The sequence below is a fragment of the Hypanus sabinus genome, chromosome 5 (assembly GCF_030144855.1).
Source record: "Hypanus sabinus isolate sHypSab1 chromosome 5, sHypSab1.hap1, whole genome shotgun sequence".
Lineage (NCBI taxonomy): Eukaryota > Metazoa > Chordata > Chondrichthyes > Myliobatiformes > Dasyatidae > Hypanus > Hypanus sabinus.
Genome location: NC_082710.1, coordinates 143,815,299 through 144,103,656, shown reverse-complemented (window position 1 = coordinate 144,103,656; position 288,358 = coordinate 143,815,299). Strand labels below are relative to the sequence as shown.

General features: G+C 42.9%; 4 protein-coding genes across 6 annotated transcripts; 3 read left to right on the top strand and 1 right to left on the bottom strand.

Moving 5' to 3' along the window:
* The first annotated feature begins 37,485 nt into the window (after positions 1–37,485).
* On the top strand, positions 37,486–38,541 carry LOC132393777 (G-protein coupled receptor 183-like). The gene has a single exon (XM_059969169.1). The coding sequence runs from the start codon at positions 37,486–37,488 to the stop codon at positions 38,539–38,541; it is 1,056 nt and encodes a 351-aa protein (XP_059825152.1).
* Positions 38,542–82,304: 43,763 nt separating this feature from the next.
* ubac2 (UBA domain containing 2) lies at positions 82,305–271,723 on the bottom strand. Its single transcript, XM_059970503.1, has 9 exons — positions 271,590–271,723; positions 261,485–261,612; positions 258,140–258,259; positions 255,265–255,371; positions 175,912–176,035; positions 166,298–166,345; positions 134,291–134,536; positions 89,460–89,579; positions 82,305–82,728 (listed from the first exon to the last, which is right to left on the bottom strand). Exons 1-9 carry the CDS (start codon positions 271,618–271,620, stop codon positions 82,621–82,623), a joined length of 1,032 nt encoding a protein of 343 aa, XP_059826486.1. The 5' UTR covers positions 271,621–271,723; the 3' UTR covers positions 82,305–82,620.
* On the top strand, positions 188,601–205,532 carry gpr183a (G protein-coupled receptor 183a). The gene is made up of 2 exons (XM_059970501.1): positions 188,601–188,799; positions 199,606–205,532. Exon 2 carries the CDS (start codon positions 199,628–199,630, stop codon positions 200,702–200,704), a length of 1,077 nt encoding a protein of 358 aa, XP_059826484.1. The 5' UTR covers positions 188,601–188,799; positions 199,606–199,627; the 3' UTR covers positions 200,705–205,532.
* On the top strand, positions 244,046–252,843 carry gpr18 (G protein-coupled receptor 18). Of its 3 annotated transcripts, none has more exons than XM_059969166.1 (3): positions 244,046–244,167; positions 246,180–246,279; positions 250,441–252,843. In XM_059969166.1, exon 3 carries the CDS (start codon positions 250,472–250,474, stop codon positions 251,450–251,452), a length of 981 nt encoding a protein of 326 aa, XP_059825149.1. In that variant the 5' UTR covers positions 244,046–244,167; positions 246,180–246,279; positions 250,441–250,471; the 3' UTR covers positions 251,453–252,843. The 3 variants fall into 3 exon arrangements, with proteins under 3 accessions (XP_059825149.1, XP_059825150.1, XP_059825151.1); XM_059969168.1 differs by lacking the exon at positions 244,046–244,167 and adding an exon at positions 244,689–244,790; XM_059969167.1 differs by lacking the exon at positions 246,180–246,279 and having other exon boundaries at positions 244,082–244,167.
* Positions 271,724–288,358: the final 16,635 nt, after the last annotated feature.

Genomic DNA, 288,358 nt, shown 5'->3' with positions numbered 1-288,358 from the left:
GTATATGATGACATATACAACATGTACCTAGATAATAAATTTAATTTGAAGTTTTGATAGTATCTACATGAGGCACGAGCTGAAGAAGGCAACATTTGTTATCAAAGACCCTCGCCACCCAAACTTCACCCTGCCTCAATGACTACTGTCCTGTTGCACTCACATCCATCATCATGAAGTGTTTTGAGAAGCTCGTCATGAGGCATATCAAGACCCTGCTGCCCCTTCACTGGACCCCCTGCAGTTTGCGTACCGTCCCAACTGCTCAACAGACGATGCCATCGGCACCACCCTCCACCTGGCCCTAACCCACCTGGACAAAAAGACACATACATTTGGATGCTGTTCATAGACTAATTTCAGCATTCAACACAATCATCCCTCAGAAACTGATTGGAAAGCTGAGCCTACTGGGCCTGAACACCTCCCTCTGCAACCGGATCCTAGACTTCCTGACTGGGAGTCCTCAGTCAGTCCGGAACAGGAGCAGCATCTCCAACACCATCACACTGAGCACGGGGGCTCCCCAGGGCTGCGTGCTCAGTCCACTGCTGTTCACTCTGCTGACCCATGACTGTGCTGCAACACACAGCTCGAACCACATCATCAAGTTCGCCGATGACACGATCGTGGTGGGTCTCATCAGCAAGAACGACGAGTCAGCATACAGAGAGGAGGTGCAGCAGCTAACGGACTGGTACAGAGCCAACAACCTGTCTCTGATTGTGAACAAAACAAAAGAGATAGTTGTTGACTTCAGGAGGGCATGGAGCGACCACTCCCCACTGAACATCAACAGCTCCTCGGTAGAGATTGTTAAGAGCACCAAATTTCTTGGTGTTCACTTGGCGGAGAATCTCACCTGGTCCCTCAACACCAGCTCCATAGCAAAGAAAGCCTAGCAGCGTCTCTACTTTCTCCGAAGGCTGAGGAAAGTCCATTTCCCATCCCCCATCCTCATCACATTCTACAGAGGTTGTATTGAGAGCATCCTGAGCAGCTGCATTACTGCCTGGTTTGGAAATTGCACCATCTCAGATCGCAAGACCCTGCAGTGGATAGTGAGGTCAGCTGAGAAGGTCATCGGGGTCTCTCTTCCTGCTATCACGGACATTTACACTACACGCTACATCCGCAAAGCAAACAGCATTATGAAGGACCTTATGCAGCCCTCATACAAACTCTTCTCCCTCCTGCTGTCTGGGAAAAGGCACCGGAGCATTCAGGCTCTCACGACCAGACTATGTAACAGTTTCTTCCCCCAAGCTATCAGACTCCTCAATACCCAGAGCTTGGACTGACACCTTACTGCCCTATTGCCCTGTTTATTATTTATTGTAATGTCTACACTGTTTTGTGAACTTTATGCAGTCCTGGGTAGGTCTTTAGTCTAGTGTAGTTCTTTTTTTTTCTCTCTGTGTTGTTTTTTGTGTAGTTCAGTCTAGTTTTTGTAATGTGTCGTGTAACACCATGCTCCTGAAAAACATTGTCTCATTTTTACTATGTACTGTACATAGCAGTTATGGTCAAAGTGACAATAAAAGTGACTTGACTTGAAACCATTTGGTTCTTGAATCAGCCTGCACAACCCTAATCACTATGACCATTTTGCATTTAAATAGACCACCTTTTTTCTTTTAATTGTGGTCTTTCTTGAAAAAAATGTATAATTTATGATTAATTTATGCTTTTCTTGTGAATGCTGCTTATATGATGTGATCTGCCTGTGATGCTGTTGCAGTAGTCGTGCACGTGAGAGTAAACTTGACTTTGACCTTGACTTTGACTTTGTAAAGGGAAACTTCTGATAAAAGCTTCAGATTCAAATCTGAAGGTGTTCCTTTACAAAGTCATTTTACAAATGCACGGCACTTTAGCGAGCTGTTCAGCCAACAAGATACTCGCTGAAGTATAGTCACTGCCAGAAGGCAGGAAGTGGGGCCATGCATGCACAGCATGGTCCCACAAAGAGAAACGCTTTAATGGCTGAATGATTTTACTCTTTGGGTGGAGGAGGGGAGGGGTCCGACCTTTACATCGCCTCAAGTTCATCACACTGGGATAAGCTGGCTCCACCAACAAAGTGATCCCTCTTGAGCGGGCACTCCTGCTGGAGGGACACTTACAGACCCTCGCTGCCTCTCAGACTGTGCAGAGCTTGGCTGGGAGCTGATCTTCTGCTTTCAATTAGCGCTACTCCTCTGAAAGCCAGGCGCTCCCTCAGTACTGCCCCCTTCGACTCCAAGGTGGCCCCTGAGTGGCTGCCTGTGCTGCTTATGATACATGTGAGCATACTAAAGCAAGGGACAGGCAAAGTCCAGGAGCTCCGTCAGGATGTTCTAATACACTGGAACCTTGCAGGATAGTTCATCGCTGTCCCACCCAGTACTAGTCTCTCCATCCTCTTCATCCAGGCATCTCCTCGCAAGAGGCACAGGAATAGACTCTGGAGATCTAACATCTGCATTTTTAACTTGCTTTTAGTACGGCAGAGATTGAAAATGGCTCTATAAAATGAGCCTCTGTTTAAAAATACAGAGACTCTAGTTGATCTCAGCCTTACTATCCCTTTCCTCTCAAAACTTCTTTAGTCTCCTCATTCACACCCATTCTTTACCCTCTTCCCTCTATCTCTCCCCATGTCACAAAACCTTTCTTTTTCTTTACTCACCCCTCACTGCCCCTGTTATCTCACCCATCCCCACCGTTCCCTTCACATACCACTCCTGCCTTGCAAAAGTTCAGCTCACGCAGCTTAAGGAAATGAGAGAAGCACCACTTTACTACAACATTCACAGAAGAGTGACTCTTGAGCTTGTTATCAAAAGATAATCAATTATCTGAGCCCAGGCATCAAACTTTCTAAGGGAGGGGAAATTTTGTGATTGACCAAGTCACATCTGACATTTTGTCTCACCGAGCATTTTATTTAAGAAAACTTTATCTTTGAGCATTCTTTCACCCATCGTTCATCCAAAAAAAATACCCAAAAGATTCTGCCATCCTGAAGTCTGATGCTAAGCGATTTGGATGAGGATATCTCTCTGAACCTTGCTTATTGTTTGGTTGGGTTGGTTTTATTCCATTAATGAATGGGTAAATAATCATGAGATAATACTGCAGGAGTGAGATATAGAGGCAATTCCAGGAGCAAGATCACAGGGCAAGTAGGTTAATTGGTCACATGGGTGTAATTGGGTGGTACAAGCTCATTGGGCTGGAAGGGCCTGTTACTATGCTGCATCTCGAAGTAAATGATTTTATTTGTTAGTAATTAGAAATAGGGGCCTGTCTGACTGATAATATAGGATCATGCAATTTGGTATTACAGACTAAGTTTACTTTTCAACTGGCTATTTTAAGGCAGGTTATTGTCAACAACCTGCCTCAAAGTAGCCAACTGTTGACAACCACGGTGCATGGGGTGTCCAGGGATGGGTCGCACCTCTGGTAAAGGGGCTTGTCGTGCCCATTCCAGGGCTGCTCACTCACCTTTGGTCCCCACCATGCACTTACTTGTGGCTCCCAAGCAGATGTTTGCACGTGACAGCGGCCACACTGCGATACGCCGCTTGGACAGGGGGGCTAAACTGGGTGAGGGCAGCCGGTGGTCTCATCCCCCAGTGAGGCAGGGACGTGCCTGTCCTAACGTGCAAAGTCAGCTTCGGCAGATTGGGTGGATGAGATCTACAGTGAGATCCAGTGGCCAGGAAGGCGTTACTAAAATGTTCCATGGAGAGCGAAGGGCATGACAGGACACGGAAGAAATCATGCTCATTCACTGTAACCAAGGAAGACCTTAGTTTTGACGCTTGTTTGTACCACTGCACTCAGACTTTTGAGTTTGAGAGAGTGGAACTGCCCCCGTGCAATGGCTCTTCCACTTTAAATACTCTCTTGTGCAGGTTTCCTGTTATCGTCAGACATGGTGGACAACCCACATTGTCAACAACCAATGGCTGGAAAGAGGAGAAGAGACCTGGAAGAAAATCTCCACGATTATCCCTAACCCTTTGGAAGACACGCTACAAATAGCAGGTGGGAACATACATCATAGAACCTTAGGACACCTAACATTGTACAAAGCTGTGGTTGAGACATACATGGTTCTGAGAGGGTAGATGCTGAGAAACTAGGGGGTTTCTCAGGCTGGAGAGTCCAGAAACAAAGTTTATACTCTCAGGATCAGAGGTTAGCCATTTAGATTGGAGGCGGGGAGGAAGTACTTTGCCTGTGAATCTTTGTATTTCTCTATCTCAGGGTGCTGAGTATGCTCAGATGCAATATTCAAAACTGTACACGGTATATTGCTTATAAAAACCGAGGGATCAGCAAGAAACGTGGAGTTTGCAAAAAGCTATCAGTTTCAGACTTACTGATCATGATAGTCTGAAGGGATTGAATGGCTGTTTCCTGCTACTTAGTTTGAATTGTAGCATACAAACATTTCTTTAACCCAGTTACATTCTCTTCCCCTGCATTACAAGGGAGTAAAACCCAGAGATGTTACTATTTCCACTAAGACTGACCTAACTTCTGCATTCATGTAAGCAGGATTTTATTATTGGTTGTCAGTCACAGATGGGCAGATGGGTTTGTTTTGTCAAATCTTAACAGATAGTTAAAAAATTTAATCATAAATATATTTCCTTCTCTAATTCATGAGACCAGAGTGGAAATATTTCACACATTAAGCCTAGAGGTAAAGGAAAAAAGAATCACCTCATCACGTGGGGAAACTTTGCAGTTAAACAAATTCCGAATATCTGTGTAGACAATATAGCAGCAGAGCAATGCAGAAGATCTATTTTCACTTTTCTTGCAGGAAGTTGACGTTGCCACATAATCTGATAAGAGCAATATTTCTGCTTCCATTTTATGCCTGCAGTTGAACAGTATATGGATGGTAAATAAATTGCTTCAGATTTTAACTCATTTAATAACACAAGATATTTGAGTACATTAACCTGCTCTGCTCGCTTTGGGTTTTATTTTCACACTACAGTTCTGAATTTCAATGCCCAGTTTTACGATGTCTCAGTGCACCCAAGAGAGATTCTGCCAAAGGATGGAACAAAACACAAGATCATTAGACCATAAGATCATTAGGCCATTCAGCCCATCGAGTCAGCTAAGCCATTTCATCATGGCTGATTCATTTTCCTTCTCAACCCCATTCTCCTGCCTTCTCCCCATTACCTTTCATGCCCTGACTAATTAACAACCTATCAACCTCCATCATAAAGGCACCCAGTGACCCGACTTACACAGCCACTTATGGCAATGAATTCCACAGATTCATCACCATCAGGCGAAAGAAATTCCCCCTGATCTCCATTCTGAATGGATGTCCCTCTATTCTGAGGCTGTGCCCTCTGGTCCTAGACTTCCCTACAATAGATCAAGTCTTCTAAACTTCAGCATGCACAGGCCCAGAACCATCAAACGCTCCTCATATGATAACGCTTTCATTCCCGGAATCACTCTTGTGAACATCCTCTGAACCCTCTCTAATGTCAGCACAATGTTTCTTAGGTAAGGGGCCCAAAACTGTTCACAATACTCAAGGTGAGGCCTCACCAGTGCCTTACAAAGCCTCAGCATCACATCCTTGCTTTTATATATTGTAGCCCTCTCAAAATGAATGCCAACATTGCGTTTGACTTCCTCACTACCAACTCACCTTGCAAAGTAATCTTTAGGGAATCCAGCATGAGGACATTCCAGGCAATTATCACTCTCTGTAAAAAAACTTACTCCACATATCTCCTTTAAATTTTACCCCTCTCATCTTATTCCCTCTAGTATTTGACTTTTATACCCTGGGATAAAGATTCTGCTTACCGACTCAATCTATACATAGAACATAGAATAGTACAGCACAGTACAGGCCCTTCGGCCCACAATGTTGTGCCGACACTTAAACCCTGCCTCCCATATAAACCCCCACCTTAAATTCCTCCATATATCTGACTAGTAGTCTCTTAAATTTCACTAGTGTATCTGCCTCCACCACTGACTCAGGCAGTGCATTCCATGCACCAACCACTCTCTGAGTAAAAAAACCTTCCTCTAATATCCCCCTTTAACTCCCACCCCTTACCTTAAAGCCACATCTTCTTGTATTGAGCAGTGGTGCCCTGGGAAAGAGGCTTTTGCTGTCCACTCTGTCTATTCCTCTTAATATCTTGTACACGTCTATCATGTCTCCTCTCATCCTCCTCCTCTCCAAAGAGTAAAGCCCTAGCTCCCTTAATCTCTGATCATAATGCACACTCTCTAAACCAGGCAGCATCTTGGTAAATCTCCTCTGTACCCTTTCCAATGCTTCCACATCCTTCCTATAGTGAGGCGACCAGAAATGGACACAGTACTCTGGCCTAACCAGAGTTTTATAGAGCTGCATCATTACATCGCGTCTCTTAAACTCTATACCTCGACTTATGAAAGCTAACACCCCATAAGCTTTCTTAACTACCCTATCTACCTGTGAGGCAATTTCCAGTGATCTGTGGAAATGTACCCCTCAGATCCCTCTGCTCCTCCACACTACCAAGTATCCTGCCATTTACTTTGTACTCTGTCTTGGAGTTTGTCCTTCCGAAGTGTACCACCTCACATTTCTCTGGATTGAACTCCATCTGCCACTTCTGCATCCTATCAATGTCTCTCTGCAATCTTAGACAATCCTCTACACTATCCACAACACCACCAACCTTTTGTGTTGTTTGCAAACTTGCCAACCCACCCTTCTACTCCCTCATCCAGGTTGTTAATAAAAATCACAAAAAGTAGAGGTCCCAGCACAGATCCTTATGGGATACCTCTAGTCACAGCCCTCCAATCCAAATGCACTTCCTCCACCCCGACCCTCTGCTTTCTGTGGGCAAGCCAATTCTGAATCCCCCTGGCCAAACTTCCCTGGATCCCATGCCTTCTGACTTTCTGAATAAGCCTACCGTACGGAACCGTGTCAAATGCCTTACTAAAATCCATATAGATCACATCCACTGCACTACCCTCATCTATATGCCTGGTCACTTCCTCAAAGAACCCTATCAGGCTTGTTAGACATGATCTGCCCTTCACAAAGCCATGCTGACTGTCCTTATAATACATGGCCTCTAATCTAGATGGCATCCTGGTAAACCATTTCTGCACCCTCTCCAGAGCCTCTACATACTTCCTATAATACAGTGAGAGAAATGCATGCACTACCTCAAATGCAGCCCAACAATTTTTCAATTCTAGCTTACAACACGCCCCAATTATCCACATCATACTTGCTTCACGAGCCACATGGGCTTCCGGTTCAGTAATGTTTTTATTTAAAGATCTTGTGCTTGTTTTCAAATACTCTTTTGAACACAGTAGACCACACCAAACTCATCTTTATTATTTCCATTATTAGTGTGATTGAATACTCTCCACACCTGGATGGCTGCAGTTCCAGAAAAAGTCAAGAAACTTAATTCCTTCCAACACAAAGCAGCCCTCTAGACTGGCAACCCAAATGCCACTGGCAACTAATCTTCCATTGGTAACCTATCCGCCATTAGCAACTCATCTGCCACTGGCAACCCATCCATCACCATCACCATGTTCTCCATTGGCAACCCATCCATCACCATCACCATGTTCTCTATTGGCAACCCATCCATCACCATCAACACATTCTCTATTGGCAACCCATCCATCACCATCACCATGTTCTCCATTGGCACGCATCCATCACCATCACCATGTTCTCTATTGGCAACCCATCCATCGCCATCAACACATTCTCTATTGGCAACCCATCCATCACCATCAACACATTCTCTATTGGCAACCCATCCATCACCATCAACACATTCTCTATTGGCAACCCATCCATCACCATCAACACATTCTTTATTGGCAACCCATCCATCACCATCACCATGTTCTCCATTGGCACGCATCCATCACCATCAACACATTCTCTATTGGCAACCCATCTACCATGGACAATTATATTACTGTAAGTTACAAGATAAATATACAGTGCAAAAGACGAACAGCAAAGTAGTGTTCTCATATTACAAGGTGCATGGACCATTTAGAAACCTGATGGCAGAGGGAAAGATATTAGAATATAGTTTTATAGATGGCAAGAACTAGAATAAAAAAGCAAGGATATAATGGTGAGGCCAATAAGGCACTGGTCAGAGCACACTTGGAGTGTTATGATTAGTTTGGGCCCCCTATTTAAGCAACAATAAGCTAGCATTGGAGAGGGTCCAGAAAAAGTTCATGAGAATGATTCCAGGAATGAAAGGGTATGAGGAGTGTTTGAGGCTCTGGGTATGCACTTGCTGAAGTTTAGAAGATTGAATGGGGACCTCATTGATAACTATCGAATATTGAAAGGTTTAAATAGAGTGGATGAGGAGAGGACGTTTCCTAGAGTAGGGGAGTCCAGGATCAGAGGGCACAGCCTCAGAATAAAGGAATGTCCATTTAGAACAGAGATTAGGAGGAATTTCTTTAGCCAGGGAGTGGGGAATCTGTGGAATTCATTACTACAGATGGTTGTGGAGGCCGAATCATTTGGTATGGTTAAAGCAGAGTTTGATAGATTCTTGCTTATTGAGGGCATCAAAGGTTGTGGTGAAAAGGCAGAAGGATGGGGTTGAGAGGGGTAATAAATCAGCCACAGTGGAACGGTGGTGCAGACTCCATGGGCCAAATGGTGTAATTCTACTCCGATAACTTATGGTCTAAGTTGTTCTTAAGTCATTGAGTGGGGGTTTTTAGGCTCCTGTACCTCTTCCCTGTAACAAGAAGAGGGCATGTCCCAAATGGAGAGGGTCTTTAATGATGGATGATGTCTTCTTGAGGCATGACCATTTGAAGTGTTGGATTTGCTTGTGGTGGAGCTGGTTGAGTCTACAACCTAATGCAATCCTGGGCATTGGAGCCTCCATATCGGGTGATGCAAAGAGTCAGGAAGCTATCGGAGTTTACAAGAGTCTTTGATGACATCCCAAACCTCCTCAAACTCCTAATGAAGTAGAGCCACTGGCAAGCCTTCTTCATGACTGCATCAATATGCCCAGAATATTGACACCCAGAAACTTGAATCTGCTCAACCTTACCACTGCTGATCCCTCAATGAGGACTTGTGTGTGTTCTCCTGACTGCCTTCCTGAAGCCCACAATCAATTCCTTGGTCTTGCTCCTATTGAGTACAAGGGTGATGCTGTGGCATCAGTAAAGCAGTAAACCCACCTCGTTGTCATCTGAGATTCTACCAATAATAGTGTCATTGGCAAATTTACAAATTGAATACTTTGCCTGTGAAAATAGTTCCAAGGAGAGAGATAGAACCTCACTTATCACTTCATCTGAAAAGTGACATTGCTGACAAAGCAGCTGCCTTTCAGTAATGGCAACATGAAGACGGTATGTTTACGTCTCTGGGTTATATCTAGAGATCAAGTCTTGTCTGACTCAGAGATGCAAGTGGTAAGCCAAGGCATCTGAGTAGTAAAGGCAGGGCAGCAGCTCAGTGGTTCCAATGAATAGCCTCAGGGTCTCCTCACGAATCCAGCATTCCCAACCCAGGCGATCTGTTTACCAAATGAAAAATATTAAAAATCACAACAGATGACCCACACAGTATTTCTCATTATAGCGGAAATGACTTTTACATAGCCAAAATTTTTTGAGCCCATTTGCAGTCTTAGAAATTCCTGGACAAGGTCTGATTGTGCAGTCCGATAGGAAGAAAGGTGGCAGCAGAAGAGGTGTCACCAGGGAGCAGCTGTTGATGCTGGAGTATCGCTTTCTAGGAGTACCTGCCATCTGACGGATTTCCTCTGTGCAGTCTGGCTGCCTGAAGCTCTTCAGTTGGCTCTGGAGCCCTTCCCATACCTAGCAAAAACAGCCTGTGATTTCCGACACATTCCTGCCAAAACACGTCAGCCATGGTGTGTGTGTGTGTGTGTGTGTGTGTGTGTGTGTGTGTGTGTGTGTGTGTGTGTGTGTGTGTATGAGTGTGTGTGTGTGTATGTGTGTGTGTATGTGTGTATGTGTGTGTGTGTATGAGTGTATGTATGAGTGTGTGTGTGAGTGTGTGTGAGAGAGAGTGTAAGTGTGTGTGTATGAGTGTGTGTATGTGTGTATGTGTGTGTGTGTATGAGTGTGTGTGTGAGAGAGAGAGTGTGTGTGAGTGTGTGTGTGAGAGTGTGTGAGTGTGTGAGTGTGTGTGTGTGTGAGCGTGTGTGTTATGAGTGTGTGTGTGTGTGTATGTGTGTGAGTGTGAGCGTGTATGAGTGAGTGTGTGTGTGTGAGTGTGTGAGTGTGTGTGTGTGTGAGCGTGTGTGTGTATGAGTGTGTGTGTGTGTGTGTATGTGTGTGAGTGTGTGTGTGTATGTGTGTGTATGTATGAGTGTGTGTGTGAGAGAGAGAGTGTGTGTGAGTGTGTGTGTGTGTGTGAGAGAGTGTGTGTGAGAGTGTGTGTGTGTGTGTGAGCGTGTGTGTGTATGAGTGTGTGTGTGTGTGTGTGTGAGTGTGTGTGTGTGTGTATGTGTGCATGCATGTGGCATGGGTGTGCACACTTGTAGTCATGTCTGTTTTAACTATAGCAACACACACAAAATGCTGGTGGAACACAGCAGGCCAGGCAGCATCTATAGGGAGAAGCACTGTCAATGTTTCAGGCTGAGACCCTTTGTCAGGACTAACTGAAAGAAAAGATAGTAAGAGATTTGAAAGTAGGAGGGGGAGGGGAAAATCCAAAATGATAGGAGAAGACCGGAGGGGGTGGGGTGAAGCCAAGAGCTGGAAAGGTGATTGGCAAAAAGGATACAGAGCCGGAAAAGGGAAAGGATCATGGGACAGGAGGCCTAAGGAGAAAGAAAGGGAGGGGAGCATTAGAGGGAGATGGAGAACAGGCAAAGAGTGATGGGCAAAGAGAGAAAAAAAGGAAGGGGGGAATAAATAAATCAGGGATGGGGTAAGAAGGGGAGGAGGGGCATTAATGGAAGTTAGAGAAATCAATGTTCATGCCGTCAGGTTGGAGGCTACCCAGACGGAATATAAGGTGTTGATATAAGCTGAGATCGGCCCCGTGGTTTGTTCATCCTGCAGCATGTGGGAAATCAGGGATACTTCCAGTGTCCCTGACGACTATGTGTGCAGGAAGTGTGTCCAACTGCAGCATCTGGCAGACCACATTGAGTGTCTGGAGCTGCAATTGCATTCATACTGGAGCATCCACGATGCTGAGAAAGTCATGAATAGCACGTTCAGTGAGTTGGCCACACCGCAGGTAAAGGCTACACAGGCAGAAAGGGAAGGGGTGGCCACGAGACAGAGTAGCGGTAGGCAGGTAGTGCAGGAGTCCCCTGAGGTCATCTCCCTCCTAAACAGATATACTGTTTTGGATACTGTTGGGGGAGATGTCTCATCAGGGGAAGGCAGCAGCAGCCGAGTTGATTGCACCATGGGTGGCTCTGCAGCACAGGAGGGAAGGAAAAGGAGTGGGAGAGCAATAGTGACAGGGGATTCGATTGTAAAGGGAATAGACAGGCGTTTCTGCGGCCGCAAACGAGACTCCAGGATGGTATGTTACCTCCCTGGTGCAAGGGTCAAGGATGTCTTTGAGCGGCTGCAGGACATTCTGGAATAGGAGGGTGAACAGCCAGTGGTCATGGTGCACATAGGTACCAACAATATAGGTAAAAAACGGAATGAGGTCCTATGAGATGAATTTAGGGAGTTAGGAGATAAACTAAAAAGTAGGACCACAAAGTTAATAATCTCTGGATTACTAGCAGTGCCATGTGCTAGTCAGAGTAGAAATAGGAGGATATTTCAGATGAATACGTGGTTTGAAAACTGGTGCAAGGGGGAGGGATTCAAATTTCTGGGGCATTGGAACTAGTTCTGGGGGAGGTGGGACCTGGGCTGGACTGGAACCAATGTCCTAGGGCAGGGGTCAGCAACCTTTACCACTGAAAGAGCCACTTGGACCCGTTTCCCACAGAAAAGAAAACACTGGGAGCCGCAAAACCCGTTTGACATTTAAAATGAAATAACACTGCATACAACGTTTTGTTTTGCCTTTATGCTATGTATAAATAAACTATAATGTGTTGCATTTATGAAATTGATGAACTCCTGCAGAGAAAACGAAATTACATTTCTGCATGCAACAAAAACATTTTGAACTCCGAAAAAAAGACGTTGGGTTGAAGGTTACTTTTAAGTAAAATACTCAACGTCTATTTGAGTCCTTCTTGTATTTATGAAAAACGCCAAACTTAAATTTGCCGCCAGCAGCAAACCAAAAATAACGTCAGCCAGCTGTCAACCTGAAAAATAAAAGGACTATTTCACTGAACAATGAAAACATATGAATATACGTAAAATAATACGCAATTAAAATATTTATCATACTTCTTCAGGTTGACTCACACCTGACAATGCAGTCGTATTCAGTAGGGATGGATCGATGCTTAGGGGAGTGACCGGGAAGGATAATGTGTTTTTTACCTCTCTGAACTCACAGAAGCGTTTCCCAAACGATGTTTGCATTGCGATGATTGCAGAATGTAAATACTCCGAATTTATCATGTCGTGACATTGTTTGAACTCTCTCAAATTGGGGAAGTGAGACAATGTGCCTTTCTGTAAATCTCTGGCAAGCAACGTCAACTTGCGCTCGAATGCAAAACATCCTCCAACATGTGCAGGGCTGTACGTCCTTACCCCGTTGAAGAGCTGTGTTCAGCGTGTTCAGGTGCGCTGTCATGTCTACCATGAAGTGTAGCTTTTCCAGCCACTCTGGCTGTTCAGGAAAGTTGAGCCCTTTGCTGCCCAGGAAAGTTTTCACTTCTTCCAGACGCGCGACAAAGCGTTTCAGCACCTCCCCTCTGGACAGCCAGCGATAAAAACACGTTGTAGCGGTTGCTACACGCAGTCAGTAAACTGCAGTCAAAGATAGCTTTATTCGAACTAAACAGCCTTGCTTTTAAGCCTCCCTCAACCCGCCCCCCATGGGCGCGGATGCTGCAAAAGACACGTACTCACAAACCCCCGTAGGCTATCTCCCTTAGCCTGAACGCTGGCTAATTGTGAGCCGGTTCGGATGTGTCAGGAAATGGGTCGCCACAACGTCTTATTTAGATTGTACAAGATCACCATAATCTTCAAATTTAGATTTACATTTCAAAAACTAACAAACTAACATAAAATACATATTAATTAAATACTGACCATGTAGCGGTGTGCTACACGCAGCGCTAAAATTACGACACGGAGTCGGTAACTGCAGTCGAAGGAAAAAAACTTTATTCGAAATCTTCAGCCTCACTTTTAAGCCTCCCTCAACCTGCCCCCCCCCCCCATGGCGCAGAGGCTCCAAAGCTCTGTGCTCGCAAACCCCCGTAGGCTATCTTATTGTGAGTCGGTTCGGATGTGCCAGGAAAAGGGTCGCCACAACCAATTATTTCCCAAAGCAACAGGGAGCCGCAGCACAGACGTAAAAGAGCCACATGTGGCTCCAGAGCCGCGGGTTGCCGACCCCCGTCCTAGGGGGAGCATTTGCTACTGCTGTTCAGGAGGCTTTAAACTAATGTGGCAGGGGGATGGGAACAAGTGCAGAGAGACAGACGGGTGTAAAATGAGGGTAGAAGCAAAAAGTAGTAAGGTGAAAAGTAAAAGTGGCAGGCAGGCAAATCCAGGGCAAAAAGCAAAAAGAGCCACTTTTCAACATAATTGTATAAGGGCTAAGAGTGTTGTAAAAACAAGCCTGAAGGCTTTGTGTGTCAATGCGAGGAGCATTCGTAACAAGGTGGATGAATTGAATGTGCAGATAGTTATTAATGAATATGATATAGCTGGGATCACTGAGACATGGCTCCAGGGTGACCAAGGATGGGAGCTCAACATCCAGGGATATTCAATATTCAGGAGGGATACACAGGAAAGAAAAGGAGGTGGGGTAACATTGCTGGTTAGAGAGGAGATTAACACAATAGAAAGGAAGGACATTAGCCTGGAGGAAATGGAATCGATATGGGGAGAGCTGCATAACACTAAAGGGCAGAAAACGCTGGTGGGAGTTGGGTACAGGCCACCTAACAGTAGTAGTGAGGTTGGGGATGGCATTAAACAGGAAATTAGAAATGCTTGCAATAAAGGAACAGTAGTTATAATGGGTGACTTCAATCTACATATAGATTGGGTGAACCAAATTGGTAAGCGGGCTGAGGAAGAGGATTTCTTGGAATGTATGCAGAATGGTTTTCTGAACCAACATGTTGAGGAACCAACTAAAGAGCAGGCCATTCTAGATTGGGTATTGAGCAATGAGGAAGGGTTAGTTAGCAATCTTGTCGTGCGAGGCCCCTTGGGTAAGAGCGACCATAATATGGTGGAATTCTTCATTAAGATGGAGAGTGACATAGTTAATTCAGAAACAAGGTTCTGAACTTAAAGAAGGGTAACTTTGAAGGTATGAGACGCGAATTAGCTAAGATAGACTGGCAAATGATACTTAAAGGGTTGACGGTGGATATGCAATGGCAAGCATTTAAAGATTGCATGGATGAACTACAACAATTGTTCATTCCAGTTTGGCAAAAGAATAAACCAGGGAAGGTAGTGCACCCATGGCTGACAAGGGAAATTAGGGATAGTATCAAATCCAAAGAAGAAACATATAAATTAGCAACAAAAAAAAAGAGGCACACCTGAGGACTGGGAGAAATTCAAAGACGAGCAAAGGAGGACAAAGGGCTTAATTAGGAAAGGGAAAAAAGATTATGAGAGAAAGCTGGCAGGGAACATAAAAACTGACTGTTAAAGCTTTTATAGATATGTGAAAAGAAAAAGATTGGTCAAGACAAATGTAGCTCCTTTACAGTCAGAAACAGGTGAATTGATCATAGGGAACAAAGACATGGCAGATCAATTGATTAACTACTTTGGTTCTGTCTTCACTAAGGAGGACATAAATAATCTTCCGGAAATAGTAAGGGACCGAGGGTCCAGTGAGATGGAGGAACTGAGGGAAATACATGTTAGTAGGGAAGTGGTGTTAGGTAAATTGAAGGGATTAAAGGCAGATAAATCCCCAGGGCCAGATGGTCTGCATCCCAGAGTGTTTAAGGAAGTAGCCCAAGAAATAGTGGATGCATTAGTGATAATTTTTCAAAACTCCTTAGATCTTGGATTATTTCCTGAGGATTGGAGGGTGGCTAATGTAACCCTACTTTTTAAAAAAGGAGGGAGAGAGAAACAGGAGAATTATAGACTGGTGAGTCTGACATCGGTGGAGGGGAAAATGCTAGAGTTGGTTATTAAAGATGTGATAACTGCACATTTGGAAAGAGGTGAAATCATCGGACAAAGTCAGCATGGATTTGTGAAAGGAAAATCATGTCTGACGAATCTTATAGAATTTTTTGAAGATGTAACTAGTAGAGTGGATAGGGGAGAGCCAGTGGATGTGGTATATTTAGATTTTCAAAAGGCTTTTGACAAGGTCCCACACAGGAGATTAGTGTGCAAACTTAAAGTACACGGTATTGGGGGTATGGTATTGATGTGGATAGAGAATTGGTTGGCAGACAGGAAGCAAAGAGTGGGAGTAAATGGGACCTTTTCAGAATGGTAGGCAGTGACTAGTGGGGTACCACAAGGCTCAGTGCTGGGACCCCAGTTGTTTACAATATATATTAATGATTTAGACGAGGGAATTAAATGCAGCATCTCCAAGTTTGCGGATGACACGAAGCTGGGCAGCGGTGTTAGCTGTGAGGAGGATGCTAAGAGGATGCAGGGTGAATTGGATAGGCTAGGTGAGTGGGCAAATTCATGGCAGATGCAATTTAATGTGGATAAATGTGAGGTTATCCACTTTGGTTGCAAGAACAGGAAAACAGATTATTATCTGAACGGTGGCCGATTAGGAAAAGGGGAGGTGCAACAAGACCTGGGTGTCATTGTACACCAGTCATTGAAGGTGGGCATGCAGGTACAGCAGGTGGTGAAAAAGGTGGTGAAAAAGGTGGTGAAAATGCCAAATGGTATGTTGGCATTCATAGCAAAAGGATTTGAGTACAGGAGCAGGGAGGTTCTGCTGCAGTTGTACAAGGCCTTGGTGAGATCACACCGAGAATATTGTGTGCAGTTTTGGTCCCCTAATCTGAGGAAAGACTTTCTTGCCATAGAGGGAGTACAGAGAAGGTTCACCAGATTTATTCCTGGGATGGCAGGACTTTCATATGAAGAAAGACTGGATCGACTAGGCTTATACTCACTGGAATTTAGAAGATTGAGGGGGGATCTTACTGAAATGTATAAAATTCTAAAGGGATTGGACAGGCTAGATGCAGGAAGATTGTTTCCTATGTTGGGGAAGCCCAGAATGAGGGGTCACAGTTTAATGATAAAGGGGAAGCCTTTTAGGACCAAGATGAGGAAAAACTTCTTCACACAGAGAGTGGTGAATCTGTGGAATTCTCTGCCACAGGAAACAGTTGAGGCTGGTTCATTGGCTATATTTAAGAGGAAGTTAGATATGGCTCTTGTGGCTAAAGGGATCGGGGGTATGGAGAGAAAGCAGGTACAGGGTTCTGAGTTGGATGATCAGCCATGATCATACGGAATGGTGGTGCAGGCTTGAAGGGCCGAATGGCCTACTCCTGCACCTATTTCCTATGTTTCTATGTTTTCCCTCCAACCTGAGTGTGGCTTCATCTTGACTGTAGAGGAGGCCATGGCTAGACATATCAGAATGGGAATAGGACATAGAATTAAAATGTGTGGCCACTGGGAGATCCTGCTTTCTGTGGCGGACAGAGTGTAGGTGTTCAGTGAAACGGTCTCCCAGTCTGCGTCGGGTCTCGCCAATATATAAAAGGCCACACCAGGAGCACCGGACGCAGTATACCACACCAGCCGACTCACTGGTGAAGTGTCGCCTCACCTGGAAGGACTGTCTGGGGCCCTGAATGGTGGTGAGGGAGGAAGTGTGAGGGCAAGTGTAGCACTTGTTCCGCTTACAAGGATAAGTGCCAGAAGGGAGATTGGTGGGAAGGGATGGGGGGGGAACGAGTGGACAAGGGAGTCACGTAGGGAGCGATCCCTGCGGAAAGCAGAAAGTGGGGGGAGGGAAAGATGTGCTTGGTAGTGGGATCCCGTTGGAGGTGGCAGAAGTTACAGAGAATTATACATTGGACCTGGAGGTTGGTGGGGTGGTAGGTGAGGTCAAGGGGAACCCTATCCCGAGTGGGGTGGCGGGCGGATGGGGTGAGAGCAGATGTGTGGGAAATGGGAGAGATACTACATCCAGTGCTCCCGGTGCAGCCTTTTATATACGCAGACTGGGAGACCATTTTGCTGAACACCTACGCTCTGTCCACCAGAGAAAGCAGGATCTCCCAGTGGCCACACATTTTAATTCCACGTCCCATTCCCATTCTGATACGTCTATTCATGGCCTCCTCTATTGTCCAAATGAATCCAAACTCAGGTTGGAGGAACAACACCTTATATTCCATCTGGGTAGCCTCCAACCTGATAGCAAGAACATTGATTTCTCTAACTTCCATTAATGCCCCTCCTCCCCTTCTTACCCCATCCCTGATTTATTTATTCCCCCCTTCCTTTTTTTCCTCTCTCTGCCCACCACTCTTTGCCTGTTCTCCATCTCCCTCTGGTGGTCCCCTCCCCCTTTCTTTCCCCCTTGGCCTCCTGTCCCATGATCCTTTCCCTTCTCTAGCTCTGTATCCCTTTTGCCAATCACCTTTCCAGCTCTTAGCTTCAACCCATCCCCTCCGGACTTCTCCTATCATTTTGCATTTCCCCCTCCCCCTCTCACTTTCAAATCTCTTACTATCTTTTCTTTCAGTTAGTCCTGATGAAGGGTCTTGGCCTGAAACGTCGACAGTGCTTCTTCCTATAGATGCTGCCTGGCCTGCTGTGTTCCACCAGCATTTTGTGTGTGTTGCTCGAATTTCCAGCATCTGCAGATTTCCTTGTGTTTCTGTTTTAACTGTCCTTGTTTGTGTGTGTTTATTTATCTCTGGATGTGTGTCTGTGCTTAAATTCTTGTGAGCTTGTGTGTGGTCGAACATCTGTCGCCTGATAGCTTGTCTGAACCAGTATCACTGAAGTAGAATTCTGGTCATTACTATCTTATTGTTCCTGAGAGCTTGCTGCACACAAATTGACAAAAACATTTCAGAGAATATAGTAACAACAGCGCTTTTGGTTGCTGAGCTTTTGGGAGATGCTGTAGAGTATATGAAAGGGTCTGTGTAAAGACAATTCAGAAAAATATAGCAAAATTTGGAGCTTTAGATAACCCAAATGTAGTTTATCAAATTGTATTTGCATACATAAATGTCAGATGACGCAAATATATTTGCAAGGATACCAAGAAACCTGACCCAATATTAAATGCTTCAAAGATTTTCATCAAGATATTTATGCGATTTCCTTCACACAAATTTTCCTAATGGCTTACTGTTTCTGTTGTAGTTGGGAGTTTTACATTAATAACTGTTGTAAGGGTTGTTTAATTACTTCTCTAATTGGGAGCAAAGGTTTTCCTCAGGAAAGCACTCTTATTGTTTCCATTAGAAGTCTGCTTGCAATAAAAATCATTAGAGTCAAATAATCTACTGTGGCTAGCTTTCTGGGTAAGCAGAGCTGGTAAGCAGATCTACTAGTTGACGATATGTCCTCTATCTGTCCTTTTCTCACCTACTTTTCTCCATCTTCCCACTGCTACTTCTTTTCCCCTCTCTCCCCTTTCCTCTCTTCCCTTTCCCTTTCTCTGATGTTATCTCTCCTCTACCTTTTCTCGAGGCCTCTTTTTTCCCCAATCTTTCTCCTCTCCCTGCCCCCACCCCATCTCCCCTTTCCCTCTCTCAGACTCCAAGTGCTTACCACTTGGAGGTGCAGTCATGTGTGATATTCACTTACAGCTGGTAATAAGAAGGGATTAGGCTGTCAATCAAACAACGCTAAGAGAGAAGCAAGCTGTCACTCTGTAGGGCTCCTTTACATAATGAACATTGACTCTGATAATTTATTTTTTCACCATTGATTGATTCCTCAGTAGGCACCTTGGGGCCAATGTAAAAGGAAGGGTGATTGGGAGGTTTATATGATAGAGAGCTTTAAAATTGTGGAAGATGGACGAAAGTTGTAGAGGGTCCAAAGTGAAGGGATGTGAGACAGTCATTAATAAATCCAGCAAGGAATTCTAGAAACCTTCTTTCTCTGGGGAGGGGAGAATGTGCCCACAGAGAGGCTGAGATGGTGAGCAGAGATGATGCTTAAGGGGAGAGGAATAGAAGGAGGTTGTGATGGGTAAAGACACAAGGGAGGGAGTGGGGGAGACAGGAAGCCTGGTTCCGCTTGGTGCCGCATTGCAAACTCTATGTATTGAGATGTCATTTGTGAGGCTTCACCTTTCAAGAAGGGAAGGAATGTTCAGGCTGCCGACAGTTTTAAAATGAAAGCTGTTGGTCTATCTTAACTCAATGGTATTCAACCCCTTCTTCAGCGAAAAGACCACTTCCAGGTTGTTTTATCTGCTCCAGAGAAAAAAAAGGCCCAGGCAATTCATTTTCCCAGATAGAAATAACCAGTTAAATCTGGCCACTATATAATCAATGGTAGACAGAGTGTAAATCTATAAGTACACTATCACCTCATCTGCCTCCTGGGCCGCTCTCCCATTATCTTTCTTTTTGAGCTCCTTGGTACTGGAAGCATTTTCTCCCCGTTTACTCAGTCAGTGCCCAGTACATCACCTCAGCCCAGGGATGAACAATCCTGGTGATCGGACATGCTTCAAAATGTTGGAGGTTTCATTTGACCAGGCTTGTTGTTAGTGAAGTGTTCACCTTGAGGGACACTTCCCTGCTGGAAGTGGCTGCTCAGCCTCTTGTTACTGTTCTGTCCAATAAGATCATGGCTGATCTTTTACTTCATGACCACGTTTCTAAACTAACCCCATATGCCTCAATTCCCTCAATATCCAAAATAATTTTCTTGAATATTTTGAGTGATTAATGCTCCATAATCTATTTGAATAGAAAATTCCAAAGACTCACTGGATCATGCCATATTTTTACAGCTACCATCGGGCAGGAGGTATAGAAGCCAGAAGACCACACCTTCAGATTCAAGAACAGCTACTTCCCTTCAGCCATTTGGTTCTTGAACCAATCAGTAAAACCCTAAACGCTATAGTTTAGCAACCTTATGACCACCTCAATCAATTTGCACTACAAACCGATTTGTTGTTTTTTTGTTCAAATGGTTTTCTTGAAAAAAAATTATGTATACAGTATTTATGTTGAATTCATGCCTTTTTATGAATGCAGCCGATCTAATGCAATGTGTCTGTGATGTTGCTACAATTCAGTTTCATTGCACCTGTGCATGCATGTATTTGTACCTATGACAATAAATTCAACTTTGACCTTGACTTTGAAGAAATTTCTTTTCATTGCGGTCCTGAATGCCAGTTCTTTTTTTTGGTATTTGACCGCTGGTTCTGAACTCTGTGCCCACAGGAAACGTCAACTCAAGTCCTGTATTATTTTGATGAGGCCACCTTTTATTCTCCTCAACACAATAACATACAGACTCAATCTGCAAAACCTCTCCTCATACAATACTCACTACGAAAGGAATCAAACCGACAAACTCTTGCTATAAAATCCATTCTTTCTCCAAGTGGACGTGGTCGCAATGGGCTATGTTTCTCACTACTCTGCTGAACTCTCACAGGGCCCAAGGAATTAGTCAAAGGGGGAAATAGATGATGTATCTAAATTGAAATTTAGGTGTTTCACATTTCACATCAGCTGTAACTCGAGGAGCAGCCCCAGGAAGGTCAGTTGACACTGAAAAAGTGCTGTGGTCTTGTCACGCATGAGCCATGCCAGTGGATAGCAAGGGCAGATGTCAGTGAGGAGTTCACTTGGGAGAATGATTTGCCTGGAGCTGAATAACGCCATAAGTCTCACACGCAATGGTACGATAATTAATAGTGACAGGTGCTTGGCTGCATGGCATTACTTTGCACATCTCTATGAGTGAAGCATTTGCATGTCACAGGAAGATTAAACACTGAACCAGCAGACACATAGCTGATGGGATCCAGAATACCATTCACCCAAGGACAGGGGTTTAAAGTAACCTAAGGTTCTGAACGTGGAAACAAAGCCTGTTTATACAGCAGTGATGTTAGAAAGCACAAAACATGTTGGAAATCTTTAAAATTTCTCCTTAGAGGAGTTCATGAGGCCGGAGTTCCATCTGAAATGTTCAAACTTGAGTTTGACATGTATTTGGTTGGAGCTATGGTAATGATCTAACTGAATTTCAGAACAAGTTGCAAGAGTCTAGAAGGCAACTTTCTATTCCTGTAGAATTAATTTAATCTCTAAGATGCAGCCCACAAATACCAAGGGTGTGATAAAGCTGGTTCAATTTAGATAAGGTCCAGTGAATCACTTTTCTGATGATAAAACCAACAAAGCTGATGGAAGTGCTCGATATTTGCATTGGTGACGTAACTAGTGATGAGAAGAAACCTCAGGAGGATTAGCACATCAGCAGTACTGTCAAAGATCTGTGGCCATGTGATTATCATCACTGCATAAATTATAACATTTACCAAACTCCAAAATGCTAATTGCAGAGTCATCATAGTTAGACAGTTCTGATGGACTCTAATCCGCAACTTTGGGCAAAAGACGCAGTACTTCGGCCTAAAACATTAACTCTGTTTGACGAATAAGTTCTTGGGCTTCCAGCCGGGTGCAAGTATGATTTTAACTAATGTTTTGATGACAAACTCTGCCATCTTCATCAGAGATGATGCCTGGGCATGTCCAGTCTGGTGGTATTTATACCCCTGTCATCCATCCCTCCTGATTGGTTAGTCTTCATCTAATCAGGTTTTTTGCTGTCCATATTTGTTTACAAACAAATTCCAGTTCTTACTTAGAGCGAGGCTATTCTTTCCCATCTCCATCATAGTTGAATGTTTGGATGTATGCTGTTTGGATGGTTGTGGACCTGTTGGAGTCCATCAGGCCACACTACAAAGGTGCAATTGACATATCTGAAGAAGCATTTGGGGCATAAGGGAGATGAACAGAGTCCTCTCCTCAAAGTCCTCCATGTGGCAATTATTCAATTTATGATAGAGGTGGAGAAGAATGGTTGCCTCCCATTTCTGGATGCTTTAATATGATGGAAACCAGACAGTAGCCTTGCACTATAAATTTCTAAATTTATAAATATATAAATTGGAAACTCACACTTCCTAACATAGATAAGATCTTTCTACTTTGATTAACTGTGTGAAAACTATTTTGGACATGGACAGTCTCCATGATGAATTAAGATGATTACGCAAGACATTCCTACAGAATGTCTTTAAAGGGCCGACGGAAAAATCAGGAAACTAAATAATGAGGAGGAACCCATGACTATCGCCTGTCTTCCCTATATTTCCATGGTTTCTGGAAGGATCACTGGGATCCTGAAGAAATACCATCCATAGATCCGTAAGGAAGATCAAATCACAGCAGATGACCTGGGACTCAGGACGGCTGGTGTTTACAGAAGTCCCTGTGAATGAGGAGCAACATTTATTGGCCAGATGGGACACATGGTGGAAACCCGCATCAATGAGAACAGGAGATGTATCTGTTTGGGTTACCCAGTGAAATTGGCGGTAGCAGAACTTTGTAATCGCAATGACCATAGGATTGATTTTGACAGCACAAAACTACAGTGCCGTGCCAAAGGCTTTTGGTACTGCCTGGTGAAGAAAGCCATTGAAATTGAATTGAATTTACTTTATTACTTACATCCTTCGTATACATGAAGAGTAAAAATCTTTACATTACACCTGTCGAAATGTGCAATGTGCAATTTATAGTAAGTTATAATAAACAATATGTACAACAAGGTAGTCAATATAACATAGAAATACCATTGTGTCAGCATGAGTTAAGCAGTCTGATGGCCTGGTTGAAGAAGCTGTCCCAGAGTCTGTTGGTCCTGGCTTTTATGCTGCAGTATCGTTTCCTGGATGGTAGTAGCTGGAATAGTTTGTGGTTAGGGTGACTCAGGTTCTCAATGATCCTTCATGCCCTTTTTACACACCTGTCTTTGTAAATGTCCTAAGCAGTGGGAAGGTCACATCTACAGATGCGCTGGGCTGTCCGCACCACTCTCTGCAGAGTCCTGCGATTGAGGGAGGTACAGTTCCCATACCAGGCAGTGATGCAGCCAGTCAGGATGTTCTCAATTGTGCCCCTATAGAAAGTTCTTAGGTTTGGGGGCCTACACCAAACTTCTTCAACCGTCTGGGGTGAAAGAGATACTGTTGTGCCTTTTTCGCCACACAGCTGGTATGTACAGACCACGTGAGGTCCTCGATGATGTGTATGCCGAGGAACAAAACTATTCACCCTCTCGACCCCAAATCCATTGATGCCAATAGGGCTTAGCCTGTCTCCATTCTTCCTACAGTCCACAATAAACTAGAGGAAAAGAATTTTAGTAAAGATGAAGGTCTCACTCTAAGTAAGCACTAGAATTCAATTGCAAACAAGGTGGGACAGTGGAAACCTGATTGGATGAGGACTAACCAGTCAGGAGGGTGGACAACAGGTGTATAAATACCACCAGACTAGACATGCCCAGACATTATCCCTGATGAAGACAGTAGAGCTTGTCATCGAAACGTTGGTTAAAATTGATACTTGTACTGGCTAGAAGCTTGAGAAGAGTTTATTCATCATAGATGCCGGGAAAGAAAGCACTCAATCCTTTTTCATTAACTCTGTTTCTTTCTCTGTGGACGCTGGCTGACCTATTGAGTGTTTCCAGCATTTGATTTTACTTCAAAGCATTTATTTAGCTTTCTGTTCTTGCCAATGTTGGCCCTCTACCTAACAGGAGGAGTTAATTTATCCCAATGACACTCCGTCGGACCTGACAGAGAGTTATTCAGTTAATCCCATTATCCTGCTCTTTCCTCATATCTTTGGAATCCCTTCTCCTTTAAATATTTATTCAATTTCTTCTTGAGAGCTTCCAGTCATTCTGTCAGGCAGTGTATCTCAACTCTCACCCTGCACTTCTCATCTCCCCTCTGGTTCTTTTGCTAATACCTTAACTTTCTGACCTCTGATGGTTGAGTGTTCTGCCACTGGAAATAGTTCTTCCTCATTAAGTCTTTACAGTTCCTTCATGGACTTTGAAACCCATCCATCACATCCCATGTTAAACTTTCTATTCCAGAGGAGCGTAGAACAAAGAACAGAACAGTACAGTACAGACCCCTTGGCCCATGATGTTGTAAACGTGATGTTGATGACCTATATAAAGCTACATCATGAGCAATCTAATCCTGCCCTCCTACACAAGCCACAACCTTCCATTTTGGTTACACCCGTGCACCCACCTAATGATCCTAATGACTTTGATTATCAGTCTTCACATCTGCAAATGTATCCTGGATTTAATTTGGAGTGCAGCTCTGAACAATTGTTTTCTAAAAGCTGGGCATCCCAGTCCAGAGGATGTTGATTAAAAATCATTTGGACGTCTGTGGTGTGGATGTGAATCAGGAGGTGTGAAAGTTGAATGTAGTTTCAAAGAAAGCATTGTCCATACATTGCAAATATGGTGTTGTCCTTTGATGTTTGGCACATACAATATCGAGCCCCATGTTGGGTCAGCAAGACCTTTCCACTGAAAGTGTCTCCATACCTTGTTTTGTTGACTAAAGCAGCTGCTTTGTATCTACCTGTAATTTTCTCTGATGATTTCATTCACATTCCAGTCCTCTGTGTAAAGAAAAATCTAACTGTGACATCTCCCCTATACTTCAATCACTCCATTAAATGGATATCCCCTGGTATTGGTCATTGGCACCCTGGGAAAAAAATGTTGGTAGCCTCCTCTATATGTGCCTCTCATAATCTTGTGCATCTCATCAAGTCACCTATCACCCTCCTTCATTCCATAGAGAAAAGCTCAGCCTTTCCTCACCCCCACTTGGAATGTGATCCCAGATGAAGCCGAGGAGCTGAGTACACTACGATGTTAAAGAGGCATTTGGGTAGGTTCATGGGTAGAAAATTCCCAGAGATTCCTGGGCTAAATGCAGGCAAGTGGAATTGGCTTGGATAGATATCCTGGACAGAATGGATGAGTTGAGATGAAGGACCTGCTTTCATGCTCTAACTGTATGACTAGCAACCCCCCCACCCCGCCAAAATTCCAGAAACCATACTAACAATTTGTCTCTGCATTCTCGCCACGACTTCAACATCCATTCTGAGGTGGTCGCTAGAACTGGATACAACACATCACTTGGAGGTGACCGTCTGATTCATCATGCTCAGCAGAATCTCCTGGCATTTGAGGTTTTTTTTGCAATAAACCCCAGTATCCAATTGCTTGTAAACAATCCAGGTTTCAATTCTCATATCGTTCTACATACAAGTGATGCCCAATTGTAAATTTGTAGATTGGGATTATGGAAACCTGCCCTTAGGTAATTGGCAAACTACGATCCAAAAATCCAAGATGTGGAATAAAATTCACACACGTATGGGGAAATTAATAAGGAATTAAACAAATAAATACTAAAACCAAAAGAAATAACAAATGTTGCCTATTTTTGTTTCTTTTCAACTCATATTTATTGACATGTGTGCAGATAATATGGTTGTTAATTTAACGCAATAGGTTTATTTTGCTCCACTGCAGTTATTTTTTCAACTTTACCACATTATTTACTCTAAGGATGTCTGAAACAGGGCCGATGAGTCTAAACACAAGTTATGAATCTAAGTGGCAGTGTAAGGGGAAAAACTAGATATTTTACAAAGCAACAGACACAAACTGCTGGAGGAATTTGGCAGGCCAGGCAACGTCTACCGAGATAAGCAAACAGTCAACATTTCAGGCCAAAACTTGTCTTCAGGACGAGAAAGTCAAGGGGAAGGTGCTAGAATAAAAAGGTTGGGGGAGGCGAAGGAGAACAGCTAGAAGGTGATAAGTGAAGCCAGGTGGCAGAAAAGATAAAGGGCTTGAGAGGAAGGAATCTGATAGGGGAGGAGAGTGGACTGTAGGAGAAAGGAAAGGAGGAGGAGACCCAGGGGGAGGTAACAGACTGGTGAGAAGATATTTTACAAATGTTGATGTTAGAGGAAAACTTCATGCCATTTTGCAGTATCTGTGTCTTGAAACACAGCTGCTGGCCCTTTAAGAGACTTGCTTTGAAAATTGACAAGGCAAGTTATTAAGTGGCTCCCCACAATGAGCCAGAAGCTCTGGCACTATCATTACTGTTAAGAAAAAAAATCGTGTTGAAACACATCTCTTCTTATAACACGGGATTCAATGGGAAATAGAGTATTGTGCTGAAGAAAATTGAAATATAGATGGTTTTCTGGAAACACAAATGCTCTATAATGCAAAAGCTGAGGGGAGCCCTGATTCAAGTTTATAAAATGATAAGAGGCATAGACAGGCAGTCCAAGTCTTTTCCCAGGATAGTAATGTCAAATACTAAAGAATATGCACTTAAAATGAAAATGGGAAAAGATGTGTGGGCAAGTTTTTTTTATGTAGAGAGTGGTGGGTGCCTGGAACAGGGGTGGTGGTGGAAGCTGATATGACAGTGGTGTTTAATAGGCTATTAAATAGACACATGAATATGCAGGGGATGGCAGATTATGGGTCACGAGGAGGCAAAAGAGATTTAGTTTAATTTAGCATGGTGTTTGGTGCAAATATTGTGGATTGAAGGGCCCGTTCCTGCACTACACTGTACTTTGTTGTATGTTTCTCAGGTGTGACACAGCCTCAGTTATGAAAGAGATAGCTTATCTGTCTAATTAACTGAAGTCTTTCACAAACCTTTAATCTTTCTCTGGTGGATAACAAGTTGCAGGATGTGGTGAGCTGGAGGTTCTACTACGAGACATTTCCCAGATTCTACCAATGCAGAAGGTGCATATAGTCGGAATTCTATGAGTAATGGGAGGGAAGCTTCCCATTCCCTATCGCTCTTTTCCTGATTATTTCTGAGCAATTTTTGCTCCAAAGTAAAATCACTGCCTCTTAAAAACAATCTGATCACTTATCTCACTGCCATCTGCAAGAGCTCGCTGTACACAAGCTTGGCAGCTGCTCTTCTTGCATTAATGACTGTCGGAAAACTTCAATAAGAACTTGTTTCATTACAAAACAATTTCAGACATCCTGGGCATGTGAACATGCTTTACTGAAAACTATTCTGAGATGGCAATGCAGAGAGATGTCATGCAAACATTTATAATACACTTACTTATCTTCCCATTTTCACACTCTTCCCAATCCACAATCTCAATGGAATTCTTCCTTTTCACCTCTGCTTGGGAATGGGATGAATTGAAACATTGGATAAAAAATAAAGCTGTTGGAAATTTTACAGTGAAGCAGAAACTATGGGGAAACACTCAGCAGGGCAGACAGTATCTGTAGAGGGAGAAGCAGAGCTAATACCTCAGAACTGAGAAAAAGAGAAACAAAAGTTAGTTTTAAGTTGTAGTGAATGTGGAGAGAGGGAGAGGTAGATAGGACAAAGGATTATTGGTGCAACTGGAAAATGTGTGTAAGGAGATTCTATTTGTTACCAGATATAATTCTAGAATAATCAATTACATATCCACCAGATCACTAATAGGATGATTTCACAGATCTAAGTGAAGTTCGGCTATTAAGAGCCCCTGATTCATATTGTCTTCAAGGTGTTGCTTCACACCATCATTTAAGCCAGTGAGCCTGAAAGCATTGTGGGACTTACAGAATCTATTTTATAGCAAAATGGTCTATTTACTCAGCAGTGCTCCAGAGCAATGATCCAAAAACTCTAGAACATGATATAAACAGTACAGAGTCCATTTCAACAGTATACAACATCAAACAGTCCACAGAATCTACGTAAATACAAAACCACAGCAAACAGTCTACAGAATCTACTTAAATACGACACCCCAGCAGTCTACGGAATCTACTTAAACATGACACCACAGCAAACAGTCTACAGAATCTGCTTGAATACGACACCACAGCAAACAGTCTACAGAATCTAGTTACACATGACACCACAGCAAACAGTCTACCGAATCTACTTAAACAGGACACAACAGCAAACAGTCTACAGAATCTACTTAAATACGACACCCCAGCAGTCTACGGAATCTACTTAAACATGACACCACAGCAAACAGTCTACAGAATCTGCTTGAATACGACACCACAGCAAACAGTCTACAGAATCTAGTTACACATGACACCACAGCAAACAGTCTACAGAATCAACTTAAACATGACACCCCAGCAGCCTACGGAATCTACTTAAACATGACACCCCAGCAGCCTACGGAATCTACTTAAACAGGACACAACAGCAAACAGTCTACCGAATCTACTTAAACAGGACACAACAGCAAACAGTCTACAGAATCTACTTGAATACGACACCACAGCAAACAGTCTACCGAATCTACTTAAACAGGACACCACAGCAAACAGTCTACAGAATCTACTTAAACAGGACACAACAGCAAACAGTCTACAGAATCTACTTAAATACGACACCACAGCAAACAGTCTACCGAATCTACTTAAACAGGACACAACAGCAAACAGTCTACAGAATCTACTTGAATACGACACCACAGCAAACAGTCTACAGAATCTAGTTACACATGACACCACAGCAAACAGTCTACAGAATCTAGTTACACATGACACCACAGCAAACAGTCTACCGAATCTAGTTACACATGACACCACAGCAAACAGTCTACAGAATCTACTTGAATACGACACCACAGCAAACAGTCTACAGAATCTAGTTACACATGACACCACAGCAAACAGTCTACAGAATCGACTTAAACATGACACCACAGCAAACAGTCTACAGAATCGACTTAAACATGACACCACAGCAAACAGTCTACAGAATCTATTTAAACATGACACCACAGCAAACAGTCTACAGAATGTAGTTAAACATGACACCACAGCAAACAGTTTACAGGATCTATTTAAACAGTATATCACAGCAAACAGTCTGCAGAATCTATTTCATCACTATGCGTTACCTACATAACACATTACAAACAGTACACAGGATCTATTTAAATAGTAAGTCACCACAAATCGTCTACAGGCTCTATTTTAACATACACCAGTTCAAACAGTTGGCAGGGTCAGAGAAAAATAGTCTAGTAATATCTAACAACTTCTCTCAGATGGAACAGAATGGTTTCTCTATTAAATTTCTGTGAAAGGAGAACAATTATGCAATGCAAATCACTTGCATAAAATTAACTGGAGAAAATTACAGCACCTCTGGAAGGCAATTATGAAGAAATCACCTCAATCTCCTGTTGCAGCAGTCCCTTCAAATGCACTGAAAAAGTTTAGATCCAAATTCGACCTTAATAAGTTCAAGGAAATGCCCATTTTAATCCTTAATGACTGATAACATTATAGATTTCATTTTGACTTTGTGAAAATAACATTCACTTTAAATATAGGTCACACTTTTTCATTATGATAAAACATCTGTGTGAATGCAAATTAGTGGGTTTGCTACATCCAATATAGCCAAATTAATGCAATGACTTACATATTTTACGAGGTTTAACAAGCTGGATGCAGGGAGGATAATTCCTGTGGCCGAGGAGTCTAGGACCAGGGACCTCAGGATAAGGGTTAGGCTATGCCTTCACACAGTGGGTGGAAAATCTTCAGAATTCTCTGCTCTGAAGGTTGAGGAAGCTCAGACATTGTTTGCTCTAAACAGAGATGGGTGGATTTCTGTATAATAAAAAAAGACTTATGGAGATATTATGGGAAAAGGTGTTGAGGTAGATGAGCCATGACATCTAATGGAGGACAGAAGTTCTGGAGGAGCCACTTGGCCTAGTCCTTCTGCTTCACTCCATTTTCTTGTGTTCTGTACAAGGAAATGGCATACATTAGCAGTTGCTGAAAAATTCCAGTACAGATTATTGAAATCATTAGAACGTGGTGAAAAATTAAGGTCAGATTAAGATTTTGAGTCAAATATGATCTTTATCTGTGCACGTTAGAAGTGGGTCTGCGGATTCTGATTGGTACATTGAACTTGTGCTAGTTTAGCAGAGAAACCAAATCATACAAAGAGATTGAACTGATTGCAATGTTAGAAGAGACCTTGTTCACTCTCATTGTCATCTGTGGCATCCAAACCCTTCACTGCTCATCACTGGCATCATTTTGCTGCCAGCTATTCCAAGTCTCAAAGCAGCGCAGTAAAGAGCTCAGTACAGAGGTGAGAATTTATGTGGTTAATTATGGGCTAAAGGTGTTACTTCTGTTATACGCTTCTTGTTGGTTTCCTCAGACACCACAGATCTGAGGTACTGAATGCAAAGTGTCGACAAAGCTTCGTAATAGCCTTAGAAGGCTCAGAGAAGGTGTGAAAAATAAGGAGGAGGGTAATGTCAAGAGTGAAAATTACTGGAGATTATTTTGGAGGGAGCAGATTGAGCTGAGATGTGACCTACAGGAGGTTTGATTGGGTAGGCACGACATGCCTGAATTCAACTGCAGATGTCTTAGACTTTAGATTACAATTGTTAATAATTTTACCAGAAAATTCACTGCTTTCCATTGAGAGTAAGGGAATTGTGGAGCTCATTTTCAGGTGAGGTGAAGAGCAGAGAAGGGCTTAAGGGGGATGCTGGATAAACACACAAGAGAGAGGAGGTCAGATGGAGATGGGAGGGGAAAGATGCAGAATGAGGTGGAGGGGGGAATAGGGGAAGGATTGAGCAAGGAGCTGAGGCCTTTAAAAAAAAATTTTATGTTGTTTATTGTGAATGGACTTTTGCCTGACTTTTGCCTGGATTATGCATGGCAAGTGGGCAGAGACATTTACAAGTACGATGGGTGTTCAGCTGTCAGAAGGCGCACGTGGTTTAGATCATGCTGGTGAGCAGTGTGACTGCTTGGGAAAAAGAGACCAACGTGAGCTGAGAGAAAGGCTAGAAGGCAAGCAAATGGATGGATGGGAAGATGTGGTGGTGCGTTATCAGCAATTTAAAAGTGTAATATTTCTGTATGATGGGCAGTAATGTTCTGACTGATGAATCGTAAGGATGCACTCTGAACTGATATGCTTTCGCAAAATCCTCACGGTCTTTCCTCTCCCACTCTCCATGATTCTCCCTAGACCCAAAGCTGCTTTCTCCTCCTATTTGACCCTCACTGCTTTTCACTTGCCAAAGCACCAGAAATCCTGCACCCCACCACCTCTCTGATTACGTCTAAACCCACCTCTTTGGTCACTCCTAGTTTGGAGTTCATTTATGATTTCCGGGTACAGGAGTTGAGGCATCATGTTACAGATGGTCAGAGCACACTTGAGGTACTATGGCCATGCCATAGAAAAGATGTGATTAAGCTCGGGAGGGTATTGAGAAGATTCATGTTGCCTGGAGTGGAGGGCTAATGTTATAAGGGAGACTGGATAGACTGGAACTGTTTTACCTGGAGCAAAGGAGGCTGGGGAGGATACATTATAGAGATTTATTAAACCATGAAGAGCATTGATAGTTAAAGGGTAGTGATTCTAAAACTAAACATGGGTTTAAGGTGCAGGGAAAGATTTAAAAGGGTCCTGAGGGGCAAGTTTTTAAACACATATGGCAGAGGTGGGTACTATTACAATATTTAAAATATATTTGGGATAGGTGCATAAATAGGAGAGGATTAAAGAGATATGGGCTAAACACATAAAAATGGGAACTTTCTGGTGTTGTATTACCCAGAGTTCAAACATTATTCATCTACAGGAGTTGTACACAATTCAGTTAATCATCTGCTCTGCACTGGTGAGACAGAACCCCTTTGCTTGATAGTCTGTATTCGCTCGATGTATACCGACAGAGACACGCTTCCCTATTCTGTACCATTATATACAGGCTAATTAGAGTTAGTTGAGCAGGGAACAACATGTTGAAATTGTACAATATTTTTATGCATTGTGTAGAAATTATTAATAGTTATAAAAAGTTTCTTGTCGCAATTTTCATGATTACAGCTGATGAAGTATTTTAAAGCTCTTTACAGCTGATGAAATATTTTAGAAGTGCAATCACTATTGTGATGTTGGAACCACGGTATCCAATTTGTGCACAGGAAGCTCCCATGAACAGAAGAGATAATGACCAGATTCCATGATGTTGCTACTTGGATAAATATTAAGCCAGGCTTCGGAAAGGATTCCAGAACTTTACCACATGATTATTTACATTTACTTGAGCCTAAATTTTCTCAGTTTGACATCTCATTCAAAGACAACCCTCTTATGGAGCAGTATTGCCTCAGGGATATCAGTCTAGATTATGTGCTCACATTGTTGAATATGCAACTTTCTGTCTGAGTGGTGAAAAAGCAAGTGAGATAGCCATGACCCTGCATGATATCTGTATCATACAATGATATGAGTATTGTAGAGACTGGCTGTAGCAGCATACTCAGACTGAGAATCATTATTTGTGATAAAACCACTCTAGGCGTTAGTGAACAGTGACATAGAATGACTTGTTGTCTTTTTCAAGTTCAAGTACAGTTATAATCAAAGAATTTATGAATTATGCAATCCTCAGATTTGCTTGCTCACAGGTAGCCAGAAACCTGAAAGAACCCAATTAAAGGAAAAAAAATAAAAATAAAAGACCAACACCCAATGTGCACAAGAAAGAAAAAAAAATCAAATCATGCAAACAACTGAAGCAAGCAACAACGTTCTGAACCAGATTGAGTCCTCAGATCCAAAATGAGCTGCTTGATATAAAAAGAAAATAATGCATTTTCTCATGGATCGGACATCTGGCAGCTTCAGTAAGCCCGCATTTGATGCAGATGTCTGTCAACCAGTCAACTAACTAGATGAGAGATCCCAAGCATGAACTCGAGCATCTCCATCACACAAGAAAAATGAAGTCCAAGAGCATGGAGTCATTCAGCATGGAAAGAGGCTCTTCAGCCCAACTTGTCCATGCTGACCACTGAGCTGGTCCTATCTGCCCTTTTTTGGCTCACAACCCTCCAAACCCTCCTATCCATGTACTTAATAGATATCCATATGTCCTGGAGCCTCCCATCCTGCAATGGAATTCTTAGCAATACACCTCAGCTGACTTTCTCTGATCTTAGAAACTTCACACTCCTCTCTATATCTTCTTTTTTCCAGAGGGGTTGTTATTGACTGTTACCTGACTGGATTACTGCCATCTTTTCAATTCTGTTAACTCTACATGACGTCATATATTTGTAAGATGCTTTAAATATTCTACTTTAAAGCAAATGAAAACTTAAATAGCCTAAAATTTCTCTGCACTGTACTAAATTCTCACCTGAGCAGATTCTGAACATTGCATTCAGTTCAACGTGGACTCTAGGTTGTGTGATCACTCTATGCCCTCATACAAACCCCTCCTTTACCCGAGCACTAACTCTGCACCACCAGTAATTGCTTCCTGTTCAGCAATTTGTAGAAGGCTTTCTAATGATCCAAAAACTGTTGCCGACAGGTACTATTTTAACTAGATGTTAAAATTCCTTGTAAAATTCTAAATTGTACCTTATCTAGTTTTCAGAACGAGAGCATACTCACACCTCCTTCAGAACTGACTATATCCTTGATAGCATTACACTTCATTTAAGTGGTACCTGTGTGACCGTTTCTCCCTGTGGAAGCCTTATGAATTATCTTAAGTCAGTTCTTTTTGGTAATTGGTCTTACTGCCACGAGGAAGTATTTTCCATATTTAATCTATTCAATTTTATGAACCTCATTATTAAACGTCCCCTTAACAAGAACATAAGAAAATAGGGAGGAGCCATTCAGCCCCTCAAGCCTGTCCCCACCATTCAATATGATCGTGGATGATCAACACTGACCTCAGTTTCTCCTCTATTTCAAGTTCCCATAACCCTCAGCACCTCTCAAATATTTATCTCTCTCCACCGTAAGTATCTCTAATAATCTGATCTCCCCCACCTCCAGAAGCAGAGGGAAGACATTTCTGTACACCTCAGTTTTAAATTATTTTTGCAATTATTTCTCTTGCCGATGACCTTCCCATGAGTGGAAGCAGTTCGACAGCTTTCAAAGTTTAAAGTAAATTTATTATCAATGTACATATGTGTCACCATATACAAACCTGAGATTAATTTTCTTGTGGACATATGTAGTAAATCCAAGAAACACAATAGAATCAATGAGCTACACCCAACAGGACGGTCAAACAACCAATGTGCAAAAGACAACAAACTGCAAAGACAAGAGAGAAAAACAGCAATAAATGTCAATTTTAATAAATCTTATCCTGTCAAGTGTCATTATAATCTTATAATTTTCAGCACGGCCACCCCAACCCCCATTATCTTTAACTTCAAGGAATATGACTCAAATTATTTTGCCTCTCTGGACAGGAAAGCTCTCTCACCTCAGGAATTAGCTTGGTGAATCTCCTTTGGTTTCTCACATATTACTCTGTTTTTATCTGGGTAAGGTACTCAAAACTGAGCGCTTGTACAGCCTCACAAACTGTGCAACTACATAAAAAACCTTCTGATTTATTCAATGCCTTTGTTAATAAAGGCCAATGCGCATTTTCCTTCTTAACTACTTGTTGGCCATGTCTTCTAACGTTTTGTGATTTCTGCACAAGATCTCTTTGAACTTCACTCATTTGCAGTCTCTTTGCACCTAATCTGTCTTTTGGTTCCACTTACCCAAGTGTAGGACCTCATATTTTCCCATATCCAATTTTTCTTGGCAGATTTTCACCCATTCACCCTACCTCCCACTACAGAATCATCACTCCTCTTCACAATATCTCCTCCCACCTATTTTCAGGCCTTTGGCAAAATGGCAAATTTGGAAACCTTCCACAAAGCTTGAACTATATCATCAAGTTCACTGATGACACAACTGTGGTGGGTCTCATCAGCAAGAACGATGAGTCAGCTTACAGAGAGGAGGTGCAGTGGCTAACGGACTGGTGCAGTGCCAACAACCTGTCTCTTAATGTGAACAAAACAAAAGAGATGGTTGTTGACTTCAGGAGGGCACGGAACGACCACTCCCCGCTGAACATTGACGGCTCCTCGGTAGAGATCATAAAGAGCACCAAATTTCTTGGTGTTCACCTGACAGAGAATCTCACCTGGTTCCTCAACACCAGCTCCATAGCAAAGAAAGCACAGCAGTGTCTCTACTTTTTGCGAAGGCTGAGGAAAGTCCATCTCCCACCCCCCATCCTCATCACATTCTACAAGGGTTGTATTGAGAACATCCTGAGCAGCTGCATCACTGCCTGGTTTGCACCATCTCAGATCGCAATACACTGCAGCGGATAGTGAGGTCAGCTGAGAAGATCATCAGGGTCTCTCTTCCTGCCATCATGGACATTTACACTGCATGCTGCATCTGCAAAGGAAACAGCATTATGAAGGACCCCATGCACCCCTCATACAATCTCTTCTGTCGTCCAGGAAAAGGCTCTGAAGCATTCGGGCTCTCACGACCAGACTACGTAACAGCTTCTTCTCCCAAGCTATCGGACTCCTCAATGCCCGAAGCCTGGACTGACACCTTGCCCTACTGTACTGTTTATTATTTATTGTAAATGCCTGCACTGTTTTTGTGCACTTTATGCAGTCCTGTGTAGGTCTGTAATTTAGCTTTCTCTGTTGTTTTTTTAATTACATAATTCAGTCTAGTTTTTTTGTACTGTGTCATGTAACACCATGGTCCTGAAAAACGTTGTTTCATTTTTACTATGAACTATACCAGCAGTTATGGTCGAAATGACAATAAAAGTGACTTGACTTGACTTGGCTTTCTTCCCTCTTCCAGGTCATTAAAGTAAGTAATAAACAGTTGAAAGTCAAGAATCAGCCCTGAAGCAATCCATTTGTTATATCCCTCCTGAAAAAGACCCATTCATTTTGGAGAGGGCTTTTTTTCAGACTGGATGCCTGACCAGTAGTGTGCTGCATGGACTGGTGGTGGCCCCTTCCCCAGTTTGTCATTTACGTTAATGATTTGGATGAAAATGTAGATGGCATGGTTAGGAAGTTGGTGGTTGTCATGAAGATTAGGAATAGAATGAACAGTGAAGATGGTTGTCTAAGTTTACAACAGGTTTGAGATCAACTGAGGCAAATGGGCTGAGGAATGGCAGATGGAATTTAATACGAAAAAGTGTAAAATGTTACATTTTGGGAAGTTAAAACAAGGCAGGACTTACACAGTAAATGGAAGAGGAATAGAGTGTTGTGGAACAGAAGGGTACAAGAACATAGTTCATTGGAAGTGTCGACACAGCTAGAAAGGGTGGCAAAGAAGGTGTTTGGCACACTTGGTTTCGTTGATCAGGGTATTGAGTACAAGGGTTGGGATGTTATGTTACAAGACATTGTTGTGACCACACTTGGAGTACTGTGTGCAGTTTTGTTCACCCAGCCATAGAAAGGATGTCACTAGATTGGAAATGTTACAGGAAAGAATTCCTGGACTGGAATAGTTCCCAGTTATAAGGAGAGGCTGGAAAGACTGGGTTTTTCTTTCCCTGAAGCATAAGAGACTGGCAGTTGGTCTGAGAGGGGTTTATAAAATTATGAGGGGCAGAGAAAGGGTGAATTGTCACTGATCTTTTCCAAGATAGGGGAGTTTAGTACGTCAGCAAGGTTAAATTTGAAGGGGCAAGTATTTCAGAGGGTGGTGAGAATATGGAGTGAGCTGTCTGAGGAAGTAGAAAGGGCCGGTACAACTGCTATGTTTAAAGGGTATTTAGATAGGTACCTGGATAGGAAAAGCTTAGAGGGACGTAAGCCAAAAGCAGGCATATGGGTCTAGCTCAGGTGGGCATTTGGTTGGCATGGATGAGTTGGGCTGAGAGGCTGTTTCCACACTGAAAAACTCTATTCCAACTCCCTGTTTTCTATGTGACAACTAGTTTTTAATCCATGTTTTGGACATAGTTTGCACCCAGGTTCTTATGTGGCACCTTGTCAAATACCTTCTGGAAATTTAAAAGCACTGCAGGTTTCTCTCCATGTCACATCTTCATAGAGTGAACCTTCTCTAAAGTTAGAACAAGTGCTGTTTCTCTCCTGTGTGGAGAACAGCCTTTTCCTGCTGCAGCTCCTAAGAACACTGAACTAAATTTCCTTCCAACTCACGTCAATCTCTTGAGTTTGTCTTCCGTCTCTTGAACGCCCAGGTCATAAAAAAATAAGCTTCTCAAGTTATGGGTTCTTAGTGAGGAGAGAACATGATGACATTTATTTTGTTTCTTTCACAGGAGAACCACGGCAGTTTAGAGCCAAATGGATTCTACTTCTTTCAGCAATAACTTCACCAATGTGACCTGTGATGTGTACGTACACTTCAAGGCAGCGAAAATAATCTTCACTTTGTTCTACATCATTGTTTTCACGGTTGGCTTATCAGGAAACATATTAGCACTGTATATAACTTTCCAGAAACATCCAAAGATTAACTCGACCACGCTTTACTTAATCCACCTTGCAGCCTCCGATGCCCTGTTTACACTTGCTCTACCGTCTCGGATCGTCTACATAGTCCGAGGGTTTGACTGGCCTCTGGGCGAGGGGCCATGCCGGATTTTTGCAGTTCTCTTCTACATCAATACATACGTCAGCATCAATTTCATGACGTGGTTGAGCATTGACCGTTACATCGCCATGGTGCATCCCCTTCGGTTTGCCAGGTTCCGCAAGGTCCAAAATGTCAAGTATATCTGTGCTGCCGTCTGGGTGTTCGTCTTCCTCCAGACTTCTCCCCTGCTCTTCATCTCGATGACAAAAGAGAACAAAGGCTTGACAACCTGCATGGAGTACCCAAACTTTGAAAGCAATCCCAACCTGCCCAAGATGCTGCTCGGCGCCTGTCTCCTGGGCTACTGCCTGCCGGTGGTGATCATTATCTTCTGCTACTTTCGGGTCAACGTGAAACTCTGCAGGATTGCGAGGGAGAACCCCTTAACTGAGAAACTAGGTAGGAACAAGAAAGCCATCACCGTGATTCTGTTAGTTCTGTTGGCATTCCTGGTCTGCTTTACGCCATATCACATCACCATCATGCAGTACATGATCAGAAAGCTGGTGTCATCGCAGAACTGCTGGCAACAACAGACCTTCAAAACAAGCCTGCAGGTGTCTGTTTGCTTCATGAACCTCAACTGCTGCATCGATCCACTCATCTACTTCTTCGCGTTCAAGGGCTACAAGAAGAAGGTTCTGGAAATAATAAGACGCCACATTACGCTGCCCGCATTCCAATCCTCCAGGACCATCTCGGAGAACAACAGCACTCATGCCACCAGTCAGATCCAAGGCTCGGGATCAGGATCCGCACACTGACGTTCGCCCAGAGTTAACCCCCAGAATATAACCTCTGGGTCAAGGATGGCAAAGCTGACACTGTGGCTCACCCCTCACCGGGTGCTTGGACAGGCACCTCAGGATATCTTGCTTCACGCAATGAAGGACGAGACTGAATGTATTATTTTTCCCCACCTGCCATATCTTGGGTGCATGTTACCTCACAGAATCCTAACCCCCACCTCCCCCCATGCACTCTGTTGAGAGGTTCAGTGGCAAGGAGATGTCCTGAGTCAGGGGGTTGAATCTCTACTCCTGCAGTCCAAACACAAACTTAGTTTTAGGGGCAGTGCCGAGGGAAAGCCACGGGGGAGAATCACAGTGCTGGCATCAGGAGGCTGATCCTGAGGAGAACAATACAGAAAGAGTACTTTATTGTAGGAGGGGGAGTACCAAGGGTATGTCAGGCCAATGGAGGGAGAACACCAAGCGAAAAACACTCAATGGGAGAGGTGCTATTGAGAGAGAATCACAATGTAGGACGGGCAGTCCTGAGGATGTGTAACACTGTGTGAAATCTAGCTCTGAGGGAGAGCTGGGAGGGGTGGTACTGAGTGAGCCCAATTCTGTGGAAGGGGCAATACTGAGGGAACGCCACAGTGAGAGGGGTAGTACTGTGGGAATGGAGGTATTGAATGAGTGTTACACTATGGAGGGAGTGTTACACGGTGGGGTGTGAGGAGTGCTGAGGGAGTGTTACACGGTGGCGTGTGAGGAGTGCTGAGGGAGTGTTACACGGTGGGGTGTGAGGAGTGCTGAGGGAGTGTTGAACGGTGGCGTGTGAGGAGTGCTGAGGGAGTGTTGAACGGTGGGGTGTGAGGAGTGCTAAGGGAGTGTTACACGGTGGCGTGTGAGGAGTGCTGAGGGAGTGTTGAACGGTGGGGTGTGAGGAGTGCTGAGGGAGTGTTGAACGGTGGGGTGTGAGGAGTGCTGAGGGAGTGTTACACGGTGGGGTGTGAGGAGTGCTGAGGGAGTGTTGAACGGTGGGGTGTGAGGAGTGCTGAGGGAGTGTTGAACGGTGGGGTGTGAGGAGTGCTGAGGGAGTATTGAATGGTGGGGTGTGAGGAGTGCTGAGGGAGTGTTACACGGTGGGTGGGGCAACACAGAGGAAGTGACAATTGTGGTTTCTAGGATTTCCGTCAGCTCCTCACACTGGTTCTGTTCTGAGACCTCACTCAGCCAATACTCCTGGTTGCCATAAGTTTGTCAATGTTGGATTTAGGATCACCAAATGATCGGAGGTGTTTTCTGAGTCTCTAACTGTGCAGAAGCATTACTGAAGTTATCCCTGACTGCCCAGCTCCCAGATACATACAGTTAGTGAATCCTCTCTCCACTCCTTAGCATGTGCCCTTAGAGTAAACCCTTCACACCATGATATCAGCCTTCACCTCCCATTGGTAAAACATGATGAACTCACTTGTGTATTTAATTGTCAATGTTTGTTCTCCCTGTGCGCAGTATTTTGTTGCTATGGCTGTGTTACTGATTAATAGAACATTTGATGCTCATTTTTATCTGAAATATGTACATTGAAGGCTGCGTCTTGTGTAAAAAGCAGTGGGAATTCCTGGTAGACTGATATGGGACAAATGTAAGATTCAAATTATAAACATTTCAGTTCATAAGATGTGAACAGAAGTGGCTTGTGATTATAAACGCAGTGTCAGCATGTTATTGCGGCTTTATCTGTGACATAATCACTGCTGATGTTTGTTTCTAGGTTGCACTAACCGCCACACCATGAGTGCACTCCTGCAAATATACCCTTTTTCTCATTATACCAGAGTTTTGGATTACACTGTGTACCCGTCAGCAAATTGGAAGATGCCATTAAATGATGTAGGAGGGACACTGGAAGCTTCGCCAGCCTTCTTCCCAGCTCCCGCTCTCCTCTTTATGCTACTGGGGGACGTGAGCTTCACTGTCAAGGCCACAGCTGCACTTTAGAGACCAGGCTCGAGCTGAATTCTAGATCCACTGCAGTCCCTCCTGCATAGATGCTCCACAGTGCCCTGGGGAAGGAGTCTTCTGGGTTCAAAAGAAACCATAAGATATAGCAGCAAAAGTAGCTCATTTGATATAAGCTTTGACACAATTACTAATCAAGATCTTAGCAGCCTCCACTTTAAATATACCCATTGACCTGGCCTCCATAGCCATCTGTGGGAGAGTTCCACAGATTCACCACCCTCTTAGATCCGGTGACGATGAAGAGCTGGTAATCTAATTCCATGTCAGACTTGCAGGTGATGAATACCCGTGTGCTGGCTGCCCTTCTGCTCTGGGCAGTAGAGCTTATGTGTCTGGGACCTGCAGTTGAAGAAGCTTTGGTGCGTAACTGAAGTGAAAGGACAAACTGGTTAGGGTGCTGGAGTCTTCAACATCAAGTCCAGATTCCCTGGAGCCCCACGGCTTCATTCCTCCCCTCCCTGCTCGTACACAATGAGCAATACCCAGAAGAAGTAGCAGGGACACTCATGGACGCTGGGTGGGGACCTTAGTGACCATCGGCAAGAGTGTATTTGTAGATGGCCAAGTCCTTTCGGACACGAAGGGTTAAACTGGCTCTATGGCAGGTCATGAGTGAACCAGCACCAGAGGTAAACCTATATGCTGACGTACGTGTGACCTGTACCTGTCCACAATGGGACTTGCAAAAACAGCCACCGCACAGTTCTTGTGGACAGGAAGATTGTGTCTCATGGAGCAGCTGCAGAATAGGTCTGGTTATTCAAACCTGTGTGTCTTTGAGATGCTGTGGACCTTTGCCAGCAGCAGAAATGCACACCAGCTCAGTCTGAAACTTCATGCCCCGGTATGTCTTCTCCTTCTGTCAAGCCTGGTTCATTGAGTGAGGACGGACACCAGACATACCTAAAGATGAGTGATTAACATATGTGCTCAATAGCTAGGTAATACAGCAGCATTAAGACATTCCATTACCAATGGATGAGATCAAAGATCTGCCACCTGCTTATCAATGGTGGTGGACAGTTAAAGGTGTTGTTGGAAGAACCTCCATTCTCAGTGATGGTGGAGAGGCTGATCCTGAACTTCTCAGAGACTGATCCAGATTGACCTGCTCCTGAGACTTCCACTGTCAGGGAAGCCCATCCCGAGTCATTTTGATTCACTCCACAAAAAAGGGAATGACTCTGTGATCAGACATTTGGCTATTAAAACACTGCTGTCAACCTGCAGTGTGGAATATTGAGCACAAATGATGTGCTGGAGGAACTCAGTGGGTTGAGAAATATCTGTTGGGGGGAAAGGAATTGTCAGTGTTTCATTTTGAAGCTCTGCTCCCAATCCAGATGAAGGGTCTTGAACTGAAACATTGACAGCTAATTACCCCCTCCTCCCCACAGATGCTACTCAACCTCTAGTAGATTGCATGTTGCTCCAGTTTCCAAAATCCGCAGTGTCTTGTCTCCAGTGCAGAATGTTGCCCAGGTAGGCTCCTGATACCCATGGGCCTTTGCAGTGCCTCGGAGCACAGACCCGAGTATGAATGGACTTTCTTCTCTTCACTGGACACGTGCAGATCCAGCACCATCCAAGACCAAAGTGGAGCACTTGGTGGGTTTCCTATCAGTTTTAGAAACATAGAAAACATACAGCACAGTACAGGCCCTTCGGCCCACAAAACTGTGCCAAACATGTCCCTACCCAGGCTTTACCCATAGTCCTCTATTTTTCTAAGCTCCATGTAGTCATCCAGGAGTTTCTTAAAAGACCCTATTGTTTCCACCTCCAACACCACAACCTGCAGCCCATTCCACGCACTCAGCACTCTGTGTAAAAAATTTACCCCTGACATCTCCTCTATACCTACTTCCAAGTACTTTAAAACTATGCTCTCTCTTGCTAGCCATTTCAGCCCTAGGGAGAAGCCTCTGACTATCCACACGATCAATGCCTCTCATTATCTTATACACCTCTATCAAGTCACCTCTCATCCTCCGTTGCTCCAAGGAGAAAAGGCTGAGTTCACTAAACCTATTCTCATAAGGCATGCTCCCCAATCCAGGCAACATCTTTGTTAATCTCCTCTGCACCCTTTCTATGGTTTCCACGTCCTTCCTACAGTGAGGCGACCAGAATTGAGCACAGTACGCCAAGTGGGGTCTGACCAGGGTCCGATATAGCTGCAACGTTACCTCTCGGCTCTTAAACTCAATCCCACAATTGATGAAGGCCAATACATCGTATGCCTTCTTAACCGCAGAGTCAACCTGCGTAGCAGCTCTGAGTGTCCTATGGACTGGACCCCAAGCTCCCTCTGATCCTCCACACTGCCAAGTGTCTTACTATTAATACTATATTCTGTCATCATATTTGACCTAACAAAATGAACTATCTCATACTTAACTGGATTGAGTTCTATCTGCCACTTCTCAGCCCAGTTTTGCATCCTATCAATGTCCCGCTGTAACCTCTGACAGCCCTCCACACTATCCACAACACCCCCAACCTTTGTGTCATCAGCAAATTTACTAACACATCCCTCCACTTCCTCATCCCGGTCATTTATAAAAATCACGAAGAGTAAGGGTCCCAGAACAGATTCCTGAGGCACTCCACTGGTGACCGACCTCCATGCAGAATATGACCCATCTACAACTACTCCTAATGTTTGCCTAACGTTTATCCATTCTCTCTATCACTGGCCGCAGTGAGCACTCCCCACCGAATGCACTGCAGTTACTCACCAAGCCTGAAGCCTTTACCTCACCACCACCCACATCTTCCCCTTCAAGCTGCAAACCAGCCTTATTTGGGCAGGTTTCATTGGCCCTTCGTTGTTGCTAGGTCTAAATCCAGGAACTCACTCTGCAGTGAAGATAGGTCATCCTACCCTCTCCAGCATATTAGGGATGGCCATTGCACCCAGGCCGGGGAACCTCCAGCGGTTTCTGAAGAATAGCTGGTGTAGGAGGCAGATTCCTTCAGCAGACAGCACAAGGCAGTAAACTCTCAGGGATACAAGGGCATGAGTTCCCTCCACTGGAGACAAATGCCTGCAAAAACCACCTTGACCACAATTCAAAGGGTTACCATTCTGCTGGTTTTGGTTTACACACATTTCTGGTTGTTCTGACATTATATAAACAGATCTCAAATGCAAACAACTGCTCTGTCTGTTTTATACAGTTTGTGTAAACCTTGTGTCAGAAATGTTTTATGTCTATTTTGAAGTGCCAACAGTTGTCACCTCTGGTAGAGGCTTTACCCGCCAGGAAATGGTACTCAGCATTTCAACCCCATGTGGGAGACATCTTTCCATCACATTTCGTGCTGGTGATGACGTCACCAGCGTGCCCATTGCTCGTCTCTGACACACTTGTCAAAATTGGATCGCGACCTCACGATTATCACTTCCTGGTTGCAGTAGGACAGTGGCAAGTCACTCAACACGCTGGGGCTGGGTTTTGCATTTGAATGAAAAGCTTTCAGCTGGGGCTCCAGACTTCATGGACTGTTAACTCAGTCCAGTCCATCACGCAGACAAACCTCCACTCTACTGACTTCTGCTATGCTTCCTGCTTCTCTTGGAAAGTTGTCTCTGTAATCAGGGCAAACACGAGGAAATCTGCAGATGCTGGAAATTCAAGCAACACACACAAAATGCTGGTGGAACGCAGCAGGCCAAGCAGCATTAATAGGAAGAAGCACTGTTGAATTTTTGGGCTGAGACCCTTCGTCAGGACTAACTGAAAGGAAAAATAGTAAGAGATTTGTAAGTGGGAGGGAGAGTGGGAAATCCGAAATGATAGAAGACAGGGGTGGGATGAAGCTAAGAGCTGGAAAGTTGATTGGCAAAAGGGATACAGAGCTGGAGAAGGGAAAGGATCATGGGACGGGAGGTCTCGGGAGAAAGAAAGGGAGAGGGGAGCACCAGAGGGAGATGGAGAACAGGCAGAGTGATTGTGAGAGGGGAAGAGAGAGGAGTGATTGTGAGAGGGGTAGAGAGAGGAGTGATTGTGAGAGGGGCAGAGAGAGGAGTGATTGTGAGAGGGGTAGAGAGAGGAGTGATTGTGAAAGGGGTAGAGAGAGGAGTGATTGTGAGAGGGGCAGAGAGAGGAGTGATTGTGAGAGGGGTAGAGAGAGGAGTGATTGTGAGAGGGGCAGAGAGAGGAGTGATTGTGAGGGGGTAGAGAGAGGAGTGATTGTGAGAGGGGCAGAGAGAGGAGTGATTGTGAGAGGGGTAGAGAGAGGAGTGATTGTGAGAGGGGTAGAGAGAGGAGTGATTGTGAAAGGGGTAGAGAGAGGAGTGATTGTGAGAGGGGCAGAGAGAGGAGTGATTGTGAGAGGGGTAGAGAGAGGAGTGATTGTGAGAGGGGCAGAGAGAGGAGTGATTGTGAGGGGGTAGAGAGAGGAGTGATTGTGAGAGGGGCAGAGAGAGGAGTGATTGTGAGAGGGGTAGAGAGAGGAGTGATTGTGAGAGGGGTAGAGAGAGGAGTGATTGTGAGGGGTAGAGAGAGGAGTGATTGTGAGAGGGGCAGAGAGAGGAGTGATTGTGAGAGGGGTAGAGAGAGGAGTGATTGTGAGAGGGGTAGAGAGAGGAGTGATTGTGAGAGGGGCAGAGAGAGGAGTGATTGTGAGAGGGGTAGAGAGAGGAGTGATTGTGAGAGGGGTAGAGAGAGGAGTGATTGTGAGAGGGGCAGAGAGAGGAGTGATTGTGAGAGGGGTAGAGAGAGGAGTGATTGTGAGAGGGGTAGAGAGAGGAGTGATTGTGAGAGGGGCAGAGAGAGGAGTGATTGTGAGAGGGGTAGAGAGAGGAGTGATTGTGAAAGGGGTAGAGAGAGGAGTGATTGTGAGAGGGGCAGAGAGAGGAGTGATTGTGAGAGGGGTAGAGAGAGGAGTGATTGTGAGGGGGCCCCTCTCACAGTCACTTGTTGCCTGTTCTCCATCTCCCTCTGGTGCTCCCCTCCCCCTTTCTTTCCCCCTAGGCCTCCCGTCCCATGATCCTTCCCCTTCTCCAGCCCTGTATCCCTTTTGACAATCACCTTTCCAGCTCTCAGCTTCACCCCACGCCTTCCGGTCTTCTCCTATCATTTCGCATTTCCCCCTCCCCTTCCTACTTTCAAATCTCTTACTATCTTTTCTTTCAGTTAGTCCTGACGAAGGGTCTTGGCCCAAAACGTTGACAGTGCTTCTCCCTATAGATGCTGCCTGGCCTGCTGTGTTCCACCAGCATTTTGTGTGTGTTGTCTGTAATCAGGGATCCTTTCTTGTCCTGGTCACTCCCTCTTCTCCCTGTCAGGCAGAAGATACAAAAACTTGAGAACATGCACCACCAGGTGCACTCTCTCTGTAACTGTAACACTTCATTCTGCATTGTTTCCTGCTTACTACCTTGGTGTACTTACACATGGTACAATCTGCTGGATGGCACACAAACAGAAGCTTTTCACAGGCGATGGTATAATACCAACGCCAAACCTAAACATTCAGGAACTGAAGGTCAACACAAAGGAGGACCACAGTGCATCTGCATGACCCCAAATTGGGGTAACTACTACTTTACAAAAAGACCACTCGACAACTTGATGGCCAAAAGAGCATCTTTATCTGGGACGGCAAATGATATTTACAAAACAAAGGCTTCCAGGTACCTTGTGCGGCCTGGGTGGAGAAACTATATACAATGCGTACTGGGAGTCAAAAGAGCGGAAGTAAAGACCCCGCCAACCCCGGATCCCGCATCTTGCTACCAACAGCTTTCCGATTAGTATTAACTTACTTTTAATAATACTCACATTACAACACTTCTCCCCCTTTAAAATCCAACATTCCCCAAATATAGAAGAATTGGGAAATAAAAACAGTGGCATCATTAGCAACAGGTTACCAATATAAAAATACCTAAAAAAAAACATGGCAAATTCAACATTCAATCTAACAACAAAAGAAACTATCCAATCAAAGATTCAGTCTGTCAGGAGGTTTGCGAGGGCGCTGCGATCTACGCACTACCCCCGGTGAGCCAGCAGGCACCACTGGTGAGGATGTTTTGGGTGGATCTAGTGTTGGAGGGGTCTGTGTGTCCGCGTGAGAATGTCCATCCTCTTCAGGGGACTCTGCCCCCTCTGCCAGTGTGTCTCCCTCTGGCAAAGTCACTGGTGGACATGCTTCCCCAGTAGTCTGTCTCACCATTGGAAACTCTATGGAACTGTCTACCTCTGAGCCGGAATCATGACGCAGGCGCACATGGCCCTGATATCTTCAGAAAACATGTCATCAGTCAGCTTAACAACATAGGAGACTGGACCACTCTGCTTAAGAATAACACCAGGTAGCCATTGCTGATTGTTTCTCACATAGACATTGTCATCCGGTTCTAACTGTCTGTCTCGCGCATGTTGATCATGTCCCTCCTTCTGCTTTTCCTGCTTTCTCTCCACTTTTGCCTTCATGTCCAGGAGCAGCAGGGCCAATCTTGACTCAGGCCTACACCCCATCAGCACCTCTGCTGGAGTGCGTGCAGTCATAGTCTGTGGCGTGAGGTGGTATTTAAACAGGAAACGTGAAAGCCGGGTACTAAGAGAGTCCCCTGTCATCCACTTCAGGCCTTCCCTCATTGTCTGAACAGCCCGCTCAGCCAAACCATATGAGGCTGGGTGGAAAGGGGCCATCCGAATGTGACGATGCCATTCTGCCACATGAACTCACTGAACAGCTCACAGGTGAACTTTGGGCCATTATCAGTGACCAGAGTGTCAGGAAACCCGTGGACTGCAAACACTTGCCTGAGTTTGTCTGTGGTTGAGGGGGCTGTGATGTTGCTCATGATGTGAGCTTCGATCCATTTGGAATGCACATCTACCATTACAAGAAACATCCGTTCCATAAAGGGGCCAGCAAAGTCCAAATGTAGCCTAGACCAGGGGTGGACTGGCCACTCCCATGGGTGCAAAGGAGCTGGTGGTGGCATGTTCTGATTGGTCTGATATTGCGTGTATGATTTTACCTTGTTCTCCAGATCCTGATCCATTCTTGACAACCAGACATAGGATCTTGCAAAGCTTTTCATTCGAGACACCCCTGGATGAGTCTCATGAATTTTCTCCACAATCTGTGAACAGCCAGAGGAAGGCACAATGACCCTCGCCCCCCCCAGAAAATGCAACGATCCTGTGGACTCAGTTTGGTCTTGCGTTTGGCATAAGGCCTCAGTTCCTCTCCTTCCACGACTCTGGGCCAACATTGTAAAAGAAAAGTCTTGACTTGAGACAGGACTGGGTCCCTCTCTGTCCATTGCTTGATCTGGGATGCCTTTACAGGTGTCTCGGACAGCCTCTCCAATGAAAACACTGTCTCTGGAGTCACGTATGTAGTAACAGGTGTCTCAGGTAAAGGGCGTCAACTCAGTGCATCGGCGTTTGCATTATCCCCACCCGCTCTGTACACGATAGTATACTGGTAGACTGACAATGTGAGAACCCAACACTGTATCCTGGCTGAGGCTAGCGGTGGGATGCGTCTGGTCTCCCTAAAAAGGCTCAACAGTGGTTTATGGTCCATATAAATTGTGAATGCACGTCCATAGAGGTACTGATGAAAGCGTTTGACCGCAAAAACAATGGCCAGACCTTCTTTGTCTAGCTGTGAACATCCCTTCTCAGCAGTCGTCAGGGTACGTGAAGCAAAACCAATAGGCTTCTCTGAATGGTCCTCCATTACGTGTGAGAGAACTGCCCCAACTCCATAGGGCGAAGCGTCACATGAAAGGGTGATCTCCTTGTCTGGTTCATAGTGAACGAGCAGCTTCGCTGAGTGCAGGAATTCTTTCACTTTATTGAGGGCTTCCTCCTGTACTTCACCCCACCGCCACTTAGTGTCATGGTGAAGCAGCTTATACAGTGGGGCCAAAACCTTTGGGAGGTCCGGAAGAAACTTGCCATAATAATTCACCATGCACAAAAATGATCTGATTTCAGTGACGCTCTTGGGGCTTGGGGCCTCCTTAATAGCTCTCACTTTTTCCTCCACTGGGCAAAGCCCATCAGCTGTAATCTTGTGTCCCAGGTAGGTCACACTAGGAGCCAAGAACATACATTTTCCACGTTTCAACTGCAGCCCTGCATCTGAGAGTCTCTTCAGCACCTGCTCTAAATTAGCCAGATGTTCCCCCTCCATGGCTCCCGTGATCAGAATATCATCAAGATACACTGCTACATGCGCAATCCCCTGCAGCAAAGAGTCCATTGTCCTTTGGAAAATGGCGGGACTAGACGCCACTCCAAACACCAGGTGATTTGTATTTGAATAAACCCTTGTGCGTATTGATGGTGACGTACTCCTTTGAATCCTTGTCGAGCAGCAGCTGTTGGTAGGCATGGCTCATGTCCAGCTTTGTGAACAGCTCACCCCCTGACAGGGTTGCAAACAGGTCATCCACCCATGGCAATGGGTTCTCCTCCAGCTCAGAGACCTGATTCACCGTAAGCTTGTAGACCCCACATTATTAATGCCACATACTAATCTGTCACGGAGCATGTCATCCAACACGGCTCCAAATCGCAATGCTCCGACAGCTGCCGAAGCTCGGTCACAAAATCACCCAAAGACTGACCTGGCTTCCGGACATGGCTGTGAAACTTGAACAGTTGGACTATCTCCGAAGGCTTCGGATTGTGGTGTTTCCCCACAAGCTTGACCAGTTCGTCATATGGAATTTCTCCCGGTTTCCACGGCGTGGCTAAGTTCCGTATCAGCTTGTACGTCCTTGCCCCACACACACTCAGGAGAATAGAGCGCTTCTTAGCCTCCTCAGTAATTCCATTAGAACAGAAAAAATGGCCCAACCTTTCCTCGTACTCCGGCCACTCCTCGATTCGCTCGTCAAGCACACCGACCGTTCCGAACGCAGCCATCCGAACACGAGGCTCCTCGCCCGCTCACAGCTCCTGGTCGAAAACGGGGCCGACCCGTCCACAAAACCAGTTTACCTCGTCACCAAAAATATATGGTAACTTCTACTTTACAAAAAGACCACTAGACAACTTGATGGCCAAAAGAGCATCTTTATCTGGGACAGCAAATGATATTTCCAATACAGAGGCTTCCAGGTACCTCGTGCGGCATGGGTGGAGGAACTATATACATGCACACTGGGAGTAAAAAGAGCGGAAGTAAAGACCCCGCCAACCCCGGATCCCGCCTCTTGCTGCCACAGCTTCCCAATTAGTATTAACTTACTTTTAATAATACTCACATTAGAACTCAAATGGTTGCTGTGACAACAGTCCAACTGGATTTCTGTCCCCAAATTCCCTTCGTTCAGGTTCCTACCAACCTGGGTTCCATCACCCTTCTTGCAGCCCTTATTAACTCACATGGAGTACTGACATTAACAGTGCCAACCTTTCTCCAAGCTAGCAAGGTGGCAGTGAGGTGGGGAGGGGGTGTGTGCTCTGTAATCAGCCATCACCTGGGAATTCACACACCACAGGGGAGGATCCACCAATGTTTCTTTAATGTGAAGAAGCCCCAGTTCCACAGTTCTCTGATTCAGATTAATTTATAAAACACACACATTGAAATGCACCATTTCTGTTAACAACCAACACAGCCTAAGGATATTCTAGGGGCAGCCCCCAAGTATTGCCACATTCTCCAGTGCCAACATGGCATGTCCACAATGTTCAGAGGTAACAATAAACAAAACACAATTACTCAACAACAAAATAAAACAGCAACAGCAAACCATGTTCCTTGCCCACTCACCCCCTACCCCACTCACACGCACAGATAGGCCTCTAGCCCCAGACTCTCAATCACACAAGCATGAGCTCTCCAATCTCCCGTACTTAGCCTGGAACCCCAGACCTGCCGACCCAGGAGCTTTAGCCTTCAGGTCTTGACCTCCAGACACACCGATCTGGCGGCGATGCTGCCTGTCTGAATGGACCTCAGGCCCCAGGTCACGGGAACCTGGGGGATCACTAGCACTCGCGCGTGGGGCCTGGCAACCTTGATTACTGACCACGGGGATCGCTGGGGTTAGGACAGCAACACAGACCCCTTGTCTCTTATCAACACTGGCTGAGAAGTAAGTGTCTCAGCCCAAATCATCGGCCATCCCTCCGCCTCAGCTGATGCTGCTTGCCCCAGTGAGTTCCTCCAGCAGTTCGCTTTCACCCTCTGAACACACGTGCGAGTGTTGACAGCCAGAAGCTCTCTGCTCACCTCCAACCTTTCAAAATGATGTTGCCGCATCTTCACCCTCCCAAAGGGGTTCACCACCATTTCTTTCCTCCGGACATCTAAGACTTTGAGTCACTCCCCCCGTCATCCTGAAACCTCCAAGCCAGCCCGTCACAACCCACTCCTTTCCCTGGGGTGCATCGCTTGCACAGCTCAAATGAAAGCGTACTACACTTACAACCAATACGCAAAGCTACAGACCCCAAACTGACCTTGGGAAACACCACTGTAAACCACCAGACAGTGTAAAAACCACTTCCTTCATGGAACCATTTCACTAAATGATATATCTCATTTGTTCTTTTACAGAGTGTTGTCATTCAATAAAATGCAATTGTAAATGCAATCTATGCAGACAGAACCTCCACGGTAACTTAAAATAGAATCGTGATCGGAATCAGAATCAGGTTTAATACCACTGGTATATGTCACAAAATCTGTTGACTTTACAGCAGTGGTACAATGCAATACAATGAGTTACATTAAGTATGCACGTCTATTAAATAGTTAGGTTAAATTAAGTAGTGCAAAAAAAACACAAATTTTAAAAGGTAGTGAGGGAGTGTTCATGGGTTCAATGTCCATTTAAAAATTGGATGGCAGAGGGGAAGAAGCTGTCCCTGAATCACTGAGTGTGGGCCTTCCAGGCTTCTGTGCCTCCTTCCTGATGGTAGCAATGAAAAGAGGGCACATCCTGGGTGATAGAAATCCTTAATGATTGATGGCGCCTTTTTGAGACACCGCCTTTTCGAGGCACCGTCCTTGAAGGCGTCTTGGATACTATGGAGGTTAGTACCTTCGATTGAGCTGACTGACTTTACAACTCTCTGCAACTTACTTTGAAGTTGTGCAGTAGCACTCCCCCCCCCCCCCCACCAAACAGTGATGCCACCAGTTAGAATGTTCTTCACTTTACATTTGTAGAAGTTTGCAATGATTATCATATTATCAGAGTAGCAAAATCCTTTGGTAAATGCAGAGTTATTACATCAGTGAAATATTGGAAGTGGAAGACAATTTCAGTAAACTATATATGAAAATCCTCTCCTGATTACAGACAGTAAACAATTTATTGGCTGCTTATTACATCTAATGTTGGCCATGCCTGCTAAATACCCAATGATCTATCTTCTAGAATCTTTAATTATGGAAAAAGCAAAGGACTTGGTGGAGCTGATAAATAAATAATATCCTCCAGCGCCTCACTGGCATATTGTGCGGCAAACTTGCCGCTTCTTTCATGAACATGAGAGAATCGGTGGGAAATCCAAACAGCACACACACAAATGCTGGAGGAAGTCAGGAGGCCAGTCAGCATCTATGGAATGTCGGCCTGGCACGTCGACTGTTTCCTGTTTTCCATTGATGCTGTCTGGCTTGCTGAGCTCTTCAGCATTTTGTGCGTGTTGCCGTTTCCTTAGCGTTCATCTGTTTCACGAGGCCGAGTTGCCAGCTCAACATTCAAACCAGCACGGATGGAAAGCACGCCGGCCATCATCGAAGCCGGAACCACTCGCCTCGAAGTCCGGCGCACATGCTTGGTAGAACCAATACATCCCCAGAATTCTTCATGAGTGAAGCTCAGCTCTGTTGATGGGGTGCGGTGGGCAAGGCCGGTGCCACTGGCCAGCGCACCAATGCCCCAGAGAAGGTGAAGTGCAGTCTGTGTGCAGAGTCCTAAAGGGTGGTTTCAGGATGTCATAAACACAAAAAATGTTGCAGGAATTCAATGGGTCAGGCAGCATCTGCAAAGAGAGTTTCAGGCCAAAGCTGTCATCAGAATTGGGAAGGAAGTGGGTGGAAGCTGGGAGAAAATGGTGAGTGGAGGGATGGCGGGGTGGTGGTGGGGGGGGGGGGGGAGATGGTGAATGAGTTGGTGCATGTTAGGTGAATGCAGCTGAGAAGGCAAGATGGGTTGGTAGGGGGTGGGGAAGTGGTACTGATGTGAGAAGCTGGGAGGTGATACGTGGAGAGAAAAGGGCTGATTAAAATGGAATCCAATAGAAATGGACAGTGGAAGATGGAGGTGGAGAACTAGAGGAAGGAAAGTGTGGGTGATGGGCAGGTAAGAAAGAAAGAGTGATGGAGCCAGAGGGATAAGGGGGAAACGAAAGGGAGTGGGTGTGGAGGATCGGGAACAGAGGGCAGTGGTTATCAGAAGTGCTGTCATACTCTCTTGACTACCATGAGGCGCTGTTCCTGTAACACGTGTCTAGCCTCAACTCGGCAGTAGAGGAGGCATGTTGGTGTGGGGTTGGGAAGTGGAATTAAAACAGCTGGCCACCAGGAGTCCTGGCTGCTATGGTGTACGGAATAAAGATACTTTTAGGTGTCCTTCTCACATTTTCTATGTGAGGTTTCAGATTTCAGTCTTTCTTGCAGGATGCTGAACCAGTTACAGTGCCCAGAAAAGGTATTCACCCTCCCCCCCCCCCCCCCCGGAAGTTTTCATGTTTTGTTGTTTTACAACATTGAACCACAGTGGATTTAATTTGGCTTTTTTTTTGACACCGATCCAACTGAAAAAGACTCTTTCATGTCAAAGTGATGTCAATTAATTACAAATATAAAACACAAAATAGCTGATTGCATAGGTATTCACCCCTTTAATATGACACACCAAATCATCACTGGTGCAGCCAGTTGGTTTTAGAAGTCACAGAATTAGTTAAATGGCTATCTGTTTTTGGAGACCTGTGTGCAGTCAAGGTGTTTCAATTGATTGTAGTAAAAATACACCTGCATCTGGAAGGTCCAACTGCTGGTGAGTTAATATCTTGGCAAAAGTTAACTGGATGGATATCCTAGCAGAAAAGACAGTGGAACAGCAATGGCAGGTATTCTTGGGAATAATGCACAAGGTGCAAAATCAGTTCATCCCCCGGAGAAGGAAGGATTCAAAGGGGGGAAAGGGGCCACAGTGGTTGACAAAGGAAGTCAGAGATTGCATAGCATTAAAAAAAAGGAAGTATGACAGAGCTAAGGTGAGTGGGAGGACAGATGATTGGGAAATTTTTAACGAACAACAGAACTTAACTAAAAAGGCAATACGGGGAGAAAAAATGAGTTACGAATGCAAGCTAGCCAGGAATATAAAGGAGGATAGCAAAAGCTTTTTTAGGTATGTGAAGAGAAAGAAAATAGTTGAGAACAATGTTGGGCCCTTGAAGAATGAATTGGGTGAAATTATTATGGGAAACAAAGAAATGGCAGAAGAATTTATTAAGTACTTTAGATCTGTCTTCACTAAGGAAGACACAAGCAATCTCCCAGATGTATGGATGGGCCAAGGTCATAGGGTAACAGAGGAAATGAAACAGATTGACATTAGGATGGAAACGGTGATGAGTAGACTGATGGGACTGAAGGCTGACAAATCCCCAGGTCCAGATGGTCTGCATCCTAGGGTACTAAAGGAGGTGGCCCTGGAAATTGCGGATGCATTGGTAATCATTTTCCAATGTTCCTTAGATTCAGGATCAGTTCCTGAGGATTGCGGAATGGCTAATGTTATCCCACTTTTTAAGAAAGGAAGGAGGGAGAAAACAGGGAACTATCGACCTGTCAGCCTAACGTCAGTAGTGGGGAAGATGCTAGAGTCCATTATTAAAGATGAAATAGTGGCATATCTAGATAGGAGTGATAGGATTGGGCCGAGCCAGCATGGATTTACCAAGGGTAAATCATGCTTGACTGATCTATTGGAGTCTTTCGAGGATGTAACCAGGAAGTTAGACAAGGGAGATCCAGTGGATGTAGTGTACCTCGATTTTCAGAAGGCATTTGATAAAGTCCCACATAGGAGATTGGTGGGGAAAATCAAAGCTCATGGCATTGGGGGGAAGACATTGACATGGATAGAAAACTGGTTGGCAGATAGAAAGCAAAGGGTAGCGGTGAATGGGTGTTTCTCGGAATGGCAGGTGGTGACTAGTGGGGTGCCACAGGGCTCAGTATTGGGACCACAGCTGTTTACGATTTATGTCAACGATTTAGATGAAGGCATTGAGAATAACATCAGCAAGTTTGCTGATGATACTAAGCTGGGTGGCAGTTTGACATGTGAGGAGGATGTTAGGAGAATTCAGGGTGACTTGGATAGGCTGGGTGAGTGGGCAGATACTTGGCAGATGACGTTTAATGTGAATAAGTGTGAGGTTATCCACTTTGGGAGTAAGAACAGGAAGGCAGATAATTATCTGAACGGTGTAGAGTTAGGTAAGGGGGAAATACAAAGAGATCTAGGAGTCCTTGTTCATCAGTCACTGAAGGTGAATGAGCAAGTGCAGCAGGCAGTGAAGAAGGCTAATGAAATGTTGGCCTTTATTACAAAGGGAATTGAGTACAAGAGCAAGGAAATCCTCTTGCATTTGTACAGGGCCCTGGTGAGATCACACCTGGAGTATTGTGTACAGTTTTGGTCTCCAGGGTTAAGGAAGGACATCCTGGCTGTAGAGGAAGTGCAGTGTAGATTCACAAGGTTAATTCCTGGGATGTCAGGACTGTCTTACGCAGAGAGGTTAGAGAGACTGGGCTTGTACACACTGGAATTAAGGAGATTGAGAGGGGATCCGATTGCAACATATAAGATTATTAAGGAATTGGTCAAGATAGAGGCAGGAAATATGTTCCAAATGCTGGGAGAGTCCAGTATCAGAGGGCATGGTTTGAGAATAAGGGGTAGGTCATTTAGGACAGAGTTAAGGAAAAACTTCTTCTCCCTGAGAGTTGTGGGGGTCTGGAATGCACTGCCTTGGAAGGCAGTGAAGGCCAACTCTCTGGATGCTTTCAAGAAGGAGCTAGATAGGTATCTTATGGATAGGGGAATCAAGGGATATGAGGACAAGGCAAGAACCGGGTATTGATAGTCGATGATCAGCCATGATCTCAAAATGGCAGTGCAGGCTCGAAGGGCCAAATGGTCTACTTCTGCACCTATTGTCTATTGTCAAAAACTACACCTTGAAGACAAAAAAACATTCAAGTAACTTTGCTAAAAGGTTATTGAAAAGCACAAGCCAGGAGATGAATACAAGAACATTTCCAAGTCACTGAATATCCCTTGGAGTACAGTTATGTCAAACATCAAGAAATGGAAAAAATATGGCATAACTGTAAATATGCCTTGAGTAGGTAATTCTCAAAAACTGAGTGACTGTGCAAGAAGGGGACGCGTAAGGGAAGCCTCCAAGAGACCCATGACAACTCTGGAAGAGTTATAAGTTTTAGTGGCTGAGATGGACGAGACTGCACAGACAACAACTGCTGCCCAGGTGCTTCACCGGTCACAGCTTTATGGGAGAGTGGCAAAGAGAAAGCCACTGTTGAAAAAAACTCACTTGAAATCTCAGCTAGAGTTTGTCAGAAGGCATGTGTGAGATTGAAGTCAGCTGGACGGAAGTTCTATGGTCTGGTGAAACCAAAATTGAGCTTTTTGGCCATCAGGGTAAATACTATGTTTGGCATAATCCAAACACCACACATCATCAAAAACACACATCCCTAACGTGATACATGGTGGTGGTGGCCCGGGTGCTTCACTGCAGCAGGCCCTGGAAGGCTTGTAAAGGTAAGGGGTAAAATGAATGCAGCAAAATACAGGGAAATCCTGGAGGAAAACCTGATGCAGTCTGCAACAGAACTGTGGCTTGGAAGAAGATTTGTTCTCCAGCAAGACAATGACCCCAAGCATAAAGCCAAATCTACACAGGAATGGCTTAAAAACAACAAAGTTAATGTCCTGGAGTGGCCAAGTCAGAGTACAGACCTCAATCCCATTGAGAAATTGTGGCTGAACTTGAAAAGGGCTGTTCACTCACAATCCCTATGCAATCTGACAGGTTGAATAGTTTTGTAAAGAAGAGTGGGGAGAAATTGCAGTGTCCAGATGGGCAAAGCTGATCGAGACTGATCCACACAGACCCAAGGCTGTAATTGCTGCCAAAGGTGCATCTACTAAATATTGACTTGAAGGGGGTGAGTAATTATGCAATCATTTACTTTGAAATAATTGTAATAAATTTAGGCCAAATTGTTGACATTTGTTTTAATTTTGACAAGAAAGAGACTTTTCTGTTGATCAAGATGGACTCTGACTTAACTGTAAATCAGATGACGTGTGACATGGTGGCTTTAGTACATTTGATGTCGATGATCTTTTAAAAGTGAACTATTCACTACATCTAGTCACATTCTGTACACCCACCAACCTTCAGCAGTGTATGACTTAGGGCTTACTCTTTCAAGAAATGAATGAAGTGCTCACAGTTTCGGGCAATCTTTGCAGCATCGCAGCAGTGTGGGCAACTGCTGTGGAGCTGCATCAGCAAACTGGTGTGGTGGTCATGCTGTGGTTCTGAAACTGTATGCAGATGAAATCAGGTTGCCACCTCTGTTCCAGGATTTACGAGTTAGCATCTCTGACTGTTGTTGCTGTTCTCCTTCTCGCCCCTTTGTGGCACACTGGACAGCATTTTTGCCATTTCCTTCATATTTGTCTGCGCTTTATTTTTAACGAGGCCGAGTTGCTAGCTCGATGTTCAGCCCCGCACAGATGGCAAGGGCGCAAAGAGCCAGCTGGAATCACTCACACACACAGGAAGACACTTGCACAGACACACCCAAACACAGGCACACACTCTGTACTCTGAAAAACACAAACAGATACACACACACACAAAGGAAGGCAGACAGATACAGGTACACAGAGAGACAAACAGGTACACAAACAGGTGCACAGGCAGGTACACACACACACATGGTTCTGGGTGTATCCCCAGGTCAGTACTCGGGTTTTCAGGCCTACTTGTCACAGTGCTTGGCATGACTTTCTTGAACAGTCATGTCACTGGGACAGACCCCTTGTTGGTCTGAAACGGCAGTGAGGGGAGTACCAAGGCCTCAGCTTACAGATGATGCTCATCGCTCATTTCTGCTCCTGCTGTTCTTTTAAAAGTGGACAGGGGTGGAGTGGTAGAGAGGGATTCAGGGGGTCTAGGCAGAACGGATGGTCATCAGCAGAGTGACTTCCTCTCATTTCTTTAGAATCCAGGAGGCCATTCTGCCTCACCAGCCCTCAGAGTCACTCCTCACGTTTCTGTGAGACATTCCTCCCTCACATTCCCATCAACTTACCCTTCAAACCATAAACACATGAGACTCTGCAGATGCTGAAATCCTGAGCAACACACACAAAATACTGGAGGAGCTCAGCCAGCCAGGCGGCATCTATGGAGGGGAATAAACAGTTGCCGTTTTGGGGCCGAGACCTTCAATCAGGACTGATGAAGGGTCTCAGCCAGAGACATCGATTGCCCCCTCAATTTCCTACCACTTTCTGGGTAATTTACAGTGGGCAATTATCCCAATAAATCTCATGTCTTTGGAATATGGGAGGGAACCACAGCATCTGGAAGTAACAGGAAGAACGTGCAAACTCCACGCAGACAGCACCAGAGGTTGGGATTGAATCTGGGTGTCTGGCACTGTCAGGTAGCAGCACTCCCTGTCACACCACCCCGAGTTATGGTGAACATCAAGTTGCACTGAAGGCTGGTGTTGGAGCCGATACAAGGAAAAAGTGAAATGGGAGGTGCTGCCTGGTTGAAGGACGATGTAGGTCAGAGAGCAAAGGAGGCTGGAAGAACAAAACTTGTTGCATGTTAGTAAAAGTACAGCAACCCTCAACATAATGCAGAGATGGAGATAAGGATCTCTCAGAAGTTGATGCTGCCACTGCTTGCAAAACGTGGAACTATTTTATATTCAGCAACCTATACAACTGGAAGCCAAATTGATGCACCATCAATAACTCACACTGAGACGTAAGGCAAGATATCGGCTTTTATTGACTGGAAGAAGGAACCAGGAGTCTATCATACAATGTCTTGGAGACTGAGGCCGAGCGTCAGGCCGCAGATCTCCTTTATACAGGGGCCTGTGGGAGGAGCCACAGGAGCAGTCAGCAGGGGCGTGTCCCGACAGGCACATAGTTCACCACACAAATTGTCTCTGGATTGCAGAGTGCAGGTTTAGATCAATGGGCAGAACACTTCTCAGATCAATTTCTGGATGTCTCAGAGCTTCAAAGCCAACTAAATGCTTTTGAAGAGAAGTTTCTGTTGTAATGGAGGAAATGTGGCAGCCATTTTGTGAACAGCATGTTCTCGCAGACAGCAATGTGATCACGGCCAGCTGCATGCTGGTTGAAGAAGATGACAGGGAAGGCTTCTCTGAACTTTTGGAAATATTGTTTGGTTGGGGGACTTTCATGTTTAAGATTTTGGACATGAGACAATCCACAACCTGGATTGAAACCACTGCCGCCTGAGGAGTCACTGCCCGGGATCGGAAAAAGCTGCAAAAGGTTGCAAACCCGTCCAGCTCCATCATGGCCACCAGCCTCCCCAACCATCAAGGGCATCTTCAAAAGCAATGCCTCAGAGAGTCGGCAGTAATCATAAAGGGCCCCTATCACTCTGGACACGGTCTCTTCTTATTCCTACCATCAGTGACGAGGTACAGGAGCCTGTACCTGTTTTAGGAACAACTTCTTTCCCTCCACTAGAATGCACAATTAACCAACCCTTGAATATTACCTCACTACTTTTGCTCACTTTTGGCATTACATAAATTGCTTTAAATTTATCTATTTATTATTATTGTAATTTATAGCACTAGTATGTATGGCACTGAGCTGTTGTGGCAAAAAGACAAACTTCATGACATACGTCAGAGATACTAAACCTGATTCTGAACTCGGAGTATTGCTATGGACTATCAGTTTAGGACGGTCTTCAATGCAATAGATGGGCTTCTAAGCCTGTCTTATCTCTTGTACAGAGACGAGATAGTGGTCCAATGAGTTGCAGCCCAGGACTTGGTGCTTGGCATTCTGCCACCTTAGATTTAAACCTCTCTTCCTTACTTTAAGGGGCAACTCAAAGGGGAGCAGAGAGGTGGGGTAGGGAGAAAGAGAATTTCAATACTGACCTGAAGAAGGGTCTAGGCCCAAAATGTTGACTGTTTATTCTTTTCCATAGATGCTGTCATACCTGCTGAGTTCCTTCAGCATTTTGTCTGCGTTGCTTTAGATTTCCAGTATCTTCAGAATTTCTTGTGTTCAATACTTAGGTCCCAGGTCACTGAAGGTATGGACATCACCGGGGGACGGTTTAAAATTAGACATCCCAATGGGCCAGAGGTAGAAGACGGCAGAGACCTTGGACTTGTACGTGGAATGTAAGTCAATTAAAAGGGATCAACAATGCAGAAAGCATCATGAGAGGCATTTCACTTTTGCTTTGCAAGAGCTTTCTAGTCCAGTGCCCTTGCCTCCTTTTCCACTGACAGAAACTCTCCAAACAGTATTTTGAGCAAAAGGAATAAAAACACAAGCATGGTTCTGAATTTAAATGATGCAGGGTGCATTGTCACTGACTGCTGTTGAACGGTACGATAAAATGGACACATAACTTCACAATTATCCTCATCATGACCTTGTACCTTCATGTCTACCTGTACTGCACTTCCTCTGCAGATGTTTCACTTTATTCTCTATTCTGATATTGCTTCTCCTTGTTCTACCTCAATGCACTATGTCGCAATCTGATCTGTACGAACAGCACACAAGGCAAGTTTTTTACTGTACCATGGTTACACGTAATACACCGATTTACCAATTAATTTTACAAGTGAGGCTGGATTGGGGTTAAACATAGTTAATGACACTAGGTTTAGCCCCCCCCCCCCGTTTACCCTAGAGATAGGGCAATGCAACCTATTTCATCTACATGAGGAAGGAGGCAAAACCAGAATCTGCTGTCTTCTCTGGAAGACGTTGTCCTTTTCATTGTGGCAGTGCCTCCGTGCTGTGATGGGACTGTCAGCCTGGCCTCTACAGAACTCACAACCTCATCTGGACTCATGCCACTTCCATTCCACGAAATGCACCACCATGGTACATTTCTTTTTCAGATTTGACAATGGAAACAAAGATGTACTCGAGAGAAGGAGATTGTGCAGGAGATACTCATTAATTCAGGAGGATCCGTGGGTAAGAAGACCAGCGGATGTTGCAAACTCTCAGCAGGTCAGGCAGCATCTGTGGAGAGATAAACAGAGGCAAAATTTTAGGTTGACGGTCCTTAAATCTGTTTGCCTTTCCATAGACATTGCCTGGCATGCTCACCCTATAACCATTGGGAAAACAGAGAATGGGTGGCGGGGAGAAGGGAAAGATACTCTTAGTGGTCGGATCCCATTGTAGATGGCGGAAGTTATGGAGAATGATGTGTTGGCTACGGAGGCTCGTAGAGTGATAGGTGGCAGTGAGGTAATGGGCTGAGGGTGGATGTGTCGCAAATGGTGAAAATGAGGGTGAGGACAGCATTGATGGCAGTGGAGGGGAAACTCCATTCTTTGAAGGACAAAGACAGCAAAAGCATGAATACCACTCCTTGGAAGATGTCCTCCAAACGACATGCCATCCTGACTTGGAAATACTTCACCATTCCTGGGTCAAAATCCTGGAAGTCCCTCTCTAAAACCTCACGTACCCCCACACCTCAAGGGCTGCAGCTGTTCAAGAAGGCAACTCCCCACCATATTCTCAAAGGCAACTGGAAACGGGGGCAATTAAGTGTCGCTTCACTCTAGGAAAGCACACATCCCTAGAAAGAACTTTTATAAGTATGTGCTTGCTGAATCCTTAACCCCAAAATAAGTCTGGTGCATGGCAAAGGAGAAATTCGAAGGAGGAGTGAAGGTTCTCTGACTCAATCCCCAAACCATCAGCAAACATTTTTGCAACCCAGGGAAGAGTTAGTCTCTTGTTACTAAGGCAACAACAATAAATAACCACAATTGCCTATGGTACATCATTAACATTTACCCTGGTGTTAAAAGACTGCTGGCTCAGCCGATTGGCAGACTTTTCCCCTCTGATGAGTGCACAAAGTAATGATCACACAAATGCACTAACTTTCCAAAAAGACAGAAAGGGCGGTGAGGAGCAAACATCGCACTGATCCGTAACTCCACTGAACCATCAGGGTGAAGGGCGTTCACATGTTGTCACAAAATTGTAAAACCTGGTACTGCAGGGTACCACCAGTGAGGCCAGCCACATCGACGCGTCCTCTTCTCGTTGCTACCTTCGGGCTGAAGATTGGGAGCCTGAAGACCCACACTCAACAATTCAGCTTCTTCCCCTGTGCCATCAGATTTCTGAATGGTCCATGAATCCACCTGCACAACCCTGTTATTCCTTTTTATGTCCTTGCAATGTACTGCTGCTGGAAAACAACAAATTTCACATCATATACAGTACTGTGCAAAAGTCTTAGCCACTTATAGATAGCTAGGGTGCCTAAGAGCTTTGCACAGTACTGTATATTGGTTAAAGCAGGAAGGGAGTTGGGAAACAGAAATAGGAGTACTTAGCTTGGTTTTAAATGTTAACTGGTAACTGGAAAGACATAATATACAGAACTGTGCAATAATAATAAACCTGATTCTGATTGGGAAAGAAGATCCCATTTCCTGTTCAGATGCAAATGCAAGTCAGCAAGATAGCATAATGTTCTATTACAGTGCCAGTTGTAAGATTGGGGTTCGATTCTCACCTTTGTCTGTAAGGAGTTTCTACTGTATGTTCTCCCCCTTTAATCGTGTGGTTTCCTGTCCACATTCCAAAGACGTATAGGTTAGGGTTAGTGAGTTGTGGGCTTGCTTTGTTGGTGGCAACACTTGTGGGCTGCCCAGCACAATCCTCACAGATTTGATTTGACATGAATGACGCATTTCATTGCATGTTTTTGATGTAGATGAGGGAATAAAGCGAATCTTTAAAAAAAACAGTCAAGAACAACACCGGGCTTTGCACTCTTCGCTCTTGCTGACAAAGCTCATTCAGTGCTAGATTGCTCCTACCCAGGGGAATGACATCACCCTGAGAAGCATCACATTCAGGATAGGACTGTACAAACAGCTTGTATCTCTTCTTCTAAACATACATCGCTGAATATATATATCTTCTTCTAAACATATATCCCTGAATACTTAATAGCAGGTCATCTCAATGGTTATGCTATCATCCTATTTCAGTAACTGTAACCCAGTGGGACGGTCAAAAGAGTGCTTCCCTTCTGAAAGAGCCAGTTGTCAGATAAAACATTAAACCAAGGTTCTGGTGAATGTAAGTGATCAGCTGGAGTTTTCTTCTGGTGGCCTGGATAATGTTTAACTTACATCCAACACCAAATAAGAACCACCTGCAATTTTAATCACATTATTTATGATACTTGAGTGAGAGAACTGCTCTCAATGGGTCAGGCAGATTCTGTGGTAGCAGAGGGAAGGGCAGGCGACATTACTGATCAAAACACCTTCAATAGGAATGAATCTAAGTCCAGATAAAGGGTCTCAGCCAAGAAAGTCAACTATCCACTCTCCTCCAAAGATGCCACCTGTCCTGCTGATCTCCTCCAGCAGTTTGTTTTTTTTTATTGCTCCTGATCCCAGCATCTTGCGTCTCCATTATTGTTAATGGGATATTGCTGCGTGCAAGCTGTCTCCTATGCTTCCTGCACTAGAGCAGTTTTGAAATGTGTCATTGGCTGTAAAACACTCCATGTTCTAGACTTTTCTACAGACGTACCGTGCAGAATGTTCTGACAGGCTGCATCACGGCCTGGTATGGAGGCACCAATCCAACCCATGGGATCACAAGAGGCTACAGAGGGCTGTTGACTCAGTCAGCTCCATCACAGGCACAACCCTCCTCCCCACCTCCCACCACAGGCACAACACTGCCCCCCACCCCCCACCACAGGCACAGCCCTGCCCCCCCACTCCCCACTACATGCACAACCCTGCCCCCCCCACCCCCCATCACAGGCACAACTCTCTACTCCAGCCCCCACCACCAAGAACATCTTCAAGAGGCAATGCCTCAAGAAGGCAGCATCCATCATTATGGACCCTCACCATCTGGGAAATGTTCGATGAGGTACAGGAGCCTGAAGACCCACACTCACTGTTTTAGGAAACAGCTTCTTCCCCTCTGCCGTCAGATTTCTGAACATTCTGTGAACGCATAAGCACTACCTTGTTACTCATCTTTTGCTCTATTTATTTTCTATTGTAATTTATAGCAAAGATTAAAAGTCTTTCTCTGTATTGTGGCCAGAAAAACAACCAAATTTCATGACGTACCCTACCATATGCCAGCAGCAATAAACCCAATTCTGATGCAGTGCAACTTAGAGGTATGTGAAAAGCTCCTCACGGACCATTACCTTGTCATGGTGAGGGGGCTCATGTATCTCAGTGACGCTATGAGCTGTACCATGCAGAGCTACTCAAGCTGGACAGGTCACAGCAGCGAGGTCAGACTGAATATGGTCCACTGGAGAAGGAAATGGCAACCCACTCCAGTAATTTGCCAAGAAAACCATATGGATAGAAGTACCCAGAGATCTATGAGAATAACATGGGAAGATAAGCCCCACAGGTCTGAAGGTGCCCAGCATGCTAACGTGGAAGAACGGAAGACAAGTATGAGTAGTACCAGAGCTAAAGACTTGGTCGGACTAAAGCCAAAAGGACGTCAAACAGCTGATAAGCCTGGAAATGAAAAGAAGGTCCACTGTTGTAAAGATCAATACACCATTGGAACCTGGAATGTAACATCCATGTACCAATGAAATCTGGATGTGGTCAAAAACGAGATGGCAAGACTAAACATTGACATATTGGGAATTAATGCACTAGGAGGCTTGATTATGAGACAAAAGCTCAAATATTTTGCCCACATCATGAGAAGACAGGATTCCTTGGAGAGGACTCTCATGTTAGGTAGAACAGAAGGTAAAAGGAGGAGAGGAAATATTACTCAGACAATGTGTATGGGGGATCTTAGAGAGGCAGTTTCCAACAGGAAGGCTTGGTGTATAGGAGTCCACGAGGTCACTAAGAGTCAGACTTGACTTAACGACTGAACAACAAAAGGCTCTAAATTAATGTACTTTTTTCTGGTTGGGACTAAACATTCACCAATCTATCTTCCCCTAGGACAGTAAGCATCTTAGGATAATAAGATCTAAGCATTGCTTTTCAATGCCAGAATCTAAGGGAGTGAATGCCAATCTCAATGCCTTATCTGGAGTTCAACTCTAGTTGTCCCATTACAGGAAGTTAATGAGGCTTTGGAGAGGATGCAGACTAGGTTTACCAGGATGCTGCCTGGATTAGAAAGCATGTCTTCTAAGGAGAGATTGGACAAGCTTGAGTTGTTTTCTCTGGAGCAGTGGAGGCTGAGGGGAGACCAGTCAGAGGTTTATAAAATTATGGGAGGCACAGATTGAGAAGACAGTGGTGAAAGCAGGGGAGTGGGGATGACTGGAAAAATTGGATCAGCCCATGATTGAATGGTGGAGCAGACTCAATGAGCTGAATGGCCTACTTCTGCTCCTATATCTTATGGTCTTTTGGTCTAATATGTCTTATACTAGAGGACATATAATTAAGGTGAGAGAAGGTAACTTCAGGGAGAGGGAGATATGTGGGCAAGTTTTTTTTAAACAAACTGGTGGGTGCCTGGAATGCACTGTCAGGTCTGGTGATACAATAGAGGCATCTATATGGCTATGGATGCACAGAGAATGGAAGGAGATGTATATTTAGTAGGCAGAAGGGATTAGTTTAGTTAGGTGTTTAATTACTAGTTTAATTAGTTTGGCATAGGATCATGGGCCTGTTCCTGACCTGTACTGTTTCATGCTCTAAGGTCAAAATCGAGTTTCTTTTCACATGCAGAAGTGCAAGGAGGAACTTTCTTGCAGAGCATCACAGGCACACAGGGTGATAATATTTGGAGGGATGATATTAGAATACTCTAAGGGTGTGCATTATTGGACAGTAAGTGGGGTTATGCTGTAATCAGCCATCATCCTGATAGAACAGTAAGACGCCTCGCCCTCTTCCTACAAGCAACGAAGACAGTTAGCTCTTAACGGTAAATTGCGACGAGATGATGGTTTTATGACTCTCTATTCTTCACTATGACTCCATTTTTGTTACATGGAACAAGCAATGTGAAGTCAGTGGTGATGATCTCAAGTTTCACTTTCAGTATTGGTATGAAGTGACCTTTGGGCTGATATGACCATTAAGTGCATAGCTTGAACAGTTTTAGGTTGGACTCAAATTGGACTTCACCTCTGGTGACTGAATATGCTCTTGGGAGTTAAAATAGGATCAAGCTTTTCTCTCAAAATGGATGCAAAAATCACTTTGCAACTCTGTGAAACTTGGGTGCATGACATCATCCAAAGTACAACTTAAGCATCCAATACAGAATCTATGGTATTGATACATTAATATTCATGAGGCATTCAGTGTCCCTTAATAGTAGTTCTGCATGTTCCAATGAAAGATCAAGATTAGTATAAGAATGAGTGTTATGAACAAATGCTGTTGGAAACAAAGACCTTTGGTATTTTCCTATTTAATTTCACAACATTGCAATCAGTGTGAATTGATAACATCTCCTCGCTGATAATCAACAAAAGCATGCTTCAATGTTGCACACTTAGCCAACAGTTCTGCTCACTCTATCCTCATGACAGTGTGGTTGGGCACAGCTAACATGCAATGAATCAATTCACTAACACCACTACTATTGCTGGCACAACCTGAGATGGTGTTAAGGAGGTGTACAGGAGTGAGATCTTTAAACTTGAATTGAATTGACTTTATTTCTTACATCCTTCACATACATGAGGAGTAAAAATCTTTACGTTACATCTTCATTTAAATGTGCAACGTGCAATTTATAGTAATTTGGAGCAAGTAGTAGTAAATAGTATGTACAATAACACAGTCAAACTAGCATAGAAGTACAATTCTATCAGCGTGAATTAATCAGTCTGATGGCCTGGTAGAGAAAGCTGTCCCAGAGCCTGCTGGTCCTGACTCTTCCCAGAGGGTAGCAGCTGGAACAGTTTGTGGTTGGGGTGACTCAGGTCCCCAGTGATCCTTCTTTTTACACACCTGGCTCTGTAAAAGTTCACATCTTTTAGTGGGAAGTCCACATCTTTTAGTAGTGGGAAGTTCACATCTACAGATGCTCTGGGCTGTCTGCACCACTCTCTGCAGAGTCCTGTGATTGAAAGAAATACAGTTCCTACACCAGGCAGTGATGCTGCCAGTCAGGATGCTCTCAATTATGACCTTGTAGAAAGTCCTTAGGATTTGGGGGCTCATGTCAAATTTCTTCAACCATCTGAGGTGAAAGAGGTGCTGTTGTGCTTTTTTCACCACACAGCCGGTATGTACAGACCACATGAGATCCTCAGTGATGTATATGCTGAGGAACTTAAAGCTGTTCACTCTCTCAACCCCAGATCCATTGATGTCAATTGGAGTTAGCCTGTCTCCATTCCTCCTGTAGTCCACAACCAGTTTCTTTATTTTTGCGACATTGAAGGAGAAGTTGTTTTCTTGACACCACTGTGTCAGGGTGATGACTTCTTCTCTGTAGAATGCCTCATTATTATTATTATTAATAATAATATTTGAGATTAGGCCAATCAATGTAGTATCATCTGCAAATTTAATTAGCAGATTGGAGCTGTGGATGGCGATACAGTCATGGGTATACAGAGAGTAAAGGAGGGGCTTAGGACACAGCCCCGAGGGGCTGCTGTGTTGAGGGTCAAGGGGCAGAGGTGAGGGAGCCCACTCTTACCACCTGCTGGCAATCTGACAGGAAGTCCAGGATCCAGCTGCACAAGGCAGGGTGAAGGCCGAGGTCTCTGAGCTTCTTGTCAAGCCTGGAGGGAATTATGGAGTTGAATGCTGAACTGTAGTCCAAGAACAGCATTCTCACATAAACATCCTTTTTCTCCAGATGTGTAAGGACGATATCCTTACACATCTGGTTGAGTGGTATCACAACAACAACCTTGTGCTCTCAGTATCAGTAAGACCAAGGAATTGATTGCGGACTTCAGGAAGGGAAAGTCAGGAGAACACACACCCTTTCTCATTGAGAGCTCAGTGGTGGAAAGGGTGAGCAGTTTCATGCTCCTGGGTGTCAACGTCTCAGAGAATCCATCTTGGCTCCAACATATTGACACCATCATGGAAAAGGCATGCCAGTGGCTCTGCTCACTAGGTTTGAGGAGATTTGAAATGTCACCTATGACACCTACAGAGTTGTACAGACTGTACGCTGGTAAACATTCTCACTGGTTTCATTACAGCCTGGTGTAGAGGCTCAGGGACAGAGGCTGAAGAGAGATGTAGACTCAGTCGGCTCCGTCATGGGCGAAACTTGCCTCATCGTCGACGATATTCTCAAGAAGTGGAGCCTCAAGAAGGAGCCCTGGGGACCCTCAACATCTGGGACATACCCACTCTATCATTACTATAATCATGGAGGAGGTACAGGAATCTGAAGACACACTCTCATGTTTTGGGAAAAGCTTTTTCCCTCCTCTATCAGATTTCTGAACAGTACATGAACCTCATTATTCTCCTTTTGCTCTAGTTATTTGTTTACAGTAATTTTAATGCCTTGTACTGCACTGCTGCGCAAAACAACCAAGTTCATATCGCACGTCAGTGATAAAAATCTGATTCTGACCCTGTATTAATATGATCCTGTATTAACCTTTGAGGTAGTAACATTTCCAAGGCTTTTCACAGGAGCTTCATCACTCTGAACCACATTATTAAGAGATCAAAAGCTGCTCAGAGATGCAGATACTAAGAGGCACATTAATGAGAGACAGAGTTTTAGGAAGAGAGTTTGAGGACTCGGGCCCTATTGCGGAGATGGGATTATGGGAACCAGAGGAGGAGAAAAACAATCTTGCTCATCACGACACAGTAATCAGCTTCTCCAGCATGTCTATATTTCTTGCAGTCTCTTTGAAACGGCCAACATAATGAAAGACCCCACACACCCCAGGCGTTTTCTCTGCTCCCCACTCTAATTGGGCAGAAGATACAAAAGCCTGAAAGCACACCCTACCAGACTCAAGGACAGTCTCCACCCTGCTGTTATAAAACTACCAAGCATTCCCCGAGAACAATAAAATGTTCTCTTGACCTCATAATCTACCCTGTTCTGGTCCTGCACCTTACAGTCTGCCTGCACTACACTTATTTGTAACTCTAACGGTTCATTCTGCATTCTGGTATTGTTTTCTCTTGTACCACCTTAACATATTGATGTAATGAAATAACCTATGTGGGCGGTGTGCGAAACAAAATGTTTCACTCTATCTTGGTACATGAGACAACAATAAACCATTTCGTGGTTGAACTAGCTGCAGAAGTGGGAAGTGGTAAGGTCGTGGAGACAAGGATCAGCTAAAACAAGGGTAAAGATTTTACAATGTACAGTGGAGTACCAAGAGCAGGGGCAGATTCAGAGGGTAGGAACTGAAGACACGGGCAGGGAAGCTTTGGATTCATGCACGGTGTGTGGCTGACTAAGAGATTTCTGGAATGGTTGAGGCTTGTAGTAACAAAGGGATGAAGGACAACCATGCAGATCTTAGTATACACCAACACCACGCTACACTAGAAAATGTGCAGAGTGTAATTTTCTGTGTGGATCATTATCTAAGCTCTCTGATAACATCTCATTTCAACAGAGGAGCAATGCAAGTAGAACAAAGGAAAACAGCAAGCAATAGCACTTGAACAAATAGTTCATATGTCAGGTTTCCACCGATAATAAATTTCCCCAACCCAGTGCCACGAATCTACTGTTAAAATATGAGAACCATGCCAAGGGGCAAAGCTGGAAGCTGTAAACAAATAATACATTATTTGGAATGAGGTGGATACATGGCTGTACCATTCAGGGGCTTATTTGACATATTTCTTCTTATTTTTCATTAAAATTGGTAAAACTGTTAAGAAACATAGAAATCCAACAGCACAATACAGGCCCTTTGTCCCACAAAGCTGTGCTGAACATGTCCTTACCTGAAAAATTACCTAGGGTTACCCATAGCCCTCTATTTTTCTAAGCTCCATGTACCTATCCAGGAGTCTCTTAGAAGACTCTATCATATCTGCCTCCACCACCGTCGCCGGCAGCCCATTCCACGCACTCACCACTCTCTGCATAAAAAACTTACCCCTAACATCTCCTCTGTACCTACTTCCAAGCACCTTAAAACTGTGCCCTCTTGCGCTAGCCATTTCAGCCCTGGGAAAAAGCCTCTAACTATCCACACGGTCAATGCCTCTCATCATCTTGTGCACCTCTGTCAGGTCACCTTCTCATCCTCCGTCACTCTAAGGAAAAAAGGACAAGTTCACTCAATCTATTCTCATAAGGCATGCTCCCCAATCCAGGTAACATCCTTCTAAATCTCCTCTGCACCCTTTCTATGGTTTCTACATCCTTCCTTTAGTGAGGCAACCAGAATTGAGCAGAGTACTCCAAGTGGGGTCTGACCAGGGTCCGAAATAGCTGCCAACATTACCTCTTGGCTCCTAAACTCAATCCCATGATTGATGAAGGCCAATACACTGTACGCCTTCTTAACCACAGAATCAACCTGCGCATCAGCTTTAAGTCATATGGACCCCAAGATCCCTCTGATCCTCCACACTGCCAAGAGTCTTACTATTAATACTATATTCTGTCATTATATTTGACCTAACAAAATGAACTATCTCATACTTACCTGGATTGAGTTCCATCTGCCACTTCTCAGCCCATTTTTGCATCCTATCAATGTCCCACTGTAACCTCTGACAGCCCTCCACACTATCCACAACACCTCTAACCTTTGTGTCATCAGCAAATTTACTAACCTATCCCTCCACTTCTTCATGCAGGTCATTTATAAAAAATCACAAAGAGTAGGGGTCTCAGAACAGATCCCTGCGGCAAACCACTGGTGACTGACCTCCATACAGAATATGACCCGTCTACAACCACTTTGCTTTCTGTGGGCAGGCCAGTTCTGGATCCACAAAGCAATTTCCCCTTTGATCCCATGCCTCCTTACTTTCTCAATAAACCTTGCATGGGGTACCTTGTTAAATGCCTTGCTGAAATCCCTATAAACTGGATCTACTGCTCTACCTTCATCAATGTGTTCAGTCACATCCTCAAAAAATTCATTCAGGCTTGTAAGGCACAACCTGCCTTTCACAAAGCCATGCTGACTATTCCTAAACATATTATGCCTCTCCAAATGTTCATAAATCCTGCCTTTCAGGATCTTCTCCATCAACTTACCAACCACTGAAGTATAATTTCCTGGGCTATCTCTGCCCCCTTTATTGAATAATGGAACAACATCTGCAACCCTCCAATCCTCTGGAACCTGTCCCATCCCCACTGATGATGTAAAAATCATTGCCAGAGGCTCAGCAATCTCCTCCCTCAGCTCCCACAGTAGCCTGGAGTACAACTCATCCAGTCCCAGTGACTTATCCAACTTGATGCTTTCCAAAAGCTCCAGAACATCCTCTTTCTTAATATCTACAAGCTTAAGCTTTTCAGTCCATTGTAAGTCATCCCTACAGTCTCCAAGATCCTTTTCCATAGTGAATACTGAAGCAAAGTACTCATTAAGTACCTCTGTTATCTCCCCCAGTTCCATACACACTTTTCCACTGTCACACTTGATTGGTCCTATTCTCTCATGTCTTATCCTCTTGCTCTTACCGTACGTGTACAAAGCCTTGGTGTTTTCCTTAATCCTGTCTGCCAAGGCCTTCTCATGACCCCTTCTGGCTCTCCTAATTTCTTTCTTGAGCTCCTTCCTGCTAGCCTTATAATTTTCTAGCTCTCTATCATTACCCAGCTTTTTGAACCTTTTGGTAAGCTTTTCTTTTCTTCTTGACTAGATTTACAACAGCCTTTGTGCATCATGGTTCCTGTACCCTACAATCCATTCCCTGTCTCATTGGAACTTATGCAAATATCCCCTGAACATTTGCCACATTTCTTCCGTACATTTCCCTGAGAACAGCTGTTTCCAACTTAAGCTTCCAAGTTCCTGCCTGATAGCCTCATATTTCCCCTTACTCCAATTATACTGGAGTAGTTCTAGATCTTGTGTCTTCAGCAAACGAAGCTTAGAAATACAAGATAGAAATAGGTCCTTTAGCCAAATGAGTCAGTGCTGATCACCAACCACACACTTACAACCCCATTTCTTACTCTCCCCACGTTTTCATCAACTTCACCCTCCACCCCAATTCTATCACAGTAGGGTCAACCTGCAGAGGCCAATCAACCTACCAAGCCACGCATCTTGTGGAAGGAAGCCAGAGTCACAGATGGAATGTGCGAACTCCACCAAGGTAGCAACTGGATTGAAGCCAGATCTCTACCAGTTTGCCACTGTTAAGATTGACCACCAGAGCACAGCAAGGTAGGACTCTTAGTGCATTGTATGACCAGAAGAGGCTAGAGGGGTCAGAACCTCATGATGATACTCAGTGCCCTCTGAAGTGGCAAATTTCAAATTGGGAAGTGGGTGACCTAGTCTGGGCTACAATAGATTTTCTACTGAAGCAGTAGGCATTATCAGCCTGAAGACACATTATCACATTTGAAACCTCATTGGTTGGTACTTCAGGATAGACTGATCCATGGACATAACGGGGATATGTTGACAGATGCACAGTCCCACACATGGAACACTAGGTAAGTGAAGGTAAGAACAAGGAAAATCCAACCTAAATACAAGGAAATATCAATGCTTTATTCTGTAACAGGATTGCTGATTTATCAAAAAAGGACACACAGGCTATTTCAGGTTTTGAAGGCAAAGTTTATTATATTTGTAATTGTCGAGATTTAAAAGCAATTATTTCACCTCAGATACACCTTTTTTTTTACCATTTTGATTGCCGCTGCAGCTCTGCATTTGTACAGTAGCTGTGATCTGAACAATTATCTGAGATCTTCTGTGTGTGTGTGTGTGGGGGGGGGGGGGGAACGAGCAATGATCGACAGTGCTGCAACCAGTTTATATACAAAGTTCCTCTGTAAACTGCCACCCTTGCGTGCGGTCATTCTAGACTTGACCCCAGCAAACACTCTGCTGGCTAGTCTCTCACTTGTATGTAGTGTAAAACAGCAGCTTAGCAAAAACTTCTGCCACTTTTATTTTGACTTACACCAAGTCCCCTGCCTGATGACTTAATGCAGCTCCTGAACAATCAGCATTTAATATTAAAATTTTGATTGCTATGTTCTATGTTCCTCTTTGTTGAAGCCTTAAAGACCTATCTACAAGATAGAGCAATGGCAACAATGTGTTTACACAGATCACCTTTGGGTCATCTAGCACAGAAATAAGACTTTCAAACTACCAAGTCTCCACAGGTCATAAAGCATTTGCAATAATCTCATTTTTTAATTCTTCCTACATTCCCATCAATTCTGCGTGCATTTTCTCCATTTACCTGCACAAATGGAGTAATTTGATTTACTGTGGCTAATTAACTACCGTTACTCCAGATTCCAGCATCTGCAGTCTCTTAAGCCTTGATCCTACCAATCCCCACGTCTTTGGGATGTGGGAAGAAACCACAGCACCCAGAGGAAACCCACAGGGTTCCAGTGAGAATGTGCAAACTTCATTCTTAACACAGATTCAGAATCAGAATAAAGTTTATTATCACTAACATACTGTGAAACTTGTGAAAGTCGATTTGATACCAAACCACATCAGCCACCAGAGATGGATGACCAGAGTCAACCTTTAAAAAGAGAGTTAAAAGAAGAAAGGAGCAAGGAGGCAGACAGACTTAAGTAGGAATTTTAGAGTTTTGCTTCAAATAAGATGAAGTTATATTAGACAGTGGTGAAGTTGCTTGTTCTAGACCAGCTCCAGCCTGTGGTTAGGCCACACTTAGACCCCCTCCAGTTTGCCTATCAGCCCTGACTAGGAGTTGAGGATGACATCGTCTACCTGCTGAATCGTGTCTATGCCCACCTGGGTATCTTACCAGCAAAGATAGGAGTATCCGTTGGAGTCTGGTGATACTATTTTTTAACAGTATTTATTAGTAAAAATACTCAAAAATAATATCAATGCAAATATACCTAAAAATGCAGGTATAATAATAATCAATAAGAAATAAGCTCTATCGTGGTCTAGGGGATAATGAATTGTCCGATAGAAATATAAAGTTCAGTTCAGTTCATGCAGGCTGCGGTAGTTGCTGATCACTACGTTGCAATTGTTAGAGAGAGAGAGAGAGTAACAGCTATTGACTTGCCAACTTTCCTTTTACGATCTTGATCCGTCGATGCGTTGTTGTTGTGGCCATTCACGTATGACCCCTCCGTCCTTTAGCTAGACCATTCCATGGAGGACTTGTCACCCAGGCAAGGGTGGACACACACACAAGCCCCCACCGGTCTCGTAGCTTCTCTCCTGGTGCGTCTGAGGGGTGTTTCCCCAGACCCTACTGTTATCCCCACTCACGGGTTCTCAGGTGTCAAATCAGGTTGGGATGATGCAATCCATCAAACTTGCCCCCTCTGGTTGCCCCCTGAGGGGTTTCACTGAATAGAACAGTACTCAATACACAATCCAATAAGAGACTTGGACTTTTGTCCAAGAGACAAAAGCAGTAATCTCTCTCTTTGTCAATAGGAGACATTCCAACCTGTGGGCCTCTCTCTCTTTAATTTTTCATGAGCATTGTCAATAACAACTGCCTTTGCTGTTATCCTGTGTCTCTCTCATCTCCCTTGATAACAGCATCGGAATAGTAGTGATTTGTGATTCTCTGGGGGGTGGGGGGGGTGGCATTGGCGATTCTGTACCCTTCTGCCCATCAGAGTTGCTCATCATTCGTAACAGTAGAACCAATCTTGTAGAGTTTTAGTTTCCTTATTCCATGCCAAGGTCATCAAAGAGGTTACACCACCCAAAATTGAGCAAGTTTGTGAGTTTGCCAATTTTGATGTATTACAGGTTCCCTCGTTATTTGAAGGTAGAGTGTTCCTATGAAATGGTTCGTAAGCCAGAATGTCATAAAGTGAAGAATCAATTACCATTTATTTATATGGGAAAAATTTGTGAGCGTTCGCAGACCCAAAAAAATATCCTACCAAATCATGCCAAATAACACATAAAACCTAAAATAACAGTAACATATAGTAAAAGCAGGAATGATCTGATAAATACACAGCCTATATAAAGTAGGAATATTTTCTGCAATTATTGCAGCACTGTCCACTGTAGCGAAAATCTCACGCAAGTGAAGCGCTTTCGGCAGCACTCGCGGCAAAAACACACGGCGCAAGCACTCTTTCCAGTAATCTTTAAACTATGAAGCTGCCAAATCATACCAAATAACACATAAAAATACACAGCCTATACAAAGTAGAAATAATGTATGTACAATGTAGTTTCACTTACCGGAATCGGGAAGACAGCGAGCACAGTGATGATGGTGTGTTAGGCTGAGTTGTCGGAGGCTGGGGTGGTGGGACACTGGGGTGTCATCTCATCGTCGTCTGTTTCCATCAGGGCAGGCAGGTCACCATCTTCTATGTCTGCCTGCCTCGATGTAGAAGGTCAAGGTTCGTCATCTGCTGTGGCTGATGTGGAAGGCTTAAAAAACGACAGTATGCTTGACTGCTTAGCCTCGCGCATTTTTCTATCATACAATTCTTTGTAAGCACTCAAACCATCCTGCAAATATGCCCTAAACCTACGTATCCTTTCAAAATTAAAGTCATACTTTTCTGCAATCATTGCAGCATTGTCAATCACAGCGAAAATCTCAAGCAATTGCTTTATGTTCAGTTCCTGGACGACTTTGCTTTTGGGCTGTTCACTACTGCGTTCGGCTTCAATTGTTATCCTTTCCTCTTCATCAGCTCTTCATCTGTCAGTTCTTAGTCATGGATGCCAAAACCTCTTCAACATCATCTTCGTCAACTTCCACAAACCCTTAGCCAAACTCACTATGTCCTTACTTCGTTCACCACGATCAAAATGCTTTATTATGTATAGTTTTATGCTAAGTGTAACACCCTTACGTGCTTTTTAGGCTTTTCTGATACCATAAAGCTCACTTTGCTAACAGATGCACAAAATAAATCGACATAAAGCACAGACGCTCACAGGCACGTGTTTAAGCAATGCCAGCTAGAACGCAGTTCTGGGGAGGAGCTTGACTGCTCGGTGTGCATGCTGCCTTTTTTCGTGTGCTGCCTTTTTTTGTAACAGTGAAAACACCTTCTGTTAGTGAAAACAGGTAACTACCGTAATGTAGGTCTTTCGTAACAGCGAGGTGTCGTAAAGTGAACGTTCAAAAAACAGGGGACACCTGTAAAAGTTTTTGCTTCTTTCATTACCAATTACTGCACATTGAGCCTTGGACCAAGAACAATATACTTATTATAAAAGAAGTATGTTTTGTTTTGTTGCTGATTGAAAGCTATGATTTGATTAGTATATCTGGTATTAACACATTATACAGGAAGAAGCTATGCAGCATTCATGTCAAGCCCACTAGGCTCAAAGACAGTTATTTCTGCTAAGCTGATCCACCCCTCTAATAACCTACCCCACCACTCCTCATCATCACTACATCAACATCATTCACTCCTCTTCACAGCCCCTCGGCACCCTTCATTCCCCTACACTCCACACCTCATAGCTACACCGACACAGTCACTGTCCTACTCTGTTTTCATATGCCCTACTGCTACCTAGAAGAGTTCCAGTAAGATGTGACCTGCTTACTTGCCACAGCCTCTGTGGGTCCGACAAATGGTACAAATGTATTTTCTCAGTGTTTTTACTGTGATTGGAAAAACCTGGCGGATGTCGCTAAAATAAAATACTGCGTGTCCAGTTCATTTGTGCATTGGTGAGACTGACAGCAGGGCCTTGCTATTGTGTGGACCAGGCCATCATGCCAAGGTGTTGCCACCAAGGGAAGGAGGTGCTGGGGGTGGAATGGGAGAGGACTGTAGTACAGTGACCATGCTGGAAACATCATTCATGTTGTGTTGGGGGCTGGCCCCTCCTGCCAGTGTCAGCCTCCAGTCTGGCCCCTGTGAAAGACAAGCTGGATTGCTTGTGGCTGGCCCAGTGCGAGGCATGCTGACTTGCCTTCGTCTGGTGAACCAGTGCAAGATGAGAAACTGCTGGGTACTTGTTCCTCCAGAAACATGGCCCCAGGACAAAATCCATGCACCATTGATCTTCAGGTCAGGTCACTCAGACTTGTGTTAATATTACTTATCATGACTATATGTTCTATTGTAATTATATGTGCTGTGTACTGTGTTTTACACCATGGCCCTGGAGGAATACAGTTTTGTTTAGCTGCATACATGTTTAGATGAATGACATTTAAACTTGAATTTGAGTTCCTTTTGCCAGAGTCACTTTATCACTTCCTGTCAGAGTCGCTTTATGTACAGATTCTCCAGAACCTAGCACCACTTTATGCACATACAATCAATGTATATAAGATAACCATATGTACATATACACACATTCAATTACTTGTACATTGTGTTTTAAAGGATTGTTTTTATATTTATATTCACTATGTTTTTATGCATTTATTGGTTTTTAATGCTGAATCAGATCCAGAGTAAATGATCATTTTGCATTCTTTTACACTTGTGTGCTGGAGAATGACAATAAACAATCTTGAATTAAGCCCATCATTGAGACAAACATTTAACTTGAGTACATGTCAATGCAAAGGACTAAACATTAAGCCTTCGTGCAAAATCAACTAGAACCATGAAGTCAAAACGTGAAAATGCTGGACATACTCAGCAGGCCAGTCAGCATCCGTGGGAGGAGAAAGTGCTATGTTTCAGGTCAAGGGCCCTCGCCAGGGTTGGGAAGGAGACAAAAGAAGATTGCAAATCTGCAGGGAGGGTTAGGGAAGGGCGACATTTCAAACAGGGTAAAACCGGGGTGACCACGGAGATAAACTGTGAACATACTATCTGGTCAGTGAGTGACGGGGAGGGGTTAGACAGCGAGAACATAGACAAAAGAATGTGGGAACTGTGACTTAAAGACCTGAAGGACAAGCCCCGCAGGTTAGGCCAAGCATGTTCTCCAACCCCAGACAGAAAAAAAAGGAAAGGGGAGTGGCACAGGAGTGGACATGCTTTACAGCACCAGTTGTAAGACTGGGGGTTCGATTCATGCCACTGTCTGTAGGGAGTTTGTGCGTCTCCCCAAAACTGTGTGTGTTTCCACCGGGTGCTCCAGTGTGGGCATACTATGTTGGCACTGGAAATGTGGCAACAACCTCGGACTGCCCAGCACAATTCTCGCTGATTTGATTTGATGCAAGTGATGTATTTCATTGTATGTTTTGATGTACATATGACAAATAAAGCTAAACTTTCATAGTACAGATGGATGACTAATACAGACTGAGAAATCAAGTTACATTAAATTGTAAAGTTCAATATGAAGTCCTGAAGGTGACATCATGGCCAATCAGAAAATGGGGTGACGTTCCTCAGGCTTGTGTTGGGTATCACTGTGACCGTACAGGAGGTCACAGGCTGAGCAGGAATGGGATAGGGAATTAAAGTGGCCTTCTGTACTGCATTTTGCTGTTAACTCTATCTGGATTAGAATCTCAGTGTACTGATCCAACACTTTGTCCTAATGTAGAAAGACTGCTGCAATCCCTCATATGGAGAGCTGACAGGCGTGGCATAAGGCCCAGAATGACACACCCCAATGCAGAACTGAAGATGGACAGCTTTTTCTGTGACACATTAAAGCCAAGTGCTATCTATCTCTCTAGAGCGGGGGTCGGCAACCTGTGGCTCTTTCACCTCTGTGCTGCGGCTCCCTGTGGCTTTGGGAAATAATTGGTCAGTATTTAATTAAAATGTATTTTATGTTAGTTTGTTAGCTTTTGAAATGTAATTCTAAATTTGAAGATTATGGTGATCTTGTACAATCTAAGTGTGGCGACACATTTCCTCACAATTAGCCAGCATTCCGGCTAAGGGAGATAGCCTACGGGGGTTTGTGAGTACGCGTCTTTTGCAGCATCTGCGTCCATGGGGGCTGGGTTGAGGGAGGCTTAAAAGCAAGGCTGTTTAGTTCGAATAAAGTTATTCGACTGCAGTTTACTGACTGCGTGAGCACACCGCTACAACGTGTTTTTATCGCTATTAATATACGTCACCACTGCCAATACCTGACACCCGCCAGTGCGCGATTTCTTTAATTTTTCGATCCAAGGTAAGCCAACTATGGAGAATTCTAAAAAAAGAAAAGTGACTGAAGAAAACAGAACGTTTAATGATACGTGGACAGATTCATTTGCTTTCACTGTTGACGAGACTGGTTTACCGGTATGCTTAATATGCAATGAGAAACTAGCAAACAACAAAAAGTCAAATGTCGCAAGGCATTTCCAGAATAAACACGCAGCCTTTGCTCAAAAATATCCGGATGGAGATGAGAGAAAAAAAGCCGTTTCGGAACTGATGCGGAAGGTTGATCTGAGCAAAAATCATTTCCAGAAATGGATGAAGTCTGGAAAATCAACGACATACGCCAGTTATATTGCCGCTCAGGAAATAGTCAGGCACGGGAAGCAGTTTACAGATGGTGAATATATAAAAGAATCTTTCATTAAGATTTCAGAACATCTATTCACGGACTTTAAAAACAAGAGTGAAATTGTGCAGAAAATCAGGGATATGCCCCTCTCTGCAAAGACTGTCAAAGACAGAACCATAAAAATGGCAGAAGACATCACAAGACAGCAAATTAAAGACATCAATTCAGCTGTGGCCTACTCGATTGCCTGTGACGAGTCTAAAGACAAAGGTGATATTGAACAAATAGCGTTGTTCTGCCGGTATGTAAACTCTGCCGGGCCACAGGAAGAACTGATTGAGTTGATACCTCTAAAAGACCAAACACGGGGGGAGGACATCTGTGAGGCTGTCTTGAATTGTTTAAGAGCCAAAGGAATAAAGACCACCCATCTGGTGTCAGTAGCTACTGATGGGGGCACCGAATATGACGGGAACGCACAAGGGAATTGTGGCTTTACTGCAGAAGTCGCTGGACAGAAAGCTGCTGACTTTTCACTGCATCTTGCACCAAGAGGCACTGTGCGCTCAAACATTTCCTCCGGAATGCACAGAAGTAATGGATGTTGTCATTCAGATTGTCAATAAAATAATGGCAAAAAGTTTAAATCACCGTCAATTCCGTTTGTTACTGGACGAGCTGGAAATTGCATATTCTGATCTCCTGCTGCACAACAAAGTCTGATGGTTGTCCAGGGGGGAGGTGCTGAAACGCTTTGTCGCGTGTCTGGAAGAAGTGAAAACTTTCCTGGGCAGCAAAGGGCTCAACTTTCCTGAGCTGGAACAGCCAGAGTGGCTGGAAAAGCTACACTTCATGGTAGACATGACAGCGCACCTGAACACGCTGAACACAGCTCTTCAACGGGGTAAGGACGTACAGCCCTGCACATGTTGGAGGATGTTTTGGCATTCGAGCGCAAGTTGACGTTGCTTGCCAGAGATTTACAGAAAGGCACATTGTCTCACTTCCCCAATTTGAGAGAGTTCAAACAAGGTCACGACATGATAAATTCGGAGTATTTACATTCTGCAATCATCGCAATGCAAACATCGTTTGGGAAACGCTTCTGTGAGTTCAGAGAGGAAAAAAACACATTATCCTTCCCGGTCACTCCCCTAAGCATCGATCCATCCCTACTAAATACGACTGCATTGTCAGGTGTGAGTCAACCTGAACAAGTATGATAAATATTTTAATTGCCTATTATTTTACGTATATTCATATGTTTTCATTGTTCAGTGAAATAGTCCTTTTATTTTTCAGGTTGACAGCTGGCTGACATTATTTTTGGTTTGCTGCTGGCGGCAAATTTAAGTTTGGCGTTTTTCATAAATACAAGAAGGACTCAAATAGACGTTGAGTATTTTACTTAAAAGTAACCTTCAACCCAACGTCTTTTTTTCGGAGTTCATCAATTTCATAAATGCAACACATTATAGTTTGTTTATACATAGCATAAAGGCAAAACAAAACGTTGTATGCAGTGTTATTTCATTTTAAATGTCAAGCGGGTTTTGCGGCTCCCAGTGTTTTCTTTTCTGTGGGAAACGGGTCCAAGTGGCTCTTTCAGTGGTAAAGGTTGCTGACCCCTGCTCTAGAGTGTCATAAAAAGATTCATTTTGACAGGGCAAGAAAATAAAAGCAAAGATGTAATGCTGAGGCTTTGTAAGGCACAGGTCAGCCCATATCTTAAATATTGTGGGCAGTTTTGGGTCCCGTATCTAAGAAAGGATGTGCTGGCATTGAAGAGAGTCCAGAGAAAGTTCTCAAGGATGATCCTGGGAATGAAAGGGTTAACGTATGAGAAACGTTTAATGGCTCTGGGTCTATATTCTCTGGAGTTCAGAAGAATGAAGGGGGATCTTATTGAAACATATGAAATGCTGAAAGGCCTAGGTAGAGTGGATGTGGAGGTGGGGGAAGTTTACGACCAGAGGGCACAGCATCAGAATACAAGAACATCCCTTTGGAATTTAGGCGAGGAGGAATTTCTTTAGCCAGAGGTTAGAGAATCTATGGTGTTCATTGCAACAGACGGCTGTTGAGGCCAAGTCATTGGGTATATTTAAATTGGAGGTTGATAGGTTCTTGATTAGTAATGGTGCCAAAGGTTAGGAGGAGAATGGGGTTGAGAATGAAGATAAATCAGCTATGATTGAATGGTGGAGCAGACTCAACAAGTGGAATGACCCAGTTCACTTCCTATGTCTTATGGTTCTACGAAGTGCAGGGGAGATTCCCTGACCTCTCCCTGGGTTCTGGTTAACATTTAAAAGTCTGGCCTATTATCTCATTGCTATTTATGGGAGCATGCTGTACACAAACTGGCTGCTTCAGATCCCATATTACAGGACTCAATGCACTTTATTGACCATAAAACACACCAGGATTGCCAGGTTGAAGAAAAAAGTTTTGCAGTGAAAGATCACCCTTCCTATAGGTACTTACTATTTGTTGGAGTGAAAAATTAAAACAGCAGAACAAAATAACATAGGGCATGCTCTCTGATCACCCACCTCACCATCAGCTTTGGCAGCTTGTCTCACTGGTATATTGGACAAATTGTAAATTGCACAATGAAAGAGCTTCTGTTAATGATATATAACTCTGAATAACACATAAAGGAGCGTCATTGAAATAACAGTGAATAGGAGAGGGAGAGGGAGGAAGAGAGAGAGAGAGGGAGGGAGAGGGGGAGAGGGGGAAAGAGAGAGAGAGAGAGAGAGGAAGAGATCAAAAGTCAGAGAGGAGGAGGGAGAGAGAGGGGAAGAGAGAGGGGGAGTAAGGTAGAGGGGGAGAGGGGAGGAGAGAGGGGAGGTAGAGAGAAAGAGAGAGATAGGGGAGAGGAGATCTTTGTATTTCACCATTATAATCATTGAGCTAAGGTAGAAACAACAATCTGTATGAAGGTAACTACTTTATTGACCAACATGTATTAAATTTGATACAACAGCATACCAATTTGGTTTTAAAAATCAATTGTGCTGCACCTTGAGAACCTTTGCACCTTAGTTATTGACATTATGACACTCCCTATCACACGTATCATTTGTGATTCTTACAGTAATCATGCACTTGATGCCAAACATAATCGGCTCTTACAATTTCAAATCTGGTATCTCTTCTCCTTGCCAAAAATAATTCTCAGTGTTGTGTTCCACTCGACGTGACCGTGTTCAGAGGTGAAGGCAATTCAGTCCTTTAAGTCAGCCATCTGTTGTCAGTGGTGCAGAAGGAAGTTGGTGGCCATATTAAGATCATTGTTTGTAGCTCTTAGAGCTTGCAAGGCATCTACTCGAGAAAAACCCATCTCCATCAGTCTTGCCACCTGTGAAAGAAATCAAGATCCATTGAATTAAACATAACTATTACACAATACTTCTTTTCTGTCAATCATTCTTTGGGGTTTTTCTTTAGTTTCGAGGATGTCTGCGGAGAGTAAGAATTTCAGTTTTTATTCTCTGATATTAACTGGAAGCATTGAACCATTAAACACTGAGAATTTAGTAACATGTCTCAGTTCCTCAATATGCCAAATAGTATTAGTCAGCAGAGGAGGTGGTAGTTTGGTTTGTGTCATTTTCTGTAAAGACAAGTCTAATCAATGCTGCTGTACTCCTCAAGCATCCTTTACTCTTTCAAAAATTATTACTGCAGCTGCCTCCATCTCCTCTTTTGGAAGCACGTTCCAGGTCAGTGATGATACAATAGGGAAATGTGGATACAATAGGGTCTCCTAAGAGACTCTTAGATAGGTACAGGGAGCTTAGAAAAAAAGATGGCTATGCAGTAGGGAGATTCTAGGCAGTTTCTACAGTAGGTTACATGATTGGCACAACATTGTGGGCCAAAGGGCCAGTAATCACAAGTTCTTTCTAACTAATAGTATCAAGTTACATTTGATCACAGGCTCTGGATGAAAGACTTGAGTGCCCTTGTCTTTTTTCTTTGAATGTTACCATTCATTATGGCCAAGGACAACATGCATTTTAATTTATGCCTTATACATAGTAAGCCAACATTTATGATTAATCCAGAATTACCCTTGATAATGGGTTGGTGGGCTGCCTTCTTAAGATGCTGCAGTCCCTCCAGTGTTTTCTTGTATGGTGTTGCAGGATTTATTTACTTAGCAATACAGTGTAAAGTAAACCATTCTGGTCCTTCAATCCACACTGCCCCAGCAACCCCAGACAAACCTGATTAACCCTAAACTAATCATGGGACAATTTACAATGACCACCTAAGCTGCCCAGATATCTCGGGATTGTGGGAGGAAACCAGAGGACTGGAGAAAACCCACACATTCCACAGGAAGGACATAGCAGATAGATATAGAACATAGAAGAGTACAGCACAGGAACTGGCCATTCAGCCCATGATGCTGTGCCAAACCAGCTGAAAAACAAATCAACAAACACCCAGACACTAATCCCTTCTACCTACACCATATCCAAATCCCTCCATTTTCTTTACATTCATGGGCCTATTCAAACATCACTTAAAAGCCTCTAATGTATTTGCCTCTACCAACATACCAGGCAGCGCATTCTAGGCATCCACCACTCTCTGAGTAAAAAACTTACTCCCCACATACAGAAACTTGTTACAGAATGGCACTGGAATTAAACTTCAAACTCCAGAAAGCCCTGAGCCTTAACAGCATCACGCTAGTCACTACACTACTGTGAGGACTACACAATTTAGATCTGGCAATGATGAAAGACCACTTATGCATTTCCAAGTCAGGAAGGTGTATGACCTGTGTGGCCTTTATCCTCCTCGGCAGTAAAAGTAGTTGGTCTGGTAAGTACTCCTATTGTCATCTTGGTGAGCTTCTGTTGCTTAGTTTGTACAGATGGCTCACATTAATCCACGGTTCATTGCTGATGGATGAAGTCAACACTCCGGCTGGTGATTGGAGATGTTCCTATTGAATTTTAATGCTGAGGCTTTCACACAACTGAAAGACTTAACTGAAGGCACAAGAGATGCAGATGCTGGAAACCAGAACAACACACAAGATGCAGGATGAACTGTGGAGGGAAATGGACAGTTGCCATTTTTGGGCCAAATTCAGGACATAAGCATGAAGGGTCTTGACAAACACATTGACCTTCAGAGATGGTGCCTGACCCATTGAGTTCTTCCTGCACCTAAAGGACTATTGGCAAATTCATGGAGCATTTACAAACATTTGTGTAAATCTGGGGTCCATATAGACCAGAATGACCTCCCTGAACAGCCTCTTTATCACTCTTTCCACTCTTAATATGCTCCTTGAATGTTACCTCAATGATTAAGCTTTTTGTCATTTAAACAATGGAGCAAACTTTTATTTTGCACACCTCCTTTGAAGCACCTTGGGATATTTTATATAAATGGAAACTTATTATGCACATAAAGATTGTAAATCGTGGATTTGTGCTGTTAATTGATTGGGAGTTAAACCATACAATGGTACAGAGAAGTGGATGGACGATCAGGAAATTGAAGTGTAAATTCATACATATAGTAAAGTTTAACATTGTGTTTGTGATTCACTCAAAAAGAAGAACGTAATCCCTGTGAGTGAGACGTGAGAAGCGTGTACAGGAAGCACAATGAAATGTACCCTTCAGAATGTACTGGAAGTACAATGAGGGACTTCTCAATAAAGTGAAAGACCCAATAGAATGAAAGATATGCTTCAAAAGTGACTTTTAAAAGAAGAGAAATGAGTAATTGTAGTTGGCATTTTCTTTAAGAGTCATTTATGATGTCGTCTCAATATCCGCCTACATACCCCCATGCTATTCTCTATAACTGCCCATTAACAGTAGAGGGCAGCAGGACTGCAAACAGAACATTCACATTCTGCTTCACAATGCATGGTTATCTGTCACTCTGCAGAAGGTAATGTTTCTTCCGAGAAAGCACCGCTAACTTATCAAAATTGAAGCCGCTGACACTTTAAGAATAAAACCCCTTCGTTTCTCCCACCTGTGAATCACAAGAGGTCTCATTGAGGAGAAAGTTGTTGGTAAATCATCCCCTGCTACTGTACACCACAAAACACAGGCTGAATAATGAAACTTTGAAGAATACAGTTCGATGGCATTGTTAATTAAGGAGACAACATATTGATGTATGGCAAAGGACAGCTGCTAATCATAGAGCTTGTTAGATATAAAAGTAACAAGAAATAAAAAAAAATACCAGTCCAGTTCCAATGGACTTTATTTTCTGATTGCATTGTATCTTTAGCTGGGCAATCTCCAGGCATAAGACTAGCCAAAGCTGGCTAGACAACATCTACATACTCAAGAAATAAAAGGAATCAGCTCTTGCCCCTTGGATCTACTCCAGCTTAGTGAGCTATATCTTGCTGGTAAGTACTGGCAGTTTTGTGGCAAAATAAATCCAGCAAATTCTCTAAACATCTCTAAAACTCCCAACACATATTACACATATTTCTCAGTCCATGAACCTGTTGCATGACTTGCAAATGTATGCAATTTTAACACATCTCTATGTTGCATCAAGTTCCCACAACTGGATATAAGAAGTTAACTAGGGTGTGACAAATAATCATCAAACCTTATTTTCAGCTGCATCGTTGACACAAACAATTGTCATTCTATTCAGTTGTGGGACCATATTTGCAAAGCGCTACACAGACCAATTTTTAAACAAATAAAAGTTTGTTTGCTTTAGTAAACAACCAGTGTCCTATATCAGTAAATGTCACAAACAACCTGCAGCAGTGTTGCCAGCGTCATTGACCATCTAGAAATGTGAATTACATTTTGTTTGAAACAGTGAAAAATCCTCACACTACACAAAAAATAATACTCTAACTATTCTGAAGAAACAATAAAGCTAAATTAATATATCCCTTATTATAATCTAGTTTCTTAAATTTGTATTTTAAACTGACTCTGACAGCGGGATGCCCACTCTTCTTTTTCTCCTCTCTTCCTTCTTTCTTTTCTTTCCTCTGTCTCTTATGGTTTTTTTTTCTCCCTCCTTTTTTCTAAACGTGGGGAGAAGGTATTGGGATAGGTGTTCTTTTTTTTCTCTCAAACTTATTAATGTATTTGAATTAATTTTTTCAATATGTATTAATTGAGTCCTTGTATTCCTTCTTTTAAAAATTTAAAATATATAAAAAAAGAAACAATGAAGCTGAGGCATACTGTGTCACAGATTATTAAAAGCAAAAACAGATTAATAAGACAGACACAAGTCGTGAACTGGGATGCATTTCTAAAGTAGTTGGAAACTTGCATCAAATCTTTGTTATAAGAATGTAAGAAATAGGAGCAGGAGTAGGCTATCTGCTATTCATTAAGGTCATGGCTGATCTGGCTGTCCTCCAAGAGGACAACAAACTTGTTGTGAGGTTTAGAGGCTTCTGTGCCTCAATGATCCAGGGAGCTATGTTGGCTGAAGTCAGGGCCTTGTGCTTTGATTCTAGGTAGGGTCACCCACGCTAAACAGATCGAGAGGTAGAGACTAGACTAAGAGTGGTCCAGGTTCAGGGGTTCACCTCAGGGCTAACATCTTGACTGGTCAAAAAAAAACTGTGATGGACACAGCAATGAAAAATCCTTCTACATCTGTGAGCGACGGTATGAAGGGTGGAGGAAACTTGGGAGACCAAAGACAACTTGGCACCATACTGTAGAGGCAGAAATGAGAGACCTGAACCACATCTGGGGCACAATAGAGAAGATGGGCAGGGACAGACTGTCCTAAGCATCAGTGGTATAATGGGCAGAAAGTTAAGTAGCTGTGGACTTAGCTCCATCTACCTGCCTTTTCCCCATTACATTTAATTCCTCTACTCTGCAAGATCTATTTGAGTCTTAACTTCAACAAAGTAATCTCTGTTGCTTCCCTGGGCAGAGAATTCCATAGATTCATTACTCTCAAAGAAAAGCAGTTCCTTCCCATCTTGAATCTTCCCTCTGAATCTTGAAGCTATTCCCTTAACTTTAGTCTCACCTATCAAAGGAAACAACTTTCCTGCCTCTATCTTTTCTATTCCTATCATAACTTTATAATGCCAATGCTGGAAATCAGAAATGAAAACAGAAAACATCAGATTGCATAATTCTGGTATCCATTGCACTAAACGAATACAGGGAAGTCCAGAAGATGCAAACATATACTCAGATGACATCAGACCCAAGGGGATAAAGTCTTCAGGAAAGATTGAACAGACTGAGGTTCCTTTCACCAGGAATGGCCGAGGAGTGGCTTGATTGAGACTGTGAACATAAGGAAGGAATTTAATTGGGAAGGAAATCTAAAATCAGAAATATGAAGTAAACAAATGAGGAAATGAGGAGAAATCGATTTATCCAACATAATGAGAAGAATGAGAAACTCATGAGCAAAGCGAAAGGAAATCCCTTGAAGGGACGATGAGAGAAGGACACGAGGAAGATTGAAAGAAATGCTGATGGGGAAAATGAAGAGGGGACAGTTGTGGAGCAAAAATACCAGCACAAAGTAAGTGGTCCATATCATTGCTGTAAATTCTGTACAAACAAATGTAAAAATGTAGACAAACTGATCATACTGATAATGTGAACAACATGCTGGAGGCCTTTCTTTGCACGCCTCATTGCCTTTATGCAGTGGATGTCAACTTGACTGCATTCCCTACAGGTTTTTCTTGGAAGTTTGATGAATCTGAGTATTGTGGATGTATAACTTTAATAACCTTCTATGGAACAACTGCACTTCAGGGACTGTTGGGACTATATGCTCCAAAGGATCAAAAAAAGCTGGTGCTGGAGATCAGAAAACAGAAAATCTGGACACAACTCAGACCAACAGAGGGTCACGGACTTGAAACATTGACGAAAAGTTGAGCACACAGTTGGGCTTTTCCCCTTGGAGTGAAGGAAGATGACAGGAGACTTGATAGAGGCAAGAAGTTGGTATGAGCATAGATAGAGTGGGCAGCCAACATCTTTTTCCCCAGGGGTAGCACAGGCTAATACAAGAGGGCATAACTTTGAGGGACTGGAGGAAAGTATAGATGTGATGTCGGAGGTAGTTTTTTTTAACACACAGAATGGTGGATGTGTGCAAGGGACTGCCAGCAGTGCTGGTAGACAGATACGTTAGAGACATTTAAGAGACTCCTCGATAAGCACATAGATGAAAGAAAATTGGAGGGCTATATGGGAGAGATGTGATAGAATAATCCTGGAGTAGGGTAAAAGGTCGGCACAACATCTTCATGGAAGTGACTGCAGCTGAGGGAGGAATGAAGACTGGTACTTGCTGTATCTAAATCCAGTTCTGATAAAACGCTACTCTCCTGAAATTGTAATATTATTCTGGCCTCTCTATGAATGCTGCCTGACTGGCTGAAATGCCAGAATTTTCTGATTTTGTTTTGGATTTATACCTTTTTCCACACTTTTCTCAAAGAACCTTCACATACTGTATGTAGAAGAGGACTGATCAGTGGAAAAGTGATACAGCAGAAACAAATGGCTAATACTGCGAGTGAATGAGTCATAGTCATAGAGTACTACAATATAGATAAAGGCTCTTTGGCCCATCTAGTCCATGCCAGCCATGTTTCCTGCCTAGTCCCATCCATCTTTTTGCGGACCATAGCTTTTCATACTCCTCTCATCCATGTAACATTCCACATTTCTCTTAAGTGTTACAACCAAACCTGCATCAACTGCTTCGCCACTGCCAGCTCGCTCCACACTCGCATTATTCTCTGAGTGAAGAAATTTTGCCTCAGATTCCCCTTAGTTATTTCACTTTTCACCCTGAATCTAATGACCTCTACTTCTCATTTCATTCATTCTGAGGGGAAAAGGCCTGCAAGCATTTACCCTATCTATAACCCTCATAATTCCTCTATAAGATCTCCTTTGCTCCAGAGAATAAAGTCCAAACTGTCCAACCTTTCTTCGTAACTCAGGCCCTCAAGTCCCGGCAACATCTCTGTAAATTTTCTCTTTATTCTTTCAAGCTTATTGATATACATGCATGCAAGTTTTAAAAAAAGTTATGACTTTATGCCATGGAAATGCCTACCTGTTCTTCTGAAACTGGAGCACTCGGTGAAGGGCTATTCAAACCACTGTCTTGTCGATCATGAGCATTAAATCTGTTGCGCATTTGAGGGAACAGCCTCTCCCAGTTGATCAAACCACCCTGGAAATTGCAAAGAAATTTTACAGATTTCACTCAATAAACCCAGTAAATCAACTCTTACAATTCTTTTTTGCCTGCAAGGCCGATGCATTTTGAACCGGCATGTCACGAGGTAGTGTTTTCTTTTCATGAGGCAGATGTTATGGTATTACAAAGCTCAACAATGAGATATAATAAGTACTCGAAGGTTGCCGCTTGCTGCGTTCTTGCCACACAGTCAAGAAGAAAATTTAAGCTTAAGGAAGTGAAACAATTTCTAAGCTCCTTAAAATGAAGACCAAATAGCAAGAAACAACTGTTAACCCAGTTGAAAACAAAATTACAGAGTACTACCTCCTATTGAATGAATATTTTGTAACTTACGACTCATTATATTTTAATTATTGTGCAGTATTTAAAAGACATAAATTGCTATGACAGAGGGAAAAGAAAATATACGTGTTGTGCAAAAAGGGAGCAGCTGTAATGGCGAAATGGGTTTCACCATTTTAATTAAGTTCTCCCAGCTGGATCAGTCTCGTCTAAGTGAAAGTTTACGGCTTTATGCCTTATGCAATAAGTGTATTTGACTCAGAAAAGTGAGAAGGCCTGAGGAGAAATGGAACAAAGAAGTTACAAGAATTTGTGAATTTTGGATCCCTGCCAATACAGAGGAATGAAATATCAACATAATTTTAACTGTGAAGGTTATGAGTTGTTAAAGGTGCTCAAGATTATTAAATGTGATAACTCTGAACAAATGGCTAAAAAGCAGGCACACGTCTAACATTTGCATAGCACAAGAAGGGGAGGTTAGGATGTTTTTTAGAATAAAGCCTGGTTAAAAGGTGAAATTCTGAGTTCCAACCCCTTGTTGAGTGACGTTCATGAAATCGTTTTAGAGAGCGATGGGGGATTGTGTGGAAGAGTGAAATTAGACTTGGTGGTGTGGGTAAGGAGAAATACTGGCACTGACGTGATGAGGAGCAAGGTCCTTATTTGTGCTGGATCATTCAATGATGCCAAATTGTGATATACAGTTACTGAAGCACAAGTGAATGGTCTAATGGAGACGATTAAATATTTTTCCCCATTCTTCCCTTGATTTTGTAATTTATTTTTTAATGAAGTTCATCATCAAACAAACATTTCCATTAGATCTATTTCAGACATTGTACATATATATCATATGTATCACAAATCTCCACAAAGTATTATCGGAGGTATACACTTATAGAAAAGAGTGGAAAGAAAAAACAAGCAAAAGGAAAAAAAACTATGTACAAGTAGGGAGTGATTTTTTTTTTTACAACATATTGATTTGTGAGAATAAAATCAGGCCTATGAGGCATTATGTAGTTAAACCATTTTTCCCAGTATGAATCAAATTGTTCCAGCTTATGATTAACAGATGCTGTTATCTTCTCCATTTTGTAAATGTCCATTGTAATTTCCATCCATGTATTTAAAGTTGGGCTCTCCTGTGATATTCACCATTCTTTCCATATCCCCTAAACCAAAATAGTCATAAAGAGGTATAGCACAGAAACAGGCCCTTCAGCCCATTGAGGTAATGTCAGGCTGTGCCAACCATATCAACATTTACACTAACCTTGCGCTATTCCCTTTTTATTCTTCCTGCATCAACTCCCCTCAGATTCTACCACACATTTACCCACTAGGGGCAACTTGCAGCAGCCAAATCTCCAACAAAATCACAACTGAAGCACCCAGGGAAAACCCACACGATCATAGGGAAAGTGTGCGAACTCCACACATGCAGTACTGATGAAGCACCGGGCAGAGTACACCCTCGACCCATACTGTTCGAGCTAGATGCTCCCTCTACTCTTCACGAGGTCATCAAAGCCATCAAACAGCTAAAACCCAACAAAACACCAAGGTCTGATAGTATCGCAGCCGAGATCTACCAGTATGGTGGTATCACACTGACATCATGCCTGCGCCACCTGTTCACAAAGTTGTGGCAAGAACTACCACAAGACTTTAAAGACACATTAATTGTAACCATCTACGAGAACAAGGGAGGCAAAAGAGACTGCAATAATTACCGTGGCATCTCTCTTCTGTCAGTTGTGGGAAAATGCCTCACGAAGATCATCCTTAGACGCTTGGTGTCCAACATCAGTGACAACATCCTTCCAAAAAGCCAGTGTGGTTTTTGAACAGGCCGTAGTACCGTGGACGTGATCTTCTCACTGAGGCAGCTCCAAGAGAAATGTGTTGAACAGCAGAGAAGTCTCTATATCACATTTGCTGATCTAACCAAAGCGTGTGACACCTTTGGTAGAGATGGCCTGTGGAAGCTCCTACTAAAATTTGGTTGCCCCCCACACCTAACCAACATCATCCGTCAGTTACACGGAGGCATGGAAGGCCGCATCAACATGTGTGGCGAGTTGTCAGACCCATTTCCCATCAGCAACGGTGTAAAACAGGCCTGTGTTTTGGCTCCTACTCTGTTTGGACTATTCTTCACTGCTGTTCTTCAGGATGCCACATCAGACCTGAAGTCAGAGGTCTTCCTACAAATGAGGGTTGATGACGGGCTCCTCAAAGTAGCAAGACTGACAGCAAAAACAAAAGTCGGGGACATTGTGGTGCATGAGCTACAGTTTGCTGATGACTGTGCACTGGTTGCCCACTCTCTCGAAGATTTACAGGAGATCACCAGTCACTTGCCAGTGCAGCCAAAAGCTTCGGACTGACAATCAGTCTGAAAAAGACACAAGTTTTGTACCAACCGGCTCCTGGCTCAAGCTACAAACAACCAACTGTCCTCATTGATGACACTCGTCTCAATGCTGTCAACAAGTTTTGCAACCTGGGCAGCACAATAACATCCTCAGCTTCTCTGGATATAGAAGTTGAGTTAAGAACCAGAAAAGCCTGCTTTGCCTTTGGTCAGCTGAAAGATCGAGTTTGGTCACAGAACATCAGGTTGGCCACCAGGTGCAAGATATACATGGCCATTGTTATATCAGCCTTGCTATACGGATGTGAGATGTGGTACCCATATCAGAGTTACTTACGTCAGTTTGACCAACTGCAGCAGCATCACCTATGTTCTCTGATGAAGATGACCTGGCGAGACAAGGTCTCCAATACCGAGATCCTCTCTCGAGCCGGAATGTCAGCAGTTTCAACCTTGGTGATGTCAGCCCAACTGCGCTGGGCAGTACATGTTGTCAGAATGCCTGACTGAAGACTGCCCAAGGGCATCTTGTACGGCCAACTGTCCAGTGGCAGCCGGAAACGAGGAGGTCAGCAACTACGGTACAAGGATGTCCTGCACAGGAGCCTCAAGAAAGCTGACATTGTCCCATCAGCATGAGAGGATCTGGCTCAAGATTGCTCACAGTGGAGGGACGCCATCAGAAAAGGTGTGGATGCTGCTGAGAACAAGCTCATAGAGGCAACAGAGGAAAGGCACAGGAAGCACAACAACAGAGCTTCTGCCTCTGCTGCCCCTCCAGGCCTCCCCTGCCAAGTATATGGCAAGCAGTGCCTGTCAAGGATCGGCCTGTACAGCCACCCCAGGACACACATATCAAACCCCACTAACTGACTGAAAGGAACCATCATCATCCATATTTTCTGTGGGCAGGCATTCATCCTGGCACCTGCAAATTACTGTGAAGCAACTAACAGATCCATGTTACTTCACGGGGAGTGGTCAAGCAAAATTTGATATGGCAAGGAGATATTTGGAACATAGCCAAAAAGCTGAAAAAAAGTTAAAATTCATAAAGGATGTGCTGATCTTTTTGGCGGGTTCAGAGGAGGTTTATGAGAATGATTCCGGAAATGAATTTAGAATTTATTTAAATCTTACAATGTGAGGGAGTAAAAATCTTTGCATTATGACTCAGCTACAATGTACAGACACGTGAATTTAAACGTGTGATGGCCTGTAGAAAGAAGCTATCCCATAGAATGTAGGTCCTGGCTTTACTGCTACAGTAGTGTTTGCCAGATAGAGGCAGCTGGAACAGTTTATGGTTGGGGTTACTGGTGTCCCCAATGATCTTCCAGGACTTCTTCCTGCACCTGCTGCTATAAATGTCCTCAATGGAAGGAAGTTCACCTCCACCGATGTGCTGGGCTGTCCGTACCACTCTCTGCAGTGCCCGGCAATCAAGGTTGGTGCAGTTCCCGTACCAGGTGGTGATACAGACAGTCAGTATGCTCTCAATGCCTCTGTAGAAAGTCTTGAGGACTTGGGGGTTCATGCAGGTGGAAGAGACACTGTTGTGTTTTTTTTGCCATAAAGCCGGTGTGTACAGTTCAGGTGAGATCATCGGTGCTGTGTATACCGAGGAACTGAAACTAATCACCCTCTCAACTGCAGACCCATTAATGTTGATTGGGCTGAGCCTGTCTCCATTCCTCCTGTAATCCACAATCAGCTCTTTTGGACATTGAGGGTGAGGTTGTTATCCAGGTACCACTGTGTCAGAGTGTCAACCTCTTCTCTGTAGGCTGTCTCATTACCACTAGAAGTAAGGCCAATTAAAGTCGTGTCACCTGCAAATTTGATCAGCAGATTGGAGCTGTGTCTGGCAGTACAGCTGTGGGTCAGAGAAGAAGAGGTGAGGGAGCCCATCCTTACCTCCTGTCAGCAATCCAATAGGAACTCTAGGATCCAGCTGCACAACGTGGGGTGCAGGCCAAGTTCTCTGAACTTCCTGTCAAGTCTAGAGGGAATTATGGCGTAGAATGTTGAACTGTAGTCCAGGAGCAGCATTCTAACGTATGTATCCCTCTTCTCGAAGTGAGTGAGGACAATGTGTAGAGCTGTGGCTATGGCATCATCGGTACACAGGTTCCATCGATAGGTAATTTGTAGGGGTCCATTGTGGGTGGTAGCATTCTGCAGATGTAGGCTTTAACCAGCATCTCAAAGCAATTGCCTACAATTGAGATGAGTGTGACAGGGCTCATGAAAGGGTTAAAGTATGAGAAGTGTTTGATGGCTCTGGGCCTGTACTCAGTGGAATTCAGAAGCACGAGGGGAATCTGACTGAAGCCTACTGAATACTGAAGGCCTGGAGAGAGTGGACATGGAGAAGATGTTTCCACATGAGTCTAGGATCTGAGGGAACAACCTCAGAATAAAGTGAGATGAGGAGGATTTTCTTTAACCAAAGGGTGATGAATCTGGAGTTTGGTGCCACAGAGGGAGGTGAAGGCCAAGTCGCTGGGTGCATTTAAGGCAAGAGATTGGTAGGCTCTTGATTGATGGGGGAGGGGGGATTAAAAGCATTGGTTTATTATTGTCATGTGTGCTGGGGTATAATAAAAGTCTTGTCTTGCACACCATTCATACAGATCAATTCATTACCACAAAACACACAATAAAGAATTACAGTTAAAGAGAAGGTGCAGTGCAATGCTTGGTGGGCCAAATGACCCAATTCTGCTCCTATATCTTATGGCTTGCTGCATTCCTATAAAGCTTACGTAGACATTAAGTATTATCATTCAGTTTAAAAATTACTCATTCCTCCTTTCTCAACTTCATCACTGATGACATAGGAGAGGGATTTTATCTTGTTTTTTTTAATCACATTATTGTTTACAAGAATTCAGCAATATTCTGAAAGTAAAGTGAAAACCTCAGACCTACCACTGATTACAATACTGATATATAAGGAAGCGATGTAAAGTGCCAATGAAAGTAAAAATGGCAAATGTCTTTAAGGTCGTTTTATCTCACACATTGGTCAAATCTTGTTTCTTTGAAAAGTGTCAAATTGAAAATTAACAACAATCTTTGGAACTGCCATGAGTAACAGGAAAGCTGAACATTTAATCAGCATTATGGTAGAAAAAAAACAGGTCACTCCTGCTATTGATTCATCTCTTTATTGAAATAAAACAAGATTGCACATTGGATATCAGACAGAGGTCAGAAAATCACCTTCACGCCCAGACTGATAGCTGGCTGAATTTCAACTGCATACTTTTCAGAATCAGAATCAAAATCAATTTTTTAAAATCACTGACATCTCATGAAATTTGTTGTTTTGCAGCAGTAGTGCAATGCAATACATAAAAATTACTATCAATTACAATGAGAATATATAAAGTACAAAAAGAGAGCACAAAAGTGAGGTGGTGTTTATGGGATCATGGACCGTTCAGAAATCCAATGGTGGAGGGGAAGAAGCTGTTCCTAAAACATTGTGAGTGCATCTTCAGACCCCTGTACCTCTATGGTGGGGAGGCTAGAGTTCGTGCCAGAGCAGGCTGAGTTTACAACTCTCTGCAGCTTTTACCAATCTTGTGCACTGAAGCCTCCACACCCGATAGTGATGCAGCCAGTCAGAATGCTCTCCAGAGTCTATCAGTAGATATTAGTAAGAGTCTGATGACATATCAAATCTCCTCTGATAATCGAGTATTTTGCATCTGTCTTCACTGTGGAATTCACTAGTAGTATGCCAGAAGGAAGTTCAAAAGTGTTCAGGGACAGAAGTGAATGCAATTGCTATTATTAGGGAGATAGGGCTTGGGAAACTGAAAGGGCTGAAGGTAGGTAAGTCACCTGGTCTTGATGGACTACACCCCAGGGTTCAAAATGAGGTAATTGAAGAGATTGCGAAGGGATCAGTAATGATCTTTCAAGAATCGATAGATTCTGGCGTGGTTCCACTGAATTGGAAAATTGCAAATGTCACTCCACTCTTCAAGAAAGGGAGGAGGCAGAAGAAAGGACATTATAGGCCAGTTAGCCTGATCTCAGTGGTTGGGAAGATGTTGGAGTTTATCATTAAGGATTTGGTTTCAGAGTACTTGGGAGGTACATGACACAATAGACTAAAGTCCGCATAGTTTTCTTAAGGGAAAATCTTGCCTGACAGATCTTTTAGAATTCTTTGAAAAAGTAACATGCAGGATAGACAAAGGAAAATCAGCTGATGTTGTGTATTTGAATTTTCAAAAGGCCCTTGAAAAGGTGCCATACTTGAGGCTGCTATACGAGAGCCTGGGGTATTAGAGGAAAGATACTAGCATGGATAGAACATTGGCTGATTGGCAGGAGGCAAAGAGTAAGAATAAAGGGATCCCCTTTTGATTGGCTTCCAGTGACTAGTGGTGTTCTACAGGGGTCTGTATTGGAACTGCTTCTTATCACGTCGCATGCCAATGACTTGGATAATGAAATTGATGGCTTCGTGGCTAGGTTTGTGGATAATATGAAGATAGGTGGAAGGGCAGATAGTGTTGAGAAAGCAGAGAGGCTGTAGAAAGACTCAGACAGATGAGGAGTATGGGCAAATGGGTAGCAGTTGGAAAACAGTGCCAGGAAAGTGTATGGTCATGCACTTTGGGATAAGAAATAAAAGCAGTGACTATTTTCTAAATGGAGAAAAATGTGCAGGGTTCCTTAAAGGTTAATTTGCAGGTTGAATCAGTGATGAGGAAGGCAAATGCAATGCTACCATTCATTTCAGGAGGACTAGTATATAAAAGTAAGAATGTTATGCTAAGGCTGTATAAAGCACCAGTGAGGTCTTACTTGGGAGTATTGTGAACTGTTCTGGGCCCCTCATTTCAGAAAGGATATGCTGACATTGGGGATGGTTCAGAGGAGGTTCATGAGAATGATTCCAGGAATGAAAGGGTTATCTTGATGGTTCTGTGCCTGTACTCAATGGAATTTAGGAGAATGAGGGGGGGATCTCATTAAAACCCATTGAATGTTGAAAGTCCTAGTTAGAATGGATGTGAAGAGGGTAGTTCCTTTGGTGGGGGAACTCTTGGACCAAAGGACGCAGCCTCAAAACAGAGGGATGTCCAAAGAGGATGAGGAATTTCTTTAGCCGCAGGATGGTAAATCCATGGAATTTGTAGCCATAGGTGTCTGTGGAGGCCAAGTCACTGGGTGCATTTAAGGCGGTTAGTCAGGGCAGGAAAGGTTATGGAGAAAAGGCAGGAGAATGGGGTTAAGAGGGAAATGGATCAGCCATGATGAAATGGTGGAGCAGACTTGATGGGCCAAATAGCCTTATTCTGCTCCTATGTCTTTTAGTCCACAAACTCCTAATGGAGCCATGTTAGTACACCTCAACACGGAATGGTACAAGAAACTCTGTGCTAGTCTCCAGTTACTGCTCATCGCTAGTGGAGTTTGTGACTGTTAGATGCAGACCATTTTATTTACCATGGGATTTCACCACTGTCCTTATAGTACATTCCTCCCAGCGCTGATGCTAAGGAGGCGCTCTGTGAACTGTATGGGGTTATTAGTGCACAACGCACACCCTGATGGATTATTTATTTTCGCCGGAGATTTCAACCATGCGAATCTCAAGTCAGTGCTCCCCAGATTCCATCAGCATGTGGACTTTGCAACGAGAGGGGCAAACGCATTGGACCTCGTTTATACAAACATCCCCAATGCATACTAGATGGAGCCCCGCCCCCACCCCAGTTACTCAGACCACATCTCTGTTATGCTAATCCCAGCATACAGACCGCTCGTCAGATGCTCCTGACCAGTTCAGAAGCAGGTGAAAACCTGGACAGTAGGAGCCATCTCTGTTCTTCAATACTGTTTTGAGTACACTGATTGGCACATGTTCAGGGAGGCTGCAACTGATGGCGACCCTACCAGCTTAGAGGAGTACTCATCCTCATCAGTGACTGGCTACATCAACAAGTGCATTGATGACATCACTGTGTTCAAGACCATCAGGACAACCAGAAGCCATGGATGACCGCGGAGGTGTGTGTGCTGCTGAGGACCCATGATGCCGCCTTCAGAGCAGGTGACAAGACAGTCCTAACAACCTCGAGGGCCAAACTGTCCCGGGCCATCAGAGAGGCAAAGCGTGCACACGCCCAGCGAATCCACGGCCATTTCTAGGACAGCGGCAATATGTGGCGCATGTGGAAGGGCATACAGGATATCACTAACTAGAGGACAACATCACCTGCCTGTGCTGGTGATGCCTCCCTCCCAGATGGGCTGAATAACTTCTATGCTGATATGAAGAAAACTCTCTGCAGGGTCAACCTGTGGAAGGCTGCAAGACCAGACAATATTCCTGGCAGAGTGTTCAGAGGATGTGCAGACCAGCTGGGAGATGTTCTCACTGACATCTTCAACATCTCCCTGAGCAGCGCCACCATTCCAACGTGCTTCAAGGCCACCACCATCGTCCCTGTGCTGAAGAAGTCTTCAGTGTCCTGCTTCAACAACTACCGGTACCATCCCGTTGCACTCACATCCATCATCATGAATGTTTCGAGAGGCTCGTCATGAGGCACATCAAGACCCTGCAGTTTGCATACCGTCCCAACCACTCAACAGATGACACCATTGCCACCACCTTCCACCTGGCCCTAACCCACCTGGACAATAAAAACACATACATTTGAATGCTGTTCACACATTTCAGTTCAGCATTCAATACAATCATTCCTCAGCACCTGATTGGAAAGCTGAACCTATTGGGCCTGAACACCTCTCTCTGCAACTGGATCCTAGACTTCCTGACTGGGAGTCCTCAGTCAGTCCGGATCGGGAGCAGCATCTCCAACACCATCACACTGAGCACGGGGACCCCCCAGGGTTGTGTGCTCAGTCTACTGTTGTTCACTCTGCTGACCCAAGACTGTGTTGCAACACACAGCTCGAACCACATCATCAATAAGAATAAGGAACCTTGGTTCTCGAGGGATATTGGAACTCTGATAAAGAGAAAGAGATGGATAATGTGTAGGCAACAGGGAGGAAATAAGATGCTTGAGGAGTATAAAAAGAGTAAGAAAAATACTTAAGAAAGAAATCAGGAGGGCTAAAAGAAGACATGAGGTTGCTTTGACAGTCAGGGTGAAGGATAATCCTAAGAGCTTCTACAGGTATGTTAAGAGCAAAAGGATAGTAAGGGATAAAATTGGTCTTCTTGAAGATTAGAGTGGTCGGCTATGTATGGAACCAAAAGAAATGGGAGAGATATTAAATGGTTTTTTTGCATCTGTATTTACTAAGGAAACTGGAATGGAGTCTATGGAAACAAGGCAAACAAATAGGGGGGGTCATGGAACTTATACAGATTGGAGAGGAGGAGGTGCTTGCTGTCTTGAGGAAAATCAGAATAGATAAATCCCCAGGACCTGACAGGGTATTCCCTTGGACCTTGAAGGAGACTAGTGTTGAAATTGCAGGGACCCTGGCAGAAATATTTAAAATGTTGATATCCACGGGTCAGGTGCCAGAGGATTGGAGGATAGCTCAAGTAGTTCCGTTATTTAAAAAAAGGCTCAAAAAGTAAGCCGGGAAATTATAGGCCGGTAAGTTTGACATCGGTAGTAGGTAAATTATTGGAAGGAATACTAAGAGATAGGATCTACAAGTATTTGGATAGACAGGGACTTATTAGAAAAAGTCAGCATGGCTTTGTGCATGGTAGGTCATGTTTAACCAATCTAATTTTTTGAGGATGTTACCAGGAAAGTGGATGAAAGGAAGGCAGTGGATGTTGTATACATGGACTTCAGTAAGGCCTTTGACAAGGTCCCGCATGGGAGGTTAGTTAGGAAGATTCAGTCGCTAGGTATACATGGAGAGGTAGTAAATTGGATTAGACATTGGCTCAATGGAAGAAGCCAGAGAGTGGTAGTGGAGGATTGCTACTCTGAGTGGAGGCCTGTGACTAGTGGTGTGCCACAGGGATCAGTGCTGGGTCCATTGTTATTTGTCATCTATATCAATGAACTGGATGATAATGTGGCAAACTGGATCAGTAAATTTGCTGATGATACAAAGACTGGAGGTGTAGTGGACAGTGAGGAAGGTTTTCAAAGCTTGCAGAGGGATTTGGACCAGTTGGAGGAATGGGCTGAAAAATGGCAGATGGAGTTTAATGCGGACAAGTGTGAGGTATTGCACTTCGGAAGGTCAAACCAAGGTAGAATGTACAAGGTAAATGGTAGGACACTGAGGAGTGCAGTAGAACAGAGGGATCTGGGAGTACAGATACATAATTCCCTAAAAGTGGCATCACAAGTAGATAGGATTGTAAAGGGAGTTTTTGGCACATTGGCCTTTATAAATCAAAGTATTGAGTATAAGAGTTGGAATGTAATGGTGAGGCTGTATAAGACATTGGTGAGACTGAATTTGGAGTATTGTGTGCAGTTTTGGTCACCTAATTACAGGAAGGATATTAATAAGGTTCATTTATATTTATCATTATTATTGTTATGAGCAGAGAGACAACATCTGCTGAAAGTAAATTCCTTGTATGTGCACAGGTACTTGGCGATTAAAGTCTGATTCTGAAAGAGTGCAGAGAAGGTTTACAAGGATGTTGCCGGGACTTGATAAACTGAGTTACAGAGAAAGGTTGAATAGGTTAGGACTTTATTCCCTGGAGTGTAGAAGAATGAGGGGTGATTTGATAGAGGTGTATAAAATTATGACAGGTATAGATAGAGTGAATGCAAGCAGGCTTTTTCCACTGAGGTCAGGGGAGAAAAAAAAACAGAGGGCATGGATTAAGGATGAAGGGGGAAAAGTTTAAAGGGAACATTGGGGGGGGGGCTTCTTCACACAGAGAGTGGTGGGAGTGTGGAATGAGCTGCCAGATGAAGTGGTGAATGTGGGCTCACTTTTGACATTTAAGAAAAACTTGCACAAGTATATGGATGAGAGGGGTATGGAGGGATATGGCCCAGGTGCAGGTCAGTGGGACTAGGCAGAAAAATGGTTCGGCACAGCCAAGAAGGGCCAAAAGGCCTGTTTCTGTGCTGGAATGTTCTATGGTTCTATCAAGTTCGCCGATGACACGACCATGGTGGGTCTCATCAGCAAGAATGACGAGTCAGCTTAGAGAGGAGGTGCAGCAGCTAACGGACTGGTGCAGAGCCAACAACCTGTCTCTTAATGTGAACAATACAAAAGAGATGGTTGTTGACTTCAGGAGGGCACAGAGTGACCACTCCCCACTGAACATCGACAGGTCTTCGGTAGAGATCATTAAGAGCACGAAATTTCTTGGTGTTCACCTGGTGGAGAATCTCACCTGGTCGGTCCCTCAACACCAGCTCCATCGCAAAGAAAGCCCAACAGCGTCTCTACTTTCTGCAAAGGCTGAGGAAAATCCATCTCCCATCCCCCATCCTCATCACATTCTACAGAGGTTGTACTGAGAGCATCCTGAGCAGCTGCATCACTGCCTGGTTTGGAAATTGCACCATCTCAGATCGCAAGACCCTGCAGTGGATAGTGAGGTCAGCTGAGAAGGTCATCGGGGTCTCTCTTCCTGCTATCACGGACATTTACACTACACGCTACATCCGCAAAGCAAACAGCATTATGAAGGACCTTATGCAGCCCTCATACAAACTCTTCTCCTTCCTGCTGTCTGGGAAAAGGCACCAAAGCATTCGGGCTCTCACGACCAGACTATGTAATAGTTTCTTCCCTCAAACTATCAGATTCCTCAATACCCAAAGCCTGGACTGACACCTTACTGCCCTATTGTCCTGTTTATTATTTATTGTAATGCCTGCACTGTTTAGTGCACTTTATGCAGTCCTGGGTAGGTCTGTAGTCTCGTGTAGTTGTGTGTTTTTTTTTCCTCTGTTGTTTTTTTACGTAGTTCAGTCTAGTTTTTGTACTGTGTCATGTAACACCATGGTCCTGAAAAACGTTGCCTCATTTTTACTATGTACTGTACCAGCAGTTATGGTTGAAATGACAATAAAAGTGACTTGACTTGACTTTTCCCCCAGACAACAAACGCCGATAGCCCCAAGCGTTACAAAAATTTTCCAAATTCTGCACGAAATCTCCATCCTGCTGAGGGATTTTCTGGTTATATTCCATATGCTGTTGATACTAAGGAGACTGATGTGGTGCAAGTAAGACATGGTGTGAAGATGTTCTGAAATATTTCCACTTCTGGAGAACAGCAACATAAGAGGTCTTCATTATAATATAACCATCAAGAAATCTAATAAAGAATTCAGGAGAAACTTGTTTACCCAGAACATGGAATCCACTCCCACAGGACGTAGATGAAGAGACAGCATAGTTTCATTTTAGGGGAGACTGCAAGAGGCTTTGGGGGGTGTGATTATAATATGAATTTTGCACTGAGTTTGAAAGTGATGTATTCAATATAAAACTTAATATAACCAATATAAAAATTTTAAATCTAAATAGAGGAAGCAACGAAGGGATGACAATAAGCTGATTGTGTTTGGTTGAGAGAATACTGAAAAGGAATTAGCATTTATGAAGTTGAATAAGGGAATGGCAGATGAATTGAATAATTGTTTTGTGTCTGATTTCTGAGAAGCATATAAAAACTCTTGGACACGGAGTTCCTGTCAATGAGGGTGAGGAACTGAAAGACAAAAGAGATAGTGAAATTGATGAGCTTGAATTGTATTAAGTGCCAAGGAACTGATTTCAAGTTGCCTTTACAAATAATGAATGCTTAGGCTGCTATGTTAAGAGATTAGCTTTATTTGACATACATATGTCAAAACATGGGTGGCAGGGTGGAGATATATCTCTACAAAAGGAGGTGTAAAGCACTTCTTCCCTCTGCTAACCTGCAGGACAACCTTGGGCAAAGTGTAGCATCTGCTTAGCACTGCCCCCCCCCCCCCACCAATAAGTATCATGTGAAGCCACGGAAGCAGGTAGTGGATGATAGTATGAACAGCTGGTGCTTATCACAGGTCCTGGTTATGCGACCACTGACGCCAGGCAGTTTCTGAAGAGTACTGATAATGGCTGGGGTCACCCGTCTTGTAAAGACACTGTCCAGAAGGCAATGGCAGACCGCTTCTGTAGAAAAATTTGCCAAGAACAATCATATGATCATCCTAAGACACAACACGTAATGATGATGATGATGACATCAAAACATTCAGTGAAATTTGTCGTTTGCTTCAATGACCAATGCAGTCCGAAGATGTGCTGGGGCAGCCTGTACTTGTCGCCATGCTCCTGGCACCAACATAACAATTCCACAACTTACTAACCCTAACCCACATGTTGGAGGAAACTGGAGCACCAGGAGAAAATCCATTAGTTCATGGGGGGAATGTACAAAGTCCTCAGTCAGCGACAGGAATTGAACACTGACGGCTGATTTCTGGCACTGTAAAGCATTGTGCTAACTGCTACGCTACCATGCAGCTCACACTCCTTCCAAGTTTTTGTAAATTCTGATTGTAAGGTGGCACATGTGGCTAAGCTATTTGAGAGAGGAAGGAGAGAGGAAACAAGGAATATCTGACCTGGAAACCCAATGTCAGTAGTTGTGAAAATGCTAAAATTCAAAATAAAGGATACAATGATAGAACACTTTGTTACGAATGTGGAGCAATTCTGAGGGGCCTTAGGGTACAAAGTCGCCCCCTCCTTTTTGAGAATCGCAGGATCACTATTATTTCGGGTCTGAGACCAATACACAACAAGGTGGAATGTCTCCTGACTCAAGCAGAACGGGACCACTGATTACTGCTATTGTCTCTTGGAGAAGGAATTGTGTATTGAGTACTGTTCTATTCATTGAAACCCCTCAGGGGACAACCAGAGTGATCTCGTTGAGGGATTGAATCATCCTAACCTGATTGACATTTGAGACCCCGTGAGTGAGGCTAAAAGAGGGGTCTGGGGAACACCCCTCAGACACGCCAGGAGAAACGTACAAGACCGGTGGGGGGCTTGTGTGTGTGTCCATCCTTGCCTGGGTGGCGAGTCCTCCACGGAATGGTCTAGCTAAAGGACAGATACGGATCAAGATCGTACCAAGGAAAGTCGGCAAGTTATTCTTCTATTTCTCTCTCTCTCTCCAACAATTGTAACACAGCGACAAACAAACGATAGCAGCCTGTGTGAACTGAAACGAACTTTATATTTCCATCGGACAATTCATTATCCCCTAGACAACGATAGAGCTTATTTCTTATTGATTATTATTATACCCGCACTTTCAGGTTTAGTATTGACGACGTATATTACCTGTATATTTGCATTGATATTATTTTTGTGTATTTTTGCTAATAAATACTGTTAAAAATAGTATCACCAGACTCCAACGGATGCCTCTATCTTTGCTGGTAAGTAACCCAGTTACGGGGTTCATAACAACTTTTAAATGGATTAATAGGATTGAGCAGAGACAGCATAGGCGTATGAAAAGTAATTCACACTAAAATAACCTATCTAAGTTCTTTAAATGGGGGAACCAGTTAATGGAGCGTATTTGGATTTCAGAAGGCTTTCAAGCAGGTCTCACAAGGATGGGTTGGTTAACAAGTGGAATTAGAGATAATGCATAGACTGGAATTGAAAATTGGTTATTATGCAGAAAGTGAAGAATAAACACATCCTTCTCAGATGAGCAGACCTTGACAGTGGGATATGGCAGAGCTCAGAGCATGGGCCCCAGCTATTCACAATCCACATCAACAATTCATTTTAGGGCAAATTAAGATGCAATTGTGAGCAAAGAACAGGATTTAAAGAAGGTTCAGGAGGCTATAGACAGACAGTGAGTGGAAAAAAAACCTAGCAGAGGGAATATAATGTGGAAAAATGCAAGGCCATCCACTTTGGTGCAGTAGTATAGCTGGAAACTGAAAAAAAAGCAGAGTACATTTAAATGATCATGCCTTCAGGGACATTTGATCTTATACATTATGCAAATTCTGCTTTTTGAAAAGTGATAACCTACCAATTAAAAAAAATTGGTACTGCAATGAGCAACGAGAAAGCTGAATATTTAATCAACATCATGCTAAAAAAAATCCGGTCACTAAAGCTATTGATTCATTTTTTTAATTGAATTAGGACAAGGTTGCATTGGGTATTTCACAGAGAACGTCAGAAAAACAATTTTTGCTCAGGCTAACTTGTTGCAATCTAGCTGATGTTTCAAGAGTATGCCTTTTGTTGAGAGATTTGGGAGTATTGATGTTTAGAGGGTAGATATGCTTGTACATAAGTTATTGGATGTAAGTGATTAGAAGCTTTATCACAAGAGGATTTGATTACAGAAATAAAGATATTCTATTATAAGTGAATTGGGCTGCGATGAGATCATATCTGGAGTATCCTGTACAATCTGGTTTTCAGTGCTGAAGAAAGAATATACATACCGTAGAGGATGCTGTAAGAATTTATTAGATTGTTTCCAGAGATGGTGGCTTTGCTGTATAGGAGGAAATTGAGTGGACTTGAACTGCAGTCCTGTAATCTTTGGAACTGTGTTTGTTATGAGAGAAGATCTCATTAAAACTTAATTCTAGCTTGGTTTGACAGTAAAATGCAGGAACAAAACTGAGGAAACTGTGTACAGAGATACAGCTTGAGAATAAGAGGAAGGCTGGCAATATTTCTTCACTCAGTGGGGTGATGAACTTTATTATGCTCTACTTCAGATTCGTATTAAGGTCCATTCCAAACAGAGAATGATGGAAATTGAGGATATGGGAATAATGCTGGAAAAGTGCTGAGATGGAAACGGCAAAACAATTTTAATTTCTTATGCCATTGGAAGCGCAACCCTAATGTTTGCGAGAACACGAGGGGACAGGGAATATGGGGTTACATTGATTGATAGATAAGGAAGCAGGGGGTAATGGGGCTAGGGTGCGGCATAAATGGACTAATGGACTGGTTGGGAGGAATTGACTATTTTCATGACGTGTAACTTATGTAACAATGCTGATGTTGGAGGACTTTCATCAGCAGAGCACTGAGTATAGAGGTTGGGATGTTATGTTTCATGTGTGGAAGGTATTGCTGAGGCCACATTTGAAATATCGTGTTTAGTTTTGATCACCCCACTAAAGGGAAGATGCTACTGAGCTGGAAAGAGTGCAGAGAAGACTTAACCATGATGTTGCTAGGACTCAAGGAATATAAGTTATGGAATAAGGTTGGGTAAGTTGGGTCTTTATTCACTGAAGCGTAGGAGAATAGGAGTTGACTATATAGAGGTGTCTAAAATCATGAGGGACATAGATAATGTGAATGCACACAGTTTTACTCCCAGGGTTGTGATATCAAAGACTAAAGGACACAGGGTTAAGATTAAAGTGGAGCGATTTAAAAGGAGCAAGTGGCAACTTTTTCAACCAGAGAGGACTCAGGATATGGAATGTGCTTTCTCAAGAAGTGGTTGAAGCAGGTACATTAACATTTAAAAGGCACTGGGACAACAAGTACATGGATAGCAAAGCTTTAAAGCAGAGGATTCCCAACCTGGAGTCTACAGACCCTTTGGTTAATGGTAAGAGTCTGTGGGATTAAGTAGTTTGGGAACCCCTGTTTTAGAGAGATATGGGCCATATGTAGATAAATGATACCAGCTTAGATGGGAATCTTGGTCAGCATGAACCAGTTGGGCTGAAGGGCCTGTTTCTGTGTTGTATGGCTTTATGGACAACCCTTTAGCAAAAGGTAACTACTGTAACGGAAGGACTATTTAGTTCTTGTAGCTATGCACTGTGACAAACACAATGCTGTTACTGTCAAGAAACTCGTTTTCCAAAGGTTGTGCAAAATGAATTGTGCTGACAATTAATTACAGTTTAATGATGTTTTACTGACATTGAGTACTTCAAAAATCCCTCTTCTGAGAATGTACTGCACAGAAAATCTTAGTGTTAGTTTACACCTATAAAATCTAGGTCACAGAGTAATCTTCAGCCTTTACATAAAAAGGCAAATCAAAATAGAGAGAATCTGCAGACGCTGGAAATTCAAGCTACTCGCACAAAATGCTAGAGGAACTCAGCAGGCCAGCCAATCTTGGTCCAAAACATCAAATGTACTCTTTTCCACAGATGCTGCCTGGCCTGCTGAGTTCTTCCAACAGAGTGTGAGTGTGAGTGTGTGTGTGTTTCATAAATAGGCAAGTTCACATTTAAAATTCAATCTGTTATCTTGTCCTTTCAGGCAAAGAACTCATTCCTAGAGGTTGAGGCCCAAGAGATCACACAACTAGAATAATTTTATAAATTCTGTCAGAAACACAGCATCTTTGCACAGCCACATTGCATATAACTACCATTTCAATGCCTGGATAAAATGAGAGATGCACTGGAGAATTGTATTACCATGTACAGCATGCTTACTGATGTTTACAGACCTTTTAACTCTTCTGTATCCTCGCACTTCACACCACAGCTGTTTTACATGGTTAATGCAATATAGCACTGAGTGCTGTAAAGTCTGGCACCAACACCAGACACCACATTTTCATTACACAAACGTAAGGAGCTTTTAAGTTCCTGGCTGTCAACATTTTGGAGGATCCGACTTGGCCCCAATACATTGATGCAATTACAAAGAAGGCAGACCAGTAGGAGTTTGAGGAGATTTCGTTATGTCACCAAAGACTTTTCCAAATTTCTAACCACATGTGGTGGACAGTATTCTGGCCGATTACAAAAACAGTGTGGTTTAAATTGAAGGGGTGGTTAATTGTTATTCATGACTAACATGAATGCAGCCCAATAAATCAATGGTATACTCCACGGCCAAGGTGCGAAGCACAGTGCACACAGTACAAGGCACATACAGCACGTATAAGATAGCAGTAACATACAGTCAAACAAAAAAAGAGTCCAAGTCTCCGAGTCTGTGAACGTTGTAGCCGAACACAATACAGCTTCTCTTCTGCCAAGTGAACACCGGGAGAGCACGGACTCCAACTTGGACGTCCTGCCACACAGACCTCGACACCAACTCTGATTCTTCTCTCCATCTGCAAATGAGTAACACCACGGCTTGAAGCCGAGTCTTTGCTTTGACCGAGGCCACGCAGCTCCCTTGCTGTCAGTCTCAGTAATACACCAACGAACCGAACTTGCAGTGTTACACGTTGCCAACATCCAACATGGTCTTGCAATCTCAAGAAAAGTGACTAAGACAATTACTCGCTGTTAGACTGCACACTCCCTTCTTGTACCGAGAGCCTTCTCGTAGATAGTCACATAGTTCGCGAGGTCCTTCAGTTCCTGTGCCGACGAGCAACTTGCTGATGGGATTATAGACCTATGGTACTTTAAGTTCTTAATGTCCAACAGGTTCTTGCGATCATAAAAAAAATGCCCAAGAAAGACAATGATACCTTTGGCTGGCCCCATAGAAGCTACTGCATACAGGTACTCTGCCATCTTACCAGAAGCTCCAAAGCACAGGATTGCAAACGGTTCTAAGACTCAGCTAGCTCTATAATAGGGATAACCTTCCCCACCATTAAGAGGTTATGCTGCAAGATGGTGATAACTCAGAAGGTGAACTTCCATCATTGAAGGCTGTGTTTTTAAGTGGTGAGTGACTGTAGGATGCTGTGGCACAGAGGGATCTGGATGTTCTTGTATGTGAATTATTCTTAAGTAAGCGTGGAGAGAGAAACAAGAACTGGGAGGAGTGGGGATAAGGTGGGAAAGGGTTTGGGGTGTGCTGGATGAGAGAGAAGGGGAATAAGAGAGGGAGTGGGGTAAGAGAGGGGGGAGTGGGGCAACAGATGGTGTGAAGCAACGAGGCGGGAAAGAGGGGCATGGGGTGAAAGAGGCAGGAGGGGACGAGGGGTGTGAAAGGGGTAAGAGAGGGTGGAATGGGGTGAGAGAGCAGAGTAGGCAACAAGAGGGGGGAGAATGGCAAGGGGGAGTGGGGCAAGAGGTTGTAGTGGAGTAAGAGAGGGTAGTGTGGAGTAAGAGACGGGTTAGAGGGTGAAGAGAGAAGTGGTTAGGAGGGAAAGAGTAGGGGTTGGGGAATTAAGGCGAAGAGGGGAAAAGAGAGGGGGAGTCGGGGAAGAAAGAAGAGGAGTTACAGGGAGAGAATAGGAGTTTGGAGAAGGGTAGCTGGGTGAGTGGGAACTGTGGGGAGCAGGGGGAGTTAGGAAGATTTGAGGGAGGGTGAGGATTTGGAGTAGAAAGGGCATTGGGGGAAGGAGGGAGAGGAGGTGATTGAAGGAAGAGAGGTGGAAGAAGAGGTGGTAGGAGAGGGTGGGAGAAGAGGGGGAAGTGAAGGTCAGAAGAGGGAGGTGGAAGAAGAGGGGAATTGTGAAGCAAAAAGGCTGCAGAAGAGAGTATTGTGAGTGTGACTCTATCCCCTTCTTCCCTTGCAGTTTCCATTTCCCTTCTTTCTATACCTCACCCTCCATCCAGGTGCCCAAGCTACGTAGCAGCAGTTGAAAGGAGACCTGTTACCTGGTCACAATTTGGTGCAGCCCAAGGTCCCACACCTCAGTCCAGGAGTGCCAAATCTTTCTGAGAGCAAGTACACAAATTGTGATAATCATCTAAAAACTCTGTTGCCTGCCATTGCAATTTTGAGCACAGTCACTGATGAATGAATTACTAACAATAATTATGAATATTTTTGAGGAAAAAAGATTAGCCTTGCTGCTTATTTACAGTGTATTCATTGTTTTACTATTAAAGTACAAACAGAAACAGTTTGAAATAAATGAAGCATTTTAGAAAACCTGCTCAAAATATATTAATATTAAACTTTTAAAAATAATTTAACAATAGCATAATTTACTTCATTTACAATCAGTCTGCATGGTAGCATAGTTACGCTTTACTGTGCTAGTGATCGGGATTCAATTCACAATAATGTCTGTATGTTTGCACCGTGACTGTGCAAGTGTCCTCCGGCTGCTCTGGTTTCATCCCACTTTCTAAAGATGTACGTGTTAGAAAAGGTTAGTAAGTTGTGGGCATACTATGTGGGCACCAAAAGTATGGTGCCCACAGCACATCCTCTGAAATGTTAGGTATTGATGCATTTCACTATATATTTTGATGTATGTGTGACAAATGAAGGAAATCTTTTCTTTAATTCATAATGATTTGTTGGTTTATTTGGTAGTGAAGATTATCATTGTGTATTTTTTTTATTATGGGAATGGTGGCACTAAACAACCTGTGACAACAGAATTTTTTTGCATACTATCTTGGGTACATATGCCATAGCTTTGCCACCGCTGACTTTGTCCATCATGCAATGTGCAGGCTGCAGGAGCTGGAGAGATGGGGCTGCTATCAAGAAGTTGGCCCTTTGAGAAGAGGGCAAAGACCAACACAGACTGGAGTTCAGATCAGTACTGACACCCAGCCCTGCGTCACTTCCCCTCCACTGACTCCACAAAACAAAAATGACTGCAAGACTCCTGAATGACATGGTCAAAGCTTGCTTGATAGATACTGAAAGCAGAAGAGCTTTCGGATGGAACTCTTAACATATACTTTATTGTCACCATACAAGTGATACCAGAGCGTACAAACATCACAATGATATTTGATTCTGCGCTTCGTGCTCCCTGGAGTACAAATCAAAGTAAATATAATAAAAAATTTAAATTATAAATCATAATTAGAAAATAGAAAAGGGAAAGTAAGGTAGTGCAAGTCAGGTCCGGATATTTGGAAGGTACGGCCCAGATCCAAGTCAGGATCCATTCATCAGTCTTATCACAGTTAGAAAGAAGCTGTTCCCAAATCTGGCCGTACAAATCTTCATGCTCCTGAACTTTCCCCTGGAGGGAAGAGGGACAAAAAGTGTGTTGGCTGGGTGGGTCGTGTCCTTGATTATCCTGGCAGCACTGTTCTGACAGCGTGCGGTGTAAAGTGAGTCCAAGGATGGAAGATTGGTTTGTGTGATGTGCTGGGCTATGTTCATGATCTTCTGCAGCTTCTTCCAGTCTTGGACAGGACAACTTCAGGCTGTGATGCACCCTAGAAGAATGCTTTCTACAGTGCATCTATAAAAATTAGTGAAGGTTTTAGGAGACAGGCCAAATTTTTTCAGCTTTCTCAGGAAGTAAAGGTGCTAGTGGGCTTTCTTGGCAGTGGACTCTGCTTGGTTAGACCAAGTCAGGTCATTTGTGATATTCACACCTAGAAACTTAAAGCTTTTGACCTGTTCCACTTGCACACCACCGATGTAGATGGGGTAATGCGGTCCGCTACTCCTTCTGAAGTCAACAACCAATTCCTTCATCTTGCTGACGTTGAGGGATAGGTTATTGTCTTCGCACTGTGCCACCAGGTTCTTAATTTCTTCTCTGTACTCAGACTCATCATTACCCAAGATACAGCCTACAATTGTGGTTTCATCAGCAAACTATGAGTTTGATGGAATCTTGGCTACACAATCATGGGAGTACAGTGGTTGGCACCTTATTGATCACACTTCTGTGTGTTGTCTAGAGCTGACAGCCGAACTTAAGTCTAAAAGTGAGACTAGATGCTGCAGATTGCTTACACCTGCCACAGATGAAAGGAAAACACAGATCTAAACATCGTTTATAAGAATGCCTTTCTTGTATGAAGCAAATTACAGTCAATTCATATTTATGATTGATGAGGTCGCAAAAACAGTGAAGTGATAAAGACAAAATAATCTTAACAGCTTTTCTTCAAATAGGCACTATTTACTCTTTTAAATCCACTCAAGACAGAATCCAGGGCTTGGCTTAATTTTCATCCGAAGATGGCACCTCTGACAGTACAGAACTCCCTCAATACAGTACTGGAATGGCAGATGTGAGACTATGTGCTCACGTCTCTGGAGTTGAACTTGAACACAGATTCTTATCAACTCAATGGGCAGATGTAACTTGTTAAACCATAGCTCCATTAGGAAGCACCTCCTCAAGCAAAGGATTGTGGAAATATTGGGCTCCTTCCCCTGAATAGTTAGCAAGTTTGGGGACTAAAAAACTAAGACATATTGAGTTCTGTTTGGAAAAGTTATCAAAAAAATGTGAGACTAAGCTCAGCAGACTGATTAAACAAAAAAAGAATCCATGCTATAACTAAAAGTTGTTAAATGACCTCCTCATATTCTGGATGTATTTCATCCTCTGGGCCCTGCATGGGGCTTCCAGACTGAAGCAAGGTGCTCTCAAAAATAATCTGTTCTAGTACTTTATGAGGGAAGATCAGCTTTTGTAAATGTTAGCGATGGATAAGAGTAAGAGAACCAGCACATCAGTAAAAGTTACTCCTTCAGGGATAACATAATTTTGACAGGCCAAAGGGTTTCCTTCTAAGCTATTTGATTCTATGAGCTTTCCTCATTTCAATATTCATTTATCTAACTGAAATTGAAAAATACAAATCAGCAGTAACAAGATAAATAACAGATATCGGATGGATCACACCCATAGCAGTTTAATGCAGCATCACACCTCTTGATCTCCTGGGCCAGCTGTCAAGTGTTTCAGACACCCGCTACAAAGACTGCACTTGCAAGAGCATTGACATATTACTGAATATGAAATGAAGAAAACAAAGGTCAATTGAGAAAGTGCAGAAATGGTCTGAAAGTTTGCCAACCAGATTCCTATGGAAAACCTTCCTTTATGCTACAACTTTTTAGTCTGCCCCAAGGTAAAAGCAATGCAGAACAAATTTTGACACTGGTGCCCAAGAGATATTGTAAAGACATGAATCAGTCATAAGGGTTGGCTTAGATGCTGTCTGACCTGTTGAGTTCCTCCAGTATTTTGCATGCATTGTTCCAGATTTTCAGCATCTACAGAATCTCTTTCATCAGAGTCGGTCATTCAGTTTGCCAGCTTGCCCCACTGTTCTACAAAACTACAGCTGACCTCAATCTGCTTGCTACTTTACCTGCAGTAACTTTTCACTTCCTTACTTGTTTATCTATCTATCTCTGCCTTATGAATAGTCAAGTAATAACCTGAATATTGCCTTGATAATTTTGCCAAACAATAATGCTGTATTAGTTTTTTTTTGTTTTTGAAGAGTTCTTTTTAAGGGCCTCTTAGACGTCTAAGTCTAAAATTTAATTGTTGTTTTTGAAGCAAGAGCACTTCATGACGCTCTGAAAGGAAATACCATGTCTCGTTTGTGCTGTAAGTTGGTAATACTTTACCTATGGCACATCAGTTGTGAAAGCTTGCCAAAAAGGACATCTGTGTCACTGCTCTGTTTCTTATTAGCCAAGACTATTATAAAAGGGGGCCAGAGCCTTGAAAGAAGTTCCTTTCATCAAGCCGTTGGTCGGCTTTTGTAATGGTCTTGCCTAATAAGAAACAATGTATCTATCGATTTTGTTTATTGAAGACTACCTTACAATTACTAACACTAAAATAGATTTTAGTGTAAACTGATCTTTGGCATTAAATATATCCAAGACAATTGGCTGATGATTGTGCTAACCTCCAGTTTCACCAAAGTCAGTTGGAAGATTTGGTCAGGAATTAAGCCAACACTGTTGCACTCGTTTACTGTGGGCACTGCGTCTTCCTCTGTTAACCAGCCATTGGATGCCGAGCAGTTTACTGAGAAGGTTGTGAATTTAAGGCCTTTCAGGGGCTGCAACACACAAATCCACGATGTCCAGCTGATATCGAGTGGACTGCAATCCAGTTGAAGATGCCACAAACTGAATGAAAAGGCATGTCAACCTTTTCATTCATAAGACATAGAAACAGAAGCAGGTCAGTGAGTCTGCTCTGCCATTCATTATCCCTCTCAAAACAATTTTTATGCCTTCTGCCCATCACCTTTGACACGTTTTGTGACAGAGCGGGTCGGCTACAAGTAGTTTCTTCCCCTCCTCGCCCCACCATAAGCCCTGCAATTCTCATTATCCCTGCCTGGCAGTGCTGGCATTATGCTTACTGGGTGCACACGCCGAGCTAATGCGCAGCATGGGCACTTTTGTTTGTACTTGCATGCTCCAGGGCAGGGACATCCTTCGACACAGCCTGGTTGCTGTTGCCTCCAGATTCAGGGCGGTGACCTGACTGATGGGTGGGGTGCCTGCAGAAAGGTTCCTGTTTGTGGTGGCACATGCTCAGTCCTAGCACAGTGGAAGAGTTCATCTTGGGGGATGGGGGAAGAGAGCTGGCTCCTGGAAAATTGTTCACTGCTGAATGATTTTGTTGTACAATGACACTGTGATCTTATTGTGATAGATGTATTTGTGGCCATTTGTGATTGTGAAGAAGGATGTGAAATCCTGTGTTTTGGTTTTGTGTGATTGTTCAGGCTCAAGGTAACAGCTCCCCAGTATTCCAAAGAATGGACTACCCCTTTTCTCCTCGAGTGAGGGGATCATGATTAAAGGCTCATTTTGGTGGAAGTGGGGAGGGAGCACGTGGGTGGTAAAGTGAGGTGTATTATTTCAGGCTGTGTGGAGCTGTAGTCCTAAACATCTGATGATATACACCTGTACTATCTCCTTTGTCATTTTGCTATTTTTGCACTGTAAATAATTTTTCACTTTTTCTAAATGTGTTTTCTTTTTAACCTTTAGCACACAATAAACACCTTGGCACTGAACATGCTATTGCAGCCTGAAATCTAATCCTTAAAATCCACATCTTCATAAGGGCACAGGACCCTCACCCTTCCTACCAGAATCTATCAACCTCTGTATTAAATATAGCCAATGTCTTGGCCTCCACAGCCATCTGTGGCAAAGCATTCATCACTCTCTGGCTAAAGAAATTCCTCCTCATCTCTGTTCCAAAGGGACACCCTTCTATTCTGAGACTATGCCCTCTGGTCCTCGACTCTCCCACTCAAGGAAACATCCTCAAAGTAAATTTATAAGCAAAGTATGTAGATGTCACCATATACTCCCCTAAGATTCATTTGCTTGCAGACATTCACAATAAAACAAACAAATACAATGGAATCAATGAAAAATTACACACAAAGACTGAAAACAATCAATATACAGAAGATGGCAAATTATGCAAATATAAAAAAGTAAAAGTACAAATAATATTGAGAACATGAATTATAAGATCTTGAAAGGCAGGTTATCACATTCTTCTTGGACACTAGTTTGACTGAAGCCTGCTTGAAGCAGGTGAGTACCTCAGACTTCTGAAGAGAGCTTAAAGATGTCAGTAAACACTCCAGCCAGTTGTTTTCCATGGGTTTACCCTCATTAAAGATGTTGTCATATTGCCCTCAGAGTCTGAAATCACAGGGTCATTGGGGGCTGTGGGAGTTTGTTAAGATCCCTCCATGTTTCATCGGTCAAAGTGGGCATAAAAGGCATTGAACTCATCTGGGAGCGAAACCTTGTTTTCATATACTGTATGTTGCTTGGCTTTACTTTGTATGAGGTGATAGCGTTCAATCCCTGCCACAACTGCCAAGTATTCTTCTGTGAATTCAAGTTTGATCTGGAATTGCCACTTTGCATGTGAGATGGCTTTCCAGAGGTTATACTTGGACTTCTTGTATGTTCCTTGGTTGCCAGACCAGAATGCCATTGATCTGGTCTCTTCAGCAGATTGCTGATCTTTTGGTTCATCCAGGGCCTCTGGTTGATAAAGACTCTACATGATTTTTTTGGGGACACATTCATCAACGAGTGTCTCCATAAAGTCCGTGCCAACCGTGGAGTATTCATTTGGGTTCTCTGATGAATGCCTGGACATAGCCCAGTCCACTGACTTGAAAAATCCCATAGCTGCCTCCCTTGAGCACCAACTTGAAAAATCCCATAGCTGCCTCCCGTGAGCACCTCTTTGTTATCTTTACCTCTGGTGCTTTGATCTTTAACCTCTGCCAGTATACAAGTAGGAGAAGGACAGCCAGATGACTAGATTTTCCAAAATGTGGTCTAGGGGTAGAACAGTCAGTATTCTTGATGTACCGTAGCAGTGTTCGACTGTGTTGGGGTCCCTGGTGCTGCAGGTGATGTACTGATGGTAATTGGGCAGTAACTCTGTATGTCCACTCAATCCAGGCCTTTGAATCTCAATTTTCAGCCATGTATAGACTCTATGAGCATCCATTATCCTCAGGTGTCTGAGGTGAAAGAGGCGTTGTTGTGCCTTTTTCACCACACAGCTGGTGTGTACAGACCACGCGAGCTCCCCAGTGATGTGGATGCTAAGGAACATAAAGTTGTTTACCCTCTCAACCCCAGATCCATTGACGTCAATAGGGGTTAGGGGGTGGGGGGCACCAAGGTTATCATTGAGGGAGGGGAAGGGAGAAGGGTGGTAGCGAGAGACATATGGCATTGAAAAATAGAGGGAGAAATATCCATCGGCTCTACCATCAGTTCAGACTTATCTAATCAGCACAGTATTCCTGCACCAATGCCATAGCTCTACAACTCGATAACATCCAAGGGAAGTTTGGATAGGTACATGAATGGGAGGGGTATGGAGGGCTATGCTCCAAGTGTAGGAGACAGGACTGGGAAGAAGACTAGGTTGGAACAGATTAGATAAGCGGAAGGGTCTGTTTCTGTGCTGTAGTGCTCTATGATTCTTTCCCTTGATTCCCATAAAAGCTAAAAAAAATCAACTAGTTTCTGTACTGAATACATTCATCAACTGAGCATCTGCCATTCTGTGGTACAGAATTCCAAGGATTCTCCAAGCTTGGGGTGCCTTGAGTGTCAAGACAGCTCTTACTGCATTAGTGAAACAGCAGTGAGAAAGCATTTGCAGATGCAAGGACTGGAGGGATATGGAGAATGTACAGGCAGAACAGAGCGAGTTTAATTCAGTACTGTGTTCAGTGAAGTTATTCTGGGTGCAAGAGTCGATTCCTGTGGTGTGCTTTGCATCTTCTGTGTTGCTGGAGCACCAATAAGTAGAGCAGTGTGGAGGCCACGAAGCGCAAAAACATAGTGAGAGCTCTTGATGTTACTAAAACTGTAATGTGGTTGCACAGGGTCAAAATGATGTGATTTAAGTTAGTGGGCCTAGGAAGTGGTTTGGATCATAAATATAACCTTTCCTACAAAAATGTTGCAAATCACAGCCCCAGGATGATATTCTCTGGTGACCCTCCTTTTTTCGTTTTCTCCTCCTGCTCTGAAGATCCTTTTGTTTCTCCCAAGGCAAGGCCTTCATCCTGGGACATCTGAAATTGCAAATTTTACTTCCCTGTTTAAGAAGGGTGGGAGGTAGCAGAAAGGAAACTATAGACCTGTTAGCCTGACATCAGTGGTTGGGAAGTTGTTAGAATTGATTGTTAGACGTCATCGTTAGGTCACATCTGGAATTTCCAGTTGGCGGACGATTTCCCTCCATGCTGCTCTGTCCCAACACTTGTCCACAGCACCCCTAGTCTTGTCTAGCTTGGTCCAATCCTTAATGTTATCTTCGCCTCCCTCTTCCCTTCTTTCCATATAGCAAGTCTGACAAGATGTTATCTGTCTGCGTAACATGTCCACAATAAGCAACTTCATAAACTTCTCCAGCAATGTCCATGGTCTATCAACTTCGGACAAAACCCTCTCATTTGAAACTTTCTCTACCCAGCTAATCTTCAACATTTGTCGATAGCACCACATTTCAAAAGCATTAATTCGTTTCATGTCATCTTTCTTCAGGGTCCATGTTTCTGATCCATACATTACCATACATAACACTCGAGAAAGTGGATTCTACTTTGGATATCTTTCTTCCAATTGCATAATAGATCTTTTAACTTCATGAACTTGGTCTTAGCCATACCTATTCTCCTTCTGATCTCAACTTCACATTGCCCGTCGTCTGTCAGATAACTGCCAAGATATTCAAACTTTCGCATCTGTTCAATTTTCAAATCGATTGTTGGGGATGTGATTACGGAACACCTGGAGGCACATGACAAGATAGGCCAAAGCCAGCATGGTTTTCTGAAAGGAAAGTCCTGCCTGACAAATCTATTGCAATTTTTTGAAGAAATTACAAGTAGGGTAGACAGAAGAGATGCAGTAGATGTGGTACACTTGGATTTTCAGAAGGCCTTTAAGGTGCCGCACATGAGCCTGCTTAGCAAGATAAGAGCCCATGGAATTACAGGGAAGTTACTAGCATGGGTGGAGGATAGGCTAATTGGCAGAAACAGAGAGTGGGAATAAAGGGATCCTATTCTGGATGGCTGCTGGTTACCAGTCAAGTTCCACTGGGGTCAGTGCTGGAACCACTGCTTTCTATGACGTATGTCAATGGTTTGGATTATGGGATTAATGGATTTGTGACTAAATTTCCCAATGATACAAAGATAGGTGGAGGAGCGGGTAGGTTGAGGAAACAGAGAGCCTGCAGAGAGACTTGGATAGTTTAGGGGAATGGGCAAAAAAGTGGCAAATTAAATACAATGTTGGAAAGAGTATCGTCAAGCACTTTGGTGGAAGAAATAAACGGGCAGACTACTATTTAGATGGAGAGAAAATTCCAAATGCAGAAGTGCAAAGGGACTTGGGAGTCCTTGTGCAGGATACCTGGAAGGTTAACCTCCAGGTTGAGTTGGTGGTGAAGTAGGTGAATGCAATGTTGGCATTCATTTCTAGAGGTATAGAATATAAGAGCAGGGAAGTGATGTTAAGGCTCTATAAGGCACTCTTGAGACCGCACTTGTGTGCAGTTTTGGGCTCCTTATTTTAGTAAGGATATACTGACATTGGGGAGGGTTCAGACAAGATTCACAAGAATGACTGCAGGAATGAAAGGGTTACTGTATGAGGAACATCTGTCAGCTCTTGGGCTGTATTCCCTGGAGTTCAGGAGAATGAGGGAGGGAATCTCATAGTAACAATCTGAATGTTAAAAGGCCTGAACAGATTAGATATGGCAAAATAATTTCCCATAGGAGGGAAGTCCAGGACAAGAGGGTACAACATCAGAATTGAAGGTCGTCCATTTAGAACAGAGATGCATAGAAATTACTTTAGTCAGAGGGTGATACATCTGTGCAGTTTGTTGCCATGAGTGGCTGTGGAGACCAAGTCCATTTAAGGCAGAGATAGATGGATTCTTGATTAGTCAGGGCATCAAAGGGTATGGGGAGAAGGCAGGGGAGTGGGGATGACTGGAAGAACTGGATCAGCTCATGATTGAATGGCAGAGCAGACTCGATAGGCTGAATGGCTTACTTCTGCTCCTATATCTTATGGTCTTATGAAATCCTTTCATCTCTATTGTGGATCCCTCTCTCACATTTTCCATTTCTTGGACTTCTATTCTCATCCATCTCCCTCCAGATAGAACAGACATAGTTGGTATCTTTCACCATTCAAGCCTCTGCATTCGGCATATCACTTTTCATCATTTCTGCCAGCTGCAACACAATCCCAACACCAGCCACATATTCTTCTCTCCACCCTTTCTATCTTCCACGGGCACCAATCCCTCCATGACTCAACCGTCCCAGAATCCTCGCATTCTCCTTTGCAGCCACAGGAAGTGCAACATTTGACATGACATGCTCCCCCTATCCAGGGACCTAAAGAATCCTTCCAGATGAGGCAAAGATGGTTGCTGAATATCAAAATTCAAAGGATATTTATTATCGAAGTACATATATACCATAAACTACCCTGCGATTCATTTTCTTGCTGGCATTTACAGTAGAACAAAGAAATACACAGAATCAATAAAAAGACTGACAAACAACCAATGTGTAAAACAAGACAAACGATGCAGTACAAAAATAAACAAATAAAAATAAATAAATAAAACTGAGAACGCGAGTTGTGGAGACCTTGAAAGCGACCTAGTTTAAGCAATCAGGTCAGTGTTGAGGTGAGTGAAGTTTTCCACACTGGTTCAGAATCCTGACAGTTGAAGTGCAATAACTGCTCTTGACCCTGGTGGTTTTGGACGACTGTACATCTTCCCAATGACAGACGCAAGAAGAGTGCATAGCCAGAATGGTGGGGGTCTTTGATGATGGGTGCTGCTTTCTACGGACAGTGTTCCTTGTAGATGTGCACAAAAGTGAAGGGGCTTTCCCTGCGTTGGACTACTTTTTAAAAATCTTTGTCAACATATGATTTACAAAAGCATCGGAATTGCCAATTTGACTATTTTATGCTGCATCCTGTGAAACTGGTGAATTCTAAGGCAGCTGTTTTTGCTGGGGAACCAGTATTGAAATGTATGTCCACCTGCGCTTTGCCCATTTCATCAATGGTCTTCATTCACTGTCAGTAAGAATTGGGAATTTTTACTGACGATGGCATGCGTACAACTCTCTTGGCAACTCCTCAATTCTACTGGTAGCCAGATCAGATAACACACTGGCATGGGTTGATAAGCCTCACAATATTTTCACTGTTAATGAACATCTTAAATGAGAGTGTCTAACCACCAACCTTATTCATTCAAAAGCATATTGCTGAGTGTCCCACCTTCAACATTCTGAGAAGGGTTGGGGCCTGTCTATGTGGTCACAAGAGTAGATTAGGGCCGGGGTCTTGCACAACATGAGATTCATCTTCATACCTCAAATCCTTACATAGCTGCAATGCACAAATATGAGTGCATCGAATAACCTTTACTTGTCTGGATGAGTGCAGCTCCAGCACAAGAAGCCAGACTTCATCCAGGACAAAGCAACCTACTTGATTGGTACCCTATCTCCTATCCTAAATAAAATCAGAATCAGATTTATTATCACTGCCTTATGAGATGATTGCTGTTCATTAGGTGCTCTAAAGCAGAGATTTAATTGAACCTCTCCACCGGCACTGCAGAGTAGTAGTAATATGTCTATTTACAAAATGTGTGTCCTTTTGATTGCCTTGGCTACCATGATAGCACATTCTAAATCCACAACTTCTACCACCAAAAAAGGACAAGGTAACAGTGTATGGTAACATCCAACTGCAGTGTTTTGTTGCTTTTTATGTTCTGTGTCGTTCTGCTGAGCATTGTGGACATGCACTGTTGGTGCTGGTGTGTGTGGCGACACTTCTGGGCTGCTTCCAGTGCATCTTTGGGTGTGTTGGTTGTTAATGCAAACGAAGCATTTCACTGTACACTCAGCGGTTGCCTCATTAGGTACACCTGCTCATTAATGCAAATATCTAATCAGCCAAATATGTGGCAGCAACTCAATTCATAAAAACATGCAAATATAGTCAAGAGATCCCATTGCTGTTCAGACCAAACATCAGAATGGGGGGAAAATGTGATCTTGACCATGAGATAATTGTGCCAGACGGGGTAGTTTGAGTCTCTCAGAAACTGCTGATCTCCTGGGGCTTTCAAACACAACAGTCTATAGAGTTTACAGAGAATGATGAGGAAAACAAAAACATCCAGTAAGCATCAGTTCTGTGGGTAAAAACGCCTTGTTAATGAAACAGGTCAGAGGAGAATGGCCAGACTCGTTCGAGCTGACAGAAGAGTGACAGTAGCTCAAATCACCACACGTTACAAAAGTAGTGTGCATAAGAACATCTCTGAATGAACAGCAGGTTGAACCTTGAAGTGGATGGGCTACAGCAGTAAAAGAACCACAATGGGTTCCACTCCAGTAACTAATAAAGTGGCCACTGAGTAAATGTTTCAATGTACACATGATAAATAAACAATGTACACAAGCTCCCTCTCAGGGGCATTGTTAAAAAAGAAATCTGGTCTTGTCCGTGAACGCCAGATTCTGTAAAATGAATGAATAAATAACCAACTTGGTCATTACCGACATATGATTCACATAAACATCGCAGAACCAGTCAATTTCTACCCATTGTTTTGTGAAACAACTCATGAAACCAACCAGTGCAATGTTCAGAAGATGAGATTTCACTGCATGGAGGCCATCAGGTCAGTGGGCGACCCCAAATAACAACTCTCAAGTTGAAAGATTTCCCACAAGAAAGTGTTCAGACTTAGCAAGAAGTTACCTCGCACCACAATAATGGTGCAGTAGGCAGTGTTCTCTAGCCACAGTAATTACATTAAGAGTGCTTAGGGGTTGAAGGAAAAACTATGAGATAGAATTGTGTGATACAGCTGGTACAGAATGAGTCAAAGGTTCAGCTTAGGAGGACGATGGTGCCTAACTCCTTTGCTTGCATCTTTGCAAACAGCTCTATTTTTATCTTTAATATCTCTATTTTTCCCTTTCATAGTTCATTTGAGTGTGTTGTGGTAGACGGAAGATTGAAAGCATCAAGCTGACTGCTGGCTGTGTGTCCAGAGACCAGAGCTCGGAAAAAGCGATGTAACAGACTTTTAATATAAATCAGCGAGTTGCTTGTTATGTCTCCCCTCTCGCTGTGAAAATGGGGACAACTCTTTTTCCCTTATTAGGGAGAGAGAGAGAGAGAGAGAGAGAGAACCTGTGGTATGACAAATACCAGGTGAATGAGTAGTCTGGTGTACTGCAAGTCTGTGTCTTTATTGATGCTTTGCTGCACACCTGAGTGCTCGGTGGGGGGGGGGGGGGGGGGGTGCTGATGCTTTTTTTTGCTGCTGGGGAGGTGGGGTCGTTGCCTTGCTGCTGCTTATGCATGGGTGGGGGGAGTTGTTGGGAGCTTTGGGGTTCTAATATTTAACTGTCATTCATTCTTTGGGGCACTCCTCTGTTTTCGTGGATGGTTGCAAAGAAAAAGAATTTCAGAATGTATATTGTATACATTTCTCTGACATTAAATATACCTTTGAAACCTTTGAAAATATGATCTGCAGGTAATTCTGTTTATCTATTGTCTATTGAAATGTCTGACTTTAGGCTTCTTTCTTCACTACCAATACTGTTGCCATTTCAGTGTAAATTAATGCTCATATCCCTGACCTCCAAAACTCTTAAGTATTACCCACTGTGTCACCAGTGGCACATTCTTCTCAAAGTCAGATCTTATAGATTTAGGTCCTACTGGAAAAGACAGGCACAAATATCTCATCTGGCAGTATCAAGGGAATGCTGCTTAGTCAAGAGGGACTCTCTTTTAAAAGAAATGTAAAAGCAAAACCCAATCTGCCACCTTAGAAAGATGCAAAGCATTATATTGACACAATATGAGGAGAGCAGGGGACTCCTCAAGCAGCAACTGGAAATACAGAAGAATGAGGGGGGGGCATCACATTGAAACCAAACGAAAATTGGAAGGCCGAATTAGAGTTCACGTGGAGAGAATTTTTCCAATAGTTCAGAGTCCAGGACCAAAGAACACAGCCTCAGTGTTTAGAAGAGAGAGATGAGGAGACATTTTTTTAGCCAGAAGGTGGTGAATCTGTGTAATTCATTGCCACAGATGGCTGTGGAGGACAATTCATTGGGTATATTTAAAGAAGAAGCTGGCAGGTTCTTTATTAGTGTACAGGAGAATGGGGTTGAGGGGGATAATAAATCAGTCAAAATGGAATGCTGAAGCACACTGTGGCCTAATTCTGCTCATATGTTTTATGATCTTATGGGAATGCTTAAAAAGAAAGTAGATTATCTGATGTTCATCACATTGCTATTGTGTGAGTTTGCTCTGTGTAAATTGGCTGTCATAGTTCCTGCAGTGCAGTTCACAACAAATTCCAGTGGCTGGAATATGTTTTAGAGTGCCTTAAAGCTGTGGAAGGGTCCTTTCGCAACACATCTGTTTTTATGTATTTCAAAAACAACATGTCCTCCTTTATAAAAGGGTGAAACCATTTTCTGCAAATGTTATGTACTTTGATTAAAATTTTACTTTGAACTTTGAATTTAACAACACAAAAGCTTATCAGTGTGTGACCCACTGACAGCCAACACTGCAATCCCAATTAATGCATAAATACAGTACTGCTAATTCTGTAGTCTCGATTCATAAAGCCCAACACTGATAATCCCTCTGACAGGATTCAATATTGAAATCTAAGACCAAATAAAAGAGATCATGGGATCTGATGTCTGTTTTAAGGACCTGGACAATCCCACAAAGCATTATTTTCAGCAAAGGCAGATAATGCTTATTTTGAGACATCCCCTGCAAGTGAAGACAGGCATCCAGATCAAACAACCACCACAGCTATAAATCCATGCTCTAAATAAGCCCATCACAAGGTGACTTTCAAATATTGGTAACCCAATGTTATCAAACGACAATCATCTTTTCACTCACCTAACACGGGCATTACGGGTGAGAACTAGTCCATTTGGCCCCCCCATCAGTACATTTGTCCTCTTCCATGGTGTACAGCCATTCAGGAGATTAATGCACTAGTGTCTGACCTTAACTAGCCTTTGCATTTCAACATGAAGGTGTATAAGTCAGAGTAGGACTGAACAGGAAGAGAGCATTAAAAGAAAAGAAAAATTGCAGATGCTGAAAATCTAAAATAGAAATGAAAGACAGAAATAAAAACTGTTTGTTGGATATTTTCATCCTGAAATGTTAGTTGCAGTTTATTTCCAACAGGCTTAATAAGCCATTGGTCAGACCGCATTTGGAGACAGCAGTTTTGAGGTATGCATCTAAGAAAGGATGTGTTGGCACTGCAGTTTGTCCAGAGGAATATTATGAGAATGATCCTGGGAATGAGGAGCATCTGATGGCTCTGAGCCTGTGTCCACTGGAGTTGAGAAGAATGAGGGAGAGATGTAATTGAAAGCTACTGAATATTGAGTAGCCCAGACAGAGTGGATGTGAAGAGGTTGTTTCCATTAGTGGGAGAGTCTAGGACTCTAGGACTGTGCCTAGACTCTAGGAGAGTCTACACACAGGCTCAGAATAGAATGACATACTTTTAGTACAGAGATGAGGAGGAATTCCTTTAGTTGATGGGTGGTGAATCTGTGGAATTCATTGCTACAGACGACTGCAGAGACCAAATCATTGGGTCACGGTTAATAGGTTCTGGAATAGTAAGGGTCTCAAAGGTTATGGGGAGGAACAGGAGGAGAATGGGGCTGAAAGAGAAAATAAATCAGCCATGATCAAATAGTGGAGTAGACTCTGTGGGCTAAACGGCCCAATTCTTTTCCCATGTCTTATCATCTTTTATGCAGCCTGATCTGCAGAGCATTTCCCGCATTTTCTGTTTCACTTTAGAAAGTGGAGGGCAGCAGAAATACAGATGAAGTACAAAGTGATCCACCTTTTATTAAAACCCATCTGCCTTTCCCTCTGAAAAGATAATTAAAATGCTATATTATCTCCATGACAGCCACATCAACCTTTTTTGCTAATACCATTTCTGCCAAAACCAGAACAGAAACCTGATATTGATACTCAAAATGAAAGTCCAGGTAAGTGATAATTTGCTATGGTTTGTCAAATGCAGTTAGGAAACTAACTTCTGCACAGCAAACCTGCTGCAATCAAAACTGACAGTGTGATCAATTAAACATTGCCAACTACTTAAAGATGATTAAAAACATCGTCTGGATGACTAGAATGTGGAATTCTTGTCTGGTACCGATTTTAATCATATGATCTGAAAATCAGAAAACTGTTGAAATTATCCTAAAGACTGTGGTCAATTCAATCTGCACAAATTTAAAATTATGAATAGTTTTATAAGTAACTATGGAGATTAGAATTAAGAAAATTTGCAAAAAAAAGTCTACATGAGGAAAACGTGTGACAAGGATCTGGAATCAAAGATGGTGGTGGAAACAGATTCAACTGGTCTTCAAAAGGGAATCCGACAGATATTTGAAGAAAGCGAAGTTCTGGGATGATTGCTGTTTGAAAGAGCCATCCAGGTTTGATGGGCTGATTCATCTCTACGTGTGCCATCCTAAATGATCAGTAAAAGGTTTGAAATCTCAGACATAACAGCATGTTAGAAATGCAAGAAGTTGCAACGGGTAGTGGACTGTCATTTGGAGCAAGAAGGCTGCCAGCGAACGGCTGATTTCTGGAGTGAAGGCAGTTTTACTACTCAGGGTAAAAGAGGCAAGACTGCGCAGGCGCGTTATGTCAGCCAGTACAGCACAAAAGGTTTAAAAAGAGAGCCATATCCAGCAGGCAGCAGAGTGATAGGGCTTTGGCTCAACTGGCTTAGGTGGTACCAGGACGAGGTGAAGTCTACCTGTGTTATTTGTGGAAAGGAGGAAGCATGTGTGTGAGGCCAGTGTTCTGTGCTTGGTGTCAGATGTGGGAGGTTCTGGAGTCTCCCAGCCTCCTGGACAGCCATATCTACACCAGGTGTGTCAAGCTGCAGCTCCTAAGGGACCGAGTTGGGGAACTGGAGATGCAGCTCAATAACCTTCGCCTAGTCAGGGAGAGTGAGGAGGTGATAGAAAGGAGTTATAGGTAGGCGGTCACACCAGGGCCATGGGACACAGACACCAAGTGGGTAACAGTCAGGAGGGGGAAGGGGAAGAGTCAGGTACCAGAGACTACCCCTGTGGCTGTACCCCTTGACAATAAGAAGTCCTGTTTGAGTACCGTTCGGGAGGGGGACAGCCTATCTGGGGGAAGTGACAGTGGCCTTACCTCTGGCACAAAGTCTGGCCCTGTGGTGGGAAGGAGAACAGCCAGAGGTTGTGCTACATATTGGTATCAATGACATAGGTAGGAAAAGGGAAGAGGTCCTGAAAAAAGACTACAGGGAATTAGGAAGGAAGTTGAGAAGAGGGACCGCAAAGGTAGTAATCTCGGGATTACTGCCTGTGCCACGCGACACTGAGAATAGGAATAGAATAAGGTGGAGGATAAATGCATGGCTGAGGGATTGGATCAGGGGGCAGGGATTCAAATGTCTGGATCATTGGGACTTCTTTTGGGGCAGGAGTGACCTGTACAAAATGGACGAGTTGCATTTGAATCCCAAGGGGACCAATATCCTGGAGGGGAGGTTTGCTAAGGCTACTGGGGAGAGTTTAAACTAGAATTATTGTGGGGTGGGAACCAAACTGAAGAGACTGGGAAAGAGGAGGTCGGCTCATAAATACTGAAAGTTTGTAGACAGTGCGAAAGGGAGGATAGGCAGGTGATAGAGAAGGGACATGCTCAGACTAAAGGTTTGAAATATGTATATTTCAATGCAAGAAGTGTTGTGAACAAAGCTGATGAGCTTAGAGCATGGATCAGTACTTGGAGATATGATGTGATGGCCATTATAGAGATTTGGATGGCTCGGGGACAGGAATGGTTACTTCAAGTGCTAGGCTTTAGATGTTTCAGAAAGGACAGGGAGGGAGGCAAAAGAGGTGGGGGCATAGCACTGTTGATCAGAGATAGTGTCACGGCTGCAGAAAAGGTGGAAGACATGGAGGGATTGTCTACGGAGTCTCTGTGGGTGGAGGTTAGGAACAGGAAGGGGTCAATAACTTTACTGGATGTTTTTTATAGGCCGCCCAATAGTAACAGGGATATCAAGGAACTGATCGGCAAAATAGATCCTGGAAAAGTATAATAATAACAGAGTTGTCATGATGGGAGATTTTAATTTCCCAAATATTGATTGGCATCTCCTTGGAGCAAATGGTTTGGATGGGGTGGAATTTGTTAGGTGTGTGCAGGAAGGCTTCTTGACACAATATGTAGATAAGCCTACAAGAGGAGAGCTGTATTTGATTTGGTATTGGGAAATGAACCTGGTCTGGTGTCAGATCTCTTAGTGGGAGAGCATTTTGGAGACAGTGATCTTAATTCTATCTCCTTTACAATAGCATAGGAACAGACAAGTTAGAAAAGCGTTTAATTGGAGTAAAGGGAATTATGAGGCTATCAGGCAGGAAATTGGAAGCTTAAATTGGAAACAGATGTTCTCAGGGAAAAGTACGGAAGAAATGTGGCAAGTGTTCAGAGGATATTTGTGTGGAGTTCTGCATAGGTATGTTCCAATGAGACAGGGAAGTTATGGTAGGGTACAAGAACCATGGTGTACAAAGGCTGTATTAAATCTAGACAAGAAGAAAAGAAAAGCTTACAAAAGGTTCAGAGAGCTAGGTGATGTTAGAGATCTAGAAGATTATAAGGCTAAGAGGAAGGAGCTTAAGAAGGAAATAAGGTGAGCCAGAACAGGCCATGAGAAGGACTTGGCGGGCAGGATTAAGGAAAGCCCCAAGGCATTCTACAAGTATGCGAAGAGCAAGAGGATAAGACGTGAAAGAATAAAACCTTTCAAGTGTGAAAGTGGGACAGTATGTATGGAGCCAGAGGAAATAGCAGAGGTACTTAATGAATACTTCAGTATTCACTATGGAAAAGGTTCTTAGTGATTGTAGCGATGACTTGCAGCAGACTGATGAGCTTGAGCATGTAAATGTTAAGAAAGAGGATGTGCTGGAGCTTTTGGTAAGCCTGAAGTTGGCTAAGTTGCCGGAACCGGATGAGATGTACCCTAGGCTACTGTGGGAGGCGAGGGAGGAGATTGCTGAGCCTGTGGTGATGATCTCTGCATCATCAATGGGGATGGGAGAGGGTCCAGAGGATTGGAGGGATGTGGATGTTGCTCCTGTATTCAAGAAAGGGAGTAGAGATAGCCCAGGAAATTAAAGACCAGTGAGTCTTACCTCAATGGTTGGTGTTGATGGAGAAGATCCAGAGAGGCAGGATTTATGAACATTTGGCTAGGTAGAATATGATTAGGAATAGTCAGCATGGTTTTCTCAAGGGCAGATCGTGCCTTACGAGCCTGATTGAATAATTGAGAATGTGACAAAACACACTGATGAAGGAAGAGCGGTAGATGTAGTGTATATGGATTTCAGCAAGGCATTTGATAAAGCACCCATACAAGGCTTATTGAGAAAGTAAGGAGGCATGGGATCCAAGGGGACATTGCTATGTGGATCCAGAACAGGCTTGCCCACAAAAGGCAAAGAGTGGTCATAGACAGGTCATATTCTGCATGAAGGTTGGTCAACAGTGGAGTGCCTCAGGGATCTGTTCTGGGACCCTTACTCTTCGTGATTTTTATAAATGACCTGGATGAGGAACTGGAGGGATGGGTTAGTAAGTTTGCTGATGACACAAAGGTTGGCAGTGTTGTGGATAGTGTGGCGGGCTGTCAGAGGTTACAGCGGGTCATTGATAGGATGCAAAACTGGTCTGAGAAGTGGCAGATGGAGTTCAACCCAGATAAGTGTGAAGTGGTTCATTTTGGTAGGTCAAATATGATAGCAGAATACAGTATTATTGGTAAGACTCTTGGCAGTTTGGAGGATTACAGGGATCTTGGGGTCTGAGTCCATAGGATACTCAAAGCAGCAGTGCAGGTTGATTCTGTGGTTAAGAAGGTGTTTGGTGTACTGGCCTTCACCAATCGTGGAACTGAATTTAGGAGCCAAGAGATAATGTTGCAGCTATATAGGTCCCTGGTCAGACCCCACTTGGAGTACTGTGCTCAGTTCTGGTCGCCTCACTACAGGAAGAATGTGGAAGCCATAGAAAGGTTGCAGAGGAGATTTACAAGGATGTTGCCTAGATTGGGGAGTATGCCTTATGAGAACAGGTTGAGTGAACTCGGCCTTTTCTTCTTGGAGTGATGGAGGATGCGAGGTGACCTGATAGAGGTGTATAAGATGATGAGAGGCATTGACCGTGTGGATAATCAGAGGCTTTTTCCCAGGACTGAAATGGCTAGCACAAGAGGACACAGGTTTAAGGTACTGGGGAGTAGGTACAGAGGAGATGTTAGGGTTAAGTTTTTTTTTACTCAGAAAGTGGTGAGTGCGTGGAATGGGTTGCCGGCAACGGTGGTGGAGGTGGATATGAAAGGGTCTTTTAAGAGACTTTTGGATAGGTACATGGAGCTTAGAAAAATAGAGGGCTACAGGTAAGCCTAGTGATTTCTAAGGTAGGGACATGTTCGGCACAACTTTGTGGGCTGAAGGGCCTGTACTGTGCTGTAGGTTTTCCATGTTTTTTTTCTATGTCATTATCCCTCCCCACCATCAGTAGTATCTGCAGAATCTGCAACATCAAGGCCATGCCACATTTTCTCCACTACCAGGCAGGAACTGTAGTAGCCAGAAGTCTCATACTAGCAGGTTCAAAAACAGCTATTTCTTTTTAACCATTCATTTCTGAACCAACTCTAATGACTAGATAAGAGACATTATGACCACTTCGATCTCTTTGCACTAAAATGGACTTTGTATATTTTTGGTCCTAATTGTGTTCCATGAGGTGGCTACAATTAAGACTTTCAATGCACCTGTGCATATATGTATTTATACACACAACAATAAGCTTGACTTTCGAAAGAAAATAAGACGCAATGGCTCAAGTCTGCAAACACCTAACTTCTGAGTTGAAATTAGAAAGCTGTAAAGGTCCTAAATGGAACAATTCAGAAGCTAGGGAAGCAGTTCAGGCTTTCAACCAATAAAGTAATCAGAAGCATTATAGAAGCATGATTCTAAAATTGAGGCCAACAATTGTCTTGCAGTAGACAGTGTATTGCACCTGCAGGGATGATACAGTTCCGATACAAATGTTAAACAATCCAGTAGGATATGACACATCCTATGGAATTGCTCATAAAAGGAAAGAGGTGTTATTTAAAGTTTCCTGAACAATATTTCTCGCTCTTCATTACAAATGCGGCTACTTGTCAAAAAGTACTTCACTGGCTGCACATGCTCTATCTTATTCCCCATCGGATTCCATCATCTGCAGCCCTTTGTTGCTTCCACTTAGCAACTCACAGCATCTGTTGCTCCTTGTACTCTTTCCTCCATTTGCTTGTCACCTCTCCTCAACTGGATGCACCCACTGCCAGAGATAGGAGGCATTTGAACAGGAGGATAAAAACTTTAAGCTGACTTAAGCAGCAAACACAGAGATGAAGCAAATGGGGTCTGGTATTAGCTTCAAAAGCTGATGTTGGCAACGTTACAAGAAAGGGTGGATTCTAGAAGTAACTAAGCCGAGATGTGGCTGAAAGATGTGGCTGTGATGTCGGAGAGGTGAATGTCAGTATGCTTGATGAAAAGAGGATAAGAATTTCATTAAGACACAAAAAACTGCAGGCAGGTCAAATCTGGAGAAATACACAAAGGAGCCAGCTGACTTTTCACTTGCCACCATTGTCGCTGACTAACCTGTGGAGTTACTTCAGCACCTGTGAGTGATGTTAAAGAACTTAATAGAATTTCATCCTGATCATTGCCCACGATTATCAATTAAATTTGCTTCCTTTCATGATACCAGATGCTTAAAGTGAATGGCGTAGAGGCACTTGTGTAAAGTTGGATGAAGGAGGAAGGTTAGTAAAGCTGAACAGCAAGAGTTTGGTGGAGAAGGCATATGGGACACATGAACACCAACATAAACCTGTTCATCAAAGCAGCTTGTTCCTGCTGCAATTTAACAGTATCATCACCGGTTTTACTGGAACCCCAGATGCCTTAAAGGCAACAACTATATGACACTCACTGACTTCTGAAGTTGGATGATCCAAATTGTTAATATTACTTATCTGGCTCATGGACTAATGTTTACAGCATTTCCTATTTTTATTTTTAGATTTTCTTTTACGTCAGATGAAACTACTTTAAGTCATTATTCATTAAGCTTTAAATGAGCAGAAAGTATCAAACAATAAAACAGAATGCAAGTTCATTTGTACAGAACCAGTAGTGTCACACTTTAGAGTACCCGGCTCTATGCAGTATGCAGAAGGCTGGAAATTATGCAACTCAACAACATTACACAATCTGTGAGGTTCAAATTATCAGGAAAGAGTAAGTGAAGCTTTTCTCATGGAAACCAAAAGCTGTGGACTATCCCAGCGGCACACAGAAGTGCTGACATAAAGGATACATTTTCACCTTTTGTAGGGTGTGGAGGAGCCCACAATAAGGAACATAAATACAAGGCAGTCATTTATAAAGTTGTGCACACCACGGGGGGATTTTCAAAGGATGCTGAGGATGCAGAATTTATTGGTATGTGGAGTTATTATAGTGAGCAGTACCAATATACAGTAAATAAGGGAAGTTAGATAAATTGATAAGAGAAAAACAAAGTTTTGATAAAATGACATGCAGTTTGGTGGGAGGAGACACATTTGACACAAAGAGCAGTTGGTTAAATTGATGTTTGCCTTGTACTCTCTGTGTGAAAATAGCTTAACTAGTTTTACTATAACTTCAGATCAATTCACAAAACAAAAAAATTAAGACTCAAGTTTTATGCATACTGTTGCCAGATAAAACCGTTAACTTTCTGTGTGGGTGATGCAAATTACGATGCATTGTGGTAGTTTGACTTCATGGAATATATAGGAGGGGTGCATTGGGATAAGATAAGGGACTTGACACAGTAAGTGGAAACAGTGAGGCCAAAATTTTACCATAAAAGTGCTTCACATTACATAATTTTGAGCTGAGTTTAAGTGTGTGATTGCATTCAGGACTCATTGTGTAGTTTAAAAGTTAGCACCAGGGCTTTCAGAAATAAAGTCAGAAAACCTTATTACATTTTCAGGGTGACACACACTTTTGCTTTCTTCTACTGATGGCAACTGATTCTGGGTGAAATATTAATGGGAAATCAGAGAATAACAACATTTATAACCATAACCTTATCAGTCACAATCTCCTTCACTGGCAGAACAGGTTCATGGAGTTACAGAGAACAGAAATAAACCGCACCATGTCCTTTTTGCTTGTCTGTACTGATTCCATTTGCTTGCATAAGGACTGTATGTTTCTATGCCTTGCTTATTTGTGCCTGTCTGCATTTGTTTTTAAGCGTAGTGAATGTATCTGATTCCGTTACCTCCGAATACCTGTGTAAAAATCTGTTCTCTGAAACTTAGTTTAAAACTCCTTCCCTCACCTTAAAGCAGGCTAACTGTTCTTGATGATCCTAGTATCTGACTACCTACCCTATATCAATGCTTCTTTAAGCTTTATGTACTTCTACCAGGTCATCTGCCACCTTCCTCTGCTCAATGGAAACAAGCACAGCCTGTCCAATCTCTACCTGTAATGAAAGATCCCCAATCCACATAACATTCTGGTGTGTACTTTCTGTCCTCTCTCTCTCCCTTTCTCCAGCACAATCATATCCTTCCCATAGCATGATGACCAGGACTCCAAGTATGGTTTGAATGTTTTGTAAATTTGCAACAGAACACTACCACTTTTATATTCTATGAAGGCAAATGTGCCATATGCTGTTTTCACTACCGTATATACATGCAGCATCATTTTCAGGTAACTGTACACTTGAACCCCAATTATTTGACTTCTTGAAGTGTATTACATTTCATTTTTGGGCTCATGTTCCGTCTGCCAATGCTCCACTGAACTTTCCATCTGATTTATATTCTGCTGTAGCCTTAAGCAACCTCTTCCTCACTATGAACATCACTACAATTTTTGTATCATCCACAAACTTAATCATTCCTCCACCAACCATATCTAAGTCTAAAATACAAGTCACAATCAACAAAGGTCCCAGCACCGACCCCTGTCATATACCACTCATTACAGACTTCCGAGCAGACAAGCATCCTCCCACCATTACCCTCTGTCGCCTGTCACCAAGCTGAGGGCTTCCTCTGTTACCTTTCAATTGAGTAGGAGGGGGAGGGGTGGGGAAGAGAGGGGAAATACTGTTGGACAATTGTGGTTCTCTCCAGCAGTATGGTGCATAGCATGCCTTAGTCATTGATTGCTAAGTATTATTCTGCTTGTATAACTTCCTCATTAACCATTTTCTGTATTTTATTCTTTATATATTACTACTAATAAAGTAGTCTCTTATAACCTTTAATATGTGTACAGTACCTCCTTTGCCAATATCTTTTGCTACTATATTACAAAAGAACAAAGGGTAAAATCAGAAAAATATTTTTTGCTACAGTTGGGTCTGGAGAAAATTCAAAAAGTTCAAAATTCAATAAACAAAGAAATAGGAATAATGCTGGTAGAATTAGTGAAAGGATGATGAAGGCTTGCATTGAACATAAAACACTGCATAGGGTGAAGTGGATTGCCTCTCCATTGTAAAATACCCTGCAAGTGCCCTGCCAATGACTGAGGCAAATGGAAACACATGGGAACTGAATCTGGTCCATAATCACAGTGACTGCTACCTGCCCTCGATGCCTCCTGTTGTTCTGATTCAGTTGAGCCAGCATGATTTGTTGATCCAGGAGTTCGGCCCTCTGTTGCCTCTGAATCTCCAGTGTTGCACCCATTCCAATGGGAGTCTCATGGGTGGGATCAGCAGACGATAACAGAGGTTCGAGGGTAAACGAGGCACATCTGGCCATCCACTTGGGTATGTAGAGCAACTGTTGCACCCTCAGCACATTATAGTGGTACATAACCCCAGAGAGCTGTAGAAGATTGAAAGACAAATTATTATCATGATAAATCCAAGCAACTTGTTGTGATCACTAAGCAGAAGAACTTAACAACAGAACAAGCATAAATAATATTTCTTATTCTAAAGTCTAGTATTTTAGATTCACATAACTACCAAGAATGTTTTGTTCCAAGCATCACCCCTTGTAATAATGATCAGGGTAGCACAGACAGAATCTGTAATTACGGAAAAATATCTTTATTGTTGTAACGGACGAGTGTGTGAACTTATTCAACTGAATACCTGTGTGCACACCTACTAAGATTTCCTGACTTTCCATGAGCAGTCAAAGAAAAGGAAATATAATAACAGAAAGGAGCTTCGGCTGCTGGCCACATGTACCTTGTAGTCTCGTTTTGAACCTCCATGTCCGTGGGGCACCTCACATCCATGATAGTTAGCCTCTGGAGAGCTATCGCTAACTTGTATCTGAAAACCTCTGGATTTACATCCATTCCTTGACTGACCTTCAACACCTTCTTAATGGCTCTGATCCAGAAGTGACAAAACTAGTAATTTATGGCTCTTCCTTCTCTTCAGTAACAAGCTCGTATCACTCAGGGCAAGACCCCAACAGTCACAAACCTGCACGTTATATCCAACCAAAGAACACCTCATAAATAACTTCTTATTTGGAAATGATTCCTCAATGTCAGTAAGATGAAACAGCTAATTGCAGACTTCAGGAAGGGTAAGACAAAGGAACACATACCAATCCTCATAGAGGGATCAGAAGTGGAGAAAGTGAGCAACTTCAAGTTCCTGGGCATCAAGATCTCTGAGGATCTAACCTAGTCCCCACATATCAATGTAGTCATAAAGGAGGCAAGACAGTGGCTATACTTTATAAGGAGTTTGAAGAGCTTTGGCATGTCAACAAATACACTCAAGAACTTCTATAGTTGTACCATGGAGAGCATTCTGACAGGCTGCATCACTGTCTGGTATGGAGGGGCTACTGCACAGGACTGAAAGAAGCTGCAGAAGGTTGTAAATCTAGTCAGCTCCATCTTGGGCACTAGCTTACAAAGTACCCAGGACATTTTCAGGGAGCGGTATCTCAGAAAGGTAGTGTCCAATATCAAGGACCTCCAGCACCCAGGGCAGGCCCTTTTCTCACTGTTACCATTGAGCAGGAGATACAGACGCTTGAAGGCACAGACTCAGCGATTCAGGAACAGCTTCTTCCCCTCTGCCATCCGATTCCTAAATGGACATTGAAGCTTTGGACACTACCTCACTTTTTTTAAGATACAGTATTTCTGCTTTTGCACATTAAAAAAAATCTATTCAATGTACGTATTTGATTTATTTGTTTATTGATTTGTTTTATTTTATTCATTATTTTTTCTCTCTCTCTCTGCTAGATTATGTATTACATTAAACTGCTGCTGCTAAGTTAACAAAACTCACGTTACACGCCAGGGATAATAAACCTGATTCTGATTCCAACAGATTACCGGAGACATCATTGCATCCATTTTAAGACACAGAGTTAAGATGGGCCAACTGGTTGTCTCTGAGCTTGTCAGAGGAACAAGCTAAATTCCTCTCTCAAATGTTTTTTCCTCATTTCAAGATGTTTGGGGTGCTATTGAGGTCCTGATCTGCAAGTGGCTCTCAAACTACATTTTCTCCCTCACGGTGGATGAGTTCCCTTTCCTGGAGCTCGCCGGCCAACCGTTTTGCGACATTCTCCAGGCGTGGCTTGGAAGATGGTGCTTCTGGGTTGCGGCCCTATGGATTGACTGATTCCAGGCCAGTGCTGCTGACTGAGGCATCGCAGGACATGGAATATCAGGATTTAGCTGCGGTGGATGTATTATCAGAGGTCACTGTGGCTGAGCAGTGATGTTATCCATCTCTCTCAATGCTGGGGAGAGTTGGAGACTCAGAATAAAAAGCAATGTGGAAGGCTGTAATATAGTAATAGTGGTGTCAGTCTCTCTTTTCGCTGTGAAAATAGGTGATACCTCTCTGGGGGAGAGGGGATTCCCATCACCAACTCATCCACCGTCCCTTTCTGGTAATCATCACTGACCAGAAACCCAATAAAGCAACAGAGGAGGAACTCAGTGAGTCGGGCAGTACCTATGGTGGGAAATTCCATCAGTATGTGGACTTTGCAATGAGGGGGGAGAACATGCTGGATCTGCTTTACACAAACTTCCCCAATGTGTACTGGGCAGAGCCCCGCCCCCACCTCGGTTACTCAGACCACATCTCGGTTATGCTAATCCCAGCATACAGACCGCTCGTCAGGCACTCCAGACCAGTTCAGAAGCAGATGAAAACCTGGCCAGCAGGAGCCATCTCTGCTCTTCAAGTATGCTTTGAGCACACTGACTGGCACACGTTCAGAGAGGCTGCAACTGATAGCAACTCTACCAACTTACAGTACACAGCATCAGTGACTAGCTACATCAACAAGTACATTGATGATGTTACTCTGTCCAAGACCATCACTATACGCGCTAACCAGAAGCCATGGATGACCGCGGAGGTGTGTGCGCTGCTGAGGACCCATGACTCCACCTTCAGAGCAGGTGACCTAACAACAGCAAGGGTCAAACTGTCCTGGGCCATCAGAGAGGCAAAGCGTGCACACGCCCAGCTAATCCACAGCCACTTCCAGGTCAGCAGCGACACGCGACACATGTGGAAGGGCATCCAGGACATCATCAATTACAGGACAACATCACCTGACTGTGCAGATGATGCCTCTCTCCCAAATGCGCTGAATAACTTCTATGCCCGGTTTGAGGCGGAAAATGACGTGGCGGCGAGCAAGTCCACCCCTGCTACGAATGACCAGGCGCTGTGTCTCACCGTGGCCGATGTGAGAAGAACCCTATGCAGGGTCAACCCACGGAAGGCTGCTGGACCAGACAACATCCCTGGTAGAGTGCTCAGAGGATGTGCAGACCAGCTAGCAGATGGTCTCACTGACATCTTCATCATCTCCCTGAGCAGAGCCACCGTTCCAACTTGCTTCAAGGCCGCCACCATCGCCCCCGTGCCGAAGAAGTTTTCAGTGTCCTGCTGAAATGACTACCGTCCCGTTGCACTTACATCCATCATCATGAAGTGTTTCGAGAGGTTCGTCATAAGGCATTCAAGACCCTGCTGCCCCCTCACTGGACCCCTGCAGTTTTCGTACTGTCCCAACCGTTCAACAGATCATGCCGTCGCCACCATCCTCCACCTGGCCCTAACCCACCTGGACAAAAAAGACACATACGTTCGGATGTTATTCATAGAATTCAGTTCAGCATTCAATACAATAATCCCTCAGAAACTGATTGGAAAGCTGAGCCTACTGGGCCTGACCACCTCCCTCTGCAACTGGATCCTAGACTTCCTGACTGGGAGACCTCAGTCAGTCCGGATCGGGAGCAGCATCTCCAACACCGTCACACTGGGCACGGGGGCTCCCCAGGGCTGTGTGCTCAGTCCACTGCTGTTCACTCTGCTGACCCATGACTGTGCTGCAACACACAGCTCGAACCACATCATCAAGTTCACCGATGACATGACCGTGGTGGATCTCATCAGCAAGAACAACAAGCCATCTTACAGAGAGGAAGTGCAGCGGCTAACGGACTGCTGCAGAGTCAACAAACTGTCTCCTAATGTGAACAAAAGAGATGGTTGTTGACTTCAGGAGGGCATGGAGCGACCACTCCCCAATGAACACGGACAGCACCTCGGTAGAGGTCGTTAACAGCACCAAATTTCTTGGTGTTCACCTGGTGGAGAATCTCACCTGGTCCCTCAACACCAGTTCCATAGCAAAGAAAGCCCAGCAGCGTCTCCTCTTTCTGCAAAGGCTGAGGAAAGTCCATCTCCCACCCCCCATCCTCATCACATTCTACAGGGGTTGTATTGAGAGCATCCTGAGCAGCTGCATCACTGCCTGGTTCGGAAATTGCACCACCTCGGATCACAAGACCCTGCAGCGGATAATGAGGTCAGCTGAGATCATCGGGGTCTCTCTTCCTGCCATCACAGAAATTTACACAACACGCTGCATCCACAAAGCAAACAGCATTATGAAGGACCCCATGCACCTCCATACAATCTCCTCTCTCTCCTGCCATCTGGGAAAAGGCTCCAAAGCATTTGGGTTCTCACGACCAGACTATGTACCAGTTTCTTCCCACAAGCTATCGGACTCCTCAATACCCAGAGCCTGGACTGACACCTTGTCCTATTGTCCTGTTTATTACTTATTGAAATGCCTGCACTGTTTATGTGCACTTTACACAGTCCTGCGTAGGTGTAACTTTCTCCATGTTTTTTTTACGTAGTTCAGTCTCATTTTTGTACTGTGTCATGTAACACCACTGTCCGGAAAAACATTGTCTCATTTTTACTATGTACTGTACCAGCAGTTATGGTCGAAATGACAATAAAAGTGACTTGACTTGACTTGACTCGAAATGAAAAGAGTTTCTGGTCAGTGATTATGACCAGAATGTTGATGGTGGAGATGGGGAAGTTGGTGATGGGAATGCTATTTGATCTCAGATTCTCCTGTTGTAGATGTTTATTGCCTGGCGCTGTGAACCACCAGTCTTGTACCTCTGACTAAAATTTGCATTATATACTAGACACTACTGATCTCTTACAGCAGCAGTAGAAACCTATTGCTTCCGCAGTAATCCTCTGATTGTTAAACCGTTCAATCAGACTTACTGCTGGGTGGAGGAGTACTCGTGGAGCAAACGTCATGGCTGAAGTATTAAACCTGGATAAGAGAGTACTGTCAACATGGTAAAGGAGGAAACAATTGGAAGATTTGAAAGAATAACAGGAGTAGGAGGCACTTACACTAATATGCCTTCCAAATAGAATAATTAACTGATCTGTATGTGATGCATTCCGCAGTGCTGATAAACATTGCAAAAGTTCCTGTCATAACCTAATGCACTATGAATATGGGGTGCTGCCAGAGAACTACAAACACATACTCTGTTTAAAAAGAGAAGACGGGTATCTAACCTACAGCAAGATGACTATTCTATTAAAATTAATTAATAAGCAAAATTGTTCAAATTCTGGACTAGGCAAAATGCTTCTATTTTAGATTCAACACTAACTGTCACTTTCAGGGAAAGTCTCTGCATCTTTTGACAAGTAACATACACGTTATCATTTATTTTAACTTGTACATCATAATCTAAATTAAGCTGAAATACCGGATGTGTGAATTAAACAAACATGCTTTGTAACCATTACACAACTAGGTATATGATGATAAGAAGCAGGTGAATTGCACAGTTCTCTGCCTTTGAGATCCTGAATGATGAACTTGGGCTGATTCGCTCAAGTAAAACAATGCTCCATGTGCATAACTGCTCCATTCTCCAAGGAAGAAGGCATAAATTAGATGTAAATTTATCTTTGTGCTTCCATACTTTGGTTCACTCTCTCCACAGACTGAGTCTGAAGTATAATGCAATCTTATCTCGTTATTTCTCAACATCCTCTTTCACTGGGCACAATTAGTGCTCAAAACTTACTGTGCTTTTGTTACCATCATTTGATTCAATGCTGACAAACAGGACAACAAAATGAGACATTTTAAATGGGTACTCGTGCAGGCCAAATTAAAAAAAACACAGACCAGCTGCATATCACATTTACTTGACAGTGTAATTTAATACTGCACTTACAGAAAATAATGATTTCTTTTACAACCGCCATCAGATTCTTGAACCAACTTGAAAATCCTAACTCTACCTTCAACTATATTTCCCTTAACTTGTGCTAATGTTATGTTTATTTTAGTTGCTGTGTAAGCTATATATAATCTATATCAATTTAAGTTTAGGTAATTTATGTATATCTTTTTGGAAAGGTACTGCGCTGTTGTAAAAAGGAACTAGTTTTCATGGCATTTATACCCTGGGTATATATGCTCATGCCAGCTGGTGTGACATCCACACTGGACTTTGAGGTGGGTAGCTCCAATTCGAACCCAGCCAGTTCCCTGCACACTTTCCAGTCGTGCTGGGTTGAGCGCTGAGCTAGCAATTCGGTCTCATAAAAAACAGACAAAAATGGAATAACAACCGTGTATACTCATGACAATAAACTCAAACCCATGCTGGCCCCCTTAAGAACAAATAAGGTCATCAAACCATAAGAAGTGGGCAAAGGAATCCTTATTCAGTCTTTCAAACCTGCTCTAGCAGTCAATGGGATCAATGGGATTTCTGGCACTTCATGCTGCCCTTTTGGTGTTGGTTTATTATTATCACATGCACTAAGGTATAGTGAAAAGTTTGTCTTGTATACTATTCAAATAGATCAATTCATTACAACAAAATCAAAAGCAGAACCAGGTTTATTATCACTAGCATATGTTGTGAAATTTTTTAACTTAGCAGCAGTAGTTCAATGCAATACATGATCACATAGAAAGGAAAAATAAGTAAATTAAGTAAATCAATATGCACATACTGTACAGACACACATATTATATAAATAAAAGTGAGGTATAGGTTCAATGTCCATTTAGAAATCCTATGGCAGAGGGGAAGAAGCTGTTCCTGAATTGCTGAATGTGTGCCTTCAGGCTTCTGTACCTCCTTCCTGACGGCAACATTGAAAAGAGGGCATACCCTGGGAAACGGGATACTTGCTTTCCTGAGGTACAGCTCCTTGAAGATGTCTTGGGTACAATGGAAGCTGGTACCCATGATGGAGCCAACTAATCTTACAACTTTCTGTAGCTTCTTTCAGTCCTGTGCATTAGCTCCCTTCCCCTTGTACCAGACAGTAATGCAACCTATCAGAATGCTCTCCATGTTACATCTATAGATAAACAAGTGTTTTAGTTAACAAACCAAAGCTCTTCAAACTCGTAATGAAATATAGCCACTATCTTGCCTTCTTTATAGCTGCATTGGTATGTTGGGACTAGGTTAGATCCTCAGAGATCTTGCGAGCCAGTTCCTGGCTCTCAGGAGAACTTAGCTTAAACTCTCTACTTCTGATCCCTCTATGAGGATTGGTTTGTGTTCCCTTATGTTACCCTTTTCGAAGCCCACAATCACTCTTTCGTCTGACATTCAGTGCAAGGTTATTGCTGCCACACCACTCAACTAGCTGGTATATCTTGCTCCTATATGCCATCTCATCTCCATCTGAGATCTTTTGCCCAGAGGGAGAGGAGAGAAGAGCGACCGTCTGGGGTGTGTAGGATCTTTGATTATTTTGGCTGCTTCACTGAGACAGGATACATATAGGGAGTATCCTTGGAAGGTGTCTAGTTTCTGTGATGTGCTGAGCTGTATCATCAATTCACTACAGCTTCCTGCAGTCCCAGGCAGAATAGTTGTTATACCAAGCTGTGATGCATCCAGATTAAAATGTTTTCTATGTTGAATTGATAAAAATTGGTAAGGGTTAATGGAGAAGTGCTAAATTTTCTTTGCCTTCTCAGGAAGAAGTGCTATTGCCGAGCTTTCTTGGCTGTGGTGTAACCATGGTTTTATCATAACCTGTGATTCCCTAACTAATTAACTAAAGTGGAGACTTTTGTTGGAAAGGGGTAATAAATCAGTCATGATGGAATGGTGGAGCAGACTCAGTGGACATAAGGGCTTAATTCTGTTCCCTTGTCTTATGGTCTAATTAGAAATCTACCCATCTCAGCCTTGCTCTGTACCTCCACAGCTCTCTGTGGGAGGAAGTTCCAAAGGCAGAAAAAGCACTGAGAGATGAAATCATTCCTCATCTCACTCTTACTTTGCCATACTCTTACTGTGAGAGAATGCCCTTCGGTTCTGGACACTGCCAGGAGAAATAATCGTGTTACATTTCTGGGCTTGAGTTTTGTGTTGTGATGCCCAGCAGTTGAGCTTTAATACTTGTGGGGTGAGAGGGAGAGGGATACGGAGAGGGAGAGGGAGAGAGAGAGGGAGAGAGAGGGAGAGAGAGAGAGATACGGGAGACTGTACGCACATGCCGGAATCAGAAACAAAGATGAATTACTGGAAGAACCCAGCAGGTCAAGCAGCATCCATGGAGTCTTTGGGCTGAGACCTTTTCTCTAGCTCAGTAGAAATGCCGTGTTCCTTGTGAATTATCCAGAAGGCTGGCAAATAAGCAGCACCTCATAGCAATGTGTTCTCATAAAATTTGAAGTCAATAGGCATCAACAGGAATCATACCCCACAGTTTAACACTTTGTCCGGAGGGCTAATAAACAGTGATTTCAGGACTGATTTTCATTTATTGTAACCACAGAATCATTCAGCACAGAAACAGGTCCTTCAGTCTATCAGTCCACATTGGGGACTATTAACCTACCAAACCACAGATTTTTGGAAGGAACCCAGAACATTTAGGAAATCCCACAAAGTACATGGAGAATGCACAAATCCTATGCAGAAAGCACCAGAGCATTGAACCTGGCTCTCTAGAGTTGTGAGGCAGCAGCTATTGGCTACACCACTACTCAAAGCCACCATCTACTAATGATCCCTAACCAGCACGATAGCTTGGTCCCTTCAATAATGAAGAGTCGACCATGTTCGCTCAATCCTGAATTGACCCAAGTGACACTGATGAACCAGATGAGTTTTAAACAACAACTTCATAGTCACCATTCCCGATTCTATTTGAATCTCACCAACTTGTGTGATGGAATTTACAGTCATTTTGCTGGTTGGTTTGTCCAAATCGCCTGAATTATAAATCCAGTAAAATATTACTCAGCTACCCTACCCCATAATTACAGGTCCACTTAACTACAAATGCACAATTACTAACAAATGCCAGAATTTTATTCAAGTAACTATCAACACAAATGTCTGCAGAATGTGCTTGCTATTGTAATCATGTTTGACTATAGATACAAGTAGGAAAACAGTGGCAACTCTGATTTTCCCTCAAACATCTGCAATAAACAAAGCAGCAGAGCATGTAAGAACCTGAAGAGGTGGGCTGGGGGCAGCCATTATAGAGTAAAGGCTTACTTTAAGATTTAACACTTCCACATTCTCAGCAGCAATCTCTTGTCAATTTAATCATGCATTTTTTCCATAATTAATTTTGAGATGATTTTGATCACGTGGAAACAAAAAAAAAAGAACCCACAGGACCCACGGCCTATGGCTTTCACCACTAATTGCCAAAAATGAGCCAGATAAAACTGAAAAGGAATGCATTATTTGTGCACAGGGAAAGAGAGGTCAGATCAATGGGTTTAACTGGATAACTGTTTAGCTGTAATATTTGATGATTATACCAACAGTGAAAAACAATTGACAGGAAATTGTACCTTCATTCCTTTCTAAAGTGACACCGCATTACTAACATTTGTTCTTAATCACGTTCACCTATACTGTGGTTTTCAAATTGTAAAAAAAAAAGGCCTGATTTCTAAAAAGGGTGCTATATAAGCTGTGAGGTGACATTTCTTTGGAAACCTGAAGCACTGTGACTTCCTGAGTTGAATGAAAGTCAAGTTAGAAGATAGAAGCTGAAAATTCATATATTAAGCAAAATGTCTGTGCTTTTGTGCTCAGCTCACCAATTCTTAATATAAGCTGAACTTGAATGAATTAGCCACCTTACAGTATATTTGTGAAAACTTTACAGAGCCACTTTTATCTACTAAGGCTGTGTTCAAGCTCTCTTCTAGTGATTTGAATGAATACACCATGGTTGTAACAGACTTCATTGAAACAACTGTAGATGAGTGTGCCCCCACAAAATCATTCAGAGTCTTCCCTTATCGGAAGCCCTGGATGAACAAATCCAGAATCTGCTAAGGGCCAGAACAGAGGCATTCAAGTCTGGAAAACAAAAAAAGCTACAAGATGCACAGGTATGCTCTCTGGAAAGCTATTTCACCGTCGAAGTAGAAATTTCGGGCAAACCTGAATCAATGAGGGATGATTAACAGCTGTGACAGGGGTTGAATGCTATCACCTATTACAAAGTTAAATCAAGCAACATGAGAGAGAGCATGGCTTTTCTTCCAGATGAACTCAATGTCTTTTATGCTTGCTTTGACCGTCAGAACATCGAGAAACCATCGCGAACCCCCACATTCTCCAATGATCTCAGTCTCCAAAAGCAACATGCCTTTCAGGAGGTGAATCCACAGAAAACATCTGCACTGGACCATATGCTATAGACCTATGCTGACCAAGTGGTTGGTGCATTCACTGAGATCTTTAACCTTTCACTTCTGCAGTGTGGTTTCCATTTGCTTCAAGCAGGCTTCAATTATACTGGTGCCCAAGACGAGCATGGTAACCTGCCTCACAGACTATTGCCCAGTTGCACTTACATCCACAGTGATTAAGGGGTTTGAGAGGTAGGTGATGAAACAAGTCAACTCCTCCCTGAGACGTGACTTCGATTCACTCCACTTTGTCTACCGGAGCAACAGGTCCACAGCAGATGCCACCTCATTGGCTCTTCACTCAACCATGAAACATCTGGACAGCAAAGATGCATATATCAGCTCAGCCAGCATTCAATACCATCATCCCCTCAAAACTAATCAATAGGTTCCAAGACCTTGGCTTCAATACCTCCTTGTGCAATTGGATCCTGGATTTCCTCATTCCCCAGTCAGTTTAGATTGGCAAAAGCATCTGCTCCACAATTTCAAGCAGCACAGCTGCAGTCCTTGCTCTACTCACTTTACACCGAAAACTGTGTGGCTAAGTACAGCTCCAAAGCCACATTCAAGTTTGATAATGACACCACCATTTTTGGCTACATCAAAAGTGGTGATGAATGAGCATACAGGAGGGTGTTTGAAAATTTGGCTGAGTGGTGTCATAACAACAACTTCTCACTCAATGTCAGCAAAACTAAGCAACTGATTATAGACTTCACGAGATGGAAACCAAAGGTCATAAGCCAGTCCTCATCAGAGGGACAAGAGGTGAGAAGATTAACAACTTTAATTCCTGGACATTACTATTTCAGAAGACCTGACCTGGACCCAGCATGCAAGTGCAATTGCAAAGAAAGCACAGCAGCACCTTTACTTCCTTAGCAGTCTGAGGAGATTTGGCATGACATCTAAAGCTTTGACAAACTTCTATAAATGTGTAGTGAAGAGTTCATTGACTGGCTGCATCATGGTCTGTTATGGAAACAGCAATGCCCTTGAAAAGAAAACCTGACAAAAGATAGTGGATTTGGCCAGTAGGTCATGGGTAATGCCCTCCAACACTTGCCCTCCAGCACTTCTACATAAAACAATGTCATAAGAAGGCAGAATCCATCATCAGAGATCCCCGCCACCCAGGTCATGCTCTTTTCTTGCTGCTGCCATCAAGAAGAAGCTACAAGAGCCTCAGGACTCGCATCACCAGGTTCAAGAACAGTTACTACACAACAACCAACAGGCTCTTGAATGAAAGGGGTAACTACACTCACTTGTCTCATCATTGAAATGTTCCAACATCCAATGATCTTACTTTAAGGACTCTTTATCTCATTATCAAATGTTCTTGTTATTTATTTATATTTGCATTTGAACAATCTGTTGTCTTCTGAACTCTGACGTAGGTTTTTCATTGATCCTGTTATAGTTACTATTGTATAGATTTGCTGAGTATGCCCACAAGAAAACTAATTTCAGGGTTGTATATGGTGACATATCTATTTTGTTAATAAAATTTACTTTGAACTTGAACTCCCTCTGCTATCTTTTTGCCAAATAGTTCACATGATCAACTTTATCGACTCGGTTATTTATCCATTTATGTTTGTATAGTCAGCAAACTTGATTACAATATCCTTGGTTAATTCATTTGAAGTAATAATGTGACCTGTAAATTACTTATGTACCATCACTGATCCATGCAGCAACAAATTATAGTATGCCAATAAGAAAACCAGCCATTTCCTTTTATAAATCAGATAAGTAATCCTCTAACTACGTATACATTACCTTAAACTTCATGAGCCTATTTTAGATTATCATCTTTGATGTGGCACCTTACCAAATGTCTTTTGGAAAACCAAACAGGAAATATCTACTTATTGAGTACAATTTGTCAGTCACAAAATAATCTTCACTATTCCTAATCAAACAATGCCTTTCTAGTATCTTTATATTGTTTCTGGTGAGCATTTTATGTCTCTTAGCAAAAGCATTTCATTCATTTTTAACAGCTTTCTCGAAGTCATTTTATCCACTAGCTTAAGTTTCACTATACTAGTTTTCCACAGGAAACTTTCTGATAAATGTCAAGTACTTTTTGAATATCACATTATATATCAAGTATCAAATAGCCATCTGTGGATGACTCTTTCTGCATCCATTTCAGTCTGAGGAGGTTGGAGAAGTTCCAAATTTCAAAACAGGACTGTACTACTAAATCTGTGTGATACGACTGTTAACATCATCCTGAGATGACACCAAACTTTGCTTAAATTTCACCATGGATCATTTTACTAAGGCTCTCAATCAAAAGAGGCAGAGAGTAAGAGGCATGTTTTGCATTGAGAGGGAAGGAAAAGGAGGATGACACTTTTTTAGCCTTGAAAGGAGGTGAATGAGCTGGAAGGAACAAAAAGTAAGAGCAAAATGAAAAGAGAACTTAAGTTACAAACAGCATTTCAAATTTAGAAATAAAGTCCACTTCCAAAGCAACTTTCATAAAAGGTTTAGTACATTCAGAGAAGTCACTCTTATCACACTGAAAAAATTACAGACGCTTTTTGCTCAACCCTAAAAACTGCTCCGAAAATGAGATAATGATCACCCTATCTACCTTTTTACATAGTGTTCTGTGAATGTTGCAACTCATTTTTGAAACTGTATAAATAAGTTATTTACATTCAGGAGAGCTGGTGTGGCTTTGATTTACATTCTAAACCAAAAGATGACATCTGCGGCATCACTATTTCTCAGATCATCAACCCAGTGAGTCTTGAACACACACCTTCAGTCTCAAAAGAGAGAGCACTAAAGCACAGAATTCCCAACAAGGAGATTATTCTCCCAGAAATCACTGCAAGTCATGCTTGATACAAAAATAAATACATTTATATAGCACCTTAAAATAATCTATTAGAGTGCTTCAGGAAACCTGAAAGCATGTACCACTAATCTCAAGGATAGCTTCTATCACATTGTAATAAGACTATTGAACAGTCCCTCAGTACGATAAGATGGAGTCCTGACCTCTCAATCAGTGTCTTCCCCTCTGCCATACAATTCCTAAATGGACATTGAACCCATGAACACTACCTCACTTTAAAAAATTTATATTATTTCTGTTTTTGCACAATTTTTTAATCTATTCTACAGTTACTTACTGTAATTGATTTATTCATTTTCTTTCTATATTATCGTGCACTGCATTGAACTGCTGCTGCTAGGTTAACAAATTTCACGACACATGCCGGTGATAATAAACCTGATCCTGACAATCTACCTCATCATAGCTGCATCTTATTGTCCGCCTGCACATTCTCTGTAACTATCATTGCTGTCCCTTGACCTACCCTGAGGTACTGTACTAATGTGATAAAATGATCTGCATGGATGGCACACAAAACAATTATTTTCCACTGCACCTTGGAACATGTCACAATAATAAAGTCATTTACCAACTCTGCTGACTAAAACTGACACAGAATCACATTAGGATGCATGAGGCCAAAAGCTGAACCAGAGGAAGGATTAGCAAGCAATTAATGAACAACTTTAGGGAAAAGCTAAAATCCTATAATGTTTGCATCCATCAGTTAACATTTTAACCAGACTAGGTGTTGTTCTTTTGAGCAACTGTTATTTTGCAAAGTCTCCCTCTCAAGATGAAGATACTATCTAATCATGGGAAACTTTTAAATTTATTGCCTGAAAAAACACAAGCAAACGTGAAATTTTTCATGTTCTGCTTACATGAAAACATACACTCCAAATTTTAAGTGCAGATAAGATGCAGGTACAGATAAGTTGTAAGGTGCATTTGAAAAAAATAAGATAGCGAGGAGCAGAGGTTGATGAACAGTGCAAAACACAGAGAACTCTATAGGTGTCGCAAGGCCAAGTATATGTTTTAATCACTGCAAGACCAGCTGAAAGTTTATTGATCTTACTGAGAGGCATCAACTGGCCATTACATCATCAGTTTTATGAAACACGCACAACACATTGCAGGAACTCAGCAAGTCAGGCAGCATCTGTGGAAACAAACAGTCAATGTTTCGGGCCGAGACCCTTGGTCAGGATTGAAGAGGGAGGGGGTAGGAGCCCTACAAAGAAGGTGGCGGGAGGGTGGGAAGGAGAAGGCTGGTAGGTGCCAGGTGAAAAACCAGTAAGAGGAAAGATCAAGGGGTGGGGGAGGGGAAGCAGGGAGGGGAAGGCAGGAAAGGTGAAGAAGGAATGTAAGGGGAAAGCACTATGTGTAGTAGAAGGAGGCGGACCCATGAGGGAGGTGACAGGCAGCTGGAGGAGGAGGCAAAGTGAAACTGGGATGGGGAGGGAATTACCAGAAGTATTTATGAAGTTTTATGAAGTTGTATCAGGTACTAGCTTCATGATTTGTCAAATGATTTACACTGTATCTTACTATCGTGAGGAAGGCAATCTGAAGATTTTTGTCACATATTCAATAAAGAACTCAAAAGAGTAACAAATATTTTACAGAAGAGGGGCTTCGACTCTTCTTGCTAGTATCAGTCTGTAAGTCATGAACTCTGAGGAAGATGGAACAGAGTCCAAGTCAAATTTATTGTATGCAAATTTATTGTATGCAGAGCTGCGATGAAATTTTTACCTGCGCACAATTAGTGCAATGCTCACTGAGTGCTGTCGAGTTGGGAGCACTGCGGTACATATTTATGTTCTCTTCAGTCAGAACCTTTTGACACAATATAAAACACAGGGGGCCTTGGCATCATGCATAATACTTAACATTCAACAACCATTTAAAAAATATATCACATTAATGTTTTTTGGAGCTGCAGTATACAAATTTGAAAATATGTTTCCTTAATTACAACAGTGACAAACTGGTTCTGTTTTTACAGATGTCCATAAGTCAATTTTGTCAGCGAGAAAATGCATAAAAAGCACTCAATACAGTAACTGCACCTTTACAGTATTGTAACCAATGGCATTTAAGACTAACACATAAGACTGATAAGAATAAAATTACTAAAAATGGGGATAGAGACAGGAAATTAGATTTCAAATACAAAGGAAAATGAACTTGTTCATATGCAGGTTAAATCAGGCATTTTAACCTGGGGTCTATATGTTTCAGAAGTATCTCATTAGTTCTGAACAGTTTGACATGTGCTAAAATCTTACTAGAAACTTTATAAATGTATAACAGATTTCTCCTTTTGCCTTCCCTGATATTAATTACCTTACTTGTGATGTCTGATTGCAGTCACCTGTTTTTGACAAAGCCCAGAATCTGACTATAAGAAATTAAAATATTTCTCTCAATGGACAGACTAATTAAGCTTCCATAATGCTCTCTCGCATTTAGTAGAACAAAGTGAACTACTACATCCAGGGAGATGCCCTCTGCACATCCCCAGATTTATTATGTCATGGTACAACTTCATAGTCTGAATGGCTACTGGCAACCTGATAGCAATAGAGCAAATTTTTTATTGGATGAGCAGAAATTTTCTCCATTTAAACAGTAGAACATCAAATTTACCATCCTCAGTGCCAATCAGAAATGCATTTTTTGATGGCTCTGTCTATCTCTCTGTTCATAATGTTAGGGCCATATTTGATTCCATTATGTGTGTAAGACAAGATTGAGACTACCCGTGGCTAAAGATTTGAAGTTCAAAGTACATTTATTCGCGATGTATACAGAATACAACTTTGAGATTAATCCTCCTACAGGCTGCCATGTAACAAAGAAACACCATGGAACCCTTTCAAAGAAAACATCAAACAACCAACTCACAAAAAAAGAAAAAGTGAGCGAAAATACTCAGAACATGAAACATTAAACCAGGAGTCCAGGCGCATTCAGGTCAGCGCTGCTAGTTGATCGCAGGCCACAGAGCCAGTCTTCACCGGGCACCCCAGTCCACATGACTGCCCCAATTAAGGTGCTCAAAAGCAACCAGGATCCAGAAACACATGCAACATGAACCTCAATTGGAGTATTGTGTGCAGTTTTGGTCTCCAAATTTGAGGAAGGACATTCTTGCTATTGAGGGAGTGCAGCGTAGGTTCACGAGGTTAATCCCTGGGATGGCGGAACTGTCATATGTTGAAAGATTGGAGCGACTGGGCTTGTATACACTGGAATTTAGAAGGATGAGAGGGGATCTGATTGAAACATATAAGATTATTAAGGGATGGGACACGCTAGAGGCAGGAAACGTGTTCCCGATGTTGGGGGAGTCCAGAACCAGAGGCCACAGTTTAAGAATAAGGGGTAGGTCATTTAGAGTTGAGGAAAAACTTTTTCACCCAGAGAGTTGTGGATCTGCGGAATGCTCTGCCTCAGATAGAGGCCAATTCTCTGGATGCTTTCAAGAAAGAGTTAGATAGAGCTCTTAAAGATAGCGGAGTCAAGGGATATGGGGAGAAGGCAGGAACGGGGTACTGACTGTGGATGATCAGGCATGATTACAGTGAGTGGTGGTGCTGGCTCAAAGGGTTGAATGACCTTATATCTATTGTCAAAATCCTTCAGATTAGTCCACAGCCACAAGCCTCACCAATCAATCTTTGCAATGTGGAACATAAGGCTCCTGCATTTTCCTTCAACAGCAGCTTACCTTTGTCAACTTCAACCTTGCTCAATGCCTCAATTGGAGAGAAACAATGGAGTCAATCATGGTCTCGTGCCCCACTTCAAGGCCACCAGACTGCACATTCTGTTTCCAACCTCATGGAGCCAGCAAAGGGCCAGGTTATTCAATTGGCCCAAAAACTCACCATCAAAATGTAACTCACAGGTTCCAATTGCACACAGCTTAGTAGTAGAATCATACTTGAAAGTAGTAGTAAAAGTAGTTTTGTGAATTGTCTGCAGGATGTTGCCATTGGTCATGTTGTTCGCTGGCGCCATCTTGCTTTCCCAGGAGTCCTTGCTTTCTACTATGGTATTGTTCTTCATTACTGTCTCTGCCTCTGCTTAGCTGCTTCATTCATGCTTGTTAGCACACTTTGACTATTCCAGTGCACTTCTTGGCAGCTTTACTCAATAGACAATAGGTGCAGGAGTAGGCCATTTGGCCCTTCTAGCCAGCACCACCATTCACTGTGATCATGGCTGATCATACACAATCAGTACCCCATTCCTGCCCTCTCCCCATATCCCTTGACCCCGCTATCTATAAGAGCTCTATCTAACTCTCTCTTGAATGCATCCAGAGACTTGGCCTCCACTGCCTTCTAGGGCAGAGCATTCCACATATCCACCACTCTCTGCGTGAAAAAGGTTTTTCCGCATCTCAGTTCTAATTGGCCTACCCCTTATTCTTAAACTGTGGCCTCTAGTTCTGGACTCACCCATCAGCGGAAACATGCTTCCTGCCTCCAGCGTGTTCAATCCCTTAATAGTGTTATATGTCTCAATCAGATCTCCTCTCATCCTTCTAAATTCCAGTGTATACAAGCCCAGTCGCTCCAATCTTTCAACATATGACAGTCCTGCCATTCCGGGAATTAACCTTGTGAATCTACGCTGCACTCCCTCAATAGCAAGAATGTCCTTCCTCAAATTTGGAGACCAAAACTGCACACAATACTCCAGGTGGAGTCTCACCAGGGCCCTGTACAGCTGCAGAAGGACCTCTTTACTCCTATACTCAATTCCTCGTTATAAAGGCCAGCATGCCATTAGCTTTCTTCACTGCCTGCTGTACCTGCATGCTTGCTTTCATTGACTGATGTACAAGAACACCTAGATCTCGTTGTGCTTCCCCTTTTCCTAACTTGACTCCATTTAGATAGTAATCTGCCTTCCTGTTCTTGCCACCAAAGTGGATAACTTCACATTTATCCACATTAAACTGCATCTGCCATACATTTGCCCACTCACCCAACCTGTCCAAGTCACCCTGCATTCTCATAACATCTTCCTGACATTTCACACTGCCACCCAGCTTTGTGTCATCAGCAAATTTGCTAATGTTACTTTTAATCCCTTCATCTAAATCATTAATGTATATTGTAAACAGCTGTGGTCCCAGCACCGAACCTTGCGGTACCCCACTGGTCACAGCCTGCCATTCCGAAAGGGACCCGTTAATCGCTACTCTTTGTATCCTGTCAGCCAGCCAATTTTCAATCCATGTCAGTACTCTGCCCCCAATACCATGTGCCCTAATTTTGCCCACTAATCTCCTATGTGGGACTTTATCAAAAGCTTTCTGGAAGTCCAGGTACACTACATCCACTGGCTCTCCCTTGTCCATTTTCATAGTTACATCCTCCAGAAGATTAGTCAAGCATGATTTTCCCTTCATATATCCATGCTGACTCAGACTGATCCTTCTACTGCTATCCAAATGTATCGTAATTTCATCTTTTATAATTGACTCCAGCATCTTTCCCACCACTGACGTCAGGCTATAATTCCCTGTTTTCTCTCTCCTTCCTTTCTTGAAAAGTGGGACAATATTAGCCACCCTCCAGTCAGCAGAAACTGTTCCTGAATCTATAGAACATTGGAAAATGATTACCAATGCGTCCATAATTTCTAGAGCCACCTCTTTAAGTACCCTGGGATGCAGACCATCAGGTCCCGGGGACTTATCAGCCTTCGGACTCAACAGTCTATCCAACACTGTTTCTTGCCTAATATAAATTTCCTTCAGATCATCCTTTTCCCTAGTTCCTTTGACTACTATTACATCGGGGAGATTGTTTGTGTCTTCCCTAGTGAAGACAGATCCAAAGTACTTGTTCAACTCATCTGCCATTTCCTTGTTCCCCATAATAAATTCACCCGTTTCTGTCTTCAATGGTCCAATTTTGGTCTTAATTATTTTTTTGCTATTCACATACCTGAAGAAGCTTTTACTATCCTCCTTTATACTCTTGGCTAGTTTACCTTCATACCTCATTATTTCTTGGCGTATTGCCTTTTTTGCTATCTTCTGTTGCTCTTTAAAAGCTTCCCAGTCCTCCAGTTTCCTGCTCATCTTTGCTATGTTATACTTCTCTTTTATTTTTATACTGCCCTTTACTTCCTTCATCAGCCATGGCCGCCCTTTACTCCCTTTAGGATCTTTCTTCCTCTTTGGAATGAACCGATCCTGCACCTTCTGTATTATTCCCAGAAATACCTACCATTGTTGTTCCACTGTCTTCCCCACTAGGGTATTGTTCCATTGAACTTTGGCCAGCTCCTCCCTCATAGCTGCATAGTTCCCTTTGTTCAACTGTAATACTGACACATCTGATTTTCCCTCCTCCTTCTCAAATTGTAGGTTAAAACATATCATATTATGGTCACTACCTCCTAATGGTTCCTTTACCTCCAGGTCCCTGATCAAATCCGGTTCATTGCACAACACTAAATCTAGAATTGCCTTCTCCCTGGTAGGCTCCAGTACAAGCTGTTCTAAGAATCTTTCACTCAATCCATCTTTGGCAGTATGGAAAACACCAAAATCTAATATTAAATAGTATAAGGGCACATATAATACAATTGGGCAGAGTGAACAAGGAGTAATGAATGGAAACTCATCTTGGAAAATCTGTTCAAATTTCTTGAAGTTGAAACTACAAAATTGACAAGGGAACATCAGTGGGTGTGGCGTATGTGGACTTTCAGAATGCCTTTGGTGAAGTTATTAAACAAAGATATAATGTATGCAATTATGGATAATATACTGGATTGATGAATGGACAGAAAACCAGAGTACAACTACTTTAGGGTTGTGAATCAATGCAGACTGGTTTTGAGGCCTTAAATCTGTCTGAGTGATTTGGATGAGGAGACCAAATGCAATATTTACAAGTTTGTTGATGATACCTAGCCAGATGCCACTGTGGGTTGTGGTGGAAATTCAGGTGTCATTATGCCTTATATCTATACCATCTTGCTTCAGATACTCTACCAAAAGAAAAAGATTCTTTCTAGTTACCATAACTTCCTTTCATATAATTTTATATAAAAAAGATCAGCTCAGCCTCCTCCACTCCAAGGAAAATAAATCTAGTTTATCCAATCTCCCCTGATAACTGGAATGCTCCAACCCAGGCAACAACCTGGTGGGTTCACATAGAGGATGGTGCATATATGCAACAAGCTACCAGAGGAAGTCGCTGAGGTAGCTGCAATACAATTAAAAGATATTTTGACAGGTACATGGATTGGAAAGGTTAAGATGAATGTGGGATAAATATGAGCAAATCAGAATCAGATTTATTATCACTGACATATATGGTAAAAGTTGTTGCTGTTTTGCAGCAGCGGTACAGTGTAATACATAAAAATACCATGAAATATAAGAAATACACATGGAAGTTAAATTAATTCAGCAATGCAAAAAAAGAGCAACAATGGTGAGGTGGTGTTCATGGGATTAGCATTTTGGTCAGCATGGCCGACGTGAGGAGAACCCTGTGCAGGGTCAACCCACGGAAGGCTGCTGGACCAGACAATGTTCCTGGCAGAGTGCTTAGAGGATGTGCAGACCAGTTAGCAGATGTTCTTACTGACCGTGGCCGTGCCGAACATGGCCGTCAACATGGCCGTGCCGAAGTCTTCAGTGTCCTGCCTCAATGACTACCGTCCCGTTGCACTCACATCCATCATCATAAAGTGTTTCAAGAGACTCGTCATAAGGCACATCAAGACCTCATTGCACCCTGCAGTTCATGAACATCCCAACCATTCAACAGACGATGCCAATGCCATCACCCTCCACCTGGCCCTAACCCATCTGGACAAAAAAGACACATACATTCAAATGCTGTTCATAGACTTCAGTTCAGCATTCAACACAATCATCCCTCAGAAACTGACTGGAAAGCTGAGCCTGGATCCTAGACTTCCTGACTGGGAGACCTCAGTCAGTCCGGATCGGGAGCAGCATCTCCAATACTATCACACTGAGCACAGGGGCCCCCCAGAGCTGTGTGCTCAGTACACTGCTGATCACTCTGCTGACCCATGACTGTGCTGGAACATACAGCTCGAACCACATCATCAAGTTTGCCGATGACACGACCGTGGTGGATCTCATCAGCAAGAATAACAAGTCAGCTTACAGAGAGGAGGTGCAGCAGCTAATGGACGGGTGCAGAGCCAACAACCTGTCTCTGAATGTCAACAAAAGAGATGGTTGTTGACTTCAGGAGGGAACGGAGTGACCACTCTCCGCTGAGCATCAACAGCTCCACCAGCTCCCGAGGTCCGCTGGGTCCCAAGGACCACTGCACTGAATTCCCTGAGTTTGAAAGTCCACCACACTGAGACAGGTTAAATGGGACAAGTGGGGGCTGTGCTGGGTTTGGGTACTGTATTTGATCCTCCACAATATTCTATGTGGGAATTTAAACTGGAAGTGGCAGTTTTTTTACGAGGTCAAGTTGTGAGCTCGACATCAACCCAGCACAGATAGTATGCGAGTCACTGGATCGATATCAACCCGGCACGGGAGCGGTCTGTCACTGGATTGAACTCGGGTACCTTCATTCTTGAGCCCTGCGCTGATCTCATTGCACCACCAGTCGACCGGAAAAGGGGGGGGGGGGTGGGATCAGGGTGAATCAACAGTGTCAACGGCAATGACTTAAAATGGCAGACGGCGTCACGATCTGACTTAAAATGGCCGACAGCGTTCTCCTTCCTTTGTTCATAAGTACAAATTGCCCATAAGTTGGACGTTCGTAACTCGGGGACTACCTGTAGTTGCTTTTTTTTGTTGGATTGGCCAGCAGGAAGTTGTTGCTCAAACCAGTAAACAGCACCATCTTAAACCGGGCCTATAACTTCCCTTCCAGAGTTATTCTTTTGAACCGTCTGCATGACCTGCCATTTTTGAGGTGTGAATTGAGGCCTCAAAGGTGCAGGACAGTTGCTACATGGTCCTGGCCAAATCAAGGTGGTGGGGCCTGGGCTCGAGAGTGTGGACCAACCAAAGTTTGGTTGCTGGAGTGGACTTGGAGGCAATTCGCAGTGGCAGAACCAAGGTGAGGCAGAGTCGAGGTGGTTGGGCCCAGAGTAAGGAACAAGCCCACGTTTGACCGATTTAAGTGCAAGGCTGATTGGAAAGGTTGGGTATGGGCTGAATTGAGGTGGCGGGTTCCAGGCCCAACAGTGTATCAAAGTGGCTGGGCCCAGGTCCAAGAACGAGGAACAACCCACTTTTTGACTGATTTACACATTGAGCCAGATTGAAAAGGGTCAGGGTATTGGGTCCGGATGTGAGGGATGGTGTTCAGTATACTGCTCAGTGAGGTTTACTCATCAGCACTGAACTGAGACTGTAGCCTGCAAGTAGTGGCTGTGACTGTCTTTGCAGCTATGACTTTTATGAACTTCAGTCCTGAATGTTATTTGGCAAACACAAGGAAATCTGCAGATGTTTCAGTCCTGACAAAGGGTCTTGGCCCGAAACGTCGACATTACTTCTCCCTGTAGATGCTGCCTGGCCTGCTGCGTTCTACCAGCATTTTGTGTGTGTTGTCTGAGTTATCTTTTCTGAGTTGTATTTTCTTAGTTATCTTCTTTGATATATTCTTTGCACTTTTTGTTTTTTTCTGTACTTTTGAGTTTTTGACCGTCCTTTTTTAATGGATTCTATTGGGTTTCTTTGTTTTGTGGCTGCCCATAAGGAATCAAATCTCAAGGTTGTACACTGTATACATACTTTGATAATAAAAGTACTTTGAACAATCCTCTGTGGATGCTAACCTCTGAATCAAGAACTTTGAAGTGCTTTAATAGTTGCTTAGTCAATGTCAGATGTCTGAACATGAAACTTCTTTGACGAGAGGGAAGTATTCCCAAAAGACACCTATGAAATCAACTGAACCGTTCCCAGCCAGAGTAAATCACCAAGCCCCTGAGAAAAGACACAGCTCATTGTCTTTTTTGCCTCTGAATTGCTGCCAACCAGTCACTTACTTTTCTTTTGCATTTCAATGCTCTGATGTGGACAGTGATAAACTCACAAGACAACATCAAAGTCAAAGATTATTTATTATCAAAGTACAAATCCAGATACTAACGTCTGTAATCCCTTGTGTCTTTACTATTGGTCTAATCAACCTTGATTTGAGAGTTTTTTTTTGATAATACGCTCAGTTCAGTCCCCTCCCTGCAACACTGTTAAAGGTGTTAATAAACACAACTCTGCTGGTGCAGTACAAGCTGAAACCCTCTTCTATGACTGAACGCTGAAAAATCCACTTTATGACTTTACAATATTAATAAAATCTCATCCTTTTTATCTTCTAAAATTGGATAATGCTTCCATCACCATACCATTTGCAGTAACCCATGTAAGATCTATTAATGGAAAGTGTGCTACTCAAAGGAAGTTAATGTAAAAAATGATAAATCCAACAAAGTGTTACTCTTTTGGAAGAGGACAGCGAGGCTTTGAGAGGAAGTGCGGCGGCGGCCATTTTCAAATTGTCCAATTGCTTCTCAGATCGGAGTTCTGAGAGATGGGACCGCGCAGGCGCGTGAAGGAGGCCTGGGAAGGAGGGAAGATATAAAAAGAATGCAGCCTTAAGAAGCGGGCAGCAGAGTGTGTCGGGACCAGAGTGTAGGGCTTGGGCTCAGGGGGCTTAGGCGGAAGAGGGCACAGTAGGCTTATCTTTTAGTTCTTGTTATTTTCAGTTATTTGGGAAGTATGAGTGTGAGGGCAGCTTGTTGTTCTCGGTGTCGGATGTGGGAGGTCCTGGAGTCTCCGAGCCTCCCGGATGTCCACAACTGCGCCAGGTGCGCCGAACTGCAGCTCCTGAGGGACCAAGTTAGGGAACTGGAGCTGCAGCTTGATGACCTTCGCCTGGTCAGGGAGAGTGAGGAGGTGACAGAGAGGAGTTACAAGCAGGTGGTCACTCCGGGGCCACGGGAGGCAGATAGGTGGGTCACGGTCAGGAAGGGGAAGAGGCAGGTACTAGAGAGTACCCCAGTGGCTGTACCCCTTGACAATAAGTACTCATGTTTGAGTACTGTTGGGGGGGACAGCCTACCTGGTGGAAGAGACAGTGGCCGGGCCTCCGGCACAGAGGACAGCCCTGTAGCTCAGAAGGGTAGGGATAGAAGAAAGAGGACCATAGTAATAGGGGACTCGACAGTCAGGGGTTCAGACAGGCGGTTCTGTGGAGGTGATCGGGAGTCCCGGATGGTAATTTGCCTCCCTGGTGCCAGGGTTCTGGACGTTTCTGATCGCGTCCAAGATATCCTGAAGTGGGAGGGTGAGGAGCCAGAGGTCGTGGTACATGTAGGTACCAATGACATAGGTAGGAAAAGGGAAGAGGTCCTAAAACGAGAATATAGGGAGTTAGGAAGGCAGTTAAGAAGAAGGACCGCAAAGGTATTACTGCCGCAAAGGTATTGGGATTACTGCCTGTGCCAAGCGACAGTGAGAGTAGAAATGGAATTAGGTGGAGGATGAATGTGTGGCTGTGGGATTGGAGCAGGGGGCAGGGATTCAAGTTTCTGGATCATTGGGACCTCTTCTGGGGCAGGAGTGACCAGTTCAAGAAGGACGGGTTACACTTGAATCCTGGGGGGACCAATATCCTACCGGGGAGGTTTGCTAGGGCTACAGGGCAGACTTTAAACTAGTAAGATTGGGGGAGGCAGGAATCAATTTGAGGAAACTATGGGAGAGGAGGTTAGTTCACCAGTAGTGCAAGTAAGTAGACAGTGTGTGAGGGAGGAAAGGCAGGTGATGGAGAAGGGATGCGCTTAGCCCGAAGATGTAGGGGAGAAGAAAGAAAAGGATAATAAATTTGAATGCACTGTTAGGGATGAAAAGAGAGGAGGTGGTGGAGAGTATCTTAAATGTATCTATTTTAATGCTAGGAGCATTGTAAGAAAGGTGGATGAGCTTAAAGCGTGGATTGATACCTGGAATTATGATGTTGTAGCTATTAGTGAAACATGGTTGCAGGTTGTGATTGGCAACTAAATATTCCTGGATTTAGTTGCTTCAGGTGTGATAGAGTAGGAGGGGCCAGAGAAGGAGGTGTTGCATTGCTTGTCTGAGAAAATCTTATGGCGGTGCTTTGGAAGGATAGATTAGAGAACTCCTCTAGGGAGGCTATTTGGGTGGAATTGAGGAATGGGAAGGGTGTAGTAACACTGATAGGAGTGTATTATAGGCCACCTAATGGGGAGCGTGAGTTGGAAGAGCAAATGTGTAAGGAGGTAGCAGATATTTGTAGTAAACACAAGGTGGTGATTGTGGGAGATTTTAATTTTCCACACGTAGACTGGGAAGCTCATTCTGTAAAAGGGCTGGATGGTTTAGAGTTTGTGAAATGTGTGCAGGATAGTTTTTTGCAACAATACGTAGAAGTACCGACTAGAGATGGGGCAGTGTTGGATCTCCTGTTAGGGAATGCGATTGGTCAGCTGACAGATGTATGTGTTGGGGAGCACTTCAGGTCCAGTGATCACAATAGCATTAGCTTCAATATAATTATGGAGAAGGACAGGACTGGACCTAGAGTTGAGATTTTTGATTGGAGAAAGGCTAACTTTGAGGAGATGCGAAGGGATTTAGAGAGAGTGGATTGGGTCATGTTGTTTTATGGGAAGGATGTAATAGAGGGTGAAATTAAGGGTGAAATTATGAGGGTACAGAATCTTTATGTTCCTGTTAGGTTGAAAGGAAAGGCTAAAGGTTTGAAAGCACCATGGTTTTCATGGGATATTAGAAATTTGGTTCGGAAAAAGAGTGATGTCTACAATAGATATAGGCAGCATGAAGTAAAGGAATTGCTCGAGGAATATAAAGAATGTAAAAGGAATCTTAAGAAAGAGATTAGAAAAGCTAAAAGAAGATACGAGGTTGGCTTGGCAAATAAGGTGAAAGTAAATCCGAAAGGTTTCTACAGTTATATTAAAAGCAAGAGGATAGTGAGGGATAAAATTGGCCCCTTAGAGAATCAGAGTGGTCAGCTATGTGTGGAGCCGAGGAGATGGGAGAGATTTTGAACGATTTCTTCACTTCGGTATTCACTAAGGAGAAGGATATTGAATTGTGTAAGGTGTGGGAAACAAGTAAGGAAGTTATGGAACCTATGACAATTAAAGAGGTGGAAGTACTGGCGCTTTTAAGAAATTTAAAAGTGGATAAATCTCCGGGTCCTGACAGTATATTCCCCAGGACCTTGAGGGAAGTTTGTGTAGAAATAGCAGGAGCTCTGACGGAGATCTTTAAGATGTCATCAGAAACGGGGATTGTGCCGGAGGATTAGCGTATTGCTCATGTGGTTCCATTGTTTAAAAAGGATTCTAGAAGTAAGCCTAGCAATTATAGACCTGTCAGTTTGACATCAGTGGTGGGTAAATTAATGGAAAGTATTCTTAGAGATAGTATTAATAATTATCTAGATAGACAGGATCTGATTAGGAGGAGCCAGCATGGATTTGTGCGTGGAAGGTCATGTTTGACAAACCTTATTGAATTTTTTGAAGAAGTTACGAGGAATGTTGACGAGGGTAAGGCAGTGGATGTAGTCTATCTGGACTTCAGCAAGGCCTTTGACAAAGTTCCACATGGAAGGTTAGTTAAGAAGGTTCAGTCGTTAGGTATTAATGCTGGAGTAATAAAATGAATTCAACAGTGGCTAGATGGGAGAAGCCAGAGAGTAGTGGTGGATAATTGTTTATCGGGATGGAGGTCAGTGACTAGCAGGGTGCCTCAGGGATCTGTTTTGGACCCAATGTTGTTTGTAATATACATAAATGATCTGGATGATGGGGTGGTAAATTGGATTAGTAAGTATGCCGATGATACTAAGGTAGGAGGTGTTGTGGATAATGAGGTGGGTTTTCAAAGCTTGCAGGGAGATTTATGCCGGTTAGAAGAATGGGCTGAACGTTGGCAGATGGAGTTTAATGCTGAGAAGTGTGAGGTTCTACATTTTGGCAGGAATAATCCAAATAGAACTTACAGGATAAATGGCAGGGCATTGAGGAATGCAGTGGAACAGAGAGATCTAGGAATAACAGTGCATAGTTCCCTGAAGGTGGAGTCTCATGTAGATAGGGTGGTGAAGAAGGCTTTTGGAACGCTGGCCTTTATAAATCAAAGCATTGAGTACAGAAGTTGGGATGTAATGTTAAAATTGTACAAGGCATTGGTAAGGCCAAATTTGGAATATTGTGTACAGTTCTGGTCACCGAATTATAGGAAAGATATCAATAAGTTAGAGAGAGTGCAGAGACTATTTACTAGGATGTTACCTGGGTTTCAGCACTTAAGTTACAGAGAAAGGTTGAACAAGTTAGGTCTTTATTCATTGGAGCGTAGAAGGCTGAGGGGGGATTTGATCGAGGTATTTAAAATTTTGAGAGGGATAGAGTTGACGTGAATAGGCTGTTTCCATTGAGAGTAGGGGAGATTCAAACGAGAGGACATGATTTGAGAGTTAGGGGGCAGAAGTTTAAGGGAAACACGAGGGGGTATTTCTTTACTCAGAGAGTGATAGCTGTGTGGAATGAGCTTCCTGTAGAAGTAGTAGAGGCCAGTTCAGTTGTGTCATTTAAGGTAAAATTGGATAGGTGTTTGGACAGGAGAGGAGGGTTATGGGCTGAGTGAGGGTAGGTGGGACTAGGTGAGATTAAGAGTTCGGCACGGACTAGGAGGGCCGAGATGGCCTGTTTCCATGCTGTGATTGTTATCTGGTTATATGGTTATTTCAGATACCCCTCTGAGTGGCCACAAAACATACTGAAAGGGGTTCATTCTCAGATGTCAAGGCCCATTCTGGGTAGCAGCAACATAAGCATCAAGAGAAACGGCTCTCTTTCTTTCGACAACCTATTGAATATTGAAGGGCCTAGATCAGGGGTCGGCAACCCTTACCACTGAAAGAGCCATATGGACCCGCTTCTCACAGAAAAGAAAACACTGGGAGCCACAAAACCCGTTTGACATTTAAAATGAAATAACACTGCATACGACGTTTTTTTTGCCTTTATGCTATGTATAAACTATAATGTGTTGCATTTATGAAATCGATGAACTCCTGCAGAGCAAACGAAATTACATTTCTGCATGCAACAAAAACATTTTGAACTCCAAAAAAAAGATGTTGGGTTGAAGGTTACTACATCGTTAGCCTACCTTGGATCGAAAAATTAAAAGAAATTGCGCACTGGCGGGTGTCAGGCATTGGCAGTGGTGACGTATATTAATAGCGATAAAAACACGTTGTAGCGGTGTGCTACACGCAGCACTAAAATAACGACACGGAGTGGTTAAACTGCAGTCAAAGATAACTTTATTCGAACTACACAGCCTTGCTTTTAAGCCTCTCTCAACCTGCCCCTTGTGGGCGCGGATGCTCCAAAAGACACGTACTCACAAACCCCCGTAGGCTATCACCCTTAGCCAGAACGCTGGCAAATTGTGAGCCGGTTCGGGTGTGCCAGGAAATGGGTCGCCACAACGTTTTATTTAGATTGTACAAGATCACCATAATCTTCAAATTTAGAATTACATTTCAAAAACTAACAAACTAACATAAAATACATTTTCATTAAATACTCATTTATTTTCCAAAGCCACAGGGAGCCGTAGCACAGAGTTGAAAGAGCCGCGGGTTGCCGATCCCTGGCCTAGATAGAGTGGGTGCTCCCTATAGTGAGGGAGTCTAGGACAGACAGCAGAGCCTCAGAATACAAACAACAGAGAAGAGGAGGAATTTCCTTAGCCAGAAGGCAGTGAAGCTGTGGAATACACTGCCAGAGACAGCTGTGGAGATCAAGTATTTGGGTATATTTGAAATGGAGGTTGATAGGTTCTCGATTAGTAGGGGTGTCAAAGGATACAGGGAAAGGCAGGAAAATAGGGTTGAGAGGGATGATAAATCAACCATAATGGAATAGCAGAACAAATTTGATGCACCAAACAGCCTATTTCTGCTCCCATGCCTTATTATGGGAGTCCTCATGCAGGACTCCTAAAAGGTTAATTTGCATATTGAATCTGTGGTGAGGAAGGCAAATGTGACGTCAGCATTCATTTTAAGAGCGCTAGAATGTAAAAGCAAAGATATAATATTGAGACTTTATAAAGCACTGGAGAGACCTCACTTGGAGTATTTTGCACAGGTTTGGGCCCTTTGAAAGATGTGCTGAAACTGGAGTGGATTCAAAGGAGGTTCACAAAAATGATTGCAGGATTGACTGGCTTGTCATATGAGAACCGTCTGATGGCTCTGAGCCTGCATTCACTGAAATTCAGATGAATGAGGGGTGATCTCGGTGAAGTTCATCGAATGGTGAAAGGCCTTGATAAAGTGGATGTGGAGAGGATGTTTCCTATGATGGGAGTGTCTAAGACCAGAAGATACAGCCTCAGAATAGAGGATCTTCCTTTTAGAACGAAGTTGAGGAGGAATTTTTTTTTAGACAGAGAGTGGTGAATTTGTGGAATTCTTTGCCACTTGCAGCTGTGGAGGACAAGTCTTTATGTATATTTAAGGCATTGGTTGATAGATTATTGATTGGTCAGGGCATGAAGGGATATGGAGTGGGCAGGGGGAGGCAGGAGATTGGGGCTAAGAGGAAAAATGGATCAGCCATGATGAAATGGCAGAGCAGACTCGATGGACCAAATGGCCTAATTTGGCTCCTATTTCTTATAGTCTTATGAGCTAATGCAAGGAAAAATTTAAAAAATAGGATTGCTATAGTTGCAATCTCCTGATTACTCTTGTGCCATATGCCCATAAGGCAAAAAGTTGGATGTGTGGTTAAGAAGGGTTTCAGGTCCATGGTACATGAGGCTCTCTTCCAGTACAGATGTACAAGAAGAAGGGGTTGCATCTAAACTGAAGCAGCTGGAATATCCTTGCTCATGCTACTGGAGAGGGCTTAAAATTGTCGACAGTGGAGTGTGAGCCAGAACAGGTCAATAAGTGGACAGATTAAGGGGACAGATTAGAAGTTAGGTCAAGTACTTCTAAAAGGAAGGGCCAAGTTACTGAATATGATGAGACTAATGGGCTGGAGTGTATTTATTTTAACACGGGAACTGTTTTTAAGTAAAGCAGAACAGCACCGGGCCTGAACTAGTGCATGGAATGACAATGCTGTGGGAATTATAGACTCATAGTTCAGCAAAGGGCCCTCAACATTCAAAGGACTCAGCTGGATATCGATCAGTTAGAGATATGGGCAGAGAAGTGGCAGATGATGTTTAATCCAGACAAGTAGGAGATATTGCAATTTGGAAGGTCAAATTTAAAAAGGAAAGGGAAAATGGCAGAGTAAATAGCAGAAGCATTGAGGTAGAGAGGGATCTTGGGGTGCAAAGTCCATAGCTCCCTGGAAGTGGCAACATAATAAGGCTGGTAAATGCAACGAAAGGTATAGAAGAGAGTGGACTATAGGAAAAAGGAAAGGAGGAGGGAAACCATAGGGAGGTAATAGGCAGGTGAGAGGAGGTAACAGACCAGAGTGGGGAATAGAAGAGGAAAGGGGGAGGGAATATTTTTCCATCGGAAGAAGAAATTGATATTCATGCCATCAGGTTGGAGGCCACCCAGATGGAATATAAGGTGTTGCTCCTCCACCCTGATGGTGGCCTGTTCTTGGCACAAGAGAAGGCCATGGACCAACATGTCAAAACAGGAATGGGAATTTGAATTAAAATGTAGGGTCACCAGCAAGTTCTACTTTTGGTGGAGGAGCAGAGGTGCTCGATGAAGTGGTTCCCCAGTTTACGACAGGTCTCACCAATGTAGAGAAGGCTGCACTGGACACAATAGGCGACCGCAGCAGATTTGCAGGTGAAGTGTTGTCTCACCTGAAAAGTCTGTTTGGGGCCCTAAATGGAGGTGATGGAGGAGGTGAATGGGCAGGTGTAGCATTTTGGCTGCTTGCAGGGATAAGTGCGGGAAGGAGATTAGTGGGGAGGAACAAATGGACAAGGGAATCATGAAGCCCTGCAGAAAGTTCAGGGTTGAGGGGGTGGGGAGCTAAAGGTATGCTTGGTGGTAGGATCCTTTTAGAGTTGGTGGAGGTCGCAGAGAATGAAGTGTTGGATGTGGAGCCTCATGGGGTGGTAGGTGAAGGCAAGAGGAACTATCACCGTTAAGGTGATGGGAAAATCAGGGTAACATGGATATTTGGGAAATGGAGATGCTGTTCCATGTTCTAACTGTAGATATATATCACTAGCTGGAGTGAATGCAATGGATCATTTAAAGATCTTTACAGGGTTTAAAAAAGTACAAGTTGAGGTGTTGTCACTGGTATAAGATTAAAAATAGGGGGCATAAATACATCACTATTACTCATTCAGTAGGAAATACTGGGGGAAACTTCATTGCTCAAAGCAGATGAAAATGTGGAACTTACTACCACAAAATTGAGGCAAAGAACAGTTAAGGGGAAGTTGGGTAAATACGTGAGGGTTACCCAAAGAGTTAAGCTTGGTGTTTGTGTGGGAGAGTACTCATATGTCAAATGGCCTGGTTCTGTTCTTTAAAGCTAACGTAATTCATAAAAGATGCATTATTATCATGTACTGTTACTATAAATGTAAAATTTAAACCACTGAAAAAGAACTTTGTTAAAGCAAGGAGAACGCTTACCAGTCCACTGAACGCCAAGATCCATATATTGATACTGGAAGTCAAAAGCTGCAAAGAGAAATCATTTATGAGCAGCTGCAGAACCACTGGAATTGAAGTTCTTATTTCTTGATATGCAGTTTTCTTTAATTCTTAAAGAGAGAAAAAGATTAATTCTAGCAATAGCATCAACATGTTCTTGAGATCAGGCCAGCGTGGCCTAAATATTTCAGTTAAAGAACAGTACAGTGCAGAGATAGAAGAGAAAAAGAAACAGCTGCTTACTCTGTTAATATTTGTGCTCACTCATCAGTCATCCAACCTCTAACCTGATTATCACATTTGACATGTTATGGCCAATTACCTGGCTCATTATATGAAATTGGGATATGCAGATAATTAGGGCCTCAGGCTGAACCCAATTAGATAATAACCAAACTCTATATTATGTCCCTTATTTCCTTGACTCTTGTTTCACAGTCATTTATCAATATTAGCTCTAATATTTGCAGTAACTCCTCCAGCCTCCAGTGCTATTTTGGGAGAGTGTTCCAGAATCCCAGTAGGTTCTGCGTGACATCACTTGGAGTTAAGAGCCTTGGTCTTAATATGGTTTATTCTCTGTCTCTAACCTTCAGAGCAGAGAATTTCCACTTATCCACAATAGGTAGAGTGACATCTGAAGATCATGCCTGTAGGGGGAATTCATGCTGCAGGTGGGCTGCAACCTGAGCTGGGCTCAGCAGGCTGGAAGATGACACGAGTGAAGAGAAGGCTGTTATCAAGAAATGGGACAACTCTATTCTATTAAACGGGACAATGACTCCCATCCACTCCATAATGTACTGGTTAGGCACAGGAGTACATTCAGCCAGAGACTCATTCCACCGAGATGTAACCCTGAGCGTCATAGGAAGTCATTCCTGCCTGTGGCCACCAAACTTTACAACTCCTCCCTCAGAGTGTCAGACACCTGAGCCAATAGGCTGGTCCTGGACTTATTTCCACTTGGCATGATTAACTTATTATTATTTAATTATTTATGGTTTAATATTGCTATATTTCTTCACTATTCTTGGCGCGGCTGTAACGAAACCCAATTTCCCTCGGGATCAATAAAGTATGTCTGTCTGATGTGGGTACTTGGGCTGGAAAGGAGAAAAGGACTGAAAATTCAAAGAGAAATTAATGGAAATACTTCTCAGTTAAACTTCCAGAGAATGAATTACTTTATAAATTCATTCTTTGGATGCATGGCCAGCACTTATTGCCATCTTCAACTGCCTCTCATCAACCTTGTAAACAACGGCAGTCTTTGTGTTGGAAGAACTTCTGCTTTATTGCTGGGTAGACAGTTTGAGATTTTAATCTGGAATGGGTGATGCTTTCCTAGAGAGCAGAGTGAGAATGCAGAATATGTTCCTGCTAAAAACAGTTAAGATAATTGTCAGAGATGCACTTAAGGAGAAGATGGTTAACTATGTGAAGAAAGAAACAGAGATGGTTATACGTTATCAAGTCAGAATAATGCATTGAACACGAGAGTGAGTATGGCAATAACAACAATATAAAATTGCATTTGCATTACACTTCAAACATAGTACAAATGGGTCAAAATACTTGTTAAGCCATAATAGATACAGTGCCCATAAGTATTCGCTCCCCCCCTTTGGAGGTTTCCATGTGTTATTGTTTTACAACATTGAATCACAGTGGATTTTATTTGGCTTTTTTTTTACACTAATCCACAGAAAAGACTCTTCCGTGTCAAAGTGAAAACACATTTCAACAAATTGGTCTAAATTTATTACAATTATTAAACACAAAATAATTGATTGCATAATTACTCACCCCTTCACCAGTATTTAGTAGGTGCACCTTTGGCATTGAGTCTGTGTGGATAGGTCTCGATCAGCTTTGCACATTTGGACACTGCAATTGTCCCCATTCTTCTTTCACAAAATTGCTCGTGCATTGTGAGTGAACAGCCCCTTTCAAGTCCAGCCACAAAATCTCAATTGGATTGAGGACTGAACTCTGGCTTAGTCATTTCAGGACACTGACTTTGCTGTTTTTAAGTTATTCCTGTGTAGCTTTTCTTGCTGGAAAACAAATCTCCCAAGTCACAGTTTTCTTGTAGACTGCATCAGGTTTTTCTCCAGGATTTTGCTGTATTTGCTGCATTGATTTTACCCTCTACACATCTTCCAGGACCTGCTACAGTAAAGCATCCCCACAACATAATGCAGCCACCACTATGCTTCATGGTAGGGATGGTGTGCTTTTGATGATATACAATGTTTGGCTTCGCCAAACATAGCAATTAGTCTGATGGCCAAAAAGCTCAATTTTGGTTTCATCAGACCATTGAACCTTCTTCCAGCTGACTTCAGAGACTCCCAAGTGCCTTCTGGCAAACTCTGGCTGAGATTTCATTTGAGTTTTTTCAACAGTAGTTTTCTCTCTGCCACTCTCCCATAAAGCTGCAACTGGTGAAGCACCCGGGCAACAGTTGTTATCTGTGCAGTCTCTCCCACCTCAGCCACTGAAATTGGTAATTCCTTCAGAGTTGTCATAGGTCTCTTGGTAGCTTACCTTACTCGTCCCCTTCTTGAACAGGCACTCAGCTTTTGAGGACAGCCTGCTCTAGGGAGATTTACATCTCTGCCATATTCTTTCTATTTCTTGATGATTGACTTAACTGCACTCCAAGGGATATTCAGTGACTTGGAAATTTTCCTGAATACATCTCCTGACTTGTGCTTTTCATAACATTTTCGCAGAAACGCTTGGAGTGCTCTTTTGTCTTCATGGTGTAGTTTTTGCCAGGATACTGACTCACCAGCAGTGGGACCTTCCAGATACAGATGTATTTTTACTACAACCAATTGAAACTACTTGATTGTACACAGGGGATCTCCATCTAGCTAATTATGTGTCTTCTAAAACTCATTGGCTGTGCCAGTGATGACTTGTTGTGTCATATTAAAGGGGGTGAATATTTATGCAATCAATTATTTTATGTTTTATATTTGAAATTAATTTAGATCACTTTGTAGAGATCTGTTTTCACTTTGACATGAAAGAGTCTTTTTCAATGTCAAAAAAAGCCAAATTAAATCTATTGTGATTCATTGTTGTAAAACAATTAAACATGAAAACTTACAAACGGGAATACTTTTTACATTAGATGAGGTAACCAAAACCTTAGTCAAACAGGTAGGTTTTAAAGCACATTTTCAATTTCAAAGTTATTTTTATTATCGAAGTACATATATATCACCATATATAACCCTGAGATTCATTTTCTTGTGGGCATTCTCAACAAATCTATAGAATAGTAACTAATACATGAAAGACCACCGAACCAGGGCACTCAACCAGAGTGTAGAAGAGAACACATTGTGAAAATGTTAATACAGTATAAATGAATGACTAGAGCATGAGATGAAGAGTCTTTGAATGTGAGCTCATTGGTTGTGCGAACATTTCAATGATGGGGCAAGTGAAGTTATCCCCTTTTGTTCAAGAGCCTGATGGTTGAGGGGTGGTAACTGTTTCTGAATCCAGTGCTATGAATGCTGAGGCTCCTGTTCCTTCTTCCTGATGGTAGCAGTGAGAAGAGAGCATGACCTGGGTGGTGGGGAATTCCTGACACAGTCACACACTCAAAAACCTCTATAGATGTGCCGTAGAGAGCATTCTGACAGGCTGTTTCACTGTCTGGTATGGTGTGGGGGGGGGGGGGGGTCCTACCGCAAAGGAACGAAAGAAGCTGCAGAGCATCATAAATTTAGTTGGCTTCATCTTGGGTACTAGTCTACAAAGTACCCAGGACATATTCAAGGAGAGGTGTCTCAAAAAGGCAGCACCTATTATTAAGGACCCCCAGCAACCAGGGTATGCCCTTTTCTCATTGTTATCATCAAGTTGGAGGAACAGAAGCCCAAAGTCACACACTCAGCAATTCAAAAACAGCTTCTTCCCTTCTGTCACCCTTCCTAAATGGACACTGAACCTGTGAACACTGCCTCACTTTAAAAAAATATATATTATTTCTGTTCTTACACAATTTTTAATCGATATTAATCTATACAATATACAGTAATTGATTATTTATTTATTTTCTTCTGTATTATGTATTGTATTGAACTGCTGCTGCTAAGTTAACAAATTTCACGACACATCCCGGTGATAATACACCTGATTCTGATGATTGATGCTGCTTTCCTATGAGTGTTTCATGTAGATGTACTCAATGGTTGGGTCTGCGCTCAAGGAACAGGAAATAGAGAGGCAGAAAGGCCTGGTGGGGGAGGGGTAAATACCAGAGTTTGGAGCTCAGATGCTTAGGCACACCTGTCATTAGAACAGCAACAAAAATAGCAGTGTGCGAAGAACAATTCAAGAACCCGGAGTTCTCCAAGGTCTGTGCAGCTTAAGGAATTCAAGAGATAAGGAAATACGAGTGCATAGATTGGAGAGTAAGGAATAAAATATTAAAATCAAAATGTTTCCAGCCTGGAAGTGGTGCAGATTACTAAGCACAGCTATGAAAATGTTGATACGAGTCTGGATGAACTCAAACTACAAAAGATGGAAGGTAGATATAAGCCAAGAAAGCATTGCTCTGATGAAGAATCTTTAATTTGAAATAGTAACTGTTTCTCTCCACAGATGCTATATGGTCTGCTGAGTTTTTTCAGCATTTTCACTTTTCATTTCAGATTTTCAGCTTCATAGCTTTTCATTCTCAAACGGTGGAATAACGCACTTTAGAGGCAAGAAGGAAATGACAACTCTGAAATAAAACTAGTCTGTGCTGCAGAAGGAGAAGGAGACCATAAGACCTAGCAACGGAATTAGGCCAGCTGGCCAGTTGAGTCTGCTCTGCCATTCAATCATGGTTGATCCTTCTTTTTCCTCTTCCTCAACCCCACCTCCCGGCCTTCTCTTTGTAACTTTGATGCCATGTCCAATCAAGAACCTATCAATCTCTGCCTTAAATACACGTAACGACCTGACATCCACAGCTTCATGTAGCAACAAATTCCACAAATTCGTCACCCTTTGGCTAAAGAAATTTCTCTGCACCTGTTTTGAAAGGGTGCCTCTCTATCCTGATGCTGTGCCCTCTTGTTCTCGACTCTCCCGCCATGGGAAACATCCTTTCCACGTCTACTCTGTCTAGGCCTTTCAAAACTCAAAAGGTTTCAATGAGATCCTTCTTAATTCCAGCGAGTACAGACACAGAGTCATCAAATGTTCCTCGTATGATAACCCTTTCATTCCTGGAATCATCTTTGTGAACCTCCTCTGAAACGTCTCCAATGCCAGCACATCTTTTCTAAGATGAGGGACCCAAAACTGTTCACAATATTCAAGGTGAGGCCTCATTGGTGCCTTATAAAGCCTCAGCATCACATCCTTCTTGTATTCTGACCTCTTGAAATGAATGCTAACCTGGCATTTGCCCTCCTCACCACTGACTTGACCTGCAAGTTAATCTTTAGGGTATTCTGCACAAGGACTCCCAAGTCCCTTTGCATCTCAGATTTTTGGATTTTCTCCTCGTTTAGAAAATAGTCTGGACATTTATTTCCAGGTTGGTGGTGTTGTAGATAGTGTAGAGGATTGTCGAAGATTGCAGAGAGACATTGAAAGGATGCATAAGTGGGCTGAAAAGTGGCAGATGGAGTTTAACCTGGATAAGTGTGAGGTGGTACACTTTGGAAGGACAAACTCCAAGGCAGAGTACAAAGTAAATGGCAGGATACTTAGTAGTGTAGAGGAGCAGAGGGATCTGGGGGTACATGTCCACAAATCCCTGAAAGTTGCCTCACAGGTAGATAGGGTAGTTAAGAAAGCTTATGGGGTGATATCATAAGTCGAGGGATAGAGTTTAAGAGTCACGATTGTAATGATGCAGCTCTATAAAACTCTGGTTAGGCCACACTTGGAGTACTGTGTCCAGTTCTGGTCACCTCATTATAGGAAGGATGTGGAAGCATTGGACAGGGTACAAAGGAGATTTACCAGGATGCTGCCTGGTTTAGAGAGAATGGATTATGATCAGAGATTAAGGGAGCTAGGGCTTTACTCTTTGGAAAGGAGGAGGATGAGAGGAGACATGATAGAGGTGTACAAGATATTAAGAGGAACAGATAGAGTGGATAGCCAGTGCCTCTTCCCCAGGGCACCACTGTTCAGTACAAGAGGTCATGGTTTTAAGGTAAGCAGAGGGAAGTTCAAGGGGGATATTAGAGGAAGGTTTTTTACTCAGAGAGTGGTTGGTGCGTGGAATGCACTGCTTGAGTCAGTGGTGGAGGCAGATACACTAGTGAAGTTTAAGAGACTGCTAATCAGATATATGGAGGAGTTTAAGGTGGGGGGGGTTATATGGGAGGCAGGGTTTGAGGGTTGACACAACATTGTGGGCTGAAGGACCTGTAATGTGCTGTAATATTCTATGTTCTATTTCTACTACCAAAGGGCATGACCATGTATTTTCCAACAACATATTTAATTTGCCACTTTCTTGCCCTTTCTTCTAATCTAAGTCCTGCTGCATCCTACCTGTTTCCTCAACACTTCTTGTCCCTCCAACAATCTTCATATCATCTGTAAACTTGGCAACAAAGTCATCTATTTAATCATCTAAATCATTTATATACAGCATGAAAAGATGTGGTCCCAACACTGACCCCTGCGGAACACCGCTGGCCATTGGCAGTCAACCAGAAGAGCATCCTTTTATTCCTACTCGCTGCCTTCTACCAACCAGCCAATGCTCTAACCAAGTTAGTAACTTTCCTGTAATACCATGGACTCTTAACTTGGTAGCAGCCTCATGTGTCACACTTTGTCAAAGGCATCCTGAAAGTCCAAATATACAACATCCACTGCATTTCCTTTATCTATCCTACTTGTAATCTCCTCAAAGGGTTCCAACAGGTTCATCAGGCAGGGTTTTCCCTGAAGGAAAAATGCTTACTTTATACTATCTTGTCCTGTGTCACCAAGTACCCCATCTCCTTAACAATTGACTCTACCACCTTCCCAACCACTGAGGTCAGGTTACTGGTCTATAATTTCCTTTCTGCTGCCTTCTTCCTTTCTTAAAGAGTGGAGTGACATTTGCAATTTCCCAGTCCTCCGGCACCAAGCCAGAGTCCAAAGATTTTTGAAAGATCATTTCTAATGCCACCACAATCTCGAATGCTACCTCTTTCAGAACCTTAGGATGCAGTTCATCTGGTCTGGATGACTTAGACCTTTAGGTCTTTCAGCTTTTCAGCACTTTCTCTCTTGTAACAGTAACTGCACCCACGTTTCTTCCTTCACACACTACAATATCAGGCATACTGCTAGTGTCTTCCACAGTGAAGACTGATGCAAAATACCCATTTAGTTCATCAGCCATTTCCTTGTCTCTATTTTTATCTTTCCTGCCTCATTTTCCACAGCCCTATATCCATACTCATTTCTTTTTCATTTTTAACATACTTGAAAAAACATTTACTACCCACTTTGATATTATTTGCTAGCTTGCTTTCATATTTCATCTTTTCCCTTCTAATGGTTTTTTAGTTGCTTTCTGTAGGTTTTTAAAACTTCCTAATCCTCTATCTTCCCACTAATTTTTGCTTTGTAGTATGCCCTTTCTTTTGCTTTTATAATAGCTTTGACTTCCCTTGTCAGCCATGGTTGTATTATTTTACCATTTGAGTATTTCCCCCCAAAACGGACGGCATGGTTGCGCTGCTGACATCCCTGCCAGTAGCTCCTTCCAATTTACTTTGACCAACTCCTCTCTCATACCACTGTAATTTCTCTTGCTCCACTGACACACTGCTACATCAGACTTTACTTTCTCCCTATCAATTTTCAAGTTGAACTGAATCATATTGTAATCACTGTTTCCAAAGGGCTCTTTTATCTTAAGCTCCCTAATTGCCTCCGGTTCATTACCTAACACTCAATCCAGTATAGCTGATCCCCTAGTAGGCTCAGTGACAAACTGCTCTAAAAAAAAACCCACCCCTTCGGCATTCAACAAACTCATTCTCTTGAGATCCATTACCAACCTGATTTTCCCAATCAACCTGCATGTTAAAATCTCCCATGACTAACATAACCTTATCCTTTTGATTCACCTTTTCTATTTCCTGTTGTAAAACACCCACCTCCCAGCCACTGTTGGGAGGCCTGTATATAACTGCCATCAATGTCCTTTTACTCCTGCAGTTTCTTAACTCAACCCACAAGGATTCTACAGCTTCTGATCCTATGTCACATCTTTTTACTGATTTGATGCCATTCTTTCCCAGTAGAGCTGTACCACCCTCTCTGTCTACCTTCCTATCCCTTCGATATAATGTGTAACCTTGGACATTCAGCTCCCAACTACAACTATCCTTCAGCCACGATTCAGTGATGCCCACAACATCATACCTGGCAATCTAAACAGTGCAACAAGATTATTCACCTTATTTCATCTACTATGCGCATTTTGATACAACATCTTGAGTACCGTATTTGCTATCCTTTCTGATTCTGCATTACTACTGTTTTAATACTCAGCCTGTTGGCTGCAACTAAGTCCCATCATGCACAATATGCTGGAGGAACTCAGCAGGTCGGGCAGCATCCGTGGAAACGAACAGTCAACGTTTCGGACCGAGACCCTTTGCCAGTCCTGGCATGCTGGCATTGGACAGGGTCCAGAGGGGATTCACAAGAATGACTGCAGTATTGATAGGGTAATATAGCACTTGATGGCTCTGGGCTTGAACTCACTGGAGTTTAAAAGAATGAGGGAGGATTTCATTGAAACCTATCGAATATTGAAAGGCTTAGAAAGAGCTGATATGAAGATAATGCCTCCAATAGTGGGGGAGTCTAGGACCAGGATGCAGAGCCCCAGAATGTCTCTTTAGATCAAAGATAAGAAGGAATTCCTTTAGCCAGAGGGTAGTGAACCTGGGGAATATGTTGTCACAGATGGTTGTGGAGGCCAAGTCATTAGCTATATTTAAAGCGGAGGTTGACAGGTTCCTGATTAGTCAGGGCGTCAAAGGTTAGGGGGAAGAAGGTGGGAAATGGGGCTAAGAGGGATAATACGTCAGCCATGATTCAATATCAGAGCATACTTGATAGGCTAAAATGGCCAAATTCTGCTCTTGTGTCTTATGGCCTTAACTTGTGGAGGAACTCAGCAGGTCAAGCAGCATCAGTGGGAGGAATGCAAGTGTTGACATTTCAGGTCAAAATCCTGCATTAGGACACACAGAGCTTTGATCCAAATAGTCAATAATTCCTTTCTTTGACTGTTGTTACTTGATTATGAGTTACTCCAGAAGATTGTTTGTTGCTTAATACATAAACTAGCTTCTCATTCCAGTTTTATTTGAATTAATTGACCCGAAATTCCTCATCATTGGTTCTTGGGTGATTTATCCAGGCCACTGGATTATTGGCCCAGGAACATAATCACTATACAGACGAGAACATTAAGTCTAAAAGGTTTTCACAGAATATCATCAATTGGAATTTCAAACCTAAAAATATTGGATCATCAGCAAGATGCTAGCTATTTTGACTTCACCAGATATTAGGTCCAACCACAAACATACCTGTAGCCCCACAATATAGACGAGAGTTTTGTTTGTTATGGATAATCTGCCCAGGATTTGAGTCACCTGAATACTCGGAATGGAGTAGTAAAAAGGCACAAACAATCCAAAGATGGGACCTAGACTGGAAGGACAGAAGGAAAACAGGTTAGATGTAAAGGTCAGAGGTTGGCATCCTTTGGAAGTTGATGTTTTATTTCTATGCTTTCAAGGATTTTCCTTCTCAGATACCTTGCCTTTCCGACAGAGGTGGGCAAATATCAATATAGATTCAAGTAGTTTCCTAGTGTATCAGGAGAACTTTACCATTTTTGCCAATGGGGCACATCATATTCTCTCCAAAACAGTCTGGTATGGAAGGATCACCGCATAGGATCGGAAAACGCTGCAGAGAGCTACAGACACGCCAGCTCCATCATGGACACTAGCCTCCTCAGCATCAAGGACATTTTCAAAAATTGGTGCCTCAAACAATCAGCATCCGTCATTAAGGAGCCCCATCATCAGGACATGCCCTTTTCTCATTGCTACCATCAAGGAGGAGATACAGACACCTGAAGATACACGCTCAACATTTTAGGAACAGCTTTTTCCCCTCCACCATCAGATTTCTGAACAGACAATGAACCAACCCGTGGACACTATCTCACTATTTTTTCACATATTATTTAATTTTTAATATAGATTTTTGATTGTAATTTGTAGTTTTTTAATGCACTGCAATGCACAGCTGCCATAAACCGAAAAATTTTCATGACATATATCAGTGACAATAAACCTGATTTTGCTTCTGATCTGTCTCTGTAGCCTTCAATAAATCGAGAATTGGTCAGGCTGTATTCTCACCAAGGTCTTTTAGCTTTTAGAGTACAAGACATAGGAGCAGAATTAGGTCATTCAGCCCATCAATCATGGCTGATTCATTTTCCCTCTCAATCCCATTACCCTCCATTTTCCCTGTAACCTTTTATGCCCTTACTAATCAAGAACCTATCAACCTCTGCTTTAAATATATCTAATGACTTGGCCTCCATGAAGATGGTTATAGAGAATAGCAGCATAGTTGACCAACTGCCTCACAGTTCCGGAGACTGAGGTTTAATTGTGACCTCTTATGCTTCTATGTCGTTTGTATTTCAGCAATGACCACGTTTCATTTTGAACTGGTGCTCCAGTTTCCTCCCACATCACAAAGACATATATGTTGTTTGGTTAATTGCTCCTGGGAGGCAGAATCTGCAGGGGGGGGGGGGTGGAAATGTGGGTAAAATTAAAAGGGATTAGTATAGGAATGGGGTAAGGGGATGCCTGACTGTCCTTGTAGACCTAGTGGGCCAAAGAAGCTGTTTCTGTAAAGTATGATTTCATGAAAAGAACTGATATTCCTCCTTGGAGGAAAGAGAGAAATCTGGACTCTGCTCAGTACATCACAGGTGCATCACTTTCGACTATCAGTAGTAAATACCGAAGTTCTGACTCAAAGTCCATAAGGCCATAAGATATAGGAACAGAATAGGCCATTTGGCCCAATGAGTCTGCTCTGCCATTCAATATATCCTTTGCGAATATAAAGAGTCCCAAACTGCACACAATATTCCAAGTGTGGTCTCACAAGTCCCTTATAGAGACTCAAAATTACATCCCTGCTCTTATATTCTATACCTCTAGAATGATTGCCAACATTGCATTTGCCTTCTTCACCAGTGACTCAACCTGGAGGTTAACCTTTAGGGTATCCTGCACTAGGACTCCCAAGTTCCTTTGCATCTCTGCATTTTGAATTCTCTCTCCATCTAAATAATAGTCATTGTGTCATTGACAAATTTAGCCACAAATCCATTAGTTCCATAGTCCAAATCATTGACATACATCGTAGAAAGCAGCGGTCCCAACACTGACCCCATGGAACTCCACTGGTAACCAGCAGCCAGCCAGAATAGGATCCCTTTATTCCCACTCTGTGTTTTCTGCCCATCAGCCAATGCTCCATCCATGCTAGTAACTTTCATGTAATTCCATAGGCCCTTATCTTGCTAAGCAGCCTCAAGTATGGCACCTTGTCAACGGCCTTCTGAAAATCCAAGCACATCACATCTACTGCAATCCTTTGTCTACCCTGCTTGTAATTTCCTCAAAAAAATTGCAGTAGGTTTGTCAGGCAGGATTTTCCTTTCAGGAAACCATGCTGGCTTTGGCCTATCTTGTCATGTATCTCCAGGGACACAGTAATCTCATCCCTAACAATCAATTCCAACGAATTCCCAACCACTGATGTCAGGCTAGCAGGTCTATAGTTTCCTTTCTGCTGCCCCCCACCCTTTTTAAATAGCAGAGTAACATTTGCAATTTTTCAGTCATCCAATGCAGTGCCAGAATCTATCAATTCTTGAAAGATCATTGTTGATGTCTCTTCAATCTCTCCAGCTACTATTTCAGAACCAGAGGATGCATTCCACTCAGTTCAGGTGATTTATCCACTTTCAGACCATTAAGCTTCCTGAGCATTTTCTCAGTCATTATTTTTACTTTACTTCCCTGACACTCTTGAATGTCTGGTATATTGCAGATGTCTTTCACTGTGAAGAGTGATGCAAAATACGCATTCAGTTCCTCTGCCATCTCTGCATCTCTCATTACAATATCTCCAGTGTCATTTTCTATTGCTCCTATATCTACGTTCAAATCTCTTTTACCTTTTATGTACTTAAAAAAAGCTTTTAGTATCTTCTTTGATATTAGTCACCAGCTTCTATTCATAATTCATCTTTTCCTTCCTAATGACCTTCTTAGTTTCCTTCTACAAGTTTTAAAAGCTTCCCAATCCTCTATCTTCTCACTAGCTTTGGCTTCCTATATGCTCAATCTTTTGCTTTTACTTTGGCTCTGACTTTACTTGTCAACCACGGTAGTGTCCTTCTTCCATTCAAAAATTTCTTCTTAATTGAAATATATCTGTTTTGCACTTCCCTCATTTTCGCAGAATCTCCAGCCATTGCTGCTGTGTCCTTCCTGCCAGTGTCCCTTTCCAGTCAACTTTGCCCAGTTCCCCTCTCATACCATTGTAATTTCCTATGTTCCACTGAAATACCAACACATTGGATTTTAGTTTCTCCTTCTCAAATTTCAAAGTGAACTCGATCATATTGTGATCACTGGTCCCTAAGGGTTCCTTAACCTTAAATTTTCTTATCATCTCCAGATCATTGCACAACACCCAACCAGCACAACCAATCCACTAGTGGGCTCAACAACAAGCTGTTGTATAAAGCCATCCCTTAGACGTTCTATAAATTCTCTCTCTTGAGGTCCAGTACTGGCCTGGATTTCCTAATCCACTTTCATGTTAAAATCCCCAATGATTGTCATGACATTGCCCTTCTGACACACCTTTTCTATCTCTTGCAGTAAATTGTAATCCATCCACTGGTGACCGACCTCCATGCAGAATATGACCCCTCCACAACCACACTTTGCCTTCTGTGGGCAAGTCAATTCTGGATCTTGTCCCGTCCCCATTGATGATGCAAAGATCATCACCAGAGGCTCAGCAATCTCCTCCCTCACCTTTCACAGTAGCCTGGGGTACATCTCATACAGTCCCGGCGACTTATCCAACTTGATGCTTTCCAAAAGCTCCAGTACATCCTCTTTCTTAATATCTACATGCTCAAGCTTTTCAGTCTGCTGCAAGTCATCACTACAATCACCAAGATCCTTTTCCATAGTGAACACTGAAGTAATGTATTCATTAAGTACCTCTGCTATTTTCTCCAGTTCCATACACACTTTCCCACTGCCACACTTGATAGGTCCTATTCTTTCACGTCTTATCCTTCACATACTTGTAGAATGCCTTGGGGTTTTCCTTAATCCTGTCTGCCAAGGCCTTCTCATGGCCCCTTCTGGCTCTCCTAATTTCCTTCTTAAGCTCCTTCCTCTTAGCCTTATAATCTTCTAGATCTCTAACATTACCTAGCTCTCTGTACCTTTTGTAAGCTTCTCTTTTCTTCTTGACTAGATTTATTACAGCCTTTGTACACCATGGTTCTTGTACCCTATCATGACTTCCCTGTCTCACTGGAACGTACCTATGCAGAACTCCACAAAAATACCTCCTGAACATTTGCCACATTTCTTCCGTACTTTCCCTGAGAACATCTGTTTCCAATTTAAGCTTCAGATTTCTTGCCTGATAGCCTCATAATTCCCCTTACTCCAATTAAACACTTTTCCAACTTGTCTGTTGCTAACTCTTTCCAATGTTATTGTAAAGGAGATAGAATTATGATCATTATCTCCAAAATGCTCTCCTACTGAGAGATCTGACACCTGACCAAGTTCATTTCCCAATACCAAAACAAGTCCAGCTCTCCTCTTGTAGGCTTATCTACATATTGTGTCAAGAAACCTTCCTGCACACACCTAACAAACTCCACCCCATCTAAACCATTTGCTCTAGGGAGATGCCAATCGATATTTGGGAAATTAAAATCATGGTCGGGCTGTGGGGCCTGTTCCTTACTATGCTGTTCTATATACTATATACTAGTGTAACAGTACAGAAATACAACCCTAATCTAAATGCAATAAGACTCTAATTGTTATGTAATCAACAGGATATTGCCAATAAGATGTGTGAATAATATTTTAGAAGCTAAAGCAAGTTGATAGATTGTGAAAACAATTTTCTAGTACATGCTGCGAAGACTGATTAAATATACATAATGTGTGCAAATGTAAAATAACAAGCAATCTGTACAATTAATATTTAAGCTACAACCGTCACAATGGGATATAGATTGATCGTTTTAAAATTACCATCAACATATCTTTGAATTATTCTCTCCATAAGTCCTTACAATACAAATCAATACAACCAAGTCTTATAGGAAAAAACTCTGCAGTCTCAATACTCATACAGTACTCCAAAAATAACCCATGCATTTATTTGTGACTCATGGATGACTATATGAAAAGCAAATGGCTATGACCACAAAGCCAAGTTTATTTCAGTTACATGATCATCAGCACCATTATGCAATTAAGCACAATATATTCAATAAAAGTTAATTTGTTGTTTCTCCAAATTCCTACCTGAAATTATATGTGTTCATATTCGAGCAGTCTATCATAAACAAAAAAATTCTGAAGAAGCAACACTTTTGAAAGAATTTGTTGTCCAGTGATAACAATTCTCAATTCTTTATTATAATTACTGCTCAGTCTTCTTCCTTCAGCAGGCTTCCCAGCTGTGCATTATAGATCACAACTATCTGCAACGTCTCTTGACTCATTTACCTCGGATTTTCTCTAACAAGTCAAGAGGAAACATCAAATGGAACACCGGCTTCAGGTAAAAGCTTTATTACAATGTTGATCACATAATAAATCCCTACTTTTATTTGCATTCATTATGGTGTAAAATGGGAGCAATTGCCAGAAGAGGGAATGGCAATTATCAGCCCCTTATTTTGATTTAGCAGGTTGTGGTTTCAAGCTCCACATTAAGGATCCTAGTACACACACACACACACACACACACACAAATATATATATATATATATATATATCTGTTGGAGGGAAGCGACCAACAACTCTGATAGAGGCCGATGCCAAGTTTTTAAGCTCAAAAGTGGGAGGTGGTGCTTCAGCACTGCTGGCCCACCACCTTGAGGGAGTCTTGATCATAAGCGGGCTGAAACTCCTGAGGACAGGTGGCAGATCAACTAATGATAGGACAGGACAGTTAACATCTTAGTCCATGTGTATTTTCAATACACACACACACACACACACTCACACACACACAGAGACATGCTACAGTGTCAGAGATGCCACTCTTTGGATCAGTTCTGAAACCAAGGTACTGTTTGCCCAAGCAGATGAATGAAAATTGTCCATATTGATGCCACAGCCGAGAAAGCTCACCAGTGCCATTATTTCCTCAGGAAGCTAAAGAAATATGGCATTTCCTCTATGACTTTCCGCAATTTTTATTGACCCACCATAGTAACCATCTTATCTGGATGCATCACGGCTTGTTATGGCAATTCTCCCAAGACTGCGAGAAACGGCAGAGAGCTACAGGCACAGCTCAGCACATCATGGAAACCACTGTCTACACTTCTTCCTGTAATCATAATTGAAGACCTCTCTCTTCTCCCCTGCCTTCCTTTTAGGTAAAAGATACAAAAGCCTTAAAGCACATACCACTAAGCTCAAGGCCAGCTTCTACCATGCAGTTATAAGACTGTCGAAATGCTTCCTCGTACAATCAGATGGATTCTTGACAGTACAAAGTACTCATTATGACCTTGCACCTTATTGTCTACCTGTATTGCACTTTCTCCGCAACTGCTGCACTTTATTTTGTACTCTGGTATGTTTTACCTTGTACTATCTCAATGCACTATTGTAATGATCTGTATGAACAGTAGGGAAAACAAGTTTTTCACTGTTGGTACATGTGACAATAATAAATTAGTTTACAAAATTATATCATGGCTGCTATTTTGAAGAAGTGCAGGGGAATGTATTTTGATGTCCTGAAAAATCTGAGGCTCAGCCAACTAAAGTACAGCTTATATCAGCATTAGAAGTATTGCACATGTCTTAATTTCAAAAATACTAGAAGCACTCTGTAGGTTAGGCAGTATCTGAAAAGAGAAAACAGATTTGTTGTTCAGATTACTATCGTTTCCTCAGACCAGCTGTGATCAACAAGTGAGAAGTCACTAGCCTGAAATATTAACTCTGTTTCTCCCTCCACAGATGCTACCTGATGTGCCAAACATTTCTACTTTGTCTGATTCTTACTGTTTGATGAGAACCTACAAAGGGCATTTTTGTCATCCCATTTCCTACATTGTAATCATGTCATTACCTCAAAGGGTATCTCACTATGTACAAAACATTTTGGGGCCTTTAAAGACACCTAATGAAGGCAGGCTCCTCTTTTCTAAGGAAGTGGATGGCTGGTGTGCTGATTTCATGAATCATAGTGGTTGAGAAACAAGCATACTGAGGGTGCCAAGATTATTGCAGAAGTTACTCTAATCAGTTAGCTACAACCACCTGGCCTTGCTTCTCGCATATTAGCAACAACTAAAGTGACTTCTGAGTATATATTAAATATTAGGTAAGCCTTTAAACTGTTCTCTGAGACAATGAATGGTTTGAGAAAGTATCATCAGCAGCACAGTACATTAAAATTGACTTGATTGATTTGTCAACATGACTATAGGGATGAAGTGTGGCTAGACCATTCAAACATCTAATTGAAATAAGAGCCAAAAAATACTGAATACACAAAGCAGGTCTGGCAGCATCTATGGAAAGCAAAGTAGTGTTAATGTTTCAGGTTCAAAACGCCTATTCAGAAACAGCTCTGATGAAAATTCAAGTTTGCATTTTTTGTTTTTAAGTCGGGTTTCCAGCTTCTGCAGATCTTTTGATTTCCATTTATTGTTTAATTCACAGTCACTGCTCTTCCAGAAATGCCAACTTTGCAGCAGCTTTGTTCAATCTCCAGCAGGATTTCTGTCTGTCTCTTTTGCCTTTTCACCCTCAGTTGTTTCTGTTACATGACCTACCTCCTATAAGGTGCTGACCAAAACTCACTTTCACTTCTCGTTCCTTAGTGATGTCTCCCATTGCAATTCATTTCATATGGATTCCAAATTGAAATACCATCCTTCACAATTCCAACACAGCCAGGATCAGAGGTCTTCAAACTATCCAGCATTTCTCAAGGCATTGTTCACATCTATCCTGATAACCATACATAGAGCCAAGCATTGGCATACATTGCTCTTGACCTCTTATCCAATACAAACTCTGTTAGTCAAAGTACTGATAAAATGTCTTTGACCCAAAACTGCTTCTCTTTCCACAGATATTGTCTAACCAATTGGATGCTTCTACCATTTTCATTGCTTTATTTCACACAGATGTAATTGATTGGCCCCATGTTTGCTCTTGACAGTGCTGGTGGCTAGAAATAACAAAGAGGAAAAATGTTCTGAGTTGGTATTGTGAGTATTGAAGTCAGTCAGGAAGATAAATCTTTTTTTGGATTAGGTGGTAGAGAGGAAGCCCATTGCTGTATCATGTTATTCTGTACCATAAAGTAAACAAACAATTAGTCCTGCTCAAGAAGCCAATCTTAGTACACAATCAAATGTATGATAGGCCATTCTTGAGGCAATAACCCTTCTGGATTTCGATAAGTATACCCAAGTCTGTCCCTTTAGATCTAATATGTGATGACTATAGACCTCATCAAAGTAAATGAGAAATGGTTTGCTGCCTCATCTATAAAGTTCAAAACACAAAGAAAAATGCTGGAAATTCAAACTAGGATCCTTAATGTGGAGCTTGAAACCACAAAGTTTTTCTTCTGTTTTGCCATGTGATTGAAAACACACCACAAAAGCAGGAGGAATGGAGAACTGCTGAACACGTTACTTGTGTATTTCTTACATCATGATTCTACGTGCTTCCAGTGAATCAGAATCAGGAGTACTATTACTGTCTCATATGACAGAGTTTTGTGGCAACAGTAGACAGCAAGACATAAAAACCATTGTAAGTTAGAAAAATAGAGTGCAAAAAGAGGAATAATGAGGTAGTATTCATGGATTATTCAGAGATCTGATGAAAGAAGGGGAAAGTTGTACCTGAATCGCTGAGGGTGAGTCTTCAGGCCCCTGTATCCTCCATGGCAACAAGCCCTTCCGTCCAAATGGTCCATGCCAACCAGTGTTCCCATTCAAGCTCATCCCATTTGCCTAGGTTTGGCTCATATCCCTCTTAAACTTTTCTATCTATGTACAGTGCCTATTAAAGTATTAAACCCTTTGGAATTTTATTGTTTTACAACATTCATAAAATCGCACACAAAATGGTGGAACACAGCAGGCCAGGCAGCATCTATAGGAGAAGCACTGTCAAAGTTTTGGGCCGAGACCCTTCATCAGGACTAACTGAAAGGAGAGATACTAAGAGATTCGAAAGTAGTGGGGGGGAGGGGGAAATGCAAAATGATAGGAAAAGACCAGAGGGGGTGGGATGAAGCTAAGAGCTGGAAAGGTGATTGGCAAAAGTGATACAGAGCTGGAGAAGGGAAAGGATCATGGGACGGGAGGCCTCGGGAGAAAGAAAGGGGGGGGAGGGGGGGAGCACCAGAGGGAGATGGAGAACAGGCAGGGTGATGGGCAGAGAGAGAGAAAAAAAACAAACAACTAAATATGTCAGGGATGGGGTAAGAAGGGGAGGAGGGGCATTAATAGAAGTTAGAGAAGTTAATGTTCATGCCATCAGGTTGGAGGCTACCAAGCCGGTATATAAGGTGTTGTTCCTCCAACCTGAGTGTGGATTCATCTTGACAGTAGAGGAGGCCATGGGTAGACATATCAGAATGGGAATGGGACATGGAATTAAAATGTTGTGGCCACTGGGAGATCCTGCTTTCTCTGGTGGACCGAGCGTAGGTGTTCAGCGAAACGGTCTCCCAGTCTGCGTCGGGTCTCACCAATATATGAAAGGCCACACCAGGAGCACCGGACGCAGTATATCACACCAGCCGACTCACAGGTGAAGTGTCGCCTCACCTGGAAGGACTGTCTGGGGCCCTGAATGGTGGTGAGATAGGAAGTGTGAGGGCAGGTGTAGCACTTGTTCCGCTTACAAGGATAAGTGCCAGGAGGGAGATCGGTGGGAAGGGATGGGGGGGGGGGAACGAGTGGACAAGGAAGTCATGTAGGGAGCGATCCCTGCGGAAAGCAGAAAGGGGTGGGGAGGGAAAGATGTGCTTGGTAGTGGGATCCCATTTTTGTGTGTTGTTTGAATTTCCAGCACCTGCAGATTTCCTCATGTTTGATTCATAAAATCATTCTTTTTTGACACTGATCAACAGAAAAAGACTCTTTTATAGGCACTGTATCTGTTAGTACCTTTTAAACGTAGTTGCTGGGACTCTGAGGGTTTGAAATTTTTCTTAAACACTGTACATTTCCCTCTCTCCTCAAAACTTACATTGAGTAAAACAGCACAGAAATAAGCCCTTCAGTCATCTTATCTATAGTTATCCAATTTTACTAATCATATGGCCTTTCAAATTTTACTAATCCAAGTGTTTATCTAGATATTTATTTTGTTGAACCTGTGCCTCTGTCACCCCATCAGGCACTGCATTTGAAATTCCAACCAACCTCTGGGTGAAAAAAATTCCTGTCAGATCCCTCTAAATTTCCTAACCCTCATCTTAAATCAATGACCTATGGTTTTAAACATTTCTACTATAGGAACATTTTATTACTATCTGCAGACAGCAGACATAAATGAGTGTTTATCTCACTATAACAAGTGAAGTACTGCTGGAGCTGCAAACCTTTCAAAAGTTTATATCCTTGAAGGCTTTGCAGCCCTAGGCACTGAAGATATGGTTGCCAAATTTGCTGACAACACAAAGGTTAGTAAGAAAGTAACTTTTCATGAGAGCATAAGGGGGCTACAGACATCTGATCTGAGTGGGCAAAGATCTAGCAAACGAAGTATAATGAGGGAAATTGTTAAAATTGGCATGAAAAATTAAGTATCTTACCTCAATGTAGAGAGATTGCATAGGTAATTTTAGGTTCCTTTATCTCACTTTATTTGCATATCCTTCGTAAATTCTACGAAAAGGTTTACATGTGCATTTCCTATTTGAATTGTTTGTTCCAATGTTATATATGTACAGTATATGCCTCCCATTTCGGGTTTCTTTGTAAATAGATTTATGTCTTCTACTGCTACCCTTCCAACCCCTTTCACACGTGATTATTTCCATCTGGTCCTCAGCTTCTTCTCCTTCCTTCCTTTGTTCACCTTTCCTGAAAGTTAATTCCCTACAACTTTTCTCGTGCCTTTAATGGGGTCTTTCCACTCTTATAATACAGAGAACATACAGTGACCCCACACAGTAATCCATATGTCCAATCTTTTATTCTAACCTCCCTGCTTTTGAAATCTATTTCCACTGAAGACCAATGTCTTTTTCTGTAAGTACTACAAACCTGCATGGCTACTTTCTCTTTTCTAATCAATTACCTTTCCAGTCCTACTACAGTAAAACGAGTGGCACTTGGTGTTCCTATTGTGAAAATTATTTAGCATCCTATGGCAATAAAAAGATATCCACTTAACAATGAACTGCCAAATGAACTGCCAAAGGCTGAGAGATGATTTACACTTCTCATCATTAACAATGCAACAATGGAGTTTGCTGGTGAGTTCTGGAATTTGTTACTTTTTAAAATGAATTATCCATTAAGCACATACAGGTGTCCCCAGACATTCAGGGCCCCAGACAGTCCTTCCAGGTGAGGCGACACTTCACCTGTGAGTCGGCTGGTGTGATATACTGCGTCCAGTGCTCCTGGTGTGGCCTTTCATATATTGGTGAGACCCGACGCAGACTGGGAGACCGTTTTGCGGAACACCTATGCTCGGTCCACCAGAAAAAGCAGTATCTCCCAGTGGCCACACATCTTAATTCCACATCCCATTCCCATTCTGATATGTCTATCCATGGCCTCCTCTACTGTCAAAATGAATCCAAACTCAGGTTGGAAGAACAACACCTTATATACCGGCTGGGTAGCCTCCAACCTGATGGCATGAACATTAACTTCTCTAACTTCCGTTAATGCCCCTCCTCCCCTTCTTACCCCATCCCTGACATATTTAGTTGTTTGTTTTTTTTCTCTCTCTCTGCCCATCACCCTGCCTGTTCTCCATCTCCCTCTGGTGCTCCCCCCCTCCTCCTTTCTTTCTCCTGAGGCCTCCCGTCCCATGATCCTTTCCCTTCTCCAGCTCTGTATCATTTTCGCTAATCACCTTTCCAGCTCTTAGCTTCATCTCACCCCCTCCGGTCTTCTCCTATCATTTTGTATTTCCCCCTCCCCCCACTACTTTCAAATCTCTTACTATCTTTCCTTTCGGTTAGTCATGACAAAGGGTCTCGGCCCGAAACGTCGACAGCGCTTCTCCCTATAGATGCTGCCTAGCCTGCTGTGTTCTACCAGCATTTTGTGTGTGTTGTTGTTTGAATTTCCAGCATCTGCAGATTTCCTCGTGTTTGACCTATATTAGTAACCTGTTTTTGCATTGCAAAGAGGATTTTTGCTTTTAAGAAAATTTTTCCCATATAAATTAATGGTTCTTCGCTTTACGCCATTTCGGCTTAAGAAAGGTTTCATAGGAATGCTCTACCTTTGTAAGGGGGGGGGGAACACCTGTACACTCAACAGTGAAAATATAATGCTCAGATCTCAAAAGTGAGTTAAAAAGGAACAACCAATGTGAAATTGGCCAGAGCAATGTCACCCATGCCCTGACTAAGAATAATTTGATCTACTTTCTTTCAATTACCCTGAGAGAAATTTTAAAGTTTGGTTCCTTTTTCCCCCCACCTTTTTTCAATCCATTATCCTCCTTTCAAAATGTTGAAGTCTCTTTAGTCTTGGCTGAAGATCCCATTAAGAACTAAGATTTTGTTCTGCCCTCTCTGCACCTCGTTCTCAGTTTGTATTGTCAGAGGGGAGGGACGTTCACTGTGGGATAACCTGACCACTGTGGGTGTGTAGTTAACAGATCATTTATAAGGAGAAGCACATGAAGTAAGATTGCTTTAGTTTCACTTCTTAGAGAGATGGACAAGAGCAGATCACACTTGTAGAGCAGGCTAAACCACAGGAAACAGAGTAATTAAGGTTTAGCTTGCATTTTTAAAACTTATCTCATGTACCACAGATTTGTTTAATGTTGGCGATTTAAAATCAGGTACAACATTACAAGATCAGCAGTTTGGTCCAGTTCTGGAAAAAAATTACGGGCATTCATAATGTAAGTACCAACTCTCAAAGTTTGAGAAGTTTATTGTAATTATGCAAGCATTTTAAGAATAGATAACTTACTTTAATCTTGTAAAAGAACGTTCTGCTTTTTGTTGTGATATATTTCTATTTCCATTGCAACTTTATATTCTGCAGTATTACATAAATATAACCAATACTTTTGCACACAATGCCTTTGAGAGTTTGTACTTGACAAAGTATTATGGAAATTGTGAAACACTTTTCCTAAAGAGTTCTGCAAGATGTGATTTCTTAAAAGTACCTCTGCATGTACAAATCACAGAAAACATTCTAAAAATATTTCTCTAAAGTCTTTTAAAGATTGTCAGATTGGGGTAAATAAAGATGAGATAATTCAGACAATTAACAGTAGTTTTTTAAAAAATAAAATGCAGTTATTAAGCAAATTCCTCAAAAATTAAAATATGATTAACATAGTTCAATTAAAAAATACTCAATTATTGTTGAAGAAACAGCATCATAGCCAAAGCTTCAAATGTTTATTACACAACATTAAAATATAAGCACAAGAGATTCTGCAGATGCTGGAAATCCTTGTATCTAAAATATAAGGTTTATTTCTTTCAATTTCTACAAGTAGTTTGATTGTATATATCAACAGGGGCTCTTGAGAAGGTGTATGCAGAATGAGAGTTCAAGAGAAATAACCGAAAGACAACTTCCTACAGAATCTTTCAAAGAAGTGTAAAGCTGAGATCACAGATAATTGCAATGAAAATGGGGTAAAGTGGGTATTAGTCAAAGATAAGAGGTTTACAACAGTGTGGTTGAAAGGTTACAGTGGGAAATTTTGAAGATGGTAGGAAAACTACCAAGAAATAAATAGGAGTGCAGTATTATATCAAAGGTTTCAAAATTATTAATGCAAAAATATCCCAAGTATAATATTACAGTGCAGTAATTATTTCACTATTTGGTTGCACTATAAGGATGGAATCAGTGTGCTGTGAAACTCTATGTTGAGGAGAACGTTAAGTTCAGTGTTCTTTCTGATTAATGTAATCTGCAGTGCACTCAATCTGTACAGTCTCTACTATGGACACTGACAGAATGGAGCACTATTAGTTCGAACATTCAAATGGATTTATTTTTTAAAAGAACATGAAACCATTTGTTTAAATGCATAAACTATACACAGATTAAATTGATGTAATTATGTTAATATATTTAAATCTGAATCCCACAGAAGTGAAGTACGGAGTTAAGTAACACATCCAGCATAGAAACAGCCATTTAGTCCATGATGTTTACACATCAAATTGGATTTTCATATTCTTTTCATGATCCCCACCAGCAACCAATTCATTTCTTTCCCCTTTATATACCTAGCTAATTTCTCCTTAAATTAGCCAAAGTACACCAAATGTTCAAAAATTCAATTACCTCCACTGGTCTTTGGGATGTGGCAGGAAATTGAAGCACCCATTGGAAACCTACCCGCTGACAAGCAGACCATGCAAATACCACAAATCCAGTATGTTGGAGGTCAGGGCTGAACCCAAATCGCACGAGTTATCAGAAGCAACTCTACCAGCTGAGACACCTTGCTGATATTCTCTACACCACCACAACTAAATTATTACAGAATTTTATCTCATCATCCTTTCACCTCCTAAATCTACTGTTTAGTCTCTTAGTATTCCACTGCTCTTTACCCCATGAAGTGATCACCTTATCGCTTTTCTTCCTTTTGTGTTTGTCCATTAACCCACTTCTCCTGAAATGCATCTACGACTATAACTCAGTGACTGCAACTTCTACACTCTGAGTAAGGAAGGATCTTCATCTAAAACAATGCTCCTGAATACTAATTACATTTAGAAGTAACTCTCCTGTATTAAATGTCTATGAGTTTTGGATCCTTCTCCATCCTCAGTTGAAGCAGACTGATCATTTAGTGGTTTCTGAACTTTATGCCTCCATCAGCTTTCAAGAGAAAAGAGTCCAAAACTGGTCAGTCATTCCAGAGGTGTAACCTGTCGGCTCTGGAACCATCGTTTTAGAACCTTCAATGAACTAATGTGCAGAGTATTCTCTGATTTAAACAAAGTTCAACATGGGTTACAAGACAGATGGTGAGTGAGGGGATTGAATAATCAGAGATGATAGATATGCTTCCGATAGAGACGCAACGGAGCAACACAGAGCAACATACAACAGTCTGGAGGAATACAGGTCAGGCAGGATCTATGGAGGAAAATGGACAGATCCTGCCTAATCCAAAATGCTGTCTGTTCACTCCTCTTCATAGGTGCTGCCTGACCTGCTGAGTTCTTACGTGTTCCTTATGAAAGAACTTACTGGTCACTTATTCCAAGATGACAACTGTCTGAAGACTGCAGTGAAAGATTATGGAACAAGAATAATTTAGTCACAACTAAAGTGAGAAGGATTTTCATGACTAGAAGTGAAAATAAAACAGGGGAATTTGCTAAATGAGAAACAAATGAATCAGACACAAAAATTTGACGAGAATAATAAATGTAACTGACAGGAAGGCAAAAATGAAAATGAAGACCAGAGGCGAGAGTGTAAAGATTCACTTCCCTTTGACATAATGACATTTCTTCACTTCTCTGTCCTGAATAACTGACCTTAAAACTGTGACCACCAGTTCTAGACTTCACAGGCAGGGTAAAAGTAGCCCGACCTTGACAAGTTCTGTCAGAATTTTATGTTGAAATGAGATCACATCTTCTCCTAAACTTGAGAGAGCAGGCGTAATTTCTGTACATATGACAAAAGCACTATCGCACAAATCAACCTGGTGAACCTTCACTGGACTTCGTTAACTGCAAGTAAATATTTCCTTAGATAAAATGACAAAGAAGGGAGAGCCTGAATTCCAAATCAAATTCCTGATGCGATCTCATGGGGTTCTATATAATTGGTGGACCATGTCCAATTCAAATCCCTTTCCAAACCAGGACAACAATTGCTTGCTGAATTGACACATCAACTTTCAATGACTTGTGAGCCAAGACACTCATGTTCCAATGAAAATCAAAACACTCTAATCCCTCACCATTTAAAAAAAATGCTGCCTTGCTTTTTTCTACCAAAATGGATGATCACACATTATCCCGCATCATATTTTATATGCCATGTCCTTGCTTCTTTATCTAGATTATCAATATTCTCTGCAAAGCTTCAATACATCCTCATCAATTTCAACACTGCCCCCTAGTTTAGTGTCAACAACTAACTCGGACACTTGACTCTTAATCTCCTCATCCAAACCGACAACACGGATTGTAAACAGATGAGTGTCCCAGCATCTTTTCCAAAAGTAGCCTGCTAGTTACAGCCTCCCAGTCCAAAACTGACCCATTTGCAAACCACACCAGAATAGTCCTTCCGAAAAGCTGAACAAACCAGATACATAGGTGTTAAACATAACAGAGTCTGCAGATGCAAGAAATCATGTATTCTGTAAATTAGCATTTCAAATGATATATCAAACTTTCCCTTTCATAAATCAAAGCTGACTCTTCACAATCCTATTTTTATTTACCACTTCCTTACTAACAGATTCCAAGGCTTTCCCTATGACTGATTTCAGACCAACTTGTCTATAATTTCCTGCTCTCTTCCTGTTTTTGTTTTAAATGGTGGGCTTATATTTTTTCACATTCCAATTTGTTAGAATCGTTCCGAAACCTTTGGGATTTGGAACATGGCATTCAATGCATCCATTTTCCATGAAAGTACAACTATGTGTCATTGAGTGCTGGGGATTCATTACCTTTCAGGCCCATTAATTTCACTGTTACCAATTATTTTGCTAATGCAAAATTCTTTCAGTTCCTAATTTAGTCCAGACGGGCATTTCTTCACTATTTCTGCATCTTCTTCCATGGAGTACCTGGAGGCACATGACAAGACAGGCCAAAGCCAGCATGGTTTCCTGAAAGGAAAATCCTGCCTGACAAACCTAATACAATTTTTTGAGGAAATAACAAGCAGGGTAGTCAAAGGAGATGCAGTCGACATGGTGTACTTGGATTTTCAGAAAGCCTTTGACAAGATGCCACACATGAGGCTGTTTAGCAAGATAAGAGCCCAAGGAATTACAGGGAAGTTACTCACATGTTTGGAGCATTGGCTGATCGGCAGAAAATAGAGAGTGGGAGTAAAGGAATGCTATTCTGGCTGGCTGCTGGTTACCAGTGGAGTTCCACAGGGGTCGGTGTTCGGACTGCTGCTTTTTACGATGTATGTCAATGATCTGGACTATGGTATTAATGGAGTTTTGGCTAAATTTGCCAATGATACAAAGATAGGTGGAGGAGCAGGTAGTGTTGAGGAAACAGAGAGCCTGCAGAGAGACTTAGATAGTTTAGTGGAATGGACAAAGAAGTGGCAAATGAAATACAACATTGGAAAGTGTATAGCCATGCACTTTGGTGGAAGAAATAAACGGGCAGACTATTATTCAGATGGGGAGAGAATTCAAAATGCAGAGACGCAAAGGGACTTGGGAGTCTTTGTGGAAGATACCCTAAAGGTTAACCTCCAGGCTGAGTTGGTTGTGAAGAAGGCAAATGCAATGTTGACATTCATTTTTAGAGGTATAGAATATAAGAGCAGGGATGTGATGATGAGGCTCTATAAGGCTCTCATGAGACCACACTTGGGAGTATTGTGTGCAGTTCTGGGCTCCTTACTGGAAACATAGAAACACAGAAAACCTACAGCACAATACAGGCCCTTCAGCCCACAAAGTTGTGCCAAACATGTCCCTACGTTAGAAATTACTAGGCTTACCCGTAGCCCTTTATTTTTTTAAGCTGCATGTACCTATCCAAAAGTCTCTGAAGAGACCCTATCGTATCCGCGTACACCACCGTTGCCAGCAGCCTATTCCATGCATTCACCACTCTGAGTAAAATAACTTACCCCTGACATTTCCTCTGTACCTACTCCCCAGCACCTTAAATCTGTCTCCTTTTGTGGCAACCATTTCAGCCCTGGGAAAAAGCCTCTGATTATCCACATGATCAATGTCTCTCATCATCTTATACACCTCTATCAGGTCACCTCTCATTCTCCATTGCTCCAAGGAGAAAAGGCTGAGTTCACTCAACGTATTCTCATAAGGCATGCTCCCCAATCCAGGCAACATCCTTGTAACTCTCCTCTGCACCCTTTCTATGGCTTCTACATTTTTCCTCTAGTGAGTTGACCAGAACTGAGCACAGTATTCCAACTGGGGTCTGACCAGGGTCCTATATAGCCGCAACATTACTTCTTGGCTCCTAAATTCAATTCCGCGATTGATGAAGGCCAATACACCATATGCCTTCTTAACCACAGTTATTTTAGAAAGGATATACCGACCTTAGCAAGGGTTCAGAGAAGAATCACAAGAATGATTCCAGAAATGAAAGGGTTACCATACGAGGAACATCTGGCCACTCTTGTGCTATATCCCCTGGAGTTCAGGAGAATGAGGGGGAGGATCTCATGGAAACCTTCCGAATGTTAAAAGGCCTGAACATATTAGATATGGCAAAGTTATTCCCATGGTAGGGGATTCGAGGACAAGAGGGCATGACTTCAGGATTGAAGGACGTCCTTTTAGAACTGGGATGCGGAGAAAACTGAGAGGGTGGTAAATCTGTGGAATTTGTTGCCACGAGTAGCTGCGGAGGGCAAGTTACTGGGTGCATTTAAGGCAGAGATAGATAGGTTCTTGATTAGCCAGGGCATCAAAGGGTATGGAGTGAAGGCAGGGGAGTGGGGATGACTGGGAGAATTGGATCAGCCCATGATTGAATGGCAGAGCAGGCTCAATGGCCGAATGGCCTACTTCTACGCCCATATCTCATGGTCTTATTTTCTCTCCCATTTTCATAATTGTCAACATAGTTTCTCATTATTGTCCCTGAGGCTTCGACATCAATTTTTGAAATCTTTTCCTTTTTGCATATTGAATGAAACTTTTACAATTTGATGCTATGCTTCTTGCTGGACTACTCTCATATTCTACTTTCATCAACAATGCTCAGTCTTCCTTTGCTAAATTCTGAAATTCTCTGGTTTACTGCTTTAGTTTGCAATGTTATGAACCATTAATTTTTATTGTTGACCGTGGTTATAAAATTTTGTGGTATTGTCTAAGATGAAATTGAGATTCAGGAGAGTTGTGGACAAGTAAGAAAAGTAAAGAAGATGTACTGGCAGTGACAGAAAGAGGACACGTACAGATAAACATCAAATTAATTGAACTGAGCATTTGCTTTAAGCAAAAGAGATATTACAAGGATGAATGGAAGAGCAAAGGTCAACAGGAAGGTATTGAAGAACTTTAGGAGGTCAAACCAGGGTAGGACTTACACAGTAGAGCACTGAACAGCGTGGTAGAACAAAGGGATCTCAGAATACAGATCCATAATTCTTTGAAAGTGGCGTCACGGGTAGATCTGGCCATAAAGAGATCTTTTGGCACATTGGTCTTCACAAATCAGAGTACTGCACATAGGTGTTAGGATGGTATGTTGAGGCCAAATCTGGAGTATTGTGTGCATCCACCTACCTATAGGAAAGACAGCAATAAGATTGAAAGAGTGCAAAAAAAATTTACAAGGATGCTGCCAGAACTTGAAAATCTGAATTACAGGGAAAGGTTGAATAGGATAGGAATTTATTCCCTGGAGTATAGGAGAATGACAGTAAGATTTAATAGGTTTACAACCTCATTAGAAGTCCAGATAGGGTAAATGATCTTACACAAACAAATGCAACAATGAACTCAAGAGGTTCTGCAGATGCTGCAAATCCAGAGCAACACACACAAAAAAACAGTTCAGTTAATATCTATGGAAATGAATAAACAGTCGATGTTTTGGGCCAAGACACTTCACTGAGACTGGAAAGGAAGGGGGAAAACACCAGAATAAAAAGGAGGATAAACAAGAAGATGATAGGAGAATCTGGGTTTGGGGGGGGGGGGGTGGAGGCAAGAAATAAGAAGCTGGGAGGTGAAAGGTGGAAATGGCAAAGGCTAGTTGAAGTAACCTGATAGAAGAGGAGGGTGGACCATTGGAGAAAGGGAAATGGTGGGGCACCATGAGGAGGTGATAGGCAGGTGAGGAAAAGAGATAAGAAGCCAGAGTGGAAAATAGAAGGGAGAAGGAGGAGAGGAAAATTACTGGAAGAAGAAATCGAAGTTCATGCCATCAACATGGATAACTATGGCAGACAGACATACGTTACTGATCCCGAGGGAAATTGGGTGAGGTGTTGTCCCTCCACTGTGAGAGTGACCTTTTCACGGCAGAAGAGGTGTTCATGGATCAACATGTCAGAACAGAAAAGGGGAAAGGAATTAAAATGATAGGCAATGGAAAATTCAGCTTTTAGAGGATGGAGTGGGTGTGCTCGACAAAGCAGTCCCTCAATTTACATTGGGTCTCACCAAGGTAGAGGAAGCTGCATTGGGAGCATTGAATTCAGTTGATAACTGCAACAGATTTGCGAGTGAAGAGTTTCCTCACTTGGAAGGAATGCTTGAGGCACTGACTGGAAGTGAGGGAGAAGGTGAATAGGCAGGTGCAGAATTTCTGTCGCTTGTAAGAACATGTGCCATGAGGGAGATTAGTGGGGAGACACGAACGCACAAGGGAATCACAGAGGGAGATGTTCCTACGGAAAGTGGGGGAGGGGGAGGTAATGATGTTTTTAATGGTAGGATCCCATGAAGATGGCAGAAGTGGCAAAGGATGATGTGTTGGATGTGGATGCTCATAGGGTGGTAGGTGTGAGCAAAAGGAACTCTATCTCTGTGAAGGTGGCAGGAAAATTGGGTGAGCACAGATGTCCGTGAAACAGAGGAGGTGCAGGTAAGGTCAGCATCAATGGTGGAGGAAGGGAAAGCTCCATTCTTTGACGAAGGAGGATCTTTAATGATTACCTGGAAAGGAAAGCCTCATCCCGGGAACAGATGTGGTGGAGGTGAAGGAACTGGAAAAGAGAGTAGCATTTTTAAAGGAGACAGGGTGTGACGAGGTATAGTCAAGATAACTGTGGGAATCAATAGGTGTATGCAATAATCATTCTGCTATAAGCTTCAGGCTACGTCCACACTAGACCAGATAAATCTGTAACCAAAGCTTCTTCTCTTTGTTTTGTCCCTCTGTCCACACTGAAATGGCGTTTTCCTCCCCTGAAAACAGAGCTTTTCTAAAACGCCCTCCAGGGTGTGTAACCAGAGATTTTTAAAAATGCTGTCATGACGTGCCAGAACATATGGTGGCGGCAGTGTGGCATTTCATTGTTTTCTTGAACACAACTCCCAAACAACCTAACAATTTCAGAACATACGCCAACGAGACTGAAGACAGAAGAGTTAGAAATGTGTTCACCAAATACTTTGACCCATAACTTACTGAATAAATAAGTATACTCTCTTTGCCCTGTTTTCTATCCTTGCTGGTATGAAGGTAGATTTACCTATTTATGCAAGTACTTCTCTGACAATAGATGTGTAACAGCCTAATGTAACATAGTATGGAAATACAAAATAACACTGATACAGACATACTTTATACATTTAACAATGTGCTTTATTAATGCAACAGAGTTAGTCGGTTTCAATGTTCGTCGTCAGCTGGGTCATACTGTCCATGAACTCCCTGTCGGTTGCCTCCATACACTCCAGTATTTATTTCTTTTAGTTTTAAGTCCTCCTGTGCGAGAGCCAACAGCTGTCCATCGTTCGGCAATTTCCTTTAAAGTTTTTCTAATCTGTAACTGCTTAAACACGCACTTTCACAGCGAGATTTTACACCAAACATGTTGCTTGTTTTCTGTAGATGTGTCCTGCGCATGCACAGTAGGAGGAGATTCACCCAAATACTTATTTAAACGTGGACGGAGGTATTTTCAAAAACACTTGGTGTGGACGCCTATCGTTTTTACGTGAAACCGGCGTTTTCAAAATTATCCAGTCTAGTGTGGACGTAGCCTCAGATTTTATTATTAAGAACCCTAATGCTACATAGCACTTAACCACTTGTTCTAATAAGCCCTATGACCTTGGTCAGTTCCTACCTTCAGGGCTGACAGAGGGTCTCTGATCTGAAAAATTAACTATGTTTCCCTTTCCATGGGCACTGCCTGACCTGCTGAGTAAATTTAAGGTTTTTTTGTTCTTATTTCTGAGCTCTACTACCCTCAATATTGAATCAGAATGCTCTCCTTATGACCTTGAGTGCTCTGCTTTCCTCCCATATCCCAAGGCACGCTGGCTGGTAGGTTTGTTAGTTACTACAAGTTGTCTAGTGGACATGGATGACAGGATAATCAGGGTGAAACAATGGGCTTTTGAGAGAGAATACAATTGCAGAACAATGTGTGGAAGAAATGAATTAATGGGAATGCTCTGAAAGTCACTTTGGACTCAATGAGGTGAAAGAGAAATATGCTCCATCCCTTGTTTTGCTCAATCTCCTTCAGTTGTTCCAGCCTGCCACTCTATTCCTTGCACATCAAATCCAATTGCTTCTGCCCCCCTCCCCCCGACTCTTCCCATTCTGGCTCTGCAAGAACAAATGCATTCAGTGAGCACTGAAAGTAACTGTACAGCCGTATGACATTTTAGCCTCCAAGCAACACAGTGCATCCTCTTGTCATTTTATGATCATTTGTTGGAACTCTTGATATGCTTCAAGTAGCCTTAAAAAATTGTCTGAATGTAGAACAGCTTTTGTTGTACTTAAAGATATTCATATAAACTTACAGCTAAGGTTAACTGTTGGATGTGAAATCTGCAAACCACTCAGCTTTCTTTAGACTTCCTCAACCAGAGAGTTTATCTACAGCTTCTTCCTTTACGCGTTTATCTCCCTAAATGCATCTTCTGTGAGATTTCTGGTCTGAATGGTAACACAACTTACATTGTTTCTGATCATTTTGTTGCATGAATAATCGCCAGAAAACATTTAAAAATTAGACAAGAGGCAAAAACAGGTTTTAAAAAAAATAGAAGTAAAAATTGAACAAGCTGTTTCAAAAAAAGGTCTTAAAAATGGTTGAAAAAAACAACAGGTTAAAAAAAGAGGTCAAAATTAAGCAAGAAGTAAAAACAGGAAGACTCTACTGAATGCCTCAGATCGTTCAGATTATGACATGTTAAAAAAGATCCCTGCTCGTTTGTCAGTAGCTTTGTCCTATGCTCACTGAATCCCTTACCATTGGAAACAGATTCTCCCTACTCCTCCAAAACTAAACTTAACATCTCTTTTAAATCTCCCTTTAAGGTGAACAATTTCAGCTCTTTCAGCCTCTCTACTTAATTGAAAGACCACATCCCTAGAATATGCATAAATGTGCATAGAGCCTTTTGCCAACAATAGTGCGAGCTACACTCCTTGCAGCCATCAAGTCGGTATATTGTTTAAGTATTACATCTGATACAATACTAAAATAATCTTATGCCTGATAGAAGTCAACCAGAAAGACAGCTGAAGGGTTATAAGAAAGAATCAAAGAATCAGCACAGGAAGCGATTTGGTCCATCGTACTTGTGCCGTTATACAAGAGCTCTTCAATTAGGTCCATGCTTCTTGCGCTTTAGTTATACTCCTGCAAATTATAAATTTCCCTCAAGTATTCCATGTTTCCCTTTTGCAGCTTCTTAGTAGTGCTTCCATAAATACTTCAGGCTTGCTTTCCAGATTATAACAATATACCATGTACAACTATTGCCACAGATGAAATAGTAAATGCCTGATAAATCTTAAACTAAACTTCAGATTTGTTTCTTTGACAGAACTGTGGGAGTGATTCTGACCATGAATCATTCAATGGCGTATAACAACATTTCTGCAAATGAAACCAAAGAAGAATGTGATCTGTATGCTCACCGCAATATAGCCAGAATCCTTCTACCTTTGGTCTACTCCATGATATGCATTGTCGGCATCTTTGGAAATATCCTAGCCATAATGGCCATAAAAAGAAAACAGAAAAAAGTTAATTCAACTACACTTTATTCCATGAATCTGGTGATCTCAGACATCCTCTTTGCAGCTGTTTTACCTGCACGGATAGTGTACTATGCACGTGGATTTAACTGGCAGATGGGTGAAATACTTTGTAGAATAACCGCACTCATTTGTTACAGCAACGTATATGCTAGTGTAAGCTTCATGACCTGTCTAAGCTTGGATCGGTTCATTGCTGTTCTATATCCATTCCGCTATTCAAAGTTCAGAAATATCCACATTGTCAAAAAGATCTGCATAGGCATCTGGTTCATTATACTCTGCCAGACAGTGCCACTGCTAATAATACCAATGTCTAAAGAAGTTCAAGGCAATTTCGTAACATGCATGGAATATCCAAACTTTGAAGGTTTGCCAAATCTTCCAGAAATGCTTCTTGGTGCTTGTGTTGTGGGTTACATTCTACCTATGTTCTTTATGATGTTTAGTTATTCTAAAGTCAGTTCAAAACTTGTCAGAACAGCAAAACAGAACCCTTTAACTGAAAAATCCGGGCGAAATAAAAAGGCCAACAACGTTATCCTACTTGTCCTTTTTGTGTTTTTCATATGTTTCACCCCATACCACGTGGCCATTATGCAGCACATGATCAAAAAGTTGCTATACACACCAACCTGCCAGGAGCAACAGCATTTTCAAATGGCTCTCCATCTGACTGTTTCCATAATGAACCTCAACTGCTGCCTGGACCCTTTCATATACTTCTTTGCCTGCAAGGGCTACAGAAACATTGTCTTCAAGATGATCAAGCGGCCAGTTAGTGTGTCCATTTCAAGTGGAGTTAAGTCTGCAGTAGACAACTGCTCACCTAGCACGGGGAATCACTTTCACACAGGAGGGACAGCTTCTGATGCCAATTTGTAGACAATCTGCCTGAAACTGCTGGAAAAGTCTAAATAAAACAACCACTGTAATTACACTGATAACCAGATCAAGACCTCAGGATATGTATGACCTGATTACCACTTCCAGGAAAACACATTCACTCACACCACCACCCACGTACCCTAGCTGCAATGTGTATTATCCATACGGTGAACTGCAACAACTCATCAAGGTCCTTTCAACAGCATTTTCTCAATCTTGCAATCGCTGCCACTTCATCGAAAGATGAACAACAGGAGGAGGCACATAAGAAAAGCAGTAGTTTGAAGTATTATTTGGAAATGTGTCTGCTGAATCTGCAATATCATTGGAACTTGCTGCCCAGCAGCACCTCACTGGGTGGACTGCAGTGGTACAAGACCGTTCAACAACAAGCAGTACTGCACAACAGACATTGACTTTGATTTTAATAATAATGATAGATGAACAAAGATAAATGAGGTGGTTCTGTATATATACTGTTTATAAATGCATTTTAATCATTTTAATTTATACTTGTAGATTTCCTCCTTCCTTGAAATTTTGTTGCATAAAATAACCTAAAGAAGGAACGTCAATCATTTTCCATTTGTCTGCTCGATGAGGCGGAGCTCTCTGGTAATTCAGAGCTCATAATAGTGCAGGTTCTATTCATTTTCACTGGAATTACATGGGAACTTTTGCTCTAATGTACTTTTTCATTCAATATAGTATAGCAGCCCCAATAAACTTGCCCACCTAAATGAACCCCAGGAAGATACTGCTGGAACTTTCATCCTTTATTGTGAAACTTCACTATTCCCATGTACCTTTGGTGTTATCTTTAGACTGCAGTAAACCTGTATTTGAATTTGCGAAGAGCCCCACTTCCCCATCGTCTCTGGGATTTAAGGATTAACACCGGCCTTCTAGTATTGATCCTTAATCTTATCAGCTTTATTTTTGCATAGTTATTCCTCTGTTCTAGCCCTTCAATGATCTTGGCTTTTCTTACCTTAGTAAGAAACTCAAAGACGTTCCCTCAATACTATTCTTCAAGATCTCTGTGCCCTTTCAATTTTGGCCCCTTCTGCTCTGTAACAGAAAACCTTCTTTTCAGTGCCCAAAGCTTAAAGCTCTGAAGTTCTGTCCAAAACTCCACTTAATTTTCTATATTACTCTCCTTCTAAGACACTCCTTTAAAGCCACCTCTTTGACAAACTTTTAGTCATCTTCCTCATTGTCTCCATATGTGGCTTCAGCACAGATTTATGATGTGCCCTAGCGCATGACGTTATAATAAAGATATTATTTAAATACAAACTGCTGGATAATATGAGCTTCAAGTAACTCTTTTTAAATGCATTTGCTTCAGCCTTGTGCAGATTAGACTAAGTTCCTGAATGGCATTGCTAACCTGTAATTTTCTACTGCAACTTTGTGCAATGTTAATAACATTTGTTCAACACCAGGTCCACAACAGTCTTAAGATAATTACTGAAAAAATAGAAATAAAGATGTCAATTTCTGTGGTGCCATTCTACAATCTTTGCATGTCCAAAAGCATTCGACAGATACTTATAAAGTGTAGTCACTATTGCAACATAAGAAACTTTCAGGCAGCAGGCTCCCATAAATGGTAATTTCGTATTAACCAAGTAGTCTACCTATATCTTGGAGATGTAATAAAGAATTCTCTATCTCAGTTTTTTTATTGATAGTACCTAGCACTTCTCTTCCCTATCATTACTGCATTCCTACAAGATTTAAGGGATTTCTATTTGCTATACCAAGAGGAAGGAGAAACAGCTTAAACATAAAGCTCACGCAGTGGGAAGAGGAACGTGAAAGATCCCATTACATTACTTTGAGGAGTAGTGCTCTCTCAGATGTCAGTCAATATAACTTTCAACCAATTATCACTAACTTACAGAATTCTGAGGGGGTTGACAGACTATTAAGGTTGTTCCCCACACAATGAAGTTTCAGAATTATGGACTGCACTTTTCAGGTGAAAATGAGGAGAAATTTCTTCCTCAAGAGGAACTGTATCACAGGAATTATTTACCCTAGAGTGCTGTGGATGTCACTGAATTTATTCAGGAGCCAAAATCGTGATTTTGGCTTAAGTAGAAACTATACCAAGATTAAAAGAGCAAAACACTTACTTACAAAATACTTTAAAAAAGCAAAGCACTGCTCCTGTTATATCTCGGATTCCTAAAGAGGGTTTCAGTTCATGGTTGTTTGCTGAACTTGCTGTGAGCAAATTGGTTATTTCTTCTCTACACTGTACTAGTTCTGACATTATTACAGTTCAAAAACAATGCAAAATATTGCAGATATTGCAATTTGAAATAGTTCAAAGGAACTTCATTGGTTTTCCTGAAGTGTCACAAGCTCAACGTGAAAGCAAGTTCCTTGATCAAAGTCAAAGACTGATATGTGTTATCTTTCAGAAACTCATTGTGTAAACAATTCGCAAGTCTAATGTAATAGAAAGCTGAAATCAGCTAGTGCAATACATATTTTGTAAGAAAGTTTGACATTTCCTAAGACTGCATTTTATCCTTGTTGATTTCGCAATATTTTGTTGCATAACAGTGTGCTTCATAAAATGGTTAACTTTAAAAATATAAAAAAGTGCAAGATTTTTAAGAACCAAAACAAAATTTAAGATTTCTCTTTCTGAAGACAATAATTCTATTGTTAGATCAGCACTCCTGTCAGCAATGGAGAAATTCCCATGAACAGTAAAAGTGCTTAAATATTATAATACTGTAGAATTTGCAAATCAACTTATGATACTGCAATCGACAAGGGTTCAAAGGAACTTCATTGGTTTCCTGGTGTCGCAATGCTCTAAAGGAAAACAAATTCCTTGATCAAAGTCAAAGATTGATGTGTGCCATCTCTCAGAAACTAGGGACCATTTTTCAGAGCATTTCCATTCAGTCCACAGGGGTGACACTGAGGTTCCAGTTTCCTGTCATTTCGATATCTGTTCCTATTCCCATCCTGATCCACCAGTCTGCAGCCCAATGGAAAACTGGAGACCAACATTTCACCTTAGATCTCGGCATGTGTAGCATTTGGAACTCAATGATCAAATTCAACAATATGGGATAATTTGCTTTTCTGTTTGTATCAGAACTTATCAATCTGTAGCAGTTACATGGTTCTTATCTCTCCACAGATGCTCCCTGATCTGCTAGCCATCTGGAGTATTAGTTATTTGGAACCACATTAAACAGCATTAACATGCCCCTGTCTTTGGCTGGATTTTCTATGACTCTCATAATTATATATGCTTCTATTAGGTAACTCTTCCATCTCATTCACCTGAGGAAAAACAAGCCTATCTGATCTAATATCACCCTATAATTCAAGTCCCTAATCTAGGTACAATCTTGGTGAATCACCTTTGTATTCTCTCACCAGTGCAATTACAACCTTCCTGTAGCATGGGATCTAGAACTACACACAAGACCCCAGTGTAGCCAAATCAGCACTTCGTAAAGTTGCAAGTTGTAAGTCATGTCTCATCTCTTACACTCTATGCCTCCACATCTGATGGCAAGTATTTAATACGTCTTCTTCACCACTCTTTTAACCTCCCAGTGCTACTACTTCAGGGGGAACCATAGTCTTGAATCACTAGGTCTCTGGTCATTAACATTATCTTATACCAGGGTTAAATTCCATCTGCCAATTCTCCGCCCAACTTTCCAACTGATCAATGTCCTGCTGTAGAGAGTCAATCTTCCTTGCCATCCATAATATCAATTTTTGTATCATATGCAAACTCACTAATCACACCTCCTACATTCACATCTAACACATTAAGATATCACAAACAGAAAAGGTCCTAGAACTGATCCACGCTATACACCACTAGTCACAGACTTCCAATCAGGAAACCATTCTTTCACCACAACACTTTGCCTCCTATCATCAAGCTAATTTTGAGTCTAATTAGCCAGCTCGCATTGGACTTCAAAACCTTCTGGACCAGCCTACCATGCAGAACCGTACAAAAGTCCACTCAGGCAACGTATATCAGCATCAGCATTAGCTTCAATGTCCCCCTTTGGGTGCTTTCCTTAAAAAAAAACCTTAATCAAATTATTGAGAAAGGATTGCCCCTGCACAAAACTAAGCTGACTGTTCCTAATCAGTCATTGACTTTTCAAATGTACATAAATCCAGTTCATAAGAATTTTCTTTCATAATTTCCCTACCACTGACATAAGGCACATCTGCCTATAGTTACTCAGCTCATAGGTGGGGTAAACATAAACAGGCTTTTTTCCATTGTGGTTGGGTGAGACTTCAAGAGGTCATGGGTTAAGGGGGAAAGGTGAAAAGTTTAAGAGGAACATGAGAGGAAACTTCTTCACTCAGAGGGTCATGAGAGTGTGGAATGAGCTGCCAATGCAAGTGGTGCATGCTACCTCAATTTCAAAGTTTAAGAGAAGATTGTATAGGTACTTGGATGGTAGGGATATGGAGGGCTAAGGTCCCGGTGCAGGTCATTAGGAGCTGGCAGTTTAAATGGCTCAGCACTGACTAGATGGGCCAAAGGGGATGTTTCTGTGCTGTATTTTTCTATGACTCTATCCCTACTGTCCTGTTTAAATGAAAGCACATTAGCTATTCTCTAGTACCTTGCCTATGGCTAACAAAGATGAAAGAAATCTCCATTAGTGCCCCTACAACCATGTATCCCGTTTCCCATAGCATCCCAGAATAGATCTCATCTATCTCTAGGGATTTACCCACTTTTACATGTTCCTAAACACAACTGTCTGACTTTGCACCATTACATCAATATAGTCTTCTAACATAAGTGTGCCAATCCAGGTCTTGAAAGTTTTACCCTGCAACCATACATTGGCTAAAGGAGAGTTCAAGTTTTTGTCATGAGATGTGTGAAGTCCTTTTCAAAATCAGAATTTTAGCACTTTTTAGCTCAAACCCCAAAAAAGGTTTCCTCAATCCACTTCATGAATTTCTCAAACATCTCAGTTATATTTGCTTGTAATCTGCTCGCAATCAGAATCATAGGATTAGATTTTTAAATTCTACACTTCACTCTGACAGAAGCAGAAGCAAGAAAACACACTGCTCATGAACTGGGAAGAATTAATAATGAATTCTGCACTGTAAGCACTGCAAAATAACAACCCTCAAAATCACTCAACTTGGTGTCATTTTAAAAAATGGTTACTGCTGTACATTTTTTTCTATGCATACTGTGAGTATAAATGACAAATAATTTCCACAATCTGGTTGGAAGAAATAAAATAGTGCTAAGTATATGAAGAGGAAAGTTCTGTCAGGTGCAGGAACCTCCTACAAAAGGTTAGTGAAATTGAGTGAGGGAAAAATACAAGAGTTTTCCATTTGTGGAAATTCATTTTTTCAACTGACATTGATGAGGGATTAAATATTGACCAGTATGCCACTGAGGACTCTATTGTAGGCATCATCAACCTTTTATGCCCGTGGACCTGTTTAATATTGACAAAATTCTTGCAGACCAGCCGAATGGGGGGGGGGGGGGGGAGGTATTAATCACAACAGGAATATAGGTGATAAGTCAACTTATAAGTGGCTAATACACTCAATTTCGTTTCTAAAAGGGTTCACCTAAAGAATTTAATACTAAACACACAGCGCATATTTTCCTCGCATGCATATAGTGATAAGTCAATTATAAGTCACTTATGAGTCAATAACATCATAACATTTTAAGTAACGTTTGGATATTAAACACACAGCACATATTTTCCTCGTATGAACATATATAATCATTGTAACACACCAATATCGCTGAATCAGTGGGAGCCTGCAACAAGATGGTCCCATTGAGGAGTGATAGGAGATAGCGATACTCGAAGAGGGTTCCTTATGTCCAGTCTATTCCGCAATTTAGTTTCCGTGGCTCTCAGCACTTGCTTCTGTCCTGCTTGCTCACGTTTTTTCTGCACAAAAAACTCAACGGGTTTGTTTTTAAGTGCAGGGTGCTTGAAGGTGCCGAAGCAGTTTTGATGGTTTCATTGCCTCATTAGACAGCCTCCGGGCTCGAACTCCAGCTTCCCGCCTGCCCGCCACCTTGGCCAGGTGTGGCTGGTCATGGGTGGGGTGAGAGGATAAAGTAAAGACCAGAGGTTCCCGTGCCGGGGCCGTGGTAGTCGCAGTCTGGAGACAGTGACTGACCGAACAAGGAGTGCGACAGGGCGCGTGCCCGTACCCCTTGTAAGTAGGTAGAATCTATCGGCCGACAAAAGTTTGGCTCAAAGGATGACTTTCAGTAGGTCGTAGCGAGGTAGCTGCTCTGCTACTTACGAAACTCTGAGCCCAAATTAGGTCGTCTGCGAATATTTTAGCACTGGGTTCCCCATGAGCATTCAGTGTGCTAAACAGGTTTACAGGCGGTGCCCATCTGTCTGCGCTCCAGGCCAGTAGCAACGGTACTCCTCGCCGGCCAGTTACCTGAGACCAACCAGTGATCCCTGGCGCAAGGGTATCACTGCGTTTAGGCGCGTGATGACCTTGTGTGCTTTAAAGTTCAACAGTGGGCATGACAGGGAATGAGGACAGACAGACAGTCATACTTTATTGATCCTGAGGGAGATTGGGTTTTGTTACAGCTGCACTAACCAAGAATAGTGAAGAAATATAGCAATATAAAACCATAATTAATTAATTAATAATAAGTTAATCATGCCAAGTGGAAATAGGTCCAGGACCAGCCTATTGGCTCAGGGTGTCTGACACTCTGAGGGAGGAGTTGTAAAGTTTGATAGCCACAGGCAGGAATGACTTCCTATGACGCTCAGTGTTACATCTCGGTGGACTGAGTCTCTGGCTGAACGTAGTCCTGTGCCTAACCAGTACATTATGGAGTGGATGGGAGACATTGTCCAAGATGGCATGCAACTTGGACAGCATCCTCTTTTCAGAGACCACCGCCAGAGAGTCCAGTTCCACCCCCACAACATCACTGGCCTTACGAATGAGTTTGTTGATTCTGTTGGTGTCTGCTGACACCAAAGGAAAGGTGCAGCAGACTCATATTGTTTCATATCGCCAAATCATATAATTTCCTCGCAGCCCGATAGTACGCTTTGCTTTGATAGTACGCTTTGGTGGTTGGGGACCGCTGCTCTATTGGACTGCTTTGAATTGAGCAAAAGGACCACTGATACCCACTTTCAAGTGGCTCAAATTCACAGTCTCATCTAAATATAGCACCTCCAAAATTACAGGACCAACTCAGAGCTACCTCAAGCTTGGGGCCAACTGCAGTAGCATATGTAACTACATCTATGCCAGTGACAACAGGATATAGTATAGTATAATGTCGTGATGTTCTATTTTTTTTGCAATTGGCTACAGCAAGGTTTGTAAATTTTGCATGAAATTTGTAAGCAACTGCACAGCCTTTTCAGAGAGGGACTTCTTCTCAAAAATATTATTTACATTTGTACAGACAGCAGAAATCAGTCTTTTCAGAGAAATCAAATTCACAAGCAGAAGTATAAGTGGCCATATCACCCATGCCCTGGAGAAACCTAGGGAACCTGCTAGTTCCAGAATGAGCTCCTTGCTTTTCAAGTTCAGAATTTGTTTAATTTATAATTCAATTGACAAAGCTAAGGAACCAAGACCAAAAAGAAGCCCCTGAAAGTATGTGAGAAGCTGTGAGGGGTTGAGGTGGTTTTGGACAGTGAGGTCCTGAGTGATTGGTAAGTGCAAATTACCAATGACTTGCACATGTTCTCTGTGCCCCCCAGCATCTCAATGGATTTGAGTGAGGATGGGTAATTTTTGCAGGGAGCACTGTGTTGTAGTTGACCTTCAAGTTCCATTGACTATCTGCACACCTGACTTCATTTATATCATTGGTTTTGGTTTGGCTGTGCAATGTGTAAAGTGAGATGTAGCTGTAGCAGCTGAACATTTAAGTGTGAAAGGTGTAGTTAGCATACATCTGCAAATAGGCAGTAACATCAGCAAACTACCAACTTAATGGACTGTGCCAAACTAGTCAAAGAACTTAAGCTTCACGGCACAGAAAGAAGTTATTTCTTCCATCGTGTTCATGCCAGATGAAAATGAACTTTCAGTGAATGCCACTTCCTTATTCCAGTTTCATTGTCTTTGAAGTTATGTTTCACCCAGTCCTCACCAAAGTACTTGTTAAATATGGGAAAATTCTGCCTCCACGCCCACTTAGGAAGTGAATTACAATCTCAAAAAACAATTGAGTGAAAATAGATCTTAAATCTCCTCAAATCCTTCTATCAATTAATTCAAATCAGTACGCCTTGGTTACATAGAAAAAAATGTTCTAGCCCTGATCTTTCATACAGCACTGTCACAAGAAAGCAACATCAGTCAAAGATTCTCACCATATAGGCCATGCCCTCTTCTCGTAGTATCATCAGGCAGGAGATATAGAAGTTTTACATCCCTACACCACCTGATTCAGAAACAATTATCACCTTACAACCACCAGGCTCATGAACCAGAATGGATAACTTCATTCACTACTACTCTGAGCTGATTCTACAGATCCAATTTCAATGACTCTTTATAACTCATGTACTCAGTATTAGTTTTTATTTGCACAGTATGTCTTCTTTTGCACATTGGTTGCTTGTCAGATTTTGTTTATGTTTAGAATTTTGTAAAAATTCTATTTCTTGTTTCCTGTAAATTCCTATATTGTTAATGAGAAAGGTCAGAGGAGAATGGCCGGACTGGCTCAAGCTGACAGAAACTCAAATAACTTGCTGCAAATTGCCTATTACCACAATAGGTCTACAGCAGATACAATTTTGCTGGTTCTCCACTCAGCCTTGGATCATCTGGACAACAGTAATACTTACATTAGTCTGCTGTTTATTGACAACGGCTCAACATTCAATACAATCATACCATCATTTCTAATCAACTAGTTCCAAAACCTGGTTCTCTGTACCTCCCTCAGCAACTGGATGCTCAACAGGAGACTATAATCTGTGCTGATCGAAACTAATATTTTCTCTCTGATGATAATCAAAACTGAAGCACCCCAACAAAGCACGTTTAGCCCACTGCTCTACTCTCCTTGCAACCACAACTGTGTTACTAGGCTCAAAGGCTATCTATAAATTTGCTGTTGACACAATTACTGTTGGTAGAATTTCAGATAGTGACAAGGAGATGTATCAGAATGTGATAGATCAGCTGGTTGAGTGGTGGTTCAGCAACAACCTTGTACTGTTATGCCTGCAGCCCCCTCCTTTGTGAGAATTGCAAGATCACTGTTGGGTTGGGTCAGGGGGCCCAGGAGAATGAGAGAGAGACGTGCGGAATGTCTCATTCCTCGGCGACGTAAAGCTACGGGACATGGCCATTGTCTCCGGAAGGCGAATTTTGTGGATTGGAGACTGTACTACATGGACGCCCTCAGGCAAAGTGGGTTGGTTGAGGGAGAGATTGCATCACCCCCAACCTGACTGACATCTATGACCCTGCGAGTCAGGATAAAAGAGGGTCTGGGGGAACAGCCCCTCAGACGCACCAGAAGAAATGCTAGCACTCCCATGATAACAGGAAGCCATTTGGAGGAGGCCACGTGCATTCAGTTCCGTTGCCTGGGACTGGTGGCTTGTAACATGGAAAACGGCTTTCAGCTAACAACGGGGAAACCAACTCCCCGACTCAAAGGATTGGCATCATAAAAGACCTGGGCAAGTTAAACCATCTTTCTCTTAAACCCAAAACGCTGCAGCTTGAACGAACTAACAGTGACTTTTATATTTCCATTGGACAATACATTATCCCCTAGACAACGATAGAGCTATTTCTTATTGGTTATTATTATACCCGCGCTTTTAGATTTAGTATTGACGACGTATATTATCTGTATGTTTGCATTAATCTTATTTGTGTGCCCCTTTATCAATAAATACTTTTAAAAATAGTACCATCAGACTTCAACGGACCTCTCTATCTTTGCTGGTAAGTGACCCAGTTACAGGGCTTCATAACAGTACTAAATGTCAGTAAGATTGAGAAATTGATTGTGGACTTCGGGGGGGGGGGGGGGGTAAGTTGATGGAACACACACCAGTCCTCATTCAGGGATCAGAAGTGGATCAGAAGTGGAAAGGGTGAGCAGCTTCAAGTTTCTGAATGTCAACTTCTCTGAGGATCTATTCTGGGTCCAATTTATTGATGCAATTAACAAGAAGGCACAGCAGAGGCTATACTTCATTAGGAGTTTGAGGAGAATTAGTGTATGTCACCCAAAGACATTCACAGATGAACCTTCTTACAGAGGGGCCACTGCACAGGATTAGATAAAGCTGCAGAAAGTTGAAACTCAGCCAGCTCCATCATAGGCATTAGCCTCCCCAGCAAACAGGACACCTTCAAATGACAATGCCTCAAAAAGATGTCATTCACCATTAAGGACCCCATCACCCAGGCCATGTCTTCTTCACATTGCTGCCATCAAAGAGGAGGTACAGAAGCCTAAAGACACACACTCAATGTTTCAGCAACAGCTTCCTCCCCTCCACCATTAGATTTCTGAATGGACAATGAACCATTGAGCACTGCATCAATTAACCCCCCCCCCCCTTTTTGCACGACTTACTTAATCTATTCTTTTATACACACACACACACACACACACACACACACACACACACACACACACACACACACACACACACACACACATATATATATATATTCGCATGATGTGTTCTTTTTTCTCTGTACATTTGATGGTCTTCTTTTATTATATATGAGTTCTTTTAGGTTTCTTTGTTTCATGACTGCCTGTTAGGATACAAATCTCAGAGTTGTATAATGTCTACATACTTTGTACTTTTTTGAACTTTGGAATAACCAGGCGTTATAACAGTGGTGTGCAGAAGATTACCTCTGAATGGACAACTCATCGAAACTCAAAGTGGATGGGCTACAGCAGGAGAAGGCCACACTAAGTTCAACTTCTGTGACCACTTTATTAGGTACACTCCTGAATGTATTGTGTACTGTTAACTACATTAAAAAAAGAGCTACTGTTATGCTCTGTGGGACAGGGGCTTACTTGCTGGGAACTTCCCAACAGAAAGGTTACAATGATATAAATGCTACAAGTTACCTCTTACAGTTTTTAGAAATATTGCCCTTGAATTTGTTTTCACACTTTATTTTTAGATAACTGTCACTGTGAGGTTAAAAAAATTTAAAGAAATAGGAACAAAAACCATTTTGTTGTTAAAGAAACTGAATCATTGTATGAAGGGCAAGAAGCATCCATGCATGATAACCTTTCAAAACTTCCATCAATTTTCCATCTATGACACAAAATGTAAAGTGCAAAATTTTCAAGGGTTTTTACCAAGAATCTATTAGTTTGTGACATTAACAGTCAACTTAAGCACTTTCCCCACCCCCACATAAGCACGTATCAAAGCACGTAACCAAATGAGTAATAAGGAAGTTCCTTCAGAAGCAGGAAAAATGACAAGAGATTTAGTATTTTAAAAATATTATTGCCTTAAAAACCACAATTGTCTCAAGGTGACCTATCTATCAATATGCAAGATGAACTGAAACAGATCAGCAAACTTTTGGGCCTAAAGATAGACTAGTCCCCTGGTCCTGATGGAATGCATCCCAGGGTACTGAAAGAAATGGCAGAGGTTATAGTTGAGGCTTTGGTGATAATTTACCAAAATTCTCTGGACTTTGGGCAGGTCCTGTCAGATTGGAAGAAGGCAAATGTCATGCAACTCTTCAAAAAAGCATGTAGGCAAAAGGGAGGTAACTTTAGGCCAGTTAGTTTAACATATGTAGTTGGGAAAATGCTTGAAGCTATGATTAAAGAAGAAATAGTGAGGTATCTGGAAAGAAATTGATCTATCAGGCAGACACAACATGGATTCAGCACAGGAGGTTCCTGTTTGACAAACTTACTGGAGTTCTTTGAGGATATAACAAGCGTAGTGGATAGAGGGGAACAGGTGGATGTTATTTACTTGGATTTCCAGGTGGTGTTTGAGAAAGGAGCCACATTAAAGCCTTATCCATAAGGATGCATAGAGTTGGGCTGTTATGTTAGCATGGATAGAAAATTGGTTAACCAATAGAAAGCAGAGAATTGGGTGGGATGGTTGGCAATCAGTGATGAGAGTTGTGCCGCAGGGGTTGGTGCTGGGTGCACAGCTGTCCACAATATACATTAATGATCTGGAAGAGGGCACCGAGTGTAGTGTATCTAACTTCACTGATGACACTAAATTGAGTGGAAGAGCAAATTGAGCAGAAGATATGAAGAGTCCGCAGAAAGATGTAGATAGGTTAAGTGAGTGGGCATGGGTCTGGCAGATGGAGTACAGTGCTATGTTGGTAAATGTGAGGTCATGCACTTTGGAAGGAAAAATGGAAGGTTGGGTTATTATTTAAATGGTAAAAGATTGCAAAATGCTGCTGGCAAGAGGGACTTAGAAGTGTTTGTGCGAGAATCACAAAATGTTGATTTGCAGGTGTAGCAGGCTATCAAAAAGGCAAAAGGAATGTTGGCCTTCATTGCTAGAGGGATTGAACTTAAGAGCAGGGAGGTTATGCAGCATATGTATTGGGTATTTGTGAGGCCGCATCTGGAGTACTGTATGCAGTTCTGGTCTCCTTACTTGAGGAAGGATATACTGGCTTTGGAGGCAGTGCAGAGGAGGTTCACCAGGTTGATTCCAGAGATCAGGGGATTAGACTATGAGGAGAGATTGAATTGCCTGTGACTATACTCGCTGGAATTCAGAAGAATGAAAGAAGATCTTACAGAAACACATAAAATTATGTAAAGGATAGATAAGATAGAGGCAGGAAAGTTGTTTCCACTAGTAGATGAGACTAGAACTAAGGAACATAGTCTCAAGATTCAGGGTAGTAAATTTAGGATGGAGATGAGGAGAAACTGCTTTTCCCAGAGAGTGGTGAATTTGTGGAAATCTCTGCAGTGCAGGCTACCTGAGTAAATATATTTAAGATAAGATTGAATAGATTTTGCATAGTAGGGGAATTAAAGGTTTACGGGGAAAAGGCAGGTAGGTGGAAATGAGTCCATGGTCAGATCAGCCATGATCTGATTGAATGGTGGAGCAGGCTTGATGGGTCAGATGGCCTACTCCTGCTCCTATTTCTTATGTTGTGAACATAATTCTATTTTCAGAGAATTCAACAGCATAAACATGCATTTCTATGGTGCCTTTAACACAGGAGGTTCCTTAAGGTTGTCATTGCCAGAGGAGGTAGTGGAGCCAAGCTCCACTACCTATTAAATGTTCCCAATGGTGTGCGCCTTAAATAACTTCTGACAGCCAAGTCTAGTTCCTGGCCTTCCTGTGTGGCTTAGCTACTAAGCCCAGTGGAATGGTTTCTACTGACAGGAGGAGGAGCAAAGGCGGGTTACCGGCACCTTAAAACCAGTTGCTTCAGGCAGACAGAGCTCATCAACTGTGATTGGCAGCTCATCCAGGAGAAAAAAAACTCTGATCTCAAACCTCTGCTGCCTTGCGGCTATACCCACTCATAGGGAAAGGTTCAGGAATAAAACCCGAAGGAAAAATCTGGAACCAGAGCCCCAAAGGCAACCCTACATTGAGTTCAATGATGACTGGCAACTCCTGCAATGCCACTGGTGCCCAACTGTATGGGTCTCTGCCATTCCTTTGGATTCATCAGCTGGAGAGGGGGAACCTGGTGCACGGGCAACAGCTTGCTCTCCATATCGTACTGCCCTGGTTTGAGTACTGGCTTGCATGTCATGTAGACAGCTAGGACACAATATCCATGATCAACTCCGACCAACTGAGGGCCTCATCTAACACAGGAGCACGAGATACGTCAATGTTCAGTTAAAAAGTAGGTTCGTGAAGAAGGGAGGGAGGTCACAGCACCAAAGACCCAGGTTCAGTCATGAAATCAGGCGTTGTCTGTGTGATATGTGCTTGCTCTCCCTGTGTCCACATGGGTGTCCACCTCAATGCTCTGATTTCCTCCACAACCCAAAAATGTGTGGACTGGCCATAGCAATTGTTCCCTTATACGTCAGTGTGAGGAACCAGGATAAAGTTAACATGAATGTGAAACTTTTGAATAAAACAGAAAGTTTAATTCACATAGGATTAGTGTACATAGGTGGTTGGGACAAAGAGCCTGCTCCTTTGCTCTCCATGTCTCTATCCAGCTGCCTGAATATATGGCTGGCGACCAGAGAAACATAAAGCCAAAGATAAACAACAATACGAATAAATGCAATTTCCGTATTATTTTTATTTAAATATGTCTATTATGGAAAGCTTTTATTATGAGGCTATGAAGACTGTCCCAGCTGCTACGCTCCGTGTCCGCTAATATAAAGAATTGATACCAAGACTTTGGGCCTATTCCAGGCTTTGGATCTAAGGACTCATTTTGGTTTGGAATGTTTTTACCTCTTTCTATTGCTTGCATGGTTTGTGTATTTTTTTTTCCTTTTCCCTGCACATTGGATGTTCGTCTTTTTTTAAATTGGGATGAAGTTGCTTGAATGAATAGTAGAGAAAGCCTTTCACTTATGGAGAGACCAAAACTAGGGGCCATCTGGTGATGTTAATCAATAATGAACCCAAAACCAAACTCAGGCAAATCAGATGGGTCTCATAGAATGGTTTCAGTGAATGGGTAGACATGCCTTTACTGGTGAGGTGGCTAAAAATATGGCAGGGAAAAATGAGCACAGTATGATGAAGATGGAAGGCTCAAGAGAAAAATAAATATTAGCATGGACCAGGAGGCCAGAATGGCCCATTTGTGTAAGAAAAAGTCCTCTGTAACTCAAAAGTTCATTAGAAGCAAGTTGCTAATTACAGATTGCATACACTTCACAACACTGAGCTTATCAATAGGAATAGCAAATACCCAGTGGCCAAGGCTTCAAAGAAATTTCTGCCTTTTTAAATGATACAATTCCTGATGGGCAATTGACAACCCAAGATTTCAAGCCATTATTGAAATAAATTTTTTATATCAGGAAATTGTAAATCTTTTCAGAATTATGCTCTTCTGAAAGTCGTGCATCAATTTTAGTTATGCAGAACTATACAAACAGCTGGGGGAAAAGAACTCATTCTCAAGATGTTGGCGAACTTGCTAACTCATTGTGGTAACTACTAGGTTATAGCTGCACTATTTAAAAATGTTTCTGGAAATTAATAGCAGCTTTGCTCTTATTGCTGAATTGCAATTTTATTCACCTTTCCGGTGAACAAAAGATTTACTTGCACAGGCTGCAAGTAAAATACTTACAGCAATTGGCAAGATAAACCTAGACTACTAGCAAACCAAGGAGGCACAACTTCTTTGAGGTGCAGAGGTTATTTGACTTTCACGCAATACAGCTATGTTGTGGTGCTGCATAAAAGGAATACCTCCAACCGCCCAATGCACCATACCAGTTTCACAAGCAGTTTTAACCAAAGGACTCAAGGAGCACCCAGCCTTAAAAGTAAATGGGGCTTGTGAATGGCACAAATAAATACCTTCCCTCAGTTAGACTTCATCGGTCTATAGAAACTTAGTTAGTGAGAGTTGAAATATTTCTATTCTTTTCAGATATATTCATTAAGAAATTAACCTCATTACTTAGTTACTTTACTTAATGACCTTGTCACCTTTTTCTTGACTGATCATGTGCAATATTCAGTTTTTTTATTTTCCAAAGTAGTCAATGTCATGTTTATTGTCATATGTACAAGTACAAGTATGCACGGCTACAATGAAAAACCAACTTACAGCAGCATTACAGTCACATACACAACATTAAAAAGAAAACAAATTAAACAAGTTATATAAAATTGTACAAGAGACAACATGATTAGAACAAAAAAGCAAAGTCATCTAAGTGCAAAGTGGTCAAAGTGCTAACATACTGCGGTGATGATTACATTGTGCAGGTTGGTTCAAGAAACAAAAGAGGAAGGTAACTGGACGATCTTGATTTTTCCAATACAGAGACCACACTGTGTTCACCCAATGCAGTACACTAAAATGGAAAATGTGCAAGCGAGTCACGACTTGGCTTGGAAAAATTAGGTCCCTGGAGATGAGAAGGGTGGGACAAGTGTTGTATTACCTGCCATTACAAGGGAAAATGCCATAAGCAGGGAGGCTGGTGCGAACAGAAGAGATGACCGTTGTTGAATTACAAAGAGAATGGTCCCCTGACCCCACCACCCTCAGCATTCAACCGATCATTCTGTTTAAGTTCTACCATCTTCAAAACAGATTTCAGCACCAAACACACACAAACTTGATTTCCCTGGCTGTATTGGTCATCTGTCTGTAACATTAGCTAGTCAGAAATGTAATGCCGGAGGAACTCAGCAAGTCAGGCTGCAGCTATGGACAGTCAATGCTTCAGGCTGAGACTCACCATCATGACCTGGAAGGAAGGCAGCAGAAGCCAGAACAATGTGGTGGAGAGCAAGGAAGGAGTAAGGGAGGGGTGAGAAATTTGGAAATCGATGTTCATGCCATCAGTTTGGAGGTTACCTACATAAAATACAAGTTTAGCCTCATCAAGACAGTAAAAGAAGCCACGGACAGACATGTCAGTAATATCAGCTCAGCTTGTTTCTTTTTCTCTGGGAGCAGAGGACATACTGACCTGCTTGGCTTGTTCTGCTATGACCTCAGCAATCCCCACATCTTTTTGTCTTTGATCTCACCATCTAACTGCTCCCATTCACTCACTAACCAGATGACATCCACAGCTTATTCCCATTATCATCCCAGTTTTACCCTGTCAACCCCACCCTCACCCTTGCTGAAGAATTAAGCTTCCCTTGGTCTGAAAGAGGGCTTGGATCTGACACATTGACTGTTTCTCTTCCTGCAGTTGTTGCCTGACTGTTGACTATTCCCAAAGTTCTCTTATTTCAGACTTCCAATAGATGCAATATTTGGTACCCCAGAATTCCAGCACTGACATTTTCCTTTCCTTCTCTGTTCTCAATCACCTCCTACAACCACCCCTCCAAAAAGATCAGCTGCAATTAACAAGTTTTCACTACACATTTTCCAGCACATTTATCATTGTCATTGAAGTCCTTCTAGCCTCCATCCTCACGGACATCCCCTCCATCCCTCCACCCTCCTCTACCACTTGTGACATTGCAATTTTCCTCAGTTCTGACAAGTCATGAAGTTGAATGTTAACCCTATAATGCTCTCCACACTTCATGCTTGATTTAAAACAAAGAACAGTACTGCAGGAGCTGGCCCTTTAGCCCAGAATGTCTGTGCTAACCATGATGCCATTCTGAACTAATCCAATCTGCCTGCACAAGGGCCATATACCTCTACTCCCTATCTGTTCATGTGTCTGTTTAAATGTCTCTTAAACTTTGCTATTGTATCTGCTTCTACTATTTCCCCTAGCAAACACAAGGAAATCTGCAGATGCTGGAAATTCAAGCAACACACACAAAATGCTGGTGATTGGCAAAAGGGATACAGAGCTAACTTCCGTTAATGCCCCTCCTCCCCTTCTAACCCCATAGTTTATTTTCCCCCTCCCTTTTTTTCTCTCTCTTTTTCCATCACTCTGCCTGTTCTCCGTCTCCTTCTGGTGCTCCCCTCCCCTTTTCTTTCTCCCTAGGCCTCCCGTCCCACGATCTTTTCCCTTCTCTAGCTCTGTATCTCTTTTGCCAATCACCTTTCTGGCTCTCAGCTTCTCCCCACCCCCTCTGCTCTTCTCTATCATTTCGCATTTTCCCCTCCCTCTCCTACTTTCAAATCTCTTACCATCTTGCCTCTCAGTTACTCCTGACGAAGGGCCTCGGCCTGAAACATCGACAGTGCTTCTCCCTATGAACACTGCCTGGCCTGCTGTGTTCCACCAGCATTTTGTGTGTGTTGCTACTATTTCCCTTGACAGGTTCCAGGCATATACAGTTGGCCCTCCTTATCCACAAGAGATTGGTTCCGGAACCCCTTGCGGATACCAAAAAACACGGATGCTCAAGTCCCTTATTCAAACTGTCTCAATGCAGTGGACCTCAGGACCCAGCAGAACCCGAGACCTTATTTAACCTGTCTCAGTGCCATGGACATTAGGACCCGGTGGTGGAGCTCTGAATCCGCAGTGTTTCTGTTCACGAAAATAATCATGATCACAATTGAAAATAAAGTGGAAATAATAAAGCGATCGGAAAAAAGTGGAACGCCACTGGTCATTGGAAAAGTGTTAGGCTACAGTCAGTCAACGATCGGAACAATTTTAAAGGATAAAGTGAGGAAGGCCCTGCCCCGATGAAACCTACAATTATTACTAAGCAACGCAGTGGTTTAATTATTGGGTTTTGAGGTTTTGTGTTTTTGATCCTCCACATCAACCCAGCACGCATGGAGAGCGCACTTGGAAGTGGTCGGTCACTGGATTGAACTCGAGAACTTCCATTCCCGAGCCCGGCACTAAAATACATGTTCTTAAGTGTTTTATATGCATAGAAAGGTAAAATATGTACTATATACTAAGACAAACGTTTGACTAACTGACGCTAAATAATACCGGATGTAGCTGTTCCGATTTACTTAGTAAGAGAACTTCCAATTTTTTTTCAATCCCCGATCCACGTTAACCTACACCACATCTCTAGATTACCTATAATACCTAATACAACGTAAATGCTATGTAAAATAGCTGTAATACTGCATTGTTTAGGGAATAATGACAAGAAAAAAAGTCTGTACATGCTCGAACAACAAGTGTTGGAAGAGCACTTCTGGGTTTTCTCGATTCGCAGTTGGCTGAATTCGCGCATGCGGAACTCGCGGATAAGGAGGGCCGACTGTACCATGGTCCAGGCACCGAGCACCCTCTGGGTAAATAATAACTTGCCAGGCAATTCTCCTTTAAACAGTCCCCCTCTCACCCTGAACCTATGCCCTCTAATAGTTTACACTTCCAGCCTGGGAAATAGACACTGACCATCTACCCTATGTATGCCTCTCAATTTTACCTATTTTTATCAGGTCACTCTCAACTTCTGATGCTCCAGCTAAAAAAAAATCAAAGTGTTACAACCTTTCTTAATTACTAGTATTCTCTAATTCAAGCAGTATTTCAGCAAACTTCTTCTGCACCCCCTGAAAGCCTTTACACACTTCCTGTAATGAAAAAATTAAAACTAGTCACAATATTCCACATATGGTCTCACCAAAGTTTCATAAAACTGAAACAGCATGTACCAACTTTTATACTCAATGCCCTGACGGGTGAAGGGAAGCATGCCCTAGGCCATCTTTACCTGCCTATCCACTTGCGGTGCCATTTTCAGGAACCTGTCGACCAGCACTTTTATCCGCCTGTACACTCCCCTGAAGTGTCCTGCCATTTACTGTATACTTTCAGCTTGCATGTTGAAGTCCCAAATGCACCTCTTCTCATTTGTCTGGATTAAACTCCAACTTCCCAAATTTTCATTGATCTACATCCTGTCCTATCCTTTGACATCGTTCTTCACTATCCACAATTGACCTTAAGGCCCTCGCAGTAGAGTGGACTGAAATAAAGGGAACGTCTGTGAGGATGAAAGCCAAAAGGTTGAATGACAAATCACATTTGATAAGTATCTCCAGCATTTTCTCTTTTTCATCCTTCAATCCTCTTGTTCTCCTTTCCAGAGACCAATCAGGAATATATAATATCTTAATATATAATAAAATTCTTAATCAGCTTAATAATCAGCTTTATTTGTCACATATACAAAATCAAAACATGCAATGAAATGTGTTGTTCTGCATCCACAACAAACAGTGCAAGGATATACTGGAGACAGCCCACAAGTGTTACCAAGAATGTGGTGTCAACATAGCATGCCCACAACTTACTAACCCTAACCTGTATATCTTTGGAAAGTGAGAGGAAAACTGAGCACCTGGAGGAGACCCACACCGTCACGGGGAGAACATACAAACTCTTCACAGACAGTGGCAGGACTGAACCCCAGTCACTGACGCTGTAAAGTATCATGCTCACCCTTTGCAAATATAATATTAATACAACCAATATACTATGTAGACTATTTCTATAACTTTTACTGATAACTTATTTTATAGCCTAACACCTCTTCCAAGGGGATTTTCATCATCCCCGAATATAGTTGTTCCATTTTAGGCAGCAGCCCTGTTCTCTGTAATTTTTCCTATGCTCTCCAACACCTTGCCTTGCATCCAACATATCAACAAGCTACAAATGACCTTTTAGATGTAATGATTCTTTGAGGAAAGTTGCATGATTTTGTATGAGAGCACTTCAATGAAGTACCATGGCCTGCTTTTCCACATTAAAGGTGCTACTGCAAATAAACTGTAATAAAAGGAATGTAGTTATTAATACAGACAAGTTGGAATAAAGTTACTACGAGTTTGATCTCTCAGAAGAAATATTACTGCATCTTCCGGAAATAATTGTACTGAGCACAAGTTAACTAAAGGCTTCTTTATTTGCATACTACTGCAGTTATTAAAGTACAATCTTTGAAGAGGATTCATTTATTAGCATGTATTTTTGTTAACCATGAACCTTTACTGCCACCTACTGAAAGATCCAGTCTCAGTCATGCTGGACTGAAAAGCATCTTCTACTCCAACAAACATCATAATCTAACCCAGAGTTCCCTAACTAGGGTCCACAGATCCCTCAGTTAATGCTAGGGGTCCATGGCATAAAAAAAGGTTGGGAACTCCTGCTTTAATGCATTGTGTCCATGGATAATCCCTCAAAGTTGAACAATGGCCTCAGTTGGATTTGACTGGATATTTATTATTTTCTTTATAATTTAACTTTCTTATGTTTGTTTGTATTTTTATATCTGCAAATACTGTAATTGTTACTGTTTTTAGTGTTTACAGTTGCGGGTATCGCTTTACCTGAATAGGGGTTATCTTAATGGTTAATTTAAGCAATGAAATTTGACTAGAATTCACAATCATCTGCAAACTGCTTTAAGAACACCAAATCATGTTTTTCAGTTTCTTTGTTCGTTCCTTCTGCCTTCCACCTTGCCACAAGGCTCTTTGCACTTTGCGCGCTCTCTCCCTCTCTCTTCCCTTTTCTGCCATTTCATTCTTGTAATGCTTAATAAAAATGGCCATTAAGCAACAGGTTTTATGCCTCATTGTTGATTTCCGATGAATCAAAAACATCTCGACTGAATACCTCATTGATAATACCAGTCGATTTCACTCCAAATCCTCCACTTTAATAAAGATATAACGCTTTATCTAGTGTCAAAGTAGAATAAATTATTTGATTAAACAGCAAAAACCCCTTGCATTCATAGTTTCATGAATGTTATTAAATATCCCAAGGTCCTTCATATGATAGTTATTGGAAAAAATTTGACAGCCAAACAATGAAGATGACCAAAGTTTTTTTTGCTGAAACAACACAAAGGGGCAGAACAATCAAAATGACACTTTTCGATGGACATGGAGAGCTGAGACTGAGCTGGTTGAGTACATGTACAAATTTGAAAGGTGCGCATATTTCAAGCAAACCTTCACAAATCATCAGTTAGGCTTCAGATGGAAAATTGCATACTGCCCTAGTAATACAGATAAAGGTTTAACATAAAACATGAACAACAGAACACTACAAGAGAGTACAGGCCCTTCAGCCCATAATGCTGTGTCAACCGTTTAACCTACTCTATAATCAGTCTAACCCTTCCCTCCAAAATGGCCTCAATTTTTCTATCATTCATGTGCCTTTCCAAGTTTCTTAAATTCTCTAATCTATCTGCCTTGAACACCACCCTGGCTGGCATAGCATTCCAGAAAGAGATCAGGGGTTTAGTATTTGTGGTGTGCAAAGGCTACTTGTTAATTGTTGAAATTAAATGGGAAAAAAGTAGAGGTATTTAAAATGGTGAGAGGTTTCAGCAGACTAGTGAAGAGCCACTGTTTCCTTTGGATCACTGACTAAAGGTCCAAGATTTGAAATAATTGATGAAGAACAAGTGAAGGAAAGAGGCATCCATATAAAGGATTATTAAAATCTGCAACTAAATCCCTGAAAGGGCAGTGGTATAATATTTTGTATGAATATTTGAAACATAACTGGACACATACTTGAAGAAAATGACTTGGAGACAGAGAGCAGGACTAGACTGGAAGATTCTTTCAAATAGCCAACACAAACATGCAGGGTCAAATGATCTTCTTTGACTCTATGATGGAGGCCACGATATCTCTCTGAAAGAGCCATCTGAGTACTCTCAGTTGTCCAGCATTCTGCCGACTTTCTCTTTCCATGCAATTATCCAATTGCTTTCTGAAATTTATTACATCTGTCCCACTGCTCTATCATGGTTCAATGAATTGCTGAATTCATTAGTGTCTTTATACCTGAAGTCTCCACAATAACAAGTAATGGCTTTCTCAATCTCAGAACATCCCAAAGGTCTTTATAGCCAATTAATTACCTATACAAAATCTTTAATAAATCAAAGGGCTAACCAAATAACAACTGATTCCCCAGCATGCATGTTTAAGACATGCTTTATTTTATTAATATAGTTAAGCTGTTGGGTATTTCATTTTCTCAAAATACAATGTGTTCCCTAAATTAAATTATACAATCGAGTAATTCAGTTGATTGATAAGTTCGGCTTGTTGAGTTAGCCAACAAGATTTGTCTTGTTAACATTTGGCCAATAAGATGCCCAGAACATTCTAGAGGTTTCGCGGGGGTCCATTTTCTGGAGAAAGCTGGAGGAACAAGGAGAGAGGTGGAGGAATGGAAATGGACGACAGACATGATTGAAGAATGTGGTGAAACACTCACAGAACCTATTTGCAAGGACAGATACTGCTGTTGGAAAATCCTCATGCAGACAATAGTTTCACAGAGAATGTACAGATAACTTTTTATTAGACAGACAGACATAGTTTACTGATCCCGAGGGAAATTGGGTTTCATTACAGCCGTACCAAGAATAGTGAAGAAATATAGCAATATAAAACCATAAATAATTAAATAATAATAAGTTAATCATGCCAAGTGGAAGTAAGTCCGGGAGCAGCCTATTGGCTCAGGGTGTCTGACACTCCGAGGGAGGAGTTGTAAAGTTTGATGGCCACAGGTAGGAATGACTTCCTATGCCGCTCAGTGTTACATCTCGGTGAAATGAGTCTCTTGCTGAATGTACTCCTGTGCCTAACCAGTACATTATGGAGTGGATGGGAGTCATTGTCCAAGACAGCATGCAACTTGGACAGCATCCTCTTTTCAGACACCACTGGCAGAGAGTCCAGTTCCACCCCCACAACATCAATGGCCTTACGAATGAGTTTGTTGATTCTGTTGGTGTCTGCTACCCTCAGCCTGCTGCCCCAGCACACAACAGCAAACATGATAGCACTGACCACCACAGACTCGTAGAACGTAGCTTATTATAACACGACCTTGGACAACGTTAGATGCCTTTCCTTAACTTTTGCATTGATAGTTATTTATGTTTCACTTGGACTGTGTTTTCAGGAAGAATTGTTTGGTACTGTGAGTAAATGAAGTGAAGCAAACTGGACTGACTATGCAACAATGAGCTCTAACGATTATGTGCACACTTTAGGCTAATATATGTGTAATGAGCCCTTTTCTATATTTTGTTTGTTATAGTTTAAAATATTTTGTCAATGCAATTTAAGTTTATACTGGTGCTAGTTAAATTATTGCTTCCTAGTGAACTGTAAATTTGCTTGGGTATATGCCAGTGTTCATGCAAGTGATAGCCTCATTTTCCTTGAAAGGAACATTCAAACTTTTATGTGTTGTGTTTGCCTGAATCACACGCCTGGATGTGTTTGTTTATTGGAAAAAGGCTCTTCATTATTTCCCATGCATTGTAGTTTTTTCCAATTATGCACTTACTGATCAACCCGTGACCATCTGCAGTAGGAGTCAAGTGCAGTGTACAAAGCTGGTTTTCCTTATCCAAGCAAGACTGTATGCAAGGGAGTAGTGGCTGCGTACATACAGTCGGCCCCCCTTAACCACGTGGGATTGGTTCCGGGACCTCTCACGGATACCAAAAAACGTGCATGCTCAAGTCTCTTATTCAACCTGTCACAATGCGCTGGATCTTAGGACCCAGCGGAACCCTGGACCTTATTTAACCTGTCTCAGTGCGGACATTAGGACCCGGTGGCGGAGCTCTGAATCCACGTGTTTCTGTTCACGAAAATAATCACGATCACGATTGAAAATAAAGTGGAAATAATAAAGCGATTGGAAAGAGGTGAAATGCCTTCGGTCATTGGAAAAGCGTTAGGCTACAGTCGGTCAACAATCCGAACAATTTTAAAGGATAAAGTGAGAAAGGCCTTGCCCCGATGAAAGCTACAATTATTACCAAGCAACGCAGTGGTTTAATTATTGGGTTTTAGGGTTTTGGGTTTTTGATCCTCCACATCAACCCAGCACGGATGGACAGTGCGCTCGGGAGCGATCTGTCACTGGATCTTCCGGCACTGAAACATACATTTCTTAAGTGTATTATATGCATAGAAAGGTAAAATAGATACTATATACTAAGACAAATGTTCCACTTACTGATGCTAAATAATACCAGATGTACCTGTTCCGACTTACTTAGTAAGAGAACTTCCGTTTTTTTCTTGATCCTGATCCATGATAACCTATGCACATCCACCCATATACTTTAAATCATCTCGAGATTACTTCTGATACCTAATACAATGTAAATGCTATGTAAAATAATTGTTATACTGCATTGTTTAGGGAATAATGACAAGAAAAAAAGTCAATACGTGCTCGAACAACAAGTGCTGGAAATGCACCTGTGTTTTTCCGATTTCATGGTTGGTTGAATTCGCGCATTCAGAACTCGTGGATAAGGAGGGCTGACTGTATACCAGTTGCAAGACTATTGGTCACCAGTTATATTGACCTCTTGACATCCCATCTTAATGAATCCAACAGACCCTGTAACTTTAGACATGCTTAACACTATCCATCAAAGACAAATAACTCCAGGACCTTTAACGTACAATATCAGAATAAAAAGTCTTTCCAAATCAATGGAATATTTCCTGCACAAAAACAGAAATGCGGGAAGAACTCACCCAACCAAGCATCATCTGTGGAAGAGAAATCAGTCAATGTTTCAAAGTGAAATGTTAGTTGGCTTCTCTTTCCACAGATGGTGTTTGATTGGCTGAGCTCTTCTGCTATTTCTGTTTTTGCTTCCAGTTCCAGCAACTGCAGTTTTATTTATTTTTAAGAATGTAAGAATTAGTGGTGGGTGTAGGTTATTCAGCAACTCTAGCTTGAATTATCATTGGACAAGATCATGGATGATCTATTTTAACACTATTTTTCAGCCCCTTTCACACATCCATGGATTCCTCTGACAACCAGAAGCCTACCAGTCATTGTTTTGAATGCAAAGAGCCCTCACAATCTACCAGGGTATCAGGGTAGAGAATATCACATTGATATCACTTTTTATATGAAGAAATTTATCCTCCTCTCACCTTTAAATGGCTCATCACCCACAAACAAAACATATTAATTTAATTGTTTTGCTGTTTCAAAGGTCAGAGTAAATACATTATCAAAGTACATATTTGTCACCATATACAACCCTGAGATTTATTTTCTAGTGGGCATTCACAATAAATACAAGGAACACAATAGAATCAATGAAAGACCCCAGCCAACAGGATGGGCAAACAAATTGCAAATACAAAAAGAATAAATAAAGATAAATAGATAGACAGGTAAGTAAGCAAGCAAGCAAGTAATAAATATTGATAACATGAGATGAAGAGTCCTTGAAAGTGAACCCAAAGGTTGTGGGAAAAGTTCAGTGATGAGATCAAGTGAAGTTATCCCCACTGGTTCAAGAGCCTGACGGTTGAGGGGCATGAACTGTTCCTGTTGATGCGGGTTCTAAGGCTTTTGTACCTTCTTTCTGATGGCAGCAGCAAGAAGAGGGCGTGGCCTGGATGTTGGGAGTACTTGATAATGCGTGACTCTTTTCTATAACAAGCACACTGTGTAAATGTGCTCAATGATGGGCAGGACTTTACCCCATTGAGAATTGGGGTGTATCCACTACTCTTTGTAGGATTTCCCATTCGAGGACATTGGTGTTTCCATACCAGGCTGCAATGCAACCAGTCAATATACTCTCTACTTCACACTTAGAGAAGTTTGTCAAAGTTTTAGATGACATGCTGAATCTTCACAAACTTTTTATAGAAGTGTAGAGATGATGCCGTGCTTTCTTCGTAATAGCCCTTACATGCTGGACCCAAGACACAAACCTCTGAAATGATCATTCTCAGTGAAAATTCTCTCATCTCTGTAAGGGGCTCACATTGTTGGAGTCTCCTTAAACATCCCAACTATATGATGTGTCAAGTCAAACTTGAGTTTCTAGAAAGTATTGGGACCTAGAGGCAAAAGGAAATAAAATTTAAAAGTAATAGCAAGAATCCACTGATAGACCAGATGGAACCCACTGCCTAAGCACTGCTTCTGCCCAGAACATAGAGAGGGGACCCCGCAGCGTCACAGCAGCAGTCCGGGAGCAGCGTTGAAATCTGCAGTAAGATGCTGAACTTTAAATAATTTGAGAGACCGTTTCATGGAAAAGAGCATTGCTGACACTGCGTTTGGGTTAGCACTAGCTTCATCACCCGGATTGTCACGCCGCAGGCGCTTCTCGGAAATGGCGTGAGGTTTAAGAAGCGCTTGTGAACCTGTGGGAGGGTTCGCCTGGTTTGAAAACATAACGGTCAGAGACCATAACGATCCGTTAGAGAAACCAAGACCGTGCAGGTTGGAATTCGTCCACAAAGTCCGAGAGACAGCCAATTTTTTCACCTTATGACTTATGACTAGACTAATGACTGATGGAACTAATGGAACTATCAAACTGCCGCTCTTGCAAAAAATAAAAGGAAGAGAAAGGAAAAGTTGTTTGGTCATTGAGTGGAATCCGGTTAAGAAACCTTCGGGTAGGCACATTCAATCTCTTCCAAGTGGGGAAGCTGCACATGTTCAAAGAAGAACAAGAACTCCAACAACATGATGAGAGGGAAAAGATCTAATAAGAACTTAAGGGGCAAAGATTTTTACAGAGGAGAACTGCCACAATAATTGGTTGAGACAAGTATAATAACAATGTTTAAAAGACATTTGGATAGGTTCATTGATAGGAAAGATTTAGAAGGTTATGAGCCAAATGCAGATAAATGGGACTAGCTTAGTTGGGCTAAGCTGAAAAAATCTGCAGTTGCTGGACGATATTCAAAGATTCATCTTCGAGACTGAATGAATGGCCACAGTTGTCACTGACTTCATCAAAACCTGTGTGGATGAATGTGTGCCTTTGACAACATACCGTACATACACAAATCAAAAGCAGTGGATGAACCAGGAGATTCGTAGTCTGCTGAGGGTTGGATCTGTGTATTTCAAGACCAGTGATCCAGAACTGTACAACAAGACCAGGTATGACCTATAGAAGGCCATCTTAAAAGCGAAAAAACAACTCTGTTTGAGGTTAAAGATGAAATAAGATGCAAGGTTTGCAGGCCATTACTTCCTACAAAGCAAAACATAACATCATGAATGGCAGTGATATTTCACTCCAAGATAAGTTCAACACCATTTATGCACACTTTGAAAGGGAAAATAGAACTACATCTACGTGAAACTCTGCAACACCCCGGTACCCTGTGAAATCGACATCAGAACATCTTTCAAGAGGATGAAACCTCACAAGGTTTCAAGCCCTGATGGCGTACCTGGTAAGACTCTGAAAGCCTGTGCCAACCAACTGACAGGAGTTTTTAAGAATATCTTCAATTTCTCACTAAGGAGTCAGAGATGCACACTTGCTTCAAAAGGGCAACAATCATACCAGTGCCCAAGAGGAGCAGGCTGAGCTGCCTCAATGACTATGGCCCAGTGGCACTCACATCTACTGTAATGAAATGCTTTCATTGGTTAGTCATGGCTAGAATCAACTCCTACCTAAGCAAGGTCAGAACCTGCTGCAATTTGCCTATCATCACAATAGATGTATAGCAGATGCAATATCACTGGCTCTCTGCTCAGCCTTCGATCACCTGGACAATATTAGTACTTACCTCAGGCAGCTGTTTATTGACTACAGCGTGCACTCAACACAATCATACCCTCAGTTCTAAGTTAAAAGCTCCAAAAACCAGAGCCTCTGTACCTCCCTCTGTAACTGGATTCTTGATTTCCTCACCGGGAGACCACACGTGGTGTAGATCGGAAATAACATCTCCTTCTCACAGACAATCAACACTGGCACACTTCAAGGATATATGCTTAGCCCACTGCTCTACTCTCTCTACTGTCCCCTTCAAGGGATTAGAAGTGGAAAGAGTGAAAAGAAGTGAAAAGTTTCATGCTCCTGGGTGTCAACGTCTCTGAGAATCCATCTTGGGCACAACATATTGATGTAATTACACATAAGGCACGGCAGCGACTGTATTTCATTAGGAGTTTCAGAAGAACTGGTATATCACCAAAGGCACTCACAAAACTCTACAAATGTACCGTGGAGAACATTCTAATGGATTGTATTACCATCTAGTATGGAGGAGTCACTGCAAAGGTTCAGGAAAAGCTGCAGAAAGTTGTAAACTCAGCCAGCTCCATCTTGGGCACTAGCCTCCCCAGCAACAGGATACCTTCAAAAGACAATGCCTCTGAATGGTGGCATCCATCATTCAGTACACTCATCACCCAGGACATGCCATCTTTTCATTGCTACCATCGAGGAGATGGTACAGGAGCCTCCTCAACATTCCAGGGACAGCTTCTTCTCCTCCATTATCAGATTTCTGAATGGACAATGAACCCATGAACAGTGTCTGAGTATTTTTTCACTACTTAGTTCATTTATTTTTTATTACATATACAGTACTTTTATTGTAAATATATAGTTTTTATTACTGTCACAAAACAACAAATTTCATGACATATGCCTGTCATATTGAATTTAATTTTGATTCTGATGTTGAAAATACTCTTTTAAGATTACTGGGAGCAATTCAGCAAGTAGACTAAGAATTAGCACTCATGTGCAGAAATAATACAATTAACAGTCATGCATTAGGTAAAAGACAAACCTTTTGAAGTCCCTAGATGGGCAAAATAACTGATAAAATTGAAAATGCGTTAAGAATAAATGCTATTGTAGTTTTAAGAGCCTCCTCACCACTTTCCCTCACCCAACAGGCTTCTGTGTTGAGGTTTCTTTTATAATAGAATAATGATCAAATCTTCAGCTCCCTTCAATTTGGCTGCATAGTGTCGTTTGTAGTTCATCTGTTTCACTTAGCCTGAATAAACTATGCCATTCTCTGGAAGGATTTAGAAAATAAGACACTACAGGTGGATTTTGAAAGGCAACACAAGATCTATTCATTCTGTGCATATTATTTAGAAGGTGTTCTGTTGCAATAGGTTGAGGCTTCTCTTGCAGCACTTACCAAAATCATCATCTTTATTATGGACTTCAGTAAGACCTTTGACAAGGTTCCGCACGGAAGGTTAGTTAGGAAGATTTAATCGTTAGGTATTAATATTGAAGTAGTAAAATGGATTCAACAGTGGCTAGATGGGAGATGCCAGAGAGTAGTGGTGGATAACTGTTTGTCAGGTTGGAGGCCGGTGACTTATGTGCCTCAGCGATCTGTGCTGGGTCCAATGTTGTTTGTCATATTTATTAATGATCTGGATGATGGAGTGGTAAATTGGATTAGTAAGTATGCAGGTGATACTAAGGTAGGTGGCGTTATGGATAATGAAGTAGGTTTTCAAAGCTTGCAGAGAGATTTAGGCCAGTTAGAAGAGTGGGCTGAACACTGGCAGATGGAGTTTAATGCTGATAAATGTGAGGTGTTACATTTTGGTAGGAATAATCCAAATAGGACATACATGGTAAATGGTAGGGCGTTGAAGAATGCAGTAGAGCAGAGTGATCTAGGAATAATGGTGCATAGTTCCCTGAAGGTGGAATCTCATGTGGATAGGGTGGTGAAGAAAGCTTTTGGTATGCTGGCCTTTATAAATCAGAGCATTGAGTATAGGAGTTGGGATGTAATGTTAAAATTGTACAGGGCATTGGTAAGGCCAAATTTGGAATATTGTGTACAGTTCTGGTCACCGAATTATAGGAAAGATATCAACAAAATAGAGAGAGTACAGAGAAGACTTACCAGAATGTTACCTGGGTTTCAGTACCTAAGTTACAGGGAAAGGCTGAACAAGTTAGGTCTTTATTCTTTGGAGCGAAGGAGGTTGGGGGGGACTTGCTAGAGGTATTTAAAATAATGAGGGGGATAAATCGAGTTGATGTGGATAGGCTTTTTCCATTAGAGTAGGGGAGATTCAAACAAGAGGACATGATTTGAGAGTTAGGTGGCAAAAGTTTAAGGGTAGCACGAGGGGGAATTTCTTTACTCAGAGAGTGGTAGCTGTGTGGAATGAGCTTCCAGTAGAAGTGGTAGAGGCAGGTTCGGTATTGTCATTTAAAGTAAAATTGGATAGGTATATGGATAGGAAAGGAATGGAGGGTTATGGGCTGAGTGCAGGCCAATGGGACTAGGTGAGTGTAAGCGTCAGCATGGTCTAGAAGGGCCGAGATGGCCTGTTTCTGTGCTGTAATTGTTATATGGTTATATCTTGAACATTGAAGAGGCAAGGCCCAAAGGTGCAAGGGTTCTTCAGCACATTCTCACATGTCATACACCAGAAGCAATTCACCATACCTTCGTCCCTATTGGATCAAATCATAGGTCTGACTACCAAGTAGCACTGTATAAACACCTTCAGTACATTGGCTGAAGTGGCAGCTTAAAATCACCACCTCTGGACAATTAGAGAGTGGAAATAAATAATGGCTGCACAGCCATGGCCAACTCCCATAGATAAACGCTGAGCTGCAATCATTGAGAGCAGTCACTTGACTGGCTGAGACGGTGTGTGGTATAAAAAGAGCTCAGAGACTTGTGGAACTTTCTGGTGGCCAACAGTCATAACAAGCTCTTAGGCATTCGGCAAAGGCCAATAAAAAGCGAGGTGTAAGCAGAGTGGCCATTGTTGGATTGGACAGTGTTTTAGGGTCAACACCGCCTCAAAAAGCTTAGAGCAGAACTGGCAGGGGTTCTAGGTTTCTCGTATTTTTTTTTCTCTTTCTTTGTGTATTAGTAGATAACTTGTGCACTGAGAATGAGTCCACAGTTAATGATATGTTCTTCATGTGGGAATTCTGGGACATCTCCCTGATAACTACATCTACACAAAGTGCATCAAGCTGCATTTCCTTAGAGACCATGCTGAGGAACTGGAGGTGCAGCTTGATAAGCTTTAACTCATATGGGAAAATGAGAAGGTGATAGATAGAAACTACAGGGTTGTCATCATACCTTAAGTTGCAGGACACAGGTAGGTACCTAAGTGACTGTCAGAAAAGGGAAAGGGAACAAGGTAGACAGTACAGAATACCCCTATGGCTGTCCTCCTCAATAATAAGTATACCACTTTAGATACTGTTGAGGGAGAGGAAGGCGACCTAACAGGGGAAGTTACAGCGACCGGGTCTCTGGCATTGAGTTGGGCTCTGTGGCTCAGAAGGGAAGGGGGTAGAAAATGAGTGGAGTAGTGATAGGGGTTTACATAGTTAGCAGAGCAGACAGGAGATTCTATGGACATGAAAAAAGACATATGGATGGAATGTTGCCTCACAGATGCCAGGGTCAGGGACATCTCAGATCAGGTTCACAACATTCAGAAGGTGGAGTGTGAACAGCCAGAAGTACCAACAACATAGACAGGAAAAGGGAGGAATTCTCAATGAGAGAATATAAGGAGTTAGGCAGAAAACAGAAAACTAGGATCGCCAGGGTAGTAATCTCTGGATTGCTACCTGTGCCATGTGCCAGTGAGGGTAAGAATAGGATGAATTGGCAGATGAAAGTGTGGCTGAGGAATTGGTGGAGAGGGCTAAGTTTCAGATTTCTGGATCACTGGGAACTCTTCTGCAGAAGGTATGAGCTATACAAAAAGAATGAGCCCAAGGGGGACCATAATCCCTGTGAGCAGGTTTGCTCAAGCTGTTGGGGAGGATTTAAACTAACTTGGCACAGCAATGGGAACTGGAGTGATAGGACTGAAGAGATGGCGAGGAAGGAGAGGCAGATAGATGATAGTGCAAAATTGCAGTCAGTGGGATGAGTTGCAGTGTAACATGGGGACAAAATTGAAAAAGGTGATGAATATAGGGCTGAAAGTGTTATATTTGAATGCTCGCAGTATACAGAATAGGTAGATAACCTTATAGTGCAGTTAAAGATAGGCAGGTATGACGCGCTGGGCATCAGAGTCGTGACTGAAAGAAGATCTTAACATCCAAAGATATACAGTGTATTGAAAGGACAAGCAGGTAAACGAAGTGGGTGGGGTGCTCTGTTGGTAAAAAAAACAAATCCTTAGAAAGAAGTAACATATGATCAGAAGATGTAGAATCCTTGTGGGTAGAGTAAAGAAACAGTAGGGGTAAAAAGACACTGCTGGGAATTAAACACAGGCCTCCGAACACTAGCCAGGATATGCAATTTCAATTACAATGTGAGATAGAAAAGGCTTGAAAAAGGGCAATTTCACAATATTCATGTGGGATTTCAATATGAAGGTAGTGGGAAAATCAGGTTGGTGCTAGAACCAAGACAGGGAATTGTAGAATGGCTACGAGATGGCTTTTTAAGAGCATCAGGTGGTTGAGCCCACTCAGCTATTCGGGATTGGGTGTTGTGTAATGAGTCCGATTTGATTAAGGAGTTTCAGGTCAAGGAACCCTTAGGAGACAGTGATCATAATGTGATAGAATTCACCCTGCAGTTTGAGAAGGAGAAGCTAAAGTCAGATATAACAGTGTTACAGTGGAGTAATGATTGGGAGAATGGGTAATGAAGTGGCAGATGGAATAAACTGTAAGAAAGTGCATGGACATGCACTTTGGTAGAAAGAATAAAGGTGTAGCCTATTGTCTAAGTGGGAAGAAAATTTTAAAAACCAGAGATGCAAAGGGGCTTGGGAGTTCTTGTGCAAGATTCTCCAAAGGTTAACTTACAGGTTGAGTCAATGTAAGAATCATTTATATTCGTTGTCTTCTTCTTCTTAACCCTATACCCCCTTTACCACACATGAGGCTGCTTAACAAGTTAAGAGCCCATGGTATTATAGGAAAGTTACTAACATGGTTAGAGCATTGGCTGATAGGTACGTCGTAGCGAGTGGGTATAAATGAATCCTCGTCTGGTTGGCTGCCAGTGACTAGTGGTCCGCAGGGGTCGGTGTTAGGGCCACTTCTTTCCATGCTGTGTATCAATGATTTAGATGACTGAATATATGGCTTTGTTGCCAAGTTTGCAGATAATACGAAGATTGGTGGAGGGGCAGGTAGTGTTGAGGAAACAGGTAGGATGTAGAAGGTCTTAAACAGATTAGGAGAATGGGCAAAAAAGTGGCAAATGAAATATAATGTTGGAAAATGCATGGTCATGCACTTTGGTAGTAGAAATAAATGTGCAGACTGTTTTCTAAATGTGGAGAAAATCCAGGAATCTGAGATGCAGGGGGACCTGGGAGACCTTGTACAGAACACCCTGAAGGTTAACTTGCAGTTTGAGTCAGTGGTGAGGAAGGCAAATACCATGTTAGCATTTATTTCAAGAGGTCCAGAATACAAGAGCAAGGATGTGATGCTGAGGCTTTATAAGGCACTGGTGAGGCCTCACCTTGACTATTGTGAACAGTTTTGGGCCCCTCATCTTAGAAAAGATGTGCTGGCATTGGATAGAGTCCAGAGGAGGTTCATGATAATGATTCCAGGAATGAAAGGGTTAAAGAATGAGGAACAATTGATGGCTATAGGCCTGTACTCATTTAGAAGAATGAGGGGGAATCTCATTGAAACCTATCGAATACTGAAAGGCATGGATAAAGAGAGGATGTTTCCTATAGTGGGTATATAGGAATACAGGACCAAAGGGCACAGTCTCAGAATGGAAAGATTTCCATTTAGAACAGAGTAGAAGAGAAATTTCTTTAGCTCAAGGATAGTGCATCTGCAGAACTCATTCACACAGACAGCTATGAAGGCCAAAATCATTGGGTACATTTAAAGTGAAGGTTGATAGGTTCTTGATTAGTCAGGGCAGCAAAGGTTATAGGGAGAAGGCAGGAGAATGGGGTTGAGGGGGGTAATAAATCAGACATGATGGAATGACAAAGCAGACTCGATAAGCCAAGTGGCCTAAATACGCTTCTACGTCTTACGGTTTTATAAATAACTTTCAATGCCTTGATAAATAATTATTTATTCACCAGGTTAGCCTTACACTATTCTTATGTATCTTAGTTTAATTCAGTATATTTAAAATAGGCACTTCCTTTGAATTTTGACTTTAATTGAAAGCTATTAAGTGTTTTATCCTTTGGAAACTAGGCATAATCTAATGGTTAATTGACTTAAAACCAAAACCTCTCTCCCACAATGAATTTTCAAGAACATTTCCTGCCACCACAAAATCCACATTTACCTTTTGCTGCCAACCTCATTTCCATTTCCCTATATTGTACTGTTCAGCATGCCAATGAACAAAATGCCATATTTATGTGATAAAAAGACAATTTATAAATTTATCACCAAACCACTAAAGTAAGGGATACCACAAATGTTCAGAAAATTGACTGGTGGCAGGTTTTAAGAACAGCCTTGGATGATGGGAGAGAAAAGGTTGAGAGAATGTGGATTAACAGAGGTCAGCTCAAGGTCAAATAGAATCTCAAGATGGCCAATCTATTTAGTTACAGCCAGATAGTAGGCAATAGAGTTAACTTGGCAAAACTTCAGCAAGTTTGCGATTGATCATCCAACCAGCAAAGTTGGCCTTAAAGCTAAATCTGATAACTTTGCATCAAAATTTGTTAATACAAACTCCACTTCCAGAATATCTTGAGATGATTAATTCATGTGCATTAATTAGCTGATATATAACACAAAAAATCTTAAATTGCAGTTATTTCATAATTATCCACTCATCAGCAAATGAAGCAGCTCAGTGACGCTGACATCTAAATGAAGTGCTTCACGAGGATGGTTATGGCACATGTCAACTCCAGCCTTCCAGATATCCTCGGCCCACTGCAATTCACCTACTGCTGAAACAGGTCTACAGTAGATGCCACCTCCCTGGAACTAAACTCATCATCTGGGTAATAAAGACACCCTATGTCATAGCTCTGCCTTCAGAACTATATTAGTCAACATAATCAAAGACCCCATTCACCACCAGCATTTTCTTTTCTCCCCCTCTTCTATCTGGAAAAGCCTGAAAAGCATGCACCACCAGGCTCAAGGGCCACTTCTATCTTACTTACATGGTTCCCTAGCACAATAAATGCTCTCTTGACCTCACAAGCTATGTCACCCATGCTGAGCTTGTCCATTTCATCGATTTTGCCTCTAACTTTCACCCAGCCCTCAAATTCACTTGGTCCATCTTGGACACTTCTCTCCCCTTTCTCGACCTATCAGTCTCTGGAAACAGACTGTCCACTGACATCTTCTATAAACCCACTGACTCTCATAACCTCAACTATACCTCTTCCTACCCTGCCAAATGTAAAAATGCTATTCCCTATTCCCAGTTTCTCTGTCTCTGTCACATCTGATCCCAGGATGAGGCTTTACATTCCAAAACATCTCAAGTGTCCTCTTTCTTTAAGAATCATGGTTTCCCTCACCTGCATCTCCTCCATTTCCCACACTTTGGCCCTCACCACATCCTCCCGTCACCACAACAGGGACCGTGTTCCCCTTGTCCTCACCTACCACCCCACCAGCCTCCAGATCCAGCATATTATCCTCCGCAACTTCTGCCACCTTCAACAGGACCCCACCACTAAGCACATCTTTCCCTCTCTACCTCTCTCCACTTTTCGCAGGGATCATTCCCTCCGCGACTGCCTGGTCCACACGTCCCTCCCCACAGATCTCCCACCTGGTACTTACCCCGGCAAGTGTAAGTGCTACACCTGTCCCTACACCTCCCCTCTTACCATCATTCAGAGTCCCAAACAGTCCTTCCAGCTGAGGCAACACTTCACTTGTGAGTCTGTTGGGGTCAACTATTGCATCCAGTGCTCCCGGTGCGGCCTCCTCCACATCGGCGAGACCCGACACAGATTGGGGAACCGCCTTGTTGAACACCTCCGCTCCGTCCGCCACAACAGACAGGATCTCCCGGTTGCCACCCACTTCAACTCTGCTTCACATTCCCATTCGGGTATGTCTATACATGGCCTCCTCTACTGCCATGATGAGGTCAAACTCAGGTTTGAGGAGCAACACCTCATATACCGTCTGGGTAGTCTCCAGCCCCTTGGTATGAACATCGACTTCTCCAACTTCCAGTAATTCCCTCCCTCTCTCTTCCCCTGTCCCACTTTCACTCTGCCTCCTCCTCCAGCTGCCTATCACCTCTCTCATGATTCTGCCTTCTTCTACTACCCATAGTGCTTTCCCCTTACATTTGTTCTTCACCTTTCCTGCCTATTCTCTCCCTGCTTCCCCTTGATCTTTCCTCTGATTGGTTTTTCACCTTGCACCTTCTTTATAGGGCCCCTGCCCCCTCCTTCTTCAGTCCTGATGAAGGTCTCAACCCGAAATGTTGACTGCTCGTTTCAACGGATGCTGCCCAACCTGCTGAGTTCCTCCAGCTTGTTTGTATTGTTTATCTTCACTATACTTATTATGTAACAATAATACTTTGTCCTGCATTCTGTTATACTTTAACCTTTCTACCTCATTGCACAGATGAACTGATCTGTATGAACATATGCAAGAGAAACTTTTCACTGTATCTCAGTACATGTAAACCAATTCCAACCAACCCTAGTGCTTGCATGCAGGAATACCTCATCAAGAGACATGCATTAACAAAAAAGTGGCAAGGCACATTCTCGTCACAAAAACTGCCAAGAAATTATCATCTCTAACAAGGGTCATCTGATCATCAAACTCTGAAATTCTTTGAACCTTTGATCAACAAGTCCTCCATATCAATGTTCTGGAGGGCAATATTGACCAGAAACTCAATTGAATCACCAACAAAACTACTGTGCTTTTAAAAGCAGGTCAGAGCTGTGTATCCTGAGGCAAGTATTTCAACCTCAACACTCCTTTTCCACCATTGACTAGATAAAAATCAGAATTGGAGGGGCGGTGGGGGGGATGAAATCCTGAATGACGATAGCTCAAGAAACCCTGCAGCTTTCAGAACAAAGCTGCTTATTTAGCATCAGAAACAATCATTCCCTCTACTTTGTGGTTATAATACTGCCTACAAAATACACTGCAGTCCCTTGTCTAGGCTACTCTGACAGCATCTCCCAGACACGTGACCATTATCACGAAGGCAGCAGGTGCAGGTGAACACTGCCACCTGTAGTTTACCCAACAAATCACACATCACCTGAATTTGGAACTATATCACAAATCCTTCGTAACAGCCTGGTCTAAACCCTGGAACAGCATTGTGGAAGTATTTTCAGCAGATGGACTCATGGTTCCCACTTTCTCAAGCGCTATTAGAATGAGCAACTAACATTGGCTTGTAGCTAATGACTACATTTTTTTAAAAAAAATGAATAAAAACGCCTCAGGCTGCACAAGAAAATACATACGGCTTAAAATCCAAGGTTTTTTTTTTCCCTTTCAACCATTTGTCATAAGTTAATTTGTCAAGATTACATCTTATTAACCTCAAATGAAAAAAAAAACAGACCAGACAATTCATTTAAGGGAGGTCAACTTTACATCTTGCGCTTTTACCACATCCACATTATAAGTACAAGTGAGAACTTGGGGGGAAACAAGAGACTGCTCTTGTCCTTGATTCTGCAGGAAACACACTTGTCTTTGACTCAGTGGTTTAATATCATCTAATAATAGCGGTACAACTATTCACTGCTGTTCAGTACGGAAGAAGTACTGCACTACGAAGTTGATTTATTATTGTCACATGCACTGAAGTGCAGTAAAAAAAACTTGTCTTGCATGCTGTCCATATGGATCTATTTGTTACACCGTACACAGAGGTAGTACCAGGTAAAACAATAACAGAGTGCAGAATAAACTGGTACAGTACAGAGAAACTATTATGGTGTAACACGAACTGAGGTAGACTTTATAGAGGGCAGTAGGAAGAAACTATTACACTGTCAGGGAGGCCTTCTTTCAAAAATTGCTAATTTTAAGTAGGCATCCTGTAAGAATCAGGCCAATGTTACCAACAGTACAGATTGAATAAAAAAAATGATCAGAATGTTGTCTCCTCCAGTGCATACCAGAAATACTCCAAGTTAAAAGACAACACAATTATCTTAGCGTACATAACACGTGTTGTTTCGACATCAGGTAACAGAACAGACGACTGCTGAGCACAAGGTTGAAATAACTTTCACAGAGAAGCACTGCTACGAATTGGGACAAGTTTTAACATATCCTGCTGGGGCTATATGCTACAGGGTACATGAGGGGTCGTTCTTGGATTGAGATTGGACAAGCATAAACAAGGATAAGCATTCTGTAAATGGGGATAGCATCACAACAATATCACAAGTATGAATCAGCAACAAATACCAGCTTCTATAAATACAAAAGTGTATTCAAATAATTACATTGTCATAGCAATATACTACTGTACAATATGCAGGACTTCATAAAACACATTATTTACAGTTTCAAATTAAAATACAGTTATCATTATCCCCAACACACTCGAGCCCCTGGGGGGAGGGCAAGTTATGCCAATGACTCCCATAAGCCCAGAGTGAAAAATAATAACATAAATTTAGATCTTATTGATCCACCACACAGTAGGAATTTACTGTCATTGTAATTACAACAATTCCTACACTGAATTCCTAAGCTGAATGAATTATCCATCCTTTTGATTTCCAAAAGGCATAAAGTTAAAGAGGACACATTTCTTCAATATTTTAAGCAAGATTACTTTTTTATTTCCATCTTTTACAGTTTCAAAATAACAAAAAATCAAAAGGGCCGAAAGCAAAAGTTTAGGCATCTGCATGGTCAGTACTTAGAAACACCCCCTATGGCAAGTATCACTGCTTGTAAACACGTTCTGTAGCAAGCTAAAAATGTTTCAATTCTTGTCTGGGAGATTTTCGCCCATTCTTTTTTTGGAAAAGGTTTCTGGTTCTGTAAGATTCTTGGGCCATCTTGCATGCATTGCTCTTTTGAGGTCTACCACAGATTTTTGACGATGTTTAGGTTAGGGGACCATGAGGGCCATGGCAAAACCTTCAGTTTGCGCTTCTTGTGGTAGTCCATTGTGGATTTTGAGCTATTTTTAGTATCATTATCCTGTTGTAGAAGCCATCCTCTTTTCACCTTTAGCTTTTTTACAGACGGTGTGATGTTTGCTTCCAGAATTTGCTGGTATTTAATTGAATTCATTCTTCCCTCTACTAGTGAAATGCTCCCCATGCCACTGGCTGCAACACAAGCCCAAAGCATGATCGATCCACCCCCATGCTTAAGAGTTAGAGAGGTGTTCTTTTCATGAAATTTTGCACCTTTTTTTCTTCAAACATACCTTTGCTCATTACAGACAAAAAGTTCTATTTTAATTTCATCACAGGACTTGTTTCCTAAATGCATCAGGCTTGTTTAGATGTTCCTTTGCAAACTTCCGACACTGAATTTTGTGGTGAGGACACAGGAAAAGTTTTCTTCTGATGACTCTTCCATGAAGGTCATATTTGTACAGGTGTTGCTGCACAGTAGAACAGTGCACCACCACTCCAGAGTCTGTTAAATCTTCCTGAAGGTCTTTTGCAGTCAAACAGAGGTATTGATTTGCCTTTCTAGCAATCCTACGAGCAGTTCTCTGGGAAAGTTTTCTTAGTCTTCCAGACCTCAACTTGACCTCCACCGTTCCTGTTAACTGCCATTTCTTAATTATATTACAAACTGAGGAAATGGTTACCTGAAAATGCTTTGCCATCTTCTTATAGCCTTCTCCTGCTTTGTGGGCATCATTTATTTTAATTTTCAGAGTGCTAGGCAGCTGCTTAGAGGAGCCCATGGTTGCTGATTGTTGGGACAAGGTTTGAGGAATCAAGATATTTATAAAGCTTTGAAATTTGCTTCACCGGGCTTTTCCTAATGATGACTGTGAACAAGCCATAGCCCTAACAAGCTAATTAAGGTCTGTGACCTTGGTAAAAGTTACCTGAGAGCTCAAATCTCTTGGGGTGCCCAAACTTTTGCATAGTGCTCCTTTCCTTTTTTCCCCACTCTAAAATTGTACAAAACAAAAATGATACACTAATCTTGCTTAAAATGTTGAAAAGAATGTTTCATCTTTAACTTGAAGACTTTTGGAGATCAATTCATTTTCTACTCACTTAACTATTCACAGTAACAGAAATTTTGACCGGGGTGCCCAAACTTTTGCTTACCACTTTATGATAACAGACATTACAAATAACTCCACCATGGATGGTCCCAAGCACACCTGCAAAAGGAAGAGGGTTGGGCATAGAACCAGAAGCCCCATACTGTTAAAAAAAAAACAGAGCTACAAAAGCTTTAACAGAAGCTCCAAATACCTCCTCTCTGGGAGGAGAAGGAACTTTGCCTATAAGACATATGGTGTGTGGTGTAAGCTGAAGCCACAGAACTCAACCACCTTCGATCAACCAGAGATGCTGTTGGTGACCCATGCCCCAGTAGAGACTATAAGACATAGGAGCAGAATTAGGCCATCTAGCCCATCGAGTCTACCATTCAATCATGGCTGATCCTTTTTTTCTCCTCCTGAACCCCAGCTCCCAGCCTTCTCCTCATAACCTTTGATGCCATGTCCAATCAAAAACCTATCAATCTCTACTTTAAATACACCTAACGACCTGACATCCACAGCTGCATGTAACAACAAATTCCACAAATTCACCACCCTTTGGCTAAAGAAATTTCTCTGCATCTCTGTTTTGAAAGGGTGTCCCTCTATCCTGATGCTGTGCCCTCTTGTTCTAGAGTCTCCCACCATGGGAAACATCCTTTCCACATCTACTCTGTCTAGGTCTTTCAACACTCAAAAGGTTTCAATGAGATCCCCCTTCATCCTTCTGAATTCCAGTGAGTACAGATCCAGAGCCATCAAATGTTCCTCGTATGATAACACTTTCATTTCTGGAATCATCCATATGAACCTCCTCTGGACTCTCTCCAATGCCAGCATATCTTTTCTAAAAAGAGGGGCCCAAAACTGTTCAAAATATTCAAGGTGAGGCCTCACCAGTGCCTTACAAAGCCTCAGAATCACATCCTTGCCCTCGTACTCTAGACCTCTTGAAATGAATGCTAACATGGCATTTGCCTTCCTCACCACCGACTCAACCTGCAAGTTAACCTTCAGGGTGTTGTGTACAAGGTCTCCCAGGTCCCTCTGCATCTCAGATTCCTGGATTTTCTCCCCATTTATAAAAGTCTGTACATTTATTTCTACTACCAAAGAGCATGACCATGCATTTTCCAACATTGTATTTAATTTGCCACTTTTTTGCCCATTCTCCTAATCTCTTTAAGTCCTTTTGCATCCTCAACACTACCCACCCCTCCACCAATCTTCGTATTATCTGCAAACTTGGCAACAAAGCCATCTAATCCATAATCTAAGTGATTTATACACAGCATGGAAAGAAGTGGCCCTAACACCGACCCCTGCGGACCACTAGTCACTGGCAGCCAACCAGACGAAGATTCATTTATACCCACTCGCTACGACGTACCTATCAGCCAATGCTCTAACCATGTTAGTAACTTTCCTATAATACCATGGGCTCTTAACTTGGTAAACAGCCTCATGTGAGGTAAAAGAGGTATAGGGTTAAGAAGAAAAAGAAGACGACAAATACAAATGCCCAAGAAATGGAAGCCAAATTTACTGCATTTGGAAATGCCTTTTGACTACTTCCAGACATCTGAAAGCACATCCACAAACAACTATGTCAATAGCCAGATCATCTGGTTTCTATAATGTTTGGTGAAGAATAAATATTGGCTAAAGCGTGAGAATAAACTATCTTTGCTCTTTTGTGAAAAGGTGCAATAGGATATTTTACATAAACACCAAGTACACTGCAGATGCTGTGGTCAAAGCAACACGTACAACATGCTGGAGGAACTCAGCAGGTCGAGCAGCATCCGTGGAAACAAGCAGTCAACGTTTCGGTCCTGACGAAGGGTCTCGGCCTGAAACGTTGACTGCTCGTTTCCACAGATGCTGCCCGACCTGCTTAGTTCCTCCAGCATGTTGCACAGGATATTTTACATGCCTTTGAATAGCAGTCAGCTCTTCCCATAGTGCATCACTCCTCAGAAACATTCTGGGTGTGTCAGCCTTTATCTTTGTATTCAGGTCTTGAGATTATGAGTGACACTTAGCATAATTTAGAATCCAAATACTGTGAAGTTTCAGAAAGACTACTCTGCCTGTGAATATGAATCCTACAGCTAACACCTAATTTCAACCGTCAAAATTAAACAAAGCTGTATTAAATAGTTTGTCCAGAGCAAAACTAAGGCTAGAGTGTATACTAAATTGAACTAACCTTTTGTAATTTGCGGCACAGAAAATATAAGTACTTTACAGTTAACATCTATTTGTGTCTGGAAATTTAAATGTGATAAGTTCCTATAATGCACATTTCCTGTTGACAATGTGTGGTTTTAAACCACTTATAAACAATTGTGTGACAGTGTGCCTGTAATTAAAACTTTACCACTTTAAATAGTTGATCTTAACTTTCCATCACTTAGCACAGTGGGAAATTTCAATAACTGTATTTTCTTAATTTCTCAATCACAAGGTAGATGAATACCTGAGAGTCATGTTTCATTGATTGATTCAGGGTTGGCTATTATCACCCAAAGTATCTGGAGCCAAGCTTATCTCTCAATCTGGCACTTTGATACCATAGGCATACGATACAAAAATTAGAAATGATTTAAGTGAAAGGCTTTCAAAAGTATGAAAATGAGGAAGGCAGGGTCGCTGCAATCAATCTCGAAAGTTGGTGCACGGTTCTCAGCAGTACCAGTATAAACCATCACTTCCGCCCCTACAGATATGCAAACAGCAGACTGCTTTTTCAGAACTCTGTTCAAACAGACATGAGCTAAAGAGGAACACATATTTCCTTTACATTTAATTGCTCGTTCAATCTGACCTTTACATTCCGCTGGCTACTTAAGGTAAGAAAATACTGAAAATACTGTGTTTTTGTGTTTAATCGTTTGCTTAAGTTTAATCTAAAGATCTTGGAAAAAAGAAAATGGTATGTAGAAAAGTCAGGATTTAATTTCTATTTCAACAAATGCATTCACAACGGATCTTTAGAGTTGTGAAGTTTTCAAGATTCTTATAACAAGGACCTCAACCTTGAGTTACAATGTTATCATTGGTCTGACTTAAATCTAACTTACAAGTTTAGAATACTTTAACTCTCATTCTCATCTCTGAGTTTAAAAATTTTGGTTTCAAGTTCAACTCCAAACACGATAAAAAACAAAATGCTGGAGGAACTTGGGGAGGGATTCCAGATATAGCCTTGACCCAAAGCATTGACTCCCCACTTTCCTCCACAGATGCTGCTTGACTTATTGAGTTCCTCCAGCATTTCAACTTTTGTTCTAGATTCCAGCATCTGAAATCTCATGTCTCCAAACACAGCAATCAAGATAAATAGTCCAACACAGCACAGAGGGACTGCTGTACAGCTGAAAATGCCATCTCCGAGATAAAATGATTAAAACAAATTCATCTGCCCTTACATGGGCACCAAAGATTCCAAGGCATCATTCTGAAGTGAGAGATGGTGAGGGGAGACTGAGTGCTGTTTTGGGGAGCTAATTGTGTTCAAATTAGCTGCCAGGTTTCCTCCATTACAACAGTTAAAATTGTTAAAAAAAACATTGAAATTTAGCCCTGAAAGAAATAATAGAGTTGCAAATATTTATTCTTTCTTTCTAGATAAATTAATTTGTAAAATATTACCTCACAATAACTTAAATATATAATCTGGTCTCTGTTCTCAACTTTCATCTTAATGATTACTTTAGTGACTTCAAATACAAGGCATAAGAATTTGATTATGATTGTACATCAATGACAAATAACATATTACTCAGATTAAATGTAATGCTTTCTGTGAAATGTTTGCAGAATTACAACACACAATAACAGTACAAAAATACTAAAAGGCATATGTGTTGCAACTCTTCATTTCTATATAGTGGTAGTGTAATCATTTGAGTCAAACATGATGATCTCCGAAGGGGTTATTCACTTAATTGCGAATGCCTGGGCATGACTTTGTTTAACATGGGAGGCTGATGCCTGGGTAGTCACCACACAGCTTTTGACTTCCATCTAGCCAAGCTAACAACATTACTATGGAAGAAAACTACAAAACAGTGACTTTGTAAGAAAAGTTACAAAGAATAGAAATATCTACCTTAAGTCAATCTTGTTCACTTGTGATTGCAATGACCGCTTCTATCCTATTGTTGTAAGACCATTAAATGGTCCTCTAGTATGATTAGATGGACTCTTAACCTCACAATCTACCTCGCTATGGCCTTGCACTACACTTTCTCTGTCACTATAACAGTGTATTCTGCATTCTGTTTTTATTTATACTTTGTACTAGCACCATGTGCAACCAGAAATATATAGCTTTCAAATTCCTGCCCTCTCCATCTTATAACCCATTCCCCTTTTATGGACATCATCTGTATGGCCTGAATGCAAGGCATGCCTTTCATTGTACCTTGGTAACAAACTAATTAACCAAATTTAATTATTTGATAATTCATATAATCATGAAATTTTGTTTACATAAAGCCACATCCTCCTATCCAGTTAACCACAGGCAAATTTATGATTACATCTATACACTTTTGCCTTCTTCTATTTACTTATGTCAATCTAGAGTCAAAAGTTAACTCCTGGTAAAAAGGTCAAGCTTACAATAGCAAACTTGATAGTGAACCACACAGAGATTATTTCTGTTATTTCAAATAACAGTGTTGATTTCTTATTGGAGAACTTTACAAACAATTCACTTGCCATTAAATTTTGCTGATACATAATTTGAAGGCTAAAATGAAAACAAACTTATGCTTCTTTCGCATTTAAGTGGGACAGTTAATATCCCATGCAGAACTTTAAAGTCAAGCTGAAATATCTATGTCCCTGTTCACAGCACAGATCTTGCCTGTCCAAAGAACCACATGCAGTGAAACTGCAAGCCCCAACCGTGAATGGAGAAGGTGAAATAATTACCCTATCGATTCCACTTTCCTGTAAGTGACTGGCTTTTTTTGTACATAATTTGATCTCAGTACCAATCTCTCATTTTGTTGGAGAAATCCTAAATTCAGTGGAAAATTGGCTGACTTTTTGCTGGAGACTTTTCTACAGTATGGTCATGAACTTTGTTGTTGCAGGCAACAAATGGAGTGTTTAGAAACACCCTGTTTGTTTCAAGATTAAGACTATCCCAACCTTTAACACTCCAGTTGAATGCACAGTGTCAGTAGATCTTCCACATTAAAACTGAAGTAATAAAATCTGCAATAGTGCTCTTGATTCTGAAAATCTTCTGCAGGCAAACGCCATTCAGAGTTCCACATTAAAACTGAGGTTAATTGAAAACTGTGATACTGCTCTCATCTCTGAAATTGCTCTGCATTCTAACACTAGTCCAGAGTTTTAAGAACAATAATCTAGCTACGCAATCCAGAAGACTGTACTGCCCAAAACGATCTTGCAAATAAGTTGTTAAATCAAACCATTTGTTCTCTCAGGTGGACATTAATTGGCCCACAGTATCATTCAAAGACATACGAAGTACACCCTTCTATCCAGTAACCAGTGTTTCTTCCTCAACCTACATTTAAAAAAAATTATCTGTACTTGGGTTTTGCACAAACAGAAATATATATAGCTTTAAAGTTTCTGCCCTCTCCATCTCTCAACTCACTCCCCTTTTAAGGACATCATGAAACCAACTCTTTGGTCATTCATCCTGAAATTCTATGGCTTAGTATCAAGTTTTTTTGTTAACACTTCTGTAAAGCTCACAAGGACACTTCAATATATTGTATTTCCAAAATCTGAATCAGGTTTATCACCACCAGCATGTGTTGTGAAATTTGTGCAATACATAATATAGAAGAAAATAAATAAATAAAAATAATTAGTAAATCAATTACAGTGTACCTATCATGAATAGATTAAAAATTCATGCAAAAACAGAAATATATATTAAAATAGTGAGGTAGTGCTCACGGGATCAATGTCCATTTAGGAATCGGATGGCAGAGCAGAAGCAGCTGTTCCTGAATCACTGAGTGTATGCCTTCAGGCTTCTGTACCACCTACCTGTTGGTAACAGTGAGAAAAGGGCATGCCCTGGGTGCTGGGGATCCATAATAATGGACACTGCCTTTCCGAAACACCTCAGTGAATAAAGTTCCATCAATTTATAAACTCTAGTTTAATTAGAATAGTCACCCTAAATAGCAACTTTCATTTGTGCACCTCAAATATACAAAAGAAAATTTGAAGAGCTTTTCTTGAGTCACATAAAGAAACACTGGAACAGCTAACCATAAACACAAGGAAATCTTCAGATGCTGGAAATTCAAACAACAACACACACAAAATGCTGGTGGAACACAGCAGGCCAGGCAGCATCTATAGGAGAAGCACTGTCGACGTTTCGGGCCGGGACCCTTTGTCAGCTAACCATAAGCTGGTGAGAGGTAGATTTTAATAAGTGCCTTAGAGGAGGAAAGGTGGAGGGTTTGGGGAAGGGGATTTCAGAGCCTAGAACCAGAACAGCTGAGCATCAAGAATGCTCCAGAAATCAAAATAATAAATGGTTAGATTTCCAGACATTGAAAGGGAGGGTCAAGGATGAAAGTTAAGATGTTCCTTAACCAGAAACCAGAGGACAACAACAGAGGAGGGTTAGCACGGGGACAGCAGAGTTTTGGATGAATTGAAGTTTATGGATGGAGGAACAAGGGAAGGTGAAGAGAAATGATTTGGAATATGAAGTCTATAAGTCAACATCATGGTAAGAACTTAAGTAGCAGATGAGTTGAGGCAAGAGTGAAGTAAAAGAGATGGGAATAACCAGTTTTGGAGACTGCACAGATAGGGTCTCAAGTTCAATGTGAGGTAAATTTAAGATTCAGGTTCTATTTCATCTAGTTTGGTTTCAGAGAGGGATAGTGTCAGCTACTCAATGTAGAATTTGTTTCTGGGGTTCAAAGATGATGGTTTTGGTCACCTCAGCAATTATTCAGAAGTATCTTCTGCTCATCCAGTACTGGATGTCAGAATGTCATATAATGTCAGAACAGTGGAGGACCCAAGAGAAGTGGTAATGTAAAGTTGCCAGGAAGTCTTATTCCTTGGAAGCAAGTGACTTGACAGGATTAAAGAACCATTAGGGAACTTTGTACGTCAGATACGGAAAAATTGTTCCCACATGACTGGAAGTTCAAAATAAGGATTAATACAATATTGCCACTAATGGATCCATCAGGGAATTAAATCGATACTTTTTCAAAGAGTGATAAGAATGTGGGACTCACTTGTGCAGAGAGCAGCTGTGATGAATGATATAGTGAATGATTTAGGGAAACTTTACTAGTAAACCAGGGATAAAGGAATACAATATGTTAATAAAAATTCTTTTGATGAATATAAAGCAAAGATTAATTGAATTAAATAACACGTTTCTATGCTAGAAATACGAAAATCCGTTCGCAATCCTTCATATAATGAAGCAATTCTTGCTCACAAGCAGGAAGGGATTTGGACAACACAAGGTCCAGGCTACAGTCATTTCCAACAAGTGGAGGCTTAACCTCCTCCTTATGGTCAATGTAAAGCCTGACTTCCCAACCCGAGCACAACAGGATGCAACTTCATTTGTTAGATTCAGGTTAGATTAGATAATCATTCTGATAAACCATCCAGGCTCAAGTTAGGTAATGCCAACCCAGTCCAGTTCAGTCCTTCCCCAAAACAGGACACTTTATTCAGGGTCACTGCATGTTTTCATTGTTCTTAAACAATTCTTCACTTTTCATCCTCAAATAGATCAATAATATGTTCAAAATAGTTATACCTACAGCAATAGTTAAAGTTGGATATCAAAATAATTTTATGTACTTGGGTTGTGTTGGCATTAGATTAGCGATTTTTAGTTAACTTTGGCACAGAACAATTCCATAGCAAAAGTAACTGCTAATTCATGACATTATCATTGTTGAATTCACAATCAATATACAAAGACCCAATAAAACCCGAAATTTAAATTCAGTCACCACGTAAATACCATGACAAGAAGGACAGGCCTGAGGCACACCCTGTGACATCCAAGCCCTTTACACCATCTACAAACCACAATTATTTATCTGGATAATTGCAGATACAACACTAAAGCAACTCAAAACACTTAAAACAACCCCATCCATTATTTGAAATATTCACAACCCTCCCTCAACAAAAGACCACTCTGCAGTACATGCCATCAACTAAAAGCTTTACAACAACTCACTGGGGCTTATTCACTGGCACCCCACGAGCCTGCAATCTTCAAGACCTGGGAGGACAAGGGCACAAAGCACATAGGGACACAACCATCAGCACGTCACATACCATCCCACTTAGAATATATTGTACCTTTACTGTCACTGGTTATTGGATATTGAAAGAACTAGATGGAATGGACAGAAACATAGAAAATCTACAGCACAATATGGGCCCTTCGGCCCACAATGCTGTACTGAACATGTGATTACTTCAGGAAATTAACTATAGCCCTCTATTTTTCTAAGCTCCATGTACCTATCCAGGAGTCTCTTTAAATACTCTATTGTATCTGCCTCCACCACAGTCACCGGATGAGGAGAAGATGTTTCCTATAGTAGAAGACTTTAGGACTAGAGGGCACAGCATCAGGGTACAAGGATGTCTCCTCAGAACAGAAATGGGGTGGAATTTCTTTCGCCAGAGGATGGTGAATCTGTAGAATTTATTAGCACACAAGGTGTGAAGGCCAAGTCATTGGGCATATTCAAAGCGGTGGTTGATAGGTTCTTGATTAGTGAGGATGTCAAAGGTTACCGGGAAAAGGCAAGAGAATGGGGTTGAGAGGGGTAATAAATCAGTCATGATGTAACTGTGGAGCAAACTCAATGAGCCGAACAGCCTAAATCTGCTCCTACATTTTATAGTATAAAATCTTGAAAAACCCAAAAGCAAACAAAAGATCTCTGGGAGCACCATCATCAGTTATCAGAGGTTCTAGCCAGCAGATCATCTCAGGGGTAATTATAGATGTATAATTGTTCCTTAACCAATGCCAGTCAATTAATTTTAAAAAATGCTTAAAAAGTATATTTTTGAGAAGCTAATTTTTTGTTCAAATACTTCTGTTGCAGGTCTATGAAGATCTCAAAAAGCATTTAAAAAATGCAATCACAAAATAGCAGTCTGTTTGCACACCAGCCTCTTGAGTTTAGAATAGGTGCAATTACCTTCTATGCAATTATTTTCACAATCGGGCTTTTCGTAAATGCAACTGCAATCTGGGTCTTCAGCTGCACCACTAAGAAAGGCACATCTGTCAACATATACATGACGAATGTGGCTCTACTGGACCTCATTTTCATATTACTGTTGCCTTTCCACTTAATTTACTACAGTAAGGACTACTGGCCTTTTGGCGATATCTTCTGCCGCATCAGTGCTGCCCTCATCATATTTTACCCCAGCATCGCCCTGTGGCTTTTGGCTTTCATCAGTGTTGACCGCTACATGGCAGTAGTGCAACCTAAACACAGCAAGGAACTTCGTAACATTGGCAAAGCTGCAATAAGCTGTGTTGGGATCTGGGTAATGACAATTATCTCTGTTCTTCCATTCATGTTTTCCAAGAATGATCCTGACAGGATTTCTAATTTTACAACCTGCTTGAAAATGCTTGACATTATTCACTTGAAGGAAGCCAACAGTCTCAACGTCATTCGAGTGATTTTGTTCTTCCTTCTTCCCCTCTTTATTATGATCGGGTGCTACTGCATTATCATCAACAGTCTCATAAAAGGAAAGACCTCCAAACTGAAGCCAAAAACAAAGGAAAAATCAATTAAAATAATCGTAACACTGATTGTTCAGGTGCTTGTTTGTTTTGTTCCGTATCACATCTGCTTCATTTTCTTACTATTAAATCATAGCCATAGTGATTTCAATGCCTGGGCTGCCTTTACAACATTCCTGATGAACCTCAGCACTTGTCTGGACATGATTCTGTACTACATAGTTTCAAAGCACTTTCAGGCCAGAGTCATCAGTGTCATCTACTATCGGAACTATCTGAGGAGTGTACGAAGGAAGAGCTTCAAAACTGGAAGCTTCCATTCTCTGAGCAACGTCAACATTAGCAATATGTAAATTATGGAATATGGACAAGATAAATGTCTGGTCTTGTGTTTCAGTATTTCCAAGTACTTTATAAACAAGTACATTTTTATTTTTGTGTAAATGCAGTAATTGAAATGCCACTGCAGATAATCAGCCAGTTTAAGCATTCATAATGTTGTTAATGAATCAAAAAACTTTGGTCAGAAAACTAGGTGAATATATTCAGATATTCTCAATAAATGCTTATCCTTGAATATTTAACAATGAAATCACTCTGCTTTGTAATTTAACAACTTTGCCATCCTATTACTAGATCATCAATTCAAAAGATGCATAAGCTATACACTGTTCTGTATAGTTCATATCTTGAATAATGGGATATATATCTTGCCGGAATGAGGCATTGAGTGGAATCTGGACACAAATGACAGCATGTGATGTTAATTGCCATTGTTGCTCCCAGTAGATCCAACCTAATAAATTATCTTCAGCAAGGCACAGGGAAAACATCTGAACTTGAAGATGATACAGATATGAACAAGATCAAACTCTATTGAGAGTGGGTCCAGTTATTTTTTTCTTGCTCATGTCGAGGTCTTGAAGCCTTGGAATAAAAAATGGAAGCATTTGAGAACTACTTGAAAGCGTTGAAGAGACGAGGTTGCTCAGACATGAGGGGACTCAGTCCTAAGAATGCCATTGAATGTCAAGGACAGGTCGTCAAATTCTCTCTTGATGAAGACAGGCATTTCCTAGGATTTCTGTGGTCTAAATGTTACTTTACACTTATCAGCCCATATCTGAATGTTATGTAGATCTTGCTATATGTTAATGATGAGAAGTTGCAACTGGATTGAATGGTGTACAATGTCAGAAAACATTCCAACAACAGTCCTTTAAGATGGAAGGCATGTTTCTGAATCAATAGTGAAAATACTGTCTTGAGGACTCCTGTAGCGATTTAGCACAAAAAATGCTGGAGGAAATCAGTAGGCCAGGCAGCATCTATGGAAAAAAGTAAACAGTCAATGCTTTGGACCAAGACTTTTCATTGAGTCCTGATGAAGAGTCTCAGGCAAAAACGTCAACTGTTTACTCTTTTCTATAGATGCTGCCTCTTTTGCTGAGTTCCTCCAGCATTTTGTATGTGTTGTTTTGGATTTCCAGCAGCTGCAGATTATCTCCTGAATCAGAATGATGAGCAACAACCACACCATCTGCCTTCATCCAAGATGTGACTTCAATAATTGGAGTGATTTCCTTTTAATACTGATTGACTTTAGCTTTACAAAATTCCCTTGATACCACAGTTGGTTAAGTACTGCTTTGATGTCAAGGTAGTCACACTCACCTCTCCCTGAAATTCACCACTTCAGCGAATGCTTGGGCCAAGGCTGTAATAAGGTCTGGAGCAGAATAGTCCAAGCAAAGTCTAGGTAAATATTACTGAGTAGGTTTGTATAAGTGCCATTTGATGGCATTATCAAAGACACCTTCCATCACTTTGCTGTTGACTAAGAGGTGGTTGATTGAGCAGGCTATTTGGTGGAGATTTATCCAGTCATTAAGCCTGTTACCATTCAATTTTGTTTAATAAACTCACATGGCATTTAAAAAAGTCCTTTTCCAAGTCCAAGTACTCCAGATAAACTGATTTTCTCTTATTTAATCTGCTCTTAATAACCTCTAACAGAAAGATCTTCAAATTGAAATGTTAATTCTGTTTCAATTTCCACCGATGTTCTCTGACCTTCTGCTTTTTTTTTTCATCATTTTCTGTTTTTACAACCACAAACGAATTTGTCAAACAAGATTTCTCTTTCAAAAGCCCATGCTGACTCTGCTAAGTCTCATTATTTTCTGAGTTCCCGGTCACCACTTCCTTCAGATAGATTTGTGTATTTTCCCATTCAACTGATCTATAGCTCTATGTTCTCTCACTTCCTTTTTTCCCTTAAATAGTGCCATCCAATATGTAGGAACTATTTGAGAACTTATAGAATTTTGAAAGATGACAAACATGGATCCACTACATTACTAGCTACTTGCTTCAAAACGGTGAAAGACAGGTTTGGCAGCTATATCAACTTTCAGCTCAATTAGTTTTTTCAAAACTCTTTTTAAAACTTATGCAACTTTCTTTCAGTTTTCAGACCCTTAATCTGGTGGTCTCCATTGATCTGCGAAGTTTGCAGTTGGTTAGGCTGCAGAGTTTTGCATGGAGTTCTGGTCACCCTATTACTGAAAGAATATGGATGGGTTTAGAAGAGGCTTGCAGGATGCTGCCTGGATTAGAGAATACTGGCTACAAGTACAAATTTGGATTGATTCTTCTAGCGCAATGGAGGCTGAAGGGAGAATTGATAAAGCTTTGAAATTATGAGAAGCAAGAAAAGGTAGACAGTGAAAATCTTTCTCCCAAGGTGGAAAAATCTTAGAAGGTAGGCATACATTTTCATGCAAGTCACTTATATATAACACAACTATCTATAAACCTACCATGAGACACTTTGATAAATGCCTTACTGAAGACCCTCATTTGTAGAATCTACATCATGAGCTCCCTCATCTCCTGTTCCTATATTCATTATATTCTTTGATTTTCCTGATGCTGTTCCAACGTATTTAACCCAGTTTCATTTTCTGCATGGTGGTAGTCCAAACCCCTTTTCTCCTGAGACTGGACTAGAAAGATATAGTATCCAAGGCACCATTATTCTGATGAGCAGCTATCAAATGCTCTGGAGGATGGCTAGGTCTTGTTGTTACCATTCTGATATCTTTGGCAGTAGTTTAACTTTTAGCAGCTACAGTTTGGTGATACTTTACCATCTTACCAGATCTGTAAATTGTGTATTAATTCTTTGAATGTTAATCATTGCAGATTTACTATTAAATTACTTTGTCTTGATACAAAATCCTGTCATTTGATCACTCTTCCTGAAAGCCCCCTTTATGACCAGAATGTTAATTGACCATACAACCTTTGGAACCCATCTACACTAGTCCCATTTTTGCACTATTTGTTTGTCTTGTCACTTCTAGCAATTTTTAAGTCTTGCACTATACTGCTTCTGCAAATTTCATGGCATATGTCAGTGATAAATAACCTGATTCAGTGAATATGTGGGCTTCCTCTGAGTGCTGTTTCTACCCACATTCCAAGGATAAAGATTAGCTTTATTTGTTACATGTACATCAAAACATACAGCAAAATGCGTCATTTCCGTCAATGACCAACACAGTCTGAGGATGTACTGGGTGTAGCTACACGTGTCACCAACATAGCATGCCCACAACTTACTAATCTGTACTTTACACCTTTGCAATGCAGGATATAAGTCCAGTCTGGGGAAACCCACGGGGTAAATGGAAGAAACTACCAACTCCTTACAGACAGCGGGGGAGGAATGAATAACAATTGCTGGCACTCTAAAGGGTTATGCCAACCACTAAGCAACCATGCGACCCGCCTACCCATCCAGATCTTCCCATTTTCAGCAAAGAGTTTGTTAATGTGCATGCAGCTGTGTGAGATTCTTCTGGGTGCTCCATTTTCCTTCCACACCGCAAAGACATACATTTGATAACTTCATGGCAACTTCTGTGTCCAATCTGATTGCCTTATTTCCTGCATTATAGTAACTACACTTTATTGGCATTCTGAGGTCGACAATGCAAGTCTTCCTATCTTTAGCATCTTACACAAAACACAGCATCTCCAAAAGTGCAACAAACTCTCATTCTTATAGTCAATGGGCGTTTTAAACTATATGATTAAATTCTGAACTGGGAAGGTTCATGGGTCTGGAAAACTAAAGAAGAAATGAATATAAACTTACAAACCAGACGGCAAGACGTCCACAGTAATGTCAAGTGCATGATGCAGGGCTTCCACAAGCAGCAAGTCCATAACTGCGCACAGCACCCAGGAACCCAGAAGGAAGGACTAGAAGGAAGAGATAACAACTTCCCATGTAACCAATCATAGTTACAGATATTTTATACATACAACCGATTGCTTGCAGCTTCTACCACATTAGTCCCACTCTACCAAACTCATAATCTGCAATATCCATAAATCTATGGGGCAACATAGTAAAGCAACTGCCTTCAGCTCCAACAACCCGGTTTAATCTTGACTGCTGCTGTCTATTCAGAGTTTGCATGCTCTCCCATAACTGCATGGGTTTCCCTACTAGTGCTCTGGTTTCTGTCCACATTCTAAATACAGTCGGCCCTCCTTATCCGCAAGTTCCATATACGCGAATTCAACCAACTGCAAATCGAGAAAACCCCGAAGTGCTCTTCCAGCACTTGTTGTTCGAGCATATACAGACTTTTTTTTCTTGTCATTATTCCCTAAACAATTAAGTATAACAATTAGTTTACATAGCATTTACATTGTATTAGGTATTATAAGTAACCTAGAGATGATTTAAAGTATACAGGAGGATGTGTGTAGGTTACCATGGATCGGGGATCGAAAAAAAATCGTCAGTTCTCTTACTATGTAGTCGGAACCGGTACAAATGGTATTATTTAGCATCAGTTAGTCAAACATTTGTCTTAGTATATAGTATATATTTTACCTTTCTATGCATATAAAACACTTAAGAATGTATGTTTTAGCGCCAGGCTCGGGAAGTTCCTGAGTTCGATCCAGTGACAGACCACTTCCGAGTGCGGTCTCCTTCCATGCCTGGTTGATGTGAAGGATCATAAACCCAAAACCCAATCATTAAACCACTGCATTGCCTCATAATAATTGTAGCTTTCATCAGGGCAGGGCCTTTCTCACTTTATCCTTTAAAATTGTTCCAATCGTTGACCGACTGTAGCCTAACAATTTTCCAATGACCGATGGCGTTTCACCTCTTTCCGATCACTATTATTTCCATTTTATTTTCAATCGTAATCATAATTATTTTTGTGAACAGAAATACTGTGGGTTCAGAGCTCGGCTGCCAGGCCGTAATGTCCACCGCACTGAGACAGGTTAAATAAGGTCTGGGGTTCCACTGGGTCCTAAGATCCACAACATTGATACAGGTTGAATAAGGGACTTGAGCAACCTCATTTTTTGGATACCAAAAAATCCCTTGCGGATAAGGAGGGCCGACTGTATGCAGCAACTAGCCACTGTACCTAGTGCATAGGTGAGTGATAGATCTTGGGGGTGTTGAATATGTGATGCATAAAATGGAATTAGTGTAGGTTTAGTGTAAACGGATGCTTGATAGCTGGTGACTGAAGGGCCTGTTTCCGTACGACATAACTTTCAACAGCTCACCAAGTTCTTCACAAGAATCTCTTAAACCCACAAAAGGTAGCAGTTGCATGGAAACAAAACCTTGCAAGTTCTTTCCAAGTTTTGTACCAAACTGCCCTGTGCACATACATCTAAACTCAGGGACACTCACCCCAGATGGCCTTCACCACAAAGAATGCAGTGGCTCAAGAAAGTGACTCATCACCACCTACTTAACATCACATAGAAATGGGCAATAAGTGTGGGAGATAAGAATACAAGCCTTCTGTCAAAATCTGTAAGAGCTTCACCACATCAATTAACTTCTTTAAAATACCATGTGCCTAACACTTAATATTTAATTTCTTGTGCTTTAGTTATTTCAACAAAGCTATGTTGAACAAAATGTGAAAACAGAAACTGGTAGAAATACATAGGTCAGGCTAGACGTCAGTGAAGGCGCGGAAACAGGGACTTAACCTTACCAAATCTGCGCTGACCATCACACACCCATTCAGGTTCACCTAATACTTCTCCCAATTTCTGAATTAATAAAACTGCAGCAGATTTCAGATGCAGGAATATACAGAAGTCGGGGTGAAACTGAGGAATTCATCCAGTGTCTATATATAATTATGGTTTAGTTGGCTATGTTGGCCTGAATCACATGACTGAGATTTAAATCCCCTCCAGATGCTCAACTACAAATATATGCTGACAGCGCAGACTGGAAACTTTGTACAGTTTTAGTCACCCTGTTATAGGAAAGACGTGGTTTATATAAAAAGAACAAAAGAGATTTACGAGGATGTTATAAAGATGGATTGGCCAGGAGTGAGAATAAGGTCACCCTTCATTCTCTTACATTCCAAGTTTATTTCTTAAAAAAGTCCTGACAAAAGTCTTTTAAAATTCTGGGAGGCACAGATAAGGTGGACAGTAACAGTCCTTTCCCCAGGATTAGGGAGCCCAAAACTAGGAAGCATAGATTTAGGATGAGAGGGGAAATATTTAAAAGTGGCCTGAGGGGCAACTTTATCACATTGAGTATGGTGAGAATATAGAACGAGTTACCAGAGAAAGTGGTTGAGGCAGGAACAATAGCATAATTTCAGAAGCAATTTGATAGTACACAGAGGCAAGGGGCTTTGAGGAGTACAGGTCAAACACAGGAAATTAGGACTAGATGGGTGAGCAATGTGGTCAGCACGCATTTATTGGACTGAAGGGCCTGTATCTGTGCTGTAATGCTCTATAACTCCAGCACAGAGAAGGCATTGCACTGTTGGAAGTGATGTCTACTGATGAAATGTTATACAGGCTCCGTTTTCCTTCTCAAATATAAGCAAAAGATGTCATGGTTTTACTTTAGTGATGAGCAGCGGGGATTTCAGAGCAAGCCAAGAAATAAGCTTTTCTAGTTTAAAATAAAGATAAAATCATAAACACTGTAAAATTGAACATACTGCAAATTTTCGGCTGCCATATCTTCTTTCAAAAATTCTAAAATTGTAGATAAGAAGGCAACTACAGAACACATCCTTGAGGTCGAGACAAACTATCCGAGCAAAGATCATTCTCCATATCTGAAAGAGAGCAAAAAATCACAGACTGAAGATTTATGATTTAAGAATATTTCATATGATAAGCAGTTACTCCATGAATTCTCCTTTTGAGAGAGGGAGAATGAGAAATGGAGAAAGAAAGGAATGACAAAGAATAATGGGTGGACAAGAGGAAAGGGAACAAAAAGAGAGATGACAGAAGATAGAAATGGATTTAAAGAAGATAGGAAAGATGGTGATGGAGGAAGAAGCACAGGAAGTAAGGCATGAAATCATTAATTACAATGCTCTAGCCACTATGAGCATGATGTTGGGGAAACAGATTTTGATTTAGATTAGAATTTTTGATGTTGATGATTGGACATTTGGAGAAAAATTGAGAAAATTGTATGGACATTTGTTTTTCGCTTCAAGTTGACTAGACATGAAAACATGCGAGACTGCAGATACTGGAATCAGGAGCACAAATACAAACTGCTGAAGGAACTCAGTGGGTTGAACAGATGCTGCTTGATCCATCAAATTCCTCCAGCAATTTGTTTGTTAATCAGACATAAGTTTTGTTAAGAGTAGTTACAGTACCAAAAACAGCCTCACATCGCCACAGGCTTAAAGAGGAAACTTATGCATTGATGGAATAATACTGGGAATAATTGATACAATAGGGACTACAAAACCTTCAATATAACACAGAGGAAAGGTGTCCATTTTTCTCAGATAATGAAATGAAATGTATTTTAATTTTAACACAACCTTGGCTCAGAAAGGAGTAGATGTGATTCAGAGAGAAAAAGGCAACTGAAGAGGTAGGTTTTAAGGCATGCTGGGAAGGAAAGCAGAATCGATATTGAAGACAGCAAAATGTACCAGATAATTTTATGTTTACCTTTCTCAACATGTGGCTCCTTCAACCTTATTAGATTTGATTTGATTAGAGTAACTTCAAAAAGAATAACTTGCAAATGCATAGACTTGAAGTAATAAGTAAAATTCAAAATTAGTTTACAAGAGTATCAGGACAGTGGTTATCGTGTATACGGATTTTAGCAAGGTCTTTAATGAAGTCTGAAAGGTTATGTCTTAAAGGATCCAGTGAAGATTGCGGATTGGATTCATAATTGGCTCTGTGGTAGGAAGTAGAAGGTAATGGTCAAGGGTTGTTTCCCAGACTGGAGGCCAATGTTTGTTGGCGTGATTTGGATGAACAAGGTAAGTTTGCAGATGACATTAAAATAGTTAGTATTGCAGATAGCGTAGAAGGGGAATCTTGATCAGCTAGGTATGTGGGCTGAGGATTAGAAATGGCTTTCAATCTAGATTAATATGAGGGACTGCCTTTGGAAGATCAAACTATGCCAGGACTTACAGCGTGAATGGTAGAGTCATGCAGAGTGTTATGGAACAGAGGGACATATGAGCACAAGTAGTAACACAGGTAGACAGGGCAGTGAAGGCACCATTTAACAAGCTGGCCTCCATCAGTCAGGGAAACATTATAAGAGTTGGGAAGTTGTGTTACACTTATATTTGATGTTGGTGAGAGCGCACCCAGAGAATTGTGCTGAGATAGGAACAATGTTATTAAACAAGGAATAGAGTGCAGAAAAGATTTACCAGTTTGCTGTCTGAGTTACAAGAGGAGGTTGTGCAGATTAGGACTTCACTCCCTGGAACATGGAGGTATGTAAGATAATGAGAGGCAGAGATAGGATGAAATCACAGAGTCTTATACCTAGTTGGGGGGGGGGGTAATAAAAACATGAGGGCATAGGTTTAAGACCATAAATAAGGGATTTAAAGTGACATTAAAAGGGCACTAAAGAGCAGCTTCACACAAAGGATGGCGAGTATTTGGAATTATCTGCTAGGAGCATTATTTGAGGTGGATACATTAACAACATTTAAAAACTATCAAGATAAGTACATGGATAAGAGGGGTTTAGAGGGCTCTGGGCCAAACACAAGCAGATGGGACTAGCTTGCTGGGCAGCATAACCAGCACGAACAAGTTGAGCTGAAGGCTCTATGATTCAAAAAAGTTAGACTGTGCAGATATAGACGAAAATAAAAAATACTGCAGGCATAGGAAATCTGAAACAAGAAACAGAGGCTACACCTGTGGAAAGGAAAATGGATTTCATGCTTCAGGTTAACTCTGCCCCCCCCCACCCCTCCCATAGGTGCCGCCTGATATGTTGAACATCTTCATCATTTCTGTTTTTGTTTCATTTTGATTTGATCTGTTGCTGGGGTTCAGACAAAATTAACAGAAACTTAACTTCTGAACTGAAACTTCTTGGAATTTAACTTTTGACAAGAAATACCATGGCTACAAGGGAAGGTCAGACTAATAAGGTTCATCAGACAATAACAAATCTCATTTCCTCTGAGATCTTCCCTCTGAAACTAGCCCATTTCTATTTTCTACCTTGAATCTACAGGGAGAATAGTCCTTCTATGGTGAATTGTGAAATTTTATCAACCTTCATGCTTACTGATCTTTTTGGCTGCACTCTACATGATTTTTGAGTCTATGTATCTGTAACTACTCTTGTTTATGGCTGGAAGCCATATTGTTGGGGTCAGAAGCGAGAGATGGGCCAGTTCGGCTCGCTGTTCAGTGGAGTTTGCTCAATCCGTGCTGGACTGAGGATGTGGCCTGCAACCAGTGGATGTCTAGATCAGCTGCATTGATGCCTGACATTGTGAACTTCAGCCCTGAATGCAATTTGATTGCTTTTACTGTCTGCACAAATTGTTTTTGCCCCTCTCTCTCCGCACACTGGATGTTTAACAGTCTTCTTTTGCTTTTAATGGGTTCTATTGGGGTCTATTTGTTTTGTGGCTGCCTGCAAGGAGACGAGTCTCAAGGTTGTATAAAGGATACATACTTTGATAAAAATATATATACTTTGACTTTTGAACTTTGAAGAAAGGATATATTTTGTCATAAACTCTGCATTAATTCTTTAAATATTAAGCATTGTTTGTTTACTATCAAAACTTTTGATACAGGTCCCCAATCTACTTGAATCAAGTTATGCCCAATAGCCTTGAAGATGGCTTTGTTTAAAATATTCTGGTTTCACATTAAACTTAATCACTTCAGTCTTGTACCAGCAGAAATAGCCCATTCTTGCTTCTCAAAATCCATCATAACATTGTACATATCTATAAAATTGTCCTTTTAAATTCTGAGGCACAAATTAAGATTTGCCAACAAGCAAGCCAAACAGATGAACTTACTTCAAGCTCTTGTTTAATTGCTTTTAAGTCGTACACAAAATAATTCTGATAGTGTTGAAACGGTACAGCTAAAATAAAGGCCGCAGTACTGAGCACCACCATAAGACTCTTAGAAAGAGGGGCTTTATCTGTAAAACAAAAAGAGGAAATTGGATAGCTCCAAATGATAGACCATTTTTGTTCTTTACTATAACTCTAATGTACAGGAACAACCAAGATAATCTCCCACCTCATTGTAACACAACTCATTTTAATCGTTTATGTCAGCATCCCCAGCATAAACCTTTACAATGCAGTGACTAGTCATTAAAGGAAAATAATACACTGCTCTACTGTACTGATTCATACTCAAGTAACTGGAGAGGTATTTAACTATGAGTGGGTAGGATCACTAATTCCATATCAGGCAGTCTTCAATTCAGGTCCTCCTTCGAAGATTTCAGTATCTACTGCCCCCCTAAATCTATTTAGTTTCCTTTTGCATGAAACCATTGACTGAGCTTCCACATCCTTTGGGATAGAAAATTCCAAAAGTCACCAACATATGAATGAAGAAATGTCTTATTTCAGTCCCAAACAGCCAGCTCCTTATTCTGAAAGTGTGGACCGCACCCCCCCACCCCCCCACCCCACCTCACCTCTTGACTCCTAGGCTAAGGGAAACATTCTACTTGCACTCGAAGAATTTCATACATTTCAATGAGGTCACCTTGCAATTTTACGAACTCTAAACAATAGAATCCCAGCATATTCAGTCACTCCATACATCATAGGTGATAGCGTGATAATGATTAGCTTTATGTGTTAAGATGTACATTGAAATATTGAAACATGCAGTGAAATGCATCGTTTGCAGCAAATCAAGTTAGCGAGGAATTGCTGGGAACAGTCCACAAGTGTCACTGTGCTTCCAGTGCAAGCGTAGTATGCCTAAAATTCATTAATCCTAACTCTAATGGTATGCCTTTGAAATGTGGGAGGAAACCACAGCACCAGGAGTAAACCCACGTGGTCATGAGGAGAACTTACAAAGCCCTAAGGGAAACAAACCCTGATCAGTGATCGTCGGCACTGTAAAACAACTGCACCAACCACTACACTCATGTACAATGTACTGTGTATGTAATCAAAATGGCTTCTTTGGTTTGCTAGAGTAGGAATGCTTTTATGTCCGATAAATGTTTTTTTCTCGCAGTTGTTTAGTTTTGGACTTGCTGATATGGGGATTGTATTCATTTGTTAACCAATGGGGAATGTTATTTATTGTCTTGTGGGGCTGGGAGCTTGGGGGGTTTTGCGGTCTTTTGAGGGGAGGAGGGAAGGAGACGCTGAGGAAGGTGGTCGTGCGCTGCACTGCTCGGTCGACCACCAGGGTGGTCCCAGGTGCGAGGACGTGGAGGTCAGAGGCAAGCGACGAGGGGTCGAATGGTTCAATGGTTGAGCTCCAACGATGTGCACTAAACTGACTGAACTTTGATAAGTTGGCACCTTTTGCTTTATTTTCTTTTCCATATATACTGTACTGCATAGTACTCTTTTAGTTTTAGTAAAATCTTTAAAGTGTATTCTGTAATGGTATCTGGTGTGAGTTTGATATTGTGTGGTACGCGCGGCATAAACTTGATTCTTACAGCACCTGTGTGTACGGGAGGTGGGGTTGGATAGTGGCTGGATCTCCTTTTCCCCTAGACATATACCAGCCTGTTGGGTAAGTGACACCCATCCCTGCCATCCCAATTTGGAGAAGGCTCATTGCATTCCCTTCCAGGTAATTCCTATTTGCTACATTAGATCAAAAATACTTGGCAGTTTTTGTTATTTGAAAGTCAATCTTATAACATGAGGCAAGTAAACTTTCAGCACCAAGTTCCAAGGTAAGCATCTACAAGTTGTCAATGAGGCCGCACTTGGAAAACTGTATACAGTTTTGGCCATCCTGTCACAAACCTGAGAAAATCTACAGATGGTGGAAAGCCAAAGCACAAAATGCTGCAGGAACTCAACAAGTCAGGCAGCATCTATGAAAATGAATTAACAGGCAACATTTCAGGCCAAGACCCTTCATCAGGACTGGAAAGGATGACTGTTTACTCTTTTCCATAGATGCTGCCTGGCCTGCTGAGTTCCTCCAGCGTTTTGTGTGCGGTTGCTCGGGAAGGATGTGGTTAACCGGTAAAGAGTGCGGAATAGGACCAAAGGGCCTGAGCTCAAGGAGGGATTAGCCAGGCTAGGTCTTTATTCTGTGGAATGTTCCAAAATATGAAGTGACCTCATGGAAGTGTTTAAAATTTTAAGAGGATTGATAAAGTGGATGGTAAAAGACTTTTCCCAGGGTAAGGGAGTCCAAAACTAGGATGAGAGGGCAAAGAATCAGAGGAACCTGAGAGGCAGTTTTTTTCCACCCAGAGGGTGGTGAGTATAAATAAAAAAGCTGTCAGAGGAAGTGGTTGAGGCAGACAACAACGGTATAATTTAAGGCACACGGTGGGGTGGTGTTTGGTGAAATATGGGCTGAATTTGGGACGAGCTGGGTGGGCAGTGGTCAGCATGGCTTGGTTGGGCCAAAACGCTTGTATTCATACTATATTGCTCTAAGACTCTATAATAAACAGTAGACTTCAGATGTTTTAATTTTATTCTAATACTTCTGTGAACTGCCTGCCGCTCAAAAACATTTTGGTTTAATCTGAAGTTTTCAGATTTCTGAAACCAATGAGCTCCTGTAGCCTGAACGGTAATTACAGATAAAACAAAAAAAAAAATCATAGATGCAACAGATTTTGCAGATGTTGAAAATCTTGATCAACACACAATAAATGCCGGAGAAACAGCAAGTCAGGCAGCATCCGCGGAAAGGGATAAACAGTCAACATGCTGTGTGTGTCAATAAAATTTTCAGTTTGTTTGCATTTTCTGTACAGATGAAAATAAAGGTGAATCTCTTACTCTAGACTATGGATCAATACACCATCCTTATAGAGACCATCCAATTTATAGAGACTCTAATTAATCCTCTCTATTATTTCCGCTCTATAATCACACAGCCACGTTCCAGTGGTGTGTTTTCACACCGATCAGGCACTTTACTGTCTCTGAGAAGATACCACAAATGGCAGAGAGGCCAGGAAAAGGGTGTGAACCCATGTTCGACTCCATCACTCGCTGCTTAAGGCACCAAGGAAGATCCAAATCATCGAGCTGAGCATGGAGGATGAGTGAGTGTTCAGTGGTCTACCTGCCCCTCGATCACTGCTGCCAGAGGGTGTTTATGTATGCTTTATGTTTGTGTGTGTTTATGTATCTCTTCCTCGTCTTCGCCTCAATGCTGCTGGAGTAAGGTTTGTGATGTGTTCTGATCGCTCCTTTTGGGCGATTTTTGAATCAGGGTGGCCTGCAAATAGTGAACACTGAACTGCACTGAAATATGCCTTTTGATTCTGTGTTTGCACTCTTTTTTGCTGCAGTTTTGTGTTCTTTTTTGTGCCTGGGGGGACTGATATTTTTCTTTGTTTGAGTTGGTTCCATGGTTCTTTGTTTCATGACTGTCTGTGGGGAAAACGAATTTCAGGGCTTTATGCTGCATACATACTTTTGAACTCTTTGGCCATGCTCAGGTATTTCTTCAATTGCCTTCTGTTACCCATTCCATCTGGAGCTGCACTGAGAAGGATCTTCTCAACTACCGGCTTCCCACCACAGTAAGCATTTGTTCCATGAAGCTTCTGCAGCTACACACCAACACAAGCAGGCCTTGAAGAAAATCTACCTAATACCTGCAGTTTCCAGCAGTTGAAACTCACCTCACTCTCTTCAAAGGCAATGTGAATGTAGACCTATATATGCTCTTTGACAATAAACACAACTTTGACAAAATCATCTAATTAAACTGAAAATCTCTGGTTTGAAATCAGTGATCTAAATTTTTCTGCATCCTTCTGAACATGGCATACAAAGTGCAGTGAATACACCGGACAGTCAACTAACTTGCATCCTACCGTCATGGTAATATAATTCAATATTCCACAGTCTTGTTTTATTGCTCCTTTTTGTTGACGGACAATTTAAGTGTCAAAGCTACAGTGATTCGGAAACTCAATTTGTAAAAGCAATATGTCCAAATAGATGCATAAAGTGTGAAATAAGAAAGTTGCAAGGAACCTCTACGTATCGCAGGAGGAAAATAGAACACTGCTGGAGGAAGTCATCAGATCAGGCAGCAACTGTGAAGCCAAACAGATACAGGCAGCCTCTGGGTTATGCATGAGTTCCGTTCCTGAGTCCGTCTTTAAGACAGATTTGTACAGAATTCAGAACAAGTACATCCGGTATTATGTAGCTTCAGTTAGTCAAACGTTTGTCTTAGTATATATTTTTACCTTTCTATGCATATAAAACACTTAAGAAACGTATATATTCCAATAATTAAACCACTACATTGCTTAGTAATAATTGTGGCTTTAATTGGGGCAGCACCTTTCACATGCTCCATTATTCTCACTTTATCCGTTATCCTTTAAAATAGTTCTGATCGTTGACCAATTGTAGCCTAATGCTTTTCCAGTGACCGATGGCATTTCACCTCTTTCCAAACGCTTTATTATTTCCACTTTATTTTCAATCGCGATCGCTTCCCGTCAATGGAACAGAAACACTGCAGACGGCGGCTCCTGAGCTTTGCCGGCTCCCGAGGTCCGCTGGGTCCAAAGGACCACCGCATTGAGACAGGCTAAATGGGATAAGTGGGGGCTGTGCTGGGTTTGGGTATTTGATCCTCCACAATATTCCGCATGGGAATTTAAACTGGAGGTGGCAGTGTTTTTTTTTTACGAGGTCGAGTTGCGAGCTCGACATCAATCTGGTATGGGAACGGTCTATCACTGGATCGAACTTGGGAAACTCCGTTCTCCAGCCCAGTGCTGATCTAACTGAGCCACCAGCCGACCGGAACCGGGGGAGGGGGCCAGGGTCAGGGTGAACCTTACTAAGAAAAATTTAAGCCAAATACAAAGTTAAACACTCAACACAGTGTCAACGGCAACGACTGAAAATGGCGGATGGCGTTCTCCTTCCTCGGTTCGTAAGTACGAGTTGTCCGTAAATCAGATGTTCGTAACTTGGGGACTACCTGTAGTTAAAACATCTGCACATGCGTCTCTTCTGTAAACCACCAAATGTGCCTCAGGGGGTGCACTGTTTAATTGTTCAATCTGCTTTGCATTTTATGAAGTTCTACAGGGTTCACAAACTTTTTAGCACCACTGTATGTTAGGTACTGCTTTTATCAAGTAAGTAATAGCCCAATGGTTGTGTCCATTAGTGCCCCGTGTGTTGCATAAGCAAGAATGCTGGTGAGCAGAATATCCTCCTGTTTGAATAATTGTTCAACATCCCAAAATATTGACTCCCCCTTCCTATCTGTTTCTAGTTCCCTTGTAAATAACGACTCTTGAACCATGCTTTCATAGTTTATGAAGGGAACATAACAAAAGCAAAGATTCATTGCCTGGCAAAGTTGACTTATCCACCTGCAGAGTAAATTCTGTTGCCCTCAGTATGTTACACAATGTGTCTCCACATTTTCAGACATTTCATCCACTCATCTTTGAACTGAGTTACCAATGAGTAGAATTGCCTTGATTATTTGGTCACTCAGAACTTCCCTTATTGTAGGCTGAATCAGTTCTCCAATTGTACAGGGCCTTCCAGATTTAGCTACGAAACTTGGTATGAAGCACATGAACCATCACTGTTCTGTTGTGAAATGCTGGCAAACATGCTTTGAAGTGTTTTCCATTTCTGAACGTTTTCACAAAGTGATTGAAAATAAGTCAAGATCTTGCTTGCTTTATTAGAGTGTATTCTTTTTGAATGTTGAAGGAGCCTGAATGGTTTCATTGTCTCATTTGAAAAAAAACTTTTTCACACAGACACATTAGCTGCTGATGGCTGCTTGGTGCTGTATAAATCTATATTTCAAATCCTCCACTCTATACTGTTTACACTTTTTTATTTGGTCTGCTTCTGTCCTTTTCGTTATGGACTAATGACCTATTGTTTAAATCCAACCTCAGGTGTTGCCATCCATAAAGGGGAAAGTTATGATGGCATCACAGCTCAGGCAAAACCTGACTCGCTGCCTGAAGGTATGTAAAGTGGGGCTGTGATATCTTGGTTGGGCTGTAGGCTAGAGAAATATGGTCAAGACCATTCAAAAGGGCAGATTCTGAACTTTACTTCAATGAACACCACAGCCTAATTCACAGGAATTGTGTCATTGCATGATTAGTGTATGGTAGTGGTCGCCAACCCGTCGATCACAATCGACTGGTCGATCTTTGAGGCTTTCCCAGTAGATCCCGAAAAAAATGAAAAATAAATACACAAGTACTGTTGAGAGATTGTTTCTGGGTTGCAGGGTTTTAGTTCCGTTCTTTCTGTCAGTGTGCATGCGTGTAGCTCCCCCACACTACACAGTGTAATTCAGTGGTCCCTAACCACCGGGCCACAAGGAAACGATATGAGTCAGCTGCACCTTTCCTCATTCCCTGTCACGCCCACTGTTGAATTTGAATGCACGCGAGGCCATCAATCGCCTAAACGCAGATACCCTTGTGCCAGGGATCACTGGTTGGCCTCAGGTAACTGGCCGGATGGAAATGTCGTTGCTACTGGCCTGGAGTGCAGACAGATGGGCGCCGTCTCTAAACCTGTTTAGCACACCGAATGTTAGTGGGGAATGCAGTGCTAAAATATTCACAGACAACTGAATTCAGGCTCGGGGTTTCATAAGTAACAGAGTAGCTACCGCGCTGCGATCTACTGCCATTAGATTCTGCAAGGGGGGGCAGGCTCGTGTCCTAACACACTCCTCGCTCAGTCAGTCGCTCTCTCCGGACTTCAATCTCCAGCCCTGACTTTGTCCTCTCACCCCACCCACAACCAGCCGCACCTGGCCAAGGCGTCTGGTGGTGGGCAGGCGGGAGTTTGAGCCCAGAGGCTGTTGAATGAGGCAATGAAGCCCTCAAAACTGCTTCGGTACCTTGAGTCCAAACACCCTGCACTTAAACACAAACCCGTTGAGTTTTTTCAGCAGAACAAACGTGAGCAAGCAGGACAGAAGATAAGTGCCGAGAGCCGCAAAAAATAAATTGCGGAATAGACGGGACATAAGGAACCTGCTTTGAGCATCGCTGTATTCCATTCGTGATTGACACCCCCCACCCCGCCGACAGCCGGTCCACAAGAACATTGTCAATATTAAACCAGTTCGCAGTGCATGAAAGGACGGGTACCCCTGGTGTTTATACATTATTTCTACTTCCGGGTTGCGGGGTTTTACTTCCAGTCTTTTCTGCCTCGGTGCACATGCATGTAACTAATTGATCTGAGGTTGATCTTGCCTTTCTCTAAGGCCGAGGTAGAGGATCTTGGGCTTAAAAAGGTTGGTGACCACTAGTGTATGGGAATCATACCAGCTAACACAACTACCTTGTGAATGGCAATAATGTGTGGACCAGGCCTGGAAATAACATGATTCAGTCTGGATTTCTCATGATATGCCAAACACAGAAGTGTCACATTGCTTTTCAGAACTATAACACATTTCAAGCAAAGCCTAAGAGAGCAGTGGGTTAGCAAGGGATGAGGTGATTACGTGATCATTGCAATTAATTATGAGGCACCAAGGATCAAATGCTTATAAGTAATTCAATTCTCAAATTAAGCCTGTAATTCTTCAGCTGTCCCCTTTGTTACTGAGCACAACCCTACCACCCCAGGGGAGTTTGGGGGGGGGGGGGGGAGAGGGGGGGGTGATATCACTCACTTTGGAAACAGTTTAGAATGTTATGGGCCAAATGTGGGCAAATCTTAGGTGAACACCTTGGTTGGAAGGATTGGTTCAAATTGTGTATGACTCGATAATGTATTTCACTAAACTGTTGAGTGTTTCCAACATTTGCAACTTATATTCATTTTGGCAAGTTTAAGTTATGGATAAAGTTGACAGTTACATAAATGCAGACATAGCTTGAGATACACATTTCTTCCACAGCAATCATACTATGAGTAGGACATCTGTATCAGACAGTTTGACTGTGCAAACACCCACAAAGGAAATTAAGCAGCTATAAGCAGAGGACTAAACCTACATTAGAATGCTTTAAATAATTTAAAAGTCATTCACACCATTACATAGATCTTCCTCTTTATCTTGAAGGTAAAACGCAAGGAGTCATGGAACAGAAGAGGCACAGAAGCAGATCCCTTGGCCCATATAGTATATGAAGAACTATTATTCTACTGGCACCTTAAAACCAGTTGCTTCGGGCAGATGAGGCACATCAGCTGTGGTTGACAGCTCATCTAGAAGGAAAAGGAAAACTCTGATCTCAAACCTCCACTAGCTTATGGCTATACCCACCCATGGGGACGGCTTCAGGCATAAACCCCAAGCTGGAGTCCCCAAGTCAGTCCTACACTGAGTTCAATGCTGACTGTATGTCTCTGCCATTCCTTTGGGTTCACCAGATGCTTGTAGTGGCGGAGGAGCTTGCTACATGGGCAACAGCTTGCTCTCCATATTGTACTGCCCAGGCTTGCATATTAGACAGCTAGGATGTTCATGGTCAACTCTGACTGAAGGAGGCCTTCCCTATCACCCTCATTCACCACTTCCACTGATAGCTCGTTCCACACTCTCACCACTCTGAGTGAAGTTCCCCGCAACTTTCCCCTTAAAATTTCACTTTTCAACCTCAACACATGGCCCAATCTCACCCAAGCAACCTTAGTGGAAAAAGCCTGCTTGCATACATCCTTTCTATATCCCTCAATTTCTATCAAATCTCCACTCCATCTTCTACACTCCAGGGAATAAAGTCCTAACCTGTTCAACCTTTCCCTATAACCCAGGTTCTCAAATACTGAAAATATCCTTGTAAATTTTCTCTGCAGTCTTCCAATCTTCTTGACATCTTTCCTTTACGTAGGTGACCAGAACTGCACACAAATACTCAAAACTAGGCCTCGGCGTCCTCTTATAAAACTTCAACATAACATTCTGACTCCTCCATTCAAAACTTCAATTTATGAAGGCCAATGTGCTGAGAACTCTTTACAACCCTAATCTACTGGTGACACCACTTCCAAAGAATTCAAGGTAGCATTATTTACTTCAGGTGTTCCTAGTGCATTTTTAAAGGGTAGACACTCCAGTACTATCATTAACTCAGCAGACTGCCGGGTCTACAAAAAACAAAGGAGTAATGTCTAAATGTCCTTGCTTTGATTTTGAATGAAAAATAAACATTGACCAGGAAGAGATGTGCACTACATCCTTCAAACAGAAGAACTTCGATAGAGTATCCACATCAGTATATGGCCAAAACTTTTTTTTATGGAGCTGTAATGAATGAAACTCCACAAACCATTTGTGCAAAGAGAGTTTCCATTATACAGAAACAAATGACCAGACATTATATTGCTGGTGATACTGGTTAGAGTAAAACCTGAGTGCAAGTGATCAGGGAGAATTCCTTCCAGATTATTGACTGGGAGCGTGTACAATTGTTCAGGTACAGAGAAAACCACATCTCAAAGATGGTAAATCTGGCAATGTGCTGCTCCCTCAATACCATCCCTCCGCTTCTAAAGAGGCGCTCCCTCAGCACTGCCGCTCAGAATGAAAGACGCTCCCTCAGCACTGCCGCCCAGAATGGAAGGCGCTCCCTCAGCACTACCGCTCAGAATGAAAGACGCTCCCTTAGCACTGCCGCCCAGAATGGAAGGCGCTCCCTCAGCACTACCGCTCAGAATGAAAGGCGCTCCCTCAGCACTGCCGCTCCAGTTTATACTGTGAAGCGGAATATAAAACTATAGCGGACCTCGGGGGGCGGGGTGGTGTGTGAGGGAGCGACTCCTCGGCCTTGGCCGAGTCCACTGCATCAACTTCTGTCACAGGCCGCGGGCGTGGAGAAGCTCAGCGCCCGGATCCCGGAAACCGCCGGGCTCGAGAACAGCTTCCTTGCCCAGGCCCAGAAACCGTGTCCTCGCCTGCGCCCAGCCCCCGCCATACTCCGCCTCAGCCCCGGGCCCCACTACTCACACAGGCCGCTGGAGCCGGTGCCGCTCAGCATCGTCCCATCGACCACGCCCCGTCAGCCAGACCCGCCCAGATTCTGGCCACGCCTCCCCATCAACCTCGACCCGACCTCTGCTGCCGTGTGTCGTCAGCCACACCCCTCCGCCAGTTTGGACCCGCCTCCGTTGCTAGCCACACCCCTCCACCAATGCCCCTCCCCTTCTTCGCCTTGCCGCCAGTGAGCTGGCTGATCAAGGTCACTGACACACTCACTGTCTCATTCACTTACGTTGGCATTTATCCACGGACACAATCACCTGCATTCTCACTGCTCTCTTTTTAACAAAACAACAAAAATTTATTGACACCAAAGTGCATGAAATACAAACATCAGGTATTTCCAAGACAGTGAATAAATCCAAGTTAAAAGATGTTTATTACTGTCTATAAAGCAGTCAATTCTTTGGGGAGGGGCTACCATTCCAGAAAATCCCCCACAGTACCCAGAGCTCCGTCTCCGACACCTGGGCATAAACATATCCCCAAAGAGGGGTAAACCCCACTCACCCCACTGACTCTGCTGCTCACTGACACACTCCAGAGTTAATCCCTGGTCACTCACTGACCATCCCCAGCTCACACTACATTATCTCTGACTACTATGCTCTCATCGATGAATGATTGTACTCATTCAGAAGCTGGAGAGAATACACTCAGCAACATACTCACTCATATGTTTTTACAGAGGTTTTTTCCACCCCAGTTGTGTGAAGTGACTGCTGAGGCCAGGACGAGAAACACAGATTCCTCCTCCTACAGGTGCAGGTCATGTCTGAGAGGGCAGGAGGCTGGTTAGTTTGGTGCACACTTCCACCATTGACAGTGGGCTTGGGAATTCTGTCGGTGTATGGCCTTGGCATTCTCAGTCGCATCCCGATTGCTCCTCCACTTGGAGAAGCCACAGTTCCCTGGAGTCATGTTGATGTGGCATCTCTTCTAGGGGGCTTTGAGCATATCCTTGAATCTTTCACACATTCAGTTGGGAACACACTTGTCATTTCTAGACACAATGACACATGCACGCGCGCACACACTCATCTTAGTGAAACACAATTACTAATCACAATCACTGATACATTTGTTGATCGATCCACAGACATAACTACGCTTGTCTGCACTCATGGGCATATTCACATATTGATACAATCACTCCCTCACTGTCACCGTCACTAACATACTAACAAGCCTCAGTGACAGAACCCTCCCTGAGACACATTACTTGCTCTAATGACCTACATATTTACCAACAGACTTGCTGTTTGACACACACTCACTGATACAGGCCTTCACTGGCACCACTGACTCATCTCACACTCAGTGACAGATTTACTCACCGATACAATCACTATCGCAATCACCGAGACACAGACATTGAGACAATGGCAGCGGCTGTCAGAGGCCTCTGCACTCGAGCGAAATCTCTCAGTGGCGAAGAGTTCGCTGCTGATTCCCGAGTCGGTGAGACTCGAGACTGTAACATTGAAACAGGGAGCTGTTGGTCTCTCCTCTCACTGTGGATGGGGTAATACTTCTCTCTCCCTCGTTAGTGGTGGATAGAGCCTGTGGAATGCCAAACTGTTGAGATGAACAGTGGTTTTTGATGGACTCAAGACCATGGTCTCTTTGCTATTGCTTGCAAGGCGGATGGTGGGGTTGGGGGAGGGGGGCTGATGCTTTCAGCAGGAACAAGTGGGGGAAGAGGGGAAGGTTGATGCTTTGCTGGTGCTTGTGCATGGGGGGGTACTTTGGGGTTCTAACATTTTTCTGTCATTCATTCTTTGGGGTTTTGCTTCTGTTTTGCCTGTGAAGAGTAAGAATTTCAGGTTGTACACTGCATGCATTCTCTGATATTAAATGGAACCACTAAATGGAACCATTAAACTTGTCAATCAACCCCCTCACCCACCCCCAGTCATAGTCACACTCATGGACACATTGACCCTATCACTCCCTGACTGGAAGACACTGACATCACTCACTGATCAGCATAAAATCAGATTCATTTAAGTGCCACGTGCATCAAGCTATACAGTGAAATGTGTTGTTTGCATTAACAACTAAGGATGCACTGGGGGCAGCCTGGAAGAGTCACCACACATTCCAGTGCCAACATAGCATGCCACGTTCATAGAACACACAAACTACAATGACAGCACCAACAGAACAACAGGAAAACAAGCCCCTTACCTCCCACCCACCCATGCGCTCACACAGACAGCCCTCGAACTCCAGGACAGGCTGTGTCCCAGCCTCCAGCCTCCAATAGACTGGGGCTCGCAGACATTGGGCCTTTGACTTCCCCAGTAGACTCTCAGCAGCTTTCTGTAGCTGCACGGGGGAAAGCACCTTCTGACCGGTTGCATCACCCTCTTGCATGGAGGCTCCGATGCACAGGGTCCCAAGAGGTGCAGAGGGTTGTAGACTCCGCCGCCTCCATCACAGGAACAACACTCCCCACCATTGAGGACATCTTCAATAGGTGGCATCCATCAGTCAGGACCCTCACCATCTGGGACATGCCCTCTTCTCAATAATGCCATCATGGAGGATGTACGGGAGCCTGAAGACCCAGGCACAGTGACGTTAGGACAGCTTCTCCCCCCACCCCCGCCATCAGATTTCTGAACAGTGGATGAACTCACGAACACTACCATATTATTCTTGTTTGCAATATTCATTTATTTTGTGATTTATTGTAACTTTATGTCGGTGCACCTCACTGCTCCCACCAAGGTGGGAATCAAAGCCAGGTCTATGGAGCAGGGAGGCAGCAGGACTATTTGCTGCAGCCTTGAGAGAACCCCAGACCTTGCCAAAAATATCCATATCTATTTCTGATTTCCACAATCCACAGTATTTTGCAATGTCTTTTTGAACTGTTGGCAGAATGTTTCAATGACTAGTGGCAGAACCAAGGTTGGACTTTCACAGTGAGCTATGGGGAGTTTTGTCGAACAGAGTACATGGTTTCCTGAAACTGGCGTTGCAGGTAGACAGAGTGGTGAAGATAGCTTTTGACACGCTGGCCTTCAACAGTCAGAGCTTTGATTCTCAAAGGTAGGATGTTGTGTTGCAATTGTAGAAGATGTTGGCGAGGCCACGTTTGGAATATAGTGTTCAGCTTGGACCACGCTGCTCCAGGAAAGATGTTACTAAGTGGAAAGAGTGGAGAGGAGATTTGCAGGGATGCTGCCAGGACTCAAGGAGAGTTACGGAGACAAGTTGGAACTTCTTTCATTGGAGTGTAAGAGACTGAATTGTGATCTTACAGAGGTGTAAAAAAATCATGAGGGGCATAGACAGGGTGAATACACTCAGTCTTTTTCCCAGGGTTGGGGAATCAAGAACCAGCAGGCATAGGTTTAAAGTGAGAAGGAAGAAATTTATTAAGAGCTTGAGGGGTAACTTTTCCACCCAGCGAGTGTTCTGTCTATGGAACAAGCTGCCAGAGGAAGTGGTTGAGGCAGGTACATCAACATTTAAGAGTTACTTGGACAGGTACATAATGGGAAAGGTTAAAGGGATACGGGCCAAATGCAAATGGGACTAGATTAGACGGAATCTTGGTCAGCATGGGCTGATGGGGCTGTTTCTATGCTGTAATGTCTCTTTAAGTGTCCTTTATCACGTACTAAATGCTTTGCAACGAGTGTCCTCCTGTGTAATTGAATTGAACTGAAGTCAGTGCAGCTAAATTTCAGCAGTAGGATTTGCAATCAGCAAATCCAAATGTATTGCATATTTAACCTTCACACCCAATGATAAACATCATTCCTTTCCTTTCCTCTGTAAATACATACTAAATATAATGAAAATAAGAATAATTGGTGTACTGCCAAAACCATTAAGTTTCCCAATAAGAATATGTGACATCCTCTGGAAAATATGTTCACCAGGAAAAAGGTTCAACCTTTTATGGTACTTAGCGCCATCAGTTTGAGTTGAGCAAATAATTACTAATGAGCCAAATCATTTCTGAGACAATGTAGAAGCAGCTTCATACATTATTGCTCAGGATGTATCTGACAACTATTGCTCCGATTATCACACACTTAGTATTTTTGACATTGTCCCTGTTGACCCTCACCAATTTTATTGATTCACCAAGGAAAGGATCCTGTCTAGATGCATCACAGCTCGGTATAGCATCTGTTCCACCCGTGACCGCAAGAAACTGCAGAGAGTTGTAGACACAGCTCAGCGCATCACAGAAACCAGCCTCCCCTCCGTGGATTCTAACTACACTTCCTTCTGTCTTGGCAAAGCAGTCAACATCATCAAAGACCCCACCCTCTGAGACATTTTCCTTTCTCCTCCCTCTTATCTGACAGAAAAGCACTAGAGATTCTGCAGAGGCTGGAAATCAGGACTAGGCAACGTACAGAAAATGCTGGAGGAATTCAGCTGGTCAAGTGGCAGTTATGGAAATGAATAAACAGTCAATGTTTCAAGATGAGACCCTTCTTCAGGACAAGATACAAAAGCCTGAAAGCACATACCACCAGGCCCAAGGATAGTTTCCAATCCCCACTATTATGAGACTATTGAGTGGTCCCCTAATATGACAGATGGATTCTTGATATCGCAATCGACCTTGTTAGGGCTTTGCCGTATTGTCAACCTGTAATGCACATTGTCTGTAATTGTAACATAATATTCTAGTGTTATTGCTTTTCCCTTGCACTACCTCAGTGCTCTGATGTGGTGAAATGATCTGTATGGATGGCATACAAAACAAAGTTTCTCACTGTACCTTGGCACATGTGACAATAATAAACCAATTTACCAACCTCTCAAAGTCAAAATCAAAGAAAATGTTTCATCAAAGTACATATGTGTCACCGTATACTAACTTGAAATAATTTTCTTGCAGGTATTGACTGGAAAATAAAGAAATACAACAGAATTTATGAAAAACTATACATAAATGAACACTGACAACCAATGTGCAAATAGTTAAAAAGAAAACAGTAAATAAATAATATGAGTTGTAGATCTTTGAAAGTGAGTTGATTGGCTGTGGAGTCGGTTCAGTATTGAGGAGAGTGAGGTTATCCACGCTGGTTCCAGAGCCTAATATCTGCAGGATAATAAACATTCCCGAACCTGGTGGTGTGGGACTTCAGGCTTCTGTATCTCCTGCCTGATAGTAGTAGTGAGGAGAAAGCCTGGCCTGGATGATGTGAGTCCTCGATGACAGTGGCTGCGTTCCTGCAGCAGTGCTCCTTGTATATGCGCTCACCAATAGGAAGGACTTGGTCCGGGATGGACTAGACTGTATCCACCACTTTTTTGTAGACTTCTTTGTTCCTGGGCATTGGCATTTCCATACCAGGCTATGAGGCAACCTGTCAGGATACTCTGCACTGTGCATCTATAGAAACTTGTTAAAGTTTTAGATGACATGCCAAATCCACCCGAACTTCCAAGAAAGCCGAGGTTCTATCACACCTTCTTTGTACTGGTCTCAGGACAGATCCCTTTAATATGGTAACGCAGAGGAACTTAAAATTACTATTAAAGTTAAAGGTACGGTTGTGGTGTTCCTGTAGAAAATGAGTATACTTATGAATACTTATAATAGAGTCACAGAAACAAGCCCTTCGGCCCATCTAGTCCATGCACAACCATTTAAACTGCCTCGACGCATTGAACTGCACCCAGGCCATAGCCCTCCATACCCCTGCTATCCACATACCTATCCAAACTTCTCTCAAACCAAGAAATTGAGCTCACACACACCACTTGCACAGGCAGCTCGTTCCACACTTACATGACTCTGAGTGAAGAAGTTTCCCTTTAATGTTCCTCTTGAACTTTTTCCTTTTCATTCCACGTGTGAGGTATTGCACTGTGGAAGGACAAACCAAAGTAGAACATACAAGGTAAATGGTAGGACACTGAGGAGTGCAGTAGAACAGAGGGATCTGAGAATACAGATACAAAATTCCCTAAAAGTGGCATCACAGGTAGATAGGGCAGTAAAGAGAGCTTTTGGCACATTGGCCTTTATAAATCAAAGTATTAAGTATAAGAGTTGGAATGTTATGGTGAGGTTGTATAAGACATTGGTGAGGCCGAATTTGGAGTATTGTGAGCGGTTTTGGTACCAAATTACAGGAAGGATTTTAAAAAGGTTGAAAGAGTGCGGAGAAGGTTTACAAGGATGTTGCCGGGACTTGAGAAATTGAGTTACAGAGAAAGGTTGAATAGGTTAGGACTTTATTCCCTGGAGCATAGAAGAATGAGGGGTGATTTGATAGAGGTATATAAAATTATGATGGGTACAGATAGAGTGAATGCAAGCAGGCTTTTTCCACTGAGGCCAGGGGAGAGAAAAAAACAGAGGACATGGGTTAAGGGTGAAAAGGGAAACGTTTAAAGGGAACATTAAGAGGAGCTTCTTCACACAGAGAGTGGTGGGAGTGTGGAATGAGCTGCCAGTTGAAGTGGTGAATGCACACTCACTTTTAACATTTAAGAAAAACTTGGACAGGTACATGGATGAGAGGGGTATGGAGGGGTATGGTCCAGGTGCAGGTCAGTGGGACTAGGCAGAAAAATGGTTTGGCACAGCCAAGAAGGGCCAAAAGGCTTGTTTCTGTGTATTAATGTCCTATGGTAAATCCATGACCTCTATTGTAGTCCCATACAATCTTAGGTGTAAAAAGCCTGTTTGCATTTACCCCAGCTATAACCTCATAACTTTGTATACCTCTATCAAGTTTCACCTCAATCTTTTACATTCCAAGGAATAAAGTTTTAACCTGTTCAATCTTTCCTTATAACTCAGATCCTCCAGTCCCGGCAACATCCTTGTAAATTTTCTCTGTAACCTTTCTAACCCTAACCCTAACCCTAACCCACAAACCCTAAACCCTACCTAAGGATCACCTATCCTTAGATAGGTGACCAAAATGGCACACAAAACTCCAAATTAGTCATCACCAATGTCTTATAGAGCTTCAATATAACATCCCATCTGTACTGAGTACTTGGGTCTATGAAAGCTTGTGTGCCAAAATCTTTCTTCACGACCCTATCTACCTCTGACGCTACTTTCAAGGAATTATGGGCCTGTATTCCCAGATTCCTTTGTTGAACCACACTCCTCGGTGTCCTACCGCTCATTGTGTAAAACCCACCCAGGTTGGTCCCAAAGTGCAACGCCTTGCACTTGTCGGCATTAAATTGGCTCTGCCATTTTTCCAGCTGCTCCAGATCCCGCTACAAGCTCTGATAGTCTTCCTTGCTGTCCACTGCACCCCCAATCTTGGTGCCATCTGCAAATTTGCTTATCCAATTAGCCACATTATCCCTGTGGCACTCCAGGAGTTCCAGAGCTGCAGTCAGAGAGGCAACCATCTACTTTCACTGACATGAGAAAATCTGCAGACGGTGGAAATCCGAGGCAACACCCACAAAATGCTGGAGGGACTCAGCAGGCCAAGCAGCATCCGTGCAAAAGAGGAATCAGTCGATGTTTTGGGACAAGACTGGTCTTAGCCTGAAACATCAACTGTTTACTCTTTTCCACAGATGCCACCTGGCTGCTGAGTTCCTCCAGAATTTTGTGTGTGACCTACTACCACTCTCTGGCTTCTCCCACAAAGACAATGTCTAATCCAACTTACTACCTCATCGTGAATGCTGAGCAAGTGAACCTTCTTGACTAAACTCCATGTGGGACCTTCTCAAACGTCCAGAGCCTTGCCTTCATCAACTTTCCTGTAAACTTCCTCAAAAAACTGTACAAGATTGGTTAGACATGACCTACGATGCACAAAGCATGCTAGCTATCCAATCAAATCAGTCCTTGTCTATCCAAATACTCACATATGCTATCCGTTAGAACACCTTCCAACAACATTACTACAACTGACGTCAGACTCGCGGGCCTATTAATTTCCCGTTTATTTTTAGAACCTTTCTTGAACAGCAGAACCACATTAATTATCCTCTAATCCTCACCTGCCACTAAGGATGATTTAAATAAGCACCAAGCACATCCTTCCCTCCCGCCCCCACTTTCTGCTTTCCGCAGGGATGGCTCCCGATGCGACTCCCTTGCCCATTCATCCCCCCCCCCCCACTAATCTCCCTCCTGGCATGCTGAACACCTGCCCCTACACTTCCTCTCTCACTATCATTCAGGGCCCCAAACACTCCTTCAAGATGAGGCGACACTTCACCTTGAAGTCTGCTGGGGTCATATACTGTGACCGGTGCTGCCGGTGCGGCCTCCAGTGTATCGGTGAGACCCGATGTGGATTAGGAGACCACTTTGCCGAGCGCCTAAAAAGCAGGATGCCCCTGTGGCCATCCATTTTAATTCCCACTCTGATATACCTCCTCCACTGCCAGGATAAGGCCACACTCAGTTTGGAGGAACGACACCTTATATTCCGTTAGGGTAGCCTCCAACCTGATGGCACGAACATCAGTTTCTCTAAATTCCGGTAGTGCAACCCCCCCCCCACCCCCCACCTCCTTCACCATTCCCCATCCCCTTTTCCCTCTCTCACCTTCTCGCCTTGCCCACCCATCAACTCCCTCTGGTGATCCTCCCTCCTTTTCTTTCTTCCATGATTTTTTGTCCTCTTCTGTCAGTCTTCCCTTTCTCCAGCCCTGTGTTTCTTTCACCAATCAACTTCCCAGCTCTTTACTTCATCCCTCCCGCTCCAGGTTTCACCTATCACCTTGTGTTTCTTTCTCCCTCCCGCCCCCCCACACCTTTTAAATCCAGTCCTCAGCTTTTTCCCTCCAGTCCTGCCAAAGGGTCTCAGCCCAAAATGTCAACTGTTTACTCTTTTCCACAGATGCTGCCTGTCCTGCTGAGTTCCTCCAGCATTTTGTGTGCGAAACTTAAATACAGCTGTGAGGGCCCCTGCAGTTTCTGCACTTGTCTCCTGCAGGGTCCAAAGGAACACCTTGTCAGGCCCTGGGGGATTTTCCACCCTAATTTGCCTCAAGACAGCAAACACCACCTCTTCGAATCTCTCAGCCCATGACCTCGCTGCTGCCTTGCCTCACTTCTACAGATCCTGCATCAATCTCCTATGAACCAATTCAAGATCTCCTCCATCTCTTTTGGCTCCACACACAGATTACCACTCTGATCTTCCAGAAGACCAATTTTGTCCATTGCAATCCTTTTACTTTTAACATGTCTGCAGAATCTCTTAGGATTCTCCCTCACCTGGTTTGCTAGGGCAACCTCATGCCTTTGTTTAGCCCTCCTGATTTCCTTTCTAAGTGCTCTCTTGCATTTTTTATACACCACAAGCACCTCATTTGTTTCAACTTGTCTGTACCTGCTAAGCACCTCCTTCTTTCAGTGGAGTTAAGATGGCACCCAAGTGGCTGCCATTTCAAGCTTATCTGCGGAAAAAACAGCTTAATTCCTCTCTTTAATGCCTCTTTTTCCCTTTTCAAGGTGGTTAGTTTTCTATTGAGGTCCGAACCTGTAAGTGGCACACTAACTGCAGATTTTCTATGGTGGATGAGTTCCCATTGCTGGATATTCTCCAGGCGCATCTCGGAAGATGGTGCCTCCGGGGTGCGGCCCTGTGGATAACTGATTCCAGGCCGGTGTTGTCGACTGAGGCATCGTGGAGGAATGGGACATTGGGACTTCGCTGTGGCGGATGTATGGAAAAGCAAAGCGGCAGACTGTAATATCATAACAGCGACAGTCAGTCTCCCCTTTCGCTGTGAAAATGGGCGACATTTCTCTGTGCCTTGTTAACGAGAGGGAGGGCCTGTGGCATGAATCCGTTGGAGCCTGTGACATACAGTCTGTAGTTCGATCGAGTGAGCTAGCACCTTCCTCTCCCTGATAAAACTTCAGGACAGGAGCATCAGGACAAGCTACCATGAGGAGAAGCTCAGAGATGTGATGAGGGGCCATGATCTAATAAGTTTCCCACAGATGAAAGTGTTGAGGAAAATTGAAACATAGAGGCAAATGCAGATGAAAGCGAGCGGTTCTTGAGAGGCCACTGGGTTTGAGTCACTGCCCTGGGAGAGGACACGGGGTTCCAGTCACTGCCCTGGGAGAGGACACGGGGTTCGAGTCACTGCCCTCGGAGAGGACACGGGGTTGGAGTCACTGCCCTCGGAGAGGACACGGGGTTCCAGTCACCGCCCTGGGAGAGGACACGGGGTTCCAGTCACTGCCCTGGGAGAGGACACGGGGTTCCAGTCACTGCCCTGGGAGAGGACACGGGGTTCGAGTCACTGCCCTCGGAGAGGACACGGGGTTCCAGTCACTGCCCTCGGAGAGGACACGGGGTTCCAGTCACTGCCCTCGGAGAGGACACGGGGTTGGAGTCACTGCCCTCGGAGAGGACACGGGGTTCCAGTCACCGCCCTGGGAGAGGACACGGGGTTCCAGTCACTGCCCTGGGAGAGGACACGGGGTTCCAGTCACTGCCCTGGGAGAGGACACGGGGTTCGAGTCACTGCCCTCGGAGAGGACACGGGGTTCCAGTCACTGCCCTCGGAGAGGACACGGGGTTCCAGTCACTGCCCTCGGAGAGGACACGGGGTTCCAGTCTCTGCCCTCGGAGAGGACACGGGGCTCGAGTCACTGCCCTGGGAGAGGACACGGGGTTCGAGTCACTGCCCTGGGAGAGGACACGGGGTTCCAGTCACTGCCCTGGGAGAGGACACGGGGTTCCAGTCACTGCCCTCGGAGAGGACATGGGGCTCGAGTCACTGCCCTGGGAGAGGACACGGGGTTCGAGTCACTGCCCTCGGAGAGGACACGGGGTTCCAGTCCCTGCCCTCGGAGAGGACACGGGGTTCCAGTCACTGCCCTGGGAGAGGACACTGGGTTTGAGTCACTGCCCTGGGAGAGGACATGGGGTTCGAGTCACTGCCCTCGGAGAGGACATGGGGCTCGAGTCACTGCCCTGGGAGAGGACACGGGGTTCCAGTCACTGCCCTGGGAGAGGACACGGGGTTCCAGTCACTGCCCTGGGAGAGGACACGGGGTTCCAGTCACTGCCCTGGGAGAGGACACGGGGTTCCAGTCACTGCCCTGGGAGAGGACACGGGGTTCCAGTCTCTGCCCTCGGAGAGGACACGGGGCTCGAGTCACTGCCCTGGGAGAGGACACGGGGTTCCAGTCACTGCCCTCGGAGAGGACATGGGGCTCGAGTCACTGCCCTGGGAGAGGACACGGGGTTCCAGTCACTGCCCTCGGAGAGGACACGGGGTTCCAGTCACTGCCCTGGGAGAGGATACGGGGTTCCAGTCACTGCCCTCGGAGAGGACATGGGGTTCGAGTCACTGCCCTCGGAGAGGGCACGGGGTTCCAGTCACTGCCCTGGGAGAGGACACGGGGATCGAGTCGCTGCCCTGGGAGAGGACACGGGGTTCCAGTCACTGCCCTGGGAGAGGACACGGGGTTCCAGTCACTGCCCTGGGAGAGGACACGGGGTTCCAGTCACTGCCCTCGGAGAGGACACGGGGTTCCAGTCAGTGCCCTGGGAGAGGACACGGGGTTCGAGACACTGCCCTGGGAGAGGACACGGGGTTCCAGTCACTGCCCTGGAAGAGGACACGGGGTTCGAGTCACTGCTGTGGGAGAGGACACGGGGTTTGAGTCACTGCCCTCGGAGAGGACACGGGGTTCCAGTCACTGCCCTCGGAGAGGACATGGGGCTCGAGTCACTGCCCTGGGAGAGGATACGGGGTTCCAGTCACTGCCCTCGGAGAGGACACGGGGTTCCAGTCACTGCCCTCGGAGAGGACACAGGGTTCGAGTCACTGCCCTCGGAGAGGACACGGGGTTCCAGTCGCTGCCCTCGGAGAGGACAAGGGGTTCGAGTCACTGCCCTCGGAGAGGACACGGGGTTCCAGTCACTGCCCTCGGAGAGGACACGGGGTTCGAGTAACTGCCCTCGGAGAGGACACGGGGTTCGAGTCACTGCCCTCGGAGAGGACACAGGGTTCGAGTCACTGCCCTGGGAGAGGACACGGGGTTCGAGTCACTGCCCTCGGAGAGGACACGGGGTTCCAGTCACTGCCCTCGGAGAGGACACGGGGTTCGAGTAACTGCCCTCGGAGAGGACACGGGGCTCGAGTCACTGCCCTGGGAGAGGACACGGGGTTCGAGTCACTGCCCTCGGAGAGGACACGGGGTTCCAGTCACTGCCCTCGGAGAGGACACGGGGTTCCAGTCACTGCCCTCGGAGAGGACACGGGGTTCCAGTCTCTGCCCTGGGAGAGGACACGGGGTTCCAGTCACTGCCCTGGGAGAGGACACGGGGTTCGAGTCACTGCCCTCGGAGAGGACACGGGGTTCCAGTCACTGCCCTCGGAGAGGACACGGGGTTCCAGTCACTGCCCTCGGAGAGGACACGGGGCTCGAGTCACTGCCCTGGGAGAGGACACGGGGTTCCAGTCACTGCCCTCGGAGAGGACATGGGGCTCGAGTCACTGCCCTGGGAGAGGACACGGGGTTCGAGTCACTGCCCTCGGAGAGGACACGGGGTTCCAGTCACTGCCCTCGGAGAGGACACGGGGTTCCAGTCACTGCCCTGGGAGAGGACACTGGGTTTGAGTCACTGCCCTGGGAGAGGACATGGAGTTCGAGTCACTGCCCTCGGAGAGGACATGGGGCTCGAGTCACTGTCCTGGGAGAGGACACGGGGTTCCAGTCACTGCCCTGGGAGAGGACACGGGGTTCCAGTCACTGCCCTGGGAGAGGACACGGGGTTCGAGTCACTGCCCTCGGAGAGGACACGGGGTTCCAGTCACTGCCCTCGGAGAGGACACGGGGTTCCAGTCTCTGCCCTCGGAGAGGACACGGGGCTCGAGTCACTGCCCTGGGAGAGGACACGGGGTTCCAGTCACTGCTGTGGGAGAGGACACGGGGTTCCAGTCACTGCCCTGGGAGAGGACACGGGGTTCCAGTCACTGCCCTCGGAGAGGACATGGGGCTCGAGTCACTGCCCTGGGAGAGGACACGGGGTTCCAGTCACTGCCCTCGGAGAGGACACGGGGTTCCAGTCACTGCCCTGGGAGAGGACACGGGGGTCGAGTCACTGCCCTCGGAGAGACACGGGGTTCGAGTCACTGCCCTCGGAGAGGACAAGGGGTTCGAGACACTGCCCTCGGAGAGGACACGGGGTTCGAGTCACTGCCCTCGGAGAGGACACGGGGTTCGAGTCACTGCCCTGGGAGAGGACACGGGGTTCCAGTCGCTGCCCTCGGAGAGGACACGGGGTTCGAGACACTGCCCTGGGAGAGGACACGGGGTTCCAGTCACTGCCCTCGGAGAGGACACGGGGTTCGAGTCGCTGCCCTGGGAGAGGACACGGGGTTCGAGTCACTGCCCTGGGAGAGGACACGGGGTTCCAGTCACTGCCCTCGGAGAGGACACGGGGTTCCAGTCACTGCCCTCGGAGAGGACACGGGGTTCGAGTCACTGCCCTGGGAGAGGACACGGGGTTCCAGTCACTGCCCTGGGAGAGGACACGGGGTTCGAGTCACTGCCCTCGGAGAGGACACGGTGTTCGAGTCACTGCCCTGGGAGAGGACACGGGGTTCGAGTCACTGCCCTCGGAGAGGACACAGGGTTCGAGTCACTGCCCTCGGAGAGGACACGGGGTTCCAGTCACTGCCCTCGGAGAGGACACGGGGTTCGAGTCACTGCCCTGGGAGAGGACACGGGGTTCGAGTCTGATGCACCATCAATAACTCACACTGAGACGTAAGGCGAGATGTCGGCTTTTATTGACTGGAAGAAGGAACCAGGAGTGAGTGTCTATCATACAATGTCGTGGAGACTGAGGCCGAGCGTCAGGCCGCAGATCTCCTTTATACAGGGGCCTGTGGGAGGAGCCACAGGAGCAGTCAGCAGGGGCGTGTCCCGACAGGCACATAGTTCACCACAGAGTCACTGCCCTCGGAGAGGACACGGGGTTCGAGTCGCTGCCCTCGGAGAGGACACGGGGTTCCAGTCACTGCCCTCGGAGAGGACATGGGGCTCGAGTCACTGCCCTCGGAGAGGACATGGTGTTCCAGTCACTGCCCTCGGAGAGGACACGGGGTTCCAGTCACTGCCCTGGGAGAGGACACGGGGTTCCAGTCACTGCCCTCGGAGAGGACACGGGGTTCGAGTCACTGCCCTGGGAAAGGACACGGGGTTCCAGTCGCTGCCCTCGGAGAGGACACGGGGTTCGAGTCACTGCCCTGGGAGAGGACATGGGGTTCGAGTCACTGCCCTCGGAGAGGACACGGGGTTCCAGTCACTGCTGTGGGAAAGGACACGGGGTTCGAGTCACTGCCCTCGGAGAGGACACGGGGTTCGAGTCACTGCCCTGGGAGAGGACACGGGGTTCGAGTCACTGCTGTGGGAAAGGACACGTGGTTCGAGTCACTGCCCTGGGAGAGGACACGGGGTTCCAGTCGCTGCCCTCGGAGAGGACACGGGGTTCGAGTCACTGCCCTCGGAGAGGACAAGGGGTTCCAGTCACTGCCCTCGGAGAGGACACGGGGATCGAGTCGCTGCCCTGGGAGAGGACACGGGGTTCCAGTCACTGCCCTCGGAGAGGACATGGGGTTCCAGTCACTGCCCTGGGAGAGGACACGGGGTTCCAGTCACTGCCCTCGGAGAGGACACGGGGTTCCAGTCACTGCCCTCGGAGAGGACACGGGGTTCCAGTCACTGCCCTCGGAGAGGGCACGGGGTTCCAGTCACTGCCCTGGGAGAGGACACGGGGATCGAGTCGCTGCCCTGGGAGAGGACACGGGGTTCCAGTCACTGCCCTGGGAGAGGACACGGGGTTCGAGTCACTGCCGTCGGAGAGGACACGGGGTTTGAGTCACTGCCCTGGGAGAGGACACGGGGTTCGAGACACTGCCCTGGGAGAGGACACGGGGTTCGAGACACTGCCCTCGGAGAGGACACGGGGTTCGAGTCACTGCCCTGGGAGAGGACACGGGGTTCCAGTCACTGCCCTCGGAGAGGACACGGGGTTCGAGTCACTGCCCTCAGAGAGGACATGGGGTTCGAGTCACTGCCCTGGGAGAGGACACGGGGTTCGAGTCGCTGCCCTCGGAGAGGACACGGGGTTTGAGTCACTGCCCTGGGAGAGGACACGGGGTTCGAGTCACTGCCCTGGGAGAGGACACGGGGTTCGAGACACTGCCCTGGGAGAGGACACGGGGTTCCAGTCGCTGCCCTCGGAGAGGACACGGGGTTTGAGTCACTGCCCTGGGAGAGGACACGGGGTTCGAGTCACTGCCCTCGGAGAGGACACGGGGTTCGAGTCACTGCCCTCGGAGAGGACACGGGGTTCCAGTCACTGCCCTCGGAGAGGACACGGGGTTCCAGTCTCTGCCCTCGGAGAGGACACGGGGCTCGAGTCACTGCCCTGGGAGAGGACACGGGGTTCCAGTCACTGCTGTGGGAGAGGACACGGGGTTCCAGTCACTGCCCTGGGAGAGGACACGGGGTTCCAGTCACTGCCCTCGGAGAGGACATGGGGCTCGAGTCACTGCCCTGGGAGAGGACACGGGGTTCCAGTCACTGCCCTCGGAGAGGACACGGGGTTCCAGTCACTGCCCTGGGAGAGGACACGGGGGTCGAGTCACTGCCCTCGGAGAGACACGGGGTTCGAGTCACTGCCCTCGGAGAGGACAAGGGGTTCGAGACACTGCCCTCGGAGAGGACACGGGGTTCGAGTCACTGCCCTCGGAGAGGACACGGGGTTCGAGTCACTGCCCTGGGAGAGGACACGGGGTTCCAGTCGCTGCCCTCGGAGAGGACACGGGGTTCGAGACACTGCCCTGGGAGAGGACACGGGGTTCCAGTCACTGCCCTCGGAGAGGACACGGGGTTCGAGTCGCTGCCCTGGGAGAGGACACGGGGTTCGAGTCACTGCCCTGGGAGAGGACACGGGGTTCCAGTCACTGCCCTCGGAGAGGACACGGGGTTCCAGTCACTGCCCTCGGAGAGGACACGGGGTTCGAGTCACTGCCCTGGGAGAGGACACGGGGTTCCAGTCACTGCCCTGGGAGAGGACACGGGGTTCGAGTCACTGCCCTCGGAGAGGACACGGTGTTCGAGTCACTGCCCTGGGAGAGGACACGGGGTTCGAGTCACTGCCCTCGGAGAGGACACAGGGTTCGAGTCACTGCCCTCGGAGAGGACACGGGGTTCCAGTCACTGCCCTCGGAGAGGACACGGGGTTCGAGTCACTGCCCTGGGAGAGGACACGGGGTTCGAGTCTGATGCACCATCAATAACTCACACTGAGACGTAAGGCGAGATGTCGGCTTTTATTGACTGGAAGAAGGAACCAGGAGTGAGTGTCTATCATACAATGTCGTGGAGACTGAGGCCGAGCGTCAGGCCGCAGATCTCCTTTATACAGGGGCCTGTGGGAGGAGCCACAGGAGCAGTCAGCAGGGGCGTGTCCCGACAGGCACATAGTTCACCACAGAGTCACTGCCCTCGGAGAGGACACGGGGTTCGAGTCGCTGCCCTCGGAGAGGACACGGGGTTCCAGTCACTGCCCTCGGAGAGGACATGGGGCTCGAGTCACTGCCCTCGGAGAGGACATGGTGTTCCAGTCACTGCCCTCGGAGAGGACACGGGGTTCCAGTCACTGCCCTGGGAGAGGACACGGGGTTCCAGTCACTGCCCTCGGAGAGGACACGGGGTTCGAGTCACTGCCCTGGGAAAGGACACGGGGTTCCAGTCGCTGCCCTCGGAG

What these genes read in the sequence shown, in the direction of transcription:
- LOC132393777 (XM_059969169.1), top strand. Translation starts at nt 37,486, where the DNA reads ATGGATTCTACTTCTTTCAGCAATAACTTCACCAATGTGACCTGTGAT.
- gpr183a (XM_059970501.1), top strand. Translation starts at nt 199,628, where the DNA reads ATGAATCATTCAATGGCGTATAACAACATTTCTGCAAATGAAACCAAA.
- ubac2 (XM_059970503.1), bottom strand. Translation starts at nt 271,620, where the DNA reads ATGCTGAGCGGCACCGGCTCCAGCGGCCTGT. An exon ending in CACCGGCTCCAGCGGCCTGT is followed by an intron (nt 261,613 to 271,589) that starts GTGAGTAGTGGG and finishes TTTGTTTTACAG; the next exon opens with ATAAAGCCCCTCTTTCTAAG. An exon ending in ATGGCAGCCGAAAATTTGCA is followed by an intron (nt 255,372 to 258,139) that starts GTATGTTCAATT and finishes TCTTCCTTCTAG; the next exon opens with TCCTTCCTTCTGGGTTCCTG.
- gpr18 (XM_059969166.1), top strand. Translation starts at nt 250,472, where the DNA reads ATGCAATCACAAAATAGCAGTCTGTTTGCACACCAGCCTCTTGAGTTT.